The sequence below is a fragment of the Oryctolagus cuniculus genome, chromosome 8, assembly GCF_964237555.1.
Source record: "Oryctolagus cuniculus chromosome 8, mOryCun1.1, whole genome shotgun sequence".
Taxonomy (NCBI): Eukaryota; Metazoa; Chordata; class Mammalia; order Lagomorpha; family Leporidae; genus Oryctolagus; species Oryctolagus cuniculus.
Genome location: NC_091439.1, coordinates 62,375,816 through 62,585,604, shown reverse-complemented (window position 1 = coordinate 62,585,604; position 209,789 = coordinate 62,375,816). Strand labels below are relative to the sequence as shown.

Sequence of the window (209,789 nt, the reverse complement as noted above, 5' to 3'; positions counted from 1 at the left end):
CATGTAGACCGTGTCATCTCTCACAACACCAGACCTCTTCACCGTCTTCTCCTTTGCCTCTGCCACACATCTTCTGAAATTCCAGTGTACTAGAAGGCCCTGGACAAGCAAGAAGCTTTGCTAAACCCTCTTCACTCAGAGGTGGAAAAAGAGAAAAGAAACGGTTTCAGATGAGGTGCTCTGGTGAACACTGCACTGGTTAACCAAGTTCCCACTCTAACAAGGATTTGCTGGTCTGCCGCCGGGGCTCCTTCCAGAATTCCTCCATTGCTGAGAGCTACCTGCCCTCGGCCCCGCCCATTTCCGTGGTGGCCCCATGCAACGAGGGCTCAGTGCAGGTGTATGGAAGCCTATCCAATGTGGGACAGTGCTGCAGGGCTCCTGGAGCTCCAGAGCTCCGGCCTACACAGAACTCAGAGTCTCTCTCATCACAGCCCTGCTTCTGCTGCCACCTTCCCATAGTTGGTGATCTCCAGTGTACTCCCGAATAACACCGTGCACACTAATCTCCAGTGAGGAGTGCTTCTCAGAGAACCCAGCTGATCTGTGCTGGCTCAGCAGTTTCACTCAAAATGTTGTCATTTATTCTTAAAAATCACCCAGTGAGGTATATGGAATTACCCCCATGTTATAGAGAAGGTAACTGAGGCTGAAGAGGTCAAGTTGGCCATCGGTGAGCTGCCTCTGGGTTTACGCCCTCCTCTGTCCCACTCTAAAGCTCACGTAGGGTAAAAAGAGTGATAAAAATAATTGAAGCGGAGCTGGCACTGTGACGCAGCGGGTTAAAGCCCTGGCCTGAAGCGCCGGCATCCCATATGGGCGCCTTCAAGTCCCTGCTGCTCCTCTTCTGATCCAGCTCTCTGCTATGGCCTGGGATAGCAGTAGAAGATGGCCCAAGCCCTTGGGCCCCTGCACCCACGTGGGAGACCCAGAAAAGGCTCCTGGCTTCAGATTGGCACAGCTCTGGCTGTTGCGGCCATCTGGGGTGTGAACCAGCGGCTGGAAGACCTCTCTGTCTCTACCTCTCTAACTCTTTCAAATAAATAAATCTTTAAAAAAAAATAATTGAAGCTACAAGGAGACCCAAAAATATATAGGAATTTAGTATATGATAAAATTTAATATCAGTGAGGAAAATATTAATTTCTAGATGTATTTAAAATTAAACCATAAAAACTTAAGAAAACATGAATGAGTAATAATCTTGAAGTAGGGAAAGTCTTTCCAAGCAGACCTTATTCTCTGCTGTAAAAACTGTTTTAGGTTCTTCATCTTATAGCGTGTCCCAAATAAATGGAATCCATTTTCCAAGGAAATTCTCCTGTTTCCTAACACATTGCCATTTCTCTACTCTCACCCCTGTATTTCTCGTTTTTGAAAACTCTTAACTAGAAAGTTAAAAAAAAATTCCAGACAACTCTAACATTCATTGATTGGCAGACAAGCAGCCTGTGGCTCTACTCCTCTACCAGTTCTGTCTCTGACAGATAATTTATTGTGGGGTGGTTCACAAGGGCGTCCTCTCACAGCTGTCATTCCACCCAAGGGGAGCAGGGGCCCAGGTTCCTGCAGGTGAGCCTGGGACAAAGACAGAAGAGATGGTAAGTGACAGGTCATACACTCGTGCTGGCTTCCTCTGGAACCCAGTTACCATGCAGTGAGGGAGCCCGGTGGCCACACCCCAGAGCCAAGGTAGGTTTTCAGCCAAAGCCCTGACTGAGTCTCGGCCAATAGCAGCACCGACTGCTGATGTGTAGCAGACAGTTCCAGCCTCCAGCAACTCAGTCACCTTGTCTGGCCTTCAGGCTGCCTCAGCTGATGCCACTCAGAATAGACACAAGCTGTTCTGCCGAGCCCTGCCCAAATGGCAGATTGGTGAGCAAATTGGATAATGGTCGCTGTTCTGAGCCCTAGAAGTGGAGTGGATCATTTACCACTCTCCAGTCTCGGACCAGACAGTTCCCATACCACATGTTCCCATAAAAAGAAGCTGGCCTGAAGAACCCAGCTACTCTGCGGAGTTACAAAGCAGCAGCCCCCTTCTTTAATAAGGAGTCCCACTTCTGTTCCAGAAACTTGGTCTTCCCCGCTCCCAGATCTCTGGGCTGCCCTGCACCTCCGCCTGGTGCTGGAACCCAGGGCTGCCGGCCTCTCTGCGGAAAACGTGTCTTGTTCCGTACCAGCAGATGGGGATAAATACCACGGGGAATGCCAGGTGGGGAGCTACAATGGGCCTGAAATAAACCTGCCCAGAAAGCCTGCCTCCCTGCCGGAGGCCATTTAAAAATAGCTTCCTCAGAACTTGGGTCCTCTTGTGAGGTTTCTGTACCCTGCAGGCATAACGGAGGCTTTTTCAGGATCAGCGGTCTTTCTTTTTCCACAGAAGGAAGCCCTGCTGGTGCTCAGTTTCCCAGCCAGTCCCCTATGGAAGCTGTAGGTGGCGCAGACAGGCCAGCTGCCCGCCAGACAGGGCAGCCCCGGAAACTGGACCAGGCACGTTTTTGTAGGAGCTGGAGGAAGGGAAGGCACCTGTGGGATTTGAGCCCCTCTGAATTAATGATTTTCTTCTGCCAATTCCCACGACATCCCTATGAGGTGTGTATTTAACCCCAATAGACAGCAAGGATTCAGATCTGGGTCCATCTGAACCTAAAGGCTATTCTTTGATGATGTCTGAAGTCCTCTGAAGAAAAGATGTGCTGTTTAAAAGAGAAAGAAAACCCACATCAGGTCTGTACAAAGATGATGCAGTCACAAGGCCCAGCCAAAAATGGACGGTGACCCCACAGTACCACCAGCAGGACAATTCACTTGGTTAAGATGACCTGACACCCCCTCCCCAGCAGGCGCCCATGCCTGTGACTTCTCAATGGACCGAAGGTCACTGCCTGTGCTCCCTGTTGCATGCTTTGGGAGAGGGGACGGGCGGTATCTTTCTGACTTGTACTTCCCCAGGTAATGCATGTGGGGAGGCACAGGTGAAACTAAAATTCTGCTTTTTCTTCAAGAGCACAGAATTTTGAGTTGAATAAGATCTTAAAGATCACTTACCTAGACAAATCATGCGAGTCTTTGTTCAAACAACCCACGACGTGAGAACAGCTCCTGCCCACTGCCCTCACTGTGCCGGCTCCTTCCTGAAAAGATAAATCCTAGAGTTGACAGGTTCTTGTCCATCGTGTCCTAGGTTCACTGTTTGGCTCTGGGCTTGGGGGAGGCACTGAGGAGGGCCTGGAGACGAATGTCATTCCATTATGGATTCCACGATGTCCCCAACAGCCCCCTTCCTTTACCAGGGCGAATGAATGCTTCCACAAGTGGTCCAGACCTCTCAGGACGAGATGAGGAGGGACTGAGCAGCCCCTCACTTCCTTCAACTAGCTTCTCCATGTTGGTGCTCTCCTCACTATGGCAAGTTCATTGAAATGTCACCACTTCGAAGGCATGAAGATATGTATTCACTTTAAAATTTGTTTAAGATTTACTTATTTGTTTTGAAAGAGTTAAAATGAGGGAAAGGCAGAGAAGAGATCAAGAATGCTTTCATCTGCAGCTTCTCTCCCCAGGTCACAGCAGCTGGGGCTGGGCCAGTCCGAAGTCAGGAGCCGGGAGCCTCATCCACCTCTCCCATTTGGGTGGTAGGGGTCCAGATAATTGAGCCATCTTCTGCTTTTCCCAAGCCATTAGCAGGGAGCTGGATCCGAAGTGGAACAGTCGGGACATGAACTGGCACCTGCATGGGATGCCAGTGACACAGATAGTAGCTCTGCCTACTACACCACAATGCCAGCCCGCATTATTTAAAAAAAAAATTTTTAAATGTATTTGTAAGGCAGAGAGACAGAGCCACAGGCAGACAGAAAGAGCTCTCCCATCCACTGGTTTGCTCCCCAAATGTCCTCACAGCCAGCACTGGGTCAGGCCAAAGTCAGGAGCCTGGAACTTAGTCTAGGTCTCCCACATGAGTAACAGGGACCCAACTACATGAGCCTTCACTGGCCACCTTCCAGGATGTACTTTAGCAGGAAGCTGGAGTGGGGAGCAGAGCTGGACTCTGATCCTGGCCACTCCAGTATGGAATGTGAGTGTCTCAAGTGGCAGCTTGATGCCCACTGCAAAGTAAATATTCACTCACGATTTCTTGGTGTCTCTTGCATGCCATCCAGGCCATCATCCACAAATCCAGTATCACATTTTTTCAAAACCCCGTGAGGCAAATCTTCTTTTAGATAAGGAAACTGAGGCATGGATAAAGCAAGAACTGCAGGATCTCCCGACTCCATCAAAGCAGTTTAACAAACTGCACTTGCAGCAGGGTCAGGGGTAGGGAGGGGGGCCACTTCCACATAGCCTATGCATGGTTCCAGGCAGACCACCATTCACTCTTCCTCCAACATTTGCCTCCCACGGTCTTGCTGGAGTCGGTGGTCCCAGTCGGCCAAAAGGGGCAGAGCTGAGAGGAGCAGGTGTGGGAGTTGGAATGCATTACTTGCTCTCACATTGAGCTGGAGAAAAATTCTGGTCCCATGGCCACATTAAGAGCAGGGGAGAGAGTTAGGTATGTTCTACTTTTGCTCCCAGTAACAAGAAGACTGTGATTCTGGTGACAGTCAGACTCTCTGACAGAGATCACAACTCCTTCCCTTAGAAAGGAAAAACCTTAAACCTCTTTCTAGTTCAGATCTTTGCCCTCAAAGTCATCTACAACATCATAAATGGCCATTGCCAAAGGCAAAATCATCTCCCGGGATTAAGAATGGAAGATGCAGGCCCGGTGCTGTGATGTAGCAGGTAAAGCCACCACCTGCAGTGCCAGCATCCCATATGGGCACCAGTTCAATTTACGGCTGCTCCACTTCTGATCCAGCTCTCTGCTATGGCCTGGGAAAGCAGTACAAGATGGCCCAAGTCCTTGGGCCTCTGCTCCCACTTGGGAGACCTGAAGAAGCTCCTGGCTTCTGGCTTCGGATCCGCACAGCTCGGCTGTTTGTTCATTCTCTCTCTCTCTCTCCTTTTCGAATAAAATAAATCTTTTTTAAAAATGGAGGATGCATAAAGAGAAAGTCACCATTTCTGTGAAGGCAACCTTCAGTGATGGTCAAGGCTCCGAGGAAGGTGGGACAGCTCCAGCAGCCGTCTTGTTGCCTTTGCACCACTCATGAGGACTCATGCCCTACAGCGCCTTCAGTGCTGCACAGAGACCTTGAGCTGGGAGAGGCCAACGTTGTCAGTCTTCAAGATGCTATGGCCCTTGGGGATCCCACGCAACAGAAGGGGGCAAGCAAGTTCCTTTCTGTTGTGGTCTACAGAGAATCGGCAGGACCTTCACTCCCATCTTCTCAGACGGAGAGAAAAGCAGCACACGTTGGCCCTTGGGGAAATAACATCCTCTTCAGGCCCACAGCATAGCAGGCCTCCTCCCGGGCCTCCTCCCGGGCTTCCAGGAAGCAGAGCTGATGCTGAGGACGGGAGACGCCACCTCCCGGAACCTCACGACACACCGGGTCCCGGGGAAGGGTGTTCGTTGTTGATGGGTACCAGACAACAGGCTAGCAGGTCAGCTCCCGGGAGGCAGGGATAGATACTTTCTTCATTTCAAAACCAGTCAGCAGTTCCCCTTCCTGTTCCTAAGGCAGTAGTACACAGCCCAAGTTATTTTTTGCCTCAAAAATTTGAATGAACAATTTCAAGCCGCGAATGTGTGTCTTCTACAGCACACCTGTTTGTCACCTAGTTCAGATGCCAGTGTTCCCTACGTTTTTCATATACACTTTTGATAATTTTGCAAAAACAAAAACTGCTTTGCCAAAACTGAATCCACACAAAGAGAAACCCGTAAACGTGAACACTGTCACATAAGTGACATTTTTGAATGTTTTCTCGCAAAATAGACAGACAGGTAAACAGGGCGGGGGTTGCATCTGACTGTTTTCCACAGGAGAGAGGTGCCCGTGCCTGGAGGTCCCGGGTCTCGGGCCTTGCTCTGCAGCCAATCACAGAGCACAGAGCACAAGGCTGCCCCTGAGGTCGGGGCACCCACATGCAGCCCGGAGAGAGAACGAGACGCTCTCCACGCGGGGCACCCACGGTATTACCCCTGGCTGGCCAAGAGCAGGCAGCCAGTGGCCCACTAACAAGCAGACCTGCTCTGAGAACCCACAGTGTTAGGCATTCCCCCGAACAGACCCAGGGAGGGGCCCCACGAATGCCTGCTGCTTTGTCTCCTCCTACCCATTCTCCCTCCAGCCCACTCCAGAAATTTCTCCCGAAACCCTACCTAGCTCTGCCGTTTCATTCTGCCTATCCCTTTCCCCTCAGCAGCTCAAGCCAGGGCTCCAAAGGGCTCTCCCCGGGCGCCCATGCGAACGCACAGGAAGCTCAGCCAGGCCGACAGACGAGAGGGACCAAGACTCGCGTCTCCCCGTGAGGCAGCAGGGCCGCCAGGAAGGCCCATTTCTCTCTCCTGAGGGAGCACGACCCCTGCCCCTCTCCCATCACCGGGAGCCTGGAACCACAGTAGCAGGGGTAACCAGAGCCGCCCACGACAGGGGAACAGCGCGGATCCACTCACGCGAAGGCAGTCCATTGCATTCTTCCCCCTCCCAGTTTTGCTGTGGGAAGGTCAAAGCTGCCGTTTGGCCCTGCCTTCCTTACTGCCCGGCCAAATGCACATCTTGAACGCTCAGCACCATATGCACACGGCATGGGGGCCAGGGCTCATTTCTGGTTCTGAAAGGCAAAGGCACTCAAGGTTAAGGCTTCAAAGAATCCATGGGCAGTGAGTCACCCACAGGATGGCATGCCCTCCCCCTTAGATGGAGGGGCCTTGCCTGCCGGGAGGGAGACTCTGCCATCGCTTCCTCTTCCCCACCCGGGGGTCACTCCTGTCCACAGATCACACCACAAGGCCCAGTTTCAGTCTTGTCCTGATTGCTTTGCTACTGTGCCTATTAATAGCTTGTCTGACTTCTTCCCCACCCATCAACCATTCTGGAGGCTTTATGCCAAGGTCTCATAGATTCCTAATAATTGAATTTGAATTAAAAACCATTCAGATGCCACCCTTTTGCCATGGTAGCAACAATGGGTGGAAATGAAAGAAACCAAAAGGCAGAGCGCGAAGTTGCTCGGTGGATGAGAACTCTGGTGCAGCCCTGATGGAGCCCAGCATTTGCTGGCCTGGAGCACAGGGACTGGTCCTGCTCTTCAGGCTCCTTGGTTCTCCTTCTTCCCTTCCCCTCTCCCTCCCTTTCTCTTCTGCTTTCAACACTTGTTTTTCTCTCAACGCTTTCTTTGCATTCTGCTGTTTCTTCCTTTCCCTTTCTTTTTTCTCTTCCACCTCTCTCCCTCCACTTCTCCCCTTCTCTTTCTTTGCTGCTTTAGGGTAGTTCCAGATCCGTGCCCTGCCCCCCAGCTCCCTGAAGTCCAGACAGTAAGGAGGGCGGGGGGACAGCCCTAGGAGCTCCTCCTTAGACTCCGCTCCCTGCCTGCTGTCTGGGGAGTCCTGCCAGGAGCCGCCCCCTGGCCAGGATGGTGTCACTCCCCACCACCAGCCTCGCTTCCGTGCACAAAAGGCCTCTGCTGGCAGGGACAGAACTCTGCACACTTGCCTGACAGCTGCCACAACTTTTGCTACTCAAGAGTTTTTGTTTTTGTTTTGCTCTGATAACATTGGAAAAAGCGTTACCAAAAAAAGGAATTAGAAACTTCTTTGGCTTTCTGCTTGAATTTTTCTCCTTCAAGTCAGGTCACAAAGTCTGATGACTATTTTCCCTTAGCAGAGAAGCCCTAAATGGCTCTTTCACTTTGAGCAAGTGGAACATGAGACCCCTAGGCCTGATCACGCCAGCCCAGCCACCCTTGTCCTTTGAGGAATCTGAATCAGATGTCAGCATTTGCTGCGTGTTTATTCTGTCCTGGGCATTGTATAGACTTTCACTATGTTCAACAGAGCTAGGAAGGAGATGGTTATTGCTGTTAACTTCATCTTACATCTTACAGAAAAGGAAATTGTTTATAAACTAATTAAAAATCTTTACTTCAAGGGATGGGCATTGTGGTACAGTGGGTTAAATTGCCACATGAGGCCGGCGCCGCGGCTCACTAGGCTAATCCTCCGCCTAGCGGCGCCGGCACACCGGGTTCTAGTCCCGGTTGGGGCGCCGGATTCTGTCCCGGTTGCCCCTCTTCCAGGCCAGCCCTCTGCTGTGGCCAGGGAGTGCAGTGGAGGATGGCCCAGGTGCTTGGGCCCTGCACCCCATGGGAGACCAGGTAAGTACCTGGCTCCTGGCTCCTGCCATCGGATCAGCGCCGTGCGCCGGCCGCAGCGCGCCGGCCGCGGCGGCCATTGGAGGGTGAACCAACGGCAAAGGAAGACCTTTCTCTCTGTCTCTCTCTCTCTCACTGTCCACTCTGCCTGTCAAAAATAAAAAAAAAAAAATTGCCACATGAAACACCAACATCCCCATCTTATCATCTGATAAGATCACCGGTTCAAGTCCCAGCTGTTTTTTGTTTTTTGTTTTTTTGACAGGCAGAGTGGATAGTGAGAGAGAGAGAGAAAGATCTTCCTTTGCCGTTGGTTCACCCTCCATGACCGCTGCAGCCGGCGCACTGCACTGATCTGATGGCAGGAGCCAGGTACTTATCCTGGTCTCCCACGGGGTGCAGGGCCCAAGCACTTGGGCCATCCTCCACTGCACTCCCTGGCCACAGCAGAGAGCTGGCCTGGAAGAGGGGCAACCAGGACAGAATCCGGCGCCCCGACCGGGACTAGAACCTGGTGTGCCAGCACCGCAAGGCGGAGAATTAGCCTATTGAGCCATAGCGCCGGCCCCCAGCTGTTCTATTTCCAATCCAGGTCCTTGCTAATGCACCCAGGAAAGGAGAAGATGACCCAAGTGCTTGGGTTCCTTCTGCCCATATAGGAGACCAGTATGGAGTTCCTGGCTCCACCCTTTGGCTTGGCCTACCCCTGGTTGTTGTAGCCATTTGGGGAGTGAACCAATGGATGCAAGATATCTCTTTTTCTTTTTCCCTCTCAAATAAATGAATAAATTTTTTAAAAAAATAATCTTTACTTCAAATACAAAAATGTGGATAAGGAAGGAAGCATGCCCATGACCTGACTTGAGCTTGAGATCTCATTATCAAGGAACAGTCCTGCCTGCTCTTCCTTGCAAATGCTGCCCCATCAGCCTTCCTCGCTAGCAACACCACTGCAAGTACAAGGAAATGGACAATGGGGCATCCTCGACAGAGAGGAAACCCAGGTGCTCACCTCGTCCTCGCCAAGGCCCGGGTATGTCTGATCTCAAAGCCCAGGCCTTCTTCTTGGGGGGTGACTTAGATTATAAAATGAGAATGCATGACTTCTAGTAGACTAAACAAAGACTTTAAAATATATCATGACAATAGTAATCCATCATTCGTACTTTGGAAACTTATATTCATTAAATAAAAGTTTAAAAAAAAAATATATCATGACAGAGAGAGAGAGAGAGATCTATGTGTTACATGAGATCTTCCTTATTTTCAAACATTATCCAGTAATTCAACTTTTCAAAACTATTGGAGGAGAGGGACAGGGCACCACACCCACCCTGGCAGGGACAGGCAGGTACGCTCAGCTGCGGCCACCGCTCAGGACGCCCTGCAATGGTGCTTCCTAAGGACTATGCTCAGGTTCCACTGCCCCTCCCAGCCACCAGCTGGTGGGCAGTCTCCTCACCTGCATCTGAGAAGGGAGCTTTGCTAAGGGTCTTCAGGGACTCCCATGAGCAAGTCTGTGCTACCTGGGAAATTTTGAGCTTCAAGGTGGAGTGGTTGCCTCCTTCATGAGCTACTATCTTCCTGCTCAAAGTCATGGTCACGCTCATCTGCCTCCTTGAGTGTATAAAGGCACTATGACGGGATGGTCCATCCATGGACATGGAGACCCCTACTGCAGACTGAACTACAGCAGCAACAGAAGTGTTAGGCAGCCTGGGGGAGGTGGCCCCACCAGGAGCATAACCCCAGCCTCACACTGACGAGGACATGCGAGAACTGACCACGTGACCCACAGTGTGGACATGGACTGCTGGCATACAGGCCAGGTGCTCAGAGCCCCAGTGGCACCTCCAGCTCACCCAGAGCCCAGGGGATAGTGCACACAGCTCTCAGCCTGCCCCAGACCAGCCACATGGACACCCAGACAGCCCTGTACCCTTCCCTGGATGACTGCCCACCCCTAATTGGATCATCTGCAACTCTGCAAGTCAACCAGAGATGGACCCTTCCCCAACCTAGGAGGCTGAGCTGATACAGAGGCCTGGGGGCCCATAGGGAGTGTCTGTCCCAGCGACCCAGCTACGGCGACAGCATATACGATTAGGGCTCACTCAAAACACTGCCAAGGTTAATGCATCACTGCTGCCACCCTCTAATCAGGGTTCCTTTGAAGTGACTGGAAAGGGGTTCGAGGCAAATCTAGTTGTGCATACCGGACAGCAGCAGTAAACTCCCCCAGCCCCTGGAGATGGCTCACCTGGGCAACTTCCTCACAAGATGTGGTGCTTCTACGCAGCAACCACCTGAGGCTTCTGCGTGCATTGTCTACAAAGGTGCAAGTAACAGGTATGAAATGAAACCACTCAAATGCTGAAATCAAAGTGCCAAAAATGAAACACCATGTGGGCCATCCTCTGCATTCCAGATATGACCTGTGTGTGACCTGACCAATGTTTTCCACTTGATACCTGCAGGATGAGCAGACAGGCTGGGAGTCACCCTCTGGGAGCTCCCAGCACTGAACCTGCCACCCAGAACTGAACCCACCACTCAGTTCTGCTCCCTTATCTGGGCCCACTTTGCTGGCTTACCACAGGGCAATGCTAATTAGAAGCTTCCATTTGTTGCTTGGCTAATGTGTTATCAGTATTTGTGTATCATCTCATTTAGTCCTCATAATCTACGGGGGCACAGGCACTATAGTTATCCATATTTAAAGTTAGCGAAATGTAAGCACAGAAAAACTCAATAACTTGTATGCAATGTCAAGCAGCCTAGGAGGAGTGGTCTGGGACTCAAACACAAGTACGCCTGATTTTAAAGCCATACCTTTAATCGCTGAACACATTAGGATGCTTTGGGTTGTAAAATCAGAATACCCAACTACAAGTTCATTAAATATAAATGGCCTGATCAGTGAATCATATTATAAGGAGATCAAAGTCAGATGGTTGCAGTAAGGTCAGTTTAGCAGTCCCACATCTCCGACATCATTGTGTGGTCACCGCTGTCTCTTCAAGGTCATGGAAAAGCCTTGTAGCTCCAAGGATCAGGTCCTCAAACAGTGGTTTCTCAACCTCACCCAACGACAAAGGATTCTCCCTCGGGTTTCTCTCTTGTCAGACCAAGAAACCTTCCTGCAGAAGCCCCCCATGCATGTCAACCTATGTTTCATTTGCCATAATTGTGTCACCCGCCTCCCCCTACACTAATCCCAGCCAGCAGGATGAGGATTAGTATAACAACTTTATGATTCAATTCCTGAGGTTGGACACAGCCGCCTCTATTGGCAGAAGAGTGAAGGATCTGGCTGTTGGGTGGTCAACCAGCAACATCTGCTCCAATTGCGGGTAACGTACAGACTGCTTCCCAGGGCCCAGTACATTTTACAAAACTCACGACAAACACCAGGAAGTGAGCAAGAACAAGGGGTATTCCCACATATATCATGAGGTAAGGACGAATGCTCGTTCTCAGGAATGCCAGGACCCACCAGGTCCTCTTTCCCAGGAGTGCGGTGATGTGGGTGTTATTTCAATCACCTGTACTTGCTCACTGCATAGCATGATGCAGTATCAGAGGGACGCTCAATGAATCTTGTTTAATAACTAAGACTGCCCTAAAGGGTTATTACTGAACCAAAATGAGGCCTGGGCTGCTCAGTGCTGGACAGTCAATACACCAGAGACGAGAGTCAGTGCACACAGACACGAGGTCTTTCAGAGTGGCCTCCCAGAGGAAGGTGAACTCTGTGGCCTCAAATATGCTGTTCCCCCATTTGCAAGCCAGCAGGATGACTTTCAAAGAACACATACTTGTGGGGGTTCAGAAGACACTGGGTCCTGCAATTCTTAGGCAAATATTTTTAAGTCATAAGATGAATCATAGGTTAAGTCACAAGATTAGTAGTTTTGTTAACTAAAATGTGAAAAGAACAGAAGAGAGGACATTTGTTATGGTTACAGGTTTAAGCTGCATCATGACTGCAAACTTTTCTTTCATAGCAGGATTCAGCGACCCAAGTCTAGAAACATAAAGAAAGATTGAAAAACCTAATTTATTTATTTGAGAGGGACAGAAACAGACGGCTCCCTTCTGGCTGGTTCACTCTCCAAATGCCCACAACAGCATAGGCTAGGCCAGGCCAAAGCTGAGAACCTAAAACTCAAACATCAACCCCATATGGGTGACAGAGACCCAAGTACAGAAGCCATCAGTGCTGCCTCCCAGCATGCACTTTAGCAGGAAGCTGGAACTGAGAACAGAAGAGGGACTCAAACCCAGGCACTCTAATAGAGAATGCAGGTGCCCCAGCAACACCCTAACCACTGTGCCGAACACCCACCCCAGGAGAGATACTTAGAAAACACCAAACAGTGATGCTATCCTTGACCTCAGCAAAATCCACTCACTGCTTGGTCCCTGTTCAAGGCCTCACAAGCGTCTTGGCTGGTTAGTCTCTGCTCGGCTTACAGATCATGAACCCAGAGCCCAGCCAGACACACCAGCTGATCGTGTGCTTTCTCTTCTTTATGAATTAACTAAAAGAAGGTCTTCAAAGACTCATTTCTCAATGGAAAATTTTTCTGTTATTTTTTATCATAAACATCCCCCAAAATTTTCCTGAAGTGTGGAACATGATGGCTTTATCTAATGTTGTTTCCCCCATCACTGTCAAGTCAGTGCCACAGGGCTTGTCACTTCATTTGTTGACTTGATCACCTCTCTCATTTATGGTGCATGATCCATGGGAACAGAGGCTTGACAATCTTCCCCACTGCTATAACCCCCAGAGAACAGACAGGGCTTGTCCAGAGTGGCCCACAATGCATGCTTGATAAAGAACGCATATATCCTTCAACTAAGTAGTCTTTACGGTCAAAATATAAATGTGTTAACACCAGTTTGGGCTATGATTTTCAGGGTTTTGTATATCTGATTTACATCTCTAGTCCATCAACTATAAATATAATAAAACAAAGAATCCCTCCACTTACTTGGAAGTATTACTAAATGCTTTTTCTGAGCAATCCTTTAAATTTCATGTGATAATTCAATTGATAAGTCTGTAATCAGTTAAGGCAAATGGAGTATTTTCAAATGCTTTGAATTTCCCACACAAACAATGCCTGCTTGTTTCTCTCTCCAAGTCTTACCAAGATGGGGAATGTTTCATATCTGAGAGCCAGGGGTAACCCAAGAGAATATCCTTCCTGTCTTGTGCCTTTGTCACTTTAGGAAGATTAGAAAAACATATCTCTATTTCTCCTGAACTCCAGTTCACCTTCATTCCCATGGAGAACAAAATCTTTCTATTTACTTTCCAAGTGACTTCCCATGGTTTGAAAACGTCTCACAGTGAAAAGTCACATAGGAAAGAAAAGAGTATCAGATGCTATAAAAGAGAAAGAAGAAGGGTTACAGTGAATGCGAATGAGAAAATTACCATTTTCATTGTTCTCTCTGCTCTGAAACAGAAAGATAGAATCCCGTGACCTGGCCTCTCTTCACACTACCCTCTCCAGAACACACTTTGTAAGAGCATGGCATAGGGTTCTCCCTTGTCTTCATATCTTCTCTATTATTTGCACAACTACTAACAACAACAACAACAACAAAAAGTCTTGGAGACTCAAAGCCATGAATAAGCACCTCAGACTCTATTCCAGTAAATGTGGCTAGAACATCTCTTATAGTAGAAATGGGGGTCAGTCATTTGGCCTACCAATTAAGAGACCTGCATCCTATTCAGAATGCCTGCGTTCAATTCCAGGCTCTGGCTGCTTATTTCCAGGTTCCTGCTAATATAGTCCCCTGGGAGGCAGCAGGTGATAGCTTAGGTAGTTAGGGCCTGGGAGACCTGGATTGGATTCCCAGACTCAGCTGGGCCTAGCCCTGGCCATTGCAGGAACTGAAGGAATGAACTAGCAGATTGGAGTTCTGACTCTTTCTGCCTCTCAAATAAAAACTTTTTTAACAATGGTAGAAATGACTGCAGTGCCCCCATGAACTGCGGCAGGATGTTTCAGCTCTCCCTATTCTTGCATAGAAGTAACATCTACAACGTTCATCTCCCTCCTTTCCTAGGTTATTGTCCGCATGTATTATTTATGCCCACTGCTCTTTCTTCCTAAGTTATTCTGTTCTGATATCTCTCTCAGAAACAATTTGCCACGAGCACTTACCAGCAAAGCAGAGCGAGATGGTGGCTGAGTCAGACACTCCAGCGGGCCTCTCCCTGCAGAGACCCCACTTCACACGGCAACTCACACACAAGCCACCTTCACAAAAGCTTGGGAAGCAGGTGAGCGGCCAAGTGTTGGGTCTCGTATAATACTCAAAGGAAAAGATGCATTGCAGAAGGCAAGGAGGAAACAGTCGGCACATTATACTTCCCCCAGCTCCAAGTAGTGCAGTGACATGTCTCCTGTCTGGGAAAGGGAGAAAAAATTAAATCCAGACCCAATCTTGAAACTCAGTATCAGGCTCTCCACTGTAAAATCCAGAGCTGGCAGGGACCCATGGCAGCTGCCCCCAACCAGTACATGCGGACTGAGACTTTCAACCCTTCCTAGTCAAGAGGTCAAGGGAACACCTCCACTCTCCTAACCTCCAGCAGACAGCACAGCAAGACTCCAGCCGCTGGGAAGTAGGGTTGGAAAGTCAGCTCAGGACTTCCGTGGAGCTCAACGTGGAGCCTGCCATGATGAGTATTAGCACCAGATAAAGCCCAAAGGCCTTTATTCTTGGACCAGTGCTCACAGACAGAGCCTCTAATAGGTCATTCAGAGCAACACATCAACAGTGGATTGGGTACAAACCAAGGAAGGGACGCCCTCTAGTGCTAAAATGGTGACAACACACCAACCACAGACTCATCCCAGACTTCAACCTAGGGCACCATCTAGTACAGAAATAGCAGAAATACCCTTAGGCTCAGAGACTGCTTAAGTTTCTGGAAAGAAAGCACAAAACGAAACCATATTTTGAAGACGGAAAAATTTCCAGTCCTTTAATGTGGAGATGATGTCATATGCCAAAAAGTTAAAAGAACTTCCAGGGAACCATGACCTCATCTAATGAACAAAATAAGGTGTCACAAACTGATCAGATAGCAATGCATACTGTAAATCCTCAGGTGCAGAATTTAAAATAGCTACCTAAAGGAAACTAAGTGAGATACAGAAAAGTACAGAGAAATTATTTAATACTCTACAAAACTTGAGAGATGGAAGCAATTTTTAAAATATTAAACAGAAATCCTTGAGTTGAAAAGTACATTGATATTAAAATGTGATAGAAGGTATCCACAGCAGAATAGATCATACAGAAGAAGAGATCAGTGAGCTTGAAGACAGGTAATTTGAAAATACATAGGAGGTAAAAAGGAAAAATAATGAAGAAAGTTTACAGAAATCCTGGGCTATCATTAAAAGAGCAATTATCTAAGTTACTGGGTTCAAGAGGGACTTGAGAAGACCACAGGGATAGAAGTCATATTCAAAAAAATAATAACAGAAAACTTCTCAAACCTAGAGAAAGCTCCAACTATGCAGATACAAGAAGGTCAGAGGTCACCAGTCAGATTCAAGTTACCCACTCCAAGGATAATAACCAAGCTCTCCCAAAGATAGAGAATTCTTAGAGCTGCAAGAGAAAACAAGCAAGTAACATAATGACGTCTGGCTGCAACGTCGCAACAGAAACCGCACAACTAGAATGGGATGAGAGCTTCACAATGCTAATGGAAACGCCTGCCAGAAAGTCTTAGACTCTATTGGTAAGGATGTAGATTAGCACAACCATGTTAGAAAACAGTATGGAGGTTCCTCAAAAAATTAAAGAGAACTCCCATATTACCCAGATATCCCATTATTGGGTATATATCCAGAAAAAATAAAATCAGTCTATCAAAAATACATCTGGCCGGCACCGCGGCTCACTAGGCAAATCCTCCACCTTGTGGCGCCGGCACACCGGGTTCTAGTCCCGGTCAGGGCACCAGATTCTGTCCCGGTTGCCCCTCTTCCAGGTCAGCTCTCTGCTGTGGCCAGGGAGTGCAGTGGAGGATGGCCCAAGTGCTTGGGCCCTGCACTCCATGGGAGACCAGGAGAAGTACCTGGCTCCTGCCATCGGATCAGCGCGGTGCGCCGGCCGCAGCACGCCGGCCACGGCGGCCACTGGAGGGTGAACAAATGGCAAAGGAAGACCTTTCTCTCTGTCTCTCTCACTGTCCACTCTGCCTGTCAAAAAATAAAAATAAATAAAAAAAATTTTTTTTTAAAAAGATACATCTACACTTCCATGCTTATTGCAGCCCCATTCACAAGAGCCAAGAAATGCAAACAACCTAAGTATCCATCCACTGATGCATGGATAAATTGTCATATATATATATGTGTGTATATATATGTGTGTGTGTGTGTGTGTGTGTGTGTGTATGATATAATACTACTCAATCATTAAAAAGGATGAAATCGTGTCATCTGCAACAACATGGATGGAACTGGAGGTCATTATACTATGTGAAATAAACCAAACACAGAAAGACAAGCACTGCATGATCTCAGTTATACAAGGTATCTGAAAAATCGATCTCACAGCAGAGTACAATGGTGCTTACCAGAGGCTGAGGAGAGCAGGCAGGAGGGAGGGATGGGAAAGGTTGATTAGTGATTATTAAGTTACAGTTAGTAGGAAGAAGTTGTGGTGTTCTATTGCACGGTGAGGTAACTACAGATAACAAGCATGTACTGTAGAGCATACATACACATAATATATGTATATATTTTTAAAGCTAGAGAATATACATACACGTAATATATACATATATTTTTAAAGCTATAAGAGAGGATTTTGAATGTTTTTACCCAAGAAATGTCTGAGGTAACAGTTATGCTTATCCTTAACTGAACATTACAAGGTAATACATGTATCAAGACATCACATGGTACCTAAAAAAGAAAGGAATTTATCATCTGCCTATATTTGCTTCAATTTTACTCCTGTGTTTGGTAGTACTTGGATAATAACGATTATGATAAAAAGTACCACAGAAAGTTCAGTCACAATTTCTTTGGCATTTATTTTGCTCCAGACCCTGTTAGTCTTCACAACTACAGCTGAAAATGAGGGTTTATCATCACATTATACAAAGAAACTCAAGTTCAGAACATCAAGTTGTTGCCTAAAGTCACACCACTACTAAACCTCAGGATCTGGACTTGAATCCAAAGAAGTGTGCCTGGAAGCCCCGCCCACTCCAGGACACCACCCCTCACAGAGCACTCACAGTGCCAGCACAAGGGCCGAGACCCTTAGCTAAGTTATTTATTCTTCAAAACAAACATATAATGTGGGTGTCGCTATTCCTATTTTGTTATGAAGACTGAACAGAGAAGTTAAATAACTTAAGGTTGCAGAGCTAGTCTGGGCAGAATAGTCACATCAATGCCAGCTTGTCAGCTTCAAAGTCTGTATCACCAGGCACCTGCCATGGGAGCTTAATGAAGAACTGTGCTCTCCCCACCCCGCAGCAAAGATTTGATAAAACAGAATTTGCTGTAGCTATAAGAAGATGGGATAATATTTATCAAGTAAGAGTCTTGTGACTCACATCCCTAAGGCCCAGAACTGATAAGGCTTCGTGTGTGTGTGTGTGTGTGTGTGTGTATGCATGCACACACACGTCCCAGCAATATCTAAAGAAGAAACTCTTGATACCGAAGGAGAAAACTGAGTTGTTCATGTCTATTTCTTTTTAGTTACTGAACCTAAGGCTGCTCAGCTTTAAAATCAAAACCAGCATCGAATGAGTCTCAATTTTAAAGCACGGCACTCATTGCAGCTCCATTTCATAACCAATTACGTGATTCTTCCCAGAGAAAAACCTCGCAGATGATTTCGATTCTTCAAATTCTCCTTGTTTATCAAACAGATTACAAGAGCCAAATGGAAATGAATGTCCAGCCCAGTATCAGACACAACTGAATGTTTTCAGAATGATTAAATAAGCCAGAGAGGGAATGTCAATGCAATTTATGTAATTTTATTTTGATATAATCTCAAGTTTACAGAAAACCTGCAAAAGATTGTCCACATACCTCTACCCTTATTAACTACTGATTAACCTGTTGCCCTATTCCTTATACTATCACATTAATTTTATGTGATAGTGTATAATAATTTTATAGCATTTTATAATCAGTATAAATAGATTTCAATTCAATCTAAAGGAATCATTTTGCTGCTATGAGAGTAAATCTGCATCCAGTTTCCAGCCTTCGTACTGGAAAGCTGATGTAATTTACCCAAATCTGAAGTCCAGACCCAATCAGGGGTGATGACCCCAAAATATCCACTGTTGGGGCTCAAAATAGGATATTCCGAAGTGTGATGCTTTGAAATGCTGAGCACTCTGAGTCAAAGCGAATTGGAAGGCCTCAGAAGCTGCCTTAGAACCAAAGTCTCTCGTACCTGCCCTTGCTCTTCCCTCCGAGCTCGGGGAGATGCTGTCTCTGCACTTCCCTCCAGGACAGAGGAAACTTCTTCCAAAGAAAAATGCAACTGTCTTAAGTTTCCCTAGGAATCTCATCAAATAACCAGGCAAGATTAACGAGCAGAGAAGAGACGAGACTGAATGTCATCACCAGGCACAAACAGATGCTTCCTCTCATCTCCAGAGGGCAGCTCCGACAAACACAAAGAACAAGACATCTTTGGTTCCCAGGAAGTTCCACCATCACCTTCCTGTAACTCATCTCCACCTCCCCCAGAGCTCAGACCACGGTCTGCATTGTGGGATCATCCATTTGTTGTAACATCATTTACTACACGTCTAACCTTGCCAACAGGACCCCCACACCCTTCTCTCCCCTTTGAAGAATGTATTTGAGCTTCAACCATTGACCCTTTGTTTTATATAACCATATATGTTTTATTGAACTATGGTCCATTTGAGTGCGGGGTTTTTTTTGGTTAATCTGTCTACCATTCAGTGCAGCAAAACTTCAGAGGGGAGAAGGGGGATTTCCTTTCTCTCCTGAACTGTAGCAACATTCATTTCAATGTGAGCTTATTTTTCAAAGAAAAATGATCTAACAGCCTTTTAAAAAAGTTATTATTTTTAAAACAATATTTTATAACTAAATCCACAAATGAAAAAAAGAATCTCATCCAAGAAAGTTACCAAATGATAACAATCAGCTCCTAAACTGCCTGGCAATGACAATCAATATGATACCACCAAGACAGCTCCATGGACATTTGAACCTCCATTCCTCTGGAACGAACAAGGCACTTCATTTCAATTATTCAGCATATCTCAAAGCTAACTAGGAAAGGCCTGAACGACCTTGAAACCTTCCCCCATTAGGTTCCACAGACACTGCCACAGTCAGATTTTGGGAATCATCTGATTATAACTGGTTCATGTAACACTCACGTCGTGAGGTGAAGGGCCAAACACCCAGTGCTGACACAGAGTCTAGAACACCTTGGTGCAGACTTGTTTGAGGACATCACCTGGGCAAACAGCCTTCCCTGAAAGAATTCACGGCACAGACTCCTGAAACAGTGATGGGTCAGATGTGTGGCAGCAGGCAGATGCGTCGAGGCTTCTTCTACTTGTCTCCGGCTGCCTTCCTCTCCAGCTGGCTTCAGAAGGACTTTATTCCCAGTGTCCACTGAAAATACAACCTGGATTCACTCAATAAATATCTCGTAAGGAGGTCACATGAAAAGATTGCTCCAATTCACTCTTGCTGGTGGGTTTCCAAGGGTGAAATAAGACAGTTCTTGTCTTCTCGGTCATGAGGAAGCCATTGTCACTAAATCTCCCTGGGATGCTTCCCACATCCAACCACACAAAGGGAGCAACAGCGGAGGTTTTCAGATCAAAAATGAATGTGTCACCCTTCTGAGAGATGTTGGCCTGAAAAAAAGAAAAAGCATAAATGTAGCGAAGGGTGAAGAAGGGCTACATAGTGACATGCAATCCCCATGAGAACACTCAAGTGTACCTACTAGGCAGTGCACTACCTACAACTTTGGCTCTGTCACTGCTGGAAGTCAAATATTTTGTGTATAGTTTCAGATACTTCCCAATTACACACAAAATTATTTCAGGCTATGGGAAATACCAAATTCTAACCTCAACCCAAAGAAATATGCAGTCTCCTATGATTCGGGAGGCCACGTCACGCAAGAAGCTCAAAGCTTTGTAGCTTCGGCCGAGCATCACCGAGAGCGATACATTTCTGCCTAAGGGCCGGGTGGTTTAAATGACTTTCTAAGGCCATAGCTAGACCTAGTTGCAGAGCACAATTATGGAGCTGGTAGTCGGGCCTTCTAAAAAGATCCAGGAGTCTAGAAAGCACCCTGCCAGGCAGTTCCAGAAGCTCAGCCATCCTCTTTTATTGCACAGTAAAGTCATATTAATAACATTTTTACATGTCTAGATTCCAGACACCATCAGCGAAAAGAGAAAGTGCTATTTAAATCAGGTGGGCCCCACTGCAGTTAATTAGCCAATGAACATATGCCCAGAGTGAAGAGGACCGGCTGTCCACAGCAGGAGGGTGTGCAGGCCTCTCTTGCTGTGAGGATGGCGTTGAGTGTGACCTTTTGAGCTGTGCACTGGTCACACAACGTGGCTCCTCAACATACACACACACACACACACAACCTGGCAGAGTCTGCTTTATACATCACGTGACACATAAGGCATTTCCAGGAGCAATTTTTACTATCTATAGTTAGCCTTACATATTTGTAGGACTGTGATTCGAGGTTCCGAGTTATAAAGAAAACCAACGCTGAAAGCAGCAGATCAGAAACTGAAGCACATTAGGCATATTTGGAGAGTCAGAGACTCGGGATTGACCTTAGATGTCAAATATCCACAATCATACTACTCAGGGAATCTGGCGAAGACCCTAAAGCAGCTACAGTGAAGTTCACAGGGTTCACTCTCACTGGCCTCAGCTACTGCTGCTCCAAGGTCAAGGCCAGAAGAAACACTGGTGCCTTGCTCTCTCTTGTTGCCTACCTCAGTTAGGAAATCTCATCTCCATGCATCTGATTGCAGATTCTAGGGTCCAAACCTGCCCCCTGATAGGGAGAAGAAGTTTCTAGCATCTCCCTTGGAATAGTACAGTCAAGTACCTGGCCTAAGTAAGTTCAAAATAAATGTTAACAGTATTAGTACTATCATTACTACCACTATGTCTCTTTTGGAAAGACATGTCTCACTGAAATCCAAAGGACAAGGAAGAAACCCTATATCTCTCTCCCACCAACCCAGTTATCTCAGGGTAATGAAAACTTAGCAGAGCAAAACATTGTTTTAAAACTCATAATTTTAGAGAAGACATATTTGGCCAGTATATGGTTTTCATTTCTGTGTAAGCACATGTAATTTCCTTCATATCTGTCCTACATAGTCATTACAGATAAGTCAGGCTTCATTGTGAAAATATTTCACCATTAATTTTCCATTGTTAGGCCTCTTTTCCATAACGTATATGGACTGGGTGTTTTAGGTAATTAGTCCTAAAGTAAATGTACAAAATCCCTCCCAATGGAGTCAAGCAGTAAAACAAATTTAACACTTGCTGAAAGTGGAGAAACTTTCTCAAAAAAAAAAAAAAAAGGGCATTGGGGGTGAGGAGGTGACTGAGAACTCAATCAACCAGATACCAAATTCTCTGGCGGCTCAATTTGTATACCAACACACACTGAACGTCTAATTTGCTCTTGGAAAGTAAGGGATTTGATGACTAAGCTACCTCAAAGCAATAAATCAAAGAGAGTAAGAGTATAAACAGACGACTTAAACACTCAAAAGTAAGTATTTTCACTGGGCCCCAGGTGCTCTCTCGCCACAGGAACTTGAGCTCCTGACTTCTCCTCTCTAACCTGGTTTTTTCACTTGCAAATCACAGATGATAACACTTCAGGGTTGTTGGGAAAATGAGAGACTGCACAGAAAGGTGCCTAGAACGGAGGGAGGCTGGAACCTGGTCAAGGCGCTGCCTCCCCTGGCACGGTGCCAGCCCCACTGGGGGAGAGGGGAGGGGCAGCATGAGCAGCAGTAACCCAAACTCTGGCCGATCTTGAATTAGAAATAAACAGCATTTGATCTTGGTCATCCTTCCCCAGGGCCTCAGGCACAGTCAGCACCAAGGGGGTGGAATTTGCAATCAGAGGCCACAGTGATGTTGAAACCTAGTGACACCGTAACCCCGTGCTTACAGTGATGTGCGCCTCCAGGAGCCCCACGGCCTCATCCAGGGAGGACAGGAAGTGATAGTTTGTTGGGCTGAAGAGCTCCGAATCGGTTGAAAGGAAAAAGGAAACCACGCAGCTTTTCCGCGTACAATTCCCACATCGGTTCATCAGTTTCGACACGGGCTCCTTATAGAGGGGGACGGCCTTCCCGGCTTTGATCACAAGCTGGCTAGTGACAAGCGAGCACACAGGCTGCAGGGAGCTCCAGGAGTGGACTCGCACCTGGGGAGAAAAGAAACAAAGTGAACGTTCCCGGTCCCTGGGCTTTTCAGAGACCAGTAGTAGTGATCGCCCAAAGTCCAAATAGCAGAAGAGCTTTTTTTTTTTTTCCCCAAAGATTTATTTATGTCAGAATTACAGAGAGAGAAAGAGAGAGAGAGAACTTCCATCCACTAGTTCACACCCCAAATGGCTGCAACAGCCGAGGCTGGGCCAGGCCAAAGCCAGGAGCTTCTTCCAGGTCTTCCATGTGGGTGCAGGGGTCCAAGAATGTGGGCCATCTTCTGCTGCTTTCCCAGGCGTATTAGCAGGGAACTGGATTGGTAGTGGAGCAGCCAGAACTTGAACTGGTGCCCATACAGGATGCCAGCCCTGCAGAAGGCAGCTTAATGCACTGCACTTCCGTGCTGATCCCCAGCAAGAGTTTTAATCCCAGCCCTATGAAGTTCCAATTAATTATGTGACCAAGTTGTTCAAACTCCCCAGGTTCCATTTCCTCATTTGTAAAGTGGGACTAATTGGGGCTGGTGCTATGGTGAGGAGGTTAAGCGTACACCCACAGTGCCGGCATCCCATGAGGGCACTCTGAGTGAGTCCCGGCTGCTCCACTTCCTATCCAGCTCTCTGCTATGGCCTGGGAAAGCAACAGAAGATGGCCCAAGTCCTTGGGCCCCTGAACCCATGTAGGAGACCTGGAAGCAGCTCCAGGCTCCTGGCTCCAGCCTGGCCCAGCCCCACCTCTTGCAGCCATGTGAGAAGTGAACCAGCAGGTGGAAGATCTCCTTCTTTGTAACTCTTTCAAATAAATAAATCATTTTTAAAAATAGGAATATTTGTGGCATTAATTTCACAGGTGACTGTGAGAATTTAAAACATAATCATGTAATCGAAAATGAATCTTGATGTGAATGGAAGGGGAGAGGGAGTGGGAAAGGGGAGGGTTGCGGGTGGGAGGGACGTTATGGGGGGGAAGCCATTGTAATCCATAAGTTGTACTTTGGAAATTTATATTCATTAAATAAAAGTTAAAAAAAACATAATCATGGAAGATGCAGTACCTGGTGCATTATAATTTTTCTATAAAATGATCTGTGTTCAGTGTTGACATCCTCCAAATAGTAGCCACCTGAGAATGTTAGTTTCCACCCTTTCTTTGTATTTAAGCTTGTTTTAAATAAAAGTTCATTTTTCTGCCCGTTCTAAATACTCTCACTGATTTCCACTGTAACATCCCATTTTTAAACATTTTTTGGCAAAGTCTGCACTATTTCTAGCTTCTCATCAAATAAATAAGCTTACATTTAAGTGGCACTTTACAGCTTATGTAGTTCACTTCCATCTAATTTTTTTTCACTATCATAGAAATCCTTTTAAGCAAACAGGTAGGTATCAGTTTATAGAGGAGCAAATACAATCTCCAAGACTCCAAGGCTCTTGTTTAAGGTCAGGTATTAAGCGGCAGCGTTTTAATCTAAATACATGTGTTGTAACTCCAAGAACGGCCCATTTTCAACCAGACTCTAGAGCCATCTGAATACAAATAAATTTGATTTTTCTCAAAAGTAGGATAAGCAACCAACTAAGTGCGCGTGGCGGTTACGTACGGTGAGCCTGACTTTGCAGTTGGAGTGGAGATCCGACACGCCATAGATGTTTAACGCGCTCTGGCTCTCAAAGCCCACGGCCAGCAGCGGAGCGAAGAAACGCCGAGCGAAGTAGTGAAGCATCTTCCACTTGCCCCCGTACTCTGCAAGCAACCAAGAAAGTGCAAGATGGGCAGAGCCCGGTGCTCAAGGGAGGCGCTGAGGCCCAGCTTGGAGTGGCTCACCCTGATTCTGGGGAAGAAGCGCCCAAGGGAGCCAATGGCCGAGGAACCCATGAGGGTGAACAGCCCGGGAGCATTTTGGATACTAAGTCACGTCCCCTCACAACATCTGGGTAACAGGTTTTAACAAATCACTTTACACGGGAAGAAATGGAGGCTCAGCTCTTGATTCCAATTTGGGGCAGCATTTTGAATCCCGATCTCCCTGCTAGCATGCAGGCAATTTTGCTAAGACCTCCACAAGGGAGTGGTCCTTTTTGCCAGGCACACACAGAGGAAGAAATTAGCAGCACTGGCAGGCAACACCTGTTAACAAGTATTCACTTAGAAATCCCTTAATACTCAAAGTCTCCTTTTCCCATAGGCACAAAACCCCATGAGCAAACCAAAACAATGACAACACAAATGTGGCTGACAAGATCAGACTGGGAGAAAGCATTGAAACCAGCGGCATTGCACGGCTGTGCCTCAAATACAAGGACGAGTTGTCAAGGTTCCATAGAACACTGTGCCTTGCTGGCATGTGTAGTGTGCTCAACGCACAAACTTGATCTTTCTCAGCATTGCTCTCTTTCAGAATAAAACGCCTTCCCCACAAAGCACCTTTATCATCAAGCCAGCAGGAGCAGGGGTGCCAGGACACACAACACCAGCCGTGCAGATGGGGCCATGTGGTTTGGAAGTTCAGACAATACTAATTTAAGGGTTTTATTAAAAAAAAAAATCAACTCCAGGCACTTCAGTTCCAACTAGTAGCACTTCCTCCTAACAAGATAGGTGGGGAGGGGGTGGTGTGAAGAGGCTTTTCCTACTGGATCTCTAAAGCGAACTAGAACTTAAACTTGAAACGTTTTTTCACAAAAGTGAGGTGGCTCAGACCTGAGGTAACTTACGCACTCTCATGTGTGATATCCATTCCAGAGGAAAGGCCACAGACAGATACACTTAAGGGAGCAGGAACTAAAGCAAAAGGCTTCGTTGCTGCACATCCCAGGTTACTCACCAGTGATAAAGTTTGGATACCAACAAAATACTCTGCATTACAGGCTAAAACTCTCCTAATTTTTGGCTTTACCATTAGCTATGTAGCTTTTCAAATTTATGAACCAAGCAGAAGGCCCAGGTATACTTTTGTATTTGGAATATTATAAATTAGACTAGTTTTTAAAAATAAATATATGCACCCTACAGATTCTAAGTAGCTGTTAATCCCTTTAACATATCACCATTGCAGGCAATAAGAGGAGATACGTCCCTCCCCTACCTGCACGCACTATTAACAGTGGATTTATTGGCCCATCAGGGGCTATGAGGCTACCCAGACTGGGAACAAACACACCATGCTTTGTCGCAGCTTCTCCGTGGCACCACTCTTCTGTAATAAGTGAGGAGTTGGTGACCCTCTCCATAGAGGCAGGGTCCTGCCAGAGTTAGAAACCAGCCCAAGACACTCCTGTACTTTCTATGAAGAACTCACATGCATAGTCTACATGCAATCGCTTGAAAGAAGATTTACAAAAACAGGGCTGTCCCATTTCTGGAATTGAACTCTATACTTTCGAAGTCCATACCTCATTCACACATCATCCACAGCCAGAAGGCAAGAGTTATGCCCATGTGTGTTGGCTATCTTTTAAGCAACATGGAAGGATATTCCATCCCACAGTACATCTCTGATTCTCATTCTGTGTTACACCTTTTATCCGGTTCTTGTTGATAGTTTGGTCAGAGACGCTTGATCAAAAACTTAATCCCTGCAAAGCACCCATCTGGCATTAATGAGGGCGTATCTGGAATGAGCTGCCTTGCATTTGCTTTCCCAGCCAGTTTAACAGCCTCACCCAGCAAACGGGCCTCTGCCTTATGGCCTGAACTAGTATTTCTATTATTAACTGAACTTTGCTTCAAATCACCTCTAGTGAAGGCCAAAGACTCTTCACTATTTCTTCAATTTTTTTAAACGTACCAATGTAGATGGAATAATTCAAAAGGCAAACTCTATGTCAGTCGTCTCACCTGTTGCTAGTCGAGCTCGTACAACTGGTAACCTTTCCTATTTGAATTTTTGACTTTACTACCTTCGACCCAAGAGATAAGAAGGAATAATAAGGTGGTCTTATAGACTTAAAATGGGGGAAGACTCAGAGGAAGGGGCATTTTAACACTTAACTGGCCCAATCCTACTTGGTTGAGTGCCTCTACTCAGAGCAGGGATACTTAAGTTCATACTCTCTTGGCCCTGGAAAGCCCCCTTAAATAAGTTCAAAATTTTGTGCAACAATTGCAAGACACGTGGCAGAGGTCTTCATATAGGGATGTCTCCTGTTCTTAGCCTGCTGCTATCACTTTGCACAGAACAAGTGCTCATAATGAGGCTGCTGCTAAGGCTCACAGAAAGCCTCAAGGTGAGCAGGATGGCTGCAGTTCACAGACAGGTCCCAGGAAAAGTCTCTAATAGCTGAAGTTCTGCTGGGTTCATCTGATCTGTCAGGCTCTGCGCCTTCTCAGTCTACCTTCCCACAGCTACTGCTTTATCTCCCCCACACAAAGAATGCTCCCACACTTACCTAGAGAGGCCCAGGATGGAGCCTGCCAGATGTCATTCAGCTGCCAATAAAGTGCCCCCATGGTGTGCCCTTCTCCATTCACTATCTCACTGCGGCTGCGGAGGTAGAATTCAGTTTCTGTTTTGACACACTGGGCCTGTACCACCTGATTCAGAAGAAACCATCCACACACAGGTGTTACTGTTTGACATACGCTGTCTAGTCCTGGGAAAATTACAGGTTTGAGGTCTGTGTAAGTTTTTTAAGGCAAATTAGATAAGTTTGGGGATTTGATAGGCATTAGGAATAACTTATTGTACCAGACCTAAAATTAGCTCCTTAGCATGAGAGAAGCTCTTGTCTTCACTGCAGCTTTATCTGCAGAATTAGTGTTTGATTTATTATAGCAATGGGTAACTTGGACCAGCATCGTGGTACAGTGAGTTAAACTGCCACTAGTGATGCTGGTATCCCCTATGGGCACTGGTTTGTGTCCCAGCTGCTCCACCTCTGATCCAGCTCCCTGCGAATGCACCTGTAAAGCAACAGACTATGGCTCCAAGTGCTTGGACCCCTGCCACCCCATGTGGGATACCCGGATGGTGTTCCAGGCTCCTGGCTTTCACCTGGCCCATCCCTGGCCATTTGGGAAGTGAATCAGTAGGTGAAGATCTCTATATCTCTCCATCTTTCGCTGTGACTCTGCCTTTCAAATAAATAAATAAATCTTTAAAAGCAATGGGTATCAAAGGAATTGGATGGCAAAAATGGTTCTTTGCTAATGACAGTGTAGGCAAGGAAGGACACTCCAGAGAAAATGCTACACAGGCAATATCAAAAAGTTTGCAAAAACTAAAATTATAAGTTTATTTTGGTGAAAAATTTTGAAATCCATGGTTTCTCCATAAAACTAATTTTCCATTATCTTTTTTGAAAATTCCCCATATATATATATATATATATAGAGAGAGAGAGAGAGAGAGAGAGAGTCAAACACTGGGTTCTGTCAATGGTTGATTGTGATAATGCATTCATAGCTATTAAGTAGCATTCTACAGGAAACATAACTTTGTTATAGTATATCTGATATTATCCAATCCCTAATGCTTTTAGACAAAAAAATTTTATATAATGAATTTTGATAATACAAAATTTCTTGGAACAGATGGCAAATTACAACGAGACAAGTGAAATGAGTTCTTACTTAAGAGGCCTCAAGTACTTCATGCAGGATCCTTAATTACTGTCATCATCATTGAAACACCAGTCTCGTTTATTGCAGCTGTTACTGACACAGTGTATAGCACCTGCTCTCAAAGTTGTATTTGGGAGGAGCTCATGAGCGGTCACCAAGGAAGACCCAGGGCAGTGGATTTCAGTAAGAAAACAGGATGGCCTTCGATTTTTCTAAGATTTTCCTCTGGATTTTTCACAGAGGAAGGGAAAAGCGGTGTATAAATGGCCATGAAGCTCAGAGGCTTCCCTATAAAACTGGAAAAGCTCAGATAAAGGTAGAACCTTTAGATACTGGTAGGCTGGCTAATAAGAAAGTCATAGGTGAAACTAGGACATACTTGAGTTGAAACAGTAACATTCTAGCAGGGTGAAGCAAGAAGAAACCATGGTCATTGGATAAATATGTGGTTAGTACCCACAGCATGTGCTATTATGCTGGTAATGGTAAGCCCCTATCCCAGCCAAAAATGATACAGCCACCCTCATGGAGCTTATTGGTTTGTGCAGAAGACAGGCCTTAATCAAAGAATCACACGAAGGAACATTCAACGCCATAAGTACTAACAAAAAGAAGTGCACAACATTTTGAGCTCATGCGGTTGGGTAAACATGCCTAACTAAGGACTGAAGATTGGCCTCCGCCTGCGGCGCCGGCACACTGGGTTCTAGTCCCGGTCAGGGTGCCAGATTCTGTCCCGGTTGCCCCTCTTCCAGACCAGCTCTCTACTGTGGCCAGGGAGTGCAGTGGAGGATGGCCCAAGTGCTTGGGCCCTGCACCCGCATGGGAGACCAGGAGAAGCACCTGGCTCCCGGCTTCGGATCAGCGTGGTGCAACGGCCGCAGCGTGCCGGCCGCAGGGGCCATTGGAGGGTGAACCAACGGTAAAGGAAGACCTTTCTCTCTGTCTCTCTCTCTCTCACTGTCCACTCTGCCTGTCAAAAAAAATTTTTTTAATTAAAAAAAAAAATAAGGACTGAGGATTGGCCTAAAAGAAGAAATGGAAAAAGGGGAGGGCAGAACCTCTCAGCCAGAGAGGACAAAGAGTGGTTACAGAAGAAGTCTCAGGCTGGCCAAGAACTGGAGGAAGGCCAAAGCGGAACAGACAGCCCGGAGCAAGGAAAGAGAGGTGGCTGAGGAACATAGCAGCAAGGCTGTGGGAGGCCAAGTGAAACATGGTAAAGAGTTTGATGCTTCTTACAGGCAACTGGGAGTCACAAATAGCCTTCAAGCTAAAGACTTTTATGACCAGGTTTGCATTTCCAGAAGATGACTTGGATTAACAAATTAAGAATGGATCCTAAAGGGGCCAGAATGGATGTAGGGAGACCACTTAGTAAGCTGTTAAAACACTCCAGGCAAGAGATGCTATCAGCCATGGGCAGATAAAGAAATTCCCTTCTCTTTCAGAAACCAGTATGCTGGGACCACAGCAGTGACAGCTGGAAAGTATGCTCCAAGGAGAGTAAATACCTCACAAAGCAAGTGGTACTGGATATAGTCTGAATATTTAGATTCATAACCAGAGGATATAGTCTGAACATGAGATCCAAAAACTAAATCATGGGGTGGGTGTTTGTTCTAGCAGCTGAGATGCCAGTTCTGATGCCCATGTCCCATATCAGAGTAGCCGAAATCAAGTCTTGGCTCCATGCCAATTCCAACTTCTAGCTATTGCCACCACAGGAAGTTGCAAGTGATGGCTCAAGTACTGGGTCCCTGCCACTCATATGGGAGACCTGGACTGGGTTCCCTGCTCCTGGCTTCAGCCTTGGCCTGATGCAGACCCAGCCCTTGCAGAGGATATTTTCAGGGAGAACTAGCAGAGGGTTAGCACTCTCTCTCCCACTTTTTTTAATTTTTTTGAAAAACTAAGAGGATAACAGAAAAATATGAGAGTACTAAAAGTTCATGAAAGGAGAGGCACTGTGGTACAGAAGGTTAAAGCCCCAGCCTGTAGTGCCGGCACCAGTTTGAGTCCTAGCTGCTCCACTTCCAATCCACCTCCCTGCTAATGTGCCTAGGAAAGCAGCAGAGGATGGGCCAAGTCCTTGGCCCCTGCACACAAGTGGAAGACCCAGAAGAAGCTCCTGACTTCTGGCTTCAGATTGGCTCAGCTCCAGCTGTTGCGGCCATTTGGGGAGTGAACAAGTGGATGGAAGACTTCTCTCTCTGCCTCTACCTCTCTAACTCTTTCAAATAAATAAAAAATAAAAGTTCATGGAAAACTCATATTTTCAAATTTTCCAGAAAATTTTTGAAGTACCATCATAGTCCTAAGAAGAAGAAACATCTATTTCTATGCCAAAACAGCTAGGGCCATAATTAGATTCAACACATTGCAGTTGTAACTGGTTTCCCTCCCCTAGCATTCTTCCAGGTCCATCCATGCTGCAGCATGTATCAGGGCTCCATTCCTTTTTATTTCTGAACACCGCTTTATTCTATTTTTTAACATCTTTTTAAAAATTTTTAAAGATTTATTTATATGAAAGGCAGAAAGGGAGGGAGGGAGGGAGAAAGAGAGGGGGAGAGAGAGTCTTCCATCCACTGGTTCACTACCCAGTTGGCCACAGCGGCAGGAGCTAGGCCAATCTGAAGCCAGAAGCCAGGAGCCTCTTCCGGGTCTCCCACACCGGGTGCAGGGGCCCAAGGACTTGGGCCATCTTTCACTGCTTTCCCAGGCCATAACAGAGAGCTGGATCAGAAGAGGAGCAGCCGGGACTTGAACCGGCGCCCATGTGGGATGCCGCCAACACTGCAGGCAGCGGCTTTACCCGCTATGCCACAGCGCCGGCCCTTCATTCTATTTTTTATTTATCTATTTATTACTTATTCATCAGCTGATGAACACTGGGTTATTTCCACCTTTTGGCTACTGTGAAAAATGCTGTAACAGACATCTGTGTACAAATTTTCCGGAACATATGCTTTAAGTTTTCTTGTTTATATACCTAAGAGTAGAAATATTCATATGGTAACTCTGGGTCTACCTTTTTGAGAAAATGACAAAATGTTTTCCATGGCAGCTAAACCATTTTACATTCCCACCAGCAACATATGAGTTTTCTAATTCCTGCACATCCTTGAAAATACTATTTTTCTTCTTTTTGTTTTCTAGCTATCTTAGCAAGCACAAATGGCATCTCTTTGAGGTTGATTTGCTTTGTTCTTCCCTATTAACTAATGGTATCAATTATCTGTTTCAGTGGCCATTTTAAGAAATGTCTGTTCAAAGCCTTCACCATTTTAAAAAAACAGAATGACATTTGGGGCTGGTGCTCTGGCGCAGTGAGTTAACACCCTGGCCTGAAGTGCTGGCATCCCATATGGGCACCAGTTCAAGACCCAGCTGTTCTACTTCCAATCCAGCTCTCTGCTATGGCCTGGGATGGCAGTAGAAGATGGTCCAAGTCCTTGGGCCCCTGCACCTGCGAGGGAGACCTGGAAGAAGCTCCTGGCTTCAGATTGGCACAGCTCCGTCCATTGTGGCCAACTGGGGAATGAACCATCGGATGGAAGACCCCTCTCTCTCTCTGCCTCTCTTCTCTCTGTGTAACTCTTTCAAATAAATAAATCTTTTAAAAATAGAATATTTTGCATTATTGAGTTATAAGTGTTCCTGAATACCAGACACTTATATATATGATTTATAAAGTTTTCTCTGATTCTGTGGATTATCTTTTTACTTTCTTGATAGTGCCCTGTTCATTGCTAGTGCATGAAAATACTATTGATATCCATATATTTATCTTTTTCTTCTATTTGAAAGGCAGAGGAGGATGGACAGAGTGAGAGATCTTCCAGCCGCTAATTCACTCCCCAAGTGGCCATAATGGCCAAGCTGGGCCAGGCTAAAGTTAGGGACCTGGAGCTTCTTCTGGGTCTCCCATGTGGATGCAAGAGCCCAAGGACGTGGTCCATCTTCCACTGCTTCTCCCATGTTGGTGCAAGGGCCCAAGAACTTGGGCCATCTTCTGCTGCTTTCCTAAGTGATTAACAAGGAGCTGGATCAGAAGTGGAACAGCCAGTTGTCATATGAATGCTGGCATCACAAGCAGACACTTAACCTGCTACACCACAATGCCGACCCTCTTGTATATTTATTTATCTTACAACCTTAACTTCACAGAACTCGTTTATTAGTCCAATAGTCTTTTGGAGATTCATTAGGGTTTTCTACATTTATCTTTTATTTCCTTCTCTTGCCTAAATGCCTTGGCTGGAACCTCCAGTACAATATTGAACGGAAGTGGGAAGAGAACGTATCCTGTGCTTTTCCTGATCCTGGGGGTAGGGGAGCAGCTTTCTTTCCCCATCATGTATGTTATTAGCTGTGAGACCCCTTTATCAATTGAGCAAGTTCCCTTCTACTCTGAGTGCCTCTCTTAAAATCATGAAGGGTGTTGGATGGTATCAAATGTGTTTTCTTCATCTTTGAGAAAAGCATGTGGTTATTTTTCCTTTACTATGGTTTATTGCACTGATTGGCTTTCATAACTTAAACCAATATTGCGTTCATGGGATGAGTCCTAGTTGGTTATGACATATAATCCCTTTACACACTGCTGGATTTGGATGGTTACTATTTTTTTTTTTTTTTGACAGGCAGAGTGGACAGTGAGAGAGAGAGAGAGACAGAGAGAAAGGTCTTCCTTTGCCGTTGGTTCACCCTCCAATGGCCACCGCGGCCGGCGCACCGCACTGATCCGATGGCAAGAGCCAGGTGCTTCTCCTGGTCTCCCATGGGGTACAGGGCCCAAGCACTTGGGCCATTCTCCACTGCACTCCCTGGCCACAGCAGAGAGCTGGCCTGGAAGAGGGGCAACCGGGACAGAATCCAGCACCCCGATCGGGACTAGAACCCCATGTGCCGGCGCCGCAAGGTGGAGGATTAGCCTAGTGAGCCGTGGCGCCGGCCGGTTACTATTTCGTTAGAGGTTTTTTCCCTTTTGCATTCAGGGATATTTGCCTATAGGTTGCTCTTCTTGAGGTATATTTGGTTTAGGTAATAAGGTAATATTATCTTCATAGAATGAACTAGAAATGTTTCTCTTATTTTTTGGAAGAGTTAGTGACAGACTAATTCTTATGTAAATATTTAGAATTCGCTAATGAAGTCGTCTGGTTCTAGACTTCTTTTTGCAGGGACTACTTTTTTTTACTAATTCAATTTCTTTGGATATTATAGATCTATTCAGATTTTCTAATTTTTGAGTCAGTAGGCATAGCTTGTTTCTCTAGGAATTCATCCATTTAATCACCCATCTGATTTGTTGCTAAACAAGTATTTATAGTATTCTCTTATCCTTTTTATTTCATAAGCTGTGTAGTAACATTTCCCCTTTTATTCCTGATTTATTAATTTCAATCTATCTTTTCTTCTTGGGCAATCTTGTTAAAAGTTTCTGTCAATGTTGTTGATTTTTGTTTCAGAAAACTAACTTTTGTTTTGTTATTTTTTCTCATGTTCCAATGAGTTCCTTATTTAATATACAAAATTTCTGATATGTTTTATATCATTGCTGAAAACTAGTGTTTTAATTTAACCAAATACCTCAGTAATTATAAAACTTCCCTGATCTCAACTGTGAAGGGATATAATATTACTTGCCATTCAAAAAGCAGAAACTCTGCTGTATTAATTGTCCTGAGCCCTTGGACAAAATCCTTAAGCTTTCTGAGCCTCTGTTTTCCTTACGTAGAAAATGGAAGCAGCAGAATGAGTGTCTGGAGATGTTTTTAGTGTTAGATAAGAAGGTATACAAAGGAACTCACGGGCCAAGACCAGGCATTTAATAGGCACCTGAAAATGCTGATTCCTTGATTATTAAATTGCATGCTGCCTGAAAGCCCTCTACTATAGAACACCCTATGTTAATAATCCCTCCTTTGCTCACCCAGCCCCACCTTAAGTCTCAGTATGGTCTGGGTCATCCCTCGTGTCGCGGTGCTGTGTACCGAACAGCGGCTGTAGCACGTGGGCCCACAGCAGCCTGCCCTTCCTCCTGTGATTGACTTGCAGCATAGAGAGGTAAAGTGGGCCTAAAGAATCTGAATTTCGCTTTTATAAAAAGTTTAAAAATTAAAATAAAAAACTTTTAAAAAGAATATGAGTTTCTCAAGGACATACCCTGGGAAATCGTTAGTGAGATATTTCAAAAAAGTCTATGGAAAAGGGAAATAAATGATAAATTTATCTTGTGCAAAAAAGTTTGAAACCTACATGATAATTTTTTCACAATAAATATTTCATGAACTTTTAGAAGAGCCCTTTTATGTGAAGAGTAAATAAAGGTACCAGAGGGGGCTATCAGCTGAGGGGCTGGTGAGGACTGTCAGCTCAGCTTCCTCTCTCGGTGGCTAAGAGGCCAGGCTGGGGGAGGAAGTCACTGTAAGAGTTTAATCAGTCTGCAGCGTGGGGAGTGGTCTAAAGCTCAGCAGAGTGTGTCTCTGTGTGGGATACAAGATAACTGAGAAGGCAGGAGAATGAAAGGTAAGGCAAGACTATCTTGGAATATGAGGAGACCTGAAGAGGCAAGAGCATAGAGGGGTGACTTCAAGACTTTAAGACAAAGAGAAGACAGGAAACACCAAGACTTTGCAGACAGTTGCAAAAATCACTTACTTATGAAAAAGTCTAAAAAGGAGGTGCAACTGTTATTCTGAACAATATAAGAGATTATAAGAAAAAAAACAGGGACCAGCACTGTGGCATAGTGGGTTAGGCCACTGCCTGTGGAGCGGGCATCCCATATGGGTGTCAGTTCAAAACCCGGTTGCTCCACTTCTGATCCAACTCTCTTCTATGGCCTGGGAAAGCAGTGGAGGATGGCCCAAGTCCTTGGGCCCCTGCACCTGCACCTGCGTGGGAGACCTGGAAAAAGCTGCAAGGTCCTGGCTCCTGGCTTCGGATCGGCGCAGCTCCAACCATTGTGGCCAACAGGAGAGTGAACCGTCGGATGGAGGACCTCTCTCTCTTTCTCTCTGCCTCTCCTCTCTCTGTGTAACTCTTTCAAATAAATAAATGAATCTTTAAAAGAGAGAGAGAGAGAGAGAGACAGTATACCAGAGATGGGTTTTACTTGTAATACCCAGATTAAAGGTGACTGTTCTAATATCAAAGTAACAAAGGAGGAAAAACTTTTTCACTCTAACATTTCCTGTCTGTATTTCAGTCATCAAGAAAATCTAACACTAAAAACAAAACATGTCATAATTCTGAGTGCATTAGAATGTATCACGGTAGAACACACACACTGCACAAGGGCAAGTTCAATTCTGAGCCAAAGCCTGACAGAACACAAGGTTCAGCTGCCAGACAAGCCACAAGCCCATCACCAATAAAAAAACAGGCCACAAACAATTCCATTGTATGCCCAACTCCTGACGATGCCCCTTGAAAGCCAATGAGTTCAGAAAAGAACAATCATTTCTATCAGTTCTTTCAGTGTGGTTTTGAGGAAAAAGAATAAAGTGACAGTAATCAAATGAGCAGCTGGGAAAAGGAAAGCCAGCATGAAATACAATGGCCAAAAAGGTTCTCCTGTGCTCTGACAAACACGAATAAGGTGCAGCCTATGTTACATAGCAAAACACTCTAACAGAGCATTGGTTATGGAATGATTAAAAGATGAACTGCAACACTTTTAAAAGAGCATGTGTAAACATTACACATCCCTACAATGTTGTGTTGATGTTCATGGGTTACACATCATACTGCCACAACTCCCCCGACTTACAAGAGTATGGTTGATCTGAAAATTCTCTTACTTATTCTATCACCTTCTACAGTTTTCTGACCCAACTTCTACACAGGAAGTTGTGTTTTCATATGGGAGAAAACTGATTATAGTAAGCTTGTGTGTGGACAAAAAATGGTATGTTTTTAGATGCTAAGGAGAAAACTTCATGTGGGGCTGGCCCTGTGGTATAGTGGGTAAAGCTGCCATCTGCAAAGCTGTTATCCCATTTGGGCACCGGTTCACGTCCCAGCTGTTCCACTTCCAATCCAGCTTCCTACAAATGCACCAGGAAGAAGCAGTGGAAGGTGATCCAAGTGCTTGGGCCCCTACCACCCATGTGGGAGACTCAGGTGAAGCTCCTAGCTCCTGGCTTTAGCCTGGCTCAGCACTGGCTGTTGCAGCCACGTGGGGAGTGAACCAGTAAATAGAAGATCTCTCTTTGTCTGTCTGTCTAAGTAAAATAAAGAAAACTAAACATGTGATCATGTTTAACCAAAGCTTATGATTTACTTCAGATTAATCCATCTAATTAGGATTAGGCTTTTATCTTCTCTGCAAGAACCTGAAACAAAGTATGACAACATCAGGTAAGTAAGCAGTGGCTCCACTATAAGCTAAATGTGTATGGAGTCACAGATTTATGAAATAAAATAGGTAAATAGGAAAAGTTAAATGGAAGCATTAATAGGAAAATAATATCCACAATTTAATGATAGTTTATTTTAAAATCAAATATAAACATGCTATATAACTAAACAATTTCACTCATACACTTCTACCCATCTCAAAAAAATTAGAGGGGCAGTCATTGTAGAGAAGTGGGTTAAGCTACTGCCTGCAATGCCAGCATACCATCTGGCTGCTGGTTTGAGGTATGGCTGCTCCACTTCCAATCCAGTTCTCTACTGGTGTGCCTGGTAAAGCAGTGGAAGATGGCCCAAGTGTATGGGCCCCTGAGAGACCTGGAAGAAATCTCTGGGATCCTGACTTCAGCCTGACCCTGCCCCAGCAATTGTGGTCATTTGAGGAGTGAACCAGTGGATGCAAGAGCTCTGTCTTTTTCTCTTTCTGTAACTCTGCCTTTCAAATAAATAAAATCTTTTCAAAATTAGAATATTTTATACAGGTATTTGCATAGTAATATTCATAACTGTATTATCCATAACAATAAAAGATGGAAACAATCCAAATGTCCATCAAGTGGCAAACAGATAAAATGTGTGTATCCTTACAACAGAATACTATCTGGCCAGAAAAAATAATGAAGCACAACATAACATAACAACATATGGTTAAGCTTCAAAAGCATTATGCTTGATGAGAAGCCAGATGCAAAGGATCATATTGTATGAGTCCACTTATATGAAATGCTGAGAAAAATGAAATCTATAGAGCTAGAAGCAGATTTATTTCTCTGGAGCTGGAAGCAGGAAAGGGGGGGTGCTGGGAATAGGCATGAGGGTATTTGAATGACAGCAGAAATATTCTAGAATTGGGTCATCAGGGCTGGTAGTTGGTGGAGCCATTAAGACATCATTTGGGATGCCCACCTCCGCTATCAGGGTGCCTTGACTCAAGTCCCTGCTCTGCTCTCAATTCCAGCTTCCAGCGAATGCCCACCCCGGAGGGCAGTAGACGGCTCAAGTAGCTGGGTCTCTGCCACACATGGGAGACCTGGACTGAGTTCACAGCTCCTCTTGGGTTTGGCCCAATCTTGGCTGTTTCCGGCATTTGAAGAGTGAACCAGAGCACAGATCTCTCCTGGCTTGTCTATCTCTCTCTTTTTCTCTGCCTATCAAATACATGAATAAATAAAATTAGATCATGGTGACTGTACAACTTTATAAATATATTAATCACCTAATTGTACACTTAAAATTTTATGGTATATCAACTATATCTCAATAAAAGTGCTCTGAAAATGCTTCCAGGAAGGTGCATAGTGTAACATGTACCTTTTGACATAAGCATATACTTATGTAACCACAGATAAAGAAACAAAGTTTTTTTGTATTCCTTCTGAATTATTACTCACCACCCTCTTCCATAACAGTGGTTAACAACAATTTGCTTCCTGTCACCATGATTAGTCTTGCTTTATTTAAATTTTAATATAAAAGGGATCAATACAGTATGTACCCTTTTCTGACTGGTTTGTTTTACTCAACATAAGTCTCTGACACTAAACCAAGTTTATATCATTGCTTTTTTTTTTTTTTTTTTGACTGTTGTGGAGTATCCCACTATATGATTATACCACGATTTGTTTATAAATTCTCCTACTAAAGGACATTTAGCAGGTTAAGCCTGCAGCACCAGCATACCATGTGGGCATCAGTTTGAGTCTTTGCTGCCCCACTTCCAAACTAGCTCCCTGCTGATATGCCTGGGAAAGCAGAAGACGGCCCAAATACTTGGACCCTTGTACCAATGTAGGAGACGGAGATGAAGCTCCTGGCTCTGGCCTGGCCCAACCCTGATCATTGTGGCCATTTAGGAAGAGAACTCTAGAGGGAAGATGGATGGAAGATCTCTCTCTTCATCTCTCCTTCTCCCTTCTCTCTGCATATCTCTGCCTTCCAAATAACAAAACTGTGGGTGGAGCATTTGGGTTGTTTCTAGTTCAGGGTAATTATGAATAACGTGCTATGACCATTATTTTATTTTAAAGATTTATTTATTTTAAAGTCAGAGTTACACATAGAAGGAGACGCAGAGAGAGAGGTCTTCCATCCACTGGTTCAGTCCCCAGATGGCCACAATGGCCAGAACTGTGCCAATCTGAAGCCAGGAGCTTCCTCAGGGTCTCCCACGCAGGTACAGGGGCCCAAGGTCTTGGGACATCTTCCACTGCTTTCCCAGGCCATAGAAGAGAGTTGGATTGGAAGCAGAGCAGCTGGGACTCAAACCAGCACCCATATGGGATGCCCGCACTCCAGGCAGTGGCTGTACCCACTACGTCACAGTACCAGCCTCTAACCATTAATTTAGATGTGTGTTGGTGTGCACATGCACTTGCTTTTCTTAGCTGCATAGGTAGCAATAGAAATGCTCATTCAAAGGGAAGCAGGGAGTTCCAAGATGACAGAATATTGACAGGGTGTTCTGATCTAGGCTAAGCAAAATTAATATAGAAAAAAGTGGAGAAAGTATACTCTCAGGGCCAAACTTCAGGGGAACTGCGAAAGCAGTAGAAATAACCCGGATCAGTGTGGATGTTGCAGACAAGGAGAAAGCAGCAGCAAAAAAAAAAAAAAAAAAAAAAAAACGAAGAACTAGCAGCTTGGATCTGGGGGAAAAAGCACCTGCCCTGGCAAACCAGGTGAGACTGGACTGCTTGGGCTGTGCAACTGTTGATACAGGGAGAGCTTAGTGAACTGCACAGTTTCTGGGTCTGGGCCAGATCCCTCAGGGCAGCAGGGTAGATACTCACCCAGAAAAGTGGTGAAAAGAAAGCAGTGCATCTCTCTCTCTCTCCCCCTTCTCCCCACTACAACAGCGACCTGCAGCCAGTGATGGGAGGGCTGGCACCATTTTTGGACATAAGCAGGTAGCAACTGCTCCAGCTTTTGTGCATGCACCCAGCAACAGTTGGGGTCACCTTCCACCCAGTCAGCAGGCACAACCACAGCAATTCAGGAACAACTGATGGGGACAGTCTCCCCTGCACCAGCTGCACCCATGTGGCAATGGGAGGGGAGGAGAAGCCATCCCTACAGAAGGGAAGTGACACCTGCAGTACTCTCTTACGCACCTAGCACAATTCTGAAGCAAGCTGGGCTGTGGCCTGCGGGTAAGGAGCAGACCTGTGATCCAGAGATCTTACCAGAGAGAAAAATCCACATTCCCCACAGACTTTGAATCTGGTTGGGAAGGCTGGATAGATCCAGTGGACTGGAACACATGGATGGCGGCTCTGGGAACATCTCAGTCTCCCTGCGGACAGGACGGGCTAGCAGAGCAGAGTGACCTCACAGGCACTCCTTGGCCCTGAGAGCCCTGGGTGCTGAAACTGAGAAAACACTGGGACTGTGAGAGGAGGCAGGGTGTAGCTGGGTGCTGGGCAATCACAGAGTGCCGCTGCATACTCTCAGAGCTGCTCGGTTGCCTAGAGCAGCTCATAGCAGAGAGAACCATGCTCACAAGAAAGAATGCGCAGATCATACGTGCAGTACATACAGTGGTGTAGGTAAGTATTGAACGGTCAGGGACTAACACCTGGGCATTCCACAGCTTGGAAGAGAAGAGATGGTCACACCAACAGAGGTGATCTTTCTTCTCCATCCTGTTAACCAGAGGAGAACTACTATGCTCAACTTGGGTGTTATCCTGGTTACTCATTCCATGCTGGAGCACTTACCAGAGCTCCCTGGCCACATCTACCATACACGTCTCGGTATTCTCTGAAAGTGTAGACATTCCACTAAGCCACAGAGGAATACTCAAATAGAAAAAGCCATCAAAGGAAAAAAAAATTCTACAAATGCCTATAAAAAATAAATTCAAGAAACAAGAATAAGGAAGGCACTATGACCCTCCCCCTCAAAGGAACACAACATTTCAATATTAAAATGTGAAGATGGAGATATTGAGGAGATGCCAGAAATGAAATTCAAAAAATTAATCACAGGATTACTCAAAAGCAATCAGAAGCAAATCCACAAACCAAAGAAAACCATATATGATACAAATGAAAATTTTTCCCATGAAATTAAGATTCTAAAGTGAAATCAAAATGAAACATTAGAAATGAAGAATTTTGGGGCCGGTGCCATGGTTCACTTGGCTAATCCTCCGCCTGTGGCGCCAGCATCCCATATGAGCACTGGGTTCTAGTCCCAGTTGCTCCTCTTCCAGTCCAGCTCTCTGCTGTGGCCCGGGAGGGCAGTAGAGGATGGCCCAAGTGCTTAGGCCCTGCACCCACATGAAAGACCAGGAATAAACTCCTGACTCCTGGCTGTGGATCGGTGCAGCATCAGCTGTAGCGGCCATTTTGGGAGTGAACCAACGGAAGGAAGACCTTTCTCTCTGTCTCTCTCTGTCTACAACTCTACCTGTCAAATAAAAAAAAAAAAAAGAAAAGAAATGAAGAATTCAATAGATCAAGTTAAAAATGCTGTAGAAAGCCTTAAAAATGGAGTTAGTGAGGCAAAAGAAAGAAAATTTGACTAGAAGAGAAATATTTGGAAATTTTACATCAGACCAAAAAAAAAAAAAAAAAAAAGAAAGAAAGAAGAAGAAGAATTAGAAACCTTAAAAACAGTATTGGAGATCTATGGGATATTATCAAATGAGCCAACACATAGGTCTTAAGAGTGCCTGAAGGTGTAGAAAAAGAGAAGTTTCTATAAGGCCTGTTTAGTGAAATAATTACAGAAAACTTTACTAATTTGGAGAAAGAAAGGGACATCCAAGTACAGGAAGCACACAGAACTCCTAATAGGCATGACCAGAAAAGATTTTAACCATGATACATTGTAGTGAAACTGTCCACAGTAAAGCATAAAGAAAAGTTTCTAAAATTTGCATGAGAGAAACGTGAGACTACTTTCAGAATACCTCCAATTAGACTCACAGCTGACTTCTCATCAGAAACCCTACAGGCTAGAAGACAATGGCATGATATAATCCAAATCTTAATTTAAAAAAAAGGAAAAATGTCAACCCAGAATATTATACCCTGCAAAGCTCTCATTTATGAATGGAGGTGAAAAAAGACCTTCCATAACAAACAGAAATTGAAAGAATTTGTCACCATTCATCCAGCCTTACAAAAGATGCTAAAAAATGTGTTATACACAGAAACACAGAAAGCAAGCCATCATCACGAAAGAATGTCTCCCAGTAAAAATACAAAGGAAATCCAAAGTAGATGACAGGAATATTCGCAGAAACATGGCAGGACCAAGTAGTTACTTATCAATAGTTACCCTGAATGTAAATGGCCTCAAATCTCCAGTTAAAAGATATAAACTGGCCGATGAACTAAAAAACAAGACCCACCTATTTGCTGCCTATAAGAAACATATCTTGCCAACAAAGATATACACAGACGGAAAGTGAAAGGATGGAAAAAGGTATTCCATGCCAACAGAAAAAAAAAAAAAAAAAAGATTGTGTAGCCATCCTAATATCAGACAAAATAGACTAACACAAAAACTGGTAAAAGAGACAAAGAAGGACACTAGTAATGATTAAGGGATCAACAGGAAGATGTGACTATAGTAAATGTATATGCACCCAATTACAGGGCACCTGCCTATTTAAAAGAACTGTTAATGGATATAAAGGGAGACATAGATTCCAATACAATAGCAATGGAAGACTTCAACATCCCACTTTCATCAATGGATAGATCGACCAGCCAGAAAATCAACAAAGAAACAGCAGAGCTAATCAACACTAAGGACCAAATGAACCTAACTGAATACTACAGAACTTTTTACCAAACAGTGGCAGAATACACATTCTTCTCTACAGTGCATGGAACCTTCTCTAGAATAGACCATATATTATGCCATAAAGTCAGTCTCAGCAAATTCAAAAAAAAATCAAAATCATACCATGCACCTTCTCTGATCACAATGGATTGAAGCTCAAAACCAACAACTCAAGAATCTCAAGAATATATGCAAAGGTCTGGCGCCATGGCACAGTACGTTAATCCTTTGCCTATGGTGCTGGTATCCCATATGGGCACTGGTTCTAGTACTGGCTGCTCCACTTCCAATCCAGCTCTCTGCTATGGTCTGGGAAAGCAGTAGAAGATGGCCCAAGGCCCTGCACCCTCATGGGAGACCAGGAAGAAGCACCTGGCTTCTGGCTTTGGATTGGCGCAGCCCCAACCGTTGCAGCCATTTGGGGAGTGAACCAATGGAAGGGAGACCTTTCTCTCTGTCTCTCCCTCTCACTATCTGTAACTCTACCTCTCAAATAAAATAAATAAAATCTAAAAAATATATATATATATACAAACACACGGAGACTGAACAACATGCTCCTAAATGAACAGTGGGTCACAGAAGAAATCAAAAGAGAAATCAAAAAAATTCTGGAAATGAAGATGACAATACATCATATCAAAACTTATAGGATACAGCAATAGTGTTAAGAGAGAAGTTTACTGCAATTAGTGCCTACATCAAGAAACTGGAAAGTCACCAAATAAATGAGCTGTCAACGCATCTCAAGGACCTAGAATAAAAACAAACCAAACCCCAAATTAGTAGGGTGGAAATAATTAAAATTAAGGAAGAAATAAACAAAACTAAAACCAAAAAGAAAAAAAAAAATACAAAAGATCAATAAAATAAAGAGCTGTTCTTTTGGAAAAAAAATAGAATTGATACATCATTGGCCCAATTAACCAAAAGAGGGAGAAGACTCTAATTAATAAAATCAGAGATGAAAAAGTAAATGTGACAACACACACCACAAAAATAAAAACAATCAACAGTAAGTACTACACAAAGCTGTATGCCAACAAATCAGGAAACCTAAATAAATGGATAGATTCCTGGACATATACAATCTACCAAAATTGAGTCATGGAGACATAGAACACCTAAACATTCCAATAACAAAGATGGAGATTGAATCAGTAATAAAGACCTTTCCAACAAAGAAGAGCCAGGTCCTGACAGCTTCACTGCTGAATTCTATCAAACATTTAAAGAATAACTAACTCCAATTCTTCTCAAGCTATTCAAAATAATCAAAAGGGAGGGAATCCTCCCAAACTCTTTCTACAAAGCCAGCATCGCCTTAATTCCTAAACCTGAAAAAGATACAACAGAGGAAAAGAACTACAGACCAATCTCCCTGATGAACACAGACACAAAAATACTCAAATAGCTAATGCAATCTTAAACAATAAAAACAAAGCTGGAGGCATCACAATACCAGACCTCAAGACATACTACAGGGCAGTTATAATCAAAACAGCCTGGTCGGTGCTACAGCTCAATAGGCTAATCCTCCGCCTGCGGCGCCGGCACACTGGGTTCTAGTCCTGGTCGGGGCACCAGATTCTGTCCCGGTTACTCCTCTTCCAGTGCAGCTCTCTGCTGTAGCCCAGGAGTGTAGTGGAGGATGGCCCAAGTCCTTGGGCCCTGCACCGGCATGGGAGACCAGGAAAAGCACCTGGCTCCTGGCTTCAGATCAGCGCAGTACACCAGCCGCAGTGGCCATTGTGGGGTGAACTAACAGAAAAGGAAGACCTTTCTCTCTGTCTCTCTCTCTCACTGTCCACTCTGCCTGTCCAAAAAAACAGCCTGGTACTGGCACAAAAACAGATGTGTAGAGCAATGGAGCAGAATAGGACCTCTGAAATTAGTCCGTGCATCTATAAAAACTTATCTTTGACAAAGAGCAAAAATCAACCCCTTGAGCCAAGACAATCTATTCAACAAATGATGCTGGGAAAACTGGACCTCTGCATGCAGAAGTATGAAACAAGACCCTTTACGCCTTACACAAAAATCCATTCAAAATGGATCAGAGACCTCATTCTACAATGTGATATCAAATTACTAGAGAACACTGGGGAAACCCTACAAGACACTGGCACAGGGGAACATTTCTTGGAAAAGATCCCTATAGCACAGGCAATCAAAGCCAAAATTAACAAGTGGAATTACATCAAACTGAGAAGCTTCTGCACTGCAAAAGAAACACTCCACAATGTGAAGAGGCAACCAACAGAATGGGAGAAAATATTTGCAAACTATGCAACTTACAGAGGATTAACTTCCAGAATCTATGAAGAGCTCCAGAAACTCAACGACCACAAAAAAAAAAAAAAAAAAAAAAAAAAAAAAAAAAAAAAAACCTAGCCAAGAAATGGGCAAAGGACCTGAACAGACGTTTTTCAAGAGAGAAAATTCAAATGGTCAATAGACACATGAAAAAATGTTCAGGATTGCTAGCCATTAGGGAAATGCAAATCAAAACCATAATGAAGTTTTACCTCACCCCTATTAGAATGTCTCTCATAAAGAAATCAACAAACAACAAATGCTGGTAAAGATGTGGGGAAAAGGGTACCCTAATCTACTGTTGGTGGGGATGTAAACTGGTACAGCCACTATGGAAGACAGTATGCAGACATCTCAGAAATCTGAATATAGATTATCATATGACCCAGCCATCCCACTCCTGGGAATTTGTCCAAAGGAAATGAAATCAGCATATGAAACAGTGACCTGTACACCTATGTTCATCTCAGCTCAATTTACATTAGCTAAGATACAGAATAAACCCAGATGTCCATCAACTGATGACTGGATAAAGAAATTATGCTGTGTATATACACTATGGAATACTACAACAGCAGTGTAAAAAAAAAAAAAGAAATGAAATCTTGTCATTTACAACAAAATGGATGCAATAGGAAACCATTATTCTTAGTGAAATAGTCAAAAAAGACAAATATCATATGGTCTCTCTGCTCTGTGGTAACTAATGGAGTACTTTTAAAAGGTAATATATAGCAGCAAAACTGACACCTTGAGATCCTATGATTTTGAACAGCCCTTGCCCTGACTGTCAAGGAACAATTGTGTGTGTGCATGTGTGCGTTTGTTCTCTTTCTCTTTTTTCTTCATACTATTTGGTGAACTCTCTACATAGTGTAGGGTTAATTTTATGAGTATAAAATTAACTGAAAACTGATCTCTAAAAAAATAAGATTGGGAAAGGAAGAGGGAGGAGGAAGAGAGGTGAGAGTATGTGTGGGAGGGAGGGAGTGAAGGAAGAATAACCATGTTCCCAAATTTGTATATATTAAATGCATGAAGCTGTATTCCTTAAACAAATTTTTTTAAAAGGAAGTAAATATTTAGGTTAGGTAGAAACTGCCATAAAATTTTCCAAAGTTGTTAAATTTATACTTCTACTAACAACATCTAAAAGGTTCTCCCTCCTCACCAACAATTTGTATTGTCAATAAATCATTTCAGCTAATCTGCTGGGTATGTAGGGATATCTTGGTATGGCTTTAACTGCATCTTGAGAATATTTTCACATATTTATTGACCATAAGTCCATTTGTTTGCTGAAGTGCTTATTCAATATTTCTGTTCATTTAAAAATTAATATTTTTTTTTTACTTATTTGAGAGACAGAGACAGGGAAATTTCCACCTAGTGGTTCACTCTTCAAATGCCTACCACAGCCACGGCTGGGCCAGAGACAGAACCAGGAGCCAGGAATACAGTCCAGGTCTTCCACTTGCATGGCAGGAACCCAAGACCTGATCCATCAAGGCTGTCTTCCAGGTTAGTGTCCCTGATGCTTCACGTCTGATCCAGCTCCCTGCTAATGCTCCTGGGAAAGCACTGGGAGATGGCCCAGGGACTTGGACCCCTGCCACCCATGTGGGAGACCCAGATGAAGCTCCTGGTTCTTGGCTTCAGCCTGGCCCAGCGCTGGCCATTGCGGACATCTTGGGAGTGAACCAGCAGATGAAGACCTCTCTCTGTAACTCTGGCTTTAAAAATAAATAAATAGCCTGAATATAGCTCTACCACATGACCCAGCCATCCCACTCCTTGGAATTTACCCAAAGGAAATTAAATTGGCAAATAAAAGAGCTGTCTGCACCTCAGTGTTTACTGCAGCTCAATTCACAATAGCTAAGTCCTGGAATCAACCTAAAGGCCCACCAACAGAAGAAATTCCGGGATATGTACTCTATAGAATACTATACAGCAGTAAAAAAATGAAATCCAGTCATTTGCAATAAAACGGAGGAATCTGGAAAACATCATGCTGAGTGAAATAAGAAATAAGCCCGTCCCAAAGGGTCAAATATCATATGTTCTCCCTGATCAGTGACAACTAACCGAGTACCAAAAAGGAAACCTGTTGAAGTCAAATTGACACTATGAGAAACAATGACTTGATCAGCCCTTGTCCTGACTGTCGAGGAACAACTTAATACTTTATCCCTTTTAGTATTTTTTGTTCTACTTAATACCACTGGTTGAATTATTTAATTAACACACAATTATTCTTAGGCGTTTAAATTTAACTGAAAAGTGATCCCTGTTAAATATAAGAGTGGGATTAAGAGAGGGAGGAGATGTACAGTTTGGCACATGCTCACTGGGACTTACCCTGAATGGCAGAGCTAGAAATGTGTCAGGGGATTCCAATTCAATCCCATCAGGGTGGCATGTACCAATGCCATCTCACTAGGCAAAGTGATCAGTTTAAGTTCATAATTGATCATAACAGGATTAAGTGTCAAAGGGATCACATAAACAAGAGTAGTGTCTGCTAATACTATCTGATAGAATTAAAAAAGAGAAGGATCCAACATGGGAAGCGTGATATGCAGCAGACTCATGGAATGGCAGATGTCCTAAACAGCATTCAGACCTGGCTAAAAAGCCCATGAGAGTTTCTCAGGCATGGAAAGCCAAGACACTGTGGCAACAAAAAAAGAAAAACACCTGAATGAAAGATCTCTGTGAATGAGATCCCAGCAGAAAGCATGGGCCATCAAAGAAGGAGGTACCTTTCTCTGAAGGGAAGAGAGAACTTCCTCTTTGACTATGGCTTTGTCTAAATGAGATTGAAGTTTGTGAATTCAGGGGGTTTCCATAGCCTTGGCAGCTCATGACAAGAGCCTCGAGTGATTACTGACATCACAAATAAGAGTGTCAATTGTTAAATCAACAACAGGAGTCACTGTACACCTGCTTCCCAGGTAGGACCTCTGTCCTTAATGTGTTGTACTATGCAAATTAACGGTAAAACTACTACTCAAACAGTGCTCTATATTTTGTGTGTCTGTGGGTGCAGTCTGTTGAAATCTTCACTTAGTATATACTAAGTCGATCTTCTGTATATAAAGATAATTGAAAATGAATCTTGATGAAGAATGGGATGGGAGAGGGAGTGGGAGATGGGATGGTTGTGGGTGGGAGGGAGGTTATGGGGGAAAAAGCCTCTATGATCCAAAAATTGTACTTTGGAAATTTATATTTATTAAATAAAAGTTGGAAAAATAAATAAATCTTTTTTAAAAAAAGAATTCACTCAGTTTAATGTGTCATCACATATGGGTTGCAAAGAAAAATTCTTTCATTAGAATAAAAACTTGAATTCTTTCATCAAGTAAGGCCTACAAAATCCACATGATCTCTTATGTTAACTGCAGGAACCTGTTCAACAACAGAATGAAATCGACATACCTGAGTAAGGTAGATGGTATCTTTAAATTTCCGTACTGGATCTGTGTTTTTAGGGAGGCTGAAATGATATGTGGCCTGAAGAAGCATTTCGGAGTTACCATTCATATGATGTTGTCGATGATGTGAAAATTTGCTACTGTAAGACCAGTCCTCTTTAGACGAGACCTTTTGAATAGGAATAAGAGTAACAAATTGGAAAGTTAGCAATAAAATTACTTTTCTTTTTGTCCTGAGAAGCCGGGAAAGTGCTTCAGAAAAGAGCTCAGAGTTTGTTCTTTGGCTGTAACTTCGTAAATGTTTTGGCCATCATCGTTACTGGTGAATGTCAAATCATAAAACCAGGATTTGGCAACTCCATCATCCTTTATTTAAAGCTAGAAAGTGGGGCCTGGTGCTGTGGCACAGCAGGTAAAGTTGCCACCTGCAGCGCAGGCATCCCAAATGGGTGCTGGTTCAAGTCTTGGCTGCTCCACTTCCAATCAAGTTCTCTGCTATGGCCTGGGAAAGCAGTAGAAGATGGCCCAGGTCTTTGGGCCCCTGTACCCACATGGGAGACCCTGAAGAAGCTCCTGGCTCCTGGCTTCAGATCAGTGCAGCTCCAGCTCTAGCGGCCAATTGGGGAGTGAACCAGCAGATGGAAGACCTCTCTCTCTCTCTGGCTCTCATTCTCTCTGTGTGTAACTCTGACTTTCAAATAAATAAATAAATAAATCTTTAAAAAAAACTTACTGTTAATATCAGACTAAATGGCAAAAGACTGAAGGGATTCCCCATAAGAAAAATTCTAGGATTTCTGTTTCCATCACTTCTTTTGTACGTCACACAAAAGTCCTAACCAGGACAATAAGCAAGAAAATGAAATAAAAGGCATCCAAATTGGAAAAGAGGAAATAAACTATCTCTACTTTATATATATAATGTGTCATTCCATCTGAGACAACCCTAAGGAATCCACAAAAAGCACTATTACAGTTAATAAATTTGTTCAGACTCTTTATAAGATACAAGTTCAATATATAAAACCAATCATATCTTCATATGTTAGCTCTGAACCATCTAAAAATGAAATTAAGAAAATAATTCCATTTACTGTAACAACAAAAATAACAACACTTGGGACCAAGTTAACCAATGAAGTGTAATACTTGTACACTGAAAACCACAAAACAGGATCAAAAGAAATTAAACAGCGAAACAGTACTGTGGCGCAGTGGGTTAAGTCACCGCTTGTGACACCAGCATCTCCTATGGATGCCAGCTCCAGCCCTGGCTGTTCTGCCTCTGATCTACCTCCCTGCTGGGAAAGCACAATGGCAGCCCATGGACTTGGGCCCCTGCCGCTCACAGGGGAGACCAGGATGAAGTTCCTTGTTCTTGATTTCAGCTTGGCCTAGCAACAGCCATTGCAGCCATTTAGGGGATGAACCAGTGGATGAAAGACCTCTCTCTGTCTCCTCCTCCCCTCTGCCCTGTGTGTGTGTGTGTGTGTGTGTGTTGCTCTGTCTTTCAAATACATAAATCAATTTTTAAAGAAATTAAAACAGACATCCCCATGCTCTTTGGTCAGAAGACATAATATTTGGGCCAGCGCTGTGGCACAGTAAGTTAATCCTCTGCCTACATACAGCGCTGGCATCCCATATGGGTGCCGGTTCTAGTCCCGGTTGCTCCTCTTCCAATCCAGCTCTTGCTATGGCCTGGGAAAGTGGTAGAGGATGGCCCAAGTCCTTGGGCCCCTGCACCCACGTGGGAAAACCGGGAAGAGGCTCCTGGCTCCTGGCTTCGAATTGGTTTAGCTCTGGCCATTGCAGCCATTTGGGGAGTGAACCAGCGGAAGGAAGATCTTTCTCTCTGTCTCTACCTCTCACTGTCTGTAACTCTACATCTCAAATAAATAAATAAAATCTTAAATAGAAAAAAATAGAATATATAATATCCTTAAAATACAAATACTAGCTGACTTTTTTTTGCAGAAATTACGAAGCTGATACTAAAACTTATTTAGAAATGCAAGACACCAAAATAGTTAAAATAATCTTGAAAAGAAGATTATTCCAGATTTCTAAACTTACTACAGAGCTACAGTAATCAAGAAAGTGTACAATGACAAAATGTGCCACTGGAACAGAATTGAGAATTCAGAAGTAAAACCTAGCTTTTATAGTTAATTGATTTTCAGAGGCAAGAGAATTCAGTGTTTTAAAGAAATTAAGTGTTCGGAAAGAACAGTGTTTTCAATGAAACAATGTTGGAAAAACTGACAATCTACATGCACAGGAATGAAATTTACTCTGATCTTACACTGTACATAAAAAATAACACAAAATGGAGCATAGACTAAAATGCAAGAACTAAAACTATAAAATTGTTACAAGACAAAACAGGAATAAATTTGTCATGTGAGGTTGGGCAATTATTTCTTAGATAACAACACAAAACACAAAAGATAAGAGGAGATTGATAAGCAGGACTTCATCAGAAACCTTTAATGTGCTCTAAATGATGCCATAAACTGAGTAAAATTGCAACCCTCTAATTGGAAGAAATATTTGTAAAATATTTGCATTTAGAATATATGAAAAGCTCTTATAATTCAATAATAAAAGACAAATAGTTGTAAAAAATGGCCAGATAATTTGAATAGACATTTCTCAAAGTAAAATAAATGGACAGTAAGCATATGAAAATATGTTCAACATGATTAGACATGAAGTAAAGTCAAATTTCCTGTAAATGCAAGATTCCAGGGAAATGTCAAAAAAAAAAAAAAGGAAAACATCAAGTGCTGGCAAGAAGAAGAAATTGTCACCTTCATACATTGATAGCAGGAATCTAAAACTGTGCATCCATTTGACAGCTCCTCAGAATATTAAACAGAGTTAACACATGACCCAGAAATTCCACTCCTAGCTCATATCCAGAACTGAAAACATGTCCACATAAAAATATGTACACAAATGTTCATAAGTTTTATTTATAATAGACAAAAAGTAGGGATAACACAATACCTATCAGTTGATAAGTGGAAAAACAAATTGTAATATACACATACCACAGAATATTATTCAGCAGTAAAAATGTATGACATACTAATACATGGTACAACATGGATGAACCTTGAGAAGATTAAGCTAAGTCAATGAAGCCTGTCTCGAAAGACACCACATTGTTTGGTCCAGTCGTAAGGAATGTGCAGGATAGGCAAATCTACTGACACAGAAAGAAGACTGGCGCTGCGTAGGGTTTGAATGATGGAAATGTTCTGAGATTACATGGTGGTGATGGTTGAACAAGCCTGCGAACATGCTGAAGTCCACTGAATTGTACACATTCTATGCGTGCACAGTATTGTGACATAGATCTCAATAAAGCTGTTGCAAAAAAGAACACACAACTTTTTTTTTTTTTTTTTGACAGGTAGAGTTATAGACAGTGAGAGAGAGACAGAGAGAAAGGTCTTCTTTCCGTTGGTTCACCCCCGCAATGGCCGCCACGGCCTGCGCACTGTGCTGATCCGAAGCCAGAAGCTGGGTGCCTCCTCCTGGTCTCCCATGCGGGTGCAGGGCCCAAGCACCTGGGCCATCCTCCACTGCACTCCCGGGCCATAGCAGAGAGCTGGCCTGGAAGAGGAGTAACCAGGACAGAATCCGGTGCCCCAACCAGGACTAGAACCCCAGGGTACCGGCGCCGCAGGCAGAGGATTAGCCAAGTGAGCCATGGCGCCAGCCAAGAACACACAATTAAACTGAAGCTTTACAAACATAGACAGTAAAAATCCATACAGAAAGTCAAAGTACCAACACGAGAAAGAAAGGAGGAGGAGAAATAGAAGGAGAGGGGAGAAAAAAGAAAAAGATAACATTTGACAAAGATTTACCTTTCACATTCAGCTTTCATACTGTAGTGAAATATCCAGTTCTAAATATCTGTAAATGATAACAGCTGCTATAGGATATTCAGAAAATAGCTAGTAATGTTATTTTCATGTGCAATAATGTCAGGTTTAAGCAACCCCTGGCTCTCATATAACTTTTAAATACTCCTGAAAAAAACATAATTAAAAGCAATATAGAAAAGTTATAATCCCCAAAATGATGATTATAAGAGCTTAGCTCTTCAAAGATTAAAGAAAAAAAAGCTCTCCTTCTCCATCTTCTTCCCAAACTTTCATTTCAATAAGAAGCAGATTCCATTTGGCTTTGGGAAGCCTTATTCGGAAACAACGCATGCCCTTAGTCTACCATTCTGAATCACTGGCCAGTCCAAGCCGGCTTACCTTTTCTAAGGTGCTGAAGGAAGGCCAGGACTGATATCCATATTCAGATACAAATCGAGCTTTTGGGAAAATTTTCCAATCCCAGCAGTCACTGCTGTAGTCATAAAAATGTACGTCACCAAAATGCTTGCTGTACGGGTTGTCAGAAATCCAACCTTCTGCGATGGTTTTGGCCCCATTTGTAGGACTGGATATAATATATGGACGACTCTTGTCTCCCTGTGTTCAGAAATAAAAGGAGTTAAGAGATAATATTCTCACCCAGTAAAATGCAAATTGTTTACTTCTTTAAAAATACCATCAAGTCCTAGTACAGCTAAGTAGCTGATAGAATATTACTGTCGGGGCCAGTGTTGTGGCGTAGCAGGTAAAGCTGCCACCTGCAGTGCTAGCATCCCCTATGGGTGCTGGTCCAAGACCTGGTTGCTCCTCTTCCAATGCAATTCTCTGCTATGGCCTGGGAAAGCAGTAGAAGATGGTCCAAGACCCTGGGCTCCTGCACCTGTGTGGGAGAACCAGAGGAAGCTCCTGGCTTTGCATCAGATTGGCGCAGCTCCGGCCATAGTGACCAACTGGGGAGTGAACCAGCAGATGGAAGACACTGTCTGTCTCTCTCTCTCTCTGCCTCTCCTTCTCTATGCAACTCTGACTTTCAAATAAATAAATTAATCTTAAAAAAAAAAAACTAGAACATTACTGTGATCATTTGCTTTGTTCCCCTTTCAGCAGCCACCAGCACTACTCCGCTCTTCACAAATCCTTTATATCCTTTCCTAATTAACACTTAGCTCGCTCCTCACAGCAGCTGTTCCTAAGGTCTGGATCACATTTTACCTCCGTGCTCATCCATCATAGGTAGTGTAGCACCTAGTGCAGTTTGCAGCTTTGGCACTGTTAACATTTTGAACTGGTTCCTTTTCTGTGTGTGTGTGTGTGTGTGTGTGTGTGTGTGTGTGTGGAGGGGGTTGCGGGAGGGCCTTGTGCATTATAGGCTATTAGCAGCAGCATCCCTAGCCTCAACCCACATGATGCCTCCCACCCCACAGTGCATGCAGACATTGACAGACGTTCTCTAGGGACAAAATCACCTCCACTTAAGAACCCCGAGTTAAGAACAGAAGCTACTGAGCCAGATGAACCTGAATTAAACTCTCAGATCAAAACCTTATTATTTTTGGACAGGTCCAAGTCTCAGTAGTCTTATGGGTAGAAGTGTCTGCCACCATTCCCATCCACCCCCATTTCCATAACACAGAGTCAAGCCTAGGAAGCAGCTTCCTAGCCCTCAACAAATCTGTGGGGTCATGTGCCTCGTTCTCATCTTCTTCCTCCACTTGCAGGTAAGGACCTAGGGGATGGCGCAGCTAGAACAAGGGAAGAACTCGTATCTCCAAAAATGGAGTTGCTATATTCCAACACCAGTGAGTAAGAAGTAGAAGCTTATCGTGGATTATTTGTTCTTAACATGGTGCCCAGCACACAGGCAGAACTCAAATATGTTGTAATTGTTATCATCTCGAAACATGAGCTCACTTCATATTTCACTGAGGAGGTCATTTATTGTGTCTATGTCAAACGATTACTGTGTCTCAAGCACTTTTCAGCACCACAAAGAGAAATGAGAAAGAGGAGAATGCGTATCGATGAATTCGTCAAATATTCATGTACCAAATATCCTTTGAGCACTTGCTACGTGCCAGGCTGCAGTTCCTTCTGTGTCTTGGAGGTTCAGAGGGAGCAGACATGGAGAATGACCTTTTAAAGAGTAGACTGCAAGCTAGTGGTGAACCTGGATGCTGAACGAGTAGCTGTAAGTGTGATATGGGACCCTTTTGGGGGGATAAAACTGTAGAAGGCCTGTAAGGTTCTATAACAAATACATCTTCAGAAAATAATTTTTCTCAACTTTTCCCATTAGATCTCACTGTGTCTTGTTATATGCATCCATATTCTCCCATTCTTTCTCTCCTACCATAGAAAAACAAAATCCTTACTCCATTCCTTTTTTGCCAACCTTCCTGTGTCTTCCTGTCATTTTCCTACTTTGCCTTGCTACTATACGCAGAAGTTACTCTGAACTGGTTTTAAAAGCCTCTCTTTCCCCTGCCCTTTTCCCTTACCTCAGGACTCCCTCAGCCTTATAAAAAGTTCCCTTGATCCCTTGAAGTCCAGCACATTCCCTTATCACCCACTCATTGCTCCGTTCCAGACATTCTATTTCTGATCATTCTACTCTCTGTAAGCTTTTTTCACAAGCTGTCCATGGACTTGTGCTTACCAAGTTCTTTCACTGCTCACCCGTTCCCTCTCTGTTGTGCATAAATGACCACAATTACCCCTAGTGTGTCTGAAGCTCTTTCCACCCCGGCGTCCATTCACTACTCCTCTGCATTCCAGTTTCCACCAACCGTTCTCAGTCTTCCTTGCCCAGGTTCCCTCTCCATGCTCAGAGGGACACTGCTCCCTCGGCAGCTGTCTTTGTTCCATACCCTCTCTCAAGGCTTCCCCTCCCACTGAGCTTCTGATCACTCCCAGCCCATGTGTCAGGCTTGGCCTTGCATTCACCGCCACACTCACATACCCATAACCGGCTCCATGCTTCTACCTGTGTTGCCCTTTCAGCACCACAAATCCAACTCTTCAAAGCAGAATGCCTGTTAACTTCTAAACTTACTTAACTGCGATTCCTATCTTGACTACAGGTACCTAAGTAGAACTCATCTTCAGTTGGTCCCTCTTCTCCTGCCTCCCCCAACCAACCACTCTGAATAGTGCCACCTCTACACTCAAATACTGTTTTCCATCACATTTCCAGTCCCACACCACTGCACACTACCACCTATGAACTCTATGACTTTAACTTCTCTAAACCCCCAGGGTTGTCATCTCTAAAGCAAAGATGACATTACCTACATTTCAGGGTAGTTCTAAAAATTAAACAAGTAAGTTTGATAAAGCACCTTTATAATTGACACATTTTTATATAATATTAATTAACATAGCTATACTTTATGTATTAATACCTGGCATATAATACATTCTCAAGACCTTGGAATTAGCTTAGTCATTATAACTGGTTTCTTTACCTAGAATCACTCATCTCCCTAATACTTTGCTAGTAAAGGTATCTTCCAGGAACATGGGACAGATGACGTTCTTCCCCTCCCTAAAGGCCCACTAGTTCCCACTGACTCCTCAATAAAGTCCATCAACATACATGATGCAAAGTCATTCCACAATTTGTTTCTAAAAGTCTTTTCTATCTTTGTCTCTCCTTCTCCAATCCAGCAGGACCTTTGCATTCAGGCCCTGGGCTCTGCTTGCTGCTCCCTAGGCACACTGCACACTCTCACACCTTTTCACCTTTACACACATGGCTGTCAGGGTCTAAAACACCTACTGGACAATGCTTTCCTCAAAATTCTGCCCTACCATTAAGGCTTGGTTTGATGCCACCTTGTCCTTGAAAACCTTCTCAGATTCTTCTGGTTAAAATTAGTGGTTTTTCCACATAATTCCCAACATTTTGGAACTACATTTTTTGGAGCACTTCTCTCATTCTGCCCTGTAGAAGTGGTCATTTTTCCACACTTCCTTCTGACAGCAGACAGAAAGTTCCCCAAGGACAAAAGTCTCCCCACAGCATCAGGAGTGAGGCTTGCTCCCGGCAAAAAGTACTCAATAGAAGGTTGCTAAACTTAAAAACATTTCAAAATATGAGATTGCAGGTAATTTCACATTTCAAAAAAAAATTCTGTTGTAACGGCTTTGACATCCAATTGATCAAAGTCTATCTATTTCCCTCTATTTTTATAGAACTCGCTAAGATGCACCATCTATAAGTATTAGTCATTACTAAAAGATCACTAACAAGTCTCTGCCTAAGACACCCTCCCTGGATGTTGCATTACAGTCTCCTTCCATTTATCAGTCACTTATCCTTGAGGCCTGTTTTTTGTTGCTGCATATCTCACGGACAATCTCCTCTAGTCATCTCCTTATATGTTTATTTGAACTAAGAGATCCCATCAGATAAGAACATGAAGTACAATAGGAAACTAATCATTATTTAGTATGGAGATGGATCGCTTTATGTTGCTTTCCCTTAGATGCACTATGCTTTGATAGAATAATGATTAGATAGCATTTATAGTGTCCATCTTCAAAGAAATTTGCAAACTAACTACTGCTCCCAAAAAAAAAAAAAAAAATTCATGTTAAGGTAATTAGGTCCCTTGTGAGAAAGGCATCAAGTTTCTCTTTTGGGGAATAGATAAGGTGCCACAGACAACCTAATTTTTTGAAATTAGAGATGAAAAAGTGCACATAACTGCAGAGCTCTGTTAAATGAAACTAACAAGAATAAGAATGATGGCCAGCCTTAAAGGCCACAGTCTGTACTTCCATACATCATCTCACTGGATCCACCTAGCAACTCCTAACACTTAGTCCCTATTTATTAACCCAGTTTTATAGACAGGAGAACAGAAAGTCACGTGCCAAGATTATATAGATAGTGAGTGACCCAGCCAGGAAGTTGGCTGAATCACTGTGAGATGTAATGAAAATTCTCAGCTAATTGAATCCATTTCTTATCACATATAAAAGAAAACATAGTACCAATATTGTGAGTTAAAATATTAAAAATAAGTTTTCTACAAATATTACTTAGAGCTCATACACCACACTTTGTATATAGAAAATTCTCCACATGGTGGCCTTTTTTGGCCCAGCAGATTAAGCCACCACTTGTGGTGATTATTGGAGTCCCAGTATTGGATTCTTACTCCTACACTTCCAATCCAGCTTCCTGCTAATGTGCCTGAGAAGGCAGCAGAGGATGAACTGGGCACTTGGAACCCTGCCACCCATGTGAGAGACCTGGATGGAGTTTCCGGCTCCTGACTTCAGCTGGCCCAGCCCTGGCTGTTCTGTTGTGGCCATTTGGAGAGTGGACCACCAGATGGAAGATATCTCTCTCTTTATATAGATAATATATATTTTATATTATATATGTTTTATATAATACATATTTATATGTACATATATATTATATATAAATATTATATATTTATATATATAAATATATATAAATATATAATATATAAATATATTATATATAATATGTAAATATATTATGTAAATTATATATTAATATAATATAATATATCTCCCTCCCTCCCCCTTTTTCTCTCCCTCCCTCTCCCCACTCTGCCTTTCAAATCAATCAATAAATGTTTCAAAAAACATATTGTTGAATACTGCCCTAAAAAGGAGTGTAAAATATACTATATTGTGGCCATCACTGTGGTGTAGTAGGTAAGGCCACTGCCTGCAGTGTTGGCATCCCATATGGGCACAAGTTCAAGTCCCAGCTGCTCCACTTCTGATCCAGCTCTTTGCTATGGCCTGGGAAAGCAGTAGAAAATGGCCCAAGTCCTTGGGCCCCTGCACCTGCGTGGGAGATCAGGAAGAAGCTCCTGGCTCTTGGCTTCGGATTGGCTCAGCTCCAGCCATTGTGGCCATATGGGAAGTGAACCATCGGATTGAAGACCTCTCTCTCTGCCTCTGCCTCTCTGTAGGTCTGCCTTTCAAATATATATATATATATATATATATATATATATATATATATATCTCAATTCAAAGTTACTAATTTTAAAAACACATTCTTAAATTGTACTGCATTGAAAGTCATTACTTACTGAGAAGATGACTTCTCTCATGTTTTTCACATACAGAGTCACATAGTCATTCATGTAGGTTTTCAGGTCACTGGGTTTTATTGAATACCAGTTCATCATCAGCGCTGCTTCATTTTCATTATTGCCACTCCAGATGATGATGGAGGGATGAAATTTCAGTCTCCTGACCTGACATTTGAGAAAACATAAAATAATTTTCAAATACTTAACATAAAAAAATCCTGACAGCTACAGTTACTGATAGACATTGCATTTCTGCCCATAAATTCTTATATGCCAGAAAATTCATTAGAAAATTACTAACTTTGGAAATATCATTTAAGAAAACTCTGAGGTTCTTTTTATCTAAGCACAAATTTCCTAAATACGGAGAAGATGACGTTCCTTTTCTCACCTATATAAAAAATTATATATTAAAAAAAAAGAAATCAAAGTCATCATTACCTGAATTGCCAGAAAAGGATTCCTATAAATGCAAAAGGCAGGAGATGCCACATTACAAGGATTCATTCTCAAGCGCAAGTTGAAAGGGCCAGCATTGTGGCATGGTGGGTAAAGCCACTGCCTGCAATGTCGGCATCCCATATGGGTGCTGGTTCAAGTCCTGGCTTCTCCACGTCCAATCCAGCTAATGCACCTGGGAAAGCAGCAGAGGATGGTCCAAGTACTTGGGCCCCTGCACGCACCCAACAGACCTGGAAGAAGGTCCACCCATTAGCGCCATTTGGGGAGTGAACCAGCAGATGGATGATCTTTCTCTTTGTGTCTCTTCCTTTCTCTGACTGTGCCTTTCAAATAAATAAATAAATCCTTTTTTTTAAAAAAAAAAGGAGCAAGTTGAAGTCCTTTGTGAAGAAACAAATGAGGCACAGCCACTAAGAGGATGGAGACTACTACACCAGTCTCCACTGAGAACAAAAACTAGAAAGAGAACTAGAGAAGGTGTTGCAAAGCGAGTGAATCCTGAAGGTACTCTAGAAGTAAAAACATGTGGAAAACAGACTCGGATGATAGAGAATGTGGCTCCTGAAATAACTATCAATGTCACGTCCTGAAAAATCAACTAAGGATACCTATATAGAAAGGAGGAGGTCAGAGAATGAGTATGAAAACACTGCCAACCTTGAGACATGAGCCCTGCAGAGACTGGGCTCACCCAGGCTAGTCCTGTGTAAGGGCAAAGGATCCAGTTCTGCTGTATCTTGGGTGGTTCACACCTGTTCCTTTCTTCTAACACCGGGACGCAGGCCCTGGTAGAGTAGGGTCATGAAATGTTTGAGGAGGACAGCAGGAGTCAACAGTCAAGAGCAATTCCCTTGGAACATGTGCTGGCAACGCTGCTTTGCTGGAGTATATAGCTCCTCTTTCACTGTAACAGCCAGTCCCAGCGATGGAGCCCACTGGTGTTCTGAGGTCTCCATTCAAGAAGCGAAGAAACTCAGACACATGAAGTAGAGGGGCTTTAAGGCTGTAGTAAGGACACATGTTTCCTTTCTAAAATTCAAGTCTTTTGTTTCTCTAAACCAACTTCACAACAGTATTTCCTTTTTTCCCTTCTGTTCTTGGCCAGGAGAGTGAGGGCCGCTACCAAAAGTGACTGGTATATTATGGTGATGATGGAAGTACAAACAGTTCTGAAGAGGAAAAAGCTTAGGGATGCTTCAAGCTAACTTATAATTTTACAGTAGGATTTACTTTGAAATTTTAACAAACTCTGCATAAAATACAGAAAAGAACTGACAGTACACAGATGTTCTATTTATACAAAAGAAAATAAAACTGATAAGCCTACAACCTGTGTAACCATAATTAATATTTTAAGTTATTTATCCAATCTATCCACCCAGTGAAGAATGCAGCCATGGAATAGGAACACAGAAGGAAACAAGTCTTAGACTTCAGGGAGATGACAATCTTGCAAGGGTGACAGAACACTGAACAAGCAACTGGAAGTATGCTGTGTGTCACTCGGACAAAGGAAGGGATGACCTGACCTAGACTGGTAGATGGAGATTTTTCCCAGAGAACGAATGAGTGAGGCAGTGCCCCAAGGGAGGCTGACAGGGAAGGTGTTCCGGTACACAGAGAGCAAAGGGAGATGGGGCCTGGGATGGCTGGAGACCCCGGCCAGGACAGAACCGCTCCATGATGATCTCTAACTTCATCCTGAGGACAAGAAGCCGCCTCTGGATGGCTTTTAGCAAGGGAGGTGTCACTATGCACTTTTTTTTAATTTTTTTTTTTTTTGACAGGCAGAGTGGACAGTGAGAGAGAGAGACAGAGAGAAAGGTCTTCCTTTTGCCATTGGTTCACCCTCCAATGGCCGCCACAGCTGGCGTACCACGCTGATCCGATGGCAGAAGCCAGGTACTTATCCTAGTCTCCCATGGGGTGCAGGGCCCAGGCACTTGGCCCATCCTCCACTGCACTCCCTGGCCACAGCAGAGAGCTGGCCTGGAAGAGGGGCAACCGGGACAGAATCTGGTGCCCCGACCGGGACTAGAACCCGGTGTACCGGCGCCGCAAGGCGGAGGATTAGCCCAGTGAGCCGCGGCGCCGGCCAACTATGCACTTTTTAAACCTTCAAGGCAAAACAGATGCAGAAACCAAATTATGACATGGTGAATTATTAAAAGGCAGTCATACTTGTAACACCCCCAACTCAAGAGAGAGAAGTTTACCAGACACCCCCACAGGCCTTCTTTGTGTTTCCACTTAATCACAGCCTCTTCTTGAGTGTTACAGATTCACTTATTTGCATTTCTTTATAGGTTTTCAAAAAAAAAAATAGGAGAATACTCTTAAAAGTTCACGGAAAAGAAAACTAAAAGATAAGGTTGGCAACGTAGTGCAGCAGGCTAAGTTGCCCGCATCCTCTATTAGAATGCATGGTTTGAGTGCTGACTCCTCCACTTCTCAGCCAGCTTCTTGCTACTGCACTTGGGAGGCAGCACATGATGGCCCTGCCACCCATGTGGGAGACCTGGATGGAGTTTCAGGTTCCTGGCTTTAATTCAGCCTGGCCCTGGTTGTTGTGGGCATTTGGAAGTGAACCAGTGGATAGAAGATCAATCGATCTCTTTCTCTCTCTCTCCCCACCCCCCACCTAACCTTTCAAATAAATAAATCATTAAAAAAAAAAAAAAGACAAGAAAGGCTGGTGTTGTTGCATAGTGGGTTAAGCTGCTAACTGTGACACCAGCATCCCACACAGGCACCACTTCACGCCCTAACTGCTCCACTTCCAATCCAGCTCCCAGCTGATGTGCCTGAAAAAGCAGAAGATGCCCAAATGTTTGGGCCCCTCTACCCACGTGGGAGACCTGGATGAAGCTCCTGGGCTCCTGGCTTCAGCCTGGCCTAGCCCTGGATGTTACAGTCATGTAAGGAATGAACAGCAAATGCAAGATCTCCTCTCTCTCCTCCCCCACTCCCTCCCTCCGACTCTGCCTTTCAAATAAATAAATTGTTTTTTAAAAAGGAGAATAATTTTCTTAACACATTTTTTAATCCATGTATTTTTCTTCTTAGTAAGCACTTTCAGGAATTTTGAATGCCCTTTTTACATCTGCAGACACAGTATTATGAACTCTGAATTTTGACACGCTAGATGGATTTCAATGCATGGACATTCATATCCGTGTTGAATGACAAACGGTCCCACATTGGTTGGGTCAGAGTCCCCTCAAAGTCCTTTTGGCTGTATTTTGAAATAACTCATCCTTTAGAATTATCTGATACTGTCAAGAATGCCACTCTGATTCTACACAGAAACCCATGCTTATGATCGAGGGAGAGGTACTATAAGCAACCTGTGCTTCCAAGCAAGTTTCTCTTGTTCCTCTGAGCAGAGTTTGTTACAAAAATAAATGTGCTCAGCACATGGCTGAAACTATCAGTTGGTGGTTTTATAAATAAGCACTATTACCATTTATAGGTAAGCACCCTCACCATTTCAAATTAAAGGATCCACTATCAACATGGGGGTACAGACAACTCCTTCATATGCTGATCTCATTTCCTTTGGGTAAATTCCCAGGAGTGGGATGGCTGGGTCATATGGTAGATCTATTTTCAGATTTCTGAGGAATCTCTATAATGTATTCCATAATGGTGATGGAGTTAAAAAATGTTGTATATATACATGATGGACTACTACTCAGCCATAAAAAGAATGAAATCCTGTCTTTTGCTACAAAATGGATGCAACTACATACCATTATGCTTAGAGAAATAAGGCAGACCAAAAAGACAGATATCGTATGTTTTCTCTTAATATGCATATACAGTACAATAGAAAATCTGAATGTAAAGAGTGAAACTGACATCTTAGGATTTGATTGTTTATAGCCCTTGCTTATATTCCTGTGGAACAGTGGTCTTTCTACTTTTTACTTGTTAAATACTATATTTAAAACATTAAATCTATGATTATAAAGTAAATAGAGGGGCCGGCACTGTGGCATAGTGCATTAAGCTGCTGCCTGCAGTGCTAGCATCCCATATGGGTGCCAGTTTGAGTCCTGGCTGCTCCACTTCCAATCCAGCTCTCTGCTATGGCCTGGGAAAGCAGTAGAAGATGGTCCAGGTCCTTGGGCCCCTGCACCCATGTGGGAGACCCAGAAGAAGCTCCTGGCTCCTGGCTCCTGGCTCCTGGCTTTGGATCAGCACAGCTCCAGCCATTGTGGCCATCTGGGGAGTGAACCAGAGGATGGAAGACCTCTCTCTTTGTCTCTACCTCTCTCTGTAACTCTGTATTTCAAATAAATAAAATAAATCTTTAAAAAAAGTATATCTTTGAAATACATGAAATCTGTTCTCTTCATATTAACTTAAAAAATTCACTCCCCTCCCAGGAAAAAAAATTTAAATGAAAATAATACTAGAAGGATCTTCCAGAGTCATCTATTTCCTATCCTAGACATGGAATCAGACATTGCTCTAAGAAACCTTTCTTTTAATTTGAAAGATGATTTCCATATAAGGGATACGCAACACTTCTAAGCTAGCCATCATTTCCAGGCCTTTTCACTGGACAGAGGCCATATAAAAACTTTGTTGCAGTTATATATCTATAAATAAACTGTGTGTGTGTGTGTGTGTGTGTGTGTGTGTGTAGCTGTGGAATGCAGAAGGAAACAAGGCAACAAGAATCACTTTCAGGGGCTGACACTGTGGTGTACTGAGTAAGGCCACTGCCTGCAGTGCTAGTATCCCATATGGGTGCTGGTTCAAGTCACAGCTGCTCCACTTCTGATCCAGCTCTCTGCTATGGCCTGGGAAAGCAGTACAAAATGGCCTATGTCCTTGGGCCCCTGCACCCATGTGGGAGACCTAGAAGAAGCTCCTGGCTCCTGCCTTTAGATCAGCACAGCTCCAGCCATTGTGGCCATCTGGGGAATGAACCAGCGATGGAAGACCCCTCTCCCTCCCTCCTTCCCTCCCTCTCTCCATTCCTCCCTCTCTCTCTCTCTGCCTCTTTCTCTGCCTCTCTCTAACTCTGTCTTTCAAATAAATAAAGAAAATCTTTAAAAATATCACTTTTAATATTTGTCTTGAGCATTCCAGAGTGGTGCAGCCATTTGCTGAGGTGAGGATAACTGCAAGAGAAGCAAGACAGGCGAGGGCTGACGTGCTTTGGACACGGTGTGTTTGTAAAGTCCTACTGAGCCTCCCAGCAGAGGCACCAGTAGGCAGTTGGATACAAGAATGAAGAATTCAGCCAAGAAGTTATAAATCTGGGCGTCATCAACAAATAAGTGACAAAAAGCTGTGACACTGGGTACAGTCAGGTAGACTGTGCAATTTTCATTTATTAGGGAGCAAAAAAAATTGAGGAGAGATTTAACAAATGGCAAAACTGCAAGGAACACATTTTCCTTCTTCTTGGTATTTCAATAACATACCTGGTAGGCAACTTCTGCTCTCACGGAGTCCAGGAAGCCCTGGTCGGTTGGATAGAGGGCGCAGGCAAACATGAAATCCTGCCATATCTATGGGATCAAATCAGACAACAAAGCACTTCATAAATTTCATTGCACAGAAAGGATGTCTTCAATCTGAACACTGGTGACTATTTTTCCCACAAACGAAAAATCAAGTTATCTCAGAGTGTGATCATATGAGCAACGCTATGCATAAGGACATGGAGGACAGGCACTCACAGAACTCTAGCCTTTCCAGACTGCATAGAAGATGCAGTGCCTTAGAAGAGACAATGGGGGCTGGCACTGTGGCATAGAGGGTTAACCTTCCACCTGCAACACCAGCATCCTATATGGGCACGGTTCATGTCCTGGCTGCTCCACTTCCAATCCAGCTCCCGGATAATGTGCTTGGGAAAGCAGCAGAAGATGGCCCAAGTGCTTGGGCCCCTGCATCCATGTGGGAGACCCAGATGAAGCTCCTGGCTTTGGCCTGGCCCAGCCCTGTCTGTTGAAGCCATTTGGGGAGTTAACCGGCAGACCGAAGATATATGTATCTCTCTCTCCCTTCCTCCCTCTCTCCATAATTCTGACATTCAAATAAACAAACAAATCTTTGAAAAAGAAGAAGATATAGTGTTAGGTAGAAAGGAATGGAAGGAGACAGGCATCTGGTATTGGAGTTAAGATGCCACCTGCACAGCGGCTGGGCAGCAGTTAAAGATCCACTTGGACACACGCATCCCAGATTGAAGTGCTTGGGTCCAAGTCCCTGCTCCATACCCAGTTCCAGTTTCCTGCTAATGTGCAACCCTGGGAGGCAGCAGGTCATGACTCAAGCAGCTGGGTCCCTGCCACCCAGATAGGAGACCAGAACTGAATTCTTGGCTCCTGATTTCAGCCTGGCCCAGCCCCAGTGATGTGGGTATTTGGAGGGTGAATCAGTAAATGGGAGCTTTCTCTGTCTCTTTGCCTTTCATATATGTACAATAATAAGATGTTTTTTAAAGTAAACGAAGGTAAAGGAAGAAAGGAGAATTCAAAAGAAACAGATGATGGGTACTTGGTGCAATGATTAAAATGCCACTTGGGATGCCCACATTCCATATTGGGGTGCCTGGGTTCAAGTCTCAGCTCCACTCCTGCACCCAGCTTCCCGCTAATTTGTGCCTGGGAGGTACCAGGTGGTGTCTTAAGTACTTGGGTCTCTACCAACCACACGGGAGACCCAGACTGAGTTCCCAGCTCCTGACCTGGACTTAGTCCATCACCAGATGTTGGGAGCATCTGAGAAGTGAACTAGCAAATGAAAAATTCTCCTCTTTCATCTCTCTGCCTTTAAAAGAAGTAAAAATATATCACAATGTTTTACAAAAGGAAATAGTGAGTGTGTTAAAGAGAAATGAAAGGAAGCTTCCCTCAGTCCCTCCTCACTCCTTACTCATTCTAATTTTCACCAGGCATTCGGTATCGAGAGATGCACCAAACAGCTAAGAATCATGCTTTATTTATGAAGGAATTAACTTTTATGGTCAAAGGACTGCTGCATGCAGTTTTAGTAATGAAACCATGTAACACTCTTCTGGGTGGGGGTGGGGGGGTGCTGCAGGGCAGTGGTTTAGAGCACAGCCCCAAAATAGCCTGCCAGAGTGGAAATCGATCAATCGATCTATCATCTGTCTATCCATCCATCCATCATCTATCTAAATATCTAGCCAGCCAGCCAGCCAGCCACCTGTTTATCTCTCTGTCTTGAAAAGCACATGGACAGAAAGATCCTCCATTCGCTGGATCACTCCCCACCATCAGCCAGAACTGGCCAGGCCAGAGCCAGGAGCTTGGATCTGAATGTCAGTCTCCCATGTGGGATGCAGGGACCGAACCACCTGAGTCATCTGCTGGATTCCAAGATGCACACTGGCAGGAAGTTGGGTGGGAAAAAGAGCTGGGACTTGAACCCAGAGCCTCAGTTATGGGATGTGGGCATCTCAAGCAGCATCTTCGCCACTGCACCCAACACCGGCCCCTGGAGTGGGACTCTTAACTCCACCACACAAAAAGGCTGTGTGGTTTAGTCAAAGTATTTAACCATTCCACGCGTCAGTTTCCATACCTGTAAATAAGGATAGAGAACAATAGTAACTGCTTCCCTGGACAGGCATGGACAAAAATAAAAGAATACACTCAGAGCACTTAGAATGCTGCGGGACACTCAGTCAATACTGGAATACATCAGCAGCAGCATCATAAGCCTTATTATTTTTATAATTCTTCTTCTGTGGCAGGCTGTATATCTAGAACTGCAATATGAGAACTAAAAGAATATATTTCTTTGGCTTAATCCCCACCAATGCAAAACACATTGAAAGCATTTAATAACAATATTAACCACACCATTTATTCACTTAATTTTATTGTTTTTCTTATTGTTTTGTTAGAGGTCCTAAATGTTGGGCTTTTTAACTATTTTATGTATACTTACATATCGAAGAAAATAACAAAGACAAGTAGATATATACTTAGACATAACTAATTTATAAAGAATGCTGATCACTTAAAAATCATTAAGTAATTCTGATGTTCCCTATCAACTATAACTCTCGGTTTACATGATGTCATGACTTGCTTCAGCGTAAAATGGGACATCACTCCTGGCTCTGAGAAAGGGAGTAAGGGTCACCTGCTCAGAACACTGCAGGTCACACTGAGTGTACAGTAGCTCACCAGCACACAACACAGCTGTCAGTGACTCACCATTATTCCCAGCTCATCACACAGCTCATAGAATTCATCCTGCTCGTAAACTCCTCCTCCCCACACCCGCAGGGTGTTCATGTTCGCATCCACAACAGACTGCAAAAGAAGCCGGAGCCTGTGGAAGAAATGTTAAAAACAACCGCATGAAAGGTTTAGAAAACACACTGGGGGCCAGCATTGTGAAGCCAGCTCCCTGCTAATGGTGTGTGGAAGCAGTGGAAGACGGCCCAAGTGCTTGGGTCCCTGCTACCCATGTGGGAGACCCAGATGGAGCTCTAGGCTCCCAGTTTCAGCCTGGCTCAGCTCCAACCTCTGCGGCCATTTGGGGAGTGAACTAGCGGATGGAAGATCTCTCTCTTGCTCTGTCTCCCTCTCTGTTTAACTGCCTGCCAAATAAGAAATCTTTTTTTAAAAAAAGAAAAAGAAAATATATTGTGATAAATACACATTTCAAATCTCTGTTGGAAAAACACACTTAAAGTTATCATGATGCAGATGTAATTCTAATTAAAGAATGTAAGATAACATTATATACACATTAATCACATGCAAACAAACTTGGAGAAATTAAGGATGATCACCTTTGTTCACCTTCAAAATTTTCAGTATGTTCTACTACTTTAAAACTAAATTTTTGTGGGCCAGTGTCATGGTGTAATAGGTTGGGCCATGGCCTGCAGTGCCAGCATTCCATATGGGTGCCAGTTTGAGTCCCAGCTGCACCACTTCTAATCCAGCTCCCTACTAATGGCCTGAGAAGGCAGTGGCGGATGGCCCAAGTCCCTGGGCCTCTGCACCCACGTGAGGGACCTGGATGAGACTCCTGGCTCTGTCCAGACCCAGCCCTGACCGTTGTGGCCATTTGGGGAGTGAACCAGTGGGTAGAAGAGCTCTCTCCCTCTCCCCCTCCCTCTCCCCTTCTCCCTCTCTCTCCCCCTCCCCCTCACTCTAACTCTAACTCAGCCTTTCAAAATAAAATAAGTCTTTAAAAAAAAGAGAGAGAGAGAAAGTACAGCTGTAAATGTTGGGTAGCGAGCACTATTTTTATGTAACCATTTCAAAGTACAAAACAAAAATCAAGGCTAGAATATGCCTGTTACTGCCTCACCCACCCTTAGCTCCTTTTTTACAGTTCCTCCAGCCTGACACTTCTTTCTCCAGTAAACTTCCTATTTTTCTCATTTTCTATCTCATTATGTTTAGGAAAATCAACATTTACAGCCAATCTGAGGGCATGTTCCCATAGGACACTGTGCCCAGGAATGAGTCAGGAAACCAATAAAATGCTGGCTGGGCCCGCAGCGCATTGTGCTCTCTCGGCAAGAGCACTGTGGCCAGCTTGCTAACCAGCCCCCAGGGCAGTGCAGGGGCACTGGGAAGGGAAAGGAGCGAATCATCCCATCTGTATCTGGACAAGAATTTCATTTTCTTAGGAAACCTAAAATGATACACAGGTTTTGTAACAAAAGGAAACTGCAGGGCCGGTGCTGTGGCGTAGCAGGAGAAGCCGCCACCTGCGGCGCCGGCATCCCACATGGGCAACGGTTCAAGTCCCAGCTGCTGCACTTCCAATCCAGCTCTCTGCTATGGCCTGGGAAAGCAAAAGATGGCCCAACTCCTTGGGCCCCTGCACCCATGAGGGAGACCTGGAAGAGGCTCCTGGCTTCGGATCAGCACAACTCTGGCTGTTGAAGCCAATTGGGGAGTGAACCAGCAGATGGAAGACCTCTCTCTCCCTCCTGTCTGCCTGCCTGCCTCTCCTCTCTCTGTGTAACTCTGACTTTCAAATAAAAAAATACATCTTTTAAAAAAAAGAAAATTGCTACAACTTCAGACAGGAGTTAGGTACCAACCTAACATTTACACTCTATACATCTAATGATATACTACAGTGCATATTGCTACATTGGTATTAAAATTACAGTGTTAAGGAATAAATTAGGTAAAAAGTGTTTATTTTCACTTGAGAGATTTTCACTATCACAAAAGTAGTAACTAATATGCCCAATCAGGAAACAGTAGATTCTTCTAAAGTTTTATTCTCAAAGACTCAGAAAACACATTTTTGTAGAACTAGAATTTTTAAGAATCTTTTTGCTTTATTTTTTAAACAAATTTTATGGTATATACGTGAAATACACGATATGTGAAGGACCTCTGTGAGTGAGACCTCAGTGGAAAGAAGGGGCCATCAAAGAAGAAAATACTTTTCTCTGAAGGGAGGAGAGAACTTCCACTTTAATTATGGCCCTGAACAAATACTGACTGAGTTTGTGGAGTCAAAAGCCTTCCATAGCCTTGGCAGCTCATGTCAAGATCCTCAGGTGATCACTGATGTCATAAACAAGAGTGCCAATTGTTAAATCAACAACAGGAGTCACTGTGCACTTGCTCCCCATGTAGGATCTCTGTCAATGTGTTGTACTTTGAGAATTAACTGTAAAACTTGTTCTCAAACAGTACTTTATACTTTGTGTGTATGTATGGGTGCAAATTGTTGAAATCTTAGTATAGAGTTGATCTTCTGTATATAAAGTTAATTAAAAATGAATCTTAATGAATAATGGGATGGGAGAGGGAGTAGGAAGTGATATGGGAGTTGGGGTGGGAAGGCGGGTATGGGGGGAAGAACCACTATATTCCTAAAGTTGTACCTATGGAATCAGCATTCATTAAATAAAAGCTTTTAAAAAAATACATGATATAATAGGCGTCTACGGCCATACCACCCTGAACGCGCCCGATCTCGTCTGATATAATAGGCAACATACAGATAGCAAAAAAGGTTATTATAGTGATGCAAATTAACATATCCACCACCTCCCATAGTTACCCATTTTTTGTTCTGTTTGTGTGGCAAGGGCAACCAAAATCTACTCATTTTGCATGAATCCTAGTTGCAGTCCAGTTGCATAATCTGTAGCCCTCATGATGTACAATGGATTAGCTCTCCAGAGTCACGCATCCTACATATCTCCTACTTTGTATTCTTTCAGCTCAATCTTCCCATTTCCCCCATCCACCTAACATCTACTTCAGTTCTCTGTTAAAGAAAAGTAAAAGAAGATGTAAATATCTGAGATAAAAAGTAAGCATGGAAGGCCAGCGCTGTGGCGTAGCAGGTAAAACTGCTGCCTGCAGTGCCAGCATCCCATATGGGTGCAATATGGGTGCCAGTTCAAGTCCCGGCTGCTCTACTTCTGATCCAGCTCTCTGCTATGGCCTGGGAAAGCAGTAGAAGATGGCCCTAGTCCTTGGGCCCCTGCACCCATGTGGGAGAATCAGAGGAGACTCCTGGCTCCTGGCTTCAGATCGGCACAGTGCCAGCCGTTGCAGCCAAGTTGGGGAGTGAACCAGCGAATGGAGGACCTCTCTTCTTTCTGTGTGTAACTGACTTTCAAATAAATAAATAAGGGCTGGCACCATGGCTCACTTGGTTAATCCTCTGCCTGCGGAACCGGCATCCCATATGGGCGCCAGGTTCTATTCCCGGTTGTCCAGCTCTCTGCTGTGGCCTGGGAGGGCAGTGGAGGATGGCCCAAGTGCTTAGGCCCCTGCACCCATGTGGGAGACCAGGAAGAAGCACCTGGCTCCTGGCTTCAGATCGGCACAGCGCCAGCCGTAGCGGCCATTTGGGGGGTGAACCAACAGAAGGAAGACCTTTCTGTCTCTCTCTCTGTCTATAACTCTGTCAAAAATAAAAGATAAAAAAAATAAAATAATAAATAAATCTTAAAAAAAAAAGTATGGGTCCCATCTTTTGGAACCATGGTCAAAAATATCTGTTATTCTTCCAAAAACTGAAAAACAATGAAATCAATGATTTTTTTCCAGAGACAAACTATGCAAAATTGAATTCATTATTTTCTTATACCTTTAGAGTAAACAAGTACAGTTGTCTAAAAATGCATGGCTACAGAGGCGAGGGCTAAGTCTTGCAGTTAAGACACTCCCTAGGGGCCTGCGCCGTGGCTCACTTGGTTAATCCTCCACTTGTGGTGCCCGCATCCCATATGGGCACCAGTTCTAGTCCCAGTTGCTCTTCTTCCAGTCCAGTTCTCTGCTGTGGCCCAGGAGTGCAGTGGAGGATGGCTCAAGTGCTTGGGCCCTGCACCCCATGGGAGACCAGGAGGAAGCACCAGGCTCCTGGCTTCAGATCAGTGCAGCGCTGGCCGTAGCAGCCATTTGGAGAGTCAACCAATGGAAGGAAGACCTTTCTCTCTGCCTCTCTCACTGTCTATAACTCTGTCAAAAAAAGACAGTCCCTGTGGAGTGTCTGTATTCGAAACCTGCCTCTGGATCCCAACTCATTTCCTGCTCACTCAGACTTGTGGAAGCATCGATGACTCAAGTAATTGAGTTCCTTATCACCAAATGGGAGGACTAGACTGGGTCCCCAGGCTCAGCTTTGGCCTCAGTCCAGACTTGGCAGTCATGGGCACTTGGGGAGTGAACCAACAGGAGCATATTTTCATTCATTCTCTCTCTCCCTCTCTCCCTTTGTCTCTTTCTTTCAGTGCCTCTCAAAAAATTTTTAAATATCTTTAAAGGATGGCTTCACTGGTCTCAGTGTAGCTCCAAGACTACAGCTGAAGAGAATGGAAAATACAAGTGTATTCAAAAAAAATCCTGTCCATTCTAAACATTCCAATATCCTAGAATCATACACTACCCCTCAGTTCCTTGGGACTAAAGAAAGTAAAAATTAGTAACTCTTCAGCATGTGTGACTGTTAATTTAAAAAAGTAACAAGAAATCATAACTTACGTATCAGAAGTTACTCGATCCTGGAATGAATCTACTGGGATCCAGTTTGAGCCTTTCAGAAACATGGGAAGTCCATTAATTTTGAAGTAGAAACTCAAGCCAGGAGACCCTTTTATGGGCTCTTCTACAAGTTCCACTGTCCTGAAGTAAACCTATCATTAACAGAATTGAATACTCAATATCAAATTGAAAATATAGCAAAACAAAAATTTTAAAAGTAGCATTTTTAACAACTTACATCAGCAGACCTTAATATCAATTTTCCTATTTTCTAGGAAGAACTTAATCTGGAAATGCACATTTAGGGAAAAAAATGTACAAAATATTTGTAGTCTTATTTAACTTTTAAAGGAAAAGTATAAAAACCATAAAGAGTAAATAATATCCTAGTCTTCCTCAGGAAAAGGTATTTGTAATTACATCAAGAAAAAAACAAATTTGAAGATGACATTTCAAAATTAAAACTGAAGCTGTTTGACAAAAATAGGGGAAAAAGTTGTCAAACTGACACATGCTTGAGTTGAAAACACGTTCTCTTTAATGGTGTTACATTTTTAAGTGTTAAAGTGTGCCTCTTAGATGCAAAGACATACAGCAAAAAGTATTCCATTATCTAACAACTTTCCCATTGTCATAGCACATTACTATGAAACAACTTGGTCTAACGGACAATGTAATCCTAAGGAGGACAATGTAATCCTAAGGAGCTGTTACACTCAACGCAATGTTTGGGAGAGTTCTGGCCTCCTGGCTGGCAGGGACTGAGGTGTGCTAGAGGGAAGATCAAGGGGCACACACACCCCTGCCAGCTCAGCTACATGAGAAGCTGAGACATCATTGCCGACACAGTCCAGCCAGGTTTCTCCACAGTTACACGTGGGAAGCAAGATCCTTCACAGACAGGCTCTGGCATTCTCATCAAAATCATCTTTATTCCAGCCATAAACCCAACCAAGGAATGAGTGACATGGTTCTACACAGTAGAACCAGAATTACACACTTCTCCAATTAAAAACTACTAAAACGTCACCTGTGATGACTATGTGTTAGAATTTCCTGGTGACTGTTCAAAGCATCACCCCAATACAAATCTCACCATCACTCATTTTGACTAGCTTGTACAAATGGTACAAGGATGGGCAACACATCCCAGAAAAACAGTGTACAGAGTGGAGCCAGACTACCCACAAGTGGAAGTGTACCACACTTCACTCCAAAGGGATATTCCCATCACACACACCAGCTTCACCCCAAGAGTGCACTGCACATCTTCACCACCACGCCTACATGGTCTGCATCACTGACTTCCCAACACAAAGCCTTCCTCCACAGTCCACCTCCTCCCACAAATGAGTCACATGTTACCCAGAGGTAAACAATCCATGCTTTTCAAATTCCTAACATATACAAAGGCAACTCAAAACTTTCACGGAACATGCAATTAAAAGATAAGTTTCTTGTGGTGGAAACAATTTTTGAAATCCAGGCATAGTGTTTTCATAATACATTTTCCACAAACTGTTAGAAGATCCCTCATATAAGCCTTGATTCTCCATGGATCTTTAAAATGAAAGAACACCCGTGGTAGCAGAATGGCCCCTGGATGACATCATTGCTCAGCTGCCACCACTCATCAAAAAAAAAGTGTTTAGCCTCGTTTAGCCTAGCAGTGAAGAGGCCAGTTAGCACATCCTCGTTCCACTCCAGAGTGAGCCTCCAGCTCTGGCTCCTGATTCCAGCCTCCTGCCAGTGCAGACTCTCAGAGGCTGAAGACGATGGCTCAAGTAACAGGTGTCGGACACCCATTTGGGAGACATCAACTGAGTTCCCAGATCCTAGCTTTGACACCCCCACACACCCTCACCAACAGGTGTGGGCATTTGGGGAGAGAGCCAGCAGATGGAAGTGTGTGTGCGTGTGTGTGTGTCTGTCTATCTCCCAAACAAATATTTGTTTTTCAAAACATAAACTTGGAAATTAAAACAGAGTACATGTGCTTACTTGAACTAACTACTCTGTTTCTTTTCCCAAAAATCACAATGCTACAACAGCTGTTCTTTTTTAAAAAATCAATAAAGGAGTCATCCTTTTCCACAGCATTAAACTACCTACCACTGTTTCACTTTCTTACTTTGTTTTACCTATGCAGCAGCACAAAAGATCTCAGAATTAACCTAAGAGATACGGAGTAAGGCCTAGAGGAAGATGATCCAGACGTGGACCCCACACCTGCTTCAGGGCTGCGGCAGGTAAAGAACACACAGTAATTTCAGAGGGGACTTTTACATCACCTTCATGGTGGGTTCCCACATCTAGATCAGTGGCTGCTTCTGGATTCTCGTTTGCTCTGCTTCTAAGGCAGAGTTTAGGTAGAAAAGTTTTCAGATCTTATCTCAGTGTGTTCTCAGCTCTCTGTGCTCCTCAGGCTATCTTACATTATTCCTTCTGTCATGTCTAGAACATAATTGTTCAATACATTCTTAGTTCAGCACCAAGCTTTCCTTGCAACCTATACAGAAGCACAAAAAAGATTAGGAACTGCTTGACAGTAATATTTTTAATTTTACCTAAAACTCATTCTAAAGTTGAATATTTTAATCTCTTCCCAAATAGAAATCTATTTATAATAGGCTCTTCCCTAATTCTGTCAACATCTAGAAATTCTGAAAACACGAAACTGGTACTTCAGAGTCCTATGTCAATCACAGAAGGGAAGAATACACGCCAAAGAAACTGGGTGAAATAAGAAATAAAATTATGATGAAAGCCACTTTCACTCAGTTTTACACGTTGTTAGTAAAATGGTGCAGTCTTATCTGTGGCACGATCTACACCCCCGACACCATCCTAGGCTCTAGCCCCCACTGCCATTGCTGGAAGCCAGGTGACCACATGGCCCAACCACCAGTGTCAGCTCCACCCCATTCTAATGAGATTTGCTGCTCTTACTTCCCTGCCCGCCTCCCACCCCGCAAAGTTTTAAGAGGACCTGTTCCTGAACACGCGGCTCGCTCTCTCTGTCTCCTGATCTCTCTCTCCTCTCTCTCACTCTCTCTCTCTCTCTCTTGATCTCTGTCTTATGCTCTCCTTCTCCCTCTTTTCCTTCTTCACCCCTTCCCTCAGGTCTATCAGGTTTCCCCCAACAAACCCTTTCCCTTACTCCGGTGTTTGGTGTGTTTTGTGGTGGCCCTACATTAATAGTTTATCTTATGATATTTTATGCAATGGAACATTTAAAAATAATATTTATGGTGTGAGTTATGTTGTAGTGTCACTTGCAGACCAATCATTCACAGTGTAAAAAAGAAGGCCTGCATTAAGTTAAACTTAGACATGATAAACTCTTTAAAAGCCAACACTATTTATCACACGTCTTCTGACCAGAAATAAGGAAGCCACTGAAGCACCCGACAGGCCGAGTGAAGCTGCACGGCGTGGACAAGGTCCCGTGCCAGCCGAGGACCTGCACAGCCGGCACTGCTGCCTGCCTGCTGGGTAACAGAGAGCACACACTGCCGCTCCGGCTCCGCACTGACACAGTAACTTCCCCAATTAAGAGATTCAGCTGCAATGTGGAAACCGAGCTGATGTCTCATCTAATCATTCCTTTGCTTTACCAATGGGTGAACCTCCAGACATTGATGGGGTTGCTGTTTCACTTGTACGGGCTTGTGATCAGCACAGCACACCATCAAAAAGGATCTTCCACAGGAATTTGGGACAACAAAATCCAAGCAGTGTTGAAACATTCTAAGTACTGAGTAATTTGTTGAATCTCAAGGTCCTCCTTCTATAACCATGTTAACATTTGCCCTACTGCTCCCTCAGCAAGAATCAAGGTGGTAGTCATTGTACCTGTCCGTTCATGCACTACCAGGGAGAAAAAGGGCAGATTCACTTTAGTGTCTGTGATAAAGCAGTAAAAATGTTTAACTTATAAAAAGGGAACAAATTCCATGTATTTCATATATACAGTTTTAAGAGCATAATGATACTCCCTACCCTACTCTTCCTCCCTCACTCTCCCTCTCCTTTTTATATTTTTCTTTTACTTTTTACAATGACAGTTTTAACAGTAAAAATTTTAATTGTAATAGATCGCAATCCTGAGCACACACCATTTTAACATACAGGGCGATGCAATGAGGAACAGCCAACAAGCTTCATGCATGAGAGATGTCTTGAAGAAAAGCCTCTGGGCCACTTCTGAGGTGTAAACTGAGCTAAACTTCTCCTTCCTGAAACTCCAATTTCACCTGAAAAAAGGACCCACAGCTTAAGATGCCACTTTCGAAGTCTTAACCCCTTACTGGAGTGCCTGAGTTCCAGTCCCAGCTTCACCACTGATTCCAGCTTCCTGCTAGTGCACCCCCTGGGAGGCAGCAGGGGTCCCTACCCCCTACATAGAAGACCTAGATTGAGTTCCTGGCTTCCAGCTGTTACAGGCAGGTGGGCAATGAGCCAGAGGGTGGGAGCTCTGTGTCTGCATGTCTGTCTCTCTCTGTCTCTCTGCCTTTTAAATAAATGTAATAAACAAATGTTTGACAAGAAAGAAAAAGTGACAAACTATGGTGATTCAGACTTGCGCACCTGGTGGGCATTTTCTTGAAAACGAAGGAAGTGAACCTATCACTTAAAGGAGAACAATTGACAGTGTTTGTGGCCAAAGCTAAAATTCTAATTTTCAAGTACATTTAGGATTTAGAATCAGTATCCACTACCAGGAGAGCTCTCCAATACCTAAAACTTTCCAGATGGCAATGTGATACTGTAGAAAGAAATGTTGCAACACTTGGAAGATTACTAAGTCTCAGGTAACATTTTTTTTAACTTTTATTTAATGAATATAAATTTCCAAAGTACAGCTTATGGATTACAATGGCTTCCCCGCCCCCATAACTTCCCTTCCACCGGCAACCCTCCCCTTTCCCGCTCCCTCTCCCCTTTCAGGTAACATTTTAAAAACAAGTACATTACATTACAGCATCAGATATGGGTATAGGAACCATCAGAATTTCAAGACATATAAATGGAATTTCTTAAATTTCCTTACTTTTCACCTGTTTGAGAGACAGAGGGCTCCCATCCCCAAGTTCATTCACCAAATGCTTGTAACAGCCCCAATCAAGAGCAAAACTAGGAGCCAGAAACTCAATCCCAGCTCTCCCACATGGGTGATAGGGATGGAACTACTTGAGGGTGAGAATCAGCAAGAAGCCAGAATCAGCAGCAGAGCATCCCGATACTGGGTATGAATGTTGTGATCTCCTAACCACCAAGCCTAATGCTACCCCATTTCTTCTCTTTCTTTAAAATCTTTTTTTATATATATACTGAGCAACATACAGAACTTGATCTATGGATTTTAATGCAAAAAAAAAAAAAAAAAGTTTGTTGAAATGGCTCCCGAATTCACACTGCACTTACCTTTAAGGAACTATCCCCAGGGCCGGCATGTGGCATAGTGGGTTAAGCCACAGTCTGTGATGCCAGCATCCCATATGGGCACCAGTTCAAGTCCCGGCTGCTCCAATTCCACTCCAGCTCCCTGCTAATGAGCCTGGAAAAGCAGCAGAAGATGGTCCAAGTCCTTGGGCCCTGCACCCATGTGGGAGACTGGGAAGAAGATTTGGGCTCCTGGCTTTCACCCTGCACAGCCCCGGCCATTGTAGCCATTTGTGAGTGAACCAGCAGATGGAAGATCGCTGTCTCTCTCTCTCACCCTTATTTCTGTAATTCTGCCTTCCAAACAAATAAATCTTAAGGGAAAAAAAGATAAAAAAGAGACTACCCACTTGTTAAGTTCTAGTATAGCACCAAAGAATATTCACAATTCTTGAAAACCACTAAAGCACTCTCCCCTTTTCCAACTGTTTCTGTGAGACCTGATTTTCTTCATGTTTCAGTCAAAAAAATGTATTACAAATTGATTCCTTGAAAATTCATACAAGAATCCAGATATCTTTATAAAAAGAACATTAGCTATATAAGCACATAAAATAGTATCATTGCCCCCTTAAATTTCTTATTTTACAAATATATTAATTCATAAAATAAGTCCTACATATTAACATGTCCTGTGTTTATTGTGGTGACTGAAAGTGAATAAAGAGAGGCCGGCACTGTGGCGTAGTAGGCTAAGCCTCCGCTACTGCACCGGCACCCATATGGGCACTGGTTCATGTCCCAGCTTATCTTCCAATCCAACTCTCTTCTGGCCTGGGAAAGCAGTAGAAGATGGACCAAGTGCTGGGGCCCCTGCACCGCGTGGGAGACCCAGAAGAAGCTCCTGGCTCCTGCCTTTGGATCAGCCCTACTCTGGCCGTTGGGGCCATCTGGGGAGTGAACCTTTCTGTCTCTCCCGCTCTGTAACTTGGTCTCTCAAATAAAAATATAAAATCTTAAAAAAAATGAGTAAATATTCATTCTCAGCTTAAATATCAATATATGATAAATATCGGAACACATAACTTACATAAACACAAGCACGTAGGGTTCTCAGTAATTTTTGTGAGTGTGAGGTAGCTGAGTCCAAAGCAATCTGAGAATCACTAATGTAGAAAACAGAACTTGTGGGGCTGGGGACGTGGCGCAGGAGGTTAAATTAAGCCTCAGCCAGCGGTGCCAGAGTCCCATATGGGTGCTGGTTAGAGTCCTGACTTTAGATTCAGCTCCCTACTGATGGCCTAGGAAAGGAGAAGATGGCCCAAGTTCCTGGGGCCCTGCCGCCCAACATGGGAAGCCAGGAAGAGAAGAGCTCCTAACTTTAGCATGGCCCAGCCCTGATCATTGCAACCATCTGGGGAGTGAACCAGTAGGTGAGAAGATTGATCTCTCTCTCTCTGTAACTTTGCCTTTCAAATAAATAATTAAAAAAAAATAGAACTTATTTATGTAATACCAATGCTACAAAAAGTCTGAAACAGCACCTTTCAGCATACGTTTTTCTTTTCTGTGCAAATTGCCTTGAGAAAAGACAATTCCCGATCTTCCAACTCCCACAGTAACAATTTTTTGTGGAGGAGAAGTAACCCTAATCCACCTGCCAGTGGCTCAGAGGTGAAGCTGGAACTGCCAGTCACACTTCCCTCCAGGAGGTCCACAAGTGCAAAGCTGGAATGTATGGTAGATGGCAGTCATTCTCTCTTCTGGCACAAAGGTAACATAAAGGCCTCCTTCTACAAAAGGTGTTTTACTTCCAAGAAAACAATGGGCTCAGAAAGAGGTGTTTTTTTTTTTTTAAGATCTCTAACACATATTTGCATTCAGAGTGAATGTACTGTCTTCCTATATAAGACTAAAAAAATTTTAAACAGCCCAACAAATTACTGTCTCAAAGAAGAAAAAAATGGCGTGAATAGATAAGAATCTAAAATAGACGCTAGTCACATAGTCAACTTCCAGATTTTCCTATCTATTGTGGAAGGCTCTGTTAGCTCCTCACCAGGGAAGATCATCTTTTAAATGGAAGGATTAACACGAAAGTGCAGGATACCTGAACATGTTCTTTGTGACAAGTTAGGGATGGCTTAACTAGAGAGACTAAGAGGTGCGTGACTGAGAAGCAAATTCTGTACTCCTCCAATTGCTGTCTCTGGCCAACCAACCAGATGACGATGTCATGAATTTGTAATTCATAAACTGAGTGCTGTTTTTCAGCTATTTCTAATCAGATACTTAAAAAGCTGTCATTATATCACTATGCTTTTTAAAAGTTTCCTCTTTTAAAAACTCCTATATCTAAACAGTTGTAAAAGTTAGACATTTAAAATAATTTCATTCTTAATAACATACATTTTTAAAGACTACCAAATATCCCATTTCTGTTTTTGCTCAGAACGCACTGTAGCATTTGGAGAAAACCATCCCACACTCCTGAGTATTTACCAAAACTAAATGAAATCAGCATACCAAAGTTATCTGTACCTCCATGATTACTGCAGCACAATTCACAATAACTAAGATATAGATCAACCCTGATATCCAACAACTGATGACTGGATAAAGAACATGTGATACATATACACTATGGAATACATTAGGAGGAAATCCTGCCTTTTGCAACAAAATGCATGCAACTGGAAACCATTATTCTAGTGAAATAAGCCAGTTCCAAGAATACAAATATGTTTCCCCTGATCTGTGGTAACTAACATACAGAATACAAAAAATGTAATATATATGAACAAAATTGACATTTTGAAGTTTGATTATTTACAGGAAGAAGTCAAACTATCCCTCTTTGCAGATGATATGATTATTTAGGGGATCCAAAGAACTCTACTAAGAGACTATTGGAACTCATAGAAGAGTTTGGCAAAGTAGCAGGATATAAAATCAATGCACAAAAATCAACAGCCTTTGTATACACAGGCAATGCCACAGCTGAGAAAGAACTTCTAAGATCAATCCCATTCACAATAGCTACAAAAACAATCAAATACCTTGGAATAAACTTAACCAAGGACGTTAAAGATCTCTACGATGAAAATTACAAAATCTTAAAGAAATAGAAGAGGATACCAAAAAACGGAAAAATCTTCCATGTTCATGGATTGGAAGAATCAACATCATCAAAATCTCCATTCTCCCTAAAGCAATTTATAAATTCAATGCAATACCAATCAAGATACCAAGGCATTCTCCTCAGATATAGAAAAAATGATGCTGAAGTTCATATGGAGATGCAATAGACCTCGAATAGCTAAAGCAATCTTGTACAACAAAAACAAAGCCAGAGGCATTGCAATACCAGATTTCAGGACATACTACAGGGCAGTTGTAATCAAAACAGCATGGTACCGGTACAGAAACAGAAGGACAGACCAATGGAACAGAATAGAAACACCAGAAATCAACCCAAACATCTACAGACAACTTATATTTGATCAAGGATCTAAAACCAATTCCTGGAGCAAGGACATTCTATTCAATAAATGGTGCTGGGAAAACTGGATTTCCACGTGCAGAAGCATGAAGCAACACCCCTACCTTACACCTTACACAAAAATCCACTCAACATGGATTAAAGACCTAAATCTACAACCCAACACCATCAAATTATTAGAGAACATTGGAGAAACCCTGCAAGATATCGGCACTGGCAAAGACTTCTTGGAAAAGATCCTGGAGGTGCAGGCAGTCAAAGCCAAAATTAACTATTGGGATTGCATCAAATTGAGAAGTTTCTGTGCTGCAAAAGAAACAGTCAGGAAAGTGAAGAGACAACCGTCAGAATGGGAAAAAATATTTGCAAACTATGCTACAGATAAAGGATTAATAACCAGAATCTACAATGAGATCAAGAAACTCTACAACAAAACAAATAACCCACTGGAGAGATGGGCCAAGGACCTCAGTAGACATTTTTCAAAAGAGGAAATCCAAATGGCCAACAGACACATGAAAAAATGTTCAAGATCACTAGCAATCAGGGAAATGCAAATCAAAACCACAATGAGGTTTCACCTCACCCCAGTTAGAATAGCTCACATACAGAAATCTACCAACAACAGATGCTGGCGAGGATGTGGGGAAAAAGGGACACTAACCCACTGTTGGTGGGAATGCAAACTAGTTAAGCCTCTATGGAAGTCAGTCTGGAGATTCCTCAGAAACCTGTATATAACCCTACCATACAACCCAGCCATCCCACTCCTTGGAATTTACCCAAAGGAAATTGGCAAACAAAAAAGCTGTCTGCACCTTAATGTTTATTGCAGCTCAATTCACAATAGCTAAGACCTGGAATCAACCTAAATGCCCATCAACAGTAGACTGGATAAAGAATTTATGGGACATGTATTCTATAGAATACTATACAGCAGTAAGAAAAAAAAAAAAAAAACAGTGAAATCCAGTCATTTACAACAAAATGGAGGAATCTGGAATACATCATGCTGAGTGAATTAACCCAGTCCCAGGGGGACAAATATCATATGTTCTCCCTGATCGGTGACAACTAACCAACCACAAAAAAGGAAACCTGTTGAAGTGAAAGGGACACTATGAGAAACAGTGACTTCGTCAGCTCTTCTCCTGTTGATGTACAATTTAATACTTTATCCCTTTTAGTATTTTTTTGTTCTACTTAATACTATTGGTTGAACTCTGTAATTAACACACATTTATTCTTAGGTGTTGAAATTTAACTGAAAAGTGATCCCTGTTAAATATAAGAGTGGGAATAAGAGAGGGAGGAGATGTACAATTTGGGACATGCCCAATCGGACTTGCCCCAAATGGTAGAGTTAGAAATGTGACAGGGGATTCCAATACAATCCCATCAAGGTGGCATGTACCAATGCCATCTCACTAGTCCAAGTGATCAATTTCAGTTCACAATTGATCACACTAATAGGTCTAAGAGTCAAAGGGATCACACAAACAAGACTAGTATCTGGAATACTAACTGATAGAATAAAAAAAGGAGAGAACGATCCAACATGGGAAGTGGGATACACAGCAGACCCATAGAATGGCAGATGTCCTAAACAGCACTCTGGCCTCAGAATCAGCTCTTAAGGCACTCGAATCTGGCTGAAAAGCCCATGAGAGTATTTCAGGCATGGAAAGCCAAGACACAATGGAAAAAAAAAAATGACCTAAATGAAAGATCTCTGTGAGTGAGATCCCAGTGGAAAGAACAGGTCTTCAAAGAAGGAGGTACCTTTCTCTGAAGGGAGGAGAGAACCTCCACTTTGACTATGACCTTGTCTGAATAAGATCGAAGTCGGCGAACTCAAAAGGCTTCCATAGCCTTGGCAACTCATGACTGGAGCATAGGGTGATTACTGATGCCATAAATAAGAGTGTCAATTTGTTAAGTCAACAACAGGAGTCACTGTGCACTTACTCCTCATGTAGGATCTCTGTCCTTAATGTGCTGTACATTGTGATTTAATGCTATAACTAGTACTCAAACAGTATTGTGGGGAGCAACCCGGACTGGACTGAGTTATTGGAATTAAGACTTATTCTATGCATCTGCTCTCCCACAATATGGCACTGGGAGAGGAGAAAACAGCTTCTACGCAGCTGCCTCTTGCCAACTTGAGTGATGACCTCCAGGAGCTGATCCTGCCCTGATTGGAGGAGAGCAGCGTACTCGGCGTATGGGCAGCCAAGTTGGGATTGGCGGAGGAGGACTATAAAGGAGGAGAGAGACAACATGCACCAGGAACATCTAACAGGAACACCTGAGGAACATCTGAGCAGCCCCCGAGAGAGCCGGCCGGCGGTGTGCCGCTCCCCTGCGGAAGTGGGGAAAGTGGCCAGGGGGAACCGCCCTTCCACGGAGGTGGAAGGGACAGTAGCCAACCCGGGAAGAACCAGCAGCAAACCCGGGGAGGGCCGAGCAGACGAAAGAACAGCGCAGGGTCCTGTGTTGTTCCTCCATGAAGAGGGGGAGCGACATAATGGTGCCGTGACTCAGATATGAAGCCTAGGCAGGGTTTAGTGTCGTTCCTCCATGAAGAGGGGGAGCGACAAGTATTTTTCACTTTGTGTTTCTATGTGGGTGCAAACTGTTGAAATCTTTACTTAATGTATGCTAAACTGATCTGTATATAAAGAGAATCGAAAATGAATCTTGATGTGAATGGAAGAGGAGAGGGGGAGGGAAAGGGGGGGGTTGCGGGTGGGAGGGAAGTTATGGGGGGGGGGGAGCCATTGTAATCCATAAGCTGTACTTTGGAAATTTATATTCATTAAATAAAAGTTAAAAAAAAAAAAAGAAAGAAAGAACGGGCCATCAAAGGAGGAGGTACCTTTCTCTGAAGGGAGGAGAGAACTTCCACTTTGACTATCACCTTGTCTAAATAAGATCGAAGTCAGGAAACTCAAGAGGCTTCCATAGCCTTGGAAATTCATGACAAGAGCCTAGGGAGATTACTGATGCCATAAATAAGAGTGTCAAATTGTTAAGTCAACAACAGGAGTCACTTGTACTTACTCCTCATGTGGGATCTCTGTCCTTAATGTGTTGCCCAATGTGAATTAATGCTATAACTAGTACTCAAACAGTATTTTATACTTTATGTTCTGTGTGGGTGCAAACTGGTGAAATCTTTACTTAATATATACTAAATTGATCTTTTGTATATAAAGATAATTGAAAATGAATCTTGATGTGAATGGAATGGGAGAGGGAACGGGAGATGGGAGGGTTTCAGGTGGGAGGGAAGTTATGGGGGGGGAGCCATTATAATCCATAAACTATACTTTGGAAATTATATTTACTAAATAAAAGTTTAAGAAAAAGAATATACAGAAAAACAAAAAATTGTACTTACCATATTGTATCATATATGAGAATAAATTTTGAAATTGGAAAGGAAAAAAAAAAGATTTATTTATTTGAAAGAGTTACACAGAGAGAGAGAGAGGTCCTCCATCTCTCCAGTTGGCCACAACAGCCGGAGCTGTGCCGATCCAAAGCCAGGAGCCAGGAGCTTCTTCCAGGTCTCCCACGTGGGTTCAGGGGCCCAAGGACTTGGGCCATCTTCTACTACCTTCCCAGGCCACAGCAGAGAGCTGGATCGGAAGTGGAGCAGCCAGGACTCAAACTGGCGCCATATGGGATGCTGGCACTTCAGGCCAGGGCGTTAACCCACTGCACCACAGCGCCTGGTCCTATTAATTTTAATTTATAAATGTACTTTCAAGTGATGCAAGAGATATACAAATCTTTTGGCAAAGTACTGAATATGTAGATAAGTTTGGCAGAGATTTATATAAATCCCACTTTACATTTACAAAAACAGCAGTAGTACTTATGCCTGTTTCTTTGAGATCTATTCAAACTACTTCCAAATGCCTCAAGAGGTCAAACAATTTCCACTCCTCAAATTTGTTTTTCTAGGGCTGCTTGACAGAGAATACAGACATGATCTGACCATGACTTCTGTCTGCTTCTTGGGGCATTTAGCACTGCTATTTGTATTTCTTCGGGCAATGGAAAACCAGGATCAGTTTTTCTGCTGGTTTTGTCAAAATTTGATTATTTTTTTCTAGGAAAATGTCCATTTCCTCACATTTTGTTTCTGCCCAGTAAACAGACTTCACCAAAATTTCTGCACACTTATCTTCAAAGAAGAGCTTCAAAGGAAGATATCGGTGTGTCACAGTACATGGTTCAAGGTAAATTCCAACTTTTTGCACATATTTTTGTTTGTATCTGGTTAACTTCACCCAAAACTACAGCAAAAAAGAAAATTCCAAAAAGAAAAACTGCACAGAGCATAGAGCAGAGCCTGAGCTAACTCGTCCGTCCACATTTTCTTTGATTTACAGAGAACCTGTACTTCCACACTGAGGCTAACTTTTCAATTTCTCTGCTGTGCTCCAGCTTCATAATGAACATTCCATCTTGTCTAGGATGGAATTTCAAGACTTTCTGAAGCTTTTTCCATCACTGAGGTGAGATTAAAAAGAACGAATAAAATTTTTCCAAAGTTCCAAAAACCATCACACATGAAGAGATGTTTCCAAAGGAGTAAATTTCATAAGGTTCAGAGAAAGATTTACAGGAGGCAGAGATACAATCTGGAATTAATTTGATTTTTTTCCTGAACTCCACAGTGACTACTGATCATACTTGCAGCATATTTTATTGTGGATCACAGAAAAACTTTATGGCACAATTTTTAATTATTTTTTAAATGCAGAGAGACACAGAGATTTTCCACCCAATGGTTCACTCTCCAAATACCCAAAGTAACCAGGGCAGGACCAGGCTAAAGCCAGGGGCCTGAAACTCCTGACAGGTATCCCACATGGGTGGTGGAGATTCGAGCACTAAGCCATTTCCTACTGCCTCCCAGGATGCATTAGCAAGAAGCTGTACCAAAGCACAGGAGCTGGACACAAACCAGGCATTCTGATATGGAACGCAGGCACCCAAAGCGGTCAAGTATTATGCCAAATGCCCACCTCAGTGGCACAGTTTTTTTCAAGATAGTTTGAGTTTAGCAGCAGTCTCCCTAAAGGCAGCAACGACTTTTTTTTTTTTAATTCTTCCACCTTCAAAATCCACCTATTTGACCAGCTCACACATCTCTGTAAAAAACCATCTAGTGTAGTCAGAACGCAAGCCAAGACACTTTGCATTTTTAGTGTCTGTTGCAATGATAGGCAGAGCACTGACATGTTTTGCTTTGATGCCCTCTTTAGTTTTAAAACAAATAATTAGTAAATTAAAAAGAATAAATTTCGATTCTAGGCCAGCACCGCGGCTCACTAGGCTAATCATCTGCCTGTGGCGCCGGCACACCAGGTTCTAGTCCCGATTGGGGCGCTGGATTCTGTCCCAGTTGCCCCTCTTCCAGTCCGGCTCTCTGCTGTGGCCCAGGAAGGCAGTGGAGGATGGCCCAAGTGCTTGGGCCCTGCACCTGCATGGGAGACCAGACCTGACTCCTGGCTTCAGATTGGCACAGTGCACTGGCCGTGGCGGTCATTTGGGGGGGTGAACCAACGGAATGAAGACCTTTCCCTCTGTCTCTCTCTCTCACTGTCTAACTCTGTCTGTCAACAAAAAAATTTTAATTCTAAAGATATCAGTAAAATTAGAATATTTCACATATGAATGCAATACTTAGGAAGCAAAACATTACATATTATACCTCATAACTCATTTTTAATATATTTTAAACAAGGGTAACTCCAAGGGCATCCCATAATAGGACAGAATTGCAGTAATTTAAGTTGGATTTCTTATGGTTTATAAGTACTGTTCTATTTTTTTAATCTACTTTTAAGTGCAAGTTTACATAATAAGACATGGACAGCAAGCTCAACTATGTTCAAAGCAAGCTTACAGAATTCCAAACTGTTAGGAATTTGCTTTCAAAATGTCCATAGGAAGCAGACTTTTCATGGGCCTGGGGACAACTACATAATTAGAAGTTCACCAGGGGCCAGCACTGTGGCACAGCAGGTTAAAGCCCCAGCCTGCAGCACTAGCATCCCATATGGATGCCGGTTCGGATTCCAGCTCTCCGCTATGGCCTAGGAAACCAGTACACGATGGCCCCAGTGCTTGGGCCCCTGCACCCGGTGGGAGACTCAGAAGAAGCTCCTGGATCTTGGCTTCAGATCAGCTCAGCTTTAGCCATCGAAGCCATTTGGTGAGTGAACCAGCGGCTGGAAGACCTACCTACCTACCTACCTCTCTCTCTCTCTCTCTCTCTCTCTCTGGCTCTATCAAAAAAAAGTTCTCCAAATTAACTTTCATGTAGAATACAACATTTATTAAAGGACTAATAATAAAAATGTGCTCAGCTGAAGTCTACACATATATTATTAAAATTCAAGAGGAAATGCACATATAGATAAAATTTAGAACAATAATATTTTGAGGGGTATAGATATGTTGTTACCGGTATTGTTTATAATTACTAGAACACAGTAATAATAAAACAAAAATGGGCCAATCTATTGTCTCCACACAAAGCGCCTTATAACTGCCGACACCCAGGACTGACTGCTCCGGAAATCGTTGAACTTCTGACAAAGAGAATGGCAAAAGGAGGGTGTACTGAGTTGAGCAGTGTCCCCCAAAACTCTTGTCAGCCCTGAAACTCAAAACATGACCTCTTTGGAAACTGAGTCTTTGCAGTGATTGTTAGGTTAGGAGGAAGGCCCTAATTCAATGCCTGGTGCCCTTGTAAGAAAATAGACACCAGGAGAAGGCCGTATGGCACCAGAGACAATTTCAGAGTGACAAATCCCCAAACCGAGGAATGCCCAGGGTTACTGGCACTGAGAAGCAGGAAGAGGTAGAAAGGAATCTTTGGGAGACTTCAGAAGGAACAAGGCTTTGCCAGCACCTTGATTTTGGATGTCTAGAGGACAGAACTGAGAGAGAATCGATTCCTGTGATTTTAAGTTACTCAGTTTGGAATAATTTGTACCACAGCCCTAGATACAGGAGACAAACTTCACAGTGTCTGTGCGCTGTCAGTACTGAAACACAACTCCAGTATTCTGAATTCCAGATTCCCTGGCTCTGTACCCTTAAGGTCTTTAGAGAGCCAAGAGCCAAGAGTAGCAGTCAGAAAGAAAATGAAAAAATTTTGCTGGCATTGTCTTCTCTTTCTGCCCCATGGAAACTACAAAGATGAAAATGGAAATTTTAGAAATGAAGAACAGAGTGAAACTTTAAAAAAGTAGAGAAAAAAAGAAACTGTAATGATTTTCTAATACAATACCCATGGGCAATATTTTACCTCTTCTGTGAATCATGAAATATAAGTTCTAATTGACTGTGGAATATGTATTATATTATTTTACCTATTTTCCTACAACAATTTAATCAGAAAATCTTGATGCTGGGGTCAAATATAAATAGTAACTGCCTTCTGTTTTGTTTTTTTTGTTTGTTTGTTTGCTTTAGCAAAATGATTTGCCTTATACAGGAAACACTTGAGAAACTCTTGCAAAATAAGCTACTGTAAATAAAAACATTCAACTACCACATTTCCTACTTTATTCAGAAAGATGAACCATTTGGTCATTATTTATTCAACTCAATACAATCAATTAGTAACATTAAATATGCAATTAACTAAGCAGAAAATGGCAACAAAAGATTGGGCAATTTTTTTTATTCCATTTAGCCTCTCTTGTTACAACTTTTACACAAAAACTTTCTCTTTTGTTAAAAAAAAAATCAACCTGGTTTTCAAATCTGATAAAGCTGATTTTCCAAGACTCACATTCTAAAGTCTCTCATGGGGGCCAGTGCTGTGGTGTAGCAGGTAAAGCCACCACCTGCAGTGCCGGCATCCCATATGGGCACAGGTTTGGGTCCTAGCTGCTCCACTCCCAATCCAGCTCTCTGCTATGGCCTGGGAAAGCAATAGAAGATGGCCCAAGTCCTTGGGCCCCTGCACCCACGTGGGAGACCTGAAAGAAGCTCCTGGCTCCTGACTGTGGACCGCCCCAGCTCTGACCACTGTGGCCATTTGGGGAGTGGACCAGTGGATGGATAACCTCTCTCCTCCTCTCTTTCCCTCTGCCTCTGCCTCTCTGTAACTCTGCCTTTCAAATAAATAAAATAAATCTTTTTAAAAAAAAATAAATAAATAAAGTCCCTCATGTAATGGTTTGGCAAAAGTCATGATATCCCAACACCTTCCCCTTTCTTGTTTATTAATTATTGGAGTATCTGCTGCTTTGTGAAATTATCTCCCTTCATGCTGAAATGATGTGCTTCAAAGTCATTGTTTCTCACATAAAGAAATTTTAGTCGTCAAAATAGTCTGTGTGTGCCCAACAAAATCCTCCCTCAATAGTCCCTGCGTTCTGTTTAGGAACCCACACATTTTGGCTGCGTGGGCTGCTTCCCAGATCTGTACCTTCCCAAAGCCTGTTGTCTAAATCAAATGTGCTGCTGTCTTGGGACACTGTCAGTCAACAAAAAAGAGAAGAATGCAGGCGTCTAATCTCAGTGGAAGAGAGGCAAGAAAGGAAGATACAAAAAGTGGAAAGTGGGGCAAGATGGATTTAAATGACATTTTAAAAATAGGAACCTTTTGTGTGAAGTAAGCTCAAGGTAACAACAGAACCATCAGAAGACAAGAGCAGTAGAAATGAGACAAGGGCCTGGTGACGAGAAAGCAGTGCCTCCGGTCGGTCTGACACCACAGCAAGCGTCGGTGAGCGTGGGAATATGTGGAACAAAGACCAACCTGAGACAAGCACCTTGGAGAGCAGGCCAACATGATCAACAAACAGTGAAACTGTGTGTCTCATAAGCCAGCAACTCCGCTCCCAGCAGAAATGCGGTTAAAGGCATATGTGCTCCAAGTCTTAGATCAGTAATGTCCATAGCAGCAGTACTTTAAATAGCCAAAACTGGAAATGACCCAAATGTCAACAGCAGAATGTATAATGCAATGAAATATCAGAGCAGTGTAAATCGGAAACCACACTACACACAAGAACATGCAAATGTATAATCTATTATTGAATCAAGATGGACAGACACAAATGAATACTTACTATGTGGTTCCATGTACATAAAATTCAAACTAGTGTCAGCTGTCAGCAGTGTGGGTCTCTGGGAAGACCCACCGGTGCAGGGACTCCTGAGGTGCTACAGATGTGCTGTTTCTTGATGGGGATGAGTGTTAGAGGAGTGTGTGTTTTCTGATAATTAAGCTTTTCACTTCCTTTCTGTGTGTTTCTCAGCCTATGTGTTATATTTCACCATAAATAACAACAAAGAATTCCTGTCTGGCACATTCCCACCAAACAAAGAATGGAAAGAAACAATACTAAGAGACTCCCTCCAGGAAGCAGGTATAGCAGGCAAGGAGCAGTCAAACATCTTGCTTGCTGAAACAGGATATGCAGTTCCCTCAAAGAATCACCTTGGATACAAAGGTGAACTGGGTATCACCTCTCTCTCACCAAATTTTAGTATTTGCTGACACTTTTTTTTTCCTAAATTTCAAAAGCACACATTGAGTCCTAAAATATGCAGAGTTCCAAGTCAACCATCATTTTGGTTTCCTTTGAGGCCATCATGGAGTGGTTAGGAAGGCACAAGAGATCAGTTGATCCAACCTCTCCCATGCCCGTCCAGTGGACAAATGGGCAGAGACACTGTATCCAAGTTCCCTGCAGGTGAACTCTGAAATCATCTGCAGCTACTCCTTGCAACATAAACAGCATGTCTACTGCTAAGACTCTCCTCCTACAACTAGAAACTCCACTTGAAGCTCACCTCCCCTTCCACCCTTATACTCCTAGAGAGGAATCAGAGAACATCACAAAGACAAGCCGAGAAATGACCAAACATTCCCCTGGCTCTTCTTCCAGTTAAACTATTTTACTCCTTTATCCTTTCTTCGTTTAATCACCCTCATAGCTTTTTTTGAATCTCCTAATGAGTAAAATCAGTAAGGTTTTTACAAACTAAGTAAAAAATAGTACCTTAAGACCCTATATGACACATAATTATTATTCTTAGTACATTTCAGAAATAAGAAGGTAATTTCAAAACCACAGTGTTTAACTATATAGCCCTGGCTTTGCACCCAAGCTTCACCTCAAACTTTAAAGTATTACTCAAACATGAGAGATTTAATTAAAATATATACAAGCAAGGTAGGCAGAAGGCCCAGAGAACAATTTCAAAGCAGGCCACATATTTATAATGTCTTGCAACATTCAGCCTAATGTACCACAATCAGAAATCAATATTCAGAGTAAAGACATTCTGCCTGAGAGAGAGAGAGAGAGAGAGAGAGAGAGAGAGAATCGATTGATTCCTGGTCTTCAACCTCAACTGGGCCCTTAATGCTGCCCAACAGTCCTATCCAATTGCCATAGTCCTCCCAAGCCCTTTTTCTAGACTGCTATCTCAAGTTTTCTTTTTCCTCAAATTTCTGACTTGCCCCCCATCAAGCAGACAGCATCACCTCCCAGGCCACAGCAGAGCAAAAAGTTATTTGACAGGAACCCCCAAAACTCTCTTGGGTTCACTTTTTTCTCTTAAAACTCCACTAAAAACAGTTTACAAGTCTCACAGGAAAAATATATATATACATTCAATGGACTTAGACACATTCAAAAACTACCTCATCCACGTGAGCACAAAAACAGACTCCTCATCCCCAAGTGAGTGCACCCACGGACATGGTGGAGGTCCTTCCTCTCCCACCTCATCAGAGACCCTGCCCACTCAACTATCTCCCTGCTTTTTATTTCTATGGGGCATTTTTATTTTTATTTATTTGTTAGAGATGGAGAAAGAGAGAGACAGATAAGACAGTACTCCCACCCTTTGTGCCCACAATCGTCAGGGCTAGACCAGGCCAAACCTGGAAGCTGGGGAACTCAATCCAGTCACCCACAGGGGCAGCAGGGACATAACTGCTTGGCCCATCACTGGCAGCCTCCCAGGATGTGTATTAGCAGGAAGCTCGATGTGAGGCAGAGCCAGGACTTGAGCCCAGGTACTTGGATAAGGGACGCAGACATCTTAACTTACATCTTCAACCACCAGGTCAAATCTACCCCATCTCCCTGCTTTGCAACTATTCTCAGTCTTTCCCTCTCTATTGATGGGAAACCCATCCGGGGTTTGCTATTGTTGCTCTTCATTCTCTTAATAGTGTCTTTTTTTATGTTGAAACCATTTCAAACACACAGAAAAGTGGCAGCAATAGTACTCTAAAACTCTAAAAGAACTCCAAAAACTCTTCACCCAGCGATCCCATTGGAGTTTTATCAATCACCCCAATAACATCATTTATAACAAAAAAAGAAAAAAAAATGGTGTACTGCACTGGTCTTTATGCTTCCACGGTCTCTTTTAATACTAACAGTTCCTCCATTGTGCCTTGACATTTTTGAAGATTATATAGATTTAGAGATGTATTTCACTTATTTACTTGAAAATACATATGAGAGAGAGAGAGAGAGAGATTCCCCCATCCACTGGTTCACTCCCCAAATAGATGCAATAGCCAGGGCCGGGCCAGGCCAAAGCCAGGAGCCTGCAACCCCATCCAGGTTTCCCACATGGTTGGCAGGGACCCAAGTAGTTGGGCCATCTTCTGCTGCTTTCCTAGGTCCATTAGCAGTGAGCTAGATGAGCAGGGGAGCTGCAAGGACTCAAACTGTCACTATGATAATGAGATACTGGCTTCGCTGGCAGCAGCTTAACTCACTGTCCCCAAAGATCAGATAAATTAAAAAGTAGATTTGAAGTTTATAGGAAATAGGAATGGTCTGATGCTTGCTTACAATTAGATCCAGGTTTTCTGCTTCTGTTGGCACAAACAGACATCACGCTGTGTACTTCCGGTGGCAGCTGACAATGTACAGGAGAAACATGATGTCATTTTGTCTCACTGGGGGTAAAACCCTTAATTACTTAAGACAAGATCGACTAGATTTTCCTTTGCATTTTTTCCTCCATTATAATTTTTTTACTTTTATTTACATATTAATTTGAGAAGCAGAGAGACAGACAAAGATCCCTCACCTACTGGTTTACTTCTCAAATGCCCGCAATGCTGGGTCTGGACCAGGCTGAAGCAGGGAGCCAGGAATTCCATCTGGGTCTCTACATGAATGTTAATGACCTCAAGTACTTGAGCTATCAGCACTGCCTCCCAAGGTCTGCATTAGTAAGTAAGAAGCTGAAACTGGGAGCAGAGGCAGGACTTGAACCCATGTACTCTGATACAAGATGGGAGCATTCCAAGCAGAGCCCAAACCACTAAGCCAAGTGTCCCCCCTCCATTGCAATTAATTATTTCACTGAGAGATGTTCTGAGCCAATTAAATATCCCAATTTCATTCTACTTTTACCCTCTAGTTTTACCATTCATATTTCTTGCCTGAATTACTTATAAATATGGTGGTTATCAAATGATTACTTCCCTAGCCCTATCATTCCTTCTTCACTTATTAATCACCTTTTCATTTTAAGAAATATCTTTCCTTTCTCAATTATTAATGTATTTATTTATATCAATACATGTAGGAATTTCTGTTGTGTTTAGTGATGTTCAAATTCTCCCAGATTCTGCCAGTGGGAGCCCCACTACACTGGCCACTATGTCCTTTCAAGGTATCAATCATCCCAGAGAACCTTCTTACTTTCTGGCATATCCAGATATTTGAGGCTCTAGCTCCAGAGCAAATCATTTCTCCAAAGAGCTCTGGTTCCTTTTAGTAAAGAGTAGTATTTAAATGTCAAGACATGAACACTAGCTCTGTTTATTGCTACTGGAGTGCCATGCCTCCCAGGACTTTGGGGAAAGGGCTGGGAAGAGTCAGTTTGTGTGTGTGCATAAGCACACACATGCATGAGCACTTCCATCTATATATGTCTATACCTGTCCACACATACTGAAAAGTGTAAGCCCACACTATTAACCCCAATTCCAATCCATTCTTGCCTCTCATTGTTTCTATGTATGTCACCTTTCTCCATCCATGAAAGGCTGAATCCCATTATTTCAATATATTTGCTCAGTTGCTTATATGTCAGCAATCTCCTTACCCTCAAATGGGCACCATTACCAAATGGCTCAGCTGTGGTCCCTGCCAAGCATTCTTCAGAACTGTCAATAGGCCGTGTTTCTGCTTCCTCGCCTTCCTTTGTTCCAAGCTCAACCCACTGCAGCTTGATTTCTATTCTGGTCAAGGTGACTAGCAATCTCATTGCTGCCAAATATAAAGGATCCATCTCAGGTTTTTTTTTTTTTTTTTTTTTTTTTTTTTTACAGGAAGAGCTAGACAGAGAGAGAGAAAGGTCTTCTTTCTGTGGGTTCACCCCCCAAATGGCTGCCATGGCTCGCACTGTGCCGATCCAAAGACAGGAGCCAGGTGCTTCCTCCTGGTCTCCCATGCGGGTGCAGAGCCCAAGCACTTGGGCCATCCTCCACTACCTTCCCGGGCCACAGCAGAGAGCTGGAATGGAAGAGGAGCAACCGAGACAGAATCCGGTGCCCCAACTGGGACTAAGAACCTGGGATGCCGGTGCCACAGGTGGAGGATTAGCCTAATGAGCCACGGCGCTGGCCCATCTCAGTTCTTTCCTACCTTGACCTCCCTTGCCGAATTCAATGCTTTTTGAATATTCCCTGCTTCCCAAAATTCTCTCCCCCTCATGTTTCTATGACTCCTCCTCAACCTGGGTTTCTGTCCACCTCTTTGACCACCCTTAGATTTCTCTGGATGTCTTCCCACTCCCATTCTTACTGTTAAGATCCATGTGGCTCTGCCCTTAGCACCCTTCCTGTGTAGCCCCTTTTTCTCGGCTACATTTATCCACGATGTTAACTTCCACACCTACATTCTTAACCCAGAACTAATTCCTAAGCCCACCACCTATACCCACCAAATGTTATTCCTTTCTATCTCTCAAACACTCCACACAAAGCTTACCTCACACTGAAGTAATTTCTGCCCTATCCCATAACCCAAACCTGCTCTTTCAGAGTGTTTAAATTCAATGAACAGAACTGTCACCCACACAGCAGCCTAAACAAGCAATGGAGGAGCCATTCTTAACTCCTTCCTTTCTCCCACCCCTACATCATTAAGCTTAATGACCTGTCCGCCAAACCTCTTTCAAATCTAGCCCCTCAGCAATCTATAGACTGAGCAATCATCCTGCTGTGCCTCATCACCACCACCACTGGCCTCCCACTCTTACCACCCTCCAATCCGACCTGTACAGTCTTCCCCACTAAAACCCTGCCAGGAATCCCTGGTGTGCTCAGGCTAGCGCCTATTCCTTCACTTGGCTTCCCAGGCCCTCTAGACCTTGCTCTTGCCTACTTTGACAGCATCATCCCTTGTGCTTCAAAGATCTTTCACTTCCACAAACATACACATGCATTTGAGTTCCTGGGTCTTCACGTATCTTTTCCCATCTCCGTCTTTGCGCCATTGTCAAAGACATAGATATCATCTCCCTAGAAAGTCGCTATTCTGTGCTTCCACAGTTCCATTTCTCTCGAGTGCTAATCACCCTTTTCTATAATTGTTTATCTAAAGATCTAACCTCTTAACCTGATTATTAGCTCTAGTAAGGTCCCAAAGAGAAATGGAAGCAGTGTCTTACCTTCAGCTTACCAGGAGGGCCCAGAACAGTCACTGAAGCACAGTTGGCCCTACCTAAATAAGTACTGACTGAATGAATGAACCTCAAAAATAACAAACCCTTCAGCAGCCATCACCAAAGGATACACTTCAGACATTGCCCTAATGAGAGGTGTGAGGCAGTAATCTCCCTTTATGCTGGCACTGCTGCATTCAAAGGGTGGCAACTTTATGCATCGTGAACAAGAGTGCATCCATGTGAGGCTGAATGAAAAAGAACTATTTGCTAAAAATAAAAAAGGCAGAAATTCCTCTTTTTTCTCTGTAGTAAGATGCAGTGACTCATGATTTTTTAAATTTTCCTAACGATGGTACACAAAAAATTCAACATATGAAAGAGCAGCCGGCGCTGCGGCTCACTAGGCTAATCCTCCACCTTGCGGCGCCGGCACACCGGGTTCTAGTCCCGGTCGGGGCGCCGGATTCTGTCCCGGTTGCCCCTCTTCCAGGCCAGCTCTCTGCTGTGGCCCGGGAGTGCAGTGGAGGATGGCCCAAGTACTTGGGCCCTGCACCCCATGGGAGACCAGGAGAAGCACCTGGCTCCTGCCATCGGATCAGCGCGGTGCGCTGGCCGCGGCGGCCATTGGAGGGTGAACCAACGGAAAAGGAAGACCTTTGTCTCTGTCTCTCTCTCTCACTGTCCACTTTGCCTGTCAAAAAAAAATAAAAAAATAAAAAAAAAAGAAAGAAAGAGCAAACATCTGCTGTCCAGAGGCTTAGAATAAGAGTGAAAGCCTCCAGGATATTCTCCCTCCATATGCTATTGGGGAGGGGTGTCTACAAGTTCATGGGAAATGGAATGAACAGATATGCACATTTTCTATGAGCTTTTTAAAGCCCCCTGTTATGTACACACACAAATAATACATACACACAGTCTCAGAAAACAGATAGCACAACTGTACAGAGAGTAAGACCTGAACTCCTGGAGGACATACCAAAGTTAGCATAGTACCTGGCCACAGAAGAGGTAACAGGAAAGTGAGAGCAAGAGTAGATTCCAAACCTCAGCCAACTGCAAATACCAAAGGTTGAAGTGGTAGGGAGGGAGTAGGAAATCGAGGAAGAAGATTAACATTGTTACTACTGGGGCAATGGGTAAAGTCACCACCTACAGTGCTGGCATCCCATATGGGCACCAGTTCGAGTCCTGGATGCTCCACTTCTGTTCCAGCTCTCAGCTATGGCCTGGGAAAGCAGTAGAAGGTGGCCCAAATCCTTGCGCCCCTGCACCTGCATGAGAGACCCAGAAGATGATCCTGGCTCCTGGCTTCAGATCGGCCCAGCTCCGGCTGTTGTGGCCAATTGGAGAGTGAACCAGCAGATGAAAGACCTCTGTCTCTCTCTCTGCCTTTTCTTCTCTAAATCTGACTTTCAAATAAATAAATCTTAAAAAAAAAAAAAAAAAGCATTGTTACTATTCACCATCTTGTATGACTATCTGAAACCAGATCCAAGTTCCCCCACTCTTTTTTTTTTTTTTTTTTTTGGACAGGCAGAGTGGACAGTGAGAGAGAGAGACAGAGACAAAGGTCTTCCTTTTCCGTTGGTTCACCTTCCAATGGCCGCCACGGCCAGCGCACTGCGCTGATCCGATGGCAGGAGCCAGGTACTTCTCCTAGTCTCCCATGCGGTGCAGGGCCCAAGTACTTGGGCCATCCTCCACTGCACTCCCGGGCCACAGCAGAGAGCTGGCCTGGAAGAGGGGCAACCGGGACAGAATCCGGCGCCCCGACCGGGACTAGAACCCGGTGTGCCGGCACCGCAAGGCGGAGGATTAGCCTACTGAGCTGCGGCGCCGGCTCCCCCACTCTTAGTAGCCCCCATTTCACATATGGAGGAAATGGGACTTGAATCACTAGGCACCCAACAGCTAATAAATAACAAAGTGCAGTTCTTCCCAAGTTTTAGCATTGTAGCATGAACTGAGCAGGACTGAAAAATTAGAAAACACTGGTAGAAGCATATCATTTGGAGAAATGAAGATAAATGGTAGAAGAAATAAATAATAAAAAATGTTATTGGTTTTTGAGAATACGAAATACAAATAGGAAGGTTGGGGCAAGAGATCTTATTTTTCATATGAATCTTTCAGTAACATTTGAACTTCAAAACTGTACACATTTATTACCTTGACATAATTAAAAAATCCAGATGAGACTACTTATTGGCAAAATAATATGTAGAGTCTGATCCACTTAAAAATATAAGTACACACACACACACACACACACACAAAAGCTTTTGAATGCTGTTATCTTGGACTGACAGGGTTAAAAGAGCTTTACCAATTTCTTGTTGTTCTCAAAATATTTTATTAAAATATTTACTTACCCTAGCTGATTTTTCTATAGTTAAACCTCCTTCTAGTTCAAAACGAATTGTCATATTGTACCCAGTCTGGTTTCCATGTCCATGAGGCCACCATGTTTCTACAGAAGTATTCTTTTAAGAAATAAGATAAGTCATTCTAAGTAGTGCAGCATATTTAACAAAATATGACTCAGCATTATAGCGATTTCTTATATAGTCAAACACAGAAATTCTAGGTTCTAAAGCAATATAATCTCCCTGCCCATATTATCTCAAATCATACCAACCCCTAATATTGTTAAATCAGCATGCTAGGAGTTTAGCATGGATTAATATACTGAAAAGGAAGGAACTACTCTTCCTGTCTCCAACACTCAATTTTACAATTACTCTATATTCTTAACACTTAGCATTGGACTTTGAAATTGCATCTTTTTCTAAGCTGAGAACTAGAAACCATTTTGAGTTCTTACTTTATCTGGATAGTTACCAAATACTATTTTGCTACATCCTTTCAGTTCATAATTATCAATTAGAGAAACAGAAAAGGGAAAAAGGAAAAAAATCCACCCTACCTCTACCTATGAAAGATGAATTAGAATTTTGCAAAAATAAGCACCAATATTCAAAATAATTGGCAAGTACCCAAAACCACCACTTCTATTTAAATACATTGTTTAGAATGTATTTTGGATTCAAAATATTGAAAATACTACAGAAAAATGTTAAAATGTATCTGACTTCTTGAGAGGAAATATTGCTAAATTAATGATATATTCTCTATTTCTTAACAAAATTTGGCAAAATAATTTCTTGGCTCATACTCAAAATATATGAGAAGTTAAAAAAAAAGAGGAGAAAACAGGGGCGGAAAATAGGGGCTGTGGTGTTGAAGCAGCCACTGGGGACACTTGTATCCCATAGCGGAGTGCCAGGATTCAAATCCCTGCACTTACTTCTGATCCAGCTTCCTGTTAATGTGAACCCTGGGACGTAGTAGATGATGGTCCAAGTGCTTGGACAGCTATTGCAGTGGTTTAGGAAGTGAACCATCAGATCAAAGCTCTCTCTCTCTCTCAAGTAAATGAAAAATAAATATATAAAACTTTTTAAAACATAGGAGAAAACGAAAACCTAAAGAAGGAAACAATATTTCTTTCATCTTCTTCTCTTTCTAGGCATTGCTTTTGTGCAGGTATGGCTTTTCGTCAACACTTCTCAGGAAGTCCCATCATTTACCTTGCTGATTTTCACAAGTAGATCGACAATCCTTTCCCCAGGTTGAAGGTAAATATCACGTGTTTGCTGCGTATGCAATTTAGGGATGGTTACGATCACTTGACCACCAACTGGCTTTGAGCTGACAACATCAAAAGAAGACTGTATTTCAAGATTCCACTCCTTGGCACTGTTATCTGAAGCATAAAGAGAAAAGAAAATATATACAGATGTCTAATATCTAAGCATTATCTCTGCATTCCTCTTAATTCACTGATAGGAACAAAGTAACTTCTAAGCTAGTAGGTGTTCCACTTGCTGTCATAAGAAGTTCAGTGGGAATTTTGCTTTAATCTTTAGAGTTTATCCTTCATTTTGAAAAATAATCAAAATTATTTGTGCGTATATATATGTGTGTGTAAATATATGAGAGACATTATGTATATCAGACAAAGACTTTATATATAGGGCACAAATAGAACACAAAAACCTTCCAAGAATGATATGCACTTATTTCTTTTTATAAAATAAAGTGAAAATACTGAGGATTTTAAAGCTATGTAACAGGGCCAGGCATTATGGCACAGCAGGCTTCTCACTTGGGACACTGGCATCCCATACTGAAGTAGTGGTTCCAGTCCTGGTTGCTCTGCTTCCAAACTAGCTCCCTGCCAATGCACCTAGGAGGCAGCAGACAAGGATTCAAGTACTGTGTCTCTGCCACTCACAAAGGAGACCTGGCTGGAATTCCTGCTTCCTGACTTTGGCCTGACCCAGCCCCATGAACCAGTGGGTGGGTGGGTGGGTGAGTGGGAGGGTCGGTCTGTCTGTCTGTGTCTCTCTCTCTCTCTCTGCCTCTGCCTCTCTGTAACTTTGCCTTTCAAATAAATAATTTTTTTTAAAAAAAGTAGTAAGCAGGGTTCACACCATGCTGCTTCCTTTTAGGACAAGTGAGGAGTTTGGCAATGTCATCCAAGATCACTGAGGAGTCACTGGAGACTTTTCATCAAAGCCCAACATAACCAGATTTGAATTTTATAAAAATTGCTAGAAGCTCCAGCACTTTAATAGTGCAGGATGCATATGCAGAAAGATATGGAATATCCATCAGTACAAAAGCAAGTAGACATGCAACTTGGAAAATCTAGGAATACAGCAGAGGTAAAGAAAAGAGGCAATTGTTGAACTCCTTACTTAGTATAGAGTTGGTCTTCTGTGTATAAAGTGAATTGAAAATGGATCTTAGTGGAGAATGGGACTGGGAATGGATAAGGGAAGAGGAGAAGGGATGGGAGTGTGGGTGGAAGGGCAGGTACAGTGGGAAGAATCACTATATTCCTAAAATTGTACCTATGAAATGAATGAAGTTTGTATTCCTTAAATAAAAGGTTTCTTTGGAGGAAAAATAATCAAAAAAAAAAAATGGAGCAGCTGGGATTCGAACTGGCACCCATATGAGATGCCGGCACTGCAGGTGGTGGCTTTACCCACTATGTGCTGTAGCACTGGCCCCTAAATAAATCTTTTTTAAAAAAATTAAAAAAGAAAAGAGGAGGTCAGAAAAGAAAAGAAACAAGGCTGAAGTGCAGTTACAGGGCAATGGAAAGACAAGGGAGCCACCAGTCAGAGTGGGGCTTCTAGTGTGGGTTTGGGACGGGACAGAAGCTTCAAGGGTTTTCCTTTATGTGCATTATACCCCATTTCTTTACCTCCTAGTAAATTTACATTGTGTGTTTCTTGTCTCCTGCATTGGATTTGTGTGTGCATTGGTTTGATTTTTAATTAAGACAGAGAGCTGTGACAGGCTGTGGGCAAACACTGGGTGGAAAATCAGATCCTTTTGTTTTAGGTTACACAGAAGACACCAGGGATGAGGTCCCAACTGGCTGGAGAGGTGGGTGGGGGTTAGTGTCAGGACAAGGTTCTCATTCTTTGCAGCAGCAGAAAACAGAAGAAGAGCATCTGACTGAGGCAGATGCATTAAACTTGTATGACTCATGGAAAGACCTGGATGAGTTCCTATTTAATGGCTTCTACTTCTCTCTCTCTGAAGGGAAGGAATTGAGAAATATCTTAGAGACCCTTTTCCTACAAATGAGGAGGGAATTTGTAGTCACGGCCTTACGACCGAAGACGAAGAGATGGGTTTGTGTGCTGGCCAAAGACTTTAACTGGCACAGCTGGCTTACAACCACAGACCACAGCGGGCCCGTCATTTGCACCTCCCACTGGCCAAAGTAGAGATGGATTTGGTGCACATAAGAGCTATTTCTACTTATGAAATGACTGATTCTGAGGAACACTAGTCAAAGAGCCCTGATCCAATGAGCTGTGCAGTATACCCTCCCACCGCCTCCAGGTTTTGAATCCCTCGCCTGATAGATCACCTAGTCTACGCCCTTACCAGTATTTGATTCCCTCCACACACCAAGTCAGCACCTCTTGTTCCTATAAATAAGTTTTATCTGAACACAGCTGCTATGGACTGAATTGTGCTCCCCATACCCCAAAACTCATGTTGAATCTTTAACCTCCAGGCATCTAGGAGATAATTAAGGTTAAATGAGATCATAAGGGTGGATGGGACTCTGATACGACTGTGGCCTTATAAGAGGAAGAGAGAAATTGATCTCTCTTTCCACCATCTGAGGACACAGCAAGAAGGTGCCTGGGGGCCGGAGCTGTGGCATAGCAGGCAAAGCCACAGCCCACAGTGCTGGCATCCCATAGGGGCACCAGTTCAAGTCCCAGATGCTCCACTTCCGATCCAGCTCTCTGCTACGGCCTGGGAAAGCAGTAAAAGATGGCCCAGATGCTTGGGCCCCTGCACCCACAGGGGAGACTGGGAAGAAGCTCCTGGCTCTGGCTTCAGATCAGTGCAGCTCCAGCCATTACAGCCATCTCTTTGCCTCTGTCTCTCAGTAACTCTGAGTTTCAAATAAATAAATAAATCTTAAAAAAAAAAAAAAGAGGTGCCTGGTTTTTTTTAACTTTTATTTAATGAATATAAATTTCCAAAGTACAGCTTATGGATTACAATGGCTCCCCCCCCATAACTTCCCTCCCACCCGCAACCCTCCCCTTATCCACTCCCTCTCCCCTTCCATTCACATCAAGATTCATTTTCGATTCTCTTTATATACAGAAGATCAGTTTAGCATACATTAAGTAAAGATTAACAGTTTGCTCCCACACAGAAACACAAAGTGAAAAATACTGTTTGAGTACTAGTTATAGCATTAAATCTCAATGTACAGCACACTAAGGACAGAGATCCTACATGAGGAATAAGTGCACAGTGACTCCTGTTGTTGACTTAACAAATTGACACTCTTGTTTACAGCATCAGTAATCACCCTAGGCTCTTGTCATGAGCTTCCAAGGCTATGGAAGCCCCCTGAGTTCATCGATTCTGATCATATTTAGACAAGGCCATGGTCAAAGTGGAAGTTCTCTCCTCCCTTCAGAGAAAGGTAAGAGGCGCCTGTTTGTAAACAAAGAAGGGAGCCCTCATCAGAAACCAAATAAATCTGCACGTTGATCTTGAGACTTAGCCTGCAGAGCTGAGAGCACTAAGTGCTGTTCTTTTAGCTAATGCTCTGTCTGTGCGATTTTGTTAGGGAAGCCAGAACTGACATATGTAACAGCAGCACTATTTGCTCACCCGTTGTTTTTGGTTTTCTGTGCACTGCTACCACAGGGTTGAGTAGTTGCAACAGTTGCAAAACGCCCCCAAAGCCTGAACTACTTACTCTCTGACCACTTACAGAAAATGGTTGTTGATCCCTGCCCTCGAATAGTCCCCTAAAAATGTCATTCCAACCTGACTTTAAATATCGCTAGTGACCAAAAAAACCACTGTCCCACAAAATAGCCTTCCCATTTTTGCTAGCCTTGGGTACTGTTAAGTCCCTCTTTACACTGATTTGAAATGCACTTCTCTTTGATTTCTACCTAAAGATTTTTATTTTGCCCTCTAAGTACCTCTCAACAACCAAGAATGCTCCTATCCTATATTCTGTCACTTCCTCTACAATAGGGGAATCAACTGTTAGTGACAACCTCGCACAGCAAGACAAGCACAACAATCCCCAAAGGTCATTGGCTTTAAACATGGAAAGTTCTCTAGCAAATGGCATTCCTTTGGGGCACAACCTGTGGCCCAAATGAAAAGCTAGGGCTATCAGAGGAACACCCCATGAAAAGCCTTATGATCCATGAGGTCATCACCAAATACACGATACCCGTTTCCTATTGCCCATTCCTCTTCCAAATGGAATCAAGCCTTTCCTTTAGTAGCACATAGGAAATCAAGGAGTTTACACTCACGAAGCACAAAGTCTCAAATAATCAGTAATTTTCCTGATATTACTTAATCATGTCTATTCATTCACTACTTTAAAAATATATAATCCTATTTCTAGTTACTAGAGCTCCTTCTTATAAATGAAGACCCGTTTGTAGAATTCAACTTCCTATCACACCTTTCCTAGCATTTACAAGTTATGGTTTCCCAAAGAATACCTATTAGTCCCAGCTCTCCCCAAGTGGAATGCAACACAATTTCAACAAATGCCCTACTGTATCCATTTTGCTGCTAATGCAATATTTTGTCAAACTTTGTTTTAAATATTTGTCAAGCAAATTGATAGGAATTATATCCTACTATGGTTTTAATGATTTTTATCTATTTTTAAATTTACTTTAGACTGGAGTTCAACATCTTTTCCTTTGATTATTGTGTATAGTCCGTGAATATTTTCCTTTTATTTGCTGAATTCTTCACTTTTTAAAAAAAAATTTATTTGAAAGGCAGAGTTACTGAGAGAGATACAGACAGACAGAGAGAAAGGGATCTGCAATCTGCTGGTTCACTCCTCAAATGGCCACACTGGGGAAGGCTGAGCTAAAGTTTCCCCATGGTGACAGGAACTCAACTACTTGAGCCATCACTGCTGCCTCCCAGGGTCTACATTAGCAGGAAGCTGGAGTCAGGAGTGGAGCTGGGCTTTGAAACAAGGTGCTGTGATGTGAGTTGTGCACATCTTAACCAGCATCTTAGCTGCCAGGCCAAAAGGTATCCCTGCTGACATCTTGTGCTTGCTCAAAAGAGATTCCTATCATGTGTTCATATAACCTCAACTAGGAAGGCAAGCCAGAGCATGGCAGAGAACATGGCTTTAGTCACTGACTCAAGGTTTCCTCAGAGCCACCATGAATGTTCTTTAAAAAAAAACCTGGATGGGAATTTGTAGAAAGGGTAAACATCTACATGGGCTACATTAATGCACACCATTCCTTCCTGCAAAGGATCACGAAGACAACTCCAGTTTGTGTCCAGTATGTTAGCCTTTAAAATCCTCTAACAAATAGCACCTTTATTTTAGATTCCTATATAGTCTACTTCTTTGTTCAAAACAAAATTTTATTCACTTGTCTAGGAGGAAAAATTATAAGTCTTACACAGGAAGATGGCTGCGTTACATTAGTTACATGTGTAAGTACCTGGAAGATACACACTCAAGCTATCCCCTAAGCTTTTTGTAATTGATTATAAGCTTCAAGCATCAGTGTTTTCAACCAGTGTTATGATGCCTAGCTTTTTTTTTTTTTTTTTTTTTTTTTTTTTTTTTTGACAGGCAGAGTGGACAGTGAGAGAGAGAGACAGAGAGAGAGAGAAAGGTCTTCCTTTTCCGTTGGTTTATCCAATGGCCCCTGCGGCTGGCACACTGCGCTGATCCAAAGCCAGGAGCCAGGTGCCTCTCCTGGTCTCCCATGTGGGTGCAGGGCCCAAGCACTTGGGCCATCCTCTACTGCACTCCCAGGCCACAGCAGAGAGCTGGACAGGAAGAGGAGCTACTGGGGCAGAACCCAGCGCCACGACCAGCACTAGAACCCGGGATGCCAGCGCCACAGGTGGAGGATTAGCCTATTGAGCTGTGGCACCGGCTATGATGCCTAGCTTTAAGAAAAACCACAGGATGGTTGTTTGTTGCAACAGTTAAGACGCTACTTGGAAGATCCACATCCCAAATCAGAGTGCCTCTGAGTTCACATTCCAACCCCTCTTCTCATCCGTACATCCTGCTAATGTGCACCCTGGTAAGCAGCAGGTGATGACTCAAGTATTTGGGTCCCCGCCACCCCACAGGAGACCCAGACTGAGTTCCAGGTTCCTGGCATCTGCCTGGCCCAGCCCTGGCTATTGCATGCATTTGGGAAGTAAAAATTTCAAATATATGAATTTTTTAAAAAAAATTTATTTTCTAAAGAGAAACCACATTCGTCCACACTTACATCCTCACTTGGCTATGATGACTCTTCTAATTTGTCAGCAAAGGAAAAGGACCACAGAAGGTTAGAGATAGAAGCAACTCAGTGATCTCCTAGTCACTTGGCAAGTAAAGTTTCTGAGACCCTGACCACAGGCCCTCCCACAAAATCTCCAGCACTCAGGCCAAGGACGAGGGCCCAGGCGTCTTGACTCCAGTGCTATTTTCCAGGAGAGTTTCACAAAAGCAACACTCAAGAAAATGGCATTCTCATGCATACTGAAATGTGAATGTGCATGATGAGGAAAAACAAACCTATTTGTTTGCTTTTCAGAGTCCTTGGTCCAAAATCAAATGCATTCAAGGGGACCAGTATTGTGGCATAGCATGTAAAGCTGTCACCTGCAACACCAACCTTCCATAAGGGCACCGGGTGCTGGCTCAAGACCTGGCTATTCCACTTCCGATCCAGCTCCCTGCTAATGCACCTGGGAAGACAGCAGAGGATGGCCCAGGTGCTTGGGCCCCTGCACCCACATAGGAGACCAGAAAAAGCTTCTGGCTCCTGATTCGACTGGCCCAGCCCTGGCCACTGTGGCCATTTGGGGAGTGAACCAGCAGATGGAAGCTCTGTCTTTCCCTCTTTCTCTGTAACTGTGTTTCAAATACATAATAAAAAATAAATCTTGGAAAAAAGTGCATTCAATGTGAAACCAAGCATTTGGGGACATTGTAACAATAAAATATTATCCTCTTAATAAGAGAATCTTATTACAAAAGAACACTGCAATCTATACAGAGAAGGTATCTGACCCAGCACTCAGTGTGTGGTTACATGGTGCCACAGCTGCTCTACTTGTCCAAATATCATTCTGGTAACCAAAACTACCTGATGAAGGCCCTGAGCACTGTTATGTGAGCATCTCTGTCAAACAAGTGAAATGTATTTTTGAACAACTACTGTCTGTGAACTTTGACAGGCACATTAAATTATGCCCCATTCCACAAAGCAAACATGTTGCTTCTAACTCTGAGAATGTACTTAGAGAAATAAAATACAATAGGTCCCTGTTAAGAATACAGGATGCAGGAGTGGTCATATGGTGCAGTGGTTAGGAAGCCACTTGAGATACCTGCATCCAGTATAAGAATGCCTTGGTTCATGTTCCAGCTCCTCTTTCAATTCAACTTCTTATGCACAACCTGTGAGGCAGCACATAGGTGATATCTCAAGTATTTGGGTCCCTGCCACTAACATAACAAACCCAGATTGAGTTCCAGCCTCCTGGCTTCAGCCTGACTGTTGCAGGCATTTGGGGAGTGAACCCACGGATGGAAGGTCTGTCTCTGCCTCTGCTTCTCACATAAAATTAAAATGATAAACAAATTTGTAAACGTTCCTTTTATTCGAAAGAGTTACAGAGAGAAATACAAAGAGTGAGACAGAGAGGTCTTCCATTTGCTGGCTCACTTGCCAGATGCACACAATGGCTGCGGAAGGGCAGACTGAAGCCAGGAGCTTCCTCGGGATCTCCCACGTGGGTGCAGAGGCCATGCACTTGGGCCACCTTATGCTGCTTTCCCAGGTTCATTACATGAAGCTGGGTCAGAAGTGGAGCAGCCTCACTTCCAATCCAGCTCTCTGCTGTGGCCTGAGAAAGCAATAGCGGATGGGCCCCTGCACCCACGTAGGAGACCTAGAGGAGGCTCTTGGCTCGACTTTGGATCATCCCAGTTCCAGATATTGCAACTATTTGGGGAATGAACCAGCGAATGGAAAACTTCCCTCTCTCTGCTTCTGCCTCTCTGTAACTCTGCCTCTCAAATGAATTAATAAATCTTTAAAGAAAAAAAAAAGAGGAAGAAGAAGTGGAGCAGCCAGGACTTGAACTGGCATCCATACAGTATGCCAGCATTGCAGGCAGCAGCTTTACCTGCTACACCACAACAGCAGTCCCAAATAAAAAATCTTTGAAATACAGGATGCCAAGGGAGCAGGGGTTTAAGGACTAGCAAGGAGATGGAAGTTCAGAGGCAAGGATCATTCAGGCCAGCAGGGGAGAGTCTGCTTAGGTGAGATGAAAAGGATGCTTCATCCATTGGAGGAAGGCTACGCCGAGACAGCTGCCTCCAAAGGCTAGCGCTGCTGAGCTCCTCGCAGCACCCCCTCTGCCTGCTAGCTTCTTCAGCAGAAAATGAACAGCTGCAGGGAAAAGCAGCTCCGTGCACTGAAAGACACAGGAGTGACACCACTCCAAAATGACCAGGCCACAGAAGGTGTCAAGTCAAATCTAAGATAATTTTCTGGGCTCCTACTAGTATTATAAGGCAAATGTAAGCAGCTTTTTGAAGAGCTAACAGTTGCATTGACCAGAAATGCAGGTTCACACTTAAGCTGTGACAGCTGTTCTCCCCCACTTCTTCACCAAGCAATGAGATCCCCTTGCCTATTTAGCAGGACAAAATCCTCTAAAGTGAAAATCAAGGCAAAAGAGACCCAAAGCAAGATCTCCAACAAAACAAAGCTAATTAAGTTCCAGAGAAGAAAATGTACCTAACCAACAAGGCATCTCATCAGAGGAAAGACTATTCAAGCTACCCAATGACTCCTAAAACTATTTTCAAGTGAATATTGGGCTGGCGCTGCAGCTCACTAGGCTAATCCTCCGTCTGTGGCGCCAGCACCCCGGGTTCTAGTCCCGGTTGCTCCTCTTCCAGTCCAGCTCTCTGCTGTGGCCCGGGAAGGCAGTGGAGGATGGCCCAAGTGCTTGGACCCTACACCCGCCTGGGAGACCAGGAGGAAGCACCTGGCTCCTGGCTTCAGATCGGCACAGCGCGCCGGCCGTAGCAGCCATTTGGGGGTGAACCAATGGAAGGGGGACCTTTCTCTCTGTCTCTAACTCTGCCTGTCAAAAAAAAAAAAAGGTGAATACTGTAATTTTAGGGGTAATGTAATTAAAAGATTAATGAAAAAGTGGCTCACAAAAATGTAAGCAAAAAATGAACACATGCTCTTACTAAGGCACTAAACATGATTCCCAATCTTTGCTGTATTTTAATATTACATTCTCTATACGACACTATAAGCAAAGGGTAGTGATGTCCTTCAACACAGGCCTCCGCTGAGCAGGCAGAGATCTAGCTGAGAGCCAGACCACACTCCTCCAACTCAAGGCCAGATCACCTGAACTGAAGGAGGATGCTGCAGGCTGAGACAGCAGGTCCGTCTGGGCAGGGTATGGAAAGAAGCATCCGACATGGTGGCAGTGTCTGCAGCTCAAGGCAAAGATCCACAGCCCACCCTAGCTCAGAAAGAGGTGTGAAAGCAAGGCCATTCACATGTAGAAAAATGCCATGACATTATTTATTCTAACTGAGCTAACAAAACATTGAACTATGTAGCATTTAAAATGCTGTTGGTTAAGCCACCACTGGGGAAAGTGCATCCCATGTGGGAGCACCCATTCACATCCTAACTGCTCCTCTCTAGATCCACCTTCCTGCTAATGCGCCTGGGAGAGCAGCAGATAATGGCCCAAGTAGTTTGTCCCTGCCACCCACGTGGGAGACCCAGATGGAGTTCCTGGCAAATGGTTCAACCTGGCCCAGCTCTGACTGTTATGGCCATTTGGGAAATGAACAGCACACAAATGATCTCTTTCCCTTTCCCTCTCCCTCCCTCTTCTTCTTCTCTTTGTATTTCAAATAAATAAATCTTTCTATAATGTAATGTTTCAACAGATCACACTTATTACACACTTTAACTTTATCTGTTTATATAACCACATGGAAAGCTCATAAAATCAGGTAATCTGGGACAGGCATTTGGCCTAGTAGTTAAGATACCCATCAGGACACCCACATCCCACATAGGAGTGCCTGGATTCCATTTTCAGTTATATTCCCAATTCTATCTTACTGCTAATGCAGACCCTGGGAGACAAAAACTGATGGCTCAAAAGGTTGGGTTCCTGCCACCCATGTGGAAGACCCAGATCGAGTTCACAGCTCCCTGCTCCTGCTTCGTCTAACCAAGGCTATCGCTAGATTGAGGGAGTGAACCAGCAGACAACAGCTCACTTGCTCCCTCACTCTCTGCCTAAAAATAAATACATATTATCATTATTATCATTCTAATGACTGAATGAGCTAATTTAGTTTTCAGTAATTGTGTCTTCCTCATAGTATAATACAAATACGTAAAAGTTTCCAGACCACATTAGCTTATTGCTTTTATTTATCATTGGTTTCAGTAGTAACTGCTTATTTCCAGAAAAAAGTAGGAAAAAGAAATTCTGAATAAAACTCACAAAGGCAAGTCCTCTCCTAATGCTTTCACAAGTTTATGCTTCAATTTTCTGTTACATCAAATCATCAAATGGATAACCATAGAATTAATTAGATATGTAAAAATTACTGTTTAACATGCACAAGACACAACTTCTGAATGGAAAAAATATTTTTCAATGTTAAGTACAAACGTTATTGCACTCATAAAAGTTATAAAACTATAGTACATAAGAAAAATTGACTACACTAAATCTAAACCGAATTTTAAGCATCATATAAATTGATTTGGTTCACAATCACACAAGCACTAGTGACCAATAAATTAAATTCTATTTAATGAGTCACATTTAGGAAAAAAAAACATTTAGTTTCATATTCAAAATTTTAAATTAAACTACACAACTGTTATTCAAATATTTTGCAGGTAATAAAATAGCTGGAACTTACAGTACTTTTTGCAAACCATCTAAATACTGATTGACCTTCAAACCTATTAAGTAAGTAACTTTTGCTAAATCAAACCTCTCCTTATGCTGGATTTAATTACACACATCTGAGAAAATGTATGGGTGGAGACATGAGGTGAGGGATAATGGATCATTCAATTTTATTAAGAAAAATCCTCAGTTTGGGTTACACCTCATTAAGAAGGTGTTTCAGAGGCACAAAACTAGAGACCATAAACTCAGCCACATTTACATGTGCAACTCAAACAAGACCTTTTCCTGCCTCTGAAACATTTAAAAATACAAGCAGCAATCAAAAAGTAAACAACCATCTCATTAGATTTGTCGTCTTCCTTTAAAGAAAATACAAACTTGGGAGCCAGTGCTGGGGCACAGTAGGTTAAGCCTCCACCTATGCACACTCAGATCTCCTATCAGAATGCCAGTTCAAATCCTGGCTCCTCTGCTTCCCATCCAGCTCCCTAAGGTGCCTGGGAAGGCAGTGGAAGAGGGTTCAAGTTCTTGAGACCCTGCAACCCATATAGAGGACTCAGATGGAGTTCTTGGCTCCTGACTTCAGTCTGGCTAGCGTGGCCATTGAGGAGTGACGCAGCTGATGGAAGATCGACTCTCTCTTTCTGCCTTTCAACTAACTGCCATTCAACAAAGAGAGGGAAGAGAGGGAAGAAGGCAAAGAGGGAGGAAGGGAGGGCAGGAGGATGGAAATGACAAAGAAAATACAGATTTGGCTCAGCTGAATAGCAATCGCGGGTCACCTGCCCCTTGAAGATAACAGAATTCTGGAGCTGACACACAGGCTCTTTCTGATTACGTCTAGGCAGATTTCCACGTCACTGGACCGAGCGCTGTCACTGAATATCCCACCTGTCGCTCCCTCCATCCTTGAGTGCCCTAGTTCAACTCTGAATCCTTGTTTATCTTTGATTTTCTGCCCAATGTGCAGCATATTACAAGATAACTATACACACTATTTTCTTGTTTGCTTCTTAAGTAAACACAGTGAGTGCTAAGCAAAGAACTCAACGAGGATCAAACCAGAGTTGAGCTGCTTCATTATTGACATCTGTCAGATTTCTGGGGTTTATTTCAATGTTCCTTGACAGTGAGTAATTCCAACTGCAAAGGCAGTACACATCACCTGACAAAACTTGTTCTGTTTGCCTCGTAGCTTACATCCTTAGTTTATGTATCCAAAAGGTAGAGAGACGGACACACATTGACCTCTCATCCACTGATTCGCTCCCTGAAAGCCGCAACAGCCAGAGCTAGGCCAGGCCAAAAGCCAGAGCCCAGGACTGCTTCTGGGTCTCCCATGTGGGTGGCAGGGACCCAAGGACCCAGGGACCCATGAACTTGAGTCGTCATCTGCTGCCTCTCAGAGTGCTGGAATCAGAATGAAGCTAGGACTCAAACCCAGGCACGGGCCAAATGCCCACCTTAGCAAGGCCTGTGTGGAGGCGTCAGAGGAGTGCTCATAGTTATGGTGAAAATGTGCAATGACAGAAAAACAGTTGCCCCTTTCCACAAGACAAGAGTTCCACATGGAAAGTGACTACAGATGCAGCACGAAGCAGCAGAGCCTGGAGGCCAATTTTTTTTTTTTTTTTTTTTTTAGATTTTATTGATTTGAAAGACAGAGTTACAGAGAGGTAGAGACAGAGAGCAAGGTCTTCCATCTGCTGGTTCACTCTCCAGTTGGCCGCAACGGCTAGAGCTGCGCCAGTCCAAAGCCAGGAGCTTCTTCCAAGTCTCCCATGCGGGTGCAGGGGCCCAAGGACTTGGACTATCTTCTCCTGCTTTCCCAGGCCATAGCAGAGAGCTGGATCAGAAGAGGAGGAGCCAGGACTAGAACCAGCGCCCATATGGTATGCCGGCACTTCAGGCCAGGGCTTTAACCTGTTGCGCCACAGTGCCAGCCCCTGGAGGCCGAATTCTTACAAGAAACAATACGTAAACAGACCTTGAAAATGCTCTTTGACTTTTTCTTTTCTTATAAAATACCCTAGGGTCAACACTGTGGCACAGAGGGCTAGGACTCCGTCTTCGGCACCGGCATCCCATATGGGCACTGGTTGGTGTCTGGGCTGCTCCTCTTCTGATCCAGCTCTCTGCTGTGGCCTGGTAAAGCAGTAGAAGATGGCCCAAATCCTTGGGCCCCTGCACCCGTATTGGAGACCCAGAAGCAGCTCCTGGCTCCTGGCTTTGGATTGGCACAGCTGTGGCCATTTGGGGAGTGACCAGTGGATGGAAGACCTCACTCTCTCTGTCTCTCCTTCTCTCTCTTTTTTTTTTTTAAACATTTATTTATTTATTTGAGAGTTAGAGTTACAGACAGTGAGAGGGAGAGACAGAGAGAAAGGTCTTCCTTCCCCCCAAATGACTGCAACAGCCAGAGCTGCACCAATCTGAAGCCAGGAGCCAACCACTTCTGTCTGGTCTCCCACATCAGTGCAGGGGCCCAAGGACTCAGGCCATCTTCTACTGATTTCCTAGGCCATAGCAGAGAATTGGATTGGAAGAGGAGCGTCCAGGACTAGAACTGGCGCCCATATGGGATGCCAGCGCTGCAGGCAGATTAACCTACGGTGCCCCGGTGCTGCCCCCTTCCTCTGTTCTTAATTCTGCCTCTCAAATAAAAAAATCTTTTTTAAAAATGCTAAAAGATATCTACCTACCTGCCTGCCTTATATTATCAATTTTCATGACAAATCACAGTTGGCTATTTGCTTCTTACTTTTATAAATTCAATGTACCACAATGGTAAAAAAAAAAATGAAAAAATTTAAAAAACTCCGTAAGTCTCTGAAAAATGCATGTACATAGTCAAACTATAAGCCCAATGTTTATAACGAGGAAGAGTCTCAAAAAGAAAACAAGAAGTCACACGTGCAGCTTACCATAGAGTGTGGAAAACGTCAAGTAGTGCAGGTGACAGATGTCATAGGCTTCCACTCTAACGTCTCTCCAGATGCCCTGGGTAGGGAAGGAAGGCCCCCAGTCCCAGCTGAAGGAACACTGCTCCTGGAGGTTTAGGGGGAAAAGAGAAGATACAATCTGATGACCATGCAATGTAAACACGACGAAAAACATTTTCTTTCAAAATAGTACAGATGCATTTATGTGCGTCAGTTTGCTAAAGCTGCCTTAACAAAATGCCATAGAGCAGGTGGCTTAACCAATAGAAACTGATACTCTCACAGTTGCAGAGGCCAGAAGTCCAGCATCAAGGGGTCAGCCGCTGTGGTTTCTTCTGAGCCACTCTCCTTGCCTTGCAAGTGGCCACCTTCCCCTGTGACCTTGGTGGTCTCTGTGCCCAAGCATCCCTGGTGTCTCTAACATCCAAATGTCCTCTTCGCACAAAGACATCAGTCACACTGAGTTGGGGCCTTCCTAACCACCTCATTTTCACTTAAGCACCTCCTTAAAGACTATCTCCAAATGAGATGATGTTCTAAGGCACCAGAGGTTAGGATGTCAACAAATGAATCTGGGGGAGGGGGCTAACAATTCAGCCATAACTGTGTGTGTGTGTATGGGTATATGTATCCCCCCAAACACAAATGGCCTCAGACCATCCAGAATACCCCCCTCCCCAGTATTCATGCCCTTGAGAGATCCCTTCCCCTTGGGCAGAGGCAGACCTAGTGAATCACTTCTAACCAATGGAGTAGAACAGAAGTGACATCACTTCTGGAACCAGGCTTAAAGACTAAGCCCTTTGTTTGGGGCACTTTCTCATAATTTCTCTTGGACAAGGAGGAAGCCAGCTGCTGTGTCCTGGGGCAGCACTGTGCAGAGCTCATGAGAGTGATGCTGGAAGCTGATCTGAGGCTGGCCGATGACCACAAGTGAGCTTAGGAACGCATTTCAGCCCCAGCCAAGGCTGAAGTTGACTGCAGTGCTGGCTGACGGTTCCACAGTAACCTCATGAGAGACCTTGAGCCAGCGGCACCAAGCCAAGCCACAGCCAGGTCCCTGCATGACAGAAACGACAGCAATAAATGTTGTTTTAGGTTAATAGGTTTGAGCATAGTTTTTGTAGAGCAATAGGTAACTAACACAACAGACAGCCTATCAGTCTATGCAACACAGTCAAATTTGACTGAAATCTTGTAAGAAAAGCTCATAACTACAAATAAGCAATTCTTTCACTGGGGATAGGGAGGAAGGAAGCAAAACAGTCAACATCCTATGAGACAGACCGTTTATCCCCATCAAGGACTTCAAAGCACTTTTATCTACTCAACTCCACCAATCACATCTAACTATGAAGAACTGTACCTTTACTCTTCAAACACATGTTACATTGAAGTGAAATAATATTCATTAAACATCTCCAAAATGGCTCTAGAACTAACCACTGTAAATAAATGAATTAGAAAAAATATTGTATTTAAATGTAGTAACTATACATAGTGAGGAGCCATATTGAGGGGCAAAGATTTTATGATCAGATATCTTAAAGGTCTAGCTGGACTTGCCTCCATGAAAACGAAGTCAATAGCCTTTGTTTCTGAATACAGAGCCCAAAACCATCAGCTCAAACTTCAGACACGGACACAGGTGGCCAACATCTGCCTCCTGTGTCATTGCTCCTGACTACTTGTAGCTTGTTCATGACCCTCAATTTTCACAGTGTGAAGGTTCAGATTGAGGAGTAGCAGGCAGTGCTCGCTTTGGCAGCACATCTGCTAAAACCGAAAAGTAGGAACCGGCTCTCTTAAAATAAGTCCTTCTGAGCGGAATTTTTGCTTTCTGCTTCTTAAAAGAAGAAAATTAGTTTCAAAATATAGATCATTAAAATGTACAAGGCTATGGGTTCAATATTTAAAAAAGGAAGAAGCATTGAAATCCTTCTAAAAGAAAGCATTTGCAAAATGAGGGTTTGGCCAAATGGTGATCCTTCGGATAGGAGTTCCTCGGCTCTGTATTTATCTAAGATAAATCTGTCCCCACCATAAAGAAAAACAAAGAACTGAAACTCCATCATAGCATCCGCAGCCACTGAAATTTACCACTTAACTATCAGATCTTCATATTCAGAATTAGGGAGTTTATGGCTACAAACAGGGAATTCTCTTACTGGGGATAGGGCGAAGGAGGGGTGCAAAATATTCAACATGTTACAAGAAAGACCATTTTCCCCACCTAGGACCTCAAATCACTTCTATTCACTCAACCACACTCAAACACTTGAGAGTTTTCACCAAGTCAAAAAAATATGGCTGATAACGGCAGAATAGGGAGGGAGCTTACCACTCTATTCTAGGGGAAGACAGTTTAAGAAACAAAAGTGGAGAAGGGCTGGTGCTATGGCATAGCAGGTGAAGAATGACGAGTTCTGCGAAGAAAACAGAGAACATACAACCAGAGGTCAGGGGGCAGGGTGTCAATGAGTTTCCCTGAAAAATGAAAGCCTTTTATTTGGGGCCCTGAGGGGTTAATAACAGGCTGCGATTAAAGGAGAGGGAAGTCACTTGCTTTCAGAAAGAGCCCCATGTGAGACGATGTGAAGGCAAGAGACAAGATGTGGAGGCAGGAGACAATAGGACCCAACTTTCCAGGAAATGGAGAACGATGGGCAAAGGCCGGAGGAAGATTAGTGAGGTGGGAATGGGCCACACAGAGCAGCAAGCTACAGGATTTAGGCTCGATGCAATGGGAAGCTGTTGAAGAGTTTTAAGCGGTTGTAAACATTTTTGTCTGGGCCGGCGTTGTGGGACAGTGGGTAAAGCTGACAGCAGCTTCCAGCATGGCTGGCAGTTTGCATCCCAACTGCTCCGTTTCCAATCCAGCTCCCTGCCTACATGCCCGGGGAAGCAGTGGAAGATGTCCCAAGTCCTTGGGCCCTGCATCCTCGTGGGAGACCTGGAAGAAGCTCCTGGCCCCTGGCTTCGGACTGGCACAGTTCCAGCCATTGTGGCGATTTAGAAAGTGAACTGGCAGATGGAAGACTGGTATCTCTCTGTCTCTCCTCTCTTTTTCTCATTCTCTCTTTTTCTCTCCCCCGTGTGTCTCTTCCTCCCTCCCTCCCTAATTCTGCCTTTCAAATAAATAAATAAATCCTTTTAAAAAATAGAAATATAAAAGACGATGCTCTTGGGCGATTATTTAAAGGAAGGCAAGAGAAGTGTAGGGATGCCAGTTGAGAGACCAGAGTAAGATTGCATGTGAGTAGTTACTGGATTCAAGATACAGTAATAGAGGGGCCGGCCCTGTGGTGTAGTGAGCTGCAGTGGTGGCATCCAAAATATGGATGCTGGTTCAAGTCCCGGCCACTCCACTTCCAATCCAGTTCTCTGCTATGGCCTGGGAAAGCAGTGTAGGATGACCCCAAGTCCTTGGGGCCCTGCACCAGCATGGGAGACCTGGAAGAAGCTCCTTGTTCCTGGCTCCTGGCTTCCAAACAGTGCAACTGGGGAGTGAACCAGCAGATGGAAGACCTCTCTCTTTGCCTCGCCTTCTCTCTCAGTGTAACTCTTTCAAATAAATACATCTTAAAAAAAAAAAAAAAGATACAGTAATAGAAATGGAGATTAAATTGATTCAAGAGCTAAAAAAAAAAAAAAGGTAAAATTCACACCATCAAAAGGATTTAGCAGTGGATTGGAGGAGGGAGAAAGAGGGGTACAAGAATAACTCTTGGGGGGCTGGTGCTGTGGCATAATGGGCTAAGCCTCTGCCTGTGGCGCAGGAATTCCACATGGGTGCCGGTTCGAGGTCCAGCTGCTCTTCTTCCAATCGAGCTCTCTGCTATGACCTGGGAAAGCAGTAGAAGATGGCTCAAGTCCTTGGGCTCCTGTATCTACATGGGCAATCTGGAAGAAGCTCCTGGCTTCAGATCGGCACAGCTCTGGCCGTTGCGGCCAATTGGGGAGTGAACCAGCGGATGGAAGACCTCACTCTCTCTCTGCCTGTCATTCTCTGTGTAACTCTTTCAAATAAATAAATAAATTTTTTTAAAAAAATCTAATAATAGGTGCCAGGGCCAGGTGCTGTGGCACAGTGGGTTAACGCCCTGGCCTGAAGCGGCGGCATCCCCTATGGGCACTGGTTCTAGTCCCAGATGTTCCATTTCCGATCCAGCTCTCTGTTATGGCCTGGGATAGCAGTAGAGTATGGCCCAAGTCCTTGGGCCCATGTGCCCATGTGGGAGGCCCGGAAAAAGCTCCTGGCTTCGGATCGGTGCAGTTCCGGCCGTTGCAGCCAATTGGGGAGTGAACCATCGGATGGAAGACCTCTCTCTCTCTCTGTCTGCGTAACTCTGACTCTCAAGTAAAAAATAAATAAATCTTTAAAAAAAAATAGGTGCCAGTGTTGTAGCAAAGCAGGTTAAGCCGCCGCTTGCAAGTCAGCACCTCATTTTGGAGTGCCAGTCACAGTCCTGGCTGCTTCTAATCTAACTTCCTACTAATGCACCTGAGCAGGCTGTAGATGATGGTTGAAGAGCTTGACCCCTGCCTCCATTTGGGAGGTCCACATGGAGTTCCTGGCTCCTGACTTTGGTGTGGCCCAGCTCTGGCTGTTGCAGCCACTTGTGGGGTAAACCAGTGGATGGATAATCAATCTCTCTCTCTCTCTCTCTCTCTCTCTTTCTCTCTCTCTCTGACATTCTGTCTTTCAAATAAACCTTTAAAAAAAATAAAGATAGAATTACCATAGGATATAGCCACCCTACTGCCAGGTATTTACCCAAAATAGCTGAAAGTAAGATCTTGTGGGGGTATTTGTATACCTATGTTCATAGCAGTATTATTTACAATACACAAAAGGTAGAAGCAACCCTAATGTTCAGGAAAGAATGATTGGATAAACAAAATGTGGTGTATATATACGCAATAGAATATCATTCGGCCTTTCAAAGGACAGAAATTCTGCACTGCTTCAATAGGAGTGAACCTTGAGGACATCATACTGTTACAAAAAGAAATACTGCCTGATTTTAGTTACATGAAATATCTAGCAGAGTCAAACTCACAGAAAAAAAAAACAGAGTGGTGGTTGCCACAGACTGGAGTAGGGGGACATGGGGAGCTATTGTTTAATGGGTACAGAGTTCCAGCTTTGCAAGATAGAAAAGTTCTAGAGAACAGCTGCACAGCAATGTAAATATACTTAACACCACTAAACTGCACACTTAAAAATGGCTAGAATACTAAATCTTAGAGTATTTTTATTATAGTAAAAATATAGTAATTTTACTATATTTTACAAAAACTAAAATATTTAATAAAAAACATTTTTAAAATCTAAATGTCACATACACTGATAAAATCAATCTAATACATAATTGAATTAAGTCCTCTAGACTGAGATCAGACTCAAAGAATAATCATGTTTGTGGATTTTATCTTTTTGTTTGATTTTATAAGGACCTATGGGAGATGTCAGCAACTGTATTCATATTTGCAGGAAGCTTCCTAATAAGAACTAATAAAGAGGAAGCTCATAATCTGGTGAAAAGTTTGATTAAAAAAAAAAAAAAGGCTGGTCTGTTCTTTCCTTAGAACATATTTAGCCTTATTATGCCCACAGTTCTGGCACTGTGGCACAGCAGGTTAAACAGCCACCTTCTAGGGCAGCATATCGGAGGGTCAGTTCCAGTCCCTGCTGCTTCCAATCCAGCTAATGTACCCAGGAAAGCAGCAGAAGAGAGCTCAGGTGCTTGGGTTCCGTCTCCCTTGTGGGAGACCCAGATGAAGTTCATGGCTCCTGGCTTCTGCCTGACCTAACTATGGCCATTGCAGCCATTTGATGAGTGAATCAGTGGATGGAATACCTCTCTCAATCTCTGTGTCCCTCCCTCCATCTCTCTGTCACTTCATCTTTCAAATAAATAAAAATAAATCTTTTAAAAAATGTATATACTCCCCTTACCAGTCACAAATGTTTCCTCTTTTTCTGATGTTGCCTAAGTTCTAAAGCACACTTCAGGGAGAATACTCAGAAAGATAAAGATACTCAGGGCCATGTGGTATAGCAGGTAAAGCTGCTGCTTGCAGCACCAGCATCCAATATGGGCACTGGTTCAAGTCCTGGCTGCTCCATAACTGATCCAGCTCCCTGCTAATACACCTGGGAAAGCAGTGGAAGATGGCCCAAGTGCCCAGGCCCCTGCACCCGAGTGGGAGACCCAGATAAAGTTCCTGACCCCTGGCTTCAGCCTGGCCCAGCCCTAGCCCTGGCCATTGTGGCCATTTTGGGAGTAAACCAGTGGTTAGAAGACCGATATTCATTCATTCATTCATTCATTCATTCATTTATTCTCGCTCTCTCTCTCCACCCTCTCCTCTCTGTGTCCCGACTTTCAAATAAAATAATTAAATCATAAATATTTAAGGAAGGAAGGAAGTGGGGAAGGAAGGAAAGAGAAATAAAGATACTTTACAAAAGCTCAGGTAATCAGTTATTTTACATTTTCAAACTTCACTTGGGGTCAGGAAGGAGACTCCCAGCTTCTGCAACAGCACTAGAACCTTCAAGTAAGCATTGTGAATGCCAGCACACCCATCCTCAAAGCAGAAGCCCCATCTGTTTGAGAGCACATTACCTTTCGAATAAAGTTGACATGGCATTCGCCATTCTGCACTGATGGAGGGCACATAGGGGGCACCTGGTAGCCAGGGTGAGCTTGGCTCCGCTGTGCCGCATACAATACTGCAGACTGGAAACGCAGTTCAAGGGTGTTCACGTCTCTGACCACACGGGTAATATCAAACTTCTGAATTAAAGACAAAGAACCGTCAGCCCCACGATGTGTAAGTAGTCCAGTGTATAAAATGTTAGAGCAGAATCTATGAAAATGCATTATGATATTTCATATTTAGGTTTCGCCTCCTTAGGACAAAGAAGCCATCCAACATAGTATAATTTAGTTGTCCATTTTTAGTTATAACTAAGCAAAATCTCTCATCCAAAGGCAGATTTCTAGGTTTCTCCTTCTATTTTTACTGACAGAATGATGATCCTAGGGAAACAGAAAGAGCAGAAAATATCTTTAGCCCAGGAATGTCTGGCTGTTTGCATGCGGCCTTGAACTGCCCAGGATTTTCTAGACGCTTCACAACGCCCTGACTCTCTGGTATGAACAGCATGTATTTCTAAATCATGAGTTATTTTTGTTTTGACAAGTCTACCCTTGAAAGAGAAGGGACACCAGGATGCAATCCCTGAATGTAATTATTCCAGAAAGCAAAGGGCATGTTCTATTTCAATCGTTTGTCAATTGCCATTTCCCAGGAAACAGAACCAAACAGAGAAGGCAGCATCATTTATTGAACACGGATGTGTTCATTTTGCACCATGAGCTTGCTGTAGCCCCTCAGCAACCCGGTGGGCTTGGTGGTATTCCTCTCAGTCTACAAATGTAGCAACTGAGAAATAAAGTAACTTACCCAGTGCTTCAAAGAGCTTGTATTTTACCCCATGGTAAGCATTTATCTTTCTCTGCTCCCAAAAACAATGAACACAAATATCTAGGAATGTATTTTTTTAACATCATGTCCTTAAATACTTACATATTCATTGAACATGTTGTCTGTTTTCCCAATAGTGACATTATTGAAAATAATTTTGGTGACCGTATCAACTCCATCAAAAATCAAGTTCACCTTTTGCCTTTTGCTAAAAAAAGAAAAGATTTTTAAAATCAGATATATAAGACACTAGCTTAGTAAATCTTCATTAGTTGAAAACTAAAAAAATTAAAACCTTTCGCATGAAAGCAAACACCCTTAAGAGGCAATTTTCAGAGCCAGTGTTGTAGTACAGAGGGTAAAGCCACCATCTGCAACACATACAACCCATGTGGGTGCTGGCTCGGGTCCCTCTTGCTCCACTTCCAATCCAGCTCTCTGCGAATGGCCTGAGAAATCAGCAGAAGATGGCCCAAGGACTTGGGACACTGCACCCACGTCGAAGACATAGATGAAGCTTCTGGCTCCTGGCTTCAGTCAAGCCTAGTGCTGATCATTGCTGCCATCTGGGGAATAAACCAGCAGATGGAAGGTCTCTGTCTCTCCTTTTCTCTGTAACTCTTTCAAATAAATAACTTTTTTAAAAGGAGGCAATTTCCAATGAGATTTCTAATACATATTTATACAATATATCAATATTGAGGGACTATATCAACATAAAAATCAAGAGAACTTATAATTTCCAAATGCACTGACTTTCTCTGCTTATGCTACAAAGTTCTTGTGAGAACCAAGTTAAATAATAGGTGCGAAACATTTTCAAAAACTACTAGACTTACTGACAACAAGAGAACACATTAACCAACTGACTGATACCCATGAACGAATATTATGTGCTCGGGGGATATTATGAAGCCCCAAAAGGACCAGAAACAGTCTCTGAATTTAAGAAGTCTACAGAACCTAGCTAGCATTCAAGTCCTAAAACACTGGAAATAGAAAAAAAATTTATCTATTCTAAGTAGTATCATTTGCACTTTTTGGACAACTATAAGTTTAGCCTGGTGGTCAAGATGCCTGTGAGCCACATCAGAGTACCAGGGTTCAATTCCTGGCTCCAGTTCCTAATGGCAGTGTCTAGCTAACAGACTCTGGGAGGCAGTGACGATGCCTCACATAATTGGGATCCTGCACGCAATGAGGGAGACCTGGATAGAGTTCCTGGCTCCTGGCTCTTGGTTCCAACCCCTGCCCAGTGCCAGCCATGGTCATTGCAATCCTTTGGAGTGAACCAGTGGATGGGAGTGCATATTCTCATTCATTCATTCATTCATTCTCTCCCTCTCCCTCTCCTTCCCTCCCTAAAGGGAATACAAATAGATATTATATATTCATATATTAAAATATTATTCATCAACAGAAATTAATGAAACATTGATGCTTCATAGATCAACGTTGAAAACATTATGCTAAGTGAAACAAGCTAATCACAAAAGGCAATATATGATATGATTCAATGTTACGAGTTTTCAGAACAGGAAAATTCTAGAGACAGAAAGTAAATTAGTGGTTGCCAAGGACTGGGATAAGGATGTGGGAGACAGGAATGACTGCTAAAGGATATGGCTTTCTTTGGAAGATGAGGAAAATCTTCCAAATTTGTGGTGATGATTGCACAACTGCATGAATGTACTAAAAACCACTGAATAGTGTATTTTAAATGAGTAAACTGTATGATTCATGAGTTATATATCAATAAAAAAAAATGTAATGGGTTGAAATGCCTAGGTGGAGGGTAGACTCCCAAAGAAAGTGCCAAAGCAAAAGCAAGGCAGCGCTAACAGCATCGGTCGCTTCAAGGGAAAACATTTGCTTCTGATGTATAATTTGAGCTGAGAAGCTAAGCACGAGCAAGCTGGCCAAGTCAGCAGTGGGGAGGGTGTGCAGGCTGTGTTCCAGGGCCAGGCAGCTTTCAACAGTATTTTCACAGACAGGCAAAGATGTTCAGATGTGATTTGCTGAGCAAAAGCAACATGCATTCTATTCTCGAGTGAACTAGAACCATAACAGCAGATATTTTAAGTATCATCAGGAAACAGGGCCTGGAACACAGTAACTCCATAATACTGAACACTACATTCTGGCTTTATTTGTCTTTGAATAGACCAATAAATTACACTTAAAATTCACATAAAGAGAAGGATTATTTTAAATTTAGTAATAGTAGTGGTAGAGATACTTGGGTCACACATGGTCTCATATGAAAATATTTGCTTGCAGGGATACAAGAACATTACAGAACATAATATCAGTGCTTTCTCTCACAGCCTCATGTCATAGTATAAGGTCAAAGTCATAATCGCAATACCTGGTTAGTGTCACACAGAACAAATGATGTATCTCTGATCCTACATTACAATACTGTAAATATAAACCACTCTGCCGCCTGCTTGCTCCCTGAAATCAGCAATCTATACAAGAGAACTGATGGGATCTAGGTTGTCCCATCATGACCACTGGAAAAATGACTCCATTAAGACACAAGTTTGTAACTGATGATCAGTGACAGCATCTTCACATAAAAACATAAATCATATTCACTTATACAGTACACAATTTTACTGTTTTAAATCTCTGGTGGTCAAGAGAAAGAAGAAAAGCATATATATATAGATAGATAGATAGATGGATATATAGATAGATATATCTCACACACACACACACATACCTACTATCAAAGGGGATTTTAAATTCCTTGCTATAGGTCCAGTTATCCAAGGAGATCCATCGGTACTCCAGGTCATTAAATCTGTAGTAAGGATCCTGTCGGTACAAGATAAAAAGAAATATGGTAAGTAGTTAAACATGAACAAGTCAATCAATAAAACAAACATGAAGGGCAGGCATTTGGCGTAGCAGGTGCTGGCTGGGACACCTGCACCCCATATCAGAGTGCCGAGTTCCAATCCCAGCTCTCTGCTTACCATCCAGCATTTGGAGAGTGAATAGGTAGACTGAAGAGAGAGCACATTTGCGCGCTCACTCGCGTGCTCTCTCCCTCTCTCTCTCTCTCTCCTCCCCCCAAATAAAATGAAAACTAAATTTTTAAGTTTAAAAATAAAGAATTAACAACAGTTATCACCTAAAATTTAATGAATTCTTGGCCCAGGAGTACCAAGAGTTAAGACAATTCTCACTGAAAAATGTGGGGGAGAAATTCCAAATAAACAGCTGAAATGATAGAGTTCTGGGTCCGGTGCTGAGGCACAGTGGGTTAAGGCCCTGTCCTGCAGTGCCAGCATCCCATATGGGCACCGGTTCACATCCCAGCTGCTCCACTTCTGATCCAGCTCTCTGCTATGGCCTGGGAAAGCAGTACGAGATGGCCCAAGTCCTTGGGCCCCTGCACCCACGTGGGAGACCAGGAGAAGCTCCTGGCTCCTGGCTTCAGATCAGCACAGCTCCGGCTGTTGCAGCCAATTGAGGAGTGAAGCAGCAGATGGAAGACCTCTATCTGCCTCTCTGTCTTTCCTTCTCTCCTGTGTAACTCTGACTTTCAAATAAATACATCTTTTAAAAAAAGTGAAAGAGTTCTCAGAAATAATATAGCTTAATTACAGTAAAACAAGCCTAGAGGTTAATATGGTTCCCTGTGTTAAAATCAAACACCAACCCGAGCCGGCGCCGTGGCTCAATAGGCTAATCCTCCACCTTGCGGCGCCGGCACACCGGGTTCTAGTCCCGGTCGGGGCGCCGGATTCTGTCCCGGTTGCCCCTCTTCCAGGCCAGCTCTCTGCTATGGCCAGGGAGTGCAGTGGAGGATGGCCCAGGTGCTTGGGCCCTGCACCCCATGGGAGACCAGGAAAAAGCACCTGGCTCCTGGCTCCTGCCAGGTTCAGCGCGGTGCGCCGGCTGCAGCGGCGGCCATTGGAGGGTGAACCAGCGGCAAAGGAAGACCTTTCTCTCTCTGTCTCTCTCACTGTCCACTCTGCCTGTCAAAAAAAAAAAAAATCAAACACCAACCCTAGCATGAGGGAACACACTCCTGGTGTATAGCCAGTTTTCTTCGTTTATTGCTGCCACTATCCCAGATGGCCTCCAGGGGGCACACTTCTCTACCACTCACAGGCCAGCAAAACTCAGTCTTGGAAATCATTTAGCAGTTCTGAAGTAATTTCTCACTACGTGAGCACAAAAAGGGTATCTACAGAGGACAGAGGCAGCACAGATATTGTCAAACCTACAAACTTCAGATTTCTTGTGTTACTGCAGCTCAAGTCAGCAAATTGCAACCCACAGGCCAAATGCGGCTCGCTGCCTGTGTTTGTGTTGCCAGCAAGCTAGGAATGGACATGGGCCCATAAATAAAGTTTGAGGGAAGCACAACTATGCTCATTCCTTTATCTATTATATTTAGCTGTTCTCAGTGGCAGAATTGAGTTGACACGAGACAGACCATCTGGCCTAGGAAGCCTAAAATATTCAGGATCAAGTCCATTATAGAAAACGCTGGGCAACCTCTGCCCTGGATGACTGGCCTCCAAGGTATTCACAGATGCTGTTCCACTGCAGTACCCAGCTCCAAGCCCTCCCCTTCATAATCCTTAGCTTTCTCCTCCTACGCATCTTCCACCCTCTACTTCCCAAAACAGCAGGCGAAGGAAGAAGGTAGTAAGGGCCGTTTTTCAGTTCATCCATCCGTAAACAACAGCACAGTCGCATAGAAAGAAACTGCTCCAACATGCAGGGGCTTCCCCTGTCCATGCGGGCAGGGCCACCATCTATTTCTCAGAGACTGCAGCTCCAGATGGAGGAAGAAAAGCCCATTTTGTCTGGGTTGCACACGGATAGGAGTGAGATGACCCCGTTAAGCTGGCAAAAGCCAGTTGGGTGGCTGCCCAGGGCACGAATCTGTAAGAGGCACTAAGACATCACTGGGGATGGCTCAAGACCAAGCAGGCATCTGTCAGAAACTGCTAATTGAAGGAAATATTTCAGGAAGCTACTGGGTGGAGGGGAGAAATTGATGAAATTTATTGACAGCAGATGATCACTAAGCTAATTTTTTCAGCGTGGCTGATGGTAAGCATTTGTTCTGTGAAATGGCATGTACTTGGCCCAGCCTACTTTTTTCCATTTCTGCTCTTCCTGCACATAGGAATCAGCCTTTCCAGGAATAAACAAGGAACAAATATTTAAGGGCCCAGGGTTAAGAGGCACCTAATGATTACTCTGACCATGTGCCTCCACCTAGCCCTATTTATAACTCTACAGTGTGGACTTAGTCCAGTACAGTGAAAAATAGCACAAGAGGGGCATGAGGGAAACTTGGCCACAAAGCGTCAGTGTGTTAAGCCCTGACAATCTGCTGGGGTCACGGGTCCTCTGCCTGTGGGGCACAAGTCCCCTGTCTTCCAGCTCCTTACAAGGGGGCTGCATGTTGAATTCTAGAAGGCAGTCTTCTCAGATAAATATTTTTTTCTATATAAACATAATTTAGAGGTAAGAAATATTATCCTACTTGAAAGAATCCAGTCTGAAAAAGCTCTTTACATCTGACTCCAAAAATATGACACTCTGGATGTTAAACAAAATCTAAGGAAGGCTACTGTTCTGGAATGAGCTCCTATACCAGGTGGCAATAGCCCTGGCCAAACCAAATTGGAGTCACTCATGTTAAAAGTCACATAACCAGGCTGCAACGTTAAAGAAGCAGGTAGATCTCCAAGCAGACCAGTTTTTCCTGAGGACAGGAGATTCTAGTCTGCCTGAGTTAGCGTAATAAGGAAGTCCTCTCTCTCTAACCCTCACAAGAAAAGCAACCCAAAGGAAGCTGAAATTCGCCAGTCAGGTTTTTTTCCTGGTGTTGTTTCCTGGTTCCCACCTGACAAAGTCCACTTCTGCCCTTGCCCAGTGGGAGACCTCATTCTTTTTTGTGGAATGGAGGCTGCTCCAATTCATCAATCACGAATAAAGGTTAATCAGATCTTTACCTAAATTTGATTTGATTCTGTCTTTTGATGTGGAAAAGGCAAAACTGTACAGACAATAAAAGGTTCAAGAGTAACCAGGGGTCCCGAGGGAAGGATGAATAGGCAGAGCACTGGGGATCTCGGGCAGTGAAGCAGTTCTGCACGATATGCCAGTGGCAGATGCATGGCCACAGCCATTCGCCCAAACTCATGGAACGAACACCAGAAGGTGTGCCCCAGTGCAAGGACTGCACTTTGGAGGACAATGATGTGTCAATGTCAGTTATCAAACTGTAACAAATGGACCACTCTGGTGGGAACGTGCATAACGGGGAGGCTCTCTGCAGTAGAGGCAGAAGGTATTTGAGAATTCTCTGTACTTTCTGCTCAATATTGCCGTGTACGTCCAAGTGCTCTTAAAAAAAAAAAAAAAAGCTAATTAAAGAATTTTTTTCTTACTAATACCATCCATTCCCACCCTAAAAAACAAAGCTGCAGAGGCTTAGATTACATTTGTAATAATTATTCCAAATGCTAATCGACCAACTTAATTAGCTTCCAGATTGGCCTGACCCCCCCTCTGATCCTACTAAGTTTCTGAGTCCTATTTAAAGCAAAGTTCAGCTCAGGGCTACCTCTCATGAACTGTGCCTAATCATTTAGCAATTGCCAGGAGTCCAAACTCAAACTCCACAACCAATAACAGTATCACTTATTAACCATTTATCTGTAAGTAGGCACTCCTACTCTTGTATTTTCATGATAAGCACACACAGTAAATAGCATTTTATAGAGGAAGAAACCAAAGCTTCAAAAGGTGAGTGACTGTCCTGAGGTCACAGGGCCAAGCAGGAACACATCCAGGAATGAAACCGACTCAACCTAACACCAGGGCCTGCACTATGATCAGCACAAAGTGGAATGTGACTCCCTGGGACCCTGTTATCACTCCCATTCACTAAGCAGGAGTCCCAGGCTCAAAGTCAAACAGCTGCTCAGTGGTGGGGCACTGACTCAGACTGGAGAATCCCGCCTCCAGAGTCCACATGCTCAGTCATCACCTGATACTGACATCACCATCATGGTCATGATGCTGGTGCTACTCACAAACCAGGCACCATGAGACGACCGTGCCATGCATGTGCCTGAGCTATTTATAACTCATACGTACACACTTACCATACATCAACAAACCATGTGTAATCAGAGCATGCGAATGACAGTCTCATTTTCTCACTAAGCCTCCAGGCTCCACCAATTATATCTGCATACAGATACCAAGGCTACTTAACCAGGAAAAGCTTTTCCACTCCCAAAGTCTGCTTCACCTCATACATAAACTACCTCAGTGGAAGAAATCGTAAAAAAAAAAAAAAAAAAAAAACCGTATACAACTTGCATTTACTGGCATTGTTTTCTGGGACATTTGTACAAAAGTAACTAAATGTTAAGAAAACATTCATTCAAAAACAAGCAGAACTAAACAATATATTAAGATAGTGAAGTATTTGGTTAAACCTCACTTTTTAAAAGTAAAGAAAATGACAATTCAGAATAGTGGTTACTCTTGGGGGAGGCAGGCAGAGGGACTAGGGAGAAGCAATGGTGTTGGCAATGTGCAGGCTCAAAAGCTGGGTAAAGGTACATGGGTATTCACTGAATTGTTAGGCTTTAAAAACAATACATACAGTATTCATATAAACTTTCCAGATATCAAGTACTTTGTCATAAAAAATAAATAGAAAAAAATGTTCATGGGGGCAGGCATTTGGTTCTGTGGTTATGAAAACACTTGGGGTGGGCGCCCACATCAATAATGAGTGTCTGGGTCCAGGCTTGGCTCCACTTCCAATGCTGCTTCCTGCTAAGGCACACCCTGAGGGGCAGAGGTCACGACTCAACTACTAGGGTGCCTGCCACTCATGCAGGAGATCAAAATTGAGCTCCAAGGGCCAGCACTGTGGCATAGTGTGTAAAAACCACCGTCTTCAGTGCCACCATCCCATACAGGTACTTGTTTGAATCCTGGCTGCTCCACTTCCGATCCAGCTCTCTGCTATGGCCTGGGAAGGCAGCAGAAGATGGCCCAAGTCCTTGGGGCCCTGCACCCACATGGGAGACCCGGAAGAAGCTCCTGGCTTTAGATCGGCCCAGCTCCAGCCACTGCAGCCATTTAAGGAGTCCAGCAGATGGAAGACCTCTCTCTCTCTCTGCCTCTCTATAACTCTGCCTTTCAAATATTTAAATATTTTAAATAAATATTTTAAATAAAGTTTCTATTTAAAAAAGTGATTGAGTTCCGGGGCTCTTGGCTTTAGCCTGGCCCAGCCCTGGTTGTTGCAGCCATTTGGGAAGTGAACCAGCAGATGAGAAACTCCCTCGCTCTCTTTCTCTCTGAAAGTGAGCTACCATACTACATTGGAGAACTGATGTGTTCCACCCAGAAGCAGCTGTACTCTGCAAACCTCAGTCTCTCCATTGTCAAATTCAATGTTCTATTATAATCATTACTTCACAGGTGCATAGATAGGTACAGCCCATGAATCAGTCAGAACATTTCAATGAACCTTAGTATCATTTTTCTTCTAAGACCATCATGTAAGTAAATACCTCTGCGCTCCATCTAACACAGTCTGGGGGAAAAGGAATCACAATCAAAGGATGTTCCTGATTTTCTGACCAAAGAGACTACAATTTAAATTAGCAAACAAGACAATTTGCTTGGCTTCTGCTTTGTGCAGGCATTAAGCCCTAAGGGACTCTGAGGACGCACAGTGATAGGTGGTGTAGATAGCTCGCTGCAGTGTAGCAGCTGTGTTCCAGGAACCAGACCTCATGCAAGGATGGGATAAATGACTGGAGAAATTCCTACAAGTTGGAGGGTCAGGGGAGGGTCAGGGGAGAATGCAATTGCATGCCCTTGGGGAGTGAGGATGGGCAGGTGAACCATTCCACAAAAGAAGCTCCTCAGATGAAGCTAGGAAGTAGGGGAGCTGACAGTAGAACAGGCAGTGGGGAGCAATCTTTATTTTTTCTTGCAGGGTTCAAGCCCTGGTTTAATCCTAAGAACCCTGGGACCTTGGGATGCATTTAAAGCATGTCTGTATACTCACTTCTTGGTTCTCCAGTAGAGATAACCATCATATCCACATGCCTCACAAGATCAGTACGAAGATGGCAAAATAATTACATAAGTGCTAAGAAGTATTCTTGGAATGTAGCACTCAATAAATGATAACTATCATTTCTGTGATATGTACTGAACTAAAAAGATTTCTAAGTGTCAAAAAAAGTCATTATAAAAAATACAAAGGGATGTTTAAGCAGTTCATGGAAAATGAATATTATGAAACTTGATGTATGGATTTCAAAATTTTTTGCACCCATGTGACCTTATCTTCCACCAGTGTTAAAGAAAAAAGTAATTACAAACCAATATGAGCATATTTCAAAAAGTTGGTGGGAAACAAAATTTAAAAATAAGCTTATTTTGGTGCAAACAATTTTGAAGTAGGGGGATCCCAAGATGGCTAAAGAGGAAAAGTATGTATTGCTTTAGGCTAGGGGAAAATAGTTAAAAAAAAAAAAAAAAGTAGAGTAACTGCATTCACAGGGGAGAGACAGAGAAATCTGCAGTGGAAATTCCTCAGAAGGAAGAGGGCTACCATGGATCAGTGAGGAAGATGTAGACGTCCAACAACAAGCACCGAGACAACACATGACCCCCATAGCCAAGAGCTGGAGGGAGCACCAGCTTTAGAGTGAGGCGAGAGCAGAATGCAGCAGCCTGTGCCACTGGTGAGATAGCTGGAGGGAGAGCCTGGCACAATACACTGCCATTGAGACCAGCCTGGAGCCCTAAGGGGAACAGGGCACCACCTACACCAGCAAAAACAAGGGTGCATTTCTCTCTCCCCATCCCCGACAACGGCACCTTGCAACCGGCTGGGAGAAGGCCACGTTTTGACATCAGTAGTGGCTGCAGTGGATCCTGGGCATGCACCCAGCAAATGACAAGACACCATTTTAACACAAGCAGCAGCTGCAGCCACTCTTGTGCACATGTGTGATCCAGGGATTTTACCAGACAGAAAAATCCACGTTCCCCAAAACACTGCGTGTGGCTGGGAGCAGTGACATGGGGCTGCTCTCCTACTGTGAGGTGCCTCCAGTCTCTCAACATATCACAGGCTCTGGGACTCAAACTGCCAAGGCATAGCACCCACAGCCTGGTGGGACATCTGCTTCTAGGGACATCTGTCTCTCCATGAACAGGACAGGCTAGCAGGGAGGAACAGAACTTCTGTACCCCATGACTGTGGGAGCCTTGTGTGCTGAGACTGTGGGAACCCTATGACTGCATGAGAGGGTGCACGGTGTAGCTGGGTCTCTGGGCAATCACTGTGTGCAGCTCCAGACTCTAAGAGCTCCCTGATTGCCTAGGGTGAGTCATTGTAGTGGGATCCATGCTCACGTAAGGACTGCACAGATCATTTGGGCAATTCATGCAGCGACATGGGTGAGTAATGCACCTGCTGTGGGCTACCAAGGGCATTGATCACCTTGGAAGAGAGGAAGTCAGGGTGTGATTATGCCAACCAAGGTGATCATACCTTCCCACCTGCTGGCAACAGAGGAGATCTACCATGCCCAGCATGGGTGTCACCCTGGATACTTGCTACATGTGAGCACACTGATCAGAGCTCATCTGGCCACACCAAGCACAGCCTTCTGCGTATTCACTGAAAGAGCAGACATTCCACTAAGCCACAGAGGGATAGTTCAAAGTCAAAAGACATTAGAGGAGAAAACAAGGATTCCTACAAATGCCCAAAAATAAATGCAGAAATTCAAAAAACAAGAATAAGGAAGACAACATGACTCCCCCAAAGGAACACAACAACACTTCAAAATTAGAATGTGAAGAAGAGGCCGGCGCCATGGCTCAATAGGCTAATCCTCCGCCTGCGGTGCTGGCACACCGGGTTCTAGTCCCGGTCGGGGCGCCGGATTCTGTCCCAGTTGCCCCTCTTCCAGGCCAGCTCTCTGCTGTGGCCAGGGAGTGCAGTGGAGGATGGCCCGAGTACTTGGGCCCTGCACCCCATGGGAGACCAGGAGAAGCACCTGGCTCCTGCCTTTGGAACAGCGTGGTGCACTGGCCGCAGTGCGTGGCCGCGGCAGCCATTGGAGGGTGAACCAACGGCAAAGGAAGACCTTTCTGTCTCTCTCTCTCACTGTCCACTCTGCCTGTCAAAAAAAAAAAAAAAAAAAAGAAAAAAAAAAAAGCGAAGAAAAACAGATTGATGAAATGACAGGAAAGGAATTCAAAGGATTAATCAGAGAATTAGAAGCAATGAGAAGTAAATTCACAAGTTAAAGAAATTCATGGGGCCGGCACTGTGGCTCAGAGGGTTAACGCCCTGGCCTGAAGCACTGGCATCCCATATGGGCACCCGTTCAAGTCCTGGCTCCTCCTCTTCCAATTCAGCTCTCTGCTATGACCTGGGGAAGCAGTAGAAGATGGCCCAAGTCCTTGGGCCCCCGCACCCATGTGGGAGACCCAGAAGAAGCAGCTCCTGGCTCCAGATCAGCACAGTTCCGGCCGTTGCGGCCAATTGGGGAGTGAACCATTGGATGGGAGACCTCTCTCTCTGCCTCTCCTCTCTGTGTAACTCTTTCAAATAAACAAATTATTTTTAAAAAAGAAATTCATATATGACATGGAAGAAAAATTCTCCCATGAGAATGAGATTTTGAACAAAAATCAAACCGAAATATCAGAAACGAAGAATTCAACAGGTCAAATAAAAAAGACAGTAGAGAGACCAGCACTGTGGTGCGGCAAGTTAAAATCCCAGTCTGTAATGCTGGCAATGTTTGGGTGTCTGAGTCCTGGCTGCTCCACTTCCAAAACAGCTCCCTGCTAACGTGCCTGGGAAAACAGCAGAGGATGGCCCAAGTGCTTGGGCCCCTGGACCCATGTGGGAGACCTGGAAGAAGCTCCTGGCTTCAGATCGGCTCAGTTTCAGCCATTGCAGCCATTTGGGAGGTGAACCAGTGTGCCTCTCTTTCTCTACCTCTCTCTGTAACTCTATCTTTCAAATAAAATAAAATAAATCTTAGAGAGAGAGAGAGAGAAGGGTACTAAGTAATGATTAAGGGATCAATTCAAAAGGAAGATGTGTCCATAATAAATGTATATGCACCCAATGTCAGCATACCTGGCTATATAAAACAGATGTTAATGGTTCTAAAGAGAGACATAGACTCCAATACAATAGTAATGGGAGACTTCAACACTCCACTTTCATCAATGGACAGGTCAACTAGACAGAAAATCAACAGAGAAACATCAGAGCTAATCAACATTCTGCATCAAATGGACATAACTGATATCTATAGAACTTTTCACCCCACAGTTACAAAACACACATTCTTTTCATCAGTGCATGGAACTTTGTCTAGGATAGACCACATGCTAAGCCACAAAGCAAGTATCAGCAAATTCAAAAAAACTGAAATCATACCATGCATCTTTTCTGACCACAATGGAATGAAGCTAAAAATAAAGAACTCAAGAATCTCTAGACTATAGACAAACACATGGAGACAGAATAACATGCTCCTGAATGAACAGTGGGTCATGGAAGAAATCAAAAAAAGTCAATATTTCTGGAAATGAAAGAACAATACAACATAACAAAACTTAAGGGATACAGAAAAAGAAGTGTTAGGAGGGAAGTTTATAGCAATTGCTACCTACATCAAAAAATCGTAAAGGCATCAAATAAATGAGCTGTCAATGCATCTCAAAAACCTAGAAAAACAAACCAAACCCAAAATTAGTAAGAACAAATAATTGAAATTAGAGAAAACAAAATTGAAACAAAATACAAAAGATCAGTGAAATGAAGAGCTGGGTTTTTTTGGAAAAAAAATAAACAAAATTGATACACCATTGGCTGAACTAACAAAATAAATAAATAAAAGGACAAAGACCCAAGTTAATAAAATCAGAGATGGGGCCAGCGCTGTGGCATAGTGAGTGATGCTACTGCCTGCAGTGCCGGCATCCCATATGGGCTCCAGTTCAAGTCCCAGCTGCTCTACTTCCCATCTAGCTCTCTGCTATGGTCTGGGAAGGCAGTGGAAGATGGCCCAAGTCCTTGGGCCCCTTGTACCAACATGGAAGACCTGGAAGAAGCTCCTGGCTCATGCCTCTGGATCGGCACAGCTCCGACCACTGTGGCCATCTGGGGAGTGAACCAGCAGATGGAAGACCTCTTTCTCCCTCTGCCTCTCTAACTCTGCCTTTCAAATAAATTTTAAAAATATTTTAAAAAAATAAAAATAAAGACCAAAAAGAAAAACTTTTTAAGTGCTAACCATGGTGGGATTACAGATATTTAAAAAAAAAAAGTTTGGTAAAGTAGTAGCATATAAAATTAACACACAAAAATCAATAGCCTTTGCATACACAGACAATGCCATGGCTGATAAAGAACTTCTAAGATCAATTCCATTCACAATAACCACAGAACAATCCAGTTAATAAATGGGCAAAGGAATTGAACAGGCATTTTTCAAAAGAGGAAATTCAAATGACAAATAGATACAAGAAAAAGTACTCAGTCACTAGCCTCTGGATTTGCAAATCAAAACCACAATGAGGTTTACCTCACCCCAGACAGAACAGCTCCCATACAGAAATCAACAAAAAATAAATGCTGGCAAGGATGAGAGAGGAGGGCAAAGTACCTAAATCCACTGTTGTTGGAAATGTAAACTGTACAGCCATTGTGGAAGACAGTATGGAGAGACCTCGGAAATCTGAAAATAGATCTACCATGTGACCCAGCAATCCCACTCCTGGGAATTTACCTAAACAAAATGCAATCAGCATATGAAAGAGTTATCTGTGTTCCCATATTTATTGCAGCTCAACTCACAACAGCTGATTTAGAATCAACCCAAATGTCCATCAGCTGATGCCTGCATAAAGAAATTATGGTATACATACACTATGGAAAACTACTGGGCCATAAAAAATTAAATCTTGTTTTTTGCAATCAAATGGATGCAACTGGAAGCCATTATACTTAGTGAAAGAAGCCAGTCCCAAAAAGATAAATATCATATCATTTCCCCGATTTGTGGTAACAGAGTACCAAAAGTGTAATGGATAGGAGTGAAATTGACATTTTGAGATTTGATGATTGTTTATAGTCCTTGTCTAGACTGTTGAAGAACAGCATTTTCTTCTTACTATTTGTTGAACTCTCTGCTTAGTGTAGAGCTCATCTTATAGTATAAAGTAAACTGAAAGTAGATCATTGTAAAAATGAAGAGTGAAAATAAGAGGGAGAAGGAGGAAGAGTGGGAGTGTGGGCAGGAGAGAGGGTATCACTGTTTTCCTAAATTTGTACTTAAACACATGAAATTTGTATACCTTAAATAAAAATTTAAAAATTCAAAAGAGAATAAAAAGGAAAAAGAAGTTGAATTCTATACATAAAATTTCATAATAGGCATTTTTCCATGAACTTCTAGAAGATCCTTCATCTATACAGCTACAAGAGGAAATATATAAATCTACATATGTCAATTTGTCAATGTGTTGGTAATATATACAGAAGAATATTCAAGAAACTCATTAACAGCAGTTGTTTGGAAGGAAACTGGACAATTACAAGACAAGGATGAATGGAGACCTACATTTCATTATATATCCTATCTTTAAAATTTTTTTCCTTTTTACCATTTACATCCTTTACCTATTTCTAAAAGTCATTAAAACCAGTCTCTTTTTAGCTGGCGCCGCGGCTCACTAGGCTAATCCTCTGCCTTGCGGCGCTGGCACACCGGGTTCTAGTTCTGGTCGGGGCACCGGATTCTGTCCCGGTTGCCCCTCTTCCAGGCCAGCTCTCTGCTGTGGCCCGGGAGTGCAGTGGAGGATGGCCCAAGTGCTTGGGCCCTGTACCCCATGGGAGACCAGGATAAGTACCTGGCTCCTGCCATCGGATCAGTGCGGTGCGCTGGCCGCGGCGGCCATTGTGGGGTGAACCAACGGCAGGGGAAGACATTTCTCTCTGTCTCTCTCTCTCACTGTCCACTCTGCCTGTCAAAAAAAATAAAACCAGTCTCTTTTTAGAAGGAAAATAATAAACAAGGTTGATAGCAGTAGAAACGAGGATGAGAGACTAGGTCTAAGATACTGTAGGCTAGACCTACAAGACAAAGTACTTACAATGTAAGAGTTGAGAAGAAAAGACAGGAGACAGCACCAACATTCCAGGCCTATTACAATGAGAAAATCCTTGGGATTTTATTAGGCATAGATAAAATAAGACAAACTAAGGGATGGCAAGATGGAGAGAAGAGCTATTTGGATATAAGAGTTTCACGTGTCCCGAGGACAGTTAGGAAAGTGTCAAGCGCAATTGCCATCTGAAGTCAGGAAAGAAGTGGCAGTGAGAGCTCAGCACCCGAGTACCCTCTGGCGCAGAAGCAATGGTTCTAATGAAGACTTCCAAGAGACTCAGAACAGAGAGATAAGTGATACGTGAATTTACCCTCCAAGGACAGGCTTAGATCTATCAAAAATTTTTAGCCAATGGGATGTTTTTGGTAATAGATTTTGAACAGTTTACTATGCTTTTGTCACTACTTTCATTGAAAATATTTAAACAGTAAGTATTTTCCTTTATTCTTGCCAGTAGGCCACATGAGATGGTGAGAAGAATATCTGGGTTTGAATCCTTGTTCCACCATTTACTAGATCCATGATCTTGAACAATAACTCCTCTGAGCCTTAGTCAATGTGAAGAGTTATACCTTTCCCACAGGGTTGTTGTGGAAAATATATGAACAAGTACACAATAAAGAACCAAGAATAGTGCTTTACATAGGAAGACATCACTGCTACATGAAAATGAATTTTACGTTCTAGGTTGCAATGTACACTTAAAAATCACCTAAAAATTCAACCCTCACATGGTCCTTTGAGTCACTGTTGGGCCATGTGGAGCAAATCTTTCCTTATCCTCAGCATCTCATTTGGCATCAAACAAGGAAGCATATATCCAGGTGTGACAATCAAGATTGTGGGGTCTTGTTGCATAATGTGTTAAGCTACTACCTGTGACGACGGCATCCCCTATGGGCACCAGTTCATGTCCCAGCTGCTCCACTTCAAATCCAGCTCCCTGCTAATGGCCTGAGAAAAGCAGAAGATGGCCCAAGTGCTTTGGCCCCTGCCACCCATGTGGGAGTCCCAGATGGAATTCGAGGCTCCTGGTTTTGGCCTGGCCCAGCCCTGGCCATGGGCTATTTGAGGAATGAATCAGTGTATAGAAGATCTCTGTCTGTCTGTCTGTCTGTCTCTCTCCCTCTCTCCCTCTCTCCCTCTTTCTAACTCTGTCATCCAAGTAAATAAATAAATCTTTAAAAGGAAAATAGGATTCAATATTTTGGGGGCCAGCACTGTGGCACAGCAGGTTGAACGAATGCATACAACACTGGCATGCCACTTCAGAGCACTGGCACAAATGCCGACTGCTCTGCTCCTAATCCAGTTCCCTGCTAATGTGCCTGAGAAAGCAACAGAAGATGGTCCAAGTGTGTGAGATCCCGCCACTCATGTGGGAGGCCCAGATGGCTTTGGCCTGGCCATTGTAGCTATTTGGGGAGTGAACCAGTGGATGGAAGACCTCTCTATCCCTCTAACTCTCCCCCTGTTACTCTACCTTTCAAATAAAATAAATCTTTTAAAACAATCAGAATTTAATATATACTCATATTAAATGAATTCTTCTGGCCAGCACCGCGGCTCAATAGGCTAATCCTCCGCCTGTGGCACCGGCACACCGGGTTCTAGTCCCGGTTGCCCCTCTTCCAGGCAAGCTCTCTGCTGTGGCCCGGGAGTGTAGTGGAGAATGGCCCAGGTCCTTGGGCCCTGCACCTGCATGGGAGACCAGGAGAGGCACCTGGCTCCTGGCTTCGGATCAGCGTGGTGCGCCGGCCGCAGCAGCCATTGGAGAGTGAACCAACGGAAAAGGAAGACCTTTCTCTGTCTCTCTCACTGTCCACTCTGCCTGTCAAAAAAAAAAAAAAAAAAAAAAAAAAGAATTCTTCAATATATCATAGTTCTCTCTTCCCAGAAATCGAGTGACAATGTTTTTGTTTAAGATTTATTTATTTATTTGAAAGGCAGAGTTACAGAGAGGTAGAGGCAGAGAGAATCTTCTATCCACTGGTTCACTCCCCAAATGGCTACAATGGCCAAGGCTGGGCCAATCCAAAGCCAGGAGCCAGGATCTTCTTCCAGGTCTCCCATGTGGATGCAGGAGTTCAAGGACTTGGATCATCTTCCATTGCTTTCCCAGGCACATTAGCAAGGAGTGAGATTGGAAGTGGAGAGCCAGGACTTGAACCAGCATCCATATGGGATGCTGTGGCTTTTACCTGCTATGCCACAGCGCTGGCCCCAACACTGTTAATTGACTATTTCTATTTAAATTAGCTAATGACTCTGCATTTGAAATTTATCTACTTGAAGTCACACTTTTGATTGATGTTTAAGCAAAATTATTTTTTAAAAAGATCTAAAGGCCAGCGCCACGGCTCACTAGGCTAATCCTCCGCCTTGCGGCGCCGGCACACCGGGTTCTAGTCCCGGTCGGGGCACCAGATTCTGTCCCGGTTGCCCCCCTTCCAGGCCAGCTCTCTGCTGTGGCCAGGGAGTGCAGTGCAGGATGGCCCAAGTCCTTGGGCCCTGCACCCACATGGGAGACCAGGAGAAGCACCTGGCTCCTGGCTTCGGATCAGCGCGGTGCGCCGGCCGCAGCGCGCCAGCTGCGGCGGCCATTGGAGGGTGAACCAACAGCAAAAGGAAGACCTTTCTCTCTGTCTCTCACTGTCCACTCTGCCTGTCAAAAAATTAAAAAAAAAAAAAAAGAAAGATCTAAAACAAAATTGATTTATTTGAAAGAGTTACAGAGAAAGAGGGAGAGACAGAGAAAAAGAGAAATCTTCCATCTGCTGGTTTACTCTCCAGTGGCTGCAACAGCCGGGCTAGCCCAGAGCAAAATCAGAAGCCAGGAGCTTCTTCCTGATCTCACATGGGTGGCAGGGCCCCAGGCACTTGGGCCATCTTCTGCTGCATTCCCCAGGCCATTTGCTGGGAGCTGAATTTGAAGTGGAACAGCCAGGACTCAAACCAGCACCCACACGGATACCAGCCACACAAGCAGTAGCTTAACTCACTACCACACAACGCTGGCTCCTAGATCTTTAAATGAGTCCTTTCCTAAAATCTTATGGTGCAGTGGGTTAAGCCTCCACTTCAACATGGGCATCCCATATCCGAGTGCTGGTTCATGTCCCAGCTGTTCCACTTCCAATCCAGGTCCCTGCTAATACACCTTGGAAAGAAGCAGAAGATGGCCTGAGTGCTTGTGTCCCTGCTACCCACATAGGAAATATAGATGGAGTGCCAGGCTCCTGGCTTCAGCCTGACCCAGCCCTGCCTGTTGCAGACAACTGCAGAGTGAACCGGCAAGTGAAAAGATCTGTCTCTGTTCCTCTGCCTTTCTAGTAAATAAATAATTTTTTAAATTATCAAATAAAATCAGACATTCTATCCTTAAGTGTCTTAAGACCTCTATGAATAGGCCAGCGCCGCGGCTCACTAGGCTAATCCTCTGCCTGCGGCAACGGCACACCGGGTTCTAGTCCCAGTAGGGGTGCCGGATACTGTCACGGTTGCTCCTCTTCCAGGCCAGCTCTCTGCTGTGGCCCAGGAAGGCAGTGGAGGATGGCCCAAGCGCTTGGGCCCTGCACCCGCATGGGAGACCAGGAGGAAGCACTTGGCTCCTGGCTTCGGATCAGTGCAACGCGCAGGCCGTAGCGGCCATTTTGGGGGGTGAACCAACGGAAGGAAGACCTATCTCTGTCTAATTCTGCCCGTTTAAAAAAAAAGAAAAAGAAAAAGACCTCTATGGAAGGCAAGACTAGTCTAACAAACAAAAAAGTACCTGCTACTTTAAGAATATGTTTAGTCATTCTGGACCATATTCACAAGATGCCTTACTCTGAAACAGAACAAAAATATCTTACGAGTGATAGTAGTATTGTGACTATGTTAAAAACAAGCAGAAAAGCCTTTCAGGAGCACTTAGTGAACAGTGTATAGATGAAATGATAGAATCTCTGAAACCGCATACTACCAATGACAGAAACAACCATAAAAGAAAAACTTAAATGATGTCAATACTAAAACTTTCAAACATCCATATGACAAAGTACATCCTTAATAAGTCAGAAATCTTCCAAAGTATGTAACAAAAGGTCTTACAAAGCTGTATTTAAAAAAGATGAAAGCCTGTAGGAAGATAGAGAACATGAATAAGTGACTCCCAGATCACTATAAACATATGAAATACACATATAGAAGATAGTCAACCTCACTGGAAATTAAGTTGATCTTGTTATTGCTTTTGTAGTAATATTAAAATCTAGCAGCTACAATGGGCACTCCAAATAAAATGATCTTGGGATGTACAACTTTTGTGGAGTGTAACTTAGAAGTATATATTAAAAACTTAAAAAGTATACAGCCTTTGAATCTGATTTCACTTCTAAATATTTCTCTTTAAAAAGGATGCATACTTGGGGCTGGCACTGTGGCACAGCAGGTTAACACCCTGTCCTGAAGCGCCGGCATCCCATATGGGCACTGGTTCAAGTCCCAGCTGCTCCACTTCCGATCCAGCTCTCTGCTATGGCCTGGGATAGCAGTACGAGATGGCCCAAATCCTTGGGCCCCTGCACCCATGTGGGAGACCCAGGGGAGGCTCTTGGCTCCTGGCTTCAGATCAGCACAGCTCCAGCCGTTGCGGCCAACTAGGGAGTGAACCATCGGATGGAAGACCTCTTTCTCTTTTTCTCTCTCTCTCTCTAACTCTTTCAAATAAATAAAAAATAAATCTTTTAAAAAAAAAAAGGATGCATACTTAAAGTTAGTTGAAAGAATCATCAAAAAGTAGAGAAAAAAATGGAGCCAGCTCTAACAATAACTGACTGATCATCAGTGCTGTGTACAAATGGAATTAAAAAGAGCGGTTACACATGACTTTCAGAAATGTGCTTACCCTACAAGAGAATCACAAAACATTTTAAAGTTGCTAAGCCAAATATTTAAATACTTACAAATGTGTATGCATAGAAAAAATCTGAATGTACTGTACTTTGAAATTTTATCTCTAAGCAATTTAAGATTTAGCAACTTTAAGATTTTTTTTTAAAGGTTTATATTATTTTACAGATGGAGTTACAGAGAGGTAGACACACAGAGAAAGAGTCTTCCATCTGCTGGTTCACTCCCTAAATGACCACAACAGCCAGAGCTGAGCTGATCCAAAGTCAGGAGCTAGATGACTTAGGTCATCTTCCACTGCTTTCCCAGGTGCATTAGCAGGGTGCTGGATCAGAAGTGGAGGGTGCCCATATGGGATGTCGGCACTGTAGGCCAGGGCTTTACCTCACTGCACCACACATAAGATTTATTTATTTGGAAGGCAAAATGACAGGGAGAAAAAGAAAAAGAATGGTGGGGGGTGGGGGGATCTTCCATGTGCTGGTTCACTCCTTAAGTGCCTGCAACAGGGGCCGGCATTGTGGCATAGTAGGGAAAGCCACCACCTGCAGTGCCAGCATTCCATATGGGCACCGGTTCGAGTCCCAACTGCTCCACTTCTGATCCAGCTCTCTGCAATGGCCTGGGAAAGCAGCATAAGATGGCCCAAGTCTTTGGGCCCCTGCACCCTCGTGCGAGACCCAGAAGCTCCTGGCTCCTGACTTTGGATCGGCACAGCTCTGGTTGTTGCGGATATTAAAAGCGGGTGGGAGACCTCTCTCTCCCTCTCTGTAACTCAAATAAATACGGGGGAAAAAAAGGTCATGGAAAATGCAAGTAAAACTAAGTTCATTTAAAAAAAAAAAAAAATGCTTGCAACAGCCAAGGACGAGGCTTTGTTGGGCCGAAGCCATGATCCAGGAACTCCATCTGGGCCTCCCATGAGAGTGGCAGGATCCCAAGCACTTGGCCCATCATGTGCTGCCTCCCAAGCACATTAGCAGGAAACTGTATCAAAAGCGTGGAGTAGCCAGGACTTCAGCTGTCACTCTGATCTGAGATGCAGGCATCCCAAGAGGCAGCTTAACCAGCCATGCCACAATGCCCACCCCAAGGAAGCCAGGTTTCTAACCTTTCTTCTTCTTGCGTATATGTGTCTGTTAATGTGGGCATACTTGAGGATATCTTTTGGAGCCCAAGGAGGGGAGGAGGAGAAATAGCTGCTTTTCAGTACTTACACAAGTGAGAAACTGCACAGGAAAGCTGAGAACTTTCCTTTTTTCTTTCTTTCTTTTTTTTTTTTTTTTTTTTTTTTTTTGACAGGCAGAGTAGACAGTGAGAGGACAGTGAGAGAGAGACAGAGAGAGAGAAAGGTCTTCCTTTGCCGTTGGTTCACCCCACAATGGCCGCCGCGGCCGGCACACCGCGCTGATCCGATGGCAGGAGTCAGGTACTTATCCTGGTCTCCCATGGGGTGCAGGGCCCAAGCACTTGGGCCATCCTCCACTGCACTCCCTGGCCACAGCAGAGAGCTGGCCTGGAAGAGGGGCAACCGGGACAGAATCCGGCGCCCCGACCGGGACTAGAACTCGGTGTGCCGGCGCCGCTAGGCGGAGGATTAGCCTAGTGAGCCGCGGCGCCAGCGTGAGAACATTCCTAACAAGAGCCTCCTTATATATGCACTTAACACATCACATGACAATTACATTTTCTGACTTATTACATGACTTCGACAAAATTTCAACTAGAGTCATAATCATTTTTCTATCTCCAATGCCTATTACAATGTGTGGTATGTTAGTGGGATAAATAAATAATCTTTAGCAACAAGTTCAAAAGGCTCTCCAAAACACCTGCTGCGGCTCCAAATAGGATACCCCAAAGTAGAACCAAAGTCTACCTGAACTTCTCCACCCTTCACCCTACCCTCAGCCCACTTCTTATCCCTCTCTCCCTCCTGAAATCCAGGAAGAGGCTTTCTCTAAATGTCCCCTAAGAACCTAAAGGCTGAATCCTCCAGATTAACTTGCAGGGAGAAGGTTGAGAGTTGACACCACACTGACAGCCCAGGCAAATTCTGTTCTAATTACTGCCTGTTTTTCAGGTTGCCTAAAAATCATCTACTGTTGGGGCTGGTGCTGTGGTGTAGTGGGTAAAGCTGCCGCCTGCAGTGCCGGCATCCCATATGGCTGCCAGTTCAAGTCCTGGCTGCTCCTCTTCCAATCCAGCTCTCTGCTATGGCCTGGGAAAGCAGTGGCCCAAGTCCTTGGGCCCCTGCAACCACATGGAAGACCCAGAAGAAGCTCCTGGCTCCTGGCTTTGGATCAGCACAGATCCGGCCGTTGCAGCCAATTGGGGAGTGAACCAGTGAATGGAAGACCTCTCTTTCTCTGCCTCTTCTTTTCTCTCTGTGTAACTCTTTCAAAATAAATAATATTTTTTAAAAATCACCTACTCTTTCTCTAGGATTGCTTAGACTGCCCACTTTTTTTCTTTTTAAGTTTCCTACTTTGTGTGATTCTCATGTGCTTACACATTAAAATTTGTATTGTTTTTCTCCTGCTGACCTGCCTATTGTAAGTTTGTTTACATACTTAATTTTTTAAGTTTATTTATTTATTTGAAAGGCCAAGTGACAAGGGGTAGGGCATCTTCCATCTGCTGGATTGCTCCCCTAATGTCTGCAACAGCTGGAGCTCAGCCAGGCGGATGCCAGGAACCAGAAACTGAATCTGGGTCTCCTACATGGGGTCAGGGACCCAAGTGTTGGAGCCTTTGTGTGCTGCCTTCCAGCGTGCACATTAGCAGGAAGGGGATAGGAAGCAGAGGCAGGACTCAGTCCCACAAACTCCAATACAGGATGCAGCAGCTGAACACACTGTGCCAACACCACCTGCCCCCATACTCCAATTACTAAATCTGAGGCCAGCTCTGCAGCACTGTGGGATAAGCCACCCCCTGTGATGCCAGCATACTGCATGGGCATGGGCTGGAGCCCTGGCTGCTCTGCTTCTGATCCAGCTCCCTGATAATACACCTGGAAAACAGCAGACGCTGACCCAAGTGGTCAGGCCCCTGACACCCACATGGGACACCTGGATAAAGCTGGACTCCTGGTTTCAGACTGACCCAATCCTGGCTATTGTGGCTATTTGTGGTGTGAACCAGCAGATGGAAGATCTGTCTGTCTCTCTCTATGTAACTCTGCCTTTCAAAATAAATACATTGGGCCTGGCTCTGTGGCACAGTAGGCTAAGCCTCTGTCTGCCACATCAGCATCCCACATGCATGCCAGTTCATGTCCAAGCTACTCTTCTGATCCAGCTCTCTGCTTATGGCCTGGGAAAGCAGTGAAACATGGCTCAAGTGCTTGGGCCCCTGCACCTGTGTGGGAGACCTGGAAGAAGCTCCTGACTCCTGGCTCCAGATCAGCCCAGCTCCAGCCATTTGAGGGGTGAACTAGTGGATGGAAGACCTTTCTCTGTTTCTCTATCTGTGTCTCCAATAAATAAATAATTTTAAAAATAAATACATCTTTTATGGCCGGCGCCGCGGCTCAATAGGCTAATCCTCCACCTAGCAGCGCCGGCACACCGGGTTCTAGTCCCAGTCGGGGCGCCGGATTCTGTCCGGGTTGCTCCTCTTCCAGGCCAGCTCTCTGCTGTGGCCCGGGAGTGCAGTGGAGGATGGCCCAAGTGCTTGGGCCCTGCACCCCATGGGAGACCAGGAGAAGCAGCTGGCTCCTGCCTTCGGATCAGCGCGGTGCGCCAGCTGCAGCGCGCCACCTGTGGCCGCCATTGGAGGGTGAACCAACGGCAAAGGAAGACCTTTCTCTCTGTCTCTCTCACTATCCACTCTGCCTGTCAAAAAATTTAAAAAATTATTGAATCTTCAGGGGGAACAAAGTTCCTTTTGCCCCTGCACATCTAAGGCTTAGATTCTGCATATGAAATGCAGACAATTGCACATGGAACAAGGCTGGCCACAGAGTCTCTCAGTAAATACAATTCCATTTAGCCAACAGTTCAGAACAAAAATCCTAAAATTTTCCTTGGTTCCCTTTTCTCTCACTCCGCACATGTAATTCATCAACAAGACAACTGGAAAAATGCTGTTGATTCCGCATCTAAAATGTATTCCCACAACCATTCTCACCATTTCACTGCTACCACCCTGGTGCAGCTGAGACATTGTCTCTTGCCCACAGAACTGTCCAGAGTCCCCTACAGAGTACAGGTCTCTGTACTGCCTTACTCCCATACTGTAGTCTTCACAAAATAGCCAGGGTATTTCTCACGGCTTATACGCCCTTCATGATCTGCTCTCAAAGCACACTGTGAACCCATCTTCCACCCTCCAGCACACAAAGCTCCTGCTCCATGGCCTACTTCCTATTCCTGGGGCTTGTCAAGTAGGGTCCCACCTCAGGGCATGACCTCCTCCCACTCCTGCCTCTTCCTTTTTTGCTAGGAATGTGTTTCGTGTTTTGTTTTGTTTTGTTTTCTCCCTTTCTTTTCTTAAATGTGACCTTATCAAGTCGCTTCTTAATCAGTTGCAGAGGCTGGCACCACGGCTCACAACAGGCTAATCCTCCGCCTGCGGTGCCGGCACCCTGGGTTCTAGTCCCAGTCGGGGTGCCGGTTCTGTCCCGGTTGCCCCTCTTCCAGACCAGCTCTCTGCTATGGCCAGGGAAGGCAGTGGAGGATGGCACAAGTCCTTGGGCCCTGCACCCACATGGGAGACCAGGAGAAGCACCTGGCTCCTGGCTTCGGATCAGTGCAGTATGCTGGCTGCAGCAGCCATTGGAGGGTGAACCAACAGAAAAGGAAGATCTTTCTCTGTCTCTGTCACTGTCTACTCTGCCTGTCAAAAAAATAATAAATCAGTTGCGGAGCTGGTGCTGTGGCATAGCGGGTAAAGCCGTCACCTGCAGTGCCAGCATCTCATATGGGCACCGGTTCGAGTCCCGGCTGCTCCACTTCTGATCCCGCTCTCTGCTATGGCCTGGGAAAGCAGTAGAACATGGCTCAAGTCCTTGGGCCACTGCACCTGCGTGGGAGATCTGGAAAAAGCTCCTGGCTCCTGGCTTCAGATTGGCACAGCTCGGGCCATTGCTATCAACTGGGGTGTGAACCAGCAGATGGAAGACCTCTCTGCCTCTCCTTCTCTCTATGTAACTCTTTCAAGTAAATAAAAGAAATCTTAAAAATTAAAAAGTCAGTTGCTCCAAATAGCTTTTATAAATAAGAATTTTTATTTATTTGAAAGAGAATGTGACAAAAAGAGAGCAAGATCATCCACCTGCTGATTCAATCCCAAAATGACTGCACCAACTGATCGGTCAGGCCAAATGAGCCTGGAACTCAATCTGGGTCTCCCATGTTTCCCAGGCACATTAGCATGGAGCTGGGTAAGAAGCAGAGCTGATACAGGCCTATGTAGTAGGCAGCAGTTCAGTTTACTGTGCCACATCACCAGCCCCCACCACTTTTTTTTAATAGCAAACCTTTTCAACCAGCCTCATTCTGCCATCAATTTTTCTTTGGTATACCAGCTTTCCTTACATTACCTATTTAAGTTGATAACTGTCTATCTCAGCCACTAGTATGTTCTCTGGGTTAAAGAACTTTTTCTTCACCACTCAATTTCAAGCACTTAGAATATGCCTGCCACATTAGAGAAGCTGAATGGATATTTGCAGGACAGTTAATTATGTGAATGACCAATTCAGCCAAGTCATGTCTCAAGTTCACCTATAAACAGTATTGGGCTCAGTGTCATCCATCTGTAACCAACTGAATGTTTCCTGAAGTCAACAAAAAGGGATGTTATATCAAAAACAGGTGGGACAACAGGATCACACTACTCAACAATGATGCTGATGGCGATAATTACTCTCAACAGGCCTTGTGTTCCCTAACCCAGCAAGTGCCTCCCCCATCTCACATCCCACTGTTGTATCTGAGCGAGTGCAAACAGAGAAGCACCACACATGAATAAAATCTGACAGTCCTTTATTACCGATGGTGGAGAGCAGGCTCATGCCCTAAAGAACTCAAAGCAACAGGGTTTATAAAGACAAAACCACACGGAGAAGGAATACATGGTTACTAGGGTCAAGCTGACCTAAGGCCTATGAGAAACTAATATCAGTTACAATCTTGACAATAGACAAATTACAATCTTTTTAAATATTTATTTATTTGGAAGGCAGAGTTAGAGAAGCAGAGGCAGAGAGAGGAAGAAAGACAGAAAAAGAGAGAGATCTTCCATCCACTGGTTCACTCCCCAAATGGTCTCAATGGCTGGAGCTGGGCCGATCCGAAGCCAGGCCATCAGAAATAGTTGGATCAGAAGTGGAGAAGCTGGGACTTGAACTGGTGCCCATATGGGATGCCGGCACCACAGCACCAGCCCAACAAATTACAATCTTAACATTAATCCAAGTGCAGCCTATCTGTTTTAAGCTTGAGCGATCACGCTAGGGAGTTTCTATGTTCTGCTAAGTGGGATGAAGGGTTACTGTCTGAGTTTTAGACCATAGTTAGTTTCAGACCAGAGTCTCAAGGGGCTGGGGAGTGGTACTTTCTCAAGATGGACTCCTGGGAGCTCTAAAATGGAGTCCCTCTTGTTAGGGTGTCTGTTACCTCACCCACCACCACTGGAGACCCGTATCCATTTTATTGAAACTTCAAGTGTTTCTAAGAATGACTGAAGAGATTTAACAGGCATTGTGTATGAGGTAAAGTTGGTTATTGTATAATAAAAACAATACTTCTCATTAGGTAGTAACCAGACACTGTTTCCTGATATGGAACCCTGTAACGAGGGACAAACTGATTTGCTAAAGTCACTAATTATTTTCCATTGGTTCAATCCTATTAATAAAATAAGGCAAGGAAAAGACCCTACAAAATGAAGCCAGGGGCCAGCGCTGTGGCGCAGTGGGTTAAAGCCCTGGCCTGAAGTGCTGGCATCCCATATGGGCACGGGTTCTAGTCCTGGCTCCTCCTCTTCCGATCCAGCTCTCTGCTATGGCCTGGGATAGCAATAGAAGATGGCTCAAGTCCTTGGGCTCCAGCACCCATGTGGGAGACTGGAAGAAGCTCCTGGCTTCAGATCAGCACAGTTCCAGCCGATGCGACCATCTGGGGAGTGACCAGTGGATGGAAGACCTTTCTGCCTCTGCCTCTCTGTAACTCTTTCAAATAAATAAAATAAATCTTTAAAAAAAAAAAAAAAAACAGGCATTTTCAAAGCATGTGTAAATGAAGCCTCAATGCATCAAGATCAGCTGTGGTCTGTATCACATGTAGCTTAACTAAAAATAAAGTACTGAGGCCGGTGCCACGGCTCACTAGGCTAATCCTCTGCCTTGCGGCGCCGGCACACCGGGTTCTAGTCCCGGTCGGGGCGCCGGATTCTGTCCCGGTTGCCCCTCTTCCAGGCCAGCTCTCTGCTGTGGCCCGGGAAGGCAGTGGAGGATGGCCCAAGTGCTTGGGCCCTGCACCCCATGGGAGACCAGGATAAGTACCTAGCTCCTGCCATCGGATCAGCGTGGTGCGCTGGCCGCAGCGGCCATTGGAGGGTGAACCAACGGCAAAGGAAGACCTTTCTCTCTCTCTCTCTCTCTCTCACTGTCCACTCTGCCTGTCAAAAAATAAATAAATAAATAAAAATAAAGTACTGAAGTTTCAATAAAGTTTGTTAAAAATATATTTAACAGTGCTTAGTGTCATTTTAAACAGTTATTTCCTTTCCTATACACATGGAGGGGGAGGACTACTGACTAAGCAGATCATAAATCTTATACAAACCTAGTCAATTGCCATGTCAGTGAAGTAAACAAGAATGATACCCCCTTCCAGTCAACCACAGTGCTCCAAACATGCACCACATCACAGTGTACAATCCAGGCTAAGGAGTTGGGCCATGGCCCAGGTTACAACTGTGTTTCTCTCAGTTTAGTTGCTGTGTAATTTTGGGAATATTCTGGTTCCACAAGCCTCACCATGCATAAAATCCAGATAAGGACACCTGCTCTATAGAGTTGTAATGAGGACAGCGCATTCAACCCACAGGTACATCAAGCACAGGTTCCTCTTATGTCAAAAGACAAGATGTAAGAAGCCCAGGTGCTCCGGATGACCTGGAGAATCTGAGGACATACACACACTCCACACATCCTGGGAGCAAACTCTGAACATCTTCCCGCAAATCCCAGTCAGCGCTAACAAAACACTTAGCCTTTATAATAGCTCTGACAAATCCAGTTGTGCTCTTGCGGGTCTCACTCGCCTCAACCCACGTGCTCTGTGAATCCCAGGGCTAAGGCTCCACCTTAGGCTCCAGTGAGGACACGCCCTCTGCAAACACGCTGCAGTCGACAGCTAAGGCAATAGGTGGCCTGCTGGTGCAAACTCAGGGTCTCTCCCTGAACTTCCGCTTTCCAGAGATACGCTGTCTCCACTTGAGTCACTCAGTCTAGCGAGCCCGTACCCCATTCCGGGTCATTTCCCCTCCACACCGCAACACGCCAAGGGGGGAAGTTAGTGCCAAACCGACAACAGCTCAGGGCTCGTGGGCGGCCAGGCGCTTCCTGGTCCCCTCTCACCACGAGGGGAACTCGCAGGCTGCCCGCGAGTGGGCCGCACACGGTACCTGGATCAGGCCCCCCTGGAACAGGGCGCTGTGCACGCAGCCGGGGACCGTCCCGAGCAGCTGTACCGAGCCGTTCTGGTTGCGGATCCTCCAGCTCCCCCGCAGACTGTAGCTGAGCGTCCGGGCGGTGCAGCTCGCCGGGCACAGAGCGAGCAGCAGGAACAGATGCAGGCGCATCTCGGGAACCTGCTGCTACAGAGACCAGAGCGGTTGGCTCCTGACGCAGGTGCGGACCCAAGGGAAAGCCACTCGGACCGCTCGGAAGAAGCCCAAGATCTAGCTCTCGGAGCCCGCGGGCCGCGGGACCCGCCCCCGGGGCCTGGCCCCGCCCCCAGGTCAGCTGAGCGCTCTCCCGGCAGCACCGGCATCCGAGAAACGCTAATCCGAGGGGCTGGAGCCGCGGCCCCGGGTAAATGGCTGCACCCTGCGGCGTCGGTGCAGTTTGAACCCTGGCCCGCGCTCCTTCTCGCTGCCCCCTTAGATACAGCAGGAGGCAAAAACCTAGCACGCTCTTCGTGACGCACCCCTGGGCGCAAAGAGCCACAAAGCCACCGAGAGATGGGGACGCACAGTGTGTGGAGACCACAGCTATACAGACTCCTCACTCTAGCGACACAAAACGGGGAGACAAACCACCCTTCAGTCCCCCAAGTTTTGCACAGACCCTCGTCTACGCTTCCGGGGTCGGCCTAGTGACTCAACCTGCTGACCTCCGAGCACACGCGACGCTTTGAACGGCGAATGAGTACTGATGGTATCTAATGTGACCCAAGTCCTTGAGCTTCTAACACTGCGCTGTTGCAAGAGTTTAAAATTCGTTGCGCTCATTAGCTGTGAAACCTGGGCAAGCGCAAAACCTCCAATACCTGCTTCCAGAACCCGAAAATATGGGCAGTTAATTCCTTTTATCTGTTGTGAGCATACAATGAGAGCAGCTGAGAGCAACGTCCCTAACAATGCCAGGGAACGCAAGAAATGCCAGAGTTGTTTCAGGTCTTGAAATAGCCAGGTCTACCGAAATGGTGTTTCTGCAGTAGGGTGTTATTCCAGTGATCCTAGGAAACTGAGATGGAATTTCACGTTATAAAATAGATTGATTCCTGTGTTATCTGCATTATTTTTCTCTTTAGGAAGAACTCCTTTCCTCGGATCTGAGCTTGGTTTTGCCTTGTAATGGCCCTGGAATTTTCTCAACGTGTAGGTACAGATTAGATTACTTTTTTTTTTTTTTTTTTTTTTTTTGACAGGCAGAGTGGACAGTGAGAGAAAGACAGAGAAAGGTCTTCCTTTTCCGTTGGTTCACCCTCCAATGGCAGCTGCGGCCAGGGCACCGCGGCCGGCGCACCACACTGATCCAAAGCTAGGAGCCAGGTGCCTCTCCTGGTCCCCCTTGCAGGTGCAGGGCCCAAGGACTTGGGCCATCCTCCACTGCACTCCCGCGCCAGAACAGAGAGCTGGACTGGAAGAGGGGCAACCGGGACAGAATCCGGCGCCCTGACCGGGTCTAGAACCCAGGGTGCCAGCGCCGCAGGCAGAGGATTACCTATTCAGCCTCGGCGCTGGCCAGATTAGATTACTTTTGCAGAGTCAGAAGTTTGTAAAAGTCCAACATCTTGGTTTAGAGACTATTTTCCAGTCTAAGCCTCTGGCTGTTCAGCAACCCTAAAATTTGTATCACAAAAGACATCTACTGGCCAAAGCAATTTTGAACAAAAAGAACAAAGGTGAAGCCATCACAAAACCTAATTTCAAAATATACTACAAAGCTGTAGTAACACAAAAACCATAGTGTGGCATAAAAACACACAGGGACCAATGAAACAGAATAGAAAGCCCAAAAATAAGCCCACATATTTACAGCAGCTGATTTTTTACAAAAGCACCAAAAACATACATCAGAGAAAAGACAGTCTCTTTAACAAATAGTGTTGATGAAATTGAATATCTATAAGCAGAAGAATGAAACTAGACCCCTAATTCTTGCTATATACAAAAACAACTCAAAATTACTTTAATCTAAGACTCAACTCTATGTAGCTAGTAAAAGAAAATATAGGCATAGGCATTGTGGTGCCATGGGTTAAGCAGCCACTTGGCATACCCATATCTCATATTAGAATGCTGGTTCAAGTTAGAGCTCCTTCACTTCCAATACAGCTTTTTGCTAAGGCAGCAGATAATGGCTCAAGTACCTCGGCCTCAGCCACCCATGTAGGATAATCAGATGGAATTCCCAGATACTAGCTTCAGCCTGGCCCAGCCCTGGCTATTGTGAGCATCCGGGGGAGTGAAACAGTGGTTGGAAGATCTGTCTCTCTGTCACCCTCTCTCTCACTCTGCCTTTCAAGTATATAAACATAAATGAGTAAACTCTTTTTCAGAAATAAAACATACAGAAAATGCTTCAAGACATTGGTCTGGGCTAATATTGTTTGCGTATGATCCCAAAAACACAGGCAACAAAAGAAAACATTGACAAATGGGATTACACCAAACTAAAGAGCTGCTTTCTGCACAGAGGAAAAAACAATCAACAGCGTGAAAACAACCTAAGGAAGTGGAGAAAATATTTGCAAACTATTCACTCAAGATTAATATGCAGACCATATAAAATACTCTCAAAACTCAAGCAATCTTACTTTATAATGAGCAAGTGATTTCAATATACATTTCTCAAAATCTATAAACAGCCAACAAATACCTGAACAAATGTTCAGGGACTGGTGTTGTGGCACAGCAGGTTAAACCAATGTCCACCATGCTGGCATTCCATTTCAGAGTTACAGTTCAAGTCTCGGCTGTTCTGCTTCTGATCCAGCTCCCTGCTAATGCACCGGGGAAGGCAGCAGAAGATGGCTCCTGCCATCTGTGTGGGAGACTTAGATGGAATTCCAGGCTCCTGACTTTGACCTGGCCCAGCCCTGGCTATTGCAGCCATCTGGGGAGTGAACCAGTGGAAGGGTGGATCTCTTTTCCCTGTCTCTTCCTCTTTCTGTCAATCTGCCTTTCAAACAAGAAAAAGCAAATCTAAAAAAAAAAGAAAAAAGAAAAAAGAAAAATGTTCAGCATTACTTATTATCAGAGAAATGCAAATGAAGACCAAGATTGTATGTCATCTCCTCCCAATCAGAATGGCTTATTATTAAAAAGACCAAAAATAGGCCGGCGCCGTGGCTCAATAGGCTAATCCTCTGCCTGTGGCACCGGCACACCGGGTTCTAGTCCCGGTCAGGGCCCCGGATTCTGTCCCGGTTGCTCCTCTTCCAGTCCAGCTCTCTGCTGTGGCCCAAGTACTTGGGCCCTGCACCTGCTTGGGAGACCAGGAGAAGCACCTGGATCCTGGCTTTGGATCAGCGCGGTGTGCTGGCCTCAGCACGCCGGCCAGCCGTAGCAGCCATTGGGGGGTGAACCAACGGAAAAGGAAGACCTTTCTCTCTGTCTCTCTCTCTCACTGTCCACTCTGCCTGTCGAAAAAAAAAAAAAAAAGACCAAAAATAATGAATTCTATTGAGGTTGCAAAAAAGTGCACTGTTATACACTGTTGGTAGGAATGTAAATTTGTACAGCAATTATGAAAAACAGTACAGAAGTTCCTCTAAAAATAGAAATAGAACTATCTTTTAATCCAGTAATCCTACCACTGGATATATATTCAAAGGAAAGATAATCAATATGTCAAACATAATCTTCACCCCCTTGTTCACTGCAGCACTATTCACAATACCGAAGATATAAAGTCAATTTAAGTATCCTCCAGTGGATGAATAAATGAAGAAAATGTGGTTTACATGAGGGTATTTCAAAAAGTTTTTTGTAAGATAGAATTAAAAGATAGGTTTATTCTGGTGTCAATGTTTTAAAAGATCTATCTTTTATTAATTTGAAAGGCAGAGTTAGAGAGAAAGAGGAAGACATACACCCAGAGAGAGAGAGAGAGAGAGAGAGAGAGAGAGAGATTTTCCATCATCTGGTTCACTCCCCAAGTGGCCACAACAGCCAGAGATGGGCTAGGCTGAAGCCAGGAGCCAGGAGCATCTTCTGGGATTCCTACATAGGTACAAGGCACCCAGGACTCTGGCCAGCCTCTGCTGCTTTCCCAGGCCATACCAGAGAGCTGGATCAGAAGTAGAGCAGCTGGAACTTGAACTGGCACCCATATGGGATGCCAGCATTGCAGCCTGCGGTTTAACCCATTATGCCATAATGCCATCCATAATACTCAGCTCTTCCTTTAAATTTTACTTATTTATTAATTTGAGAGAGAGAAAGAGTTCCCCTTTGCAGCTTCACTTCCCCAAATATCTGCAGTAATCTGGGATGAAGTCAAGAGATGGAAACTCAATCCATGAGTGACAGGAATGCAATCACTTGAGCTGTTACTGCTGCCTCCCAGGGACTGCATTAGCAGAAAGCTGGAGTCAGGTATTGAACCCAAGCACTCTGATGTGAGACACGGGAACTATAACCAGGTCTTCACCACTAGGCCAAATGCCTGCCCCTCCATGAAGCCTTTGAAGAGCTTTTACATATGCAACGGAATAGTGTCGTAAAAAAGAGTGAAATCCTCGTGGCCAGTGCTGTGGCATAGTGGGCTAAACCTCTGCCTGCAGCTCCAGCTGTGTCCCAGCTGCTGCTCTTCTTCTTTTTTTTTAAGATTTATTTATTTATTTGAAAGTAAGAATTACACAGAGAGAGAAGGAGAGGCAGAGAGAGAGAGAGAGAGGTCTTCCATCCGCTGGTTCACTCCCCAGTTGGCCGCAATGGCCGGAGCTGCACCAGTCTGAAGTCGGGAGCCAGGAGCTTCTTCTGGGTCTCCCACATAGGTGCAGGGGCCCAAGGACTTGGGTCATCTTCTATTGCTTTCCCAGGCCATAGCGGAGAGCGGGATTGGAAGTGGAGCAGCAGGGACTCAAACCGGCGCCCATACGGGACACTGGCACTGCGGGCAGCCACTTTACCTGCTATACCACAGCGTTGGCCCCCTGCTGCTCTTCTGCTCCAGCTCTCTGCTATGGCCTGGGAAAGCAGTGGAAGACTGCCTCAGTGTTTAGGCCCCTGCACCTGCATGGGAGACCTGGGGGAAGCTCCTGGCTTCGGATCATTGCAGCTCCAGCCTTTGCAGCCATTTGGAGAGTGAATCAAAGAAAGGGAGACCTTTCTCTCTCTGTCTCTTCCTCTCTCTTTCTGTGGTTCTGCCTCTCAAATAAATAAATAAATCCTTAAACAGGAAAATAGTAAATAAGATATTAAACATTTGTCACCAAGGGCATGACTATTATTAGCTGAGGACCAATCTAAAGACTTTACATTGCAATAACGTACTTGGTCCTCAGCACAACCCTTTTACAGATGAGGAAACAGTGAGAGCACACAGCCAGTAAACAGTGGAGCTGCCTTCCCCTTAAGTCTGTGGTCTTACAGTGTCCTTGGGTAGCTGATTTAATTTTATAACTGTACTATTGGCAAAAAAAAAAAAAAAAAAAAAAAAAAAAAAAAAAAAAAAACTTCAGTAAGCATGCTACAATGTTATGTCAGCACAGAAAAAAATTACAAACTAAATCAGTCTATTAGTAACTGATGAGATTGGTGACATGTTTCTGTGTAATACTAGGATTGACCTACATGATACACGTGTGCATTACTATACTGTATCTTATTTGATGCAATAAAGTGAAATGTGGCACTACCAAAACTACAAAGCTGTGTTTAGTGGAAAACACGTTAATTTTCTTCCATTTTTAAATTGTTAACACAGCTGTTTGTTTGAAAAGCAGAGTGACACAGACACAGAGGGAGACACAGACACACAGACACACACACACAGAGAGAGAGAGAGAGAGAGAGAGAGAGAGAGAGAATCATCACAAATGGCTGCAATGGCAAAAAGTTGGGCTAGGGCTGGGCCAGACCAAAGTCAGGAATCAGGAATCCAGTCAGGGTCTCCCACATGACTGGCAGGGACCCAAGTATGTAGGCTATAATTCATTGTTTTCCCAGGCAGATTAGCAGGAAGCTGGATTAGAAGCAGAGACCCACCTTGTGCCATAGAAGGTTAAGGGTCTGTCTGCAGTGCCAGCATCCCATATGCGCACCAGTTCAACTCCTAGCTGCTCCACTTTTGACCCGGCTCTCTTCTATGGCCTGTGAAAGCAGTAGAAGATGGCCCAAGTCCTCGGGCCCCTGCACCCTCGTGGGACCCGGAGGAAGCTCCTGCTCCTGGCTACAGATCAGCCCAGCTTCAGCCATGCAGCCATCTGGAGAGTGAACCAGCAGATGGAAAACTCTCTCTCTCTCTCTCTCTCTTTCTCTCTTTCTCTCTTTCTCTCTTTCTCTCTCCCTCTCTCTGCATATGCCTCTCTGTAACTCTGCCTTTCAAATAAATAAATAAATCTTTTAAAAAAAAGAAGAAAAGAAAAAAAGAAGGAGAGGGGGAGAGGAAGAGGAAGAGAAGAGCAGCCAGGACTCAAATAAGCACTCCAATGTGAGGTTGAAGTTATGTTTCAATATGTTGCAAGCCACACCTCAACCTGCTGTGCTACAACACCAGCCCCACTTTTTAAATTGTAAAATGAGACATTTACTGTATTTCAATTGCCCCATAGCCCCATAAGGCTAATGACTGCCATACTGGACAGCATAGTTCTAAGAAAGAGAAATTCAGCAAAGAAAAAAGTAAAATAAAAAGGCCTCTCACCCTGGGGCTTAACTTGTCTGTCTTCCTATGTTTTATTTACTTATCTTACACAAAATAGAGCTGCATTTTAATTTTTGTATTCAGGCTGAACATCTTTTGCTTTAATTGGCTAAATTAACCTCATTACTTTCTTTAAAATTTATTTATTTATTTATTTATTTATTTATGTGAGAGTCAGAGTTATGGGGTGGAAGGGGGTGCTGGTGTGAGGACTTAGATGACCTAATGAGGAGCTCTTTAAAAAATATATCATTATCTGGGGCCAGTATTGGGGCATAGATGGTAAAGCAGCTGTCTGCCACGCCAGCATACCATACGGCACCAGTTTGTGTCCAGGCTGTTGCCCTTCTGATTTAGCTCCCTGCTAATGCACCTGGGAAAGCAGCGGCAGATGGTCCAAGTGCAGGGGCCCCTGTACCCACATGGGAGACCCAAGTAAAGCTCCTGGCTCCTGAGTGCAGTCTGGCCCAACCCTGGCAATTGTGGTCATCCAGGGAGTGAAGCAGCAGATGAAAGATCTCTCTCTCTCGTTCTCTAACTCTGACCTTTGAATAAATAAATATCCAAAAATATATAATACATTTTTTTTTTGACAGAGTGGACAGTGAGAGAGAGAGACAGAGAGAAAGGTCTTCCTTTACCGTTGGTTCACCCTCCAATGGACGCTGCGGCCGGCGCACAGCGCTGATCTGAAGCCAAGAGCCAGGCGCTTCTCCTGGTCTCCCATGGGGTGCAGGGCCCAAGGACTTGGGCCATCCTCCACTGCCTTCCCGGGCCATAGAAGAGAGCTGGCCTGGAAGAGGGGCAACCGGGACAGAATCCGGTGCCCCAACCAGGACTAGAACCCGGTGTGCCAGTGCTGCAGGTGGAGGGATAGCCTATTGAGCTGCAGCACAGGCCTAATACGTTATTTTTTTTTTTTTGAAGACTTTATTTGCTAACTTGAAAGTCAGAGTTACAGAGAGGCAGAGAGAGAGAGAGAGAGAGAGAGAGAGGTCTTCCATCTGCTGGTTCACTCCCCAGATGGCCGCAATGGCCAAAGCTGCGCAGATCTGAAGCCAGGAGCCAGGAGCTTCCTCCAGATCTCCCATGCGGGTGCAGGGGCCCAAGGTCTTGTGAAGTCACAAGACCTTGTGAGGGGTTGGGATCTCACAAGTATATACATTTGCCAATGAACTGTGTACTTAAGAGCTGAACGCTAAGTAAATTACCTCAAGGAAATAAAAGAAAATAAGTTTTTGTTGACAAAAACTGATGGCTTACCTCAAATAGTTTTTAATCAGAGCTAATTCAAAGAAAGTGTATACCAGGCACAAGTAAATATATCTTAGTAAAGATACTGTATTACAGGGGCTGGCTCTGTGGTGTAGCAGGTAAAGCTGCTGCCTGCAGTGCCAGCATCCCATATGGGCAACAGTTCGCAACCCGGCTGCTTCACTTCTGATCCAGCTCTCTGCTATGGCCTGAGAAAGCAGTAGAAGATGGCTCAAGTCCTTGGGCCCTTGTTCTTGCATGGCAGACCTGGCAGAAGCTCCTGACTCCTGGCTTTGGATCAGCTCAGCTCTAGCCGTTGAAGTCTTTTTGGGAGCAAACCAGTGGATAGAAGACCTCTCTCTCTCTCTCTCTCTCTCTCTCTCTCTTTGTTCTACCTCTCTCTGTAATTCTTTCAAATAAATAAATATTTTTTAAAAAAGAAATCACTTGGAATACTCATATTCCATGTTGGAGTGCCTGGGTTTGAGTTCTGGCTTGGCTTCCAATTCCAGCTTTCTGCTTATGAGTGCTCCGGGAGGCAGCGGATGATAAACCAAGTAGTTTGGTCGCTGCCACCCACACTGCAGTCCCAGACTGAGTTCTCATTCCCTGCTTCTTTGTGGCCCAGCCCCAGGTGTTGCCACCATTTGGTGAATGAACCACTGGACAGAAGTGCTCTCTCTCTGTCTCATTCACAAATAAAGAAAAATTTTTTTAATTAACATTTTTCTTTTGGTAAAATAGTTTCTCCACAATGTGTCTAAGTGTTGACTGTTTTCTCTGTTTGAAAATCAGTGCGTTTACTTGATCCAAAGTTAAGGAACTTTAATCAATTTTAGAAAAAAGTTAGCCATTAACTTTTTAAAAGTGCCTGTGATCTGTTCCCTCTTTCTTCTATATGATAGTCTAGATCTAATTAGGAGAGAAGAATCACACAAAAGGTTAAACAAGAGAAACTTCACATAAAGAATGACTATGGTACAAGGAAACTCTATCTAGTACCCTGGGGCCAAGGGAGAGTATTCAAGAAAAAACAAACTTAGAACCTGTTCCTATCTTATTGGAGAAGTTGTGTGGGTCAGGATATTGGGTAGAAGAAAGCTTGGCTGGTTTGGAGTTGCTGGGCAGGTAATAAGCCACCCTTTGGATTATAAGCAGGAAAGTAGATGATTAGCTACTGATAACGTGGACCTGTGATGGGAGTCAGGATCCATACTGGGGTGGAAAGCCTTCAAGGGCATTCAGGCTGCCCAGGCGTGGCTGAGGGTTGGCAGCTCTGTGTAGAAGTGGGCCACAGCTGAGGTCTGCATGAGCTGAGCAGAGGCTTGTACAAGGAGTGACCTTAGACATCACTTCCCAGGCCATTCTGGAGCTCCGACTTCCTTATCAGGATGATTGCAAAAAGTTATCAGGAGGTCAAGACTGCAAGGTCACAGATGGATTGAGTTCTGGACCTGTAGATATTTACTGGTTATCAGCAGCCATCCCTCAGGCAACACTGGAAACAGCAGAAACTTCCTTAAACACCGCTCCAGTGCTCTTTACTGAGAAAGATTAATATCATGCACCATTTTAAAAGGGAAAGGCTTAAAGAATTCATCTATTCCAGAAGATGTGTTGGAAGATATATTTGAGGCCAGAGGCAGTCAACTGAACTCGGGCTCCAATTAGACAGGTGTTAGACAGTCATTTCTCCCACCTTGTTACTTAAATCCATTCTCATCTCATTGTGCTCCATATGGAAGGATTTATTCTTTACCAGTTTTGTCTACTAGGTTATTAAACCTAGCTTCTGAGTTTAAGTTTCAAATAGTCTATATTTTTTAAATTCTGGAAGTACTGCTTCTGGTTATCTTTCAAGTCTGCTCATTTTTATAGTCTCTCACTATTTATTTGTGTTTTCAACTTCTCTTATTTCTTCCATTATTAAGAGGTAAGATTTGGAACCCAATTAATTAAATCTAGCTTTTTATCCTTTTCCTCATTTGTAAATTAGGGCTAATAATATAAGTATGTAATAGGTCTATATAAGTTGTTATGAGAATTAAGAGTTAACATATGTAAAGAATTAAGAACAGTGTTTAGCAACTAAAAAATATTACATAAGTGTTGGCTGATATTATCTTTTGTGGTTGATTAATTTTTTATTGCAGGGCCAGTGCTGTGGCGTAGTGGGTAAAGCCGCCACCTGCAGTGCCAGCATCCCATATGGTCACCGGTTCGAGTCCCAGCTGCTCCACTTCCGATCCTGCTCTCTGCATGGCCTGGGAAAGAAGTAGAAGACGGCCAAGTGCTTGAGCCTCTGCACCCATGTAGGAGACCTGGAGGAAGCTCCAGGCTCCTGGCTTCGGATCGGCGCAGCTCTGTCCATTGCAGCTATCTGGGGAGTGAACCAGTGGATGGAAGACCGCTCTCTTTCTGCCTCTCCTTCTCTCTTTTTTTTTTTTTTTAATTTTTTTGATAGGCAGAGTGGACAGTGAGAGAGAGAGACAGAGAGAGAAAGGTCTTCCTTTGCCATTGGTTCACCCTCCAATGGCCGCCGCTGCAGCCGGCGCACCGCGCTGATCCGATGGCAGGAGCCAGGATCCAGGTGCTTTTCCTGGTCTCCCATGGGGTGCAGGGCCCAAGCACCTGGGCCATCCTCCACTGCACTCCCTGGCCATAGCAGAGAGCTGGCCTGGAAGAGGGGCAACCGGGACAGAATCCGGCGCCCCGACCGGGACTAGAACCCGGTGTGCTGGCGCCGCAAGGTGGAGGATTAGCCTATTGAGCCACGGCGCCGGCTACTGCCTCTCCTTCTCTCTGTGTGTAACTTTCAAATAAATAAATAAAATCTTTAAAAAAATGTATCGTGGTGAAATTCACATAGAATATAAAACTGACCATTTTAAAATGCGAATTTCAATGATATTTAATGTGTTGATGATGTTGCACAATCATCACCTCTATCTAGTTCCAAGACATTTTCTTCACCAACACAGGAGGCCCCATGTGCACTAAGCACTGGCACACACCAACCTGCTTTCTGCCTCTATGGATTTAACTATTCTGGATATTCATACAAGTGGACTCATACAATATGTGATCTTTTATGTTTGGCTTCACTTACTCAGCATGTTTTCAAGGCCAAACTACATAGCCACATTGTATCATATGTCTAGGCCACATTTCCTTTTTGTGGCTGAATGATATGCCATTGTACAAGGGTACTTTAAAAGGCATGTGGGAAAATGTGGAGCATTTGGCAGTGATTAAGATGTCACTTGGGACACCCACATCCCATCTAGAGTGCCTGGTTTCGAGTCTTGGCTATTCATACACTTCTGATCCAGCTTCTTCCTGATGTTGCTTACCCTGGCAGACAGCACTTGGGTCCCTGCCATCCACACAGGAGACTCAAGATTGAGTTCTTGGCTCCTGGCTTTGGCCCAGCTCAGCCCTTGCTGTTGCGGGCATTTGGGGAGTGAACCAGCAGGATGGATTCTCTCTGTATGTCTGTCACTCTGCCTTCCAAATCAAGGTAAATAAAATTTTAAGTATGTGGAAAATAGAATTAAGGGGTAATTTTATTATGACATTCAGTCCTCAAATGGATGCAAAACCTGGTACTGGACTAGGCTGAAACTAGGAGCCTGGAACTCCATCTGGTTTCCCTTGTGGGATGCGGGGGCCCAAGCACTGGGGCCTTCTGCTACTGCTTTCCCAGGCTCATTAGCAGGGAGCTGGACTGGAAGTAGAGCAGCCGAGACTTGAACTGCTGCTCATATGGGATGCCTGTGTCACAGGCAGTGGTTTAACAGATTGTGCCACAATGCCAGCTCTGGGTTCATTTCTTTAATGTTCACCAACACTTATTTTTGATTTTTAAAAATTATAGCCATCCCATTGGGTATGAAGTGATCTCATTATAGTTGTTTAAAGATTTTTTTTTTAATTGAAAGGCAGAGATAGAGAGGAGAGACAGAGAGAAATCTTCTATCCACTGGTTCACTCCCTAGATGGTTGCAATGGCCAGGTCTAGGCCAGGCTGAAGCCAGGAGCCCCAAGCTTCCTCCAGGTCTCCCACATGAGCACAGGGGGCATCTTCACCAACTGCTATCCCAGGTGCATTAGCAGAGTTGATCTCAAATCAGCGCCTATATGGGATGTGGGCATCCCAGGCAGTAGGTGGACCCCTCATTATAGTTTTGATTTATATTTCTCTAATAACTAATGAAGCTGAGCATCTTTTCATCTGCTTCCTGGAAATTTGTATATATTCTTTGAGAAATATGTAATCAAATCTTTCCCCAAGCAGGATTACTTGTTTTCTTATTGAGTTTTAAGAATTATTTATGTATTCTGGGTACTAACTTTTTAAGATTTGAGTTGAAAACTGTTTCTCATTCTGAACATTGTCTTCACTTTCTTTTTTTTTTTTTTTGAGAGGTAGAGTTACAGACAGTGAGAGGAGAGGGAGAGGCAGAGAGAAAGGTCTTCCATCTGCTGGTTCACTCCCCAAATGGCATCAACGGCAGCAGCTGCGCCGTTCCGAAGCCAGGAGCTTCTTCCAGGTCTCCCATGTGGGTGCAGGGGCCCAAGGACTTGGGCCACCTTCTACTTTCCCAGGCCATAGCAGAGAGCTGGATTAGAAGAGCAGCAGCCAGGACTAGAACCGGCGCCCATATGGGATGCTGGCGCTTCAGGCCAGGGCTTTTAACCTGCTGCACCACAGCGCCGGCCCCATCTTTTCACTTTTATAATGTCCTTTAACACAAGAAATTAACAACTTTAATGAAGCCCATTTTCTTTTAATTTTCTTGGGTTGCTTGTTCTTCTAGATCATATGTAAGTATTGCCATAATGCAAGGGCATGGAAATGTATTCAGTTTCTTCTAAGAGTTTCCATTTTAGCTCTCACATTTTGGGCTAAACCATTCTGAGCTATTTTTTTGTATATAAGGGTCCAAATTCATTCTTTTGCACGTACATAACCAGATTATCATAGCATCATTTGTTGAAGACTTTTTTTCCCCACTGAATTGTCTTAGCATCCTTGACAAGTACAAATTGACCATACCTGCAAGGGTTTATTTCTGGACTTTAAACTCTTATTGTACATCTTTCATGTTTATTCTTATGCTAATACCATTGTTTTAATTACTATAGCTTTGTAGTAAGTTTTGAATTGAGAAGGATGGGACCTTTATCTTTGTTCTTTAAGACTGATTCTACATATTATATTTCTTTGCAATTCCATATGAATTTTTAAATCTTTTGTATAGTCATTGGGGTTTTGAGAGGGACTGCAATCTGCAGATTGCTTTGAGGATCACTGTCATCTCAACAATGTTAACTCTTGCAAGTCATGAACATAGAAAGTCTTTCCATTTATTTAAGACTTTTTCAGAAATGTTCCATATGTTTCACTATATAAGTTTTGCAGTTCCCTGGTTACATTTCTAAGTATCTTATTCTTTTCAATGCTCCTGTAAATGGAATTTTAATACTTGGGTTAAAAAAATTGTTTTGAAAGGCAGAGGGATTGTGAGAGGGAGAGAAAGAACTTTTCCATTCACTGCTTCACTCCAAAATAGCCACAATAGCCAGTTCTGGGCCAGGCTAAAGCCAGGAGTAAGAAACATCATCTCGGTCTCCCATGTGGGTGGCAGGGGCCCAAGTACTTGGGTCATCTGCTGCTGCCTTCCCAGGCACATTAGCAGAAAGCTGACGGATTGGAAGCACAGTAACTGGTCTCGAACAGGGACTTCGACACGAAATGCTGATCATCACAAGAGGTGGCTTAACTCTGCACCACAAGGCCAGCCCCTGGCAGTTTTTAAATTACAAAAACAGAAGTTTTTGTTTTCTGAAAATTTGCTGAATTCATTTATTAGCTGAGTAGTTTTTAATTTTTGTGATTTTCCAAGCGCCAGATCATGACATTTGTGAAAAGAATCTTACATCCTCCACTCCAATTTGGTTAACCTGTTATTTTTTTAAATATATTTATTTGAAAGGCAGAGCTGCAGAGAGAGGCAGAGAGAGAGAGAGAGAGAGAGACACTTCCCTGCTGGTTCACTCCCTAAAAAGCTGCCAACAGCCACAGCTTCACTGATCCAAAACCAGGAGCCTCTTCTGGGTCTCCCACACCAGTGCAGGGGCCCAAGGACTTGTGCCATCTTCTACCGCCTACCCAGGCCATAGCAGAGAGCTGGATTGGAAGTGGAGCAGCTGGGAAGCAAACTGGCGCCCATATGGGATGCTGGCACTGCAGGTGGCAGGTTTACCGGCTATGCCATAGCACTGGTCCCTAACTCGTTTAATGTTTAAAATTCTTGCAAATTGCTTGGCTGGCTCCCTTTCATGCTGCTGTTCCCTTCTAATTTTTCTTCACTGTGAGCTATTTGAATTCATGCAGAGTACTTTCTTTTGGTTGCTCTACTACTTGGAACTACTTTAAGAATTAATCTTCTGGGCCGGCGCCGCTACTCACTAGGCTAATCCTCTGCCTTGCGGCGCCGGCACACCGGGTTCTAGTTCCAGTCGGGGCGCCGGATTCTGTCCTGGTTGCCCCTCTTCCAGGCCAGCTCTCTGCTGTGGCCAGGGAGTGCAGTGGAGGATGGCCCAAGTGCTTGGGCCCTGCACCCCATGGGAGACCAGAAGTACCTGACTCCTGCCATCTGATCAGCACGGTGCGCTGGCCGCAGCGCGCCGGCCGCGGCGGCCATTGGAGGGTGAACCAACGGCAAAAGGAAGACCTTTCTCACTGTCCACTCTGCCTGTCAAAATAAGTTAATTAATTAATCTTCTGGAGTTTTCTGGTGCCATTTGCATAAGATTTGGGACTGCAATCTTCACAAAGCCCAAACTATTAGTACAAATTCTGTTAAGATTCTCCTGTCACAGAACCCTAGACTCAAGCTAGGCAGACTCCTAGCTGTGTCTATCAGATGAGTTTCTATTGTGAAACCATTCATTGGTTGCATCCTGGGCTTTGTCTGAACCATGAAAATTAAGTACATCAGGTACTTCAACTGTTCTCAAAACTGCTTTATAGATATGTTCAACGTCCTTCTCGGGTTCCTGGTTCGTTTAGGGGACTGAGAGTATCTGCTTTCTTGCGGAGTCACTGATGTATCAGAAACTGTGTCCCCGTCCCCCAGCAAGTGTAGTTGCTTTGTTACAGTTGTTCATCCATACTGACAAATGAAATGCTCACTATGTTGGCATTTTACTTACAGTAATCAATATAGTAAAGGTGGTTCAACTAATAAACTGTAGTAGTTGTACTTTTGTGTTCATACTTTGAGTTGGAAATTTTTTAAAAAAGGAGTACTTTTGACAAAGTACTAGGGAACGTCAAATGTTTATGCAAAACAGGATTAGAACGTAAACTTTTTGTTTCTAAAACTTCAAATTTATGTGAAAGGAAGAATAACAAGACAGAGACAAGCTATCCACTGGTTCATTTCCCAAATGCACAGAACAGCTAAAGCTAAGGTAGGCTGGAGCCAGGAACAGAAAACTTGACTCAGGCCTCCCATTTGGTTGGCAGCAACCCAAGTACTTGGGGCATCACCTACTAACTTTCCAGCTGCATTAGCAGGAAGCTGGATTGCAAACAGGAGCAGAGACTAGAACCAGCATTCTGATGCACCTATTCCAAGCACAGGCTTAACCCACTGCATCAGCAAATGCCTCAAGCCAAAAGTTTCTTTTAAAATCCTTGCACTGGGAGCCAGCGCCGTGGCTCACTTGGTTAATCCTCTGCCTGTGGCACCGGCATCCCGTGTGGAATGCCGGGTTCTAGTCCTGGTGGCTCCTCTTCCAGTTCAGCTCTCTGCTGTGGCCCAAGAAGGCAGTGGAGGATGGCCACCTGCATCTGCATGTGAGACCAGGAAGCACCCGGTTCTTGGCTTCGGATCGGCGCAGTGCCGAACGGAGCGGCCGTTTGGGGTGGGGGAACCAACGCAAGACCTGTCAAATTAAAAAAAAAAAAAAAAAATCCTTGCACTGGAAGCCTTCAAATAGTTCATGGAAAATGCGTATTTGGAAACACACATTTCCCCCACCAAAACAGACATCTCAATTCCATTTCCCCACAAACTTCTTGAAGTACCCTGTTATACATTTGTGTATAGAGTATTTGACTATTTACAGTGTGCCAATCTGATCATTGTTGAATACAAAAGAACCAGAGAGAAATTTGTGCCCTCGTAGCTTACATTCTGGGGTGAGGTTGTGGGGGAACCAACTACTACATGTAAGGTGAATAAAACTGAACATATTGATGTATTTTAGCAAAGGTGCTGTTACTATTTAGGATGACCAAGAAAAACCACCCTCATAAGGTAATATTTGGACAATGCACTACATAAAGAGAAAGCCACATGGTATGTGGATTTAACAACCATCACCACAAAGTCCATTGTCAATTCTTCAGCCAGAGGTTTGCGACTTATGTTGGGATGGGAGGTGGAGGGCAAGAGAGGATAGTACAAGTGATTAGACAAAGTAGAGGTAAAAGTAGTGAAGCAAGGTCATTCACAGTAGCGTAATGGGAAGCCATTACAAAGCTCCAATATGAATGACATGGTTGTGTTTTACGTGCCATGTGGGAAAGATGCTACTAGGTAGGAGGCATCCTACCATCCTTGAACAGCAGACCATTCAAGAAGCTACTACTGAGGGGTACTACACACTGGCTGACACTGGAGTCCTGTAACATGAGTAACTGGGTTCAACTCCTGACTGCAGCTCTTTACAACTAAGACCCCTGGGAGGCAGCAGTGACGACTCAGTCTCTACCAACTTGGGAGACCTGGATTGATTTTTGGCTTCTGCTCAGTCCCTGCTGCTAAAAAGGCATTTGGGGAGTAGAACCGCAGATGGGAGTTCCCCGCCTAACAAAAATAAAGGACACTTTAGATCATAATGGCTGCAGTGAATATATTAAGATCAGCAGACTGAACAAAATTTTAAGTTGAGAGGACAGCCGCGAAATCTGTAGAAGCTAAGAAATTAAGAAATCAAGAATGGTCCAAGTTCTGAGCCAGTGCAACTGATACTTATTGAGGCAAAGAGGTAGGTGGGATAGTTGAGTGGGTATGAAATAGGGCCCCATACAGTTGTTTAGGAGACATGTGGATGTGAGCAATTAGCAATGGTTAGCTGTTCTTGCATGAACATATTCCTGTTTGGCTTTGACACTAGGTATGGTAAACACCAGAACAACTTACGTACAGGCTTAATTCACTGTCTGGAAAAAAAATGACTTTCATAAAACCACTTTCTACAACACAAGAAAAAAAGTAGAGGGTGCTTGAGGAAAGATGGAACTTTTGACAGGCAGAGTGGACAGTGATAGAAAGGTCTTCCTGTACCGTTGGTTCACCCTCCAATGGCCACCACAGCCCTGCGGCCGGCGCACCACGCTGATCCGAAGCCAGGAGCCAGGTGATTCTCCTGGTCTCCCATGCAGGTGCAGGGCCCAAGGACTTGGGCCATCCTCCACTGCATTCCCTGGCTACAGCAGAGAGCTGGCCTGCAAGAGGAGCAACCGGGACAGAATCCGGTGCCCTGACCAGGACTAGAACCCGGTGTGCCGGTGCCGCAGGTGGAGGATTAGCCTAGTGAGCCATGGCGCCGGCCAGGAAAGATGGAACCTCAACTAAAGCATATTTAAAGTAAAAGAACAATGACCAGAAATACTTTACCTGAGTTAAATGAAGCAAGATGGAAAGTAGATTAACAGGAAATAAAGCTACACTGACCATTACTGGACACTTAAAAACATTCACAGCTGATTTCAATGTTCCTAGCCTTTCTAGACTTTAAACATGGTTCCTCCATTTTTTAAAACCAAATACCTTTCGTATTTACTCTTCTACTACATTGGGAGAGTACAAAAAATGTTTATACCTGCCTTACATTATACTTGGTATGTTAAATTCAAACACGAAGTTTTTGACATCTTTATTTTTACTGGGGAGAAAAAGTTGCCTAGTTAAAAGACCACAGAATGAGATACAGGTTCAAATCTTTGTTCAACTATCCAGCTTCAACACCTAGACAGATCTCTGCAACCTGGCCACATTTTAACACTTTGCCCACTGGCTCAATTATGTATACCAGAAATCAAGTTCTATGCATTGTAATATTCCAAGGATGTGGAAATCAACCTAATTACTTAGTATTCATAGTAGTATGACTTCATCAAATGTTACTTAGAAACTTAAGACTACCGGCTGTAGTCTTTCAAGACTAGGCACTGACTCACAAAAAGGTTTCTACTTGGAGCCAGTGTTGTGGCACGGCTGGCTCAATCAATGCCTGAAACATCAGCATTCCACATGGGCTCCAGTTTGAGTTCCAGCTACACCACTTTCAATCTACTTCCCTGTTAGTGGCCTAGGAAAGCAGCAGCAGATGCCCAAGTGTTTGGGCCCCTGCCACCCATGTGGGAGACCTGGAAGAAGCTCCAGGTTTTAGCCTGGCCCAGCCCAGGTCGTTGAGGCCATCTGAAGTGAATAGTTGGATGGAAGAGCTCTGTTTCTTCAAATAAATAAATCTAAAAAGAAATGGTTGTCTACCATGCATGAGCATTATTTGGGAGGGTTCTTTAATGTAAGCAATGGCTTGATTCATTAGGACTGTGGTGGGACCTGAAAACTCCTATTTAAGTAATTTTCCAAATGATGCTGATACATTGGTCTTAGTCACACTTTGAGAACCAACATAATTCTTCACAGACCAGTTTAAGAAGTTCAAATTCAAGCTTACAGAGTTTTAAGTGTGGACTTCATTTGTTAGCTGGAATTACTGAGTAAGACCAAAGTGTCTTTAAACACAGACTTTAATGGTAACAATTCCTTTAAGCTCAATTAACTTTAGTTATTACAAGTCTTAGGCAGATGTCACTATTAGACAATATTTAGTGACTTGCACTGGGTTCCTCATAAAATAGACAAATTCACTTTAAAGTGTAATCAACAATCATTTAACAGTTTTGTTAGGTCAACACAAAACATGGCTGAGTCATCCCCCCACCCCAAAATCACTAACACAGCATGATCAGTATCTTATACTTCAACTAAGCCATTTAAAAAAAAAAAAAAAAAGTGAGTGTTTCACTACCCCTGAGACCACTAGTTAACTGTGGTTCATACTTTAAAATGTGAGTACACCCACACAAGAAAGCAAACTAGTCAGTTTAAAGTAAAATCTGATTATCACATTGCAAACTTGCCCAGGAAAAGTCACTTGAAATGTAAATTTGCTATTAACAGGCCAACTGGACTCTAATTCTTATAGGTTAAAAGAAATTTAAGTTTTATGCATTGAGATTAGGAAATACATAGGAACAGTCAAAATCATTTTTTAATCTGTTAAAAATCCACTTTAGTCCTACACATGGCACTAATGTTAAATTACTAGTTGAGCAAAGAGGGTAAATTCATGGAATCTTTTGCAGATTTCACTGTATATGATCTGAAGTCCAGTGTCCATACATTCAAAAAATGTTGGTTTTCCAGGTCCTTTAAATTACTGTTCTCTTAAACCTGGAGAAGCCTTTATGGCTTATTCCCTAAGAAATAACGAATGAAATGTTGTATAAGCATCATGTCAAAGAAACAGAACTGGACATACCTACTAGTTATGACAATCAATGGTTTAAGGAAGTCAACTCCATATACCTAAGGAGTCTAAGGCTATATAAAGGTCAGTTTTTGAAAGCCAATTAGGGATATACTATATTCTATAAAAGTGGTTTTTTTTTTTTTCGTGTTTGGCTTTCAAGAAATGATTTGCCTACTAATGCTGTTATTTTGAGAATATAGGAGTGTCAAAAGTAATTATTGTGAAAATGGAGCCAAAGAGCAGTTCTTACCTTGCAGAGCAGTATGTTACTAATTCTCACTCACAATTAAATCCAGAGTTTTAACAATACAACATCTACCTTGATAGGAGCCATTCTCTTAAGCAAAAGATAAAATGAAAAAAACTCACTCATTGGAAAAATTATATAGTTGGATTGACTTTTCCCAATGAAATGCTTATGCTTATTACAGAATTAATGAAGCTAGAACATTTTCAGAAGGCATGCATTTCAGTTCCAGTTTAGACAACCATTAAGTCAATAAATCATGTTCAAACTATGTATTAAGATGTTTATAAAAATTAAGCTTTAACACTTATTTCTAGCTTTCCACATCTGTGTGGAGACTAGAAATAAGATTGCACGTAAGTGTAAGCAGTGCAAAACTGTAGAAATGGAGAAGTCACATGTGCAAGAAATTGAATACAAGATTTTAAGAAATTGCAATGATAAATCAAAGTAACTAGGAAAAAAGTAAACTACAGTGTCAGAATCAGGAGAGTGAAGATGGTAATGCCCTTGTTACTGCAGAAGTTAGTGGCACAGATAGCACTTGTCAAACAGAAAAATAATCCAATAGCATCGACTTTTATTCATTCATGTTAAGTCACCTGAAATGATCTGTTTTAAATGCTCATTAATGTAAATGGCTGAACAAATCCATTTCAATGGATACTCAATATCCCACATAGTTAAGTCACTTCAACACAGCCTCATGACAACTCCCACACCAAAACAGTACTTTATTTTGTAAATTTTGACCCATTATTACTCCCAAGTTATGTTTTTATCAGCTGTCAAGTGTACAAGGTGAAGATAAGTTTTAGTTAGATGGGGCTACACCTGGAAAATAAATTTCTTAAAACTCCATATACACGCTTCAAAACTGCTGGGTCCCAAGTCCATCTATGAACTCCAGGGCTGCCAGTATCACGGTGCAGCATATTAAAGCTACACTATCTGAATAGCTTATTAATTCTGCATAAATCAGGTCAAGCAATGTGTCAACCTGTAACAGACTGTGCACTCTAACTGAACATGGCAAAATATTCATTCTTTTGAACTTTACATCATCATTTGATGTCAAACAATGAAGCAAATCCCAACAGTATATACAAAAAACAGCTTTGCATTTACAAAAGATTGTTTCCCATACTGATTAATCCAGGCAGCTAACTCATTGGTTTATGCAACTTTATTGAAGAAAAATAAATCAATTACTAGCAGAGCTATTAGTTGATCACTCATCCATTGACAACTTGCATCATTTATTCAGTGCTATATTAAACAGTGTATTGGAAGATAGATTAACTAATAGCTCCAAGCCTCCTAACAATTTAAATGAAAATTACAAAATGTTTGAGACCCTATTTTGGAATACAAAGGGTGTTTGACTTCCAATTTCCATTCTCTGTAGAACAAGAACAGGTCATTCCTTTATTGACATGCATAAAATACATCACATTTTCTGTTCTGCTGATGCTATAAATTCAATACCAATTCTCCAGCCACATCAGTTATGAGCATAAAGTATATCATGTAACCTCAAATCTCTAACAGTGGAAGGCTTAAACAAGAATGGATGCTGCTAGAATAATGCTGCTTCCTTTGATGTGACAACTGAGCATCCATCTCCCTCCCTCTCAGATGATTTCTTCAGCATGTTAGAGCAGTGAGGAATGGTTTTAGTCTCATAACCAAGTTAGAGTGAAGACATTGGCCACATAATACACATGCTCCATTTTTTAAAAAAATTCTGAATCTTGGGCAACTGTTCTCTTGTAACTACTTTACAGTTTCTAAAAGCAGTTATTGTCCAAAGCTGGAAGAACTTAAGTCTTCTCAGATGAGCATGTGAATGAATGGAGGGAGGTAAACAAAAAATAAAATTAAAAAAGATGAGGTCTGATAGGGGAGCAGCCGGATAAGAAAATCAAAAAAGGAACAGTAATTTAAAGTTTATTCCAGCTATAATGCAGGTTATTCTGACTTTAAGGTAGCATCACATGGCATACTTCTGAGTCCATTCCCGAGATATTCTGTTGTACCTGTAAATAAAGATGATATTTTAAAAAGAATAAAGTGGAAAAAATTATATTTTAAAAAGGAAAACTTATCTTCAGACTCGTTATAAAGTCACCTCTAAAGGCCTTAATTAGAATAGAAGCCAACAAGGGAGACATAGCTTTGGTACTCAAGGCAGTGTGGGCAATGAGAACCTTATGCTTTGAAAGCAGTATTACTTTAACAAACTTAAAATGGCGCTGAGATTGGGAGGTTAACAAAAATCAAAGACCTTTTCTCTATTAGAAACTCATCAACAGAAATGCATTCTGACAAACTTCTAACACCAAGAAAAATATTTTCCAGTTCATCACAGTAATATACAGAGGGACATACATATTCTCTACATCAAGAATTTCCATGAAAGCCAGAACCAAGTGTTTCCTACAAAATTTTACCTGACTCCTAGACTTTGAGAAGTTCCTTGGCTCTGGCTGTTACCAGAAGAGAAAATGCCTTTGAGACTTGGAGAGGGGCAAAAGAGTAAAATATTGTAATTTTCAAGAGGGGGTGGTTTCATTGGTTGTGTTAATCATAACCACATGTGTGGTGACTGGTGCTACTAAGCCCTACTGCCACTCACTGAATGGAAATTTCTAGAAGTACAATCACATCATCTTTGTTTAGTAAGATCCACAGGTAGTTCACACATGAGCAAGGTTATGATTGAGAAATATTTCAAATATTGTCAAATACTATTGAGTTTTCCCTAAACATTCATGCCATAGACTACTTACCCCAAGAAAGACAGTGATAACCTTAAGAAATAAATACACATCAAAGGGCATAGGATATCTTTTAGATTTATAGTTTAAAATTTCAAAGTATTAACAAGCTTCATTTCAAAAATTAAATATGACTCAACTGTTTTTCTAAGCTTTAACACATAAAAGTTCTGTCTACTAGTTCACGATTATGCCATTTTTAAAAGATAGCCCCTCAAGAAGTCACCACTTTGAAACAAAAGGCTTCACTTAGCAAACAGGGTGCCACAAAATATAGCTGACACTGAGGCATGCTTGTCAGTAATGAACATTTAGTTTAGATGCTTAGGCTTTAAAGTGTTTTTCCCTTTCTATACTATCTCCTGGCAAAATTTGAACTGAATTGCCACATTCCGCATAGTATTGGTACAAGGACTCAAGTTAAAATCTAAACACTGTGGTAGTTTAATATAAAGATACTAAAATTTCCACTTCTTAACAAGGGCTATATAACTGCTTTGCCATGCAACAATACTTTTAAGCAATAATGACTACTGGATATACTTTCAAGTTAAACCGAGATCAAGCAGTTAAATGTACAGTTACCAGAAAACTGCCACATCTGTTACCTTTTGTTAGTTAATACAGTGCCTTAAAGCATGCAGCACTCAAGTGCTGGCAGTACCATGAATAAATGGACCACAGTGCAGATCCTCTTACCCTACAACATAGCGTATTTCTCTGTCCACTCTCTTGCTAACCTATTGTACCTAATTGAACAAGTACACTTAGCATTAATTATAACATACGTAAGTTATAACGGTGAAGTCGAACAATAATCAAGTATCTGAGAAATTTAGACCTCAATGTTTATAACAGCATTTTTTTTTGGAAAAATACAACTGAGAAGACTTTCTGCCCAAACTTGAAAATAAAGTGACAAAGTAACACATCAAAACAAAAAGGTTTTAAAGGGCCTATTCACTGTCACACACACTTAAATCTAGTAACTTTTTATACAACCATTTTATTAACTACCTTTCTGTACTTTTTAGTTATTATCAAATAAAAGCATCAAGTCTTCTTGGCACTGCCACAAGTTACAGAATGTAAGCCCAACTCATTAAGTAATACCACATTATTTCCTTAAAGTATTAAAACCAGTATCTCCTCAAACAATTACACACTTACTTATCTCTGTCTGTTTTATAGATCCGTGCAATCTCTGGCACTAGGGGGTCATCTGGGTTTGGATCACATAGCAGTGAACAAATGGATAAAAGAACTGCAAGTAAACACAGAGCTCGTTATTCAGCATCAAAAGTTTGGATGATGTGACAACAGTATTTTAACACACAGGCATTACAAACCTCAACCGTCAAAAGTTAATCTCAATGAGATATAGTTTAATAGAGTCAGGTAAAAGTAAATCTAAAAAGTAGAGCTTTGTTGGCATCAAATTCAATACCAACTAAACTTGAAAACACCACCCAACTCAGGAGTTTCTAAGGTACTCAAATGTCATTAACTTCTTATTTTTTCAAGAGCCTAACTGGATTAGAATTTAAGTAGCTTTTGGGCATTTTGACAGTAGGGACAAACAACTTTACTAAGAACAAGGAAGTAACACACATGCCATGTTATTCTTAAAATCCATTCATTTCTCCAACCCTTAGTTTTATGAGAAAACTCCCAACCATTCCACTAAATGTTATGTCTCCTTGAATCTACTTGAAGATATTATTCTCAAGAGTACTGGTGAAACGAAAACAATGTTAAGACAGAAAACGATAGCATGAAAAAGTTACATGAATGAAGTATGAGGGGTCTTCAAAAAGTTCGTGGAAAGTAAGCATTCATGTACTACATACATGAATAATGTCTGGTGCCAAAATAAGCTTATCTTTAAAATCCCGTAAGTACTATCATATACTGGTTGACATCAAATACAATTTCAAACCATACGCCCAGGTTGGTAGGCCAAGATGCTACAGATATAAAATTACAAGATAAAAGAGACTTGGCTACACAGTAATTGAGGAAAATGTAGTGAGTTTTAGTTCTGACTGAGTTTACTAAGTTAAGCAAAAAATGACTGCTGAGAAACAAGTCATGAATGGGTATTTGGTGTAGAGAGGTAAGATGTCAGCTGGGGCATCCAGAACCTGAATCGAAGTGCCTGGGTGCCAGCAAGGCTCTACTTCAGATTCCACCTTTTTGCAAATGCATACTCCAGGAAGCAGCAGATGATGGCCCAGGTTGCTTGGTCTCTACATGGAGACCCACATTAAGCTCCAGCCCTGGCCACTGTAGAATGATCCTAGAGATGAGAACTATTTGCTTCTCCACACTAAACACATTAAAAAATCATTTTTTTTTTAAAACTTAAATTACTGCAATCTCCTCCTATATTTACAGGTTTTCATTGTTAGTGTATGCTGGCAACAATAAAATCTTTAGATTTAGGTATGAAGGCAAGATTAAAATTTGAAAAATTCTAAGTAACCCCGCTAGGAGATTCAAATATAGTACATAAGCACATGAAAGCTTCTATATGATGTCCTGTTTTACTGCGCACTTTTTAAACTACTTTTAGTAAAACATTACCTATTCCAAAAGTTTTGGAAATGCCCCATGTCAGGAAAACTTTCTTCCCATCAGTTTTTTGTGTGGGTGGTTTTACTTGAGGCAAAAACAAGAAGGAAACCACCAGAATCATTCAAAACAAGACAAAGAGACAGCAAATCTGTCACCATCTAAGATTCTGAGATATTCATGTTACTAAGTAAGCTACTATGGTTACATAAACATCAACTAAAGATAGGTTTAAATAACAGAAAGCAAGTAAGATTTTCCTACAGTGAAAATGTTAAGATTTAAAAGCTCTATTGACTACAATATACCATATTTGCTAAAAAGGCGAGTATGCAATAAGTGGTTTGCAACTGAAATACAAAAAAACAAATAAACTATTAAGTGTTAAAGTTAACTCATTATGCAAAGAATGCCTCCCACCTCAACCTAAATTTTCTTTCCATAAAAGTCTCAGTAATCAAATATGCCAAGAGTAACCCTGATATAAATAAATTAAAACTTGTATTGGGTCGGCGCTGCCACTCCGGGTTCTAGTCCCGGTTGGGGCACCGGATTTTGTCCCAGTTGCTCCTCTTCCAGTCCAGCTCTCTGCTGTGGCCTGGGAAGGCAGTGGAGGATGGCCCAAGTGCTTGGGCCCTGCACCCACATGGGAGACCAGGAGGAAGCACCTGCTCCTGGCTTCAGATTGGCTCAGTGTGCCAGCCGTGGCGGCCATTTGGGGGATGAGCCAACGGAAAAGGAAGACCTTTCTCTAACTCTGCCTGACCAAAAAAACCTTGTATTAATTTGGGAGGGAAAGATCTTCCATATACTGGTTCACTCCCTAAATGCTCCCAACAGCTGGGGCTAGGCAAGGCAAAAGGCAGGAGCATGAACTCAACCAGTTGACTTAGCAGAAAGCTGTTATTCAAAGTAGGGGCTATTACACACACTGGGGAGCAGCAGGTGATACTCAACCCAATTCTTCCACAACGGGTGGCAAGGACCCAAGAACTATTCCCTTTGACATCTTAATCACTTTGTCAAACTCACCTGATACAAAGAACGTCCTTCTTATTCCTTTCCCCACCTCTTAACAAAAAGTGGAACTCAAAATACTGAGTAGATTCAAGGATGAAATTCTTTTAACTATTAGAAAATCAGAGCATCCCAAGAAAGATTTGCTGTAAGTATTTTACCTTTAGAAATAGTTAAAGCAGGAGACCACTGTGATCTTAGAATATCGAGACAAATGCTGCCATTACTGTTAATATTTGGATGATAAATTCTTGTTGTAAATGCAACCTAAAATAAATTTTAAAATCTTTAAGTATTTGATCCAAATAAAAACAAGCATCCTAAACTTAAGTAGAAAACTATGAAATATTAATTAAGGTCACACAAAAAAATTCATATCACTAAAATCTAGTCTATACATATGGAAGAATGAAAAACTGCAACTGATTTGTTTATACATTGTAAGATTCCCCGTAAGGCTATCTGTTTTTAATTAAAAAGGAAAATATAATTTTAGGACAAAAATTTCATTACCAATGATATAATAGCAAGTTCTTTTTAAAACCTTAAGTTCTTTTTATTGATCAAAAATGTTCCACAAACTTGGTGGGAAGTTCTGCATGGCTCAACAATACTGCAAGTATCAAAAAGAGCAGTAAGGAAGGTATTTAATACATCCAAAAAAATAAACTTATGGATATAATCAAATTTACAGACCAGCTCAGTTAGTTATACAGGCACATATTTGACAATGCATTTCCCCTGTATATAGTTGAGTATCGTGTATTTCAGGTGTTGGAAATGTCTGGCCCACCAGCAATAAGACCTGTGAAATCATCTGGCCCTGCCAAGGCACTGCAGAAAAGCTTCGAAATTCAATCTACAGCAGGCTAATTTTTAGGTTGGTAATTCTGTATGGCCCACAAATGATGTTATAAATATAAATATTCAAATAGCCCTTGATGGAAAAAGGTACCTTACACCGATAAGAGACTTCACACTGTATGTTACATAACTCAAGTGTCAATGTTCCCTGTATACCATCTTCCACAGTTATCATAGGTTGAATTTATATTGACTAATCGTATGTACAAACCAATCATCTAAGTGTATTGAGCAATTCCTGTATGTTGTGATAAATTTATAGAGCTATATACACAAAACCACTGAATGACTACCTACCTATACTGCATTGCAGAAATTTTAACCATGTGCAACCACATACCGAAGTTGAGTATCTGATGCCTACTACTTTCAGAGAATAGCAAAAATTATCCAAATCTATATAAAAACATTAAAAAACCCCAAATGTTAGCAAAGCCAAAGACTGACTCAAAATCACTTACACAAATTCTATGAGTTTGTGTATGTTAGCCTCAATTTTATTCATTATAATATAGAAACTAATTTCTAAGAATGCTCTATTTCTCTAATTAAAGCATGTATCCATAATAAAGGTTTTAAGAAATACTTACCTTAGGTGGTTTGAAGGGGTAGTCTGTAGGAAAATGAATTGTCAAAAAGAATACACCGCCTTGATATGGGCTGTCATTCTGACAAAAAAAAAAAAAATTAAAAAAAGGGTTAGCTCTAGAATCAGTGCTTAATATATAAAACATCACCATTTTTAAAGCATTTCTCTAATAAATGAATCAAAACCACCTATTACTTACCCTGAAATGATCTATATTACTTCAAAACTCAGTTCATATTAATGTGAAAGACAATCAAAGCTTACTATTAAGAAATACTAGTTTACTTAAAGTGTTTAGAAAACGTTACTACAAAAATATTCTATATTCTTAAAGAGTGTACTTAACAATGAAGTCTACACACAGAATTATGTATTATACTATAATAGTCTACACAAAGAAAATTAAATAAGAGGAAGGTGAGCGGGATTGGCCTTGTGGCCCATAGCAGCTAAAAGCTGCCACCTGCAACACTAGCATCTCACATCAAATCTCCAGTTCAAGTCCCAGCTGCTGCTTCCAGTCCAGCTCCCCACATTTGATGTGCCTGGGAAAGTAGCCGAAGACAGCCCAAGCGCTTGGAACCCTACCACCCAAGTGGGAGACACAGTTTCAGGCTCCCAGCTTCACTCTTAGCTGCCCTGGCCTAGAGGTGTGGCCACTGCAGCAATCTGAGGAATGAACCAGTGACTGGAAGGCTTTGTCACTCTGCCTTTCAAATAATAAAAATACTTCCTCTAACAGTAAAAGGACTATGCACTTCAACAGGCCACCTAACCTACTGGCAAATCAAATGTCAGGTATTCCAAGTACCACTCATCTACCTTTAAAAGAATAGAAATAAAATAGGCTTTTTAAGAAAATTTAACTTCCAACTGGCTTCGCAAAATTTCTTTTCAAAAACAGAATTCTCCAGTGAGTCAACAGGAACACAAGTTTACAAGATTTGGAAAACAAAGTGGAATATGTTTCTTTTAAAATAGAAAAGACAAAATTTTGGATTTCTATCTGTGGATCAGTACTTGTCTTTGATAGTATGAAGAACTTAATAAATAAATATTAGACAATGTTAGTACAAACATCTGAATTTCAGACTACTTGCCAGGAGTTTCTCAAATTTAACTGTTCCTATTTTATGGTTGAGTAAAATGAGCCAATGTAACTAGTGTACAAATAAATGACAGAAACAAGATTCAAAACAAGACTAAAAAGAGTTGCATAACACTAATCAAAACTGATGATAAAAGATACTGACCTAGTCTAGGACTTTTAGGTTAAAAATTACAAACTGCCTAACTCTGGATTTGGGAAGAACCAATCTGAAGACACATTATAAAATTTATGGTAACTGGAAATTGGTGCTAAGGCTGAGACAGCTAAGCCCCTGCCAGCTAAGCTGGTATTTCATATTGGAGTACAGATTTGAATCCTAGCTGCTACATTTGCGATTCAGCTCCCTGCTATTACACCTGGGAAAGCAGCAAAAGGAGGCACAATTGCTTGGGCCCCTGCCACCCACGTGGGAGACCTAGACTGAGTTCATGGCTTCTGGCTGAGACATGCCCCAGGCCCAAACATCGCGGCCATCTGGAGCATGAACTAACGGACAGAAGATGTTTCTCACATTAGAACAATTACTCTAACTCTTACCACGAAATGTGAGCCAAAGAATTTTTTAAGAGCCCGAAGGACTTCTACTCTGGTACAGACACATGTACAGAAAAATGTTACAGGTATGAAAAATGAGCAAGATACACAACCAGTTCAAAGAAACCTAACTAGTAAACCCAAGAGCTACTATTTAAATCGAGTCCCACACAATTTTATTTGAAAAGCCTTAAGATTGCAAAGCATCATCTGAAAGCTGTAAAAAAAGGCATGAGAGTGAGTAATTTTGTTAAATATGGGTTAAAAATCATGTGGGTATATGAACTGGAAATAAAAGATACTTCATGTATCATGTAATTTTATGTAACTGGATAATATGGTAGATGTCTTCACTGTATACAATTAAAGAGTAATCTCAAACAAGAAAACCTTTAAGCACAATTCCAGAAGATCTGTTTAAACTTTCATTTTGAGTTTTACATCATTAAGTGCTATATCTTTCTGAATAAAGACAATCATTTTTGAGGATATTTAAGCAAAGTCAAATTTCACATCAATTGCATTAAAGAACTTTCCCAAGGTCAGCTTTAACACTACAATTTCACGATAAGGGGCTAGTGCTGGCCCCTGGCACCCACGTGGAGACCTGAAGAGCACTCCTGGCTTCAGACAGGCCCAGCTCCGGCCATTTGGGGAGTGAACCAGTGGATGCAAGGTCTCTCTAACTTTGCCTCTTAAAGAAATAAAAAATTTTTTAAAAGTTTATTTGAAAGGTGGAGTGGCAGAGGGAGAGAGAACGAGATCTTCCATGCACTGGTTCTCTCCCCAAATGGCTACCAATATCCCATCTCTCTTGTCCAGATTAAGTGCAATTCCCAGTCAAAATTGATGTAATAAGCCGGCGCCGTGGCTCACTAGGCTAATCCTCCGCCTAGCGGCGCCGGCACACCGGGTTCTAGTCCCGGTCGGGGCACCGGATTCTGTCCCGGTTGCCCCTCTTCCAGGCCAGCCCTCTGCTGTGGCCAGGGAGTGCAGTGGAGGATGGCCCAGGTGCTTGGGCCCTGCACCCCATGGGAGACCAGGAAAAGCACCTGGCTCCTGGCTCCTGGCATCGGATCAGCACGGTGCGCCGGCCGCAGCGCGCCGGCCGCGGCGGCCATTGGAGGGTGAACCAACGGCAAAGGAAGACCTTTCTCTCTGTCTCTCTCTCACTGTCCACTCTGCCTGTCAAAAAAAAAAAAAAAAAAAAAAAAATTGATGTAATAACTCTTTGGGTCAGAGCTGGTCCGATCTGAAGCCAAAAGCATCAACTGGTTCCCCGACGCGGGTGCAGGGGCCCAAGGACTTAAGCCATATTCTATTATTTTCCCAGGCCAGCTATAGCAGAGAGCTGGACTGGAAGTGAAGCAGCTGGGTCTCAAACCAGAGCCCATATGGGATGTCAGCACTGTAGGCGGCGGTTTTACCCGCTACACCACAGTGCCCGTCCCTAAATAAAATCTTTGAAAAAAAAAAAAAATTCCACAATAAAAAGAGGAAAATCCTGTAAAACAAGATTTAGAGGTATGACACTAAGACCTATAAAAATGGAGGCTCTAGAATACCAAATTTATTTCAGTAAATTACTCTAAGAGGAGGTGAGGGGAAGGAATACTTTGATTATCAAACTGACCTAAATCTTAGAAATCCAGCAATTATATTAGATCTCTCCTTTAGAAACCTGTACCCTGACTTTTCTCCCATCAGTTCAAGCTTCTCCTCAGTGGCATCAATAAAGTGATGTTATTCCTACAAATTCATTTTCTGTTTCTAACTCCTATTCCATATTTTTATATATTCTGCAAACAACTTTTCCTATAATGTAGTTTTCTGCTCCTAACCACATACACAAATGCCTCTTCAATATTTCTAATCTCTAAATCTTAAGTTGCTGATCTCCTTCATTTCACATTTTCTATCTATAAACAGTTAACCACAATACAAAGTTGTAAACAATAATCCCATACTTGATTCCTCCTCATTTCCTGAAAGAATGTACTTACCAAATTTTAGATGTAATTTAAAAATTTCTTCAATTATTTTCTTCTTTTGGCCAACAGCCACTATTTTAATTCAAGATGTTTCTAGCTTTTGACTTTTATGCCAATAGTTTACTACCAATATTCCTGCCTTCAGTCTTTCCTCCCTTCCAATTCTGTGCCCATCCTAATGGTGCAGTACTCTTCAAGTTGAGGCCCCTATTCAAAATCTACCAAACCTTTTCTAATAAAATTCAAAATCCTAGATACACAAGGGTATTTTGGGATCTGAATCCCATCAATCTAGTTTTCTTCTTCTACTTCTTCAAAACACACGCTTTACTGGACATAAAAATCAAAGTGCTGCTCCCTATCTGGAACATTCTTCCTTATAAGAAGTCCTCCCTTCAGTCCAATCTGCTGGCTGCCCTTTTATGTACCTTTTAATGAACACAATTACCACTTCCCACCACAATCCTAATATGTACTAATATGTTCCTTAAAAAATAAAGAAATAGAAGTTTAATAGAAGTCTTTAAAAGTAATGACATAACACACTTAACGTTGGAAAAAAAACTAACCCTTATGGGGCAAAAAGTAGTATCTATGGACTGAGGATTATTTTATCCATTGTTTTTCAAGTTGACTATGATCATACTGCTAAATACATTAAGATATGGCACTTTTTTCTACAGTTAGGTCGTATATCAGGTGGAAATTGGAGTCGTTCTCCAAATAATGTCAACACATCTCTTTCTGCCAACTCCATTTCCAATTAAAGAAAAATCAGGGAGCTGGCACCGTGTTGCAGTGGGTTCATCCTCTGCCTATGGCGCCGGCATCCCGTATGGGCGCCGTTTCTAGTCCTGGCTGCTCCTCTTCCAATCTAACTTTGTTGTGGCCTGGGAAAGCAGTGGAGGATGGCCCAAATCCTTGGGCCCCTGCACCCACATGGGAGACTCAGAAGAAGCTCCTGGCTCCTGGCTTTGGATCGGCGCAGCTCTGGCCGTTGCAGCCATTTGGGGAATGAACCAATGGAGGGAAGACCTCTCTCTGTCTCTAACTCTGTCAAATAAAATACAATCTTTCTTTTAAAGAAAAGTTAGGCATTAAATACTAGAAACAATAGGTAAGGAAGTTAATTCTTGTTATCAATTTTTTAAAGATTTATCTGTTTAGGCCAGCACCACGGCTCACTAGGCTAATCCTCCCCCTGCTGCGCTGGCACCCTGGGTTCTAGTCCCGGTTGCTCCTCTTCCAGGCCAGCTCTCTGCTGTGGCCCAGGAAGGCAGTGGAGGATGGCCCAAGTGGATGCTTGGGCCCTGCACCCGCATGGGAGACCAGGAGGAAGCACCTGGCTCCTGATCGGCGTAGTGAGCCGGCCACAGCAGCCATTTGGGGGGTGAACCAACGGAGGGAAGACCTTTCCCTCTGTCTCTAACTCTGCCTGTCCAAAAAAAAATATAAATAAATAAAAATAAAAATAAAAATAATCTATTTGAAAGGCAGATTTACAGAGACACAGGGAGAGTTAGTACATCAATTCTGACTGGGAATTGCACTTAATGTGGTCAAGAGAGAGAGAACCCCAAATTTCAACAATTACTTGATGAGTAATTCTGTCAATCCTTTCAAAGATGTTATATTATTTGTGCTTCCATCTTACGTTCAAAAATCAATAAGCAAGCACGAACTATTAAAAGTATTCCTGACACATAACTTTTATTGAGCATTTCCTGACTGCAACTCATGAAAGTTTGATACTCTTTTCAAACTGAAATGCTATATTTAGAAAATCAAATTTTTATTCTGCCATCACTTTAACAGACTTAAGTAGCCCAAAGCAAAAGTGATTGTCATCATTCCTTTCTTCCACCCAATCTGTAGTTTATGGGTTGTTATACTCCCAGTGCCCCAGTTGTATTTTGTCACAACTGCACATCATAGAACTAAACTCACAAAACTATTATTTATCTTACACTATATTGTGATATCTTACCACAAACATGCATTCAGAAGCATAAAGAACGCAAGCCATTTCATTGATGCACTCTATAGTAAGCACATAGTTAACCATTTAAAGCTATCAGCTTAATGTATGTGCTTATTTAGGTGACAAAATTTATTTGTGGGACATTTTTCTAACTTTTGATTATTTCCTGAAATTATCCAACCTGTGAGAATTAACTCTTGTAGCCAAACACATTAAGAGACTACTACTACCAAGGCAAAACTTTGCAGCTGTGGTATATACATTTTTTGCTTTTGTTAATCAGAATATTCAGACAGTTCTGGAAAAAAAACAAGCATTTATTTTGAAAACGAACCCTAGTTATTAATACATGTAAAAAGGCTGCTGTGAAGACTTACCTTTTGGAAGAGTTCAAGATACCACACCAGTTTCTATTTGAAAGATCTGTATACTGTCCAATTAGGAAGCTGTGATTATTGTGATTACTAACTTTTCTGCACTTTCTTAGTTTTGGCAAGTTTTAAAATGAGGCAATCCCAAAATGCTCTAAATCAAAGGTAAGTTTTATTTGGTATAGCTCTGAAAATTGGCCTTTAACAATGCAAACACTCACAGAATCTAGGTGAATAAGACAAAGAGGACCCAGCAGGAACTGTGGCAGAAACATACATAGTCCCATCTAAAATGATGAGTAAGGACCAGGTGTTTCTCCTATTGTTTAAAACATTCATGTCCTACTTCATCATGCATGGTTCAATTCCTGGCTTCAGCTCCAGTTTCCTACCACAATAGTATCTGTGCCTTGTCATAATTTGTTTTCATTTAATTCATACTTCCTTCTTTAGGTTGCAACATTTTCCAATTACTTGAACTCAAGAACTCCTGTCCCATTTTCCCATAAATTTCTTTTATGAAGCATTTGAGTCACGTATTACTTAATTCCCATCATTACTTTAGTTTCTAACAATTGTTTTGATTATCTGTCTCCCTTAGTAATTGTAATTTCCCTAAAGTTTGATAAGGATCATTTCTATTATGTCCATTTGTATCCTTTTTACTTGACACAGCAAGTATTCACATGAGGTAGAAATATTAAAATTTTCAGTAAGATACACATGTTGTTACTTAGAATAAAAAACCTAAAGTGTCTTCCAATTTTAAAATAAATTTTAAAGAACATTTAAGTATTTGTGCAAGATAGTCTTACCCCAGGATGTTTTTAAGTGTGCTCTAATTCTCTGAAATTCTTAGATGGTATCGATAATTCTCAACATTCAATTATCCAGCACATTGTTTCTCATCTACCCAGAATAGAAACAAATTTTGCTATATTCAAAATATCACTGTCTGCCTGAAGTATTAATTTTGTATAGAACTAAAGATTTATTAAGAATAGATTACAAAATACAATTAGCTAGACTGTTCACAAGTACAGAAAGGTGGTACGACTTTAGAGTAACACAGCTCATGGTAGAATCAGAGCCAGTACATTAATATTCTACATCACTATAAAAGGAAAACTGCATTGAGACTAATAGATACCTGGTAATTCCAGAGAGATGCTATACTCTAGAAACCTTATCAGAGAGGATAACACATAAGGTACATGTAAGCAAGTAACTAATTCATTACACTATTTTTTCTAAAGCAGTAAAATTAAGGCATATCCAAAACAAAATTACCACCTAAAAAAATAAACCTAAAGACTAAGTAAAACACCACAAACAGATCAATGCACAGTCTTCAACCAAAACCAAGATTTAAAAATTTTTAATACTTACAGGTCCCATAATTGTGGCTTGCCAGTGAAACACTAAAGAGGGAAAAAAATGTAACTTATTATCTAAAAATACAGTAGCTTTAAAAAAAATCAGCTATAAACATCAACCTGAAAGTTACTTACTATCATCCCCAACTGGACCTGCAGAACATTGTGCTGGAGGGTCACGGGCCAAATCACTAAGTTCCTACACAGAGAAAGAAAATGTTGGGTCACATAACCTAAAAATTTAAAAAACCTAAGAAGTCAATTGCTTCTAGTTATTTTAATTCCATTTCTTTTAGGGACATGCAATCCTAAAAATCACATAAACATATTTCATTAGGGGAAAGGAAACATTAAGTAACCCAACTCTAGTTCCTGGAACTTCATAGGCATATTTGTTTAATGGACACATGCTGAGGCAATTACTTTGGCTAGGGCTCATTAAAGTTTACATATAGCAGTATCAATGTTTTTATTACATGAACAAAAGCTGATCACCTAATAAATCAAAAGAGTGAGATGTTCTCAGTTTAAGAACTTATAGCACAGCTAACATTCATGAAATTTGCCAAAATTCCAGACCATTTCAGAGACCCTTTTGTCGTTCTTAAATCCTTTACTTTCTTCTTGAACAATTATTCAAAAGTGGGGAGGGGGAGTCACTAACTCCAGTTTATACTTGAAAACTTTCAGACCTAAGTACTTTTTTGTATTTAATCTCCTTATTCAACTCAATGTCTTTTACTGAACATCCATTTTTACTACTGAAATTCCACCTAGGGAACCACTTCTAGGTAGAGCAATTTGCTCTTCACAAAGCTACAATTCTTAAATTTCATGAGAACTTTCCAGTATCTATAAGTACTTAATTCTGCCATGAGTTATGCATAACAAATATGGGAAGTCTGATATGAAGTAATTTTTAAAATATCTAATATTAAGCATAACTCCATCTTACGACAGAACCAATGTATGATCAACAAAACTAAAAAGATAAACTGAACCAATGTTACTTTGACACAGCCTTGAACATTCTCAAGTTTCTCATAAGTTAACTTACAGTGTAAGAAAGAGCTGCTCCTTTAAAAAAAAAATCAAATACACAAATACACCTGAGGCTGGGGATGGTTTTAACCACTTTATCCCTCTTCTAATCTACACATGGAAATACTGATAAAAGCAATGCCTGTAAACAAAACAGAAAAAAACTGCTGAATGCAGTCACATGCAAAAGACAAAGTTCTAGAAAGCAGAAGAATGAAAGCCTAAATTTAAAAAGATACAATAGGGGCCAGTGCTGTGGCATAGGGAGTAAAGCTGCCGTCTGCCGTACCAGCATCCCATATGGGAGCTGGTTTGAATCCCAGCTGCTCCACTTCCAATCCAAATCTCTGCTATGGCCTGGGAAAGCAGAAGTCCTTGGGCACCTGCATCCCCAAGGGAGACCCGGAGGAGGCTCTTGGCTTTGGATTGGCACAGCTCCAGCCATTGCAGCCATCTGGGGAGTGAACCAGTGGACAGAAGACCTCTCTCCATGTAATTCTTTCAAATAAATCAATCTTTGGCCGGCACCGCAGCTCACTAGGCTAATCCTCCGCCTTGTGGCGCCGGCACACTGGGTTCTAGTCCCGGTCAGGGCGCTGGATTCTGTCCCGGCTGCCCCTCTTCCAGGCCAGCTCTCTGCTGTGGCCCGGGAGTGCAGTGGAGGATGGCCCAGGTGCTTGGGCCCTGCACCCCATGGGAGACCAGGAAAAGCACCTGGCTCCTGTTAAAAAAAGAAAAAAAAAAAAAAAAACCCATCAAATAAATCAATCTTTAAAAAAATATACTAAATAATCTATCCAATGGCAACAATGTAATGCAATTATCAATGTATCCGTAAGGTGTGACTCTGAAAGTTATTTCTTTTCATCTTGTCTACTGTAACAATTTATTCTCTACTACAAACACAGGAATTCGATTAAATGAGAATTTCCAGACATGAATTCTTTGATTTTCAGTACAATTAGGATATAAAATGCAGAATATTCACTACAAACCCCCCACCCTACACCCAGGGTTCAGAAAAGGGGAATAGAAATTCTCAATTTAAATTCCAGAATAATTGCTTTGAGTATGTAGGACCTTGTGGCATTAGAAGAAGTAAACTGTATGACCACCACAGTAGAGTAACAAAATATATCCAGCATACACACACACACACACCCCATTTTACTGTTATGACCTGAAACATTTGTACATGCAGTCATAGACATAGAAATTCCAACAGTATCATAATGTTTTCATGCACTACATAGACTTAAAAACAACTTTTTTCTAATTCTTCTTAATAAATCTGCTATATTCTTGGGGGCAGTGTTGTGGTGTATTAGATTAAGCTACTGCCTATAATGCCAGCATCACGTGATTGCCAGTTCAGGTCCCAGGTGCTCCACTTCTGATCCAGCCCCCAGCTAATGCACCTGAGAAAGCAGTAGTAGGCTAAGCAGTTGGACTCCTACCACCCACATGGGAGACCTGGTTGGAGTTTCTGGCTTCCACCTGACCCAGCCCTGGCTGTTCCAGCCATTTGGGGAGTGTATCAGAATGGAAGATCTCTCTCTCTCCTGCTGTCATGCTTTAAAGTATATCTTGAAAAAAATTCCTTTAAAAGAAGCAATTTCTGAAGCATAAACATTCTTTAATTGGTTGCGGTACATACCAAAGAAATGGAGCCTGTCAAAATACTATTCATACACTCAAATATAGTAACTTACAAAATATATGAAAAGCTCATCAGTTAAAAAAAAAAAAAACCCAGCCAGTAATTATTTTTTGCAGTTATCTGTAATTCAGATATAAAGTTATGGTGATTCAAAAATTACTTCAAAAACAGAAAGATACCATTATAGCAATGATTCATTCAGGGGTTTATAAAGGAAATATTTAAAAAAATTTCAACGGATGTTGAACAAAATGTAACAGACACTTGACCAATTAGATGTTCCCCACCCAAAAATTTTTCACCTTTTAAAGCTTTTAGCAAAGTGGAATCATTGAAAAGATGATACATCATTAGAAATTTTCTTACAGAACAGGCTGGACAGTTAAATTACACAAACCCCAATACTACCTACATCTAAATTTGTGAGCAAGTTTTCTTATTTCAATTGGTAAGTTTGCATTTTATATCAGCAGTGGAATAAAATTGAAATGGCTAGGGTGGGCCTTGTGGCTCAGTGGGTTAAGCCAATAGCCCTGGCTACCCTGCTTCCTGTTAATGTGCTAGGGAAGGCAGGGAAAGAAGGTCCAAGTACTTGGTTGGGTTCCTGGCTCCTGCCTGGCCCAGATCTGGCTGTTGTGGCCATTTGGCATGGAGTGAGCCAGCAGATGGATGATCTCTCTCCTTCTCCAACTCTTGCCATTATCTTTAAAAAATATACGTAACTCTTAAAAAAAAAAAAAAAGAGATGGTATAACATTTGAAGATTCGACATTGGTGAATAAAAAGTGATTACACAAGTTTTCATCTTGAAAGGCACGAATCTAAACCTATTCATCTCAAATGAAGTGCTACTTTGGGGCAGGTATTGTGGCAAAGTGGGTTAAGCTGCCACTTGGAATGCCCACAACCAACATCAGAGTGCCTGGGTTCAGGTCCTGGCTTCATTCCCAATTTCAGCTTCTTGCTGGTATACATCCAGGCACGCAGCACTGACAGCTCAATGGGTTTGGTCCCTGCCACTCATATAGACACTCAGACTGAGTCACTGGCTCCTGGCTTTACAGCCTGCCAAGGCCTGGGTGTTGTGGGCATCTGGGGAATAAATCAGAGGGCAGGAAATCTCTGCTTTATAAATTTTAAGATTTTTTTTTTAATTTGAAAGGCAGAACTACAGAGAGGCAGGAAGAGGGAGAGGGAGAGAGAAAAGAGGTGTCTTCCATCTACTGGTTCACTCTCGAAATGGCTGCAATGGCTGGAGCTGCACTCATCTGAAGGCAGGAGCCAGGAGCCTCTCCCTCTGCTCCACTCCCCCCCCCCCAACCACAGCAGAGCTGGATCGCAGGTGGAGCAGCCAGGTCTCAAAACACCACCCATGTGAGATGCGGCACTGCAGGCAGAAGTCTTACCCACTATACCACGGCGCTGGCCCCTGCATTATAAATTTAAAACAAGAACAAAAAACTTTTTAAGCCAGTGCATTGGACAATAATCACGCTGATACACTGCCAATTCACTTCTCAAACTCAGATGATTAGGTTATCAAAGACCATAAGACTCAATCTTGAAGATGACAGATCAGATCGTATCTCACATGTTCAACATATTCACAAGAGGGAACCAGGGGCCAGGAATGCTACAGCGGATTATACAGAAGCACCATTATACAGAAGACCAAGAGTCTTGGCTGCTCTGCTTCCTGATCCAGATCCCTGGGTTAGCAGGAAATGATGGCCCAAGTCCTTGGGCCCATCACCCATATTAAGAGAACCAGATGACGTTCTTGGTTCCTGGCTCCTGGCTCCAGCCTGGCTCAGTCCTGGGCATTGTAGCTATTTCAAGAGTGAACCGGAGGGTCAGCACTGTGGCATAGTTATTAAAGACACCGCCTGCTGTGCCGGCACCCCATATGGGCGCCAGTTCAAGTCCCTGCTACTCCACTTCCTATCCAGCTCTCTGCTATGGCCTGGGAAAGCAGAAGATGGCCCAAGTCCTTGGGCCACTGCACAAGCTCCTGGCTCCGGGCTTCAGATTGGCACAGCTCTGGCCGTTGCAGCCAACTGGGGAGTGAACCAGCAGATGGAAGACCTCTCTGTCTCTGCCTCTCCTCCTTTGTGCTTTCAATTAAATAAATAAATCTTAAAAAAAAAGTGAATCAGGAGATAGAAGATTGATCTTCTCTATCACTCTGCCTTTCATGATTGTACTCAGAAATATTTTAAATTCTGGAATCTTACCATATACATGAGATATCCTGAGGATGGGACTCAAGACTAAAGTCTAAGCATGAAATTCACTTATGTTTGTAGATACTTTGTACCTTAAAGTAATTTTATACATTTTTAGTGCCTGCACTTTGTGACCTGTCAAATGAGATAATATACAGAATATTCCACTTGTGGCATGCTGCTGTTCTAAAGTTTTGGGGATGACAGTTTGGGAGACCTAGACTGAATTCCAGGTCTTGGCTCCAGCCTGGCTGTTCAGTGTATTCTGGGCGTAAACCAGCAGATGGGAAGGTATCTTGGTGTCTCTCTCACATTAAATTGAAGTGTACAAAACAAAAATAACTCTTTAAAAACTATGGAACTTAACTAGAACAAATCAACATACTACTACTTGAAAATTATACTTTAACTACAAAGAATGAAAAGTATTTCTTGGAAACAAGTTTTTCTGCACACTAGTATTTATGAATCACTAAGGCCTTTTCAATACTGTTGTTCCTTTAGCGTAATGGTAACTTCAGCTAGTTAATGCTGAATTTCAGCTCTTTATTCACTCGATTTCAGGTTCTGGTTACTCTCAAATCATTTATAAATGCTGTGTTTCTCAAACTTTCCATGATCAAGACACCTCTGAAGCTATAATTAACTGCCTAAAATGGAGCCAATAAACCTACACACCAAAATCTACTTCAAATTCAATGTTGAGAAAAATGACCATGGTAACATTTAAGGATCAAAATAGCCATTTTTAAAGATAAAAACACCTCTGTCTCTCGCTCCAACTCTGTCAAAAAAGATAATACTAATTTCACTTTTCATGCTTGCCTTTCAAATAGTATCCAATGCTAATCAAATCATGTATCAGCACTTATTTTTGAGATCCCAAATAATTTTAATGACGTTATGCTCACAGAATGAGTAATAAGATACAGCATCTTTGGCAGGGAAAAAAATCTGAGGAATAGAGTAAGTCATCATAGAAAAGCTTACCTGTAGTTGACACTTTGTTATTCAATAAGACCTTTTCACTCAGGGAACTGCTTTATTTCCTTAACATAAATACGCGACTTTAATTCTTGAGTGAGTTAAGCTCCTGAACCAATTATAAGGACATGGCTAACCACAGAATTTTGTTGCCTCTGCTTCAGTTATTACCTTAAAGGGCTGGAATATAATATAAGCTCAGACTTGATTTTACTAGTCCATTGTCTATCCCTGCCCACGAATTTTCAAATCAATACTAGAAGAGACACTCATTCTATAATCAAGAGCTTGAAGAGATATGACCCAAAGCTGTTGGCAGTGCCTTAAAATTACAAGGTAAAGTAGCCAGAGAGACCACATTCAGCAGCAAAGATAACATATTCCTTTAAGTATCCAGTTTGCTTCTAACAAACTCCCTTACTAAATCTGGGTCACACCAAGAATGAAAAAAATGTAGTGGGGATGGACCCATGTTAAGAAACATGCTACCTGGTCCCTTTTACCAATTATGTAGATTATCCTACTAAAGTACAATATAATGCTGAATCTTCCTGGAAAATCAGAAATGTAAATGAAGCAAAGTCTGAAACTTACATTATGGAGAATAAGGAACAGTCATGCATCCTAATGCCACATAAACTAGAGGTAAATTTAAATCTATTACTAAAACAAAAAATGCAATGCTATTATCTAAAACTTCACCATTAACACATTTACTTTTCTGTACTTTTTTTGTGTGTGTGCCAAACATGTTAGTTCTGAAAATACCAAGACAAGTAAGAGTGGCAGAGGGGGTAGAAACTAGAGCCCCATTTCAAAGACTATCCCAGCGGCAATGAAAAAAAATCACTGGTTGCTTTCAACCAGGAGTTAAAAAAATCAGATTTGGTTTTTTCAAAGTACTGGCAGAGCACCAGAGGTCAATCTTCACTTGTAATTTTTAATTAAATCGCATCATTAAAGCACACATGTATTACTAAAAATTTTTATTATAGTTCCTTCCAATCTTAAGAAATGTTCTAGAAATAACTGAAGCTTTCTAAGTACTTCTCAGGTTGCCTTCTCCCGCCCTTCATGAGATGTTAGCCCAGATTTCTATATTACTGCACATACATTTTGTTTTATACCACTTTTGTAGGTTTTCAAAATTTTAATCGTTTAAAGTAACAGACACCATGCATAACATTGGCTTTTTTTTTTTTTTTTTTTGACAGGCAGAGTGGACAGAGAGAAAGGTCTTCCTTTGCCATTGGTTCACCCTCCAATGGCCGCTGCAGCTGGCGTGCTGCAGCCAGCGCACCGCGCTGATCCGAAGCCAGGAGCCAGGTGCTTCTCCTGGTCTCCCATGCGGGTGCAGGGCCCAAGGACTTGGGCCATCCTCCACTGCACTCCCGGGCCACAGCAGAGAACTGGCCTGGAAGAGGGGCAACTGGGACAGAATCTGGCGCCCCGACCGGGACTAGAACCTGGGGTGCAGGCGCTGCTAGGTGGAGGATTAGCCTAGTGAGCCACGGTGCCGGCCAACATTGGCTTTCAACACTACTTATGACAGCGGCTGCTAAGAATCTGTTAACACCAAAATGCACGTATGCCAAACTAAGATTTTTTTTTTTAATAGGCAGAGTTAGAGAGAGACGGAGAGAAAGGTCTTCCGTTGGTTCACTCCCCAAATGGCCGCTATGGCCAGAGCTAAGCCGAGCCAAAGCTAGGAGCCAGGTGCTTCCTCCTGGTCTCCCGTGAGGGTGCAGGGCCCAAGCACTTGGGCCATCCTCCGCTGCCTTCCTGGGCCACAGCAGAGAGCTGGACTGAAAGAGGAGCAACTGGGACAGAAGCCGGCGCCCTGACCGGGACTAGAACCTGGGGTGCCGGTGCCGCAGGCGGAGGATTAGCCAAGTGAGCTGCGGCACTGGCCTAAACTAAGATTTTTAACTTGTGTACCATACCCTAAAATCATATCACAGGAATTCCTACTAAGACAGACTGAATATGTAACTACATTAGGAAACCACAGGAAGCATTTAGTTGAGTGAAGAATGTAAACTAAGTTGCCAAGATGGTTTTACCCTCCCAACTACCGTATAGAAATAGAACTCATCTCTATTTTAGGAGCCTCTTAAGAGGGGAACAGAACCATTAGGTGTAGGACACCCTGAGACTCAAGATATGTAGAACATGGAAGTAGGACTAAAGGTAAGTTTTATAAAGGGTCATTTCTCCATAGGATGTTCTTGCATTCAAGATTTATTTAAGTTAAAGAACCTGATATGGTATTTGGCACAGAGGAAAGAGAACTTCAAATGCAAAACAATTTCCAGGAGGAATACTTCACAAAGTCTATGGGCAGCAGGCATTTGGCCAACCAGCTAAGATGCCAGTTAGGATGCCCACATCCTATATTAGAGTACCTGTGTTCAACTCCTTGCTCCAGTTTCCTGATAATGCAGATCTTGGGAGGCAATGGTTATGGTTCAATTAACTGTGTTCCTACCACGCTTGTAGGAAACTTGATTCTGTTCCCCATTCCTGGCTCCAGCCCAGCCCAGCCCTGCCCTGGGTATTGCAGGCATTTGGGGAGTGAATAAGCAGAGAGGAGCACACTGTTTCTTGTCTCAAATAAACTTAGAGAATTAAAAAAAGTTTATTCTAGTGTAAAAATTTGAAGTCCATTACATGAGGTCTTCAAAAAGGTAATGGCCTACGATTATGAAAACCGTATGTGGATTGCAAATTTTTACCCCCCCCCCCCAAAATAAACTGACCTTTTAATTTCATTTTCCGTACTTTAAGGATCTCCCATGTGGATGCAGAGGCCCAAACACTCAGGCCAACTTTTGCTGCTTTTTCGGACACATCGGCAAGTACCCTTTTATCACTCAATGAATCAATGTCTCAGAATGAACATATGAAGTAAATTAACGCTTTTCCTACAGTTCAGTTGGCCTAACTATCCAATGTCCATCTGTATCTCACCAATGTTCATCTGTATCTCACAGAGTGTAAATCAAGTGTTATTTTTCAAGTTACACGGCCTTTAAACAAAGGCCAAATCAGAGAACAATTATCTAGTCCACTGCAAGAGGAAACAATTTACTGGACCCAAGGTCATTTTCAATAGAGCACCTACTCGAATTTTCAAAAGTAATCTTGTCTACCATTTCCATTTTAGTAAACATCTATTAGTGCCTGTAAGTTTCACAAGCTTAATTATTTACAGAACTAAAACTGTCAGCTCATTGCTTCATAGTAGAGATGAACAGTATTGTGGACCAGACAGCTGACATGTGGCCCACATAAAATTCACACTCCACTAACAGGAGAATGCCCAACTCAGGTGAACTCTTGGCCAAAACAGGAAGAGCTGGTGGGGAAGAGTCATATAGAGCAGGAGTTACTACAGGATTCATTCACTCTGAAGGGACATTAAGAGGAATCAAGTACACACACATTCAGAGTACAGTGCATCAATTTTGGAGTGACTGGGGTTGAGCCCACTTCAGATTCCCATCCAATTTCCTGCTAATGTGCATCCTGGAAGGCAACAGATACACGGCGGTTTAAGTATCTGGGTCCCTGCCTCTCATGTGGGAGACCTGGGTGGAGTTCCTGGCTTCAGCCAGGCCCAGACCCCATTATGGGCATTTGGAGAAATGAATATGTAGATGGAAACGTTGAGTGTACATGCATGTTTCTCTTTTCTCTTTCAAATAAACTTGAAAAAAAAATTCAGACAATGAGTTAAATCTTTTTAAAACTGTTCTGTTCTTAAAAAAAAAATCAGACACTTCTGTGTGCTGTTGTGGGGCCAACTCCTTTTAGGATTATCTTCTGCACTGAAACCTTCTACACAACTCTTGAGAATCTAGTCCTTTTCCAGTGGCAAGAATGCTACTTCTCTTTAGAAGCATAAAACATTTATAGGAAAAGCAGTTAGAAGACCACTCTGCCATTTTCTTCTAACCTAGATAAATGAGATCCCCGAAACTCTTAAATGGTCTAGTTTACCACATTATGTTAAAAGTCCTACAAACAAATCTGAGATTGAAACAGGTTTAATACACCTGATTTAGCTGCCTGTTTCCTTAAGATTTAATAAGCACCATGATGGTGAAGGAGGCTGGGCTCAGGGGATTCATTCACCAAGAAGATCTTTCAACAGATAACCAACATTTTCAACTCAAACTATTAAAGTACTCTCATCTCGAAGTACATTAAACAGTAATAGTTATGGGGCCGGTGCTGTGACGTAGCGGGTAGAGCCACCACCTGCAGTGCCAGCATCCCATATGGATGCTGGTTCGAGACCCGGCTGCTCCACTTCCAATCTAGCTGTCTCTATTATGGCCTGGGAAACGAGTGGAGGATGGCCCAAGTTCTTGGGCTTCTGCACCCACTGTGGTTAAAACCCAGAGGAAGCTCCTGGCTTTGGACTGGGGCAGTTCCGGCAGTTGCGGCCAGCTGGGGATTGAACCAGCAGATAGAAGACCTCTCTGCCCCTCTTCTCTTTGTGTAACTGGCTTTCAAATAAACGAATAAATCCTTAAAAAATGGTTATATGATTTTTAATTCTGAAAACATTTCTTCTGTGGAATTTTAAGATGAAGCTGACAATGTGATAAGATCTGATCTCTGTAAGAAAAGACTTCTGACAGTTAAAATTGGGAAATAATTTGGTCAGTGTCTATCAGCCTTTGTCGTTGTTTAAATATGGCATTAAATTTTCTGCTCTCTACATGTTCCTCACTCAATGATAGATACATGGTGCTGGCAGAATAATACACTCAGAACAGGAGACCAAGGCATGTAGCACTGCTAGGGAAGTATAGGAAATGGCTGCTGCCTTCAAAGTTTAGAAATTAGAAGTACAAAAGCTGCTTATGCATAATGAACCTATAAAGTAGCCAGGCTCAATGAACCTCTAATAAGATTTAATGCCTCTAATAAAATCAACTAAGCATTCTTAACTTTCTTTCAATGACAACCTCTACTTGTGTATCATATCAGAAGAACTGAAAAGGCACTATTTATGGAAACAAAGCTTTTACTGTCAGAATACAAGTCCATTAGTAACACATTCTATATTGTCCAAATTTCATTATTCCCCAAAACTTGTCAACTCAGTTACTGTGATAAGACCAAGTACGTAGATTCTACCCCTAATTATAAACTCCAACAATCTGTTACCCAAATCTCCACTCATCTTGCAGTTTCTAATACAATCGATTCAATGAGAATGGAATGAGATTCAAATAGGTACAATTCCTAACAGTGCTTTTGGGAAACTTAAAAGCTTACACTACTATAGAAAGCTAATCTGCTGTGTGTTGAGTCCATTTCTTTCAGAACTAAATTTACTTGCCTTAAAGATAAGATTTTGATTGTGAATTGGCACTGAAAGACAGTCCTTGCCTCAAACCCATACTAAATGACAGTGAACACTCCCTTTGGGGCTGGATGAAATGAGGGCATCACATGGAAGCAGGGGTTAAGTTAGGTGCGTTAGAAAGAAGGAAATTGAAGTTACGAATCACTCACTAGGAACCTCGCAAAACACAATTCAGATCAATGATAAAGGTCAAAATGCAGTATAATTATGTCTACTAGGCAGACAACACTGATTTGTTCATATAATTATCAAGCTAACTGTAAATAAGTTTAAAAGGAATTCCTATATACCTTATGTAAATACAAATATAAACTTCTCAGAAATGTTTCTAGCAATTATTTCCTAAGCAGTTTGGCAAAATCATGAATGGGGACCACAGTTATGGCATAGCACATGAAGATGCAAGCATGGCATCCCACATGAGCGCCAGTCCCAGCTGCTCCACTTTCCATCCAGCTCCTTGCTAATGTATCTGGGAAAACAGCAGGAGCTGGCCCAAGTAATTTGGGCCCTTCCACCCACAAAGGAGACCTGGATGGAATTTCTGGCCTCTGGCTTCAGCCACAGCTATTGTGGCCATTTGAGGAGTGAACTAGCACATGGAAGATCTGTCTGTCCTGCTCTCTAAAACTCTGCCTTTCAAATAAAAATCTTTTTTTAAAAAGATGCTAAAACCAATTCTTAGAACTCCAAGCTTGAGATCAAAAGAAGGGGACAGGTACTTGGCACAATGGTTAAAATGCTGCCTGGGACTCTAATATCCCCAGTGGGAGGTGACCGGTTTTTGAGTCCTAGCTACTCTGCTTCTGATCAGCTCCCTTCTAATGCACATCCTGGGAGGCACCAGGTGATGGCCCAAGTACTTGGGTCCCTGCCACCCAAACAGAAGTTCTGGATTGAGTTCTAAGCCCCTGGTTTCAGCTGGCCCACTATGGCTGTTGTGGGTATTAGGGAGTGAACCAGCAGACATAAGTTCTCTCTCCCTGCTTTCTAAATAAAATGAAAAATTTCAAACAGGGTCACAAGGAATAGTTCCTTTAAAATTCACTTTAATTTCTGAGAAATCCTGAAAGTTTCTATTATTGTAAGGATTAACAGGTAGGTGCTGTACAATGTCTCACTAGCAAGGTATTAACTTCCTGTTTAGTTGTAATTATAGATATGACAAGTATGCTTCTTCATTAGACATGATACTATAAATGAACTTAATGAGTAATACTACAATTTTCTTCCTTTAGATCATCACTGAAGGTCACTTAAGATTATTCAAAGCTGTTCTTTTCTAAGCATTTTATGAAATGGGAAAGACAGCATGTCAAACTTCATTTCTGAGCTTTAATCCATGAAAGCAAATATTACGGACATAAATAAAAATTAACAGTAGCCCAGGAGTAGAAAACATCTCATTATGTATTAGCCATTTAATAGAATGGCTAGGATTAATAAATATTCCAACTGGAACCAAGCAACCAAACAACAAATCACCACATAGACTTCAAAGGATAAATACAACAAATGGTCGAAGGTTGAAGATTATGCTGAATGCATAGTTGGGAAATAGAATCAGATGTCTGGACCAAGTACAAGGATACAGAACTTTCCCCCTTCCCACGTAACAAGGTTATGGGTGCAGATCTGAGAATAAACCCTATATAATAAAACAAATTGGTTCATCAGATAATTAATGTGTCTGTTCTCAATTACACTATTCGATTTTGAAGTAAGATTGTAAGATCACCACTGTGCTAGCAATACCAGAACAAGAGCATAAAATTTTCCAGTTAAGGAATGGAAACAGTTGAATTTCCTAATTTCCCAAAACACTGGTTCATATTGACAAGGGAAATTAATGTTACAAAAGATAAGCCACACTAACGACAAGATGGAATACAGAAAATTATCTAGTATGTCTTTAATGGGCAACCATGGCATGTAAATACCAATATTTCTCTTTACAGTAATAGTTTGCCATACTAAACTTATTCTTGAAAGCTGAAGTTACACAAAGTGACAAACACCCACTCTTGTTTATTTGCCCTTTTTCTCCATTTAAAGCAGCTTCTCACTGATGATTACAGCCTTACTCATTTTTCTTTAATCCCCTGAGACTAGATTACTGTGCCTAATGCAGATAACGCCCTTAGTTCAGTATTGATTAAATGATTACCAACTATATCTGTGGTTCTTAACCAAAGGGCTTCACTTTCTCAATCACTGAGAGAACATTCAAAATGTCTGTCTCCAGAGAAAATGACTAAGACCCCACATTGCTGAATTCTTTAAAAACTCTCAATGTTCTTCTGATGTATAAATATTTACTCGCGTCTCAACTACATACATAGGCTGTGCACTGTGACACTGCAGATGAGGCTACTGCCTGCAATGCCAGCATCCCACATGTCCTGGCTGCTCCACTTGTGATCCACTTTCCTGCTATTGGTCTGAGAAAAGCACTGGAAGATGGCCCAAGTGGGCCCCTGACACCCACATGGGAAACCTGAATGAAGCTTCTACTAGCTTCAGCCTGGCCCAACCCCAGCTGTTACAGCTATCTGGAGAACTAACCAGTGGATGGAAGCTTGCTCACTCTCGTGCACGCTATCTCAATCTGTAACTCTTTCAAATAATTAAAAAAAAAAAAAACTACATATGTAAGTTAATACATTATATACAGTCAGGTCTTATATAAATGGATAGAAGAAACTGCTATTGAAAGAATGTAGAGGTAAGCCTTGGTACTGTATCAGACACAGCTTGGGATGCCTACATGCTGTACTAAAGGGCCTGAGTTTGGATACTAGCTCTTGCTAACGTGCACCCTAGAAAGCAGCAAGTGATGCCTCAAGTAGCTGGCCTTGCCACCCACATGGGAGGCCCAGATGAGTTCTCAGATCCTGGTTTTGGTCTGGCTCAGTCCAGCTGTTGCAGGCATTTAGAGCAGTAAACCAGTGGATGGGAAATCTTTCTGTGTCTGCCTTTCAAAAAAAGTAACTTTGAAAATCATACAAAAGCTAATCCATGACGTGAGAATTTAATCTTCAACATTTTCACCTCAGGAATCTAGTTTCCTCTTTAACAGAAAGAGGTCATTAGAGCCAAATGCTTCAGAGATTTCTCTAGAATTTACTGTTTTTCCAGTGCTAACAAGAATACTGAACTACATATGAAAAACATAAGAAAAACACCGTGTCAGTTGTTCCTTTTCTAAATTATTAATGTCTATATGATCAGTATCCCTCAATCCCACGATAGTCCTACATACTAAACTGACTACAAACAAGCCTTGAGAACGATATAAAAAACATATCAAAGACTTAGTCTATTCTCTATAAACTCGCTGGGAACCAGAAAGTATTATTCACTTCAAGAGACCCCTAGAACTTGACACGTGGTAGTTTCTAGTCCTTCCAAATGTGTTATCAGCTAAAATCTAAATTCACAAGTCAACTACAACGTAACAGTAAAACTAAACCCCAATTATTTAAATGTAAAGGGAAAAGGAGCTTATTTCAGGTAGTGAAAATTAAAAATACATTCACTATAAACAGGGGAGTTGAAATGGCCCGTCTGAGTTTGACCTCTTGAGGCAGATCATCTTGATTTGAATCTCAGTCACTAATTGTGTTACTAGACAAATATATGAACCTCTGTGCCTGTACTCCATCCATAAAATGAAGTATCTCACATCCAGGTCTTGAAGATCACAAAGTTGCTACTCACGAACAACTTGGAAAGCACGGTAACAAAAATTAGTCTGGTCTCAGCTGTTATAAGCAATACTACGTAAAAAGGAAAACCATTTTTAATGACAAAAATCTCAAAGATGAAATCCAAATGTTCAAGAGCACAAACTCTGGAGCCGTATGGCCCGAGTGCTAATCTAACTCTGCCACAATGTAATAAGCCCAGGTGTGTTTTCCCTAACCTTTTGGTGCCCTAGTTTTCTATAAAGGCATCTCAAGAAGTTCATGGAAAAATGGAGCTGGTATGTGTTCTGCTGCAAATACAATTGACAGCCATACAGTTTTCTCATAATATACATTTCTATCAGCATTCTGAAGATCCCTCAAATGCACACTTAATTTTGGTGCCAAAAACTTGATCTTTTAACTGCATTTTTCATATTTTTAAGTACCTTTATAATTTCAAAATGGAGATAAAATTGTGTCTACTTTCTAGGTCTGTTATAAAATGAACTGAACTTATACAAGTGTTTCCAACGGTCCAAACACATAGCAAACACTGGATACATGAGCTAATCTTTTAGGCCTAGTTCACGTAATACTTTAGATAATGCAAAGTCCTGAAATATCCCACAAACCTATGTACTACAGTCATGTTGTCAAATGGGAATGTTAAACTTGTCTATGGCACCCAACAACCATCATCTCAATTTATTCTTGTTTATCACCTTATTTAAGACCATACTGCTTGTTCCAAATAAAGGATACAACTAAAGACAGAGTAAGGCTGTTTGAAAGAACTACTAACAGTTAAAAGTACTCCAATAAGTACTTCGATAAGTTAGTGAAGAACAAATTATTTCAGTATTTCTAATTTGGGGGCTTCAGACAAGAATTTAAAATAAGTAATGACAAGGCCGGCGCCGTGGCTCAATAGGCTAATCCTCCACCTTGCGGCGCCGGCACACCGGGTTCTAGTCCCGGTTGGGGCGCCGGATTCTGTCCCGGTTGCCCCTCTTCCAGGCCAGCTCTCTGCTATGGCCAGGGAGTGCAGTGGAGGATGGCCCAGGTGCTTGGGCCCTGCACCCCATGGGAGACCAGGAAAAGCACCTGGCTCCTGGCTCCTGCCAGGATCAGCGCGGTGCGCCGGCTGCAGCGGCGGCCATTGGAGGGTGAACCAACGGCAAAGGAAGACCTTTCTCTCCCTGTCTCTCTCTCTCACTGTCCACTCTGCCTGTCAAAAAAAAAAAAAATAAATAAAATAAAATAAAATAAAATAAGTAATGACACAAGAAATGTATGGATATCAATGGCTACTGTATCTACTTCTACAACAGAAGTAAAATAAACAGCATGCTCCTTCAAAGCTGTCCATTCACTACAACTGGATTTAGTATCATTTTTAGAAGTTTCCTCATGTGGTTCTGACAGCAACATTTAAATACAAACCACATCAAAATCTTCTATAGGGCGACCTAACAACGTCTCATATTTACCAATTTAAAAGTGACATCTATTGTATCACCAAAATATTTACAGTAAGATATAGATGGTAGTAACTAAGCATACTAGATGAGAAGTCAATGTTCTTTAGTAAACAAGGATTTTAAGTTCTGTCATTAAAATAGCAGTAATAACTGTTTAGAGTATCATGCAACATGGGCCTGTTCAAAACCACATATTAACCTATTAATCCTCAAAAAAACTACGACCTGAAAATCTGTTTTGTCCACTACTGCCATCTCAGTGTCTCGAACAGTTGCCAAGTATATATCATTAGGCACACAACTATTGTTCATTCGTAACAAAAATCTATCTTATAAAGGCACGTAAGTAAGCTTATTCAGAGCTTGAATTTTAATGAGCATTTGTGCTCCTATGTTCACACTCTTAACCATTATTTTATATTGCCTCTCTAGAGCTTTTAAATCATTAAAGTGGTGTCACAGCAGCTGGGTATCACCTGTAAAAGAGAAAAAATCAATGAGACCTTCCTTTAAAGTGTCCTGTTCCACTTATATAAAAACGCTACGGATCTGAAACATTCCATATCTTAGTGGGCTGAAATAATTTCCTGAGGGTTTTGATTTTTACATTGTATTCTTCATATTAAGTACACTACAAAATACAGCAATGCATCCACATGTTAAGTGGTCATGTAAAGGGGTTTATTAAATAATTCCTTATACTTTAGTTCTTAAATCCTCAAAAGTTTTTCTTCCTTTCTTTTTCCATAATCTCAGAAACGAATATTTAAGTTTGTATTCTGCATAAAACAATGGGATGAAGGCCTTAAAAATTTTTCAGTAGCGTATTAAGATTTAAACTTTCATCTCTTGCAAGACACCAGTTTTGCTAAATAAACTCCAAAGTCACACTTACTAATTAAATGCAAATAAAGCAGCATCAGATCTATTTTCCTGAAGCCAAGTTCTTCCAATACCTTCCAAGGAATTTTAAAAAGTAACCTATCAACGCCAGTTCCGAACCTGCAACCTTCCTGTCCCATCTCCTATTTTCCAATAAGGCTGAATTTATTCCATGACATTTTTTTTCAAGTTAGCTGTAAATACTCCACCCTCCTCGATTGTGCAAGAATCAAATACACCACACGTACACAAGTTACGAAAAAGGGAAATACAGTCTCAGAGTTTCAATTCAGGTAAGTCTTGAACAAGGGGTCCTAAAGCAGTGCACAACCTGATATAAAAGTTAACGTTTAACACAGAATATTATTTCACGTTATTTCTAAAGGAGATACCAGAAAGAGCCTGAACCAGTTAGAGCAGCCGCCATCTTAAAATGCGGGACAGAAGTTAGAGCAAGAAAATGAGACTAAACCACCGGAGGTGGAGGTTCCGCTCACCGCCTGAGTTTCAAAAATCCTAGCTTCTTTCAACTTAGATCGATAATTTACTATGAAACCACATTTTAAGTCGCCAAACAATCTTCCCTGCGAGTGTTATTAAACGAACTGAGGCAAAAATAGGTACACCCAGCCTTCCCTTCCAGCCATCTCACCCCCATCTCCCCCGACACCTAACTCCAGCCAAAAGAAAAAGGGAGCTTCCAGAAGGTATTTACATCAGTTCCCAGTGTGCTTCCGATAAACAGCTTCGGGTGAAAATCTGCAACTACCGCACAGAGGAAGTGGCAACATTGTGTCACCCCGGCTCCTCCCAAGCCCACTCAGCCGGGCCTAAAGCTGCCCCGAGTCTATGAAGTTCCACGGCTCAAGCACTACCCTTCAGCACAGGCCAAGAGACTTAGTCCTAACTGCGACCTTAGCGAAGTTCGGGACCCACCAGATTTTTCTGATCTCTCTTCTAGAAGACCTAAAGCCTTGCTCCTACAACTAAAACCAGTTTTTCAAGCACCAAAAACAGGGAGCGCCATGACATCTGCTGGGGTGTCTCCCCGCAATTCCGACCCCCAAACGGGACCAATTTTTAAGAAGCAGAAAAGTCGAGGCGTCTTACATCACTCTCCCGCACCCATAATTTGCAGATTCCATCGTAATATACTCAGAACACCACCTCATTTGCCACAAGTGTTCTCCCTCCCCCAGCTTTAAGCCTCATGCCTTGAGAAAGCACGTCCGGGCTCTTTATCCCCCAATGGGAGAAGTGACCCCAAGAGACTATCTTCGGAACTATAGTTCTGGCCCGGCTCTCCTTTCCTCCCACAACCCCAATTCCCTTCAGCCCCCTCAAGTTACCTTATTAATCCGTTTCAGCGCCATAGTCTGTGCTTTTAGTCTGGCTCCTCTCTCCCTCTCTCGGTGTATGCTCAGAGGTCCGGCCAAAACTCTTGATTATCCGGGCGGCGGGGAAGGATTGTCTCTTGGTCTCACGCCGGCTCTGCCAGACACAGGCGCCTTTTGCAAAAACGGAGCAGATCAGCACTCGCACAGGCCCCGAAGAGAGACCCTGATGAATCCAGGTCCCTTAAAACCGTCGCGCTCCGGGGTGGGTGGGGTGGCAAACCCACCAACAGTCCCTATAGCGAGCTTCGGCCAGGAGCGGGGGTGAGGGTGACGGGAAGAGCGAAGGGGTGGCTACAAGTTTAACTTCCCGGCCTCTCGAAAGGAAGAGAGCCGGGTGGGAGAGGAAGAGGCGTAGGAGAAAGGGGTGGGTGCGGGGCAGGGTCCGGGGCCCGGCAGAGGAAGAGCCGGGGCCTAGTCGGCGCTGCGCCGGCGTCACTAGGGCAAAGAAAGGCACGGGGGGAGGGGGCAGCAGGGGAGTGCGGGCTGCCGCCCGGCTTCCTTCGCTTTCTGCTCAAAGGTGCGGCCGGGGAGGGGAAGGGAATAAAGAAAGGTTGGATGTGTGGCTGTCCCCGCAGCTACAGCTATTCTGTATCGCCCCTGACGCCACCGTACACTCCGCCTTCCAGCGCGCTCCCGCGCGCGCCCGCCCGCCCAGCCACTACCACCACGCGCCCGTGCTGCCCGAGGCTTCAGCGCGAGGACGCGCCCATTCCCCCCTCCCACCCACCCCCCAGCAGGAGAGGCCCCGGCTCCTCCAGCTTCCCCACCTCACCCCACCCAAGCCTACAGGCTGGCCACTCCGGCGGCCCGGCGCCCGGAGGCCCCCTTACCCCGCCGGCACTGGCCAGCCTCCCCTTCCCTGCCCCTGGCTGTCCACACCCACGCGTACAGAGGGGCCGGGGCCTCCCTCAAGCTGCGGCCTCGGCCTCCTCCCCGCGCGGCAGCTGGTGCCTCCCCGGCCCTACGGGGCTCACGCGCACGACACAGCCACAAGATGTCCGCTCTGACGGAACTACTGCCAGCTGCCACGCTCCGCCCCTCCCCCCTCCTCCTGCCTCTTCACCGCCGCGTATCAGTCCGCCAACGCCGCCGTCGCGAGCACGGCACAAATCTAAGGGTGGCGGGGGACGGTTTACTGCCCTCGGCCAGAGCCGAGCGAATCTGGGCCACCCCCTTTTCCTTCTTTTCGGAACAGCACCTTCTTACTAAACAGATCGGAGGTTGGACTGGGAGGGCGGGGGACGGAGGCGGGTCATAGGCTGAGGGGGGAGGGTGGACGAGTGGCGGAAACCCTTAGACTCAGAGAAGCATCGAGAACCGGAAGGAGACCATGGGAGGAAGGTAATGGAAGCGACAGCTGCGCGCTGGTGCCCCACGCCCCTCCCCACAGCGTCCCTCGGTATCCTCACTTGGTATGGAGGCGGCGGGTCTCGCGAGAACGACGTGGACGGCTAACAGGAGCTGGAGCTCTGCAGTGACTTAAGGGCAGTTTTGTGCGCTCTTCCGGACGGGGATCCGCCCCCAAACCTACCAACTCTCGCGAGATGCAGCGGGCCCCCGGCTCCAAGTGGGGCGGGCCCCAAGCAAGCACCGCCCCTGAGTGCTTGTGCTGGTGGGAGGGAGAGGAAATGGAATTCCCCGGACTGGTGTGAGCGCGAGCCGACGCAGCCCTCGCTCAGGCGTCCAATCAAGGGTGTGCAGTGGGAGGTCTCCAGGGTTAATTACTAGATACCTTTCGTCGGGGTTGAGCAGGGTCCTTGAGGGTTCCCGTGCGGCAGGTGAATGATATTTACTCACTTGCCCTCCGGGGCCGGTTAACTGGTGGGGGGAAGGCGCCCCTCGGGAAGGGAGCGGTAATTTTAAGTGGGTCCCAGCTGACTGTGATCAGCGCTCCCACGTGCGGAAACCTGGTGCGTTGCTGACCCTCGGTCGGTACTGAGAAGTTAAGAGGCCCGTGGGCCGAGCCCCAGCGTCGGAGCGGCCTCGAAGCCGAGCTCAGTGACCGCGAGTTGCGTGGCTGGAGGCGAGAAAGTGAGGGGCGGGCTGTTTGTCTAACCCGCAGCCCCTGTTCCGTCAGGTTTAGGCGTGGGAACAGCGCGCCTGATAGTTAAGTATCTCTCCTCCGCCCCGCTCAGTTGCGGTTCGGTTTTTGAGTCAGAAAGTGGCGTAACCCGATCCAGAACGCGTGGAGTTTGGTGTTGAAGAGCTCAGTACTCGCCGAGATACCCCGGGGCTACTGGGCTGAGGCGAGGAGAACTGGCCTGCCTTAGTGTGCCGCCGGGTTTAAGTATTTAGAGGGCGACTTTGCGCTCTGGTGTGTTCTACAGGCAAAATATAGTAAGACCTTAATTTTGAGGAATATAAAGGCGGGTAAGCAGTGAAATGCTTAAGGGTTTTTTTTTTTTTTTAACTTTCCTTAATGAGTTCTGTTTACCGAGGAGGGAAAAACAGGACTACATGGAAAAATCCTTGTTTGTTTGTTTGTTTGTTTTTTTTAACTTTTTTATGTTGGAGAAAATATTACCTAATAAAAACCTTCACAGGTCAATGATAAATAACAGGTAGCGTTCAATTGATCATACAGTGCACCAGAGCAGTTACCAACAGTGCCCCTCAAAGACCGTGAGAATCACCTGGAGTTTTGTTGAAAATGTGGATCTTGATTTAGCAGGCCAGGGGAGGAGCCTGAGGTGACAGGCTTCCAAGATCCTAGGTAATAGGGATTTGTTTTCTGGTCTGACCCGCCCTGTGAGTAGCGGAGCACTCAGGGGCAGCCCTCATGGCCTCCTGGACACCTCCGCTTCCTTCCTCCCTCAGGAATAGGCTATTGTTCTCTTCTAGCTAACCAAATATAGTAGAAGCACAGGAGGGGGCATGGGGGAGGAGGGAGGAACCACCTCGGACTTCTTGTTTGATACTGATCTGGTTACTTTGTTTCTCTACCGCTAAACCAGATGTAATAATAGCTGTCCCTTCTCACAGGGTTATTGTGTGTTTGAAATGTCATAATGTCAGAGGACACTGTAGATGTAGATGACACTACTGTATAAATGTAAGTTTCTAAAGTAACCAGTCAGGTGTTAACTGGCCATAATGTGAAACAAGTGTATGTGATAAATATAGGTAATGTTTTGAATTTATCATGTGCCAGGCACTGTGCTTATTGGCTTTCTTACAAATGAACAAACTGATACAGATTGTTACTGTACAAAGATGACACAGCTACTAAGTGGCAGAAGTGGAATTTGAACTCATGCAGTTAAGTTCAGAGTATTTATTGGAGTTTCATACTGTCTTTTAATTTAGAAAGAAAGTACACTATCTTGTAAGTCTACTTTAAATGCCACCTGAATCTAATTTTATTTAATTTCTTCATTTGTTTTACTCCTTCAGAAGCCAGGGTACCAAGGATGGTAGAAAAATTCCCACCTACCCAAAGGAAACTCCAAAAAAAAAAAAAAAAATTCAGGGAAGTCAGTGAAAAAAAGTCTCAGAGAAGCCAATTTATATAATCCTAATCTAAAAAGTTTCAGTTTAAAAGTATAATGGAACGTTAAAACTGTGGATTTACAGAGCCCAGCAGAGAAATGACAAATTTGAGGTCACAATTTTTAATTTTTTGTTCAAACCACTTTGTCAATCTGATAAAGCCACAGATCCTTGTCAGGATTATGTAGTGTTTTTTTGTTTGTTTTTAATTTGAGAGGCAGGGACAGAGACACACAGAACTTGCATCTTCTGGTTTACTCTCAAATGCCTGCAGTGACTGGGGTCAAAGCCAGGAACAACAAAACTCAATCCAGTTCTCTCACATGGGTGACAGGAACCCAGTTACTAGAGCCATCACTTTCTGGATGCTAGGGTCTGCATGAGCAGGAAACTTGAGTCAGGAGCTCATGCTGGGATTCAAATCTAGGCATTCTGAAATGGTACACTCATGTTCTAACCAGTTTCTTCTCAGCTATGCCGAACACCCACCCAGCAATAATGTCTTATATATAAAAAATGAAATCCGCTGCATTGTGAAAGAAAATATTTGAGCTACAGTTGTCAAAATATTAAAGAAAAATTTGTGATAGACATCTTTGTGTTTTATTAACATGGTTAGATCTAGTGGCTAGGTCTTATTAATATAGGTAAAAATTTTAGAATAAGGATGAATATAAGTGATATTTCCAGAGTTTGCAACAGTTGTGATAAAAAGTGTAATTTCTATTGATAATACAGATATAGGTATAACTAATACTGCCATGTTGTGTACATTTACATTTGGAAGAATGCTAATTTTTATAGATTAGTAAAAATACATAATTTTTCCCATACATGTTCACATACCCCAACTCAATCAATAAACTTCATGTTAGCAAGTCTTGGATAGTCTTGAAGAGATTGTGACATTTTAACACAGAACTGTAATTGATGCTCATAATGATAATGATTCATCATGAAAAAGCTTAGTGACAACCAGTATACTTTCTAAGAAGGTATAGAAGTATGTAATAGGTTTAAGAAATAATTGGGGCTGGCACCATGGCTCACTAGGCTAATCCTCCGCCTTGCGGCGCCAGCACACCAGGTTCTAGTCCTGGTCAGGGCGCCGGATTCTGTCCCAGTTGCCCCTCTTCCAGGCCAGCTCTCTGCTGTGGCCCGGGACTGCCGTGGAGGATGGCCCAAGTGCTTGGGCCCTGCACCGTATGAGAGACCAGGAGAAGCACCTGGCTCCTGCCATCGGATCAGCGCGGTGCACCGGCCACAGTGCGCTGGCCGCGGCGGCCATTGGAGGGTGAACCAACGGCAAGGGAAGACCTTTCTCTTTGTCTCTCTCACTGTCCACTCTGCCTGTCCAGAAAAAAAAAAAAAAAAAAAAAAAGTTGGATCCCATTTGTTAAGTTTGTGGGGAGGGCTGTAAAGCTTCTTTGGAAAATGATTCATTTCCCAAGTATTTTGGATAACTTGAATTTTATTATATTCCTTTATTACATGCCTTTCTAAATAAGATGTGACAGAGAATTACAAAATCATATGAGGGCAAAAGTCATTAAATATTGTATATATTTTAAATTTTTAAAAATTTTTATTTGTATAATATGTACTAGGTCCTTTAATTTCTTATCTGATTCTCTTTCACTGTACAGGTGAAAACTCAAGACAAGAAATAAGTAGTACACCCATGTACCACTACTTTCTTAAACCTATGTAGTCTGACCACAAAGCTCACACATAAAAGAATGTTTTTTTTGAAGGCAGAAGGACAAGGACAGAGAGAACTCCCATTAGCTGGTTCATTACCCAAATGCTGAAAATGATTAAGACTTATCTGGGCCTAAGCTGGGCACCTGGAACTCAATTCATGTCTCCCAAGTGAATGGCAGGAACTCCTAAGGACTTGAGTCATTATTGCTGCCTCCTAGGATCTGCATTAGCAAGAAGCTGGAATCATTAGCTTGATCCTGGAATCAATCTTGGCACTCCAATGTGGGACATAGGAAACTTAACTGGAATCTCAACTATGAGGCTAAATGCCAGGAAGCTGATTAGTTTAATCATTTGCTATTAGCTGATGTCAATTTTCCCACTAATGCAACACATACACACATATACATACGTTTGCTAGCCCAAAATATTTATGTACTCCTTAGTATTACAAGTAAAATTCTACCCAATGACTAACAGATATATTCCAAAGTACTCCTTTGCGTAGTACTTGATATACCCAATATCACCCCTTAAGTGGGCTATTGCACTTAGGACTAAAAAATAGTTTTGTTTTGTTGAATTTTTTGTTCTAATGGAATTTTGCTTAAAATATGGATCCTAGGGCCAGACATTGTGTCTCAGTGGGTTAAGCCACGTCTTACTGCAATTCTGGTTTGAGTCCCACTACTCTGCTTCACTTCCAGCTTCCTGCTGGTGCGCTTGGGAAGGAAGTGGAAGATAGCCAAAGAACTTGGGCCCCTGCTGAAGTAGGCAGGCATACAGGTTAAAATTGATCAGATTTGTGAACTGGAAGACCATGCCCCTGTGTGACCTTCTGCTCCTACCTGATGCCTTTGCCACGCCCCTGTGTGGCCTCATTCCCCTACCTGGCCACACCGGGGTGCCCACCAGCCAATCAGGTTAATTAACCACTCCCCTTTGGAGTGGGTTAAAAGCCTAGGGCACAGTGTGCCTGGCCCTATTCTTCTTCCCTGGCCTCTTGCCAGGACAGGGCTTGCTGTAGCCCTGCGCCTCCAGGGCACATGGCCTTCGGGCCTTGTGCTCTAGGCTTCCTGGCCTAGATGTTCATCCACGTGGCTGGTTCCTGGTGCTTGGTATGAACCCCTATTCACCTCTCTCCCCTAAATAAAGCTCTCCCTCTCTTATGCACCTTTCTTACTAAATAAAAGCTTAAAACATACCATGCTGCCTCGTTTATCTGTGCCGGTATTTAGAATTCTTCTCTAAATGTTAGGCAAGAACCCTCTCGGGCTTATTGATATCGGGGATTTAGTAATAAGCCCATGGTGAAATCGTAAGGCACCCCAAATTCCAGTAGCGCATGTGGCACCTCGGATAGCATTTCTAGAGAACTTTAAGGGGCCACATTTTAGTGTGAATTTTAGGGGGTCTTGTCCGATTTCACTGCCACCCATGTGGGAGACCTGGAAAGAGTTCTGGCTCCTGACTTCAGCCTGTCCCAAACCTGTCTGTTGAGGTCATTTGGGGAGTGTACAAGCAGATGGGACATCTCTCTGTTTCTATCTATCTCTGTTTCTCCCTCTCGCGCACGTTAACTCTTCCAAATAAAATAAATCATAAAAAAGACATGAGTCCACCAAGGCTCTCCTGCCCTCCAAACATCTTAAGCCTAAATCTTTTTTTTTTTTTTTTTTTTTTTTTTGGACAGGCAGAGTGGACAGTGAGAGAGACAAA

General features: G+C 43.2%; 2 protein-coding genes and 1 long non-coding RNA gene across 41 annotated transcripts; all 3 read right to left on the bottom strand.

The window, feature by feature from the left end:
* Window positions 1-5,503: 5,503 nt before the first annotated feature.
* LOC138843522 (uncharacterized) lies at window positions 5,504-14,593 on the bottom strand. Its single transcript, XR_011378332.1, has 3 exons — window positions 14,457-14,593; window positions 6,572-6,729; window positions 5,504-5,627 (listed from the first exon to the last, which is right to left on the bottom strand). It is a non-coding gene; the product is annotated as an uncharacterized lncRNA (long non-coding RNA).
* A 3,704-nt stretch (window positions 14,594-18,297) lies between these two features.
* MANBA (mannosidase beta) lies at window positions 18,298-149,468 on the bottom strand. The gene is made up of 17 exons (XM_051819549.2): window positions 149,131-149,468; window positions 123,092-123,186; window positions 120,466-120,571; window positions 119,499-119,669; window positions 112,846-112,969; window positions 98,941-99,116; window positions 97,723-97,833; window positions 71,758-71,909; window positions 66,988-67,105; window positions 64,216-64,302; window positions 58,310-58,477; window positions 52,605-52,823; window positions 48,329-48,493; window positions 27,172-27,316; window positions 24,384-24,526; window positions 22,525-22,782; window positions 18,298-20,203 (listed from the first exon to the last, which is right to left on the bottom strand). The coding sequence occupies exons 1-17, from the start codon at window positions 149,305-149,307 to the stop codon at window positions 19,979-19,981; spliced, it is 2,640 nt and encodes an 879-aa protein (XP_051675509.2). The 5' UTR covers window positions 149,308-149,468; the 3' UTR covers window positions 18,298-19,978.
* Window positions 149,469-167,897: 18,429 nt separating this feature from the next.
* UBE2D3 (ubiquitin conjugating enzyme E2 D3) lies at window positions 167,898-204,747 on the bottom strand. 39 transcript variants are annotated; one of them, XM_070047796.1, is made up of 10 exons: window positions 204,287-204,436; window positions 202,830-202,988; window positions 184,271-184,334; window positions 184,149-184,210; window positions 176,773-176,850; window positions 175,480-175,585; window positions 174,314-174,388; window positions 172,898-172,991; window positions 172,427-172,476; window positions 169,506-170,986 (listed from the first exon to the last, which is right to left on the bottom strand). In XM_070047796.1, the coding sequence occupies exons 2-9, from the start codon at window positions 202,851-202,853 to the stop codon at window positions 172,428-172,430; spliced, it is 552 nt and encodes a 183-aa protein (XP_069903897.1). In that variant the 5' UTR covers window positions 202,854-202,988; window positions 204,287-204,436; the 3' UTR covers window positions 169,506-170,986; window position 172,427. The 39 variants fall into 39 exon arrangements, with proteins under 39 accessions (XP_008265769.1, XP_069903909.1, XP_069903924.1 ...); XM_070047804.1 differs by having other exon boundaries at window positions 184,149-184,180; XM_070047797.1 differs by lacking the exon at window positions 204,287-204,436 and adding an exon at window positions 204,076-204,201.
* Window positions 204,748-209,789: the final 5,042 nt, after the last annotated feature.

Coding starts and splice junctions, on each gene's coding strand:
- MANBA (XM_051819549.2), bottom strand. CDS start 149,307: ATGCGCCTGCATCTGTTCCTGCTGCTCGCTCTGTGCCCGGCGAGCTGC. Junction 123,187..149,130: donor TCCAGGGGGGCCTGATCCAG/GTACCGTGTGCG, acceptor TTGTACCGACAG/GATCCTTACTACAGATTTAA. Junction 71,910..97,722: donor CTATAGAAAAATCAGCTAGG/GTAAGTAAATAT, acceptor TGTTAATGATAG/GTTTACTTCAGGACAGTGGA.
- UBE2D3 (XM_070047791.1), bottom strand. CDS start 200,910: ATGAACAATAGTTGTGTGCCTAATGATATATACTTGGCAACTGTTCGA. Junction 176,851..184,148: donor AAGCCACAATTATGGGACCT/GTAAGTATTAAA, acceptor TTTTTTTGTCAG/AATGACAGCCCATATCAAGG. Junction 172,992..174,313: donor TTCCAAAACTTTTGGAATAG/GTAATGTTTTAC, acceptor GTTTACTTGCAG/TTCTTTTATCCATTTGTTCA.